This window comes from Indicator indicator, chromosome 17 (assembly GCF_027791375.1).
Source record: "Indicator indicator isolate 239-I01 chromosome 17, UM_Iind_1.1, whole genome shotgun sequence".
In the NCBI taxonomy this organism is placed as follows: Eukaryota; Metazoa; Chordata; class Aves; order Piciformes; family Indicatoridae; genus Indicator; species Indicator indicator.
This window is the reverse complement of record NC_072026.1, coordinates 17,707,137-17,995,494: the sequence shown is the minus strand read 5'-3', so window position 1 is coordinate 17,995,494 and position 288,358 is coordinate 17,707,137. Positions and strand designations below refer to the sequence as shown.

The 288,358-nt window shown below is 36.7% G+C and overlaps 1 protein-coding gene across 1 annotated transcript; it reads right to left on the bottom strand.

Moving 5' to 3' along the window:
• Positions 1 to 46,347: 46,347 nt before the first annotated feature.
• Positions 46,348 to 268,141, bottom strand: DIAPH2 (diaphanous related formin 2). The gene is made up of 28 exons (XM_054388824.1): positions 268,022 to 268,141; positions 251,766 to 251,798; positions 249,198 to 249,374; positions 247,873 to 247,977; positions 243,537 to 243,557; positions 238,399 to 238,538; positions 237,972 to 238,046; positions 237,821 to 237,890; positions 236,794 to 236,930; positions 235,533 to 235,641; positions 232,667 to 232,777; positions 230,348 to 230,466; positions 229,411 to 229,527; positions 228,213 to 228,331; positions 227,576 to 227,640; positions 225,749 to 225,853; positions 222,903 to 223,583; positions 218,953 to 219,067; positions 194,566 to 194,667; positions 193,048 to 193,142; positions 189,443 to 189,544; positions 182,942 to 183,181; positions 175,568 to 175,697; positions 161,986 to 162,110; positions 137,044 to 137,208; positions 121,188 to 121,323; positions 106,373 to 106,468; positions 46,348 to 46,412 (listed from the first exon to the last, which is right to left on the bottom strand). The coding sequence occupies exons 1-28, from the start codon at positions 268,139 to 268,141 to the stop codon at positions 46,348 to 46,350; spliced, it is 3,675 nt and encodes a 1,224-aa protein (XP_054244799.1).
• Between the last annotated feature and the right edge of the window lie 20,217 nt (positions 268,142 to 288,358).

The window sequence follows — 288,358 nt, the reverse complement described above, 5'->3', positions numbered from 1 at the left end:
GGGGAGAATATTATTAGTAGGAGCCAAAATTAAAAATGAGCACTAAAAGCAGGTAAAATAATACAATAAAAAGGAATTTAATTAGATAACATCATGTCTCTGCAATAATTAGAGTGACAAAAACCAGGAGTGAAAACAAAAAGCACTGCAGCTGGAAAATACAATACAAAAGATGAAGAATAAAGTGAATGATAAAGCTGTGGTTGAAGGGCACTCAGAAATCAGCACAGAAATGTTGAGAGAGCATAACATACATTTAGGTGAAAACATCAGCACAGAAGCCCTTCAGGAAATCTTCAGTAGTTCAGGTGCAAGAAAAGAAAAGGTGTTCTGTCACTGACATAAAACTGTTGGATGAAATACAAAAGGAGAGGAATATGCAGTAAAAAATAATTAGATACTTGCAGGAGCTAAACAAAGATGAAGAATAAAGATAAACAAGGTACTCTGTATAAACAAGTGATAAATTAACAGAGTTGTATTACAAAAGTAGTTCCTGCAATAAGATATATTGGGAAACTGAACAATGGCTTGCAGAAATAATCAGAAATAAACTACAGTATATCGATAGCGTGGACAGAAAGTCTTAGGATCACAATTAAAGACTTATTAAAAATTAAATATGGTAACATTGTCTGTGGAAGCAACAAATTAATTATTGACTGAGAAAAATGATGATGACATTGTAGTTTTGTTGTATTTCATCTCACCAATTAGTAAAAGTATCATTTGCAAGAAAAATTCTTAGGAATTCTAGCTTTGAAAAAGGCAACACAGCAGCATACAAAATTTGCTGCTTATATTGCTCAGAGGATTTCTCTCAAAGCTTTTCAAAAAATGGGGAAAATATGCATTGAAAAATCTTACTTTAGTTCACTGAAGCTTACAGAAATATCTTCTGACTTCAGCAGAAACCAGGTTAGATGATCAGTAGAGACTTACTGTTCCCTATGGGAGTACTGACTGAGAGACAGAACACAGTTGTATTTTATAATACAATATTATAATAACCAAATATAATATAATACCCCAATAACCAAAGTCCTAATCTAGTGACTCTCAAGAAACAACACACTCCCTGGTTTACCTTTCAGTTCCTCATGACAATAACTTCAGCCCAGCAGTTAGCTTGCAAGATGAGTATGGGGAGTCAGAACTACAGGGCTTGCTTCCTAGAGAAACTGCAACAAATCTCTTGTTGTGACTGTTGCACGCTCAAGGTCTGAATAAGCTTTTTAAACACCAGTTGAAAACACCTGGATAGTGTTTGCTTTTTGGATGAAATAAAAATAAAATAATTTTTTTAAAGACCTTGAAGGTTTTATCTCTTTTTTTTTTTTTTTTTTAAGAAATGAGGCACTTTGAACACAGGCCAAATCATTTCTGAGGTCCCACAACAGAAATTGATTCTGTTTCTGCCAAGGTAGATTTCAACAGCCATTGAGAGAAGATGGAAACTAATTCAGTACTAGTTCCTCATGCCTTTGTCATAGGGATATTCTCCTTCTGCTACGTGTTTGAGCACATAACACAACTTCACTGGATGGCCTTAACAGGAACAAATGAGGAACAGAAGTACTAGCATAAACATGCTGCAAGGAGTTCTTACTTATATACCTGATTCAAGCAATGCCAATCAATCATAACTCAAACACTGAATCAAGGACACTCTTTGGTACCAAAGAACTCTTGAAAACAGAAATATATTAAGTTATCATCTCAGATCTTATCTCCTTTTTCCCCTTCATAACATATCTTTGTCAGGTTTTTCTGTCACAGATCAGAAAGTCAGTCCTATCCTGTGCTGCATCAAAAGCAGCATCACCAACAAGTCAAGGGAGGTGATTCTGCTCCTTGATTCTGGTGAGACACCACCTGGAGTATTGTGTCCAGCTGTTGAGACCTCAATACAGCAAAAATATGGACTTCTTGGAGTGAGCCCAAAGGACACAAAATTTGTCAGAGGGATAGAACACTTCTATGAGGACAGGCTGAGAGAGTTCAGGTTGTGCAGCATGGAGACCCTACTGCATCCTTTCAGTAATTAAAGGAGAACAAAGAAGGGAATGGTCCTTTTACAGGGACTGTTGTGACAGGACAAGGGGTGATGGTTTTAAACTCAAAGGGGGTAGATTTGCACTAGATTACAAGAAAGAACTTTTTTACAATTAGCGTGGGGAGAGACTGGCTCAGGTTGCCCAGAGAGGTGGTAGATGCCCAGAGAGCTTGTGGATGCTTCACCCCTGGAAACATTCCAGGTCAGGCTGACTGTGGCTCTGAGCAATGTGAGCTGCTTACTGCAAGGCGTTCGAACTAGATGACCTTAAAGGTCCTTTCCAACCCAAACCATTCTGTGACTCAGCAAAAACAACCTAGATAAGTACAGGTAAATTTAACATAAATAACCAAGGGAAAAATAACTGGTGACTCCTCATAAGACCACCAAGGCTTTAGACAACCATTCACATATTGTCTAGCGTAGAGCACAGACAGAGAAGCATTACAACAAGAAGCCAAAATGTGCAAAGCTGTGGTTTAGATTAAATGGATAGCATTATCCAACAATGGAATGATATAGTTTATCAGGAAAATGATTGTGATAACTCACCAACAGAGTTTATCTCCTGTGAGAACAGAAACAAGATGAAGAACTTCTCAGTCACAGCCCTTATGCATTTCAGGAAGTTTGTGTCCACCATCATCTAGATAAGGTCAGTGGGAAAAAAAAGTAACTACACTGGAATCATAGAAACTCTGAATTCTTCAAATTGCATTGCTCATCTTCTGCTCCAAAACATCATTTTTAGAGAACATTACCAAAAAAGTAGTCAGAGAAGACTGCCAGCTAAATACATTTTTAGATCCATGAAGGATTTCACATATGGAGAGACATCACAGAAGAAAAATTGATAGGTGATAAACTATTAGGGTGAGTTTCCAACTTCTTGTCTTTTCCAATCGGGAACAAATGCAAGAAATGAAACACTATTCACACATAGTCATTCAGCTAATCTCAGCAAAACCTGTAAGCAAACTATGAGAGCACAGACTGCTTAATTCCAAACAATAGTACTGGCCTGGGCAGAAAGCTACTGTAACAGACAAACTGGTCTTTCCATAGTCTAAAACACAGCTTTTGTTTAAAAAAAAAAAAAAAAGAAAAGAAAGAGCGAGAGAGAGGTTGAAAACATTTTACAAACCCATATGGGACACAAATGTTTTCAGACCTGGCTGCAAGAATTCTCTTCCATTATGGGCACTCTAATCAGACAGGAGCTTTGTTGAGTCAGACAAAACCAAAGGTGAAGGCAAGGAGGAAAGGGCAGTAGTTTCTGTCAGTCTCAGTGGTGTCTCACACTGCCAGCTGAAAAGGAGGCATATACCTTTCCTAATGTCAGTGAATATAAAATCCTTCAGTTCTGTTTACAAAAAATGTTAAGTGCTAAAATTGCATAAGTAGTATATAAAGAATAGGAAGATATCAAACTAACATAAAATCACCTTAGAAAAAGGCAACAGATTGGAATGAATAATTTTGAGAAAAGACTAATTGGCAAATCTTCCCTTAGCACATTAAGTTATTGATTAGTATAAATGTGGTAGCACATAATTCTTTTTCTCCTAAAAATAGCATAGATTTACACAAGGTAAATCTTTGTGATGTATCTCTCAAGACATAAAAGAAAGAATTCTGCACAGATCATGGCTCCGTATGTGGGAAACATATCTACATCAGCAGAGTATACCAGCATGGAAATTCCTTTTTATATAGAAGGGAAATAAATGTTAAGCAAGATTTTAAGACATTCTTTAGGAAGGAATTCCTTCCAGAGTTATTGAGGTCTGCAACATGACAAGTCCTTTCCACAGTTCCAAATATCCTGGGTAAAGAGTGGTAAATATAGAGCACTAGGAAGCACAATTATCAGAACTTCTCATTTGATCAGCTTAGACAGGATAAATTATCTTCACCAAAAGGTGTAACTGAAAGAGAGATGTCTTTGTATTGTTTGCTTACATTTTGCATTGGTATTAAAAGAAAACATGAAAGAAGCAAAAAAAAAAAAAACACCCAAACACCATTTTACTTACAACTGCTCAGTACCTATTCCTCTGAGACTGGTGGTATCAGGGATACAAATGATGCATTCACCAATTCTTACCTAAATTACACTTAGCACAGTGGATATTCCTGGGGATTTTCAGTCCAGGTATACCCACACATTCTACTATGTGAAGTGGGTTTTTTATTGATAGCAGGAAGACACTGGAAACTTGGAGATCAAATCAAAACTTCTATGCTTAACGCTCAGTCCTAAAAAAAAAAAAAAATAGTTGAATATTCTCAAATACATTTAAACACATACACAGAAAAAAAGATACAATCATATCCTCTAGACCATAATGCTAGGGACAAGATGGGCAGCTCTTCCTAGGTAACAGGGTTTGGAACACATGAATTTGGTTAACAGTGCACAAATTGGCAAGATGTATTTTGTGATCATGACAGCCATGGCCAGTTAATTTTACTGTGCTGGCTGCAAGGACTCCGTGGGTAGGAATGAGTTCTCTGGAGCAATGTAGCAGCTTGAACTACTGTTAAAAGTTTCCAATCCATATTCTACTTCTCATACCAAATTAAGGCCAGTTTTTATGCAAAAGCAATCAGATACAAAAGTGCTGGCCAAGCAGGTACCATGAATACAAACAAGGGATAGAACAGGGTTGCTGGACAGCTATGTTTCTATTCAGGCAAAACCTCTGGACTGTTGTATTGGAATTTTTACTGAAGTGGAATGACATATTTGATTATGGTGGCCAAAAACTAGACAATCCTCTAGTCCACCTGGCAGCTGAAAAACAGCAAGCTTACCAACTGCTCCAAGCTTTCTGTCTTCCTGGAGAAAAAAATAAAAGCATAGCAGAGCAATTAACTACTTGATTTCTACTGTGAAATCTGCATTTTTCAGTTAGGAAATTCATCCCTGGAAACAACTCCAGAAACACAAAACTGATTCAGTGACATCTGCATTTTCTGCAGAAAATTGCTTCCCTATAAACAACTTCAGAATAAGTCTCTCTTCCTCTTCCAATTCCATTTCACATGTCATGGCACAGTAGTTATGACTGAGAGCCAATTCACACATATTAATCTAGATATTTTGTTCACATAAAGGAAATAAAATATATCTAGATTGATTTTTTTTTCCCCTGAAATTGGGAAATATTTCATTTGCCCTGAAACCAACCATCCCAAAAAGCAGTGCAAAATCAGATTGTTTGCTAATAGAGTAAAGCAAAAATTTTGCACCTTCTTGGGTAGGACTTCAGTTTTATTTTCTCCTCTGACAGACTGAAATTATTATCTTGGTTGATAGACAAGCACTCCCATGAAGCTTTGTCATTTAATTAATCTTTTTGGTTCTCCATTACATATAAAAATATGTGTGTTGGTATAACCTTGCAATATTTTATTGAATTAATGAGATTATGGTTCTTCAGTTTGGAATACTTCTAGTAATTAGACTTCAGATAAGAATTCTCACAGCTGATCAGAGGTGTGAAAGGCATCTTATAATTAAGACCTATATAACACCACATTGTCTGTGCTTCTCAGCTGTTCAGTCATACATCACCAGATTATATAGGATACTTAACAGTTTGTGTTCTGAATACCTTATTGCTAGGGAAAAAAAAAAAGACAGAAATACTTTGCATTCCTTGTCAAGAAAAGTATATTGCCATCAAGAGTAGTATAATTTTTCTTGTGATGCTCTATCAATAAATTTAGCAAACAAGGAAAATTGATCCAGAGATGATACCTAGGCTCTTACCACCAAACAGACCCTTTATCAGTAAATCTGAAGGGTAGCTGATATTTAATTGCTGGCAAATTCTTGCTGCTTTTTTAAATGCAATCCCAATTAAGCGTTAAAAATCACACATATTGATAAACTTACCTTTGACCTAGCAAAATGTCCACCAGCTTTGTCTTCTGGAGGATTCAGAATGCAGTGCACCACGAAACGTGCAGCAGTAAGTTGTCATTTCTTTGTCATACCAATTGTCTAAAAAGCAATTATTTCTTGTAGCTATTTAATGTTTAGTCACTCCAGGACTAGTATCCCTCCCTTTATAGATTAATACTTTAGCTTTGGGAAGAAACTTGGGGCACAGTCCATCCATGTGCAATTGTGTGAAACCAGGTAGATATGATGATGGATGCCTAAAATCCATTATTGATTTACCATGAGTCACTTCTATGCTAATTTCTGATACTGCCTGGACTAGCTTGAGCAGTTTGAAAACAAATATTTAAGCTCTTCCACTAATATTTATAGACAAAATGCCATTTTACATAAATATTGATTCAGTTTCACCTGTTTTCATATGTAACATAAGGACCCAAAATATATAAAATTCCCAGAGCTATGTTCTGCTGTGTAGGTATTAAAATAGAAATGCTTTTCTTAGATCTTCAGTTGCTACTGACTGTGAATGTTTTAAACTACAGGGAAGGATACAGACATAAGATCCAAAATAAGCTTTAAGTTTCTTCCTTCCAAAAATCTGTGACTTTTAAAACACAGGTAAGACTTGTACGCCTCAGTAGATGGTAACTCTGCCTTGTGATATCCAAGCTGCATTTTGAAGCATCTTGTTATAACCACAAACACATCTCCAGATACTGTCAGTTTCATAAAAGGTCACTCAGAAATGGTAAATCACTCTGATTTATGCCAGAAAGGACCACTAAAAAAAAAAAAAATCTAAATTTTCAGTTTCTTTTAATAATATTTTGGAACAAACAAACAAACAAACACCACCACCAAAAAACACCAAGCAAACAAACAAAAAACCCCAAACCAAAAATAACCTCCCCAAACTCCTGTATCCTTGGTCTGCTTTAGAATGCAATAATAGCTATTTCTTCACAAAGGTATAGTGTTTACTAAGAAATCTGCTCCTAGGGTAGGCTATTATTACTTCAGCAGTCTCCAGGCTCCAAAAGGAATCAAAATAGTTTCCAAAATGCAGGATGTTCATGAAATGGAGAATTGGATGATGAATTTGTGCTACTTACTGCACCTTGTCAATTGTTTGCTTTTCATCACAAACTGAGAAGACTGCACAGACCAGCCACTTGGAAGCAGGAGGACTGGGTAAGAGAGGAGCCTGCCAAACCTAGCAGGAAATAAATAACAGCAAAAGAAGTAAATCTGGTAGTATGGAACATCTATTATTCATCTGCAGTAATTTGTTTCCTGGCAAGAACTGATGAAACTAGTTCTGAGAGTATTTTACAGCAAGTTAAGAAGTTTACAAAGGAAAATCAGTAGCAATATTATTTCCTGTTCTAAAGCCATCACTGGAAACCTGTTACCTTTGTTAACCTGACCAGAGTTAAACAAATCAAAGGTCAGCACCACATTAACAGCTGGAGATGGGAACGTTGAAATTTCCTACGGCAGAGGTCTGCTTCACTCTCAGATTGTACAGGAGAAGAAAGTAAAGGAAGAGGCTCTGGTTCACTGCAGGTGATCCGGAGTCTGGTGAAGGTTTACTCACTTAAAAGAGAAGTGGGGAGCAGCACAGCTAAGGTCTGAAACAACCAGCAGATAATGCCTTCAGCATACCGAGATCACATTTCTCATGGCAGTGACTGAGAATAACAACACACAAGCCAGTTTTATCAGCAGCAATTTGCAAGGGCCTAAGTTTGTTTTAACTGAATCAATCTTATGGGGCCATGGGCTGGACAGTTACAGGTGAGTCTTCTTTTTTTTCTCAGATGACCAGCATATATATAGCATAAAAATTCACAGCTTGTTCCATTAACAACAGAAATATAGAAAAATGTTCATACATTCACTGGATCTTTATCTGGGTATGTGCCAGCTCTCTAAAAATCTGGCTACAAAAGGAACATTTTCCTAACAAATGGAATTCATGTGCTGGGTAATGCAGTGGGGAACAGACAGAATTTCTGCTTCATCCAGCAAATCAGAAAGAAGCAAATTAATCTCGTTTTATTTCTTTTCTCTTTTCTTTTCTGTGCCAAAGGACTAAAATTATCACAAATGTTGTTCATAATAAAAACCTAAGTTTATCGATTTTGAGAGCGATGTGATGGTAACTAAATTGAAAAGTTTTGTTCATAACTGCTGACTTATTAGGTAAAGAAATCTTTTAAAATAAGAAATTAATCACTCTTAGAACTGCAATGTCTAATAAAGTAAAGACTTATCTCACTACTACTCTGATTTCTTATTATGAGCTATGACTTGTACTGTACTACAAATCCTCCTAAAGGTAATAAATGACATTTAAAAAAATTAATACAAAAGCTAATTACATTTAATTTCATTCAATTAGAATGGACTTTTTCTGCAGTCTCATTTAATTCAAGACATTTGTAAAACAGTAAAATTACTAACAATGCCTAAAAAGCTCCCATGTAAAAAGTTAGAGACTTTATCAACTGTCTACCTTGCTCTCCACTACAGGAGAGATGAGAATGGAAATCTCATGTTCTGGGCTGAATTCTGCCATAGGCAGCCACTTTCTACACTCTGCTGACCTGAATCTGCGTTACTTAGATCTGTGGTTTTAAAGGCAGAGAAGAAATAGGGCACAGGGAAGGCAGGGCATTTCTACAACTCCCTGTTTCTCTGAAAATGTACAGCAATCTCACTGCTGTTTCTCTGAAAATGAAAAAGAATCGCACTGCTTGTCTCATCACATTTACCCTGAAAGAATTCCCAAATCACACTAGTAAAACCTTTTCCTTTTTCAGGAAAGCAGCTTTGCTCTGGCATAAGCCTGGGTCAGCTACTCTGCTAATTGCTGGTATACCTGATCTTAATGTATTTGGGAGAGGATGGTCATGCCCTACGTTGTCCAACTAAGGAGTTAAATATTCAGTCTGATGAAGGACCACAGCAGAAAATGGACTCAACTCCTCTTGTGTGTTTTTCATAAAGCACAATTTAACCCAGCTGAAAATCCCAGGTATTTAAACTCAACGATGTTTGTCTCTTTTTGCCAACAAAGCTAACTTTCTGAGCTCTCTGATGAGTATTCCTAAAAAGATCCCTCTGAAGAGATTTGATGCTTCCCTCTTGGTGTGCCTTGCTAATCATGCCTTTTAACTTTGTTCACTGCAGTCACTTAGCCAGTCACAGAAACTTACATTGCCTCGAAAATGTTTTGCAAAGGTACCATTAGTAGGATGAAACAGTAATTAGTTTCTATCATTGACCACCAAGCAGTCTTTTCAACTACCATCTGGAGGCCTGGGGTGCCTCACTTGTTTTGTATGAGAAGGTGAGTCAGACATCCTATGTATCCAGAGAACAATCTGAGCAAAGCTCTTCTCCCTTTGCTTGCCTCTCTTCTGAACTTTGTGTGCCTCAGAACTGGCTTTTAAAATACCATCACAAACCAATCACTAAAAGAAAACCCAATCTAGTACTGAGAAAGAACATCCACCATTTTTAGAGACAGCACACACAAAAATGTGTTCAACACAAAAAAGGTTTAGGCAGATTTTTTAAATTAACAGCAGTGCTAAGGCTTCCTTAAAGATTTATTCCCTGCAGTGACTCAGTATCTTGTGGGTTTTTTTCTCTCTTTTTTTTTTTTCTTTTGTGCCACAATAAATCAGGCTGTGAAATAAGCTTGGTTTAAGTAGCAAAAACATTATGATTTCACATTTAGCAGCATAAAAATTGCCTTATGTTCACATTCATGTTTCTCAGTAAGGTTCCCAGATACCTTCCACAGAGTGGCAGTTCATTATCAGAACAGAAAGAATACACCCTATGGGCAAACTGAAGTTGCAATGAGTACATACTGATAAGATGTCAGAACCTGAAGAAATTTTGGGGTTGCTTTTGGTATTTACTAAATTAAATTTATGGCAATCAGGCGAGATTAAACACAAATTAACACAGACAGTTTTGCTTGGTGATTATTAGAACTTCCAAACATGATTTTATAAGTAAGCAACCTCCAGAAGTCTTTATGTGCTCACACACACACAAACAAAAAGTCAAAACCATTGTTCCAGACAGCAAGTTTATTGTGTTCACAACATTAAATTTTGGATGTTTTAATGGGATTGTATCAGATATTAGTCAAGTTCAATGGAAAAATTCCAGTTGATATTTCTTTGAGGTTAGAACAGAATTCAATAACAAGGACAGAAATCTGAAATCTTGATAATATTGTGCTATTAAAAGGTTCCCATATTAATATTCATATTCATATAGATAACAGAAGAGAAAAAAAACCACAAAAAACAAACCAAAAAAAGATCAATAAACTGAAGCAAATAGGAAGCTAGATGAACCAAAAAACACTTTCTGAAAATTAAATAGTTCCACATTATTGATTTGAATTTAAATGTGCATATAAACATCTACAACATTTATTTTAGCTTCCTTCAGTTAGTTATCAAAATGGACATTCTTAATTTGAAGGAAATGCTTTTCTGTAAAGTACTTTTTTTCCTTTTTTCTAGAAAAAGATTCAAACAATTCTATGCATAAGATTGATAGTTGTGTCTATGTACTTGCAACCACTGTGATCAATGTATATAAAATTGTGAATTGTATCATATTTGACTCAGTGAGTGAGTTTATTTACTGAACTGAAGTAATTAAAAATCTAATTCCATCTTAAGGTGCCCTTCTTTGGATAGCATTCCTAGAGTTACTATTAATATGATTTCAGTCTTGATTTGTCAGAAGTGGTTAATAAGAATGGCCTCAGAAGATCCTGTTTCAATGTTACTGCTTCATAAATTAAACCTAACCCACATCAATTAATGAATGCTGAAAATAAATATTGGGGTTTGTAATCTTTAAGACAAAAGGAAAAACTCAGATGCCATATTCCAGCAACACAAATCCACTCCAAACTTAGGAAATCTTACCAAAAAACATGGATTGTAGCTTTATGCCCATCACAAAAAAAAAAAAAAAAAAAAATCTTATTTCCACATGTTTCAGAAGCAGCAGGATAATTTATTCATAAAAGAAGCTAAATATAAAGCTTGTGTTAAAATATATTAATTAAAAACTGCATGCTGGAAGTAAAGCCTTGTAAACCTGCAGCTGTGCCTGGGAAACATAGCAATGAATGAGGAACACAAACCTCTCAGAAATATCACTGCTCTGGAAGTCTGAAGATAATCAGAGTGAGCATTCATATGACATTTGTTTCTTTACTTCAAGACATGATGATGAGCATTTCTTTTAACACCTTCCTACATGGATATTTGAGCATCCAGGCATTTAAAAACAGATGGGAAGGGGGAGAGGAGAAAGTCTTAATGTGACCAAAATAGTAATTTTTCTGAAGAGTTTCAAGATTTCTGAACAATCACTCTTCAGGTCTGACCTAGCAGGCTTGAAATGATTCTGAGCACTAAGATGGAAAGTAAACATATTTTCAGCTACATATTGTAATACTCAAAGAATAGTTGGGATACTCTAAGGAGAAAAATTACTGCTAGAACAAGTTTTCACGTTAGGTTTTATTTATTTTGAATGCAACCTTTATATATTGCAAACCCTTCTGTAGGTGGCAAGCAGCTCTTTTACTTGAAGAAAAAAAACAAACTGTTAAACTACATACCACTGAAGTGAGTTCTTGGATTTATTGGTAGCAACCTTCTAATGCTAAAGAATGAGTGTGAGGAGCACACCACTTCTTGACATCTTATCATCTTTCCTATCAGGTAAATATTGCTTAAACACAAGCAAATAAAAGGAACACTTAATAAAAAAAAAAAAAAAACCTGCTGTACTGATAAACATGACTGAGTAGCTGAAGAATATTTTATCTGACTTTTTTTTTTTGCTTTTGCCCATTATACCAACTGCATCAAGATGGCATGTGACCATCATCAGTGTGGTGCAAGTGGGAAAATCTAAGTATGCAGGAGTGAAAATAATTAGCATTCACACTATCTCTGCCTCCTCTATTGCAGTTACCATATCTACAATATATACTTTGACACTACATGCTTGCATTTGGTTACTTCTGTATATGCAAATGAAAAAGTGGCCACTGCTAAAGTTCATCATCTGGAAACACCCAAGCCCACTTTGCAGAACAAAGGCATGAAAAAGAGTAAGGCAAGGACAGTACCCAGCTCAAGGACTGTACCCAGCTTTATATCAGAGTTCTATCAGAAAGAGAGATGAGGATAAATCAGAAAGCTGGGTTTTCAACTAAAGCCACACTGCACCAGGCCTTCTCTGCTGTGTAAAACAGAAGCAATATCAGCCTGGATGGCAGACCATGGATGAACAATGAAGTATTCTCAAATACAGTTAGAAGCAGAAGTTGCTGCTGCCAAGCCTCATTATAGTGAAGGCAAATTTTTACAAGTCAGGGGCATACAGCTGCTATCTGACAGTCTTGAAACTTATAAATATTATGGAACCACGTGCATCTGAACCATCTCCCTCAAGTTATTCTGAAAACCACTTCAGAGAGTGATACTTTTCTTCACTGATCATTACAAGGAGGGAGAAATGAGCATGAATTGTACAATAAGACCATCAGAAGGATTCACCCCAGCAAATTATGCACTCTTACCAAAACTTTTTTTTCACTTCATATATGAGAGAAGCATTATAGCAAACAGGTCTTTAATTTAGCTTTGACTTTACTGATTGCCAAAGTGGAGAGCACAATAGGTTGACATATCCCCCAAAACTGCTTCAGAGGTCTATTTGGCAGTCTCTGGACAGAGTTTCAAGGTCACTTTGCTCTTGCAGAAAGACAAAAGAACCATGACAACAGAGTGTCTCTCACTGTTTCCTCTCAACTGTAATGGCATTCTATCAAGAAAATTACATCAGTGACCATCTTTAAACATCAGTCCCTGACTTGATCTTTAACTTGATTAGTTTTAACCCCCCAGAGGTTTAAACTGAATCCTGTACTTTTGCAATAACAAACTGATGCTAGATGGCTGTATTAAACACAGGTGTGGCTGATCTGCACAGTGATCCTGAAACCATGCTTTTAATTTCCTGTTGAAAAACGAGTGTGATCTTTAAACAGCTGCTTTGTTGAGTCCCACAGGTAGCTGCACTGTATTTTGAGAGAAAGGATTCCTATATATAGTGTCCATATGTGCTTTTTCTTTCAGAGGCTTAGTGGAAATTAGGGAAACAAACAAAATCCCACTTGGAACAACAACGTTTAGGCTATCTGCTGCTTCTATACAGATCATGAAATCATAGAACTGTTGAGGTCAAAAGAAACCTTTGAGATCACCAAGTCCAACCACTCACTTTGAGCTCAAAATCCCATCACTGCTGCTAAACCACTACCTCTAAATCATGTCCCTAAGCACCACATCCACATATCTTCTAAATACCTGCAGGGATAGTGGTGCCACCACCTCCCTGGGCAGCCTGTTCCAATGCTTGGTAATCCTTTTTGTGAAGAAATTTTTCCTAATATCCAACGTGAAGCTCCCCTGGCTGTTTCCTGTTGTCCTGTCACTTGTTGCATGTGAGAAGAGACCAAAGCCCACCTGGCTTCAGCTTCGACTGAGGTAGTTGTAGAGCGCGATGATGACAGAAAACCTTCTGTGAGGACCATGAAGTTGAGTCCCATAGCAGTATAAAGGTAGTAATTGGGGTTAAAACCCTCTCAATTTACTGCTGACCTTTAGTGTTAAAGCCAAGTGTCTGTGTTTAAAGCCTGGCACATGAGTAAGCACCCTGAGTACTGGTGCCTTCATGTGGGGATTCAGTTTTTCAGTGGATTTACAGATGAGCAGGGGAAAAGTAGTAATGCATTGAAGTGAGGTTTTTATCTCATTCACACCTGCATTAAAAAAAAATAACAATAGCTCCAAACTTGTGAGCAACAAGCATTTGAAGAAATGGGGTCAGGAATCTTATCGTTCTAAGCAAGATTACCTTCTCTATTTTTCTCCAGTACATTGCCACACAAATTGCAAGATAGTATTTATTTCATTCTTAGACAAGTACAAAAAGGGTTCCTATCAATTCCACCCAGTTCAAGCTTCAGCTCCTACAGTATTTGATTTCATTTCTTCTATTACTTTTTTACAATTTTTCTTGATTTGATTCTTATACTTGTGCCTTGTCAGAAGACCATAAAAAATCTGTTCAATTTATGATGTGAGCAAAAAAAAAAAAAAAAAAAATAAAATTGATGTGTCTGACATTCAGTCCTAGCTTAATTTGTAAGTGATAAGTTAGGAGGTTTAATCTCAGTGCCCATATGTCACATCTCAAAACCAGATCACGCTTTGGCATGAATGGCAGGCTCTGCCTAGCAAAGCTCTAGATTGACATATTGGAATGGGCTTGGGAGATGCTCTTGGGGAAAGCTTATTCATCTTTTATCATTGGCGGAAATATTCATACTTCAGACATTTCAAATGGAAAACCCAGCATTTTCAAAATCAAAGGATTCTTGTGGACAACTATGAAATCAGTTTTTCTTAGAGTCAGTGATCTATGTGTAAGGATCATTTTTACCTGAGTCAGTATTCTAAATAACAAAGATAGCTTCCATCTAGCAGCTTCTGGTCCCAGAGGTACAAAAACACAATAGTGACAGGCAAGAAGCAGGCAAGAATGGTGCAGGGTGCTGCCTTACATGTAATTATTAGTTTAATAGTATATTTTTTTCTTTCCCTATTACATATGTTCCTGTTGAGACTTTTGCAAGGCAGTAAAATACTATATACAGCAAACAGCTACTCAGATGTCACATTTGAGTATATTTATTCACTGCTCCAAAACTGCTTGTAAAAATTACCTCAGAAATTTAGAGGAACAGAAGCCTAGCCCCTAAACCACATAATTACTAACAACGTTGCCTTCTTCAGATTATAGACTCATAGAACACACTGGGCTGGAAGGGACCTCTAAAGGTCAGCTAGTCCTACCTTCCTCAGTCTGCAGGGACATCCCAACTACAGCAGGTTGCTCAGAGCCCATTCAAGCCTGACCTTGAATGTCTCCAGGGATGGGGACTCCACTGCTTCCCTGGGCAGTGTGTTCCAACGTTTTACCACCCTCAGAGTGAAGAACTTCTTCATAACAGAATCATAGAATCAGTCAGGGTTGGAAGGGACCACAAGGATCATTTAGTTCCAACCCCCCTGCCATGGGCAGGGACACCTCACACTAGATAAGGCTGGCCAGAGCCTCATCCAGCCTGGCCTTAAACACCTCCAGGGATGGGGCCTCAACCACCTCCCTGGGCAACCCATTCCAGGCTCTCACCACTCTCATGGGGAAGAACTTCTTCCTCAACTTCTTCTTCCTCATGTCCCATCTAAATCTACCCTTCTCTAGTTTAAAATGGTTTGCCCTTGCCCTAGTGTTACATGCCTTTGTAAACAGTCCCTCCCCACTGGACAGGGACCAGGGGGACAAAATCCCTCCCATCTCAAGTGAAGACAAGGTTTCCTTAAATCTCGTAAGAAACTGTCCAAGCAACCCAAAGCTTTCTGGAATTCTGTGCTGCCAGCTGCTCAGCTCCATTCCAAGAGCTCTTGCAGATGTGGTTTTTCAATGCTTCTCACATGAGCTCAGCTGTACGGAAGGAGATGGCTAACAGTTATTCCCAGGGACCGAGAAGCTGTGAGTGGTTAGAAGAAGCTGAGTATGAGGATAATGATCATCTCTGATATGTCTTCATCATTCCTGAAGAGCACAACTATCAGTCCATGCCTAATCCAAACAACACATTTCCAGCATAAAGTCCTCACATAGCAGGAAATGACAACTGCAAAAGCTGATTTATCCAAGCTGCTCTGCTAGTTCCCATCCCATGACAGAACAGCTAATATGCTGACAGACAGCTAAAGCTGAGCTCTTACTTGAGCTCATTAAGTGCCAACGGATGCAAGTTAGTAACCAAAGTAGTATATTGTCATGTAGACAAACAAGACTTTTGCAACAGCTAGTAGAAATAGTCTCAAGGTAAAGACAATAGACTTTCATTCTTTCATATTCTGGAAAAAGTAGCTTAGATGTTGACTGGTGACATTGTGGCTTGTCTTGGAATAATTTAAATCAAATTTGTTATATCAGAGAAATAATTTGAAGAGCAGCAATTCACTAGTTTTCACCTATATTTATATTCAGAATTACTAATGAATGATTAGACCCAGTTATAGATATGACATAGATAGGTCGAAATGTTAAATACAGATGTTACCATTTGCCTCAGAAGCACTTGGAGTGACACATATTCCAAATTTTTGTGCAAAAAAACACCCCAGTCTGACTCCATTCACTTCTAGACAAAGCAAAGCAGAACTAGATTTTCACAGTGAAGCATCAGCAGTAATACTATAGATTGTCAAAATCTGTGGGATGAGTTCACAGAAGCAGTGCTGTCTTACTTCATCCATAAAATAGTCAGTTCTATCTGAAACTTGTAATCTCACAGAAGCAGGAAAAGTAGAAGAGATCTCTATTTGAATAATAGGGTTTGCCTAGATTTTAAAGGCTTCTCAACATGCCATTTTTAAACAAAAATATTGGGGTTTAGATAGTGCCTATTCTGCACTACTGAATTAACAACAACCAAATCAGTATTTATCTCGGAAAACAAATAAAATATTTCCTACTTAACTTTTCCCTGTACATTTCATTGACTTTGAAAGTCAATGCTTTTTCCTGGCTTCACTTTGACACTTCATTAGCCAGTGGGTCATCACCTTCGCTCCAGTGAGTAGTGGTTATTTTTCACGCCAACACAGAGAGAGGATTCAGAGGTGATTTGTATTGCAGGTAATAAATGGCAATTATCTGCACCTTTTTTCCTGATGTGAATCACTGTCTCTGAATTGGAGAAACTAAATCTTTGTAACTTTGATGACAGCGGATCAGAGCATAACCAGTCCTTCTCTGGTATACTTACTGGGGCAAAGACTTAGAGGTCATGCATTCAATTTTGTGTAATTACTGTCAGTTTAATGATGAAGATGAAAGAAGATAGTGTATACTTAATCAAGCAGATAAGCATATGAAGCTTCTGCATTAAAGATTTAATGGAACAATAGACATAGAACTTGAAAATGGACAGTGGGAAAAATATATCCCTTCTGTGCCTACCCATGCTTTACTGAGAATAGTCAGGACAAACAGTAAAAGCTTTCTTCTTTTTCCTCCATTCTTTTTCTAAAGATGCAATAACAAAAACCAGGAAATGTAGTTAAATTTCCCATTTTTCCTACACAAGATAATTGTGAAACGTGCCAGAGAAGATGCACTAGAGACTGAAATTATCTAAGAACAGAACAGAGAAAACATTGACACAATGGGACAAGCTTTGTTTTCCTTGTCAGTAACAGTATCAAAAGCAGAACTGAAACCTGCTGTAGTTCATACATTTAAAATTCACACCTTTAATTCTATTTATCTTCATAACTCTGGTGATCACTCTGGTGTCCACAGTGCATAGACTTCAACAGTACCTCATACTTGAAAGTACCACACACTGAGGACTGCCTCTTGCTCGACTGGGAAGCTCAGTGCAGATGCCACATCTAAACCCATTCAGGCTGTCTGTCCCTCCTATGTAGTGCATCCCAGTGGGCTTTTCCTGGCCATACTTTACATGCATTATCATGCTCTGCAGGACACACAGCAAGCATAGCAGCCTGCCAGAGTAAAAGCAGTTGGTTAGGGCTTCTTGTAATAGAGCAGTTCAACAGCTGAAAGGATTGTCTGTACATTTTACAGAGAGAAACAAAGAAAGAAATAACCCAAACAAAACACATAAACCAAACCAAACCAAACAAACAAGGTGTTAAATAAACATGAGCATGGACTCGTAAGTACTACAGGGAAATGCCAACACAAAGCTGGCATAATGCTATCACCTGCTTCTATTTCCTATAGCCTTGAAAATGAGAGGGCCACAAAGTTATTGTATGGAAAAAGATAGCAGGAAGCAGAAATACATCTTTCTTTAGATGTGTATTAAGAGTAAACAGTGATGATTGTTGAGACATATGGCACAGTCACTCAACGCCAGCTAAGATTCTGATCTAAGATATACAACCTCAAACCAGAAATAGACTGCTAAACTGACAAGGAATTTAAGTTTCAATACACATCTTCATCTTTTCCTATTGATGAGTGTGGGTGATGTCCCTTCCCTGAGGTGACTACTGTAAATTCCACTTCCTAATTCCCTTCACTGTGCATGAGTGTAGGTACTTACCTCAGAGTCATTGGTCTCGCACCATCAAGTTACAAGGTACCAAAACAGTTTCTGCATCCAGCTCTAAGGTCATGGCACAGCAGCAACCTGAGTCCAAGTGTCTTAACTCTCAGCCTGTCTCCCACTCGTTGGCCTATTTATCCATCAAAACCCAGCACTGATCAAGAGGACTGAGTCCAAATCTGAGTGGATCCTGAAGGTGACTTTATTTTCTAGTTTGCAGGGATTAGTCCGCTAAAACAGTGATGGAAATTCCCAACTATATTTGAATATATGAAGTGGAAATGCAAAGTTCTGTCACTCGTTTTACAAGCTCATGAAATTTCAGGGGGATAGAGTTCTAATTACCTCTCATATCCAATTTGCCAAGATAAGTAATACTTTCTGCTCTTCTATTAAATGCAGATGTAAGGAGCATGTCAAACAGCTCAAGAGTACAGTGCTCCCCAGATGCTACACCTGTTTCTCATATATCATTTTCCTCCATCTTATCATTTGTGTTTACCAGAAGGTTATGAACAGCTAAGCTCTGCCACCAGGGAAGGTCATCTCTGAATGATCCTTATTACTTATTATGACTATTTACTTATATTTTATTAATGGTCCATAGGCTCTATTCAGGATCTAACTTGGCTAAACATTATGGAAACATATGGTGAACATCCCCTGCTGAACATTCTAAGCATAGAAAGAGATAACTGGCTGGAAAATGCTGTACTGGAATCATTCCGAAAACTGGTTGACATATCAGTTCCATTCTTTCTACCTATCCTTACTTGTAAATATTTATCCACAAACACAAATTTCAGCTTTTACTTCTGTTGGCATTTAAGCTACAAGGACATAAATAAAACAAAATTAAAGTAAAGTAAAGAATAGGAACTAGGATGATAAAAGAGAAGTTCAGTGAACAAATGACAATGTCAAGAGGAGATGAATTGCTCTGAACCTATTGCATCCCTTGGGAAGGAGCTCTTACCACTGTTCTTGAGGAAGCTATACAAAAGCTTGTTGATACATTTATTTATATAGAAACAACTGGTTTCTTGTCCTGTTTTTAGAAACAGTTTCAGCCATAATTCTCCCTGGATTTTAGACTCATCAACATCCCCACAGATTTAGTGGGCTTCAGGCCTGATGTCAAGCTTTGAAGTCATCTTCTACAAAGGAGACTTAGTTGGATACAGTCTGTATTAGACTAAAAGTCCAGGGGCTTTATAGTGGCCATCATTTTGTTCAGACTGACGAACCACACCTGATATACAGCTCTCTAAAAGAAGAGTGCTGCTGTAAAATAGAGTACTTAGAGCAATATTAGTAATTTGCTGCATCTGGTCAGAGCCTCTAAAAGCAGTGGGACAGAAATCCCAGACACAACAGGGCAAACAATGGAGAGGTACACTGTAGTTTTTCTAAATATCAAATAATTGTTCAGGTAAGCCTTAGCAAAATATCTTACTATGTCATTCCTGTTTCTGAATGCAATTCTTCACCTTCTGCCACTATGGCTCTGTTTACCAGTGCAGCACTAGTGGCTAAATATCTCCTGTCTGCAACATCTGTTTAGAACTGGAGGGGTTTCAGACTGTGAACTGTAAAACTCTGATAACAAGACAGTAAGTCTGGCCCAGTGACCCAAAACAAAGGAAGCAAGGGATGTAAAAGGGTAATGCTGGGAGAAAGAAGGAAAGTTCTGAATTAACCTGGGATGATTATGTGTTCTGACAGAATGAAGTAACTCCTACTCACTATACTAAAGCTGCATGGCAGCAGAATGGAAGAAAAACAGATGTAGGCTTTGGATGCAGTAGAGAATAGTGTGTCCTCTTGCATACACGAATAAGGAGAGCTGCTGGAATAAATTCTGTCAACAGCCACTAAAATTACAAGTAATTAGACAAGTATTTAATATACTAGATTTAATACATATCCTTATGGAAAAGTTCATAAAGGTATAGCATAAAATCACAAAGGAGCATGCTTACTTTCCATAAGATATTTTGTTTTGTTTATCTACAGAATATATTATCATTATTATCCCTATTACACAGCTCCAGGTGCAGCTTTGTACCATCCACATATCACTTCTATTAAAAGCTAAGGAATAGCTGTATAAAGAAGGATTTTGTTTGTTTTAACCTCCCAGTGCCCCCACTGGCTCTTTCAATTCATAAATCCATACTCCTTACAGTTAGAGGGGCCAGCAGGAGCATCTCTCCTACGAAGGGGACCTACAGGAAGGCTGAAGAAGGACTGTGGTTGAAGATCCATCCCTGGAGACATTCAATACCAGACTCCATATGGCCATGGGCAGCCTGATTTAGTTGGAGCTGTCCCTGGTTACTGCAGGGGGGTTGGACAAGATGACCTTTGAGGGTCCATTCCAATCCAATCTGTGAACCTGTGAGTAGCAACCCACATATCACTGGGTTCCAGAAATCTCTTCCTTCTACCAGAAGGATGGCTTCTTGACTACCTTAAATCTCTCACTTTCACTGGAGTTTCCTGGTACAGTTCAACAAATTTATGTTACCTATGTACTAGCAAGAGTGATCCTGCACTGTTCAAATAGCACCCAGCTGTGCTCCCCAGCTCATGCATTTTCCTGGCCTCTGACCAACTTCACTGGGGTGAAATGGAGTGCAAGTAAAAAGTATGCAAGCAACATAGCCACATTTCTAGCAAGTGACATAGAACCCTTACTGCTATTATAGCATGCTTTCGTGTTGCTGCTGCTATGCACATAATAGCCTTGCCTGAAAGTGAATCTTAGACATGACATGGTTTCTGCACATTGACACAGCTATCTGCACCAGAATAGCCTTCTCTATACACTTAAATGTGCATTACAATCATCTTAGATGACCTGTGTATTGCTTGGCCAAACAATTTCAGCAAAGGAAAGGTCAGTAGGATCCAAAGAAACAGGTTTTGTTTTCACTGGTCACTTAGGGAGTTCATGGGTTTTGAAGCAGTTCTGGTCAAGACATACTGGCTCCAGCTTGCAGTGCAGCTCAGCACTATAAGATCAGTCCAGTCTATAGTCCTGTGTCCTCAAGCAAACTTGGACTAGTTACACCATTTTCTTGATGACAACCAGTGAGGCTGAGAGTACACTGTGTTTAATGATGCCTGCCTAAGTATCATCCTAAGATCAGGCCACTACTGCCCATTTTTCAGCTTCAGAGGTAGCAACAAGATATGGAGGAGAGGCATTAAGGTAGGTAAAGCTCATGCAACTAAACTTGAAAGGCATGGAAGTGAAATCCCAGCCTCTTTGTAATGCCCAGTAGAGCCACCAAATCTGCATATAACCTATGTGAATATTCACATTTGGATATTCTTAGACCTGGCTTCCTAGCATAGAGTGCATTGGGTTGGAAGGGACCTTTTAAAGGTCATCTAGTTTACCCCCACTGCAGTCAGCCAGAGACTTCCCTAACTAGAACAGGTTGCTCAGAGCCCATTTAAGCCTGATCTTGAATGTCTCCAGGAACAGGTCCTCCAACACATCCCTGGGCAACCTGTTCCAGTGTTCCAACACCCTCAGAGTAAAGAACTTCTTCCTAATGTCCAATCCAAATATGCCCAGCTTTAATTTAAAACCATTGCCCCTTGTCCTATCACTACAGGTCTTTACAAACAGTCCCTCCCCAGCTTTCTTGTAAGCACCCTTCAGGTACCTGAAGACTGTAACAAGGTCTCCTCAGAGCCTTCTCCAGGCTGACCAACCCTAACACCCTCAAGCCTGTCTTTGTAGAAGAGGTGCTCCAGCCCTTTGATCATTTTTGTGGCATTCCTCTGCACCCTCACCATCTCCTCCTTGTGTTAAGTGGCCCAGAGCTGGACACAGCAGTCCAGGTGAGGTCTCACCACATCAGGGTAGTGGGTAATGGCTCCCTCCTGGCTTGAGGATTAAACCTCATTGAAAAGCCTGTGGAAATCCCAAGTACTTACAGTTCCTGCTGTTATCCAGAGGTGAAGGATAGACAAAGAGAGCTGCAACAAATCTGAAAGGTAATCTTCATATGGAGAAGACTGAAAGCCCAATACAGTTGTTTTTTTTAAATGAAAGCTCATGGGAGCCTGTGGAAAGGAACATAAACAGCCAAAGGAAACTGATCTTTTAACACCTGTACTATCCTGCCAGACTGTAAATTTTCCATTTGTGCTGTCAGCTTTCTTCTGTTAATTTTAACTGTTAAGGATTGTTAGCCCCAGAAAGACATGGTAGCAATAGTTGTACCTTTTCAAAGGGAGAGAACAAAAAGCACTGCACCTTGTAAGACTCTTGTTATTTTACTCAGGAATTTATTAAAACTTAGTTTGGAACTATGAGAACCTTCTCTGGGTCCTAATTTGAGCTTGGTCTCTTAAAGGCTGAGTCTGTTGTGTTCATTAGAGCTCCACACCTTGGTTTGCACACTGTAGAGAAGGGAAGTGATGCCTGGCTTGATGTGACTGTAGTTTGCCAGCAGTTTAAGACAATGCCAGTTGAAATTCTGGTCACCTCTGTATCTCACAGAAATGATGCCTGAGAATGCAGTTATTAGTTGGAAATGTAGATAGTAGCATCAAGTTTTCCAGCACTTACTAAGTGACATGAAAAATAATAATTCTTCAAATGCCAGTGTAATAAATAATATTACAGGAAACATTGGAAGAGATTTGAATCTATCCTCTGAAAATTTCCTTTTGTGGCACTGACTTCAAGAGTTGGGAAGAGGCTCTTGCTGCAATTATTTATCAAACACTCCTAAACAATTATTCTCCATACATAACACCTTCCCTTTCTCATGTCTCTCGGAGTCAAGCTGTTTGCTATCACTCTGCTACAGAACATTTTCTGTTACCAAGGAATTCCTGAAGCTTACTGGCTCCCTATGATGGAAATGGTACCCAGGTTTGTGCCTGAAAGGGATCCCAATAAAGCTGTCATGCAGAGGCAAATTTGACAGTCTTTCCATTATCAGTGTAATTACACTGACATGTTAATGGCGAAAGAAAACTGTGTTTATTTCTTTGATTTTTTTTTTTTTTTGGTTCAGCAACTGTCCTCTCCTAATATTACTGCATACCACTAATATCAAAAGGAATATCTAAGCCTTATTTTTCAATAGAGATGCACTGTAGCAAGGTAAAATGTTAAGTTAGGCATGCATAAGTGTTTCTTATGTGAAGCCAGTGAAGGGTGCCTGACTGACAGGCAGAGAGAGAAAAGTCTATTTATATAAAAACAGGCAGTGTTGATGGAGGCTTCCTCCTCTTCTGCTGTTTCTTCCCCAGTGCCTTGCCAACATATCTTATGATTAATTTGCATTGTCTACAATGGCAGGCAAAAGGAGAGTTCAGTCTGAAGTCCATTCAGCCTTCAACTTCTCTTCCAAAACTGTACCTAAGCTTGCAGATGTCTCTGCAAACCACTTGGATTCTCAAATTCTTGGCTAAATATTTTCCCATAAGGCAGCAAAGGTATATTTCACTGTTGATGATTTGACTCACTAGCAGATAGTCTGATAAAGACTCTCTCCAAGTCAGCTAGGACAAGATAAAGATCAAGCCAAACATGATCTGTCTAGCATTCAAGATCCTCTCCTTACATCTTTATCCCTGAACAATGAAAAGTGCTTACAAACGCCTCTCAGTCTAAGGACTGAGACTACTGTACAAATGTTTTGCTCCCAGTGACATTCTCCAGTTGAGAGGATGAATTCAGCATATAAACTAATGAATCCATACAGTGAAGAGCAGCTTCACTGTGGTGACAGATCTTGAGATTCCACAGCCTTACAAAACCATTTCAGAAGCCCGCTAAGAAGAGAGGGATTAACATTAAGAACCTTACTTTAAATTCTATCTTCCTAATTTTCTAGGCAAAGGAGGTATAATGACAAATGAATTATGTGTTAAGAATGGATGATCTTATGTGGAAAAGTTGCAAGAGAAACATTACTGTCCAGCAAACCAGGAAAATATGAATGTAGATGGTATGGTTTAAACTCCATATTCTCCTAAAAAATTATGGTAATATTGTTCTAACAAATATAGCCAAAAGAGCTGCTTTCTTCTATTTTATACATTCTTGGAGGTCCTTTCTGCCATTACCCTTAATGTCTGTAGTGATTACATGCTGTGTCTCTATCTGGTACAAAATATCTGGCTTGAAGCAAAAATACTGTAGTATGTCAAATAAAACAAATTTAATACCAATCAGCTGCACTAATTGCAATGACAGTGACATTCTGCACTACACTTAAGAGTGGAAATATCTTACAGACAAGAAGCCTGACATTTGACCAAGATTCTCCATTTAGACTCAGGATATTGTCACAAGGATATTAGCACAGTCACAGTGTTTGTAAAACCTCTTACACCTTTTATACAAGAAATTCTGCTTATAGAGGCACTTTAACATAATACTGCATCCCTAAGTCTGTGAAAGAAAGAAGGCACTTGTTTAATGATGCTAAGGCAAAAAAGTGCCTTAAACTTGAAAATAAAAATTTCTTTTGATTCTACCTTGAATTTTTTTTTTTTTTTTTTTGAGAGCAAGCAGCCAGTAGAGAAAAATGTCCTATTGGAGAAGACTATCAGTTCACACACATCTATAACCTACCTCAGGGAGATGAGATGGAAACTAGCTATAAAACTGCAGTTTATTTTGTATGGTGTAGTCAGTCTACTGGTAAGACCAAATGTCAGGTCTGGTAGAGTTTTTGTAGTGCAGACAGTTATTCACTAAAAAAAAAAAAAAAAAAACCAACAAAAAAACCCCAAAATGAAACAAAAAAATCCCACTAACAGCAACAAAAAACCCACAAACATCAATGCCAGCATTGTGTAGGAAAGAAACTATAAATTCAAAAGACATAACAGTTCATAATAACTATTAACTGGATTAAAAGTTGCTTTGGGATGGAGGTAACTTCTTTTCCAGTTAGTATCCATCTCAGATCAATTTATGGTGACTCACAAATGCTAGAAAACAGAATCAATACCAGATAGAAGAACATTTTCAAGTAGTGAGAATTATGGGAGTAAAACTGTAATTCTCAGTCAGCTCTGGTCAGCAATCACAGACTGCATGCCTGAAGAAAAGTCTAGAACAGATGCCTCAGTTGTAACACAACCAACTGACTTGGATAAACAGCTGCAACACCTTCGACTTTCACTGGGAGTTTTGTGTGCTGAATTTTCCCCAACATAATTCCCTAAGCATCTAAAACTGAGAACAAAAATCAACATGTCTAAAATGATGATGTTTAAAATTCAGATCTTAATCTTTCCATGCTTTTCTTAGCAATTAAACAGGATAAATGTTTAATTAAGAAACATTAAAAAAAAAGCATACTCCAGAGAGCTGAGGACATTAAAAACTTAAAACAATTAAGAAGTTCAGAGTATTTCTGCCATGCCAGTTCACCAATGATTAAATTGGTTTAAATATTAGCTACAGTTAGAGCTGTGCAAAATAGACTTTGTTTTTCAGAACTTTTCAATTTCATAGAACTCTGCACTGCCTCAGTTCTGGGTTTCATTTGCAGTGCTGATGAAGTGGAGTTTTGCATCACAAATGCGAATATATACATATTTTTGAGGCAAACCTCTCTTTGCTTGAGTGCTGTTACCTCTGCTGTGATACTGGCCTGTTTGTGCTCAACGAATTTTTCTGTGCTACTGAGACTTCACAGTACATTATGGGCTCGAAACAGACCCTCTTGGGGATAAAGAAAACATCCTTAAAGTTATGCAAAATATTCATAACAAAATGCAAATACTGTTTACAGTTCTCAGCATCTCAGTATAGCAACTCATAGCCTAAATTGCAACCAGCTAGAAGCTATATAAAAAACTTTTTAATCAGTGACTGTGCTGGATACTTATCATCTTCTACAACACACGTTGCAAAAAAGCCTGAGCCCAGCATTAGGTAGAAAAATACTAATTTTAGGGTAAGATAGTGGTTTAGGTACATTTAATATTGACGCATTCTGAATGAGATTCATTTCTACAGAGATTTTCTGAGAAGGGCATTCAGCCAGAGAGGGGACTGTTTCCTCTGGGGAAGAGAAAACCTGTAGTTAAGGGATTGGATTTTAATTCAACCAACGTTAAATTGCACCAAAAATAAAATTCCAAAATAATTATTCACATCACACACTGCTGGGCAGTTATAGATTGATGTATTTACATTTTGCCAGAATAAGCAATGCCTTCTGAGAAACAGAAACCTCCTCTTTTACCCTTGCATCATTGATGAACACAGTTCTTGTCATTGCTCACTGACACAGTGAACATGCAGCCTTCTCATCCCTCCACGCATATTTACCTTGCTGTCTCTCTTGCACTCAGTAAAAAGACCTCCACATTTAGGACACAATGTTCTGTTTCCTAGCATGCTGCATCAATGAACTAATGACACTTCTTCTGTCAGTCTCTCAAATGGGCAATTCTGCCTCTTCAACAGATGTCTACAAAGCTGACTATTTCTCTCCACTGTACCTAATTCAAACTCAACTCATTCACAAAACCTTTCTGGAGAGTGAGAAAGAGAAAACAGTTACCTTGTGAAAGGCTGTCAGCTTGTAGAAACACAGGAAGCTATATGGATAAGAACTCCACCATAATATCTTTAGTCAGTTCTGCACCTCAGGTGATAGCAAGTTTTCAAAGAGTAGAGATGACTGTTTTAGAAGTATATACTAACACGCAGGGCTTCACTGGGTTGAAGTCTACCTGTAGGAGTGAAGATGGCTGCTTCCATGAAAATTCTGAGGACATCTCACTGTTTCAGCTTGCTGAATTTTGCCTCTTTAGGAAATTTCTCCCACAGGTTCTGTTGGATATTCCTTTCTTTTTCAGTCTGAAAATGCATGGTGCAGATGTTCTCTGATGACTTCAGTTTCTGGCTCTGCAAAGGATAGCCACCACAGTGGCAACTGGAATTCTGTGTAGAGAGACAAACTAATTGCAAGAATACTAGATGAAACATGTGGTGAAAGCAAAAGATTTCAGAATTTGTTCCACAGATGAAAACAAAAACCAAAAAACAACAACAAAAAAGTCAGGTGATGTTCAGCAGAAACCTTGTGGCTCAAATTAGGCATCAGATCCTACCTGATCTCTCACATCTGCTCTTTTTAAGACTCAGGCACCTGCAACTGATCCTCCATAAAAGAAAACTGACTAAAATCAGAATGAAAGAAAATTTCTGTGTTGGTACTGGATTGTACCAAAACTGCAGGGTATGTTTTCATTAGGAGCAAATGCTTTATTAACACAGGAAACAACTAAACTTTGTAAGGAAAATAACTTCAAGATGACAAATCCCTGTTTCATGTAACTTGATTCCTTGCTTGCACAAGGTACTAGAGTAAAAAATACAGTTTTGCTGACACAGCAGAATTTACATGAAAGCCCTTTCCTGCCTAACTACTTCAGTAGGACTGATGTCTCTTACCTGCTTTGTTCAACTACATATATTAGCGGAAGTTGGCTGGGTACACCTCTCTTCAAATGTAATGGTGTTCATCAGTCTGGCTCAAACTGAAAAGCAATATTGCTGAAATTACTGAGTAACCACAGAAGGTTGGTTAGGTGAATAATCCTAGGAGTAAGCAATACCTAAAAATAACCCTGGTACAAACACTTCTACTGGGTGTGATGGTTTGAAACTGTCTTTTTAATTTTTCCTTGCAAAGTTCAGAACAGAGAAAGTGAGAGAATGTAAATAAGTCACTATTGGGTGTAAGAAAGCAAAATAACGATTGTTCTAAACACTTCCATTGGATAGATAGAAATGTTTAAGAACTATTACCCAAAACAAAGTAGGCACTCTGCACATTCTGCGTTCGGCAGTGGGGGCAGTTGCTGGGCTGTCTGGCTGCTGTTTCTTCTTCTCTTCTGGCTGAAGATAACACGTACTGACCTTGGCAGCTAAGTTAACAACTTTCTGCTTAACTAACTCTGCTTCTCTGTCCAGGGGGGTCTGGGGGGGAAGCTCCTGGGAGAGGGAGGCCCCTTTGGGAGGGTCGCCTTGGGGGGAAGCAAAGGGAGATCGATTGTGCTTTTTCTGTTGATTGTATATATTTGTGAATGTTGTGAATTTTGTATATTTGTACATATTCATTGCATTTCATTGTAGATTTTAGACTCTGCTTGTAAATACAGCTTTTCATTTGCTTCCAGACTGAGCTAGCCTGGTTATTGTTGGTGGGGGGGGAATTTCAGCTCACACCGACACACTTTTTATTTTTGGCGCCCAACGTGGGGCTCGATTGCTTGTGATTTATTTCTGCTCAGATTAGGAAGCAAAATGAAGCTGTTTTGGATTCTGAGTCATTCTATTTCATCTATTATCAGTGTGATTGTTTACAGATGGGCCATTTCTTGCATGATAGACAAGATTGTGAGATATGTGGCATACAAGTCATTTCTTTGGGTTAAGAACAAGTTACTGAATGTTGGTGAATTCTGTTGTGGTCTTATTGGGCTAAGAAGCTATGGTAACTCAACTATGGATCTGCTAGCAGACACATATGAGTTTGTTACTCCTCTTACAACTACAGAGGGTCTTTGGAACCAGTGGTACCCTAGATATCTTGTACTAGCCTTAATCTTAATTTTGTTGCTTCTTGGAATAATCATATGGCTACTGATAGCACTGTGTCAAGAAAGACATAAGGCTACTTGCTCTTCCAACTCTGCTGTGAATGTGAAAACCAAGCCAGTAAATTTGGTGGCCACTGTAACCAGAAAGCGTAAAGGAGATGCAGATGCTGCAGGAGATGGTGCAGATGGAGATGAGGGTCCTTCTACTCAGGGTCCCTCTCTTAAGAAAGATCCTTCTGATGAGGAAGAGAGGGTTAGCCTTAAAACTCTGGTAGACCTCTTGAGACCCCACATGGATGATGGAGATGTAGGTCAGGATGTAGACCCTAGTAGATTAGCAACTGCTGGTAGTGCCTCTGAACTCAAAGAAATTCAACGGAGGATTAAAATAGGATTATGGGGACAGCGACCTCAGGATGATGATGATGATGATGATGAGGATGACATACAGTCAGCTAATGCACCCAGACAGGAAATTAGACATGTGAGGAAGGATTACATCAGAGGAGATAATGAGCCAGTCCTGTCTTGGCTAGCCAGGTGTTTTGATATGGGAGCCCCAGCATTGGTGGTAGGTGACAAGTCGGCCTCTCAGTTGGGGATGCTCTCAAAGGATACAGGCATAGACAGGCACCTAGGCAAGTGCATTGGTAAAGTTTCTCTGTGGGCACGCCTCCTACTGGCAGTCTCGCTGAGGTACCCCAGCAGAGATGATTTACCGTGGAACCCTAAGCCTTGGACCACAATAGCTGAGGGAATCAAGCGTCTGAGAGAGTTTGCTGTGAGAGAAGTAATGTATGGAGATCATAAGACTCTGAATCCTGATGAAATTCCTGTTGGAACAGGCCTTGCCAAAAAGCTCATTAAGCTTGCTCCTCCTAATTATGCTACTATTCTGGCAAGCAGGATTGTGGCAAGAAATTATGGTGGAGCACCTCCTACTGTTGGCCATTTCACTGACCAAATGAGGCAATTGGAGGATAGTCTTGCACGTACTTCTTTGGTTTCAGCCATTGAAACTCTGTCTGGAGAAGATGAAGAATTGCATGAAAGAGCTGAAGGAGGAACTTAAAACCTCCATATCCAACTTGATGAAGGGGGATGATTCTGATTCCTCTTCCTCCAGATGGATACAAGTTTCAGCTGTTAGGAACAGACGTGCTCCAAGGAGGCCATTCCAAAACAGGTCAAACCAAAACAGACAGCAGAGGCAATCACGTGGCAGTATCTGGATAACTCTGCGTGATCAGTTTGGTGAGAACATGAACAGATGGGATGGTCAACCAACTTCTGATCTTTTCAAGAGGTTACGGGAGCTGCAGAGGGGCAGATCCCGAGGTAGCAATATCAGGAGGGTAGCTGTCGCTTCCTCAGTTTCCCAGAACAACTCTGATAGCTCCAACAGTGATCCTAATTCTGGTGCTGGACGTTGTGCCAGCTGTACATGTGGAGGTAATCCCCACCATTAGGGGTGCCCTGCCTTCCGCCAGGGGGAGGTAAGGGATAATGGAGATAACAGAATCTATTGGGATGTGTACATCCAGTGGCCTGGCACTTCAAAATTTCAGAAGTACAGGGCCTTGGTTGACACAGGAGCTCAGTGCACCATAATACCATCAAATTATCAAGGGGGAGAATCTATAACTATTCAGGGAGTCACTGGTGGATCTCAAGAGTTGTTTAAGATAGAGGTTGATATAAGTTTAACTGGGAAGCAGTGGAAGAAACATACTATTGTAACAGGTCCTAATGCACCTTGTATTTTGGGAATTGACTTTCTGAGAGAAGGGCGTTTTAAAGACCCTAAGGGTTACAAATGGGCTTTTGGAATAGCAACTGTAGAAATTGATGGAGGAAAATTGAAGTTGTCCATTAGACCTGAGCTTTCAGATGAATCTGCAGTTGTGGGACAACATGAGATAGAGGATGTAAAGCTGCCGGTTGCTTCTCAAACTGTGCATCACAGACAATACAGAACCAACCGTGACTCTTTGGTGCCCATTCAAAACTTGATTCGTCAGTTGGAGAGTCAGAAGGTCATCAGCAAAACTCATTCACCTTTCAACAGTCCAATCTGGCCTGTGAGAAAGCAGAATGGAGAGTGGCGTCTGACAGTTGATTTCCGTGCCTTGAATGAAGTAACTCCACCCATGAGTGCAGCTGTACCAGACATGATGGAACTCCAATATGAGCTGGAATCCAAGCAGGCCAAATGGTATGCTACCATAGACATTGCTAATGCTTTCTTCTCTATTCCCATAGCAGAGGAATGCAGGCCTCAGTTTGCTTTCACCTGGAGAGGCATTCAATATACATTCAATCGTTTGCCCCAGGGGTGGATTCACAGTTCAACCATCTGCCATGCAGTGATCCATGATGCTTTGGAGAAAGGTGGAGCTCCAGAACACATTCAGTTCATCGATGACATCATCGTCTGGGGTGAGACTGCTGAAGAAGTCTTCGAGAAAGGTAATAAAATCCTTGACATTCTCTTGCAAGCTGGTTTCGCTATCAAGCGAGACAAGGTGAAAGGACCTGCCAGAGAAATCCAGTTTCTGGGAGTGCGGTGGCAAGATGGTCGCCGTCACATCCCAATGGATGTGATAAACAGAGTCTCCACCATGGCAAATCCCATCAACAAGAAAGAAACTCTGCGTTTCTTAGGCATAGTGGGATTTTGGAGACTGCACATTCCTGGATACAGTCAGATTGTGAAACCTCTCTATGATGTGACTCGAAAGAGAAACAGTTTCCAATGGGGTCCTGAGCAACAAGCAGCCTTTGACCAGATCAAGCGAGAGGTAGTCCAAGCGATGGGTCTGGGACCTGTCCGAACTGGTCCAGACATTAAGAACATTCTGTACACGGCCGCGAGTGACAATGGTCCAACCTGGTGCTTATGGCAAAGAGCTCCAGGGGAGACACGAGGACGTCCTCTTGGTTTCTGGGGTCGTGGCTACAGAGGCTCAGAGGCAAACTACACTCCAACAGAGAAAGAGATTTTAGCTGCTTATGAAGGAGTGAAAGCTGCTTCTGAAGTGATTGGAACTGAGTCACAACTTCTTCTAGCTCCTAGATTGCCAGTTCTGAATTGGATGTTCAAAGGCAAAGGTTCTTCACCACATCATGCAACAGATGCTACCTGGTCTAAGTGGATGGCTCTGATAACACAGAGAGCTCGAATGGGAAATCTCGAAAGGCCTGGTTTGGTGGAGGTGATCACAAACTGGCCAGAAGGCACAAGCTGTGCTAAACCTCCAGAGGAGAGAGTAACTCGTGCTGAGGAAGCTCCTCCTTACAGTGATCTGTCTGATGATGAAAAGAGATATGCTTTGTTCACAGACGGTTCCTGTCGTCTTGTTGGGAACAAGCGGAGATGGAAATCTGCAGTGTGGAGCCCAACGCGCAGAGTTGCAGAAGCGAGAGATGGAGAAGGAGAATCCAGTCAATTCGCAGAGGTAAAAGCTGTCCAGCTAGCTCTTAACATAGCTGAACGTGAGAGATGGCCAAAGCTTTATCTCTACACCGACTCGTGGATGGTAGCCAATGCCTTGTGGGGTTGGCTGAAAGACTGGAAGAAGAATGGCTGGCAGAGGAAAGGAAAGCCAATCTGGGCTGCAGATCTGTGGCAAGACATTGCTGCTCGCATTGAGAGAATCCCAGTGAAAGTGAGACACATCGATGCTCACATTCCTAAGAGCAAAGCTACTGAGGAACAACAACACAACCATCAGGCAGATCTAGCTGCAAGAGTTTCCCAGGTGGACACAAACTCTGATCCTGATCCTGATCTTGACTGGAAACACCGAGGTGAGCTGTTCTTAGCTCGGTGGGCCCATGACTCGTCAGGACATCAAGGCAGAGATGCAACCTACCGATGGGCTCGTGACAGATCCATTGACATTTCCATGGATGCTATCACACAAGTCATCCATGACTGTGACATTTGTGCTGCTATTAAGCAGGCAAAGCGGATCAAGCCCTTGTGGTACGGTGACCGATGGTCCAAGTACAAGTATGGTGAAGCCTGGCAGATTGACTACATCACTCTACCTCGTTCTCGATCTGGTAAGCAGTATGTGCTGACTATGGTAGAGGCGAGCACTGGATGGCTGGAAACTTATCCAGTTCCTCATGCAACTGCACGGAACACCATTCTTGGCCTGGAGAGACAAATCCTGTGGAGACACGGAACTCCAGAGAGGATTGAGTCGGACAATGGAACTCATTTCAAGAACAATCTTGTAAAAAACTGGGCCAAAGAGCACGGCATCGAGTGGATATTCCACATTCCCTACTATGCACCAGCTGCAGGGAAGATCGAACGCTACAACGGTTTGCTGAAAACCACTCTCAAAGCCATGGGGGGTGGATCTTTGAAAAACTGGGAGAAACATTTAGCACAAGCAACCTGGTTGGTGAATAGTAGAGGTTCAGTGAATCGAGCTGGACCTGCCCAATCAGATTTCTTGCGAAAGGAAGAAGGTGATAGAGTTCCTGTTATCAGAGAAAAGAATCTGTTAGGCAAAACTGTTTGGGTATTTTCTCCTTCAGGAGAGGCCAAACCTGTCCGAGGGGTGGTTTCTGCTGAAGGTCCTGGTCACACCTATTGGGTGATGCAAGAAAATGGTGAAATTCAGTGTATTCCACAAAGAAATCTAACTTTGGCTGAGAGAGGTTAAATTCAGAGTGTTGCGCAGATACAGCATCGCGCCCAAGAGGAGAGTTCATGAGACATACGGTGCACGAACCCTGAGAGCCCTGAGTCACCTGAGAGTCCCTGTTTCTTTCTTCGCTCCATCTGCAAGGAAACAAACTGTTTGCTGTTTTTCCTGTGATTTGACTCTTTTGAATCATCTACATCCGAGATAGCCGGAATGGACTATGGTCTTTATTCACCTATTGTTGTAGATATTATTTTAGATTAGATAGATGATAGTAACAGCCAATGGAATTGTTTAGAAGGGGTGGACTGTGATGGTTTGAAACTGTCTTTTTAATTTTTCCTTGCAAAGTTCAGAACAGAGAAAGTGAAAGAATGTAAATAAGTCACTATTGGGTGTAAGAAAGCAAAATAACGATTGTTCTAAACACTTCCATTGGATAGATAGAAATGTTTAAGAACTATTACCCAAAACAAAGTAGGCATTCGGCACATTCTGCGTTCGGCAGTGGGGGCAGTTGCTGGGCTGTCTGGCTGCTGTTTCTTCTTCTCTTCTGGCTGAAGATAACACGTACTGACCTTGGCAGCTAAGTTAACAACTTTCTGCTTAACTAACTCTGCTTCTCTGTCCAGGGGGGTCTGGGGGGGAAGCTCCTGGGAGAGGGAGGCCCCTTTGGGAGGGTCCCCTTGGGGGGAAGCAAAGGGAGATCAATTGTGCTTTTTCTGTTGATTGTATATATTTGTGAATGTTGTGAATTTTGTATATTTGTATATATTCATTGCATTTCATTGTAGATTTTAGACTCTGCTTGTAAATACAGCTTTTCATTTGCTTCCAGACTGAGCTAGCCTGGTTATTGTTGGTGGGGGGGGAATTTCAGCTCACACCGACACACTGGGCATTTTAATACTACGCATAAAGAGATTTTATTCAAAGGCCAAAATTTTCTAACAGTCCGACCAAAGACATCAGAGGTACCATTCAATAAATGCATTTTTATCACATTCCAAGTTAAGTTTTTTCTCTTTAATTTTGCTTCACGAGAAACTGTGCTTGACGCTCAGATTTGAGTCTGTGTCACTCACAGATAAGTAGCTGCAAGTCTGAATCACTTGCTGGACAACACAAGGAAAGAGATTGAGAGACCTTTTATCTGCTGTGTCAGTTCTTTGCCAAATGCAGGACTCAAGAATGCTCAAGATTTTACAAGGCAAAACACATGGTGAGCTCAAGGCAAACACAGTAACTAAATGAATGGGAAAAGACAACACTTCCCTGAGATAGTTCACTGAAACCCATAAAAAATGAAATTTATCCCTTTTAAATTGTTCCTTTGTGTAAAAGAGATTATACCACTTATGATTCAGTGCTTTAAATGGTTGCTGCTGTAAAAGTAAGATTACAGAAACAAAATTATTTAGGAAGAAAATATAAGGACACATGCAAAAAAAAACCCTCAAAACAATAAAAAGCCCAAACCAACCCAAAAGCACCTAAAATAGGTTTTGTTGAATTGTTTAGCCTGGCTGTGTAACTTGCATCTACTCCAGTTTTTTGACTATCATATTCTGGAAAAATACCCAGGTTAAAGCAGTCCCAAGCCACCTCACCTCAGCATGTACAGAAGTTTTACAACACAGCAGGATTCTCCTGTTTCCATTTTCTAAAGTTAGCTAGTTAATTCCACCTTATATTTAAGAAACATCCTATAAATTAACTTTAGCCTCCCATCCAAGAAGCCTGTTTTCTAAGCTATGCCTGCTTCTTTACAGCAGTTTTTAAGTGATTTCTTAAGAGAACTCATAGCAAGTATATGGTACACTTGACAGTGATATGGGCTGCATTTTGCTAGTGAGGTGCTGTGGCAGAGGTGCCTAAAGAAGACCACCACATCTCAGCAAGCAAGAAAATAATGGTTATTAGTTTTGAAATGCAATTTAGACAGTTGGAAGCCAGTTCTGGTTGACAGAGCAAATTAACTCCTACCCTCTGTCCTTCCTCCACATCAGCACCCTTCACAGGCTGTGCAACAGTATGATTAACCCTACGGACAACCATGATGGTGCTGTATACTGCAAGCTGAAGGATGAGAGCTGAGCAACACCTTGTGTTAGATGATAAAACTAACCATATGCTGTGAGTTTGCTCCTTTTCTTCCTTAAGATAGCTGACTTTTCTCTCTTGTGCTAGCAATTTCCTGGTTTTCTCTTTGAGGCATTTGCATGTTTTCATTCCTTTCTGAAACACCAGTTTTCAGAAATCACTTTATAACAGTATTTTATATGTAATTTTGTTCTTCCTCATTATTTCTTTCCTGTGCTTTCTGGCATTGTTTTTTATACCAAATGTTGCTTTCTAGTGTAAATCATGAAGTTCCTTGATATTTTTATCAGGGTGATTGAGAGCTGAGACTGACAGCTGATTATCACCATTCCACTTCCTTTTTTTTTTTTTTTTGTCAATTCTTTGCTATTAAAAAGTTAGATGCTCATCTCCCACTCTCATCAGCCAGAGATAACTCTTTTCTATCAGTGCATACTTTGAATGTCCAGTTGGGTAGGAAAGCTATAACAAAGTAATTATTAAGTTGTGTTGTTGTGAACAAGTGCAGATTATTCAGTTTTTGTTAAGTGACTGTACTGTGCAAACATAATGCAGATGACTGAAAAGGCATTTCCACTATGGTTGGTTAAATTAGATACTTAGAAATATCTTCTCCCAAACAGAACCCATGCCCAGTTTTATGATAGAGAACTTAATAATTTTTAACCACCTAATAGCACAATTGAGCTTACGTTTAAGCTTCAGAATGCAGGTGTTTAAATGAGAGGAACCACCTACTTTTAGGAGCTAATGGGATGAAAATAATCATGTTATAAACCAGCACATATTCTATCAACACATAAAAGGGTATTAAAGAAAGCAACAATTTTCAACAAATTCAGACAATTGATTTATCCATTTTTTAAAGAACAACTTAATCATGCTTCAAGAATCAAAACTTACATAAAAATTAAATATGTGGGCACTTGCAGATGGTTTGGGGAGGAATTGTTTACATGAAGAAATTTTGCTTTTGATAAGGAAATTATCTTTCTTTAAAATTACAGATATGGATAATGACCATTTGACATACAGATAGGCAATGATCCTGAATTCCACAGAAAAAGCTGGTGTTTTTTCATCCAGTTTCAGAGTTACCAGGCTGCAATCAGTAGAGCCAGGCTCAGCATGCATAACCTCTACAGCACACAGAAGCATTACAATAATAGGTTCGGTAACTGCTCTAATAATACTAAACTGAAGAGCATTTTGGATGTCTGGCTTGGCATATTAACCAGACCTAAAGATCCAAAGAAGGACTAATTAAGGCTCCCTATAAATTATACAAGCTACATTTTTTATCTTATCACTAGCTAACAAAAATTTATGTGCTTTTGCATCTACTAGCTCTTGAAGGATTTTGTTTCATCTAACACACACATTTTAACTTCTGGTACCAGTAGGTCATAGGAGGCTATAAATTACCCTCATTACCTTAATAATCACAGGATTGCTGAATAAGCTCCATTCCATCATAACATAATCACATTCCAGCATCTGCATCAGGCTTTAAGACTTCCTACTGCTTATGAGGAATAGCGGTCTGAGTCAATCAATAAAGAAAGCATTAACATTGTGCAACATATTGTCTGTGTGATAGAGACACCTGCATATCATTACAGCAGCAGTACCTCCATGATACATCTGTGTAGCTAAAGTGAATCAATACAAATGTTGGCTTCAAATAACACATGCAGGTTGTAACAACAAAGTGTGTTTGTTGTAGATCATCTGAGAACATCATTATCTCCAGTATTTCTTTTCTTTCCACTGCAATTCACTGTTCAAAATTCTACAGGTGTTAGTGCTGCAGGAGAGTACAAGGGTTTGCAGACCAACTGTAGGAATCTGCTAAGGTCTTACCTAGGAGATGAAAGACAAAATTAATTTGGACCAATTGATCTACTCAGTAATGTAAGGAACTGTTTCTTTGCCAACCTTTCAAAAAATCAAACTGGTAACAGCATAAGCTTGTGCAAGTTTTGCTAATCTGTCTTTATTTTAGAAGTGATAAAATTAAGGTGGGGGTATAGGTTACTTGCTCCAGGTTGGCATGAGGACAGAATGAAAGTACCATCACCACCAGTGTTATGCTGGGCTCTTGTATTTCAGGGCTTTTGTATTGCAAAGGATTCACCCACAGTGTTTAACTGCAACCAAATATTAGCTGCTTATAAATTGTTCTTAACCTTTGCAGTACAGAGAAAGCTGAAACAGGTAAACAACCTGCTGCAGTAATGCCTGCCTGAGCCGGCAGTGTAAAACTCTGAGATTCATGATCTCACATGATCATGTGGAAGGAATGATCATGTTGAGGAAGCAACAGCTGTCTGCTTCTCAGGCAGCATCCAAGACACCAGAAAGCATTCCCTTCCTGCCTTGCTTGGAACTGGCCCACAGCAGCATCATCTTGCTTTTGAAAATTCCCTTCCAAGACCTGCCTATCAAAATACAAAGCTTGCCCCCTGCACTACTCCAAAGGCAGATAACAGGAGTTGCCAGCAGCAAGCCTGATGGGCAGATCTGTCTGCTCCAACTGCTCCCACAGAGGTGCAGCACTGGAGCCAATCTGCTGTGCAGGACTGTCTGCAGTTTGCGGCTCCGCTTGGGTTAGACTGGAGTTAAAAGAGTTAAAAAGTGAAAACTACAACAGAATAGAAAAGTCACTGTCAGATTGATGTGGCTCTTCTTTGCAGGTCTAGTTCTATTCACTAGTTGCATATTTTTTTTTTTCTCTGAGTGCTTCTCAGCTATAATTCAAGAGCAGCTTTTCCTGTTTTCATTTGATGGTGAGCTGTTTTACATCAACAATTTTTCTCCAAAAATACGGAAGCTAAAAACATTTCAAATTTTCTCTGATTTGCTGAAAAACAAACCAAACCAACCCAAAACAGAAAACAAAACACCCAAACCCAAACCAAACAAAAAAGCCCACCAAAACCCAAACAAAAATCCAAACAACTCCCCCAATACTCCCAAACAACAAAAAAAAATAATCCCCCAAAACAAAACCCCCCAAACCAAACAGCATTATCATCCCTGCAGAAACTAACCTCATCAGTTTATACTTCTCAATTTTACACTTTTCATAAAGAGGGAGCAAAATATTTAGACTTAATAATGCCATGATTACTGACTTCATGTTGCAGTACTACTGCTACTAAGCTGTACTCCTAATTGGCAATAACATCATGCAATAAGCTAAAACTCTGAGTTTAAAGCAAAATCAGAATTTCAATCATTTTTTTTCCCCTCATGCTTCCAGTCTTCTCAAAAGAGGCTACACATAAGGCAGACTGCTTAGAACAGTGTAAATCCTCCTCTTTCCCCAGAAATAACACATCGTGCATTGGCAGACTTCTGCAGTTAGGCAGCCTGCAAGCCTAATCTTCATTTCATACCACTCAAATTTGAGTACAACTCTGAACAGCACTATGCCATGCAGAACAAAATACTCACATATAAATATGTTCAGCTGAAATGTAAGAACCCTCTCAGTTTTAACCTGTTTATGCTATCTGAAATAAAAATAATTTTACTAATGTTTGCAAGCATATTTCCTCATAAGGAAAAGATGCTCTGGCATTTCCAGGACCTGTCACCTAGACACAAAATAAGCTAAGATATTTTAGACACTATCTCAAACTATTTAATTCTTGCCTGAATTATTGTTCATTGGAATTCAAATTATAGCTTATTGAAAGAGATTTGGCAAAATAAATATTTACACATCCATTGCCTAGGATAAAATTGTATCTTTCTTGGCTTTACAGAATTTTGAAATATTTCTGGAAGCACAATTTTCACTTGGCCATTCTGTTAGCACAGCTTTCAAAATCCCCCAGTCTTCAAGGAAGTATAACAAATCAGTTTCAACATCTTATATGCACAGTGCCAGATGCACGTAGGCAAATTTACCTCTCTTGTTTTTCTGTTTGGATTTAGTGCTACCCATTAGATGTAGTTAAAGGGGCTTTCTACAGATTTCTCTTTACCTTTTTGCCTTTGTAGTCTCATTTCTCTTCCTGGCAGTAAATTTAGTCATTGAATGATTTTGGGTTTTTGTTTTTTGGTTTTTTTTACTTATTCTGTATTTATTTTTAATCTGCACATATTGCTGTTTAAGTTTACAATTCTCCACCACTTTAGCAAAAGAACTTCATCTGAATAGGTATGGAATTAGGCATTTAAATTTTATTTCTTTAGATCTACAAATTTATTCATCATGTATAATACATATCTTTGGTTAACAGTTGTTTCTATCTCTTTTCAAAGTAATCCTTTTCCCTTTTTACTACTCCAGCAAATAGAGAATGTGATCATGAAGCTTCTCTTCCACAAAAGGAATAATCTTCTGAGCCACTTCACAGGATCTGCATCACCAAAGTGCTAAACCAGTAACAGCCTGACATGAATCTCTACCACCACTGAGCCATCAGTCAGATAATCATTCAAGTCATCTTTGTACACTGGACTGCTTAAAAACATGCAGTTCTGAATGCTATAGAATCATTAAGGTTGGAAAAGACCTCTAAGATCACCAAGTCCAACTGTCAACCCAGTACCACCACAACCATTAACCCATGTTCCAAAGTGCCATGTCTACACATTTTTTTAACAGGTCCAGAGACGGTGACTCACTCTACCACCTCCCTGGGCAGCCTGTTCCAAGGCCTGACCACTTTTTCAGTAAAGACATTTTTCCTAATATTCAACCTAAACCTCCTCTTGCACAACTTGAGTTCATTTCCTCTTGATACTAGGGAGAAGAGACCAACCTCTTTTCAGGGAGTTGTAGAGAACCCGAAGGTCTCCCCTCAGCCTCCTCTTTTCCAGACTAAATAACCCCAGTTCCCTCAGCTGCTCCTCACCAGACCTTCTCTCCAGACCCTTCACCAGCTTCACTGCTCTTCTAGATGCACCCCAGTACCTCAATATCTTTCTTGTAGTGAGGGGCCCCAAACTGAACCTCGGAGTCAGGTGTAGCATCACCAGTGCTGAGTACAGGGGCAGAGAGGATGACGGGAATGTGAAAGGACCATGGCAATCCCAGACTCTTGCCTAGAAAGTCAAGATCATTTACTTAAAAGTAAAGAACTAGGATATGATATAAGTAAGGACACTAATCCTACATTTCTCTTTATCATAACAATCATAGCATTTATGTTTATATGTGGCACTTGCAAGTTTCCATCTTTTTTTTATGTTAATTCCATAAGTAAACAAACTTCTCTTGCTTAACCAGATATCAAATAGTGCATTTTAACTACATTTCAGTTCATCAAAAATAAACACAGTGCTTCTGACCATCCTTTGGCACATCTTTTCTGCACATAAATTTTATTCAACGTGTGCTGTATCAACATGGCTCATCATAGTCATTAGAATTTCATTCCATTAGAACCTAAATACTTACCCAGGAATTCACTGCTTCCTCTCTCTAATTTTGTGCAAGTCAGCCTGTCAGAGTGTCATCCTTAAGTTGTTCAAAGTGCCATACACAGTTTTGAAAGAGTCTGTCAGGTTCCCATTCCATTAAGACAATTTTGTGACTGAGTGAAGCAAATAATTTGGACAGCAGCAGCAATAGCTGTTTGATTGTCTGTCTTAAAACTCTATACTGGAATCCAGCCATTTAAATAAATATGAACCCATATAATTTGTTTAGTGATTCCCTTCTATTGCCTTTTTCTTTTTTTTTTCCAGAATAAAATGGTGTCACCATGATTTAATGTTGGGTTTTTTTTTTTTTTTTTAATTAGGTTCTGGGGTTTCGGGTTTTCTTTTTTGATAATTTTCTTTTTAAAGTCCTCCTCCTCTGGAAAAGGCATCTTTTCACCCAAACTCAAGTCAAATACACTCGACACCTCAGAGAAAAAAAACCCTAACCAACCAACCAAGAAACCCCAAAACAAACAAAAAACCCCAAAACCCAAAACCAGAGACCCATAAAATGTCAGTGAGCCAAAATGGAAGTAATTCAGCACACTAATTTTATATAACAAAACCAGATTTTGAGATGATAGTACCCAATAGGTAGCAGTCATTACGGAGAAGTAAAACATTGGTGCACCTAGCAAAATCATGTTATGTATATCTTTATTACAGTTTTCAGAATACATGGATTAACAGTGGCCAGGCTGTGATTTCATCAAATTTCTATTTTAAACATTACATACAAACACAGAGCTGTTTAAAAAATAGAAATGCATGAGTTTTGTCACCTTTTTTTTTGTTGTTTTCTTTTTTCCTTAAATGTGTTTTGGTTTTGGCATCAGGAGTCATGAGACTTCCAAAAGGGAAACCAAAGGGTGCATGACAGCAGACTGACTGAGCTGTAATAGATTATTGTTCACATTCTGTGGCATATGTATCACCTCAAACAGTGCTAAAAGAAGCACTACAAGAGCCAATCATTCTCCTTTAACATTCTTCTAATGACATCAGTGGGTGCTGAGTGACAGCTTGCAGGACTGCAGAATTCACAGGCTTACACAACTCCCTTTCTTGTGCACAGAAGCAATATGTGATCTGAAATAGAGACACCTGAAGCTGAGGGATTTGGCATTATCTGCTTCCATTGTTGTTTTTGTGTTTTTTTTTTTTTCCCCACTTATTTACATTTTGTGTGCATGCGTGGGCATGTATGTGAGTAGATATTGCAGAAGAAGAGATGTAGAGTTTTTTTACAATACTTACTGTAAGATGAGTAACTTGCAAATACAGTATGGCACATTAAGAGGTGGGCTTTACATTGCATTATCACTTAGCATTTGTTATGCCTGACCTCTCAGCAATTTGAAGGCAAACATTAAAGTATAATTCAGCCAAGCCTTTGTTTAATGGATAAGAAGCAATTTACATATATAGGTAAGTTTGCTCCCACACAACTATTACCAGCTTTAAATATTTACTAGCTGTATCATACTCAATATAGGAAGTATTAAATTCACCCATCAAAGCAGGGTTTGCCTGAGGGATGCAAAAGCTGAACATGGCAAAGTTTTCTTAATGAAAGCTAAAGGAGAATTTCCAGAGCCAAACCTAAAACTCAGCCAGATTCTCAGAGTTTTTGCCAAGCATTTGTATATTGTGGGATGAATTCAAAGTAGGTCGCTGATGAATTGTGGTTTGGATAGAAACCATGAAAACCTTATGGTTTTTACAGCATTTGTCTGAGGTAGTACATATACCACACACAAAAATATACAGATAGTCATAACTATTTGATTATTACAGAAGAAAACTAAGGGAATGCTTGCATTTGTAGCTGAAATTTCAAGAACGAACAGAATAATTTCAGGTAACATTTTCCGTACTGACCATGGTTGTCTACAACCAAAGCAAATTATGTAATAGTATTTCTGGGAATACTTCCTGAAGCTGCTTTGTCAGTGCTCTCTGAGGCACTAATTTTGTTTTGGCTTTAGCATCAGTTCCTAATATGATTAACACTTAAACCAAACATCACTTATGTACCGGGAAAGGCTATTTGTTGAATCACAAACAAACATACATGGCAAACTGTGTTGCACTTTTTTTTTTTTCCTCAGTAAACTCAGTAAACTCCATAAAACTTAGAGCCAAAAATGTCCATAGTGTCTTTACATTTCTGATCTGTACAGCCAGTAGTTAAGCAACAGAGATGCATATTCGTACATGATTTAACCATTAATTCCCCTGTTAATTGCAAATTTAGTTCAATTCATTGCAAAGATCAGATTATCTTCCTTTTAAATATAAACTAAGAAATGTAAACAGTGTAACATACAAAAAAAAAAATCTTCAGTACTTGTAACTAGTAAAATGTGAATGCAAACAGATGTGCTGGTATATTGTTAAAGTAATCTCTCAGAGGACATATAGTGAAACATAATTAGCAAGAAATTTATGTATGAACCCTCCAGCGATTTTCTTTCAGGGATTACTTTGAATACAAATATAATTTAACTGATATAGTTCACTTTTCTTTAGAATTAGAAAATAAGGCAAGTGCATTTCTGAAAAAGGTGCTACTCTTCTACACTTCTAGATAAACATGTGACACCTCTGAAAATTAGATCAATAATAAAAACATTAAAAATATCTGCAATTTAATATAGACTGAAAAAACTATCAAAAGACAAAGTGACCAGCATCAATTTCAGAAAATATTTTAGACTTCATAAATACGAGCACCCTATATTTACATAAATTATCTTCTAAACTAGTTTTCTTTTGAAAGACACTCTTCTCCTAACAGGTATGTCTTTAAATTACAGAAATGTTCCAAATATGAAAAAAAAAAATCGTAGTAAAATAGAAGCATCAGGTGGTGGTTATTTTGGATATGCTTTTTTTTTTCCTTTTTTCTTTTTTTCTTTTTTTTTTTTTTGTGCCTCCTAAGATTTGGTTCTTGAAAATCTGTGGTCAGCTTTCACAGAGCTTTTAAAATAAAAAAATAACCCATGGAAATGGAAAAAACCCAAACCCTCGTGCACTAATAATTACTGCTACAGTATAAAGATTCTGCTGTGAGTTTTTGAGTTTTTATATATATAAAGATTAGACCAGTACTTGCAAATCCCAGCAATATGCTCAATTTAAGCTTTGAATTCTAACACACTGCTGGTTGTAGTACAAATTTATATAGACATTACCAACCTAATCCTTCTAAACTGGCTTTGTACATTTTTATAGCTCTAACTTGAATAGCTGCATTAAAAAAAGTTATGCCTCAATACCAGGTTGATGTTGACCTTACATGAAACAGGATATATTTCTTTGTATCTCTTACTGATAAACAGGGAGAAAAAAATCCTGTTGCATGCATTTTTTTTTCTGAAGTACCATATGACTCTTTAATTTGTTACTAAAACCACAACAAACCCCAAACTGTTTAGGAAGAGTATTAGTTTTCAGCACACATTTCACTAGGCTTCAGTCATATTCCTTTGTTTAGAGAAATAGCAACAGGCAAACCCCCTTTGATGACAATTAAAAAAATTCATTATTTCAACACTTGATTGAAAAGGAGCTGTATCTTTCCTTAAAATAATTGGATATCAATCACTGTAGTTTGAAATGGTGAGAATTTATCCCAAACTAGTCAGATAATCTTGAGAGTATCTTACCAGAGAAGCAAAAAGAATCTACTGTACAGAGATGCTTGGCTCAAGCAGTAGTGCAAAGTTACACTGCCTCAGTATCAAATGCTCCTCTAGCGCTAGCAGTTCGTGCACAGAAAACAATGTGACACTTTACTTTCCAAATAGTCTTTATATAGCATTAAAAAAAAGTTCCCCATAACACCAGGCAATAAAAGTATTCATAATAATTGATCAATCAGTAAAAAGCAATAATAATTTGAGAACAAGTGCCATCTACTACATAGCATCTCAGTTATTTTTAAAAATAAGATAGCTGAGCAACGTATGAGTAGCTTCACTGGAACTCCTGCTTAAAATCCTCCATCCCATCCAGGCAAGCAATGAACCTTTAGTAAAAAAGGATGGTGAAGACTGACCTGAACACCAAACAGACTGTACATTCAACTAGAGTCTGGGCAGAAAAGGGAACTATTGTTTCCCATTGAGTGGCAGAACATACACAGTGTCAGCTACTAAACTGACTGCTCACCTGAGGTACTGCAGTGCAAGGGGCCTCTATACAAAGTAGAACAGGAAGAGCTCCCCCACTCCCAAAAAAAAAAAAAAAAAAAAAAAAAAATCAGACTGCTGCAATCATTGATCACTGCTATATAGTGCTCTGGTAGAAAATTTGTTCTTAGCTGCTAAAGCCTCAGCACTAAAACCCACCAGTAGAGATCCCGCTACATATTTTACCTGAGAAACAGAGGAAAAACTCAGAGGCAGTTCTGAATAACTTCATAATGTAGCTTGTCTCTAAAAACCTACACCAAGGTATTTTTAGCATAATTAAAACAGGACAATCATATTTTCCCCCAAATATCTTTATAAAGAATATATAAGTGCATAATTAGAAAAATCCCTCCTTAGATACAGTTTAAAAACATATCCTGCCCTTGATAGCATTTAGTTTTGGTAAAATACTATGCACTGTTTTAGTCAAATTTTATTAGCAGTGATATATATACATCATCATACCACCACAAGTGTAGGTCTGTGGTATATCCTACTTGCAGTCAAAATAGCTGAATCCACCAGGCTTTACACTGAGATAAGATTTTCAGCAACCTGGCTGGGGATATGCGTTGCTGTTTTTTATGGTTACAAAAAAGATTCTGATAATGTAGACCGGCTCATCTCTGAATTTATTAACATACAATTTTTTTTTTTTTCTTTCATGTCCAGATCAGAACTGCAAATGGTATCCACAGCTGTATTCTTTCAACAAATTTGTATTTTCTTACCCATATAAAACATAAACTAGAAATCCCCAACACCTTTCATGTAAGTTGCCAGCATTTAAAAAAAAAAAGAAAAAGAGAAAAAAAAAGGGATAAAAAAAACAATATAAGAAAATAAGATGTCTTGCTGTTTAACACTGTTTACAGATCTTGGTGGTTGTGGGTAATAAAATACAGTATGTGGATTATTCAGCAATAGCTCTTAAAATACATGATATTTATACACCTTCTCATTTCAACAATACCAGTATTCCTTTATGATCGTTGCAAATGTATATGATAAACTCATTTCAAAGTATTTCCACTTTATTGTAAATAAAACAATTCACTAATTCTTTGGCATCAGAAGAATCATACAGCTGCAATTGTTCCATTGTGGCGAGAACGAGACCTTTCCAAAGTGACTCGTCTGTTATCTGTAATACAAAGAGAGGAAAAAATAAATCACCAGAAGATTTGAAACATGGATAATGCAATGTCAAGAGGTTTTCAAACAGCCCTGAAAATCATTTCAAATGATATGTAAATAAGTAACTAGGAGACTGGATCAGAGAAGTTTCACATTGCAGCTGCCAGACTGAGTTCAAGAGTTCTGCAATCAGCAATAAATTACTTTCTTGATCAGAGAAGCTGGGTGATAAAAGCATTAGGAGAATCCTGAAACACAGTCCCCTTGGAAACAGAACACCAACTAAAACGCTGGGTAAAAAAAAATAAAGTAAAAAAAATCTCATTTTTGAAACAATTTACGCACAGAAACTCTGGAAAAATACATTCCAAGTTTCATGAGAATGTAGTGACCAGTGTGGTGGTGAAAAGCCTGCAAGATGCTTCAAGTATGAAAGTGCTAACACTGTTCACTATAATTTGGTAGGGAGTTAAAAATAGAACAGTTAAATCAGCCACTTCCCTAAGCATTTCCTGATTGTGCAATGTGAACAACTTTTAGTATAAAATATTACACAGTAATTATTGCAATGAATAATAAATATGACTCTATCAGAGGAAAACAATTGCAAAGTCACTGCCACATTCCTAAATGCCTTGAAAATAAAATTTTAAAGCGACGAATACACACACACACACACAAAGGGGCAGGAAATTAACCCCTGCTTGGTTTTATGAAGGCTTTGATCTTTCTTTTTAAAATGTGGTCCTGCTACACAATTTAAAAAAAAAATGTTATTAATCTTTTGTGACTGCTTACTTCTGACCTAGCCTTCTCGACTCTCTCATGTCATATTCAGGTTGCTGCTCTCTCAGCACAGTACCTACAGTGCTCCAGCATCAGGGTGTCCCAATATATGGTTGGAACTCTTAGGTAGGATTGGAACATTGTAAAACAACAGTCATTTCAGAAGAAAAAATCCTGACAGACAAAGTGCAGGCAAGCAGGTATTCTCAGCTTTTCTTACAAATGACCTCATTTACCCATTTCCCATAAAAGCCGCTGTGGAAGAGTGATAAACTTGGGCCAAGACAGAAGGTTCAGGCACAAAGCACAAGATCTCAGCGTGTCTGATGGGTAGAAATGTGTTCTCTGAAGAAGTTACTGACAACTATCCAGAGACTGTGGAAAAGGCTGCAGCAAAGACTAACCTGGGATCTCACCAATGTATATAAACACCTACAGGAGGGTGCAAAGAGGCCAGAGCCAGGCTCTTCTCAGTGGTGCCCAGTTAGAGGATCAGAGCCAGTGGCCATGAACTGAAACACAGGAGGTTACTTCTAAATACCATAAATATTTTTTTTACTATGAGAGTGACTTAGCACTGTAGTGAATTGCCTGGGGTGGTTGTGGAGTCTTTATCCTTAGAGATATTCAAAACCCATCAAGATACAGTCCTGGACAGCTGACTTCAGGGAACGCTGCTTGAGGAGAGAGCAGGGTGGGATGAGTGAGCAAGATGACCTCCAGAGGTCCCTTCTAACTTTTACCACTCTCTGATTCTGTCTCTAAGCTAACAAAGCCAGAAATGGTCCAAGCACATTAAAGGCTCTGGAAAAGACCAAAAAAAGCCATCTCTGTGATCTGTTTCTGGACAAAGAACAGAGGATGTCTCTATAGACTGCATGGGCTCTGCAAAATCAACCTTCCCTTTCCCTATTCAATGAAAGTGTCTCCAATGCTATAGGGAATTAACAGCTCCTTTAGCAAGATTATTAGTTCTTTTTATAGTTCTGCCTTGCCTCCTTTTCCTAATGAATCTACCCATGCATAAAGTATTCAAATTACCCTAAGTCAATCTGTTTTGCATGGGAATAAATCTCTACACTGGTTGCCGTGTCACTAGGCACTGGAAATTAAAGCACAAAAATGCTGTCTAAAACCCAAGAAGCAAAGTTATCAACTCCAACGTGCTGCTGCTCCCCTGTAACAGTGAATAGTAAAGAGCTGAGTGACACTTGCTCTCAGGGGGAGAAGTGCCTTCACCAGTGGACTACTTCTTGACATAATTTCAAGATTGTTAGCTGTAGGGGTTGAAAAAGGATTAAGAGAGTCCAAGGATTGTTGATTTCTTTATACTGTTCGCATGTGTTTGTTGGTTTTGGTTTTTTTTTTCAGATTTTCAATTTTTTTTTTTTTTGTCATGGTAGAGACAAACACTTTCTGTAAATGGCAGTTCAGATTCTCCTGTAATTGCACAACTGCGGAGCTGGGACTTAAAAAACCCCACAAAACAATTGTAAAAACTAGACAGATTGTAATTCCTTCTTCAGCTGATGACAAAGCATTTTCCAATTATCAGAAGTAATCTGTTCTTTTAAACAATTTCCATTTTTAAAATGGAAGCAAAATCCAAAAAGGAATACAAAAGCCAAAAGATTCAAGAGAGACTGGAAAGAATCACAAGCTTCTTCTAATCAAGGAAGCCAGGGTATAAAGATTCCATCGTTACCAGTAAGAAACAATGTCAGCATTTGCTGCAGAGCTTAGTGTGCTTCATAGTGAGCCACACTAAAATAAATGCAAGTAGGATAAAAATCACATTTTATAAATTACACTTTGATAAAATTTTCGGCTCATTATAAAAATGGAATGGGGGTGATTAGTTTTAGTTACTACCAATGTGAAAGCTTTAGAAAATTTTGGAGGTTAATAGAATGTCTGTCTTGTTCTTTCCACAGAAACCTGTTTTATTCAACAGTGAATTTGCAAGCATCCTTGTGTGTGTGTGTGTGCTCATATCTACATCTGGTTAAAAAAAGAAGCATTAGGATGCATTCATACATACATACATACACACAAAGAAAAATGATTACTTACTACATTGGGTGCAAACATATTCACTAGGTTAAAATAAAGGGTTTCATATTAGGATCTGAAACTGGACTGGGCTGGTATTTCAGTGACTCAAGCAAAAATTTTTTAAAATCATGACATTTATTACACCTTCCACATAAGTTATGTCCAACAGCTGTACTTATTTTTTTTTTTTAACGTTACAGACCATATGGAATAGAATACAAAGCAAGACTGGATTATAAACATGACTATACCAGCATAAAACTGGGTATAACATCAATAAATGGTAAAACTATTCACTTGTATTGCAGCGGGGGTGGAGGGAGGGAGAGGGAAAATAAAAGGCAGCAGCAGTAAGCTAAGATTATTTAAAATTCAGACAAAAACCACTGCCAAAAGGCTCAGGTGTACAATTCAGACGTATGTAAAAAATTAGGAGAAAACGTGGTAATAGTTTCTCTGTGTACCAGTTGTGCCTTCTGGGTAGCTCATCTATCCATGCAGATGAGATCTGTGTTTCTTTCTTTATGTCAGAAGTCCATCTCCCTCAAAAGTAGGACATTTAAGAAGCACCTGCAGTGCTTGTATTACAGACTTTATAATCTTTCTCAGAAATGAACTTAAAAGTGGTCTTTCCATCAGCTCAATGGACTTTTCCTTGTAGCAGTAAAAGGTAGAGCAATAAAGGAATAAAATGGAAAACACAGCATTTTATTATATAATCTTCATCTTTGAAGCTAGCTGGATCAAATTCAAATGAAGTAAATATACCAATTAAATGCTGAGAAATCACATTAGTAGCTGTTTTTTTAGTGTATATAAAACTGGAATGTAATCTTGGCCATACAAACTTTACACCTCCACTAGGAGAAATTTATGGACTTTGTTATAATAACAATTACTTGCTCAAGTCTTCTTGCACTCAATATAGTACCGAGATGGAAATAAATAATGTCTACGACATAAAAGATACCTGTGGAGGTGCTGTTGATGCATACATATTATTCACTACATAATATAAACACACTGATATAAATAAAACAAAAAACCAAAACCAGGCAACCAAATCACAATAAGCTTAGTGTGTAAGGGCAATAAATATACGCCGTAAAGTAAACAAAAACCCCCAAACTTATTTCTAGACAACGTATTTGAGTTGTATGGCATTTGACAGCTTCACCCTTCTCTCTTATAGGATGCATGGATAAAGCACTTTAAATTGCCATCAATTAAAAACACATTTGTAGGGAAAAGTATTTCTGCAAAAACTGTACTCTGCAAAATGTGTTTTTCCTTTCCTTTCTGCTCCCTCATTAGTTTTGTTATTAAAAGAGATGTTTCAATAGCTGCCACAGATTTATTAGCTTTTTATTAACACAAAACTCAGTTATATTAGGAGAAAAATAAATGGTATTTTGCAAAACTGCAATACCAAGGTTAAGTGACTTTTCCATTTCGCTTTCTTCTTATCCACTCTTCCAGGTAGTAACTTTGTGCTCTCCTAATTACAAACCTTACTTTTTTATGAGCAATCAATGCTAGTAATAATATAAATGCTCTGTGATCGGACTAGTCATGGCACTGAGATATTTGATAATAGAAAAAGACAGAATCTACAAAACCATCCCTCAAGGGTACTGGATTGGAATATGTATTATTAGTATCCTGTAACAACCACAAAGAAGTTATCTCTTTGACATGCCTTATATTAAAATTATAACTGTATTATAAACTGCTACCTTGGGCTTGGTACCTTACTTGACTAATTCTCCAGGATTAGTGAGGTTTTCTTAGGACATTTAAGGCATTAGAAGTGTTTCTTTGTGCCTTAATTACAACAGTCAATTCAAACACTAGATTGATTTTGAAATCTTATTTCCCTACAGACCTAGAGTGTTCATCAGGAGTATCTAAGTTCCTCCCAAATGCAAATAACTGCAGCACCTCTTGATTAGCATTAAAAAACCCCCCAGCAACAACCAACTCCTAAAATCACCCAAAAAATCCCATAAACCCAACAACCAAACACTGCTGGTGCAGATAAATGCTTTTTGCCCCCTTTTTTAAAAAGAAAAGGTTGAAATATTAATGTATATGCAGAAGGCATCTAAATGTTGTAGAAAAGTGAGCTAAAAGAATACTGAGGTTTTCAGGAATAAGTATTACCAGAACTACTTTGCCTTCTTCAAAGACAGTGGTCACAGGACCCTCATACCTGAACAACAGGTATTTTAGAGAATGTCTTAGTTAAGAAATATTACGATAATCACCTCAATAAGAGCTTAAAATAGTGTCAAAATGTTGCATCTAGAAGAGGGGTAGTGTACAGCATTGGGTGCTCAGCCAGTAGCTGAGCCAGGGCTGGAAGGCTCAAACCCTATTAAGGAGTACTCTGAAATGCTAATTTATTTTACAAGCTCACAACATTAACTACACAATCACTACATATTTGTTATTTTCTTCCTTTTTTTTTTTAATTTCCCTTTTATTCCCTCCTAACTAACTACCCCAAGGTGAATCAACCTTCACATAGCTGCCAATCACAAATTGTTTAATGCCCAGAGAAAGAAGTTACCAGTTTGAGTTGACTTGAAAATGACCATATGAAGAAAGTAGAACACTCAGAAATGAATAAAATGCCTAAAATGTTTCTTTCTGAAATAATTATGACTAGGCAAAAGATTCAGAAATGCATGTTGCAATGGAACTTGTATGGTCTACGTCTTTGGGCATCAATGAAAGCATTAGCGACAAGCATTTATTAGTCATTCATGTAAAATTTTGTTCACCAGGAAAAGTTACTGGAACACTCCTTGCTTTCAGGAGCAACAGAAGGGAAAACACTCACACAGTCCAGGGTACCTCAGCAAGCACCACAAACGCATATAACATGAAAAACAAATTTCCTGTAAATAGGGAATGATTGCACAAACCCCAGATAAGCTGGCCATTTAAAAATGTTCTAAGCAGATACCACAACAGATGAGAATTCCAAGGAACAAACTCTACATACTGATGACATAGGCATTTCTTCTTTAGAAAAAAGTGGAAATCTGAATTGCACTTTACCAGCCAGTGTCCCTTTTTTTTCTGACAGAGATAATGAAATATTTTCTGTACGGTGTCACTGATTAAAACTGGAACAAGTAGGAATAAATCTGAACTATTTTAGCCTGGGCAGCCTCCAGTTTTCTCTTTAAGTCATCTATGCATAGTGAAAAGTGAATGCAAGTGATAATGTCACTGGATGTAACAGGGCATTATCAATTGCTTTAAAGAGCAACCCCTGACAAGGATTAACTTCATTGTTTTTCTTTATTTACAGCATGCACCTTCATCAGGATGGTTTACCAACACTGAAAGGGAAATCTTTTTGGAAATAGGAATTGACAGAATGTAAGACAGATGTAAAAGTGATATAGTGGGAACCAGCAGGGAAGCCCATCAACTTCCAGTGCCTTTTTAACACCTCCAGTCAAACACTGTTCTCTACATTACCTGGCCTCTTCCTGTGACATGATTAGAGAACACCAGCTGAGAAAGTCAAAGAAATTAAGAGCTTCAAAACTGTTGCTGGTGTCTGGAACAAAATCCTTTCGAGAACCAGCACCCTGAGAGAAGCAGCTTCCCTAACCACAATGCTGTGAGATTTGACTTCAAATAGATCCTTCAAAATGTGTGGCCTATATAAAAAAAATAACTAAAACTCAGCAGAGGTAAAAAATCAGTTACGGGAGAAATGTAGCCAAAATAAGACTTCAGTAAGAATTCTCTGACAGAGACAGCACTTCACAAAAGATCTTTCTTGCAAATAGATAAAACAGGTAAATAGAAAAGTTTCTAACTTTGATAAGAGAAACAGAAAAGTTAATGTATTTTCTTTAGATCTTTTAGTATTATAAACACTCTTATTTCAACTTCAACAAGTACCCTACACATGCCTGACAAAAACTGCACTAGACCATTTATAACCATCACACTGGGTCACTTTACATTCATTTGGATTTGATGTATTTGTAAACAAAAATGAGAAAAGTTTAAGTGATACGACATCCCTGTTCTCAACTTTTATTTCCTAAGTACAAAGTCCTGACAATCAAACTTAAATGACAGCTAAAATGGTTCTTTCAGCATCAGTTTCAAATAAAGCACTCAGATTTTAAGGGAATCCTCTAGCTGTGAGGTCTAATTCTGTAACATGTACTTTATTTTGGTTTAGGTCAAAGCCAGGCTTTCACATGAAAACTGAGTGATAATCTGAGCATACATAGGATCACAGAATCACAGAACGTTAGGGGTTGGAAGGGACCTCCAGATATCATCAAGCCTAACCCCCCTGTCAAAGCAGGATCATTTTGGGTAGGCTGCACACTATATGCTGTTATCATGGTCAAAGAGATATCAGGGTTTTTCTTTTGTGGTTGTTGTATTTTAAAGATCTCAAACCCTGACAGCACATACAAACCACAGAATGTGTTAATTATAAAGGTATCACGTGGTGATCTTACAGGAATTTAAAAACTATAGTTTTGATCGGGTCAGTGGGATGTTTACCAATATGTTGATATAATAAGAAAAGGTGTTGAGGAGTAAGAAAAGGTTTTAGAAGAAATAAATAGGAAGAAAATAAATGGGTCTGTATCTAGTAAGAAAATTTTGAGGAGGAAGAAAAGGTATAAAGGAGAACTGTAACAGACCTCATAACTGTCTGGTTCTTTCTAAGAAAAAAAGGAGAGACATCTCCTGAGTTCTCTGCAGGAGTCAGAAGTGCCAAAATTATCCCCACAACATCATAAGCCCTGAGGTAAAATAGATTGGTATGTGGATGTGTGTTCTGTTTAAGAACATTTGTTTCAAAGATGTTAGTCATTTAGATAACACACAGTACCTTCATTTTAAGGTTTCCAGATCAGTCTAGGTGCTCAAGTGGATATCTGCATTCTTTTTAATGTACTAAACAGAACTTGTTAATATTCAGAAGTGCTGTAGTACAGAGCCAGGTCTAAAATACAGAGAGCTAAAGGGCTCTAAAGGGAACAAAGAGACATCTAATCTTACTGCTGCCACTCAGACCTGCCTAGCTGGGCATCGTTAATTGCAGCCTTTGACTTGTATGAAATTGCAGAACACCAATAGAAAAAACATCTATGGTCTATGTGTTATACATAAAAGTGCCTTGAAAATGAATACTGAGAGAAGTCTTCATGTTAAATGGCATGTGATGATGCTTACCAGCTCAGCACAATCCAGCTGTGACCACGGTCAATACAGTTGGGAACACACTTTTGCAACCCAAATCTAGGATGCTGACCATCTGTGTGACAATCCCATTCAGAAAATAGATACTTACCCTATTTAGAGCTGAAGAGAATCTATTACAGTGAAGTATTTATAAATATATATATTATATATATATTTGTGAACCCTATTTTCAAGTAATCTGCTTAAAAGAAATTTTACTATTGCCTACTCCAGACTTAAAAAAAAAAAAAATTCACCCAATAATGTAAGATTCCTTAAAACTTTAAAAGATCTATTTAATATTTAAATTTAACTTTGCTGTCTTTTTAAATAGTACCACTTGGGATGTGCATTGAAAGCTCTTCCACAAGAGTTGCAAAGGAAAAGCCTTAGCTTGAGACAACACATGCCTGCCTCAGGGGTTACAAGACAAATCAATCTATTTTTCTCCTTTCCTCCAAGGGTAATTGGCCTTTAAAATTACAGTGGAAAATAGGCCTTCATGTCAGTACAACGCAGGCACATATACAGCCATTTTCCATTTCTTTTTCAGTTTGAATTCTCAGCTGAGAACTAAACTTATAAAAGGTGGGAAAATAAAAAGAAGATGAAGAGGAATGATTGCATCAGTTCAAATCCTCTCCAATACCAAGCAGCACTGTGACCAGCATTTGAGTCTGGAATTTACTGAAACCTGCTCTGAATAGCTGTCATTTTCCTAGTCAGTACTTTTTCATTCTTGTTTGTGATAAAAAGTACTTGGATTTCTGTGACAGCTTGTACCACTGGCATTCACAAAGATTTGACACAGAATTTTGCTGAACTGAGAAGTTATAATTATTCCTTCATTTGTCATACAATCTCACAAAGTAATACTGATTTTTACCTCACTTATGAAGTTGCCTTTTTCAGTAGCAATCATATCCCTACAATGCTTATGCTGTGCTACACACACCATCATATACAACCTCAGAGCCTGAATATTGCTTAATTGTACACAGCAAAGTTTTACTTGGTTTATAAATCGTTTCAAAGCAGTGAAACTCAGATGAGAACCTTCATCTTTTTCTGATTGCTATTAAATGGTATTTGTAGTGAATTTACTCATATTGTACCTCCACTAAGAAATTCACCTGTGAAAATATTTGCTGGTGCATAAAGATGAGTAATCAGCTAAGCTACCACTGATACACAAAACCAGCAACAACAAAAAAGGTTTTTTAAACAGTAAAAACAGCTTAGCCTTTTAAAAGTAGTACTAAGATTCCCTTGAAAAAGAGTATTGAAAGGGTACCACTAAACCTTTAATATGAACTTCCTCACTGGGAGTGTGTATACAGGTGTAAAGCAATTATTAGATTTGGTATCCGAATGAACTCAGGTTCCCATTAGAGCCTGAATGCTTCAATGACCCTATTATTTTCCTTCCAATGCTCCCAGACCTGATCAACTTAATTATTCTGACTAGTGAAACATTTAGGACATGAATGTATGATTTGTTTTAAACCAAATGAGACAACTGAAAGTATTTCATAAAATAACACTGAAAAAAAAAAAGAGTAAGATATGTGATATGAAGTGCCAAATCCTGGAAGAAGGTCAGATCTATGTAACAGTAACAAGGAAGAAGCAGAAAAAGAAACCCACTGCAATAAAATTACACTTATTCAGATATTTTCCCCATGAGTTTGTGATTTGTGACCTTTACAGTACCTCATGTACAGGTGTATCTTGTGAATCAGAAGGATGAAACAAATTTCAGAGAGTAAATAACCTAGGTCTGCTTCAGTAAGGAAAAAAAAACCCTCAAAGCACAGAGAATGTGTCTGTCCTCTCACAACTACACACAAATTATTGGATCTTCTAACAAAAGACATTTCATGTCAGAGAGGAGTGAAGTAAAAGATGTGTTTGCCTGTTTTAATTGTGCCTACTATTTTCCTGCTTAAGTGTATTCCCGTTTTGAACCGATTTGGTCTGATGCTAATAAACCGTACTCTTCATAAATAATGTAATTTAAAACAACTTCTAAAACGTCCTGTTCCCAGCTCCCCTATTAACACTACTGCTCTAACAATTTGTATTTGCTTGACTGTAAGGTCACCAACAGGACAAAGAAATAAAGACAGTAATAGGTTCTGAACTTCAAGTATACAAGCAGCCATAAAGTTAGCATCTTCTCATACGAATGCATTTGTCCTTAAAAAGAATCAAACTGACATCAGAGTAGTCCCCTCGCCCCTTGCCTCCTTTCACTAATGATATGTAATGGCTGCTGAGCCTGCAATAAATGTGTTTATGTCCAGCTACATTGCCATCATTTTACAACCCAATCTGATACTTCTAAGAAAGAAAGAAGTCGCGGGAGACCAGCACCAGCTTGTGCTGAAGGCATTTCTTGACATCAGCCTTCACTTCGCACTTCAAATGGAAGTATTCGATTTGACAAAACATACTGAACGTCAAGAGAGAAGGCTCTTCACCTCCCTTCCAAAACTGCCTGAGAGAAGTCAATACTAATTCCTCTACAAAGTTACAATCAAAACCTGACAGATGAAAGTCAAAGGGGAAGCTTTCTAGCTATTCCTTACGATATTTTATTAAAGAGTGGAGTATGAATGTGTATGCCTCACCCTCACCCTCCACTTCTCAGTTTTATCAGTTAGCAGTTTAAATACTGTAATTCACATCTTCCCTGCATAGGTGCTTTACTCTTTGCATAGAACATGAAAGTAATGAACTCAAAGATAGAGAAAAAAGAGAAAGCTCTCTTTTTTTAAAAGGAATTTGTTCAGAGCAGGAGTTGGATAACACTCCTGAAAAGCATATATTTCCTGCTGCTTCATGTAAACTGGTTACAAAAGTTTTTCTCCACATCCACACAATTGACAGCCCTACTCAAAAGCAAACAATTTTCCTTATAGACTGCAAAAGTCTATCTTCTGTATTTTTTTTATATATTAGAAACAAATTATCTTTATATATATATATATATATAACAAATATATCTTTATATATATATATATATAACAAATTATCTTTATATATATATATATATATGGAACCCTCTGCAATAACTTGTAGCCTACATGTAAAATGAAGTATCTTAAATAATACAATAAAGGCATACTATCCATAATTATTTTTTGATTAAATAAAATATCAGCATTTTTTATTCATGGCTAGGTTAACATTTACAATTCAGTATTTTGCAATATTTAAATGGCATTGAATATGCTATGAGAAAACCTTAAAACTACATCACTCCTGTATAACTGGCTGGCAAAGGCTGTAGTCTTCTGTGACCATCTGCACCTTTGTGGTATAAAAATTAAAGAAAAGGCTCCTGTCTGAGCCTGGTAAGATGATCTCATTGCTACCTGTTACTTTTCTACACACCCCAAATGAGAATAACTAGATACTGCATGTGACTTTTACTATAAGTTATTTGCCACAAAGGCATATGCAGGTTATGTGAATGTGAAACTGTTGCTTATTAAAAGAATTCATACAAGAAAGTAATTTAGGCTATACACAGCAGACTCTGAGGCAAAATATAATAACTTTTAGGAATTTAGGAGTCTAATTTCTTTCTTGGCTGAGCACAGACAACTCCATTATGATTCAATGTTGAGACCTTGGTGCTCACATAAGGTAGAATTTGACCCCTTATGTTCATATAAAGAATAAAAGTACAGAAGCAGTTAACGGTGTGAGAGGGCAACAAGTTTTCATTAAAGAGCTCAAAAACAGTTTCTATTTATTAATAATTGTATTTGAGGAGTGACATTTTCTAAGGCTTCCTGTGCTACTTCAGGCACAACTCCCTCAGGTTAGTGAAACTCCACAAACCCTGATCAGTCCACAAATCCTGACCTATTTTGCTTGCAAAATGTGCCAGTGCATCGATACAGCTCTTTCTGAAAGAACTGCAAGGACCTCAAAGCAAGAAGGGCAGGGGTAGCATGGGATTACAGCATGTGCATCTGTTATTCAGAGGGTTCCTAAGAACCTGTGAGTATTTTAGGAATGCTTTAACAGCCCTTTTGCAAAGACTAAGGGGACAGCCATGTGTAGGTGTACTATTATTGTCTGCATTTTAAAAACAGGTTTGAAAATTCTAGAGCTTTTGAAGTCTATACACCAAAACATTACGTCCTTAGTGTGTCTACCTAAATGAACCCCTGTTTAGGTAAAAGATGCAGTTATACAAACATCAATACAGCTGTTCCAGAATTCCTTTCTCAGGTCAAGCTTTTCCACCTTTCCCTAACTACAAACCCTTCCTTCATTAAACAAGGTGTGACAATGCTGATAGCCTGTATCATGCACTATGAAAAGGACCCTAAAAAAGTTATGATCTGAATTAAAAACAAGACCAGATTGTGGCTTGAGAGACACTAGAAAACACAACAATGTGAACTGAGTCCTCAATGCAAGTTCCAGAAGTTTCAAATAATTCCACTTTGTTTCAAAAGAAAAATAAACAATCTAGAGCTACTGTTTCCACTAAAAATGCTCTTGAGGTCACCAATTCACACATGATACCTTATTACAACCCACAAGTGTTGCATTCTCTGCACAAATGTCAAAAAAATGGAAAATTAACTGGCACCTTTTAACCTCTCAGTACCACAGCTACAAACTTTTATGGAATTCCTTGCCACTTACAGAAGGGGCTCCAAAGCAAGCAACACCATGGTTAACACTGCCTGTCACTGCTTCTGTCAGGTAGTGACACGATCTTAACACTGCTTAAGTATTTCTAAAAAAATATGTATTTAAATTTTTGCATATTGTCTTTTAAGCTCTTTTAGTTGAAATTAACTTTCACATAATTCAAAGGTAGGTAACAGATGAAAGAGTTAAGCGAGAGGTATTCTTCCATGAGTTCTTAATTATTATGTTGCTTCAAAAACAACTATATCCAAATGTTAATGCCAACATTCATAATATGAATAAAAACATTTTCATAGACGTAAAAGCTAAGAAAGCAAAATGATAGTAATGTGTTGACTACACCAGAAAATTAGTCCTTCCTTCAGAACTTTAGGCACGACCTCCTTAACATACTCAATCCAAAAGGTTTCTGGCAGTAGCTGGAAATCTTTTCTCCTAGAGATCTTACACAAATATAAACAGATTCTTTGCTCCTTTTGGTGTTAAACAGGTTTATCTAGTCACCTAATCTTAATGAGGAAAATGCAAGACTGCTCTTTATGGAGGCCCATCCATTTGCTGACTTCTGCCGTGCAGTCGGGATTCTCGGCAGCCTTCCTGCCTGCCTTTTGCTCGCTGCAGAACTCTAGCTACACCGTGGTAGAAAACCACACTTCCCCAGCTCCACTGAGCAGTGTGAACTGCTGTTCTATGCTTTTAAGTCTCACTTGGCTGCTGCATTGTTTAGAAAGTTAAACAGTTTCATGTCAATTGCTCACAATTCTCCTGTGTTCTCTGACCTCTTTGTCAGTTATTAATTTCCTTAATACGTTATCTATCAGTGATTCTTCCCTGACATACTAGACCTACACTACGTTAAAATTCTCTTGAAGATAACACTGATACCATACTCCACCTTCTGCACTGATAATTGAAAATGAGCTGCATATAAAAGTATGAACAGGGCAACTACTGAGCATAGCTGTTCTGAGAAAAAAGAAAAAAAAAAAAAAACCTTCTGCACTTTCTCAACTCTTGCCCAAGCCAGATACCACATGAATTCCAGGTAACAAAGCCATACGGAATCCTGTATTTCACCTTTTAGTTTAGCTAATAAACTAGATGCTTTTGTAATTTATTTATGCTTTTGTCAGCAAGAATCTGAAGCACAACATACAAGAAATGACTGGTTAAATATGTTCCCCTCCAATTACATAATAGAAGAATATGATTTCCCATGACTGTACTTTCTTGGTTCCAGCAGTGAACAAGACAGAAGACAGTGGAAGCTTCATTTGTCTTTCAGCCTCTTCTCCCACTCTCAGCCTTTTTCATCACAGAACACAAAGTATAACTATTACACAGAATCCGTAAATCTTTTTTTTTTTTTTTAAAGTTTTCCATCAGCCTCCTCTCCACACCAAAGCAGCTCTACTCAAATACCTGGTTTTGCTTTGATTTGTAGGTGAATCAGCCTCATTTTCACCTGCTTCTCCTTCTCAGTGTTTTCAGAACATGGCTATATAGCCTTTCTTCCAGAAATGTTGTTTGGTATTCACAATATTAGGTAAGCTTCCCACCATTCTCTATGCTGCTCCATATCTTGAACAAGAAAGGAGACAGTCACTCCAGCTTTTTATCTACCCTGATGGGAGTGGGACTGAACCAGCCCACTTGTTCAGCCTATACAATGCTTGTGAATGCAAAGCTTGAAGAAATACTTTCACATTCACATTCACGTGGGTAGATGGGAAGAAGTAATGAAACCTTATACAAAGATGCTCAGGAAGATTTTGTAATTGAAATTCTGCTCTTAAGCCTGCTCCAGACTGAAGTGACAGAAGTGAGAGATAAGGCAAGGGTGGCTTGGCTGTGTGTAACGTGGCAGAGGAGGCTCAGGACAGGTCACTGCTGAGAGTGCAGAAAACCAAGCAAGTCACTCAGGGACAAATCTTGGCCTTAAGTATCTTCTAAACACAGAGGACTTGATTTGCTAATAAGGATGAAGGTTGTTGGGTCATCTTTTTCACTGCCACACGCAAGAGACTTTAGAGTCCTATATGTCCCCTTAGTTACTTGTAGCCATGAAAATAATATTCTGTGCCACAAATCTTGGTTCTTTCCAACTTTTTTTTTCCCTTTTAAATATCTAGTTACCAGTACCACTCCCAAACTAGTTCTGCCATACAAACCAGCAAATTCTGAATTTAGTCAGGAGCCTCTGTCTGGAGTGGGAGAGAATAGGAACTTACACAGATTTTGCTGCCAGAGAAAATGATTAGGAAAATACATCCTTAATGCCACTAAAATAACATTAATCCATCAGATATTTTTTGCCCAAAGCTGGCAATGTCCTTTAGAATTATGTTTTGCTCTATGTAAACAGTTTTAACTACAAGCTCCTTCAATTTCATCTGAGGGAATATTTTTTCACGCTTGAACTAGTTTCATCTTCGCAAATAACAAAGTCAGTGTGTGAACAGTTTACACCTATTTGTGATTCACCAGGCACAGTGGCCTGTTAAATATCACCCACCTCTTCCTTGTTTTTAATTCTGACTCCTAAAAGCCAAGGAATTCTGCTTGCTTTTAAAGTCAAAACAAAATGAAAACCATAAACACCTTGTCCATTGTCCACCAAAAGCAGAGTGAATCACATTTCAGAGCACACAATGCAAAGCTCCTTTTGTTGAATTATACTTTTGATCAAAGGATGTTACCATTTTTGTTTTTATTCTCTTTAACTGTATGTTCTGGACAGAATTTCCTACAAAACATAACTGAGACTTTGCTGAACACTGATGGTGATTCTTATTGATGTCCAAGTATATATCTTGCACTAGATACTCAAGGAGACAAGGATGTAAACATAAATAACAAATGACATTTTTGAGGCACTTAAATTACCTCAACTGTTTATGATGAATGAAAATCATTAGCAAATACCTCAAATTTTCCAACCTAACATCTCAATAGTAACAAAGAAAAACAGTAGTAAATAAAAGAGAGCCTGCACTTCAGCTTACCAACTTGATCTGGAAGTCAGCCAGACTTTTAGACAGAGAAAGCCATCTCTACAGAGCTTTTTTTTTTTTTTTTTTTTTTTTTTAATAAATTCTATGAATGTTTCTGATGTGATTTTGGAATATCCTAGTCAGCAGTAGGAAAAGCAAACTGTAAATGAATAATTTTCAAAAGATGTAACAACAATTGTTACAGAGATTTTTTTTTCCCCATAAAGTATGCTGACTGCACTTTAAGGCAAATAATTATTTCATAAAACAGCATGCTTGTAAAGGGCTGAAAATTGTATCCATAAAACAGAAGGGAAAGAAACAAGGAAGAGAAGTACTGTGAAGTATGCAAAATATCTTCATGTGCCTTTTTACTTTTTGACAAGAATGCATTTAAATACTCTTTGAACAACACAGATGCACAAACAGTACGAAAGAGTCAAAGTGCTAACTGCAATTTGATTTATTGTGTTTATTTTGAGTTATAGTTCAAAACCAAGCCTTATGTACTTCAAGTCCAGCACAGCTTGAGACAGTCACAAAGTCTGGAAAGTCCAGGAGGAAGAATTAGTAAATGTCACAATACCTTCAGGGCACAATAGATCCTTAAAATAGGTAATGCTTCAAGAGTTTAAACAGGAAAAGTACAGCAGGGTGCCTTGAAGAAAAATCTGCATCAGGCTGAAAGGTCTACTAACTTAAGCTTAATGATGAGCAAACTGAAAGGTCACTCAGCATTGCCATCCCTGTATGCTCAGTTACAGCTGTTTGATGTGACTGATGCAATCATTTTGCTGTCCAGCAAAATAACTATTAAAATAGTTTGAGTCACACAGTGCCTCTTAAAAAAAGATCATGCCCTTTTCTTCTCTGTTATCACACACGTCTGATGACAAGACTGTTCACAGGAGGGACCTTCTGAACATTGAAAATGCCTTATATGCTTATAAATACATTTATATGGTTATGTATGTGTACACAAACACATTCTATCACTGAGAGACACAATAGATTGTCTTTTAACATGCAAAGTCTCATTACAAAAACTGATGTAGTAGTAGTTCATCTAAATAAATATCCAAGACTTGTATGAGATCTGGAAATTTGTAGGGTTCACAATAACCCAGTAAAAGTGGTTACCATCTCTGTTAGTGTTCACATGTAGTCCTCAGAGCATCAACTACCATACGAAAACAATTATGCAGTAAAGTTCACAGTTTAAAGAGACTACAAGCCAATCACTTGCTAACTACCTGTTCATTTTAAAATTTAAAAGTAGGGCATTTCAGAAATCATTGCCATATGAAACCTGAATAAAACCCCATAGGTCTAAAAATTCTTGCAAATGATCCTAAAAAAAAAAAAATTAAGATGGAGTCCTGATACAGTGACTAAAATGAGAGCTAAAACCTTTTCCTTTAAAAAAATGCTGAAATAGATTACTGAACAATTTCCAACAATTTTCCCCAAATGTTTTTGAAACAGAGAAGTCTATTTCAGATTGACTTTAAACCTAAAGAAGATTTTAAAACTAAAGAAAACTTAGGGCAACTTACAGATTTCTGTAAAAATATAGTTCCAGCAAATTATAAGATTTCTGAAAATACCTGTTATTTTTTTTCCTCCTTAGGAACATTTTGAAGTACTGACAAAGTTCCCTCTTTTTTTTTTTTCTTCTTTTTTTCCTTGAATGCTCCCCACTCAGGATCATCTCTGTCAGCTTTGCAGACAAGAGAGCTGATATAACGGCAGCTTTTTTTACGACAGCTGCTGAGAATATTTGTTTCATTCCATCTGCCCTCACTAAATCTCTCAGCTTTGAGGGGTTAACAGCACACTACAATATTTTATTATATCTATGTACTTTTACAGATTGCTAACTTTTATGCTTCCAAGTTTCTTCTGAGTTTGCTTACAATCAAATTATTTTTGCAAATTATTTTATGTCTGCTATTTCTGTTTCATGAATGGAAGTACTAAAGGTTAAATCTGCTGCTAAATGTCCATCTCTTTAGAGAGTAATGAGATGCGATCAAAAGTTGCAGAATCTCTACAAACCTCCCCCCCACAAAAAAAAAAAAGTGACAGTAACCATGAAAGGATCATAGAGCATTTGTGTGAATGAAGGTACTTAACAGGATTTTAGACTGCAGTTTGCCAAGGGCTAACTGGTGAGATTCACAATAGAGATAAGCCTAAGAATGACTGTTTTGCATATTAAATTCTGTCACCAAAAGCCTCTCAGGTTTCTAAAAATAGATAATAAAATTAAGAAAGGGAGCAACTTCATACCAATTTATGGCTGAGAAAATTAATTTACATCCCACCAAGCCCATCTTCCTCAGAATGTTCCATTTTGAAGTCTTTAACAAATGCATAGTACTCATGCTTTTGTAAATAAAACATCAGTTAACTTAGCAGTTAACTTGCCCAGCAGTGAAATCTACATCCACAACCTCATTTCACCTAAGCTGTTTAACATCACCATCTAGCCACTACCAGAAAAGAAAAGTGAATATATGAAAGATGAAGTGAAGAAGCAAATTTGAGTTCTGTACTACACTAAAGGCTGGTAAGAGTATAAAATAACAGCAATGGGATAATACTTGGGTCTATACCACTAACAGTCTGAGCAAATAGAAAAAGCTGGCTGCCACCACAAGGAGATGAGAAAAAGGCACAGACCATGACAGCAACAGAGCAGCCTTTACCTAGTGTCATACAGACTGGGTTATTAAATACCACATTGGACTGTTAGGTAGAGAACAATCTTTTCAACACTCTCAGTGTCCATCCCATGAAGCAGCTTGAATGAAGAAAGGCAGCCTTTAGGTTGGTGCACAATAGCGTTTAAAGGGCCTGGCTCAAGGTCCATCCAGTAACAGTTACCATGTAGTAATGTAACTTAACATCCCTGCATGACCAAAAAAAATCACACCAAGAATCAAGTAGTTCTGTTTAACTCGGAAAAGGTGGGCTACATAAAAACAGATAAATAAATCCCCAAACACATTACAAAAAAAAAAAAAAAAAAAAAAAAAGAGGAAAATGGGTTTAAAGAAATGTTAAAGGACAGATTATTCACCTCTTAGAGGTGTTGTGAAGAATGCTTAAACACACCCTAGACTTCAGAAATACACAGCAGACATCCCAAGTAACAGTGACAGGTTTAAGATGCAGGAAAAGAAACAGGGCTGATTATGCAGTGAGATCAGGAAGGTGTTCTAAACAAGCAGGCATCCTTCCAAACACTCAGATCTTGTCTGAAGTAACAACAAAGTATCATCTTTGATTCACGACTCCAGTACAAGGTATTACACATGCACACAGGACAACAGGAAAAAAAAAAAGACAAAGAAAAAGCCAACCCTGGTAAGAAACAGCAATATTATTCCCATTAGTATTTCCACTGTAGCTCAAGAGTAAGTGCATAAAGATTTTTTTGCTGCCACCCCCCCCTAACTATAGATGGCCAGTAGAATTATTTCCTGTGTACCCAGCTGGTGCTGAAAATCACACTAAATATCTCTTAAAAATCCAAGGTCAAATACAGAGTGAGCATTTAAGCAAACCACTTAGCCCTGGATATTCTAGGTCTAATCCTAGTAGTTTAGCCAGCAGCTAAGCTGTCTTTCCTTCTTTCATTCTGAAAATGGCTTAATCATCCAGCCTGGCTTTAAGCAATTAAAAATCTCCCTGCCTGTAACTGACAACTGATGTAACTAAATATTAATTCTTATCTTACAGAATTTATATTTAATCTACAGTGCTAATATTGACCATATTCAGATAATACATTAACACCACTGATTTTTACATCTCCAGTCCCCTGCCTTTAAAAAACTTACCTTTCTTATTTTTACAAAACCCCAAATTAATTTGTATCATACAGCCTCTATTTTCGCTCCTTATGAAAGGAAGAAAATTCAGTGCCTTAATGTTTTGTCTGACTTTTTTCTTTCAGATGACCGACTGTTCTCACAAACTACAAAGAGGTCAGAGTATTTGGGCTTGTTTGCTCTTGTGAAGAGAAGAGCTAAGGAGGAGGGATCTAACAGCAACCTTGAGCTGTCTGAAGGCGAATCACAAAACCTGAGTCAGATGCTTCTTGCTCATGGCAGAAGGAAAAACAAGAGACAAGAGTCCAAACCTGCAGCTTAAGTGTTAGGACAAAAAATTCTGCAGTAGGAATGCAGGGCAGCACTAGAACAGGTTACCCAAGAGGTTCTGCAGGCTTTTAGGACTTGGTTTAACAAGTCACAGCTGACTCCATTCAGTGTGCTGATAATTCTGCTTCAAGCAGGAGGCTGTACTAGATGATTTCCAGAAGCCCTTCCAAACATTTCTCACACCCTATCAATTCCCCAGTTCTTGGCAAGCACGTATCAGGGACTCAGAAATAATAAGTATTAACACTAGTTATTTTTGGCTTGTCATTAGTATTTACATCCATACTCTTAGCAGTTCTAAATGCCAAAGCTTTGGTTTCACTGATATTTTTCAAATAGGAAAGTTGTTTGGGTTTTTTTTGCCAATTTATCATTTCTAATCTATTCAAAGCTTAAGCCAGAACACTTCAGTGAGACTTCTTCATAAGTAACTGTACATAATGAAAATAAATTAACATCTATTATTTAGCTCCCTTCTTAAAAAAAGTTTACATATGCCTGCCAGCTAAAGCATAAATTGTAAAAATAAACAAAATTTATAGCTAGGGGATCTTCACCACTCTCTGAGGGATCAGTGGTAAGATACAATAGAACTAGGACTCAGGCTAGCTGCCTGATAAATTCCTCAGTACACATAACTACCAGTAATGGTTCAGAATTTAATAGATATTAGTATGTTAGCAATAATATTTTGTAACTGCAACAGCCACAGTCAGCTGTGATTGCATCCATAACACAGGCATTTAGGAAGTGCTGCTATGGCTATGGTGCAGGAGGTGTCTTGTTTGGACAATATGTCTATTCCACAGTGTTTTACAGTCCTGCACTGCAGTGCATGGGCTGACCAGATCCTAGCAGCAGAGCAGGTGCATTCCTCAGCAAGGTTCTCTACTCATTTCATTTGAAGTACCCAGCAGAGAACAAGCCAGGTCACTTCTGGCTTGTGTGTCAGGGTTTCCTTCCAAATTGCCTGGAGGAACACTATGCAGCATGATGCAGATGCAGTGAACATGCGGACCAAGACTCTTGAATATGCCATCAAACATCTGTCCACACCGCAGACATAGCCAAAGGGACTGCACTCAGCACCACGATGGGCAGAACAGCCTCCCTCGACTATATAAAAGTAAATAAATAAAAAGCTCTTGAGATTGTCTCCCATCATCTTCAGCTAAAAGCCCAGAGAAGAAATCCTGCAAAGATAATGAAGGTCTGAAGGTGAGGCGAAGTGGAAACATAAAGCACCAGGAATCTTGACTTCACTTCATTCTAAATGTACAACACATGCTAAACTTAAAAAAAGAAACTATTTGGTCTAAAAACTGTCATGCTAACCTTTTTGATTCTGCTTTGAGTAAGGAAATCACACAGTGTTGGGGATTGGAAGGGAGCTCTGGAGATCATCCAGTACAACCTCCCTGTTAAAGCCACAGTCACCTGGAGCAGGTTACACAGGAACACATCCAGGCAGGTTTTGAGCCTCCAGAGAGACTCCACAACCTCTCTGGTCAGCCCTGTCCAGTGCTCCAGCACCCTCACAGTAAAGAAGTTTTTCCTTAAGTTCAAGTGAATCCTCTTGTGTTCTAGTTTGTACCTGTTGCCCCTTGTGCTGTCACTGGGCACCAGTGAAAAGAGGCTAGCCCCATCCCCTTGTCCCCCACCCACTGGCTATGGAACATCTCTAAGATGACGCCCTCTCAGTCTGTTCTCCTCCAGGCTTAACAGACCCAAGTCTCTCAGCCTCTCCTCATAAGAGAGATCCTTTAGTCTCTTAATCATCCTCATAGCCATCCATTGGACTCTCTCTAGTAGTTCATGGCTTCTTGAAGCTGCTTTTTAGAAACTAAAATATTATTTACATTTGCAAAAACTCGGGATCACCAAGAGCTGAATCCTGTATCCTCAAGCTCAGCCTAAACACAGAGGGAACAACAAAATACAGGCAAGTAGCTTCAGTTTATTTCAAGAGGACAGACGGGATGACATATGAGTTCAAAATATCCTAAAGCTATAAATAGATACATAAAATACATACTGTGTATGCACATTTACAATGGACACACTGTATGTATATTATGTCTTCATGTACACAAATATATCTCAAGAGAATATATGGGATTTGGGAAAGGTGATCACATATCTGTCACACAGAGAAGTTAATTACTGGGAAACAATGCAGCCCAGGGAAATATTTTCATGCACCTTCAGAGGAAAAAAAACTTAAATGGTGTGCAGCAACACACAGAAGTTAAAAAACAAAAAACAAACAAACAAACAAAAAACAAGTAAGCCATGAATAATGTCTTGTAACTATAAAGCCATGCTAGGCAGTGGATGAACACATTGGATCAAGGAGAGCAGTCTGGCATCTCACTGCAACAGAATATAAGGTGTAGGGACAATAGGGCTCTGTATCTACTGATACCTCAGACATAAAAATACCTAAAACTACAGACTACAGAAATCTCTGAAATGTTTGCAGCTCAGTTGATTTTTCTCTCACAAGTCCCTGTGATTGAGGAGTGAAAATATACCCAAATAATAAACCCACAGCCATTTCAACTAAACACAATAATAGAGAATAATCACAGCCTCCAAAGTTAAGTGGCGCTTTCTTGCAATCAGAACATGAAAAATCTTTCCGTTAACTTTAACTTTCCTTTATTTTCAAGTTCCTCAATTTACTCATTAACCAATTCTTATTTTACCTACTGAATTTATTTTTAGCTTTTAAGATAGCATCATATCTATGTGGCTCTGTGACTTCATTAGAATTTGTATAAGAGATGTTCTAAACACAGGACACCCAAGCAGCAATTCCCACCTGAAATCATGTCCATTTTAAACTCAGCTGAGACTCAAAAAAAAAAAAAAAAAAAAAAATTAAAATGCAAAGATGGATTTATGAATTAAATTTATTTTTTATCTGCCAGCCAGCCTAAGTTGAAACATGAATTACTGTTTTAACACTGAAATGGTATTCAAATATTTGACTCCAATCCCCTATTGCTTCTAAATTCACTCAGAAGACAAGATTATTAATTCTTCCTGACAGAAAATCAAGATTTAATGATCATCTGATAACCCTGAGGAATTACAAAGTAAACTTAGATGATAATTCAGACAAAATAAACTGATTTTACATAAATAAGAAAATCATCATGCAGAATGTCCATTTAGGCATCTCCTTTGGGGAATAAACAATTTTCAAGAAAATAGAGAGGCGGGGGGGTGGGGGGAAGTGTGTTGCAACAGGTACAGCAACAGTTTACAAGCAAAAAAAAGGGGACCTTCATTAGTATCTGTAAGACCTTTTATCAGGCTACCTTTTACCATTCTACTTTGACAGAACAGTCAAACAGAACCCTTAAATCACACCTTCAAAAGAGCCTGTAATAAGAAAATCTATGAAAAAGTTTTAACCAAATGACCTTGTTGCAATAATAATGCTTCAAGACGTGAAGATAACATTGCTTTCAAGATCAAGCTGTCAACTCACCAGGGCACACCAGGCCAGAGCTGTTAAAATTGCTGTCATCTGTACAATTTTATAGAGAAACTGATTTCAACTTAGTAAAAAATGGTATGCTGTAAATGATTTTTAGGTAAATTTTTAGCTTTCAGGCCATGTCTGCAGGGAAGTAACATTAGAGCTAGAGTGGTGTGAAAAATGGAGATCTAGAAGCTATACAGCCTGTGCATTGATTTTTCTTTTTTTGCCCCAGAGTTCTATTTGCCAGCAGAAACACTTTAAAACAAAGTACAAGCCAACGACAATCTATTTTATACAGGACTGTGTTATTTTTCATTTTGTATATTGTTTAATATTATTAACTCCAAAGCAATTAAAAATGCATCTCTCCAAGGCAGGTACATTGCCTTTCCTTGATGCAAAGTTTTGATAAGCACAAAAATTCCACCAGGGCAGCATTCTGTCTAGCGCTGAGTAAAAGACTACACCAGAAAAATTAAGAGCCAAAGTCAGGCAGTTCCAGTACATTCTGGCTATAATAAAAAATCCTGACAGATGGTTCACTGAAGTTCTTTAGTTGTATAAACTTGAAACAGGATTTACAGGTTCCCACTAATCTCACCTGTGAAAAAAAAAAATTAAAAATTCTAGCTGATGCCAAATCTATTTGTTTTACCCTGACCATTTCAGCAATATGTGTCAAACGGAAGAAAGGGATGTGAGCATGCCCCATGAGCAGGCAACATGGAGTTAGGTTTCAGGGAAGATGCAAACAGCTGAGAAACCTCCCTTGATCTCAGCTACTAACATAAAAGTGGTTAAGACGTGTTAACTGCTTGTGTGAAAGCCACAGCAACATGTCAAATTTTTGCCTTCCACAAAAAATCTTAATACCTATTTGTGACCTTAAAGGTCATTTCCAACAAAACAATTCCATATTCCTATGATTCTGTGAAATCCAAACTTTTTATAAAGCACAGTTGTGGTGTTTTGGTTTTTTTTTTTTTTGTTAACATTTCTGCACAGCAATTCACAAATTATTTTCTAGACCTTCTGTACTCCTACAGAAATGATGGGTGAAGATGAAAGACAAGAGCAGCATTTTCTTTCTCCCTATTGCAATTCTAACTCTAGAGTTTTTGCCCTGTGTTTCACCTAAATGCAGTTTTGTTTTTAACCGTATGCTTCTGACATTGGCAAAGGGCTTCCATGTATTTCTATAACATTGTCCACACATTTAAAACAAGCATTTGAATCACTTAATTTTTTGATCTGTATACAGTTCTTGATTTACAGATTCACAGATTGCATTGGCTGGAAGGGGACCCTCGAAGGTCATCTTGTCTGACACCTCTGCAGTAAACAGCGTCATCAACTAGGTCAGGCTGCCCAAGGCTACATCAAGTCTGAGTCTGACTTGAGTGCCTCACTAGCATTAAGTGGCTTGTAGAATTCACACTGAGGTGAAAGTGAAAGCTTGAGTTGTCCTTCATCCTAACTTTATATGACTTCGGGGTTCCCTGATGACACCATTCTTATCCAGAAAATCTATTTCTTTGCTATTTTAAACATAAAGCTTAAAAGGCACACTGAAAAGTGCTGAATATCTTAAGTGGCATACGAGGAACTTGGGACTTGCAGGAAGTAATTAACTCTCTTATGCCTTTAAACTCCTCCCTTATGCTATCTTCCCATTCTGCTTTGTCAGTCTGAAAAAGTATTTTGAGATACCATCTGGCTATTAGTGGAAGGAGGAAGCTTTAAAAGCAGCTATAGTAACAATAAAAAGCAGCCACCCAGTACCCACACCAAAAAAGAACAGCCAAAAGTAATTTATTGTTCAATGTGTCCATGCCTTTTCTCTTCACCTAAGACTTAAAATAAACCAAGAAAAACAAGAAAAGCAAAAAGAAAGCTGTTTTGAAAATCTATTTGTTTTTTTTTTTTTCTTTTAGGTTTTAGTCAAGCTATTCAATAAGCATGAATTTTCAGAATTACATGCACTTGATCTAATCCTACAAGTTTCCCCTGCCTGCCCCTGTCCCCAAACAGTCTGGAGTAGATTATGTCATTTCAATGGGCATTGAGCACTGGATTGAAACACAAACAGAATTGGGGAAAGAAATTCCTACGGAAGCTCATTTAACAAAGTGTCAATCAACAAACTCCCAACAGAAAATGTTTTAGAATGATAATCTGAACACATTTGCATACTAGTCAAGTAGCCCTTTAAGAATTACTACCCAAATCACAGATATACATATATTCATAATGAAGATCAGCATTACTGTATTTACTGGGTTAGTTATGATTAAGGAGACAAATCCCTTTAGATGTATTTTAGAAAGGAAGGCTGATGGAGGTGAACTTTTCAAATGAATGCGATTTTGTTCCCAAAGAACACAAAAATAAGTTTCAATGCCTGCATCATATGACAGATTTCAGCAGCAACAGCCACTTTCCCTATCTGTATTTAGCCAGGAATTTGCTTGGTCATTTTGGCAGTGAAGTTCTTGCTATTTTTCTCCATGAATTCCTCAATTGCCAAATCATTTAATTTGTTCGTAACTCTCCAAAATGTACAGAAAACACTTTTTTCTAAAGAGCTTTCACTAAGCATTAGAAGGGAATGGTATGAGGACACAACCAGGATGCAGGCTGCACTGAATATGTGAAACAGAAGTAACAATGGAAGTCGCTGGAAAGTTTAAGAGCAATATAAAAATACATGAAAGTTCAAGCATGCAGTGAACTTGACCTATAAAAGCAATGAAATTTATGACCCTCTATAAGCCACAGAACCTGACTTCAGCAATGCTACTAGATGGTAACCTGGGTTCCTAGGAAAACAACATCAGTTGTAAGATTTAAGATCATTTTGACATTTTTAATACAGCTTCTTATACCATCAGTATGAGTGAGGGAAGACAGGTATAAATACAAAGATAGGAAATGGCAGTGCATTAAAAAAACCTGAAAACATATAGGTCAGAGTGAACACAGGGGGTAAAAAAAAGAAATAAATGCAAGTTCTTTAAGAGAATGTAGCAGACTTTGCCACTCAAAGCAATACCCGAGCATCATCCTATCATCAAGGATGCTCAAAGTAACTGGCTTGGGTAATATTTTCCCTTCATCAAAGGTAAATATCAAGCATTAAAGCTGTAAAAGGAACTGGATAAACTTAAGCAACCAAATATAGGAATTTTAAAGCAACTTCATGTTTACTTAAAAAGGAAAAGCAGACATTCTTCTTGAAGTATTTCCAAAAAACGCTAATTCCTCCAAAACTCTTTATACAAACATTAATCTGTACCAATTACAACAGCAGTCATTTTGGCTGGCAGCATATGTCCTGTATTTTAAACTTGAACTTTGAATAAGGCTCAAGTTTACGCCCAGGTTAAGTGCCGGAGGATGATGGTTTGCCTGCAAGCTACTTTCAAGTTCATGATGTAACAGTTCTTTCAAATATAAAACCATACAGAGTTCCTATGTTAAAAACTTTGTGGGGTAAATCTAAGCTTTTATGCAGAAAGTGTTCCACATAGATTCATGAGCCCCGGTAAGAGTTTAGACAAGTAACTTCATATGCAAAATGCTTTAAAATTCTTTGATAGCACCTGTCCTGTTTCAGCATATAAATCTTCATGTGCTTTACACTTAAAATTGCTAGCAGTTCATGTTGAGACTATTAAAAATGAGCAGGAAATGAGTTTTGATATTTATTGTACGTTTTGGCAGCTGCTCAGGAGAGTAGTGCTTAATCCACCGCTGCTCATCTCATGAGGATATAGGCAAGAGGAGAACCCTTTTTTCTGCATAAAGCCTTAAGAGGATATGTAGTGCTGTCTTTGTTGGGAAACAGCTTGCCTTACAGCTCTCCTAAACCATGAGAGCCACAGTCCTGCTCCTGAAGAGCTTTAAACTTTGTAGGCCAAGCACTTACTCCCCTCCCAGCTTCCCTCCCTTCTCCCCAAAGAGTTGCTGTCTGCAATTTTAAATGCCGAAGTTGTAACATAAAACATTACAGATGCTGGCATTTGTGGAATTGATGTAATTGCTATCTTCCATGAGCAATAGAAGAGATAATGATAAATGATCCTAACAATTATGCTGTTATGGTTTTAAATTAACTACACACACAAAATCTCCCTTTAGATTAGCGTTCCCTAAAACCTTTATATTAGCCTGGTCCAAAATAATTCTAGCATTTTGAATATTTAAAATTAAAATGCTTACCTCTTACTACCTTCCCATTTTAGCTTCCTAAAAAAAAAAAACCTACTTCAAGGCCAAAGCATGAGATCCATGTTTACAAAATATATTTCTGAGATTAAAAAACAACACAACTCCTTCTGCAGTAGAAGCTTCTTTTCAATCTCAATAGAGAAGATAAAATTCTTTGTTTTGAAGGTTATCAATGAAAACTTTGAAGAGCTGTAACTCATACCATTAGCTACAATAAAGCTCCCAAACACCTTCCCATCAATTTCTACACTAAATTTCAATTCCCATGCCCATGTGCTCCTCTGTTGCTGTGTATTACCCCCTCAGTTGTGCTGAGGTACCTGTTTTACGTGGCCATGGTTTGTTCAGAACCATCTATGACTGTTTACTACTCACAGCCAGTCACACAGCCACTCACACAACACCAGCCTGAGATGTCACCAATCAGCAGAGCAGGAATTTCATATTTCAAAACCTATTAGTATTTTAGGAAAACCATTAAATTATGGAATCCATTCTTTCTAGATGATTTGTGACTACACTGTAGATTCCTATGTATTTCCAGCACTGTATTCATGTATATGTATGCACACACATACAAAGGCAGGGTTGTGGGTACATGTATACACACATACACACCTAACACATACACATAGACTTCTCTTCTACCAGACACTATCTAACCGGTAAAAAGCTGATTTCACATATATATCACTACTAAATGATGCCAAAGTGGCTTTTTTTTTTTCTCCTTCAGACTACAGGCATGCACATTCTGTCTCTAATAGTAAATTATGCTTGACATTTAATTTAAAAACCAAGTTACCCTGATCTAGAGCTCTACTACCACAACACTGATAAAGCAATGAAGCTCTCCATAAGACAAAATCATTTTTTCTTAATTTAAGATCATTTTAGTCACAAGTAATTGAATATGTAATTTAGAATTCGTTACTCTGTGTGGTTAATTACAGCAGAACAGTTCCAAAAGATGATGATCCAATAAAGTAATAATTTTCTCTCCGAAACACAGTATCAGAGTAAATAAAATAATAAAATGCAATTTAATACGAGTACTTGAATTATATAGAAAACATTACATGTATACCAATGTGCAATCCAGTCCCAATGCTTAAACATTTAACCTACAGGCATGCTCTAGAAATTTACAACAATCTAGACAAATCTCAAAAACTTGTAAGAGGCACTTCTTACATCCTTAACTCACCATAAGTACAAAATGGTATTAATCAATTATGAACATGCAATTAATTCACAACTCTGCTTAAGCTGAGAAGAATGCATTTCCTAGCCTCATTAGCTGTAGAACACAACTAAACCAGGGCTTAATCTCCACTCTAGATGCGTTTTGCACCTCTTTCTTCAAATGGAAATTAGAGGGTGTGTGTTTAACCAAAATACCCAATTCAGAGATTGTGTCCAGTCTACCTGCAGCTATTTCGCAGCAGAGGGATCTGTGACCTTACTCCTCTTTCATAAAAGGCACAGAAGCCAATTGATCTCCTTGCCCATGTTCCTGAAGAACAAATGCTTAAATTAACCTAGAAATTTTTGCACCAGTCCCCCAAGTCTGTATCTGTTCTCTATCTAGCTTCAGCAGATTGGAAGGTTATCAGTAGGTACATAGCTGATGCAATTAAAAGCCTTCGGAACATTTTTGTCTGAAGATCTTTAGAATAATTTAAGTGGTTTTACTAGAGCTGAGTGGAAAAGAACTGCCATGCATGGGCCACACAAGAAATCTGCTGTGCTGAGCTACATGGCTAATTTTAAATTGCCAGCATCACACCTGAAGTTAAATTTCCTATTCTGGTAACACAAGCTGTCTTACTCTGACCTAAAATATGGATTTTTTTTTCCAAATAATTTTAATTCTCTAGGGCACAGATAATTTTAAACTAAAATATCATCTTCCCAAGGTTGTGTGTTCCTGCAGAAAGGCTATAGTCTCTGTGCATCCTCTAAAGGATTGTTTCATGATAGATTCTACCTGACAGTACTTAGCAAGAATGTCACATATCACCAACATTGGCCAATAACGCACAGCAGAAAGGCTGCAAATGTCAGTGCAATATTAGAGGTATCACAACCCTCAACCATGGTATCCAAAACATTTGCAGAGACACTGTCATGAGACTGTGCCTACTGCACAGCAGGGCTTTCAAGATAAGTTTATTAGGATGTCTTTAAATACTTAGTTCTATGTAAAACATAAATACCATGCTGCTGTCTATTTTCATTTGTGCATAATCCAGCAAGGGGATGCAAAAGTCAAGGTGCCTGTGGGATTTGCTGTGGTAAGTCACCTTGACTATACCACCACATTTCTGCTCAAAGCAGGAAACTGGCAAAACCACCAGGGTTGTCTCTCATCACATTCGTATTGCTCTTTTCCACCTGTCTCCCTCAAAAGCCTTAAATACTTGAATTCAGAATTGCTTTATGCGTTTTATTACAGTCACAATCATGTTTTGCTATAGTCACCATCATATTTTACTTTAAAATAATTCTTTAAAGAATCAGACTATGTTCAAAGCTGCACAGAACAAACCAACAGATGTCATTCAAATACTATTTTTCAGGTTATGCAACACTTAATGACATCTTGTTCCCCTTTACATAATATGGATTCTGTCAGAACAAAAGGACACATAGCACAAGACAACTATAGCTTTACCTGTATGGAAATCACTTCCAAACTCAACTTCTTCTGTATGGAAATCACTTCCAACTCAAGTTCTTCAAAAAGTGTATAAAACTTTCACTAATTTCCTCTTTACTTAAATTACAAATTATGCAACTAGATAATAAAACTGGACACCATCAACTTACTCTGCAGATGTGCAAAAATGGTTGTTTAGATACTTCTTGGAATAAGATCTGAAATCCTAAGATGCAAATGTTTTTCTCTGGTTGCTTTAATAAACTTCAGTTTATCATTTAAAAGTACTAGAAATTAATTTGGAGAGATTTATTTTGTCTGAGGATGGTGATAAGCATTCTGCTGGTTAGATCTGCAGAACTTGTAAGGCATTGCTTCTTTATATTCAGATTGGTAGTTCAATGGAATTAGTGTTTTAGAAGTCATTATCCAATACCACTGCATAGATATTATTCCAGAGCAAAATCCATGAAAGGATAAAGCAGTATCACATTATTTTGGGTATTTCTAAACTTTGGACAAAGAGTGACAAATCAAGACTATCAGAAAAGTGAAATCACTTCAAAATTATCTTTTCTTATTTATAAAATCACTGCCTTGTTTCTGTTTATGGGAGACAATGATAATTTCTGATCAGAAATATGAGCAACTGATTATTTATTCTCAACAAAGAAGCTTCAGACTTACACAGACAAAGCCATGTTTTGCATTCATATATTTGTACCTGAAAACACCAGATAATTAAGAGTAATTAAAAGTGAAGGTATATTAAGGTATCTATCTGTGATACACCAAAATGGCTAGCAGTTCACTCCTGTCAACCTTGATACTAATTGTCCAGGAATTCAAGCAGCAGAATTTACAGTTGCAGAGCTACACTTGGTAGACATGGAAAGAAAATGTGTCTGGGATGGCAAAACCACAAGGTTGCATTGGTTCTTTTGCAGCTGAGAAACATTTGCACAAACATTTTTCTGGGAATAAATTGGGTTCTGACAAGAAAAGTTTCTTTAAGCACTAGGAACAAACACATAAAGAAATGTAATTTTTCTAAGGGACTGTACCAAAAATTTTCATTAGCTTCAACCTGTCTAATTTGACTCTTTTTCACTACTTTACTGTTTATTAATATTTAATGTACCTATCAACAAAATATTGGAGGTTATCAAACAAAAATGTAAAAATATTTTAGACTACATCATTCTGACCCTGAAAATATGTGGGGAAAAGGAGGGCTTACTGCTGTGGATATTCTATTCCACAGACAAATACTGATTGCATTTTGTGAACTCTTATATCCCTTACCTTGTCAATAAAAGAACTGAAGATAAACTGAAATTAGAATGCTTCGCCATCCTTAAAAAATAAAGTAACAAATTATTCAAGAAAGGTCACTAATTAAATGAATTCTCTGTGAAACAGAGCAAAACTATTTTCATGATGATAAAAGCATTTTCTTACTTAAAAAGTGTGGTTTTCCCAGTGCTATAAAAAGAAATATCTCATTACTTTTATATTCACTTCTGAAGGATTTAGTTGTGTGATGGTGATGATGCTTAGTGCTTTTAAAGCCAGAAAAGGTGAAGAAAAATAACTTGCATTAACTCTAAACAGAAAGCAATCCTCTCTGCACAGTCATAGGACAAGGAACAACAGGTCCAAGAGGTTCCACCTCAACATGAGGAGAAACTTCATTGTGAGGGCGATGGAGTTCTGGAACAAGCTGCCCAGCAAGGTTGTGGAATCTCCTCTGGAGACTTTCAAAACCCACCTGGATGCATCCCTATGTGACCTGCCCTAGGTGATCCTGCTCTGGCAAGGGGATTGGACTCGATCTCTGCGAGGCCCCTTCCAATCCCTAACATTCTATGATTCTATGAATGACAATTATTTTGTAATTTAAACATGTTCTTCCAAGTGTGACAATCAGATAAGTGTGGAAGCCACACTAAAGCTGAGAGCAGCATGGACTGTCACAAAAGGAAAATTTACAAGTCGAAACCAAAAGTTTATAAAACGATAAACTGAAACTCTTGTTAGCTTTCTCACACAGACTATTTGACCTTTTCTTCTGTTTCTGCATGTAGAGCCAGTTTTGAACTAACATATACTTAAGGTCAACATAAAAATTCCATAGCTTCATGAAATATTTGTGCCAGCACAGAATTTTTATATAGGCATGTGTGTATCTTTATAAATACAAACACACCTTTACAGATGTATCATATGTACACACACACACTTCCCAATCTCATTTTCTGCACAGCAAAGATAACTTTTAAGACCTGCATATTCCAATTATACACCGCTGAGATGAAGTGAATGATAAGAAGACATTTTTGAATGATAAAATGTTTTGACATTTACTTTAAAAGTGTTTTACCTCTCACATCTGTAATTTGCACCACAGACAAGTTGTCTAAAACATGCTCTTAAATATATCAGTCTTGCTCATGAAGCATTTTTCTCAGAGATTTGTCTGCCACATTCAAATATTGTCTGAGGTACTCCTATGTCTAATGTAGCATGAAGGATTTCTTCATAATTCCTTCTGAAAATGGTTAGAATCAGGGCAAGGACCCATGACAAACATGACAAGGGGCATCATCAACCTCTATAATTATGAGGCAGATGTAACAAAAGAGAAAGCATCCAAAAATCTTAAATAATGGAACTACAATATAATAAAGAAGACATGGCATTTAATCCACTGCTAGTTTGGGAATTTTTGCCTTTGGATTACCACAAAATTCCCAATGCTCTGAACAAATGAGCACATGGTTTAGTTTGTGTTTACCAGTGCTCTTTAATATACTTTCACTACAAACCACGAAGGTCTTCATTACATAACAAACACAACTGGAACTGATCACACAGCTATAGAGTCCCACTGGGCTGGAATTGCAGCTTTCATGGTTAACAAATTCTCAGCCTTGGACTGTGACATTTGAGCATAGCAGAGATCACAATGTTAATGTGCCTGTTCGACAGCAACGTTTCATACATATCTGTAAAATGAGTCTAGTAGAAGGCAAATATTTAAATACACATTTATTTAAATACACAGTTTTATAATGAAACAGGGTTTTCCTGTTATTTATTTCTGTCCTCTAACCAGGAACCCTAATGGGCTCATATTCTTAGAAGAGAATCTCACTTTTGGACAATTCTGTTTATAAATTTTTACAGTTCCTAGTACAACGTATTTTTAAAAAATAAGATAAGTACTGATTTATGAGGGAATCAGTGCTATACTTATAAATGATTTACCAATGATCAGAAGTAAAACATGATACACCAATTTGTATCTTCACCCTCCTTCGCCTTCAGCACAGTGCTGCAGTTCCATAGTTCACAATACTCTTTAAACAGAACATCTAGAGATTCCACAAGAACTCTGCTGCCATGGAAAATCTTAATTTGGCAATGTCTTGATTTGCTACAATTACTGTTGATTCACTTTCCAAATTCACGTGTAATCAGTATATGAATTTGGACTTTATATAGTTCTACGTCAAGATGCACTCTGCTACTACAATAGCTATTTAAAACAGCTCAAAAATGAGAAACTTTTAAAGTGTTAGGTACATCAAAACTAATTCAAAATGAATAAAGGACACCTGTAAATTTTACTTTTGTTAAGTACAAAACCACAGACCTCTTATTTCTGTGAAAGTGAGAGCATTCACAACACAAAGCATAAAAGCCCACAAAATATGGAGAGAACAAACCCATCTTCTCCATATGCTTTAAAACACACAGTCGATTTTTCAGTGCAGTTAAGTCTTATTTCTTGGCAGGCACTTACAAAACCCCATCAGACCAGTGTGAAAGCAAGTAAGGCTGTATTTTCAGTTACATTCTCTTGCAAACATGCAGAGCTTTCAGAAGAAAACAGATATCTAAGACATAAACACTGTATTATTACTACTGCATCTTTTACAATTTCTTAGAAGTGACCTCCTCATACATTGAAATGTGCAGGTTGTTGTCTTCAATATTGGCAATATATTACACCACAAAGAAACTCAGTTTATGACTCAAGAGGTACTCAATATTTGCAATTGTGAACGCATAAAAAAAAAAACCTCTGCAAAATATTATTTCCAGTTAAATTACCAGTGTACTGTTAGTAAGTTAATAAATGCTTATGAAGATCAGACAAGGAGGATGTCTGATTATCTCTGATGGAAGGAAATGGCATGGTTAGGGAGGATGATTCTGTCTGCATTTTGAGGATGTGTAAAAAAAGTTTCTGCCTTAATTTATGCTGTTTGAAAGCCCTGAACTAGTTTTCAAAACTTTATCCTTCAAAGGCATTCTTAATATTCAAAAAGACCTTGCTAATTAACTCCTAAAACTACCTCAAGTCCAACCTGCTTTTCCCACTCCTTAGAAAAGTTTTAATTACACAGATTAAGCACTGGAATTCCAGCTGTCACCTTCCAATAGCTTTCTTCCTTTTCAAATAAGGTGCTTTGTGCTGATCTCTCCATTGCTTTGAGAAGAGCTTTGGATGGGTTGTTTTTATGATTTAGCAATTCCATATGACTATTAAAAACGATGTGACAGTATGGAAAGCACTTGTTAACCAGTTACAGCACACCAAGCTCTCTTCTGAAGTGTTATGACATCTGGTGATCACATTAGGATTTAGCTAACACAGATGAAGAATTATTTCAATATCTAAATGATAGTTACAGAGAAGATCCTTACAAAGTTGCATGATGACAAGACAAGGGGCAAAAGTAAGAGTTCCTTTAAGGCAAATTCTCTCCTTATGTAAGAAAATCCAACCCAACTCCATAGTGACAGCAATTAAACAGGCTTCTTGGACAAGCCTTGGAAACTTTTTTTGCTAGAAATACTCAAAATAGGTTGACAGGGAAGCAGACCCTACTCTATGACCCTTCTTTCAGCAGAAAGTTGGATCAGATAGCATCCAGACATCCTTTCCATACTAAATTTTTCTATGATCCTGTGAACGCATGCATCAGGTTACATAAACTACTACTGTGGCCAATCCACACATACTACCACTGCAGTTTTCTCCTCTTTCCTTATTATCTCTTGGAAGAAGATGGCCAGAAATAAAATATTGCAAATGATGGAGGGGATTTTACCTATCCAATTCCATTTGCCCTCACTGTATGAATGAAGTAGGTAATGCAGTGAGAGTGGCTGCATGGAAATGTACTTAGCTGTGAAAAGGCCTCTGATTACTCCTCCCAGCATACAAGGCTCCTCATGTCAAGTTACATAGCAGCCTGAATAAACCTATGTGCATACCAGTTGAGCAGTGCAGGAGCACAGACAGTGCTCTCCAGCTAGGATGGCTGAGCATGGGCCACTCACAGATTCATAGAACTGTTTGGGTTGAAAGGGACCTTAAAGATGATTTAGTTCAAACCCCTCTGCCATGGGCAGGGACACCCTCAACTTCCAGGGTCTTCTCCAGCTTTAAGCCTTGTGCTCACTAGATATGCCTGAGAGGTAGGTGCATGCAATTAGTGAAAGACAGTAATGCTGACCAATTTAAAAATAAAATAAAAATCATTAGAAATGCCTTCAAATCCCCAGCCCAGAAATCATTATTAATACAATATCTCACATGGAATGTGCAGTGAAAATTTAAACTACCGAAAATTGTATTTTAATCAAGGTCTGCTAATATTTATTACAGTGTGCTCAGCAGGAAGCACTTCTGCAGATCCAGCTCCAATAAACTTGCCAAGTTCTGTATGCTTAGGAAATACAGTAATTTGTCATGAACGTCTCAAGAAACGTGGAAGGTTAGCACACACTGCCCCACAAGCATAAAGGAGAATTCATGAATTTTAGAGTAATGGAAAATTTATTTGGGGTTCACGATCCAGAACAATTCAGCACTGAGGTACAAAAGATACAGAATTAGGTTAATGCAAGGAACTCTCCTCACTAGCTGAGCATTCTTCGTGTCATCACCTTCCAGCTGCCTGTATGAATTTCTCATAGCTAAACAGAACCCTTCAATGCCCACTAGTCCCACCTTCCTTGCTCCACCATTTCTAGCTCACTGTGACAGTTTCAAACCATCACAACACAAGCATCCCACTTCAGCACTGCCTTCACAAAAAGACTTACAAAAGTTTTCTTCTAATATATTACACATTTGAAGGAAATACAGCATTTCCTTCAAACATAAGCAGGCAGACGTGCCATACTTTTGACTTGTCATTTATGCCAGTACTTCATGAGAACAACACAGAAATTGGAAGCAGTCATATGCTACAGTGCAATTATGTACAGCCTTTCGAAGTGAAACTGAACACAGTAAAGAAAAACACTACATACAGCATTTTTTTCTATATACAATATTCTGTTGTTTTTCTGGTAACAGACAATACAAGAAATACTCTAAACCAGCTCCATATAAATCTTACCCCTAGATAATTAGATAGTTACAGATGCAGCAGCTAGTCATCTTCATACTAAGAATTCACTTCAACATTAAGACTTCAAGTGAATGTCTAACAGCTGCCAAGAACTAGATGTCCTATGAAAAATACCTTCTGCCTTCCTTAGAAATATTCTCTAAATGTCTTTCCCACAAAAGCCAAAAGGGAAGATTTGGACAAATATACAATTTTAAAGTATTTTGCAAGGATAGTTTTGGGAGAAAAGACTATAGCATTCTAGTCACTGATGGGCTGACAGTATATCCAGCTTCCCTGGAGTTCCTGAAATAGCAGATTGCAAGGGTTTTATTGTTGGAATGCAAGTATGGTTCAGGCCAATACTTTCTGGCTAAGCTCTCTGTGAAAAACACGATCATCTTCAAACCATGATAACAACTCTATTCTGCACCATACTGCAGAATTTCTCTGCCTGTATAGACAAAAATGAACTTGCACAAAAGCACCCCACTACACAGTAGACCTTGTAATATGTTTCTGCTAATTCTTTGTTAAAAGATAAAATCCTGGTAATGACACATGCACCATTCTAACAACGTAATGTAAATGACACTACGTATTTAGCTTAAAAATTCAAACCTATGTGTAATTCTTGTAACCTTTAATCAACTGTAGAGATCTCTGAGTGTAATGACTGAGTTGAACAGCAGCAGGATCAGACACAGAGACTGTCTTAATGCACAGACACCACTGCCACTGGAGTCCTGTCATCTGGTTTGGAAACTTCCTGAAAATTCTGAGACAGAGCAGATACCATGCTTGAAATCCTACAGCTTTTCACAGAGCAGTGAAAGTCTTTGCAAGCCATCAACTGGATAACATAGCAGGGGAAAGATAAAAAATCCCAGTGATAAGTAGACTAATAGAGTAAGTCTTAAAAAAGACAGACAGGCTAAAGAAACACAACCCTTAAACTAGGGCTGTACTATTAGAGTAACAATCGAAATTACAAAAAAAAAAAATCTCAGAGAGTGCACTAGGTTTCTACCAAAATGAGGTTCACTTGCAGGTAAAAACACATGTTTATTAAAGCGTTTCATATAAAAATGACATAGCCAAGATTTCAGAGTGATCACAGGTAATGTTTCGTTTGCACAGTGATATCAGCATGATTAGATCCTGCTCAAATACACTGCCTTGACAAACTTCATTCTTTCATCATCGTCCCTCTTCAATCAAGCAAAAAATTACAGATGTTCACAAGAAAGGCCTGATAAAGATAAAGGAATAAAGCTAATAAAGCTCAGCTTTCCTGAGCCAGAGCCTATTTTCTTTTCTTCTCAGCCAGAAAACAGGCAGCAACTAGGGAAAAAAGGGGAAAAAGCATAAAGGGGAATACAAGCCCAGGAAAAAGAGAACAAGTGACTTGGAATAACTTAAATATTGATGAGAGGTAATGAATTTGGCAGTGAATTAGGTGTTGCAAGCTGATACTCCATTACAGCCAGAAAGGAGCAAGGGTCCTAGATATGTATTTTCATATTTGTGCAGTAATCATTTCTTGAAAGGGTCAGAGACCATCTTCATTTCCTTGCAGCAGGGGAGTGAGGTGGAAATTGGATATACATGATATCAAGAGGATGAATCTTGAAATCTCTTCATTAAATGTAGACCATTTAATACAGCACTAAACTGTCTCTGCATGTGCATAGGAAGAAAGCCACCTAGAGAGTCAGGCCAGTCAATTTTTTGTTAAATCTTCAGAAAGTGTCAGTTTTTCTGACGTATTTGTGTTTCATTTTCCTACCTCTCCTCAAAGAGCAAGAAAGGACTCAAAAGTCTCAGTGGAGATTATTCAACACATTTCATGCCACACATGACGTCCAAGTTTCCCGTCCACAAATTTAATGGAGTGTTTTGATACTTAAATTTTATAGATAAGTAGATAGAAAGCCAGAAATAATTCAAAGGCATATTGATATATGGGTTATCCCACTTTCAAATGCTTAATGGATTATCAAACTTTGAGCTTCTGATTCCAGTATGTAAAAGAAAAGGAATTTTAAAAGTCATAATAGATAAACAAGAAAAGGAAAAACATTCTCCTGATAAATTAGCATGTCTTTTACAGACTTTTTTTTTTATATGCCTAGAATATTTTCCATACTTACACCAACTATTATCTCACTGAAACAGGAAAGGTAATTCCAAAAACTGAAAATCAAAGATAGTAATATTCATATATGACCTGGAACAGCTTACTTATAACCTCCTGCTACTTCCTCAAGCTCCTCTTTTGAAGCTTTACTGGTAAATTCCAGTTACTTCTGCTTTGCCACATATAAAAGCTTTAAGACTATGAATACAAAGGGTTCAGCAAAGTTGAAGGACCACACTGTTTTTTTCAAGTAAATAGGCATCACTCAAAAGACAAGCCAGTTCTGATTACAGCTTTGCGTTCCGATAGCTCACATCTTTTATCTGCTTTTCTTTAGTTCTTTATACTGATGACAGGGTGCACAGCAGAGCTGGCAGCTCTGATTAAGAGGTCAAGCACCGAATTAAGGAGTTTGTTTTTTTTTTTTAATCTACTTTTTTTCTTCAACTAGCACTTTAGTATCTTAAGTTATTCATATCAGCAGGAGACTATGAGTGAACACTACCCCCTAGTCGAAAATACAGAGACAAACTTCATTATCAATTATTGACTGCAGGAAATAAACTCAATAGTAGTTCAGATAACCCAAGCACATATATTGCCATTCAAATCCATAATTGCCATTCAAATTCACTAATTGCTTTCTCTTCCCTCTTCCGAACCATCGACTCCTCTTTGAAAAGCTTAAAACAATGCAGTGTTTTCTTTATTTTATTTTTTTTTTTTTTTTAGCAAAGGGAACCTCTTTTGTTGTTACACAGGGGCGGGGGGGGAGGCAGCAAAAAAAGGTATTCTCTTGGACAGAGTCCGTTAAAAATCAGATTATTTCCACAGCATTCTCCTATTATTCACCTGCCAGTAAAATATGTACACTCATTGTCTCTGTTTGAATGCCTATTTTTATCTGACTGAGGCTATATGGTCATTTTTGTATTTATTACTGAGTTACTAAGTTTTTTTCTTCCTTCTTCTAAAGCATGTTTTTCTGTTCTCAAAAACTGGGCCACATGCCTCTGAGGAGAAAGTAGTGCATTATTTCATTCCCACCTTTTCTTCTTTTTTGGCATCTCTGAGGCCTGCTATGCCCAGAAGTGCTTCTACTCAAGCTGGACCATCAAATCAATTATCACAGCAGTCTGCTTTCTAAATATGAATGGCAATGAATGACAACAGGCAAGGCGAACTTTCAGCTTTGATTTGTCATTGGTAATGTAAATTCTTTTTTGTTTTGTTTTATAGATGTTTATTATAGTGGCAATTTGATCAAACTCTTCCCCCTGCTGTCTGCAGCTGCATCGTGTAGATTCAGAGATGAAAAGCTTCACCTTTGCTAAGTCAAAGGCACATGAGAAAATAGGAGCTAGGGAACTATTATCAATACAAATTTCTCTGTTCTGCTGATCTTTTACTACAATCATTACTGTCAGTGGGGAAAAAAAAAAGAGCCCAACAATTAACCTCACCTGTTTCCATTTTCCATTATTAGGTGTTCCACAATTTCAAGGTGCAATTGATTTTTCCTGCTGTTGCAACATTTCACAACAGATCTCCATTTACAGTAACGTTTCAGGTTTTTGCAGTTAGAATTAACATGGCCTGGTGGCAGTACTAAATGATTAATTGCTGCATAAAAGCACCCATGTGTAAGAGCTAAAATGTAAGACAATGCAAGCAAACACAGTAAATTCGAAAAAAGAGGTCTTACCCCTTGATCAAAATCACAGTTTGAAATTGATGGTTTCTCCAATGAAGAGTAATTTATTATTTTGTTGAGAAGGAAGCCAGATAAATATGAAAAACAATCTTGAAAAATGATTTCTAGTGCTTTCCATCACTGACACTACTGGTTCAAAACTCATACAAATCGTGCAGTTTATATTAAAAGGAAGAATTATTTTTTTTGAGAAGTGATTACACGATATGAAAGTACATTTTAGACAGCAACTGGAACACAAAAAACTCCAGACTGAGTACAAGTGAAAGTTGGTGTTGTTGTCAGTACATATAATCTTGGTGGGAGCATAGGAAAGACTTTATTGCCTATTTTAGTGGAAACACTTTTGCCTAAGCAGGTAATAATTGATTTCTGCAGTCACAGATAAACAAGATGAAAATAATAAAAACAAAAAATCTTTACTTAGGTCCTTTCAGAACACTTTTTAACTGTATTTCAACTTCAATACTGGCAAGAAGGGAGGTTTAATGGTACCACCTAGTGGTACCCATGGACATATGGACCAAGCAGGAACATGATACAGAAATGTGCTGTGAAAGCTTCCTAGACCCTTCTGCCAAACCCCAGAGCTGTTAGTTCACTTGAATCACTTGAATCCTGCCTTCAGATGCTTCTCCTATTTTAGCACTTTGACAGATGCTGTTCGAGGAAGGCAATCAGGCTTTTTTTCTTTCCTACAAAGTATTAAAATCTTATTATGCAAAACAGACCATAGCTGATTTCCAAACAAGCAATTCTACTGAAAATTATTATTATACATGCTGTTACCTTGACATTTAAAAGGCTATGCCTTTAAAAGGCATGAGGCTACAACAAAATGAAATCTTACAGTATTTCATTCATCTGGAAATAAGACTTCATGAAAGACCAAGACTCTTCTAACAGGACAGACTTCCAGGTGAAGCTAAAGTGCTATCAAGTGGCTGCCATTTACCACTACCCCCTTTCCATCCCCCCCACAGACATACTACTACTGAAGAGTTGGAACTTCTCTGCACACTTGCATGCAAATGTAGAACTGCACAATGTCCCATCATATTCAAACTAAACTGATCCAGAAGATTAGCTTTGAAAATGGGATTAGACCTTACATTCATTATTCTTGTATAAAAACAGGGGACTTAAAGAGGAACATCAAATACTGTAATTAAAATGACAGATCACCAAGAATTAACATCATTTGTACATGAATACCTGCAGAACAAGTATGCCTCTCTCTAGTTTAACACTTTCATGACCAGAAGGGGGAGCTGGGGAAGACTCAAGGGGGACCTACAATCACGTGAAGGGAAGTTGAAGTAAAGTGGGGGTCAGGTTCTTCTCCCAGGCAACTTATGACAAGATGAGAGGGCATGGCCTGAAGCTGTGCCAGGGGAGGTTTAGGTTGGATGTTAGGAAGCACTTTCTCATGGAAAGGGTAATTAGACACTGAAATGAACTGCCCAGGGAGGTGGTGGAGTTGCCATCCCTGGAGGTGTTTAAGGAAAGATTGCATGTGGTACTGAGTGACTAGTCAGTGTTGTGGTGTTAGGTCATAGGCTGGACTCTATCATCTCAGAGGTCTTTTCCAGCCTCAATAATTCTGTGATTCTGTGAAAGATGAGTTAATTGTAGTTGCTAGCTGTAAAAAAGCTAGTGGCTTGGAGAGGTTTTAAAAGCGTGGTTAGTTTTTTTGGTTTGGTGGGTTTTTTTGGGGTTTTTTTTGCTGTTAGATTTTTTTTTTATAATACTTCATTTTTATACTCCTAGTATGAAGCAGGGGTTTACTGTGACTGGGACTTGCATAGAAAATCTTCTATTGCTTCTGCTTAGGCCATACAAGTGGAAAACCAAAGAAAAAGCAATTGCATGTTTTTCAGTATGGGGTAAAAGGACTGGCCATGACTGGAACAGATAAGGTGATAAAATTCTCCAAGTGCACAGAGAACACAAAAAAACATTTGCCTATAGATCCATTAAATATTTAAAGGAAAAGCTTTGAATTTGTGCATGTTATTCAAATCAGTTATTCACTTGCGTAAAATGCATTTTAATTGCAAACCAGAGCCCAGACAAGGTGGTTTCTCCTTAAGCCATCATGGTTCATCCCTTGCATCCCTTCCAGTTTAGTTGCTAAAATGTTAAAACTTCTGCCAACTACTGGGTTAGAAAATTCTGTGTGATTAAAGACATTCACGGATCTTCGTTGGGTTTGTGTTTGGGTTTTTTGTCATTGTTTTTTAACCACCTTGGTCCCTTCTACAGCCAAGGACTAAATTCTTTCTGGGTCAAACCACTTGAGCAGCTTAGTGAGAAAAAGGGTTTGCTGCTGGACTACTTGAATGCTCTCTCAAGGAAGCCTCTTTCATCAAGGGAGCATGTTGCATCCATCAGCATATGAATTTGAAGACTACATTTCAGTGAGTTGCATCTACCAGCTGACAGAGAGACAGTCTTTAGTAAATGATTGATTTAAACTCATTCTTCTCTGAATGCCTGCAGCAACAACAGATATTTAGGAACAACTCTTGATTTTCCTTACAAGTAAAACCAATCTACAGATACCTTAGATAACCAGCTGAATCAAAACCCCCACTTCATTTAGCTGAGGAGTGTGGATACCTCTTTTGTGAAGACATTTTTAAGATTATCTTTTGGGATTTATCAATGTCCTGAAAAATGCAGTGTGTTAAAAAATGTTTCTAACAATTTCTTGCAGAATATGATTTCTAACAGAGCACAGTTAAATATAGGTATTTCAGAACATACAGCCCTAAGTGGTAGTTTATAGTAAACAAAATATATTATGTTTGGGTATGTTTTGCCATGGAAACAAAATCCTTAAATACAGGAATGTAAGTTGCAGCCACATCTACCATTTCATAGTGCAAAAAAGGAAAGAAAGGCTTGGAAAATTTCCTTTGGTCCTCCCCACTTTCCATATGCCAGGTGTGAACTATGCTTCATAAGATAAATAACTAGTCAAGAGTAAAGAGGTGAGCTGCTTCAGAGCACATCCTCAGGCCTGATGGGCTGACTACCTGTCAGATAATGTTGAAAGTAGGATTAGGTCTGAAAAGGTTGACAGACCACAGATTTATCTCTCTAAATCAAACACTGTATGATTAGTTAAACTCAGTGAACTTTAACTAATTAGCCCATCATTACAGTAAGTTCATATTGGATGTTTTTCAAAAGGCTAAATGCAGAGCCTACACTACTTAACTTGAAATACTGACAATAGGAGCAAGATGTTATGAGAATTTTCAAAAATTCAACTGAAAAAGCAGCAAATTCAACCTCTTCATTGTAATTGTTATTAGATGAAGCCCCCTCTAAAAAAAGAAAAAAAAAAAAAGACAACACTAAAAAAAACCCCAAACCTAAAAATATACATACATATGTATACAAATAAAGCTTATTACTCCACTAAAGTTGACAGTGGAAATCAAAGTTATGTAGTCCTACACACGTCTTACCCTCCAGCACTTTTGGTATTTTATATCGATTCCTAAATCAATGGGAAAAAAAAAATACTGGAGATCAGGAATTTCACTGGAAGCACATTATAAAGATATGCAAATCTGTAAGAACAATCTGGTGAAAAAATGATCTAAAAATCAGAATGGCAGAAACTTTAGAAAAGATTTTACATTTTTTCTTTAAGAAAACAAAACAAAAACCTTTCAACTTGCTCTGGCATTAGAGTCTTCTTGTGGGCAGAGCATATAGCCAAAAGAAGAAACAGAAATCTTCTGTGCTTGGTAGCTGCAGGAGAGTTGTCATAATTCTGCTTTGGACTCCTGGAAGGTCTTCCTTTCTTTGTTACTGACTTGTGATATAGCTCTCTAAAAGACCAGGAAATACCACTGTGATCACAACCACACAGGCTAAGTGGAGCTGCTTTCTGCCTAGTCTAGGCTCAGAAGCTTCAAGACTCAAAACAAAAAATGAGATGGGAGAAATTTTGTCCTATGTAAGAGTTCTGTACCTGCTCCTCACAGATTAATATCTGGGTTTTTTTTTTTTCAAAGAGTACAGTAAGAAGGAAGAATATGAAACCTCCAGTTCCCTCTGCATTTCCAAGAGCAAAATATTTACAAGCTAAGGAAAAGATTTCTCCCACTACTCACAATCATTCTAGAAGTTAATCATGGTTAGGGGCATATGGGTCATTCCAGTACAAAGCATCATTTGCATGCACTTATCTTCAACAGATAAGGATGCATTTGCTTGACAACACTTGTCTTTTAAGTACCTATTGTTTACTATCACTCAAGATCATGTAACTTCACCACCTACATCAATACACCTACCAATTTCTGATCTCGTTCTAGTAAGGTAAATCAAAGCACTCCATGCATTTCAATTTCTGGTACTATCTTTACATAACACCAGCTGTTAATTTAATTTGTAGATAAAATTTCAGCTTCCTTTTTTTTTTTAAACAGACCTTCTGTTCAGATTCAGTCGTTATTTGTCACTGGTTTTGTAATCAAATAATTGAGTTTGGGATCTCAACTACTTCTAAACAGTCCTAAAAAATTAAAACAATTATGTATGAGATTCATAGTGGTACTTGGTTCTGTATTAAATGCAAACTGATAATAGCTGGAGCCACATTTTTTCTGTTTGTTTTTGTTTTCAGATTGCTTCTATTGAGATTAAACCAGTCCTTTCACTTACAAGCAAAAGCAATGTTTTAGGAAGGAATGTGTCTTCCTTTTTTATGAATAGAATAATCATAGAATGGCTTAGGTTGGAAGGGACCTTAGGGATCCTGTACTCCATTCTCCCTAGCATGGGCAAGAATGCTTCTCAACTAGACTTGGCTGCTCAAGGACTCATCCAGCCTGGCCTTGAACACCCCCAGGGAGGACACATCCACCACCTCTCTGGGCAACCTATTCCAGAGTCTCACCATCCTTGTTACTGAAGAACTTCTTCCTAAGATCCACTCGAATGCTACTCTCCCTCAGCTTAAAACCATTCCCTTCTGTCCTATTGTGAGGCACCCTTATGAGAAGACCTTCTCCAGCCTTCTTGCAGGTTCCCTTGAGGTATTATCACTGAAGCAAAAGAAGGTCTGTTACCCAAAATTCATCTGGATTCATGGCAGTCCTTGTAACACCAATAAAACGATATATAAGAACCAAGTGATGTATCGTGGATCAAATTTTAAAAAAACTGTCTAAAATATTGCAGAGCTTTAGTCCGAGGGAGTCTGAGCATTATTTCAAGCCCTGTTTTTATTGTTTATTCTACTATATTCCTCCTTAATTCCTGGAAGGAAAAGAAAACAAACCACCAAAAACCCACAAACAAACCTTGAGAGAAAATTCCTACCTTCAGTTAAAATAGTCTGCATCCTATTAAAATTCTAGTAGTTCAAAGCCCTACACAAAAGTATTTTATGCTAGAAAACACAAATTGTTCCAACAGTATTATCCAAATGTCCTCTATCCTTTACAGGTCCATTTATAAGTAGCTACTTAAAAAGCCCTCAGCAGTTTAAAGTTATGGCCATCCTCTTTCAAGATGACACCGTGCAATTAAAATCAACAGACACTTTTAAAGGTTTTATACTCTTCCATATATGTAACCTCAAAGTAACACTGCCTTATTACCAGTATTTTAGCAGAAGCTTTTCTCTCACTAATGTTCTAGGGATATTTTAAGAACCCCTTTGCATAATTTTCCTTTCCAAAATGTTCTGATCTTTTGTTAGCATTAGGATAACTTCTCCAGTGTACATCACTATAAAAAGGACACAACTGAAATACAGGTAGAGGTAAAGAATTTGGAGTAAAGTTTTGCATTTTATTCTAAGACATTTCACAGGTTTTCCATACTACATAAGCATCTTTGAAACAAAAGAAATACATACCCAGACTTACACTGATCTTTCTGTCCTTCAATACAAAATGAACTGTAAAGAAACTGCAGGGCACTGGAGACATGTTTTAGGAAGATGGGAAATTCCAAGATACATAAAAATTTGAACAGATTTCTAATAACTCGAGTCAAATTTTATCTCCAGTTACAGAAAATATAGGCAGGTTAAAGCTTTTATGTTAAAGGATTCTTCTAATTCAGAGATTTTAGCCACACAAGAGAACTGAAAAATGTGTTGAAGATGTTACTACTGACATTTGGATGGCACACTGCACTCCAAAAACCAGGCACTGGACTACGTGCAAGAGAAGAATTGCCTGTAAGCCAGCATGATAGATGCGATGCTCCAAGAGGCTTCAAATAGAACAAGAGCAATTGCTTAGTAAGAAACAGCAGATGCTTTATGTTTTGTTAGTCATCTGCTCTGCCCTACAATAATTCATATCATGTTAAGCTTTACTTTTATTTATGAGAGCTTGTTGTATTCATCCTGAAATAAAATAATACTGCAGGTATGCAGACAAAGCAGCATGAAACAGTCACAGGGAACTACAGAGCATTATATGCCAAGGTTCTGCAGGAGAACAAAGCCTACAGGGGATGGCATCTAATGACCTGTGTCTAGTAAACTATCAGTGATAATTCAAAAACCACCTTGATATTACGTGAAACTTATGTGCAAATAAGAGCCATGCAGACAATTTCAGAAAGCTCTCTGAACATTAAATGTTCCTGTGATGTGCCAGAAAAGCAAAATCCCACATCATTTATGCTATTCTGGAAGACTAACAGAAAACCCAACAGACTATAGTGTATTGAAGCTGTTCAGGATACTTTTCACCAGGAAATCTGTACATATGTGCATGTGCACTCACTCTCTCACACACCACCTCACCCCATATGGCAAGAAATAAATGTTTCACTGGCTATTTAAACACATAGGTGTGTCTGCAATGAGTGGCCTTAACATCAAATGACAAGGTCTGCTATGCACTCACATCAAGCCCCATCTATGGGCTTGTGTCTTCCTAATGTCTTCGATATACGACAATTGATGCTCAGTAAAGTATAGAACGATTTATGTTTTTCGCTCTCATGATGTAATTTTATCCTCCATTATACTTTATGTGGCCAGAACTACAGAAAGTTTTGCAGACCTTGGATTATCTTCATACAATGAAGAACAATTTCTCTACAGGTTTTATGTTCCACTGGATTGCTCTGTCTCTCTTTCATCCTTTCAACTACTTTTCAATGATAACAGCTTCAACAGAAATGGAATTTCAGCAAACTGCTAAACCAGCTTTTCACAAGTTTATACATACCCCTAAATTCTCTCTTCCTATTGCTACAAAACTTTCCAACTCCTTACCAATACGTTAAAAGATTTCCTTAAAAAGTGTAAGCACCACACAGAAATAAATCCAAACACTGTTCACTCAGGTATGTTGCTGCTGCTTTAAAAGATAATCATGATTGCCTTCAGAGATGATGCAGCATCCTTTCCTGAAACATATATTCCTTTTTTCAAAAGAAAATAAATATTCTAAAGAGGCCATAAATATAATTCCTTCAGAGTGGTTATCCATCACTCTAGTAAAGAAAAATTAAAAATGAAAAATGCTTTTGTCATGTCCATCTTGTAATGAGCAGTGTTTACATGTAAAGAAATTAAGAAGCATCTTTGGAATGTCCAAAAAAAAAAGTGACAAAATATTTTTTCAGGAGTGAATCATCAGGTATGTATACTTTTTGGGTAAGGAAATAATTCTTTCAAAACAGTCAAATTGAAACTTTACTATATTTTAATCAGCCCCTGGTCATGGTGAAATTACATTTTTTTCTCAAATCAACCTAATTCAAATTCAAGCTATGTTCTATGAAGTCATAAGGACCTTTCGTGTCCTCCATCCATTATTTTATCCATAATTACTGCAGAGCTTAAAGCTACATAATTTGACAATGTAACTTGATTACAGAAAGAAAATGTGGTACCCCTGCAAAGTTAGATTATTTCTCACTCTCTCTTTTATTGAATAAAAAAAAAAAAAAAAAAACACAACCAACAAATACCTTCTCTTGTCTGCTTGCTGTGACTGACAGCTTCTATAGACTGAGGTAATGAACCTCGGAGCCCAAGAGCCTTCACACATGCCCTGGTAAGTGGTGAACTGAAGTTTTACCTTGGGCATTGTCTTGTAAGCCAGCATGGATACCACTGTAGCTCTAAGGTCTCCAAAAAGTTCTCACTATAAACACTTGAGGAAGATAACCTGCTGCGGGAATGGTGTCAGTGAGATGGATTTTCCCCTCTATGAGGTTATTTTATAAATGTGTTCATTTTAAAAAGAAAAAAAAATAAAATCATCACAACAACCAAAGACTTTCCCTATTTCATTGTGATATGTCTGTTTTTCTTTGTAACTTAATTTTGTAGGAAGAGATGCAGAAAGGCTAACATTTCACTCCAGTAACATCCTCAAGGAATTACAAAAGCACATGGACACTGTTGTGCAATTTTATGGACCTGACATTTAAATAAAATCTCCTTCAACGACAGAAGAATACCTAATGCATTAACAGAAAATGGAAGGAAAAAAAATAAAACAAAAAAGAACCAACAGAAATCACAGAGAAAATAGGAAGCAAATATCAACATAGATCTAATGAAGAAGTCCAGTATCTTGTTTATTTTTAGACATCCATTTGGAAGATAGTGTGAAATATCTTTTCTAAATCACAATATTATGATGTTATATACATCCATGAGAAAGGATGAGCTAAGGCACACACCAAATGATATCCTAGCTACAATATTCTCACAAAAATCTTATAGCTTGTATTGCTTCTTCCTCCCAAAAATAAATCTGGAGCGTAATATGCAGAGATCTACTGAAACAAATACAACAAAGCCTATCACCTTTCACAGTATGTTTTGAAAGGGTATAACAAAACTAACACTTTCAAAGGTAACAGCTTATTTTTACAGAATACAGGTAATTATAGGACTGACAATTAAGAGTTACTCAAAGCGTATTACTACTGCATTTTACTAACTTGCATCATCAATATCTCACATGTGGTTTTATTCATCCTTAGAAAATAACTTCACCCTAATTGTAGCACCCTTTAAAACGCAATAGTATTCAAACTGAAACAATCTAGCAATACAAATGTATTACAATTAACTAGCACTGATAGCTTTTAGGATGTGAAAGCAATTTTGGAACTCCATATATTACAAATGTCACAGCTCAGCCTACATTATGTTGAGACAATAATGCGCAATAATTAGAGGAACCACCTGTGCTATAGTTTCAGAAATGTATCTACTGACATGAAGTTGTGTTAAAAAATGTTGATTGACCAGGTCTCAATATGCTCCCTGAAATTTAAACCTGCCTGCAGCACAACAGTAGAAAATGCAATCTGACAAAGTGCATTCCCCTGCTGTCCTGCTTTCAGCTGGGACAGAGTTCATTTGCCTTCTGGTAGCTGGCACAGTGCTGGGGTTTGGATTTAGTGAGAATCATGTTGGTGACACTGATATTTTAATTGTTGCTAAGTAGGGCTTACCCTAATTTAAAGATTTTTTTAGTATCTATTGGTCTGCCAGTGAGGAGGTGCACAAGAAGCTGGAAGGAAGCATGGCCAAGACAGCTGACTCAAACCAGCCAAAGGGATATTCCATAGCACAGGCTGTCATGCCCAGTATGTAAACTTGGGGGGAGTTGGCTAGGATGGGCAGACTGCTGTTTGGGCATCAGTAAGCTGGTGCTGAGCCAAGTGCTTTGTGCATAATTTGTGTTTCCTGGGTTTCGTTTCTCTTTCTTTTTTGGCTATACTAGTTTAGTAGTAGCAGTAGCAGTATTACTACTACTATTACCATTATTCTATTAATTATCCAACCACTGCCTGGTGCTCAGTTAAACCATGACACACACAGTCAGACCTGTAGACTTCTAAGCCCAATATATTAAAAATGAATAGCAAAGATGCTTTGTAGAAACATGCAAAAATATCAGCTGTAAAACTAGCCAGCGTCGTGCCAGTACACAAAATGGATTCTTAGATTTATCTCTTCCAAAGCTCCCCCAAGCTTAAAAATAATCAAATTCAGGCCACGCTGATACTACAAAATCTATAGCTCAAATGGGTAAAATTTTCTACTTTTAAGAAGCTATATAAAGATCAAAGTATGTTTTTTGGTAGCATGCTTCTAATTAAGATCATAATAATAGCAAATGTTTAAGCACAGAAAAAACCCACAGTTCATATAAAGCCTTATCTATAACTCTAATTAAGACTAGTTTGCTTCCTCAGCTAAACTACTCTCCTTTTTCACAGACAAAGTCTTGGTTCATATTTTCTGTTGTCTATGACTGACTTCCATTCTTTGATCTTGTACTTGCAATAGTACTTTCCAGTGCAGTAGCTTAATCATTCATCCCAGTACACTAAAAATGCATTAAAAATTGCTCTTTTGCTGAAAATCTTACGAGGAACGTTGAAACTTGACCAGTATCATTTAACTTAGTATTTTCATCAGCAATTATTTTTTGCCTAGACAAACTGTCTAGAAACTGTCTTCTGTAAAAATTATGCTAAATGAGAATTACACAAGGAATGGAGAATTACACTGAATGGAATGAAATATTGACACATAAGAGTTTATAAAGGATTGATCAATACACCCAAACTGGTCAGCTCTTCAAATAGCAACCCACTGCAAGCTATGTAGAACAGAAAACTGGAAAAAAAATAAATAAAATCTGAGTTTCTTCCCTATTGCTGAAACTTTTGAGAAGAAAAGTAGTAATATCTTCAAATTAGTCTCAGTTGACTTACCTAAAAAAGGCAGTTCACCAATGGTCATTACAAAGACATCACCAAACACACCATGCAATAAATCTCAACGAGGTTTGCAGGGAACAAGCTAAGCAAAAATAAGACAAGATTTTCTCTTTCTCTGAAAGAGATAAGCAAGATACTAACACTATAAGATGGAAACATGGTCTGCTCCAGAGGGGAAAAGGATGCAGTGTCCTCTGAGCACTGTCTCTTGGCAAACGTTTTCTACTGCTTTTTGGAGACTGCTGGCCTCTACCTGTCTCTGTCATCAGACACCTTGGTTTACTTTAACCTGTCAAGATTATTAAACTAAAAACATCAATGAAGTAAGAGTCACAGCCATATACAGCAACTGGGACTATGGCTTCTCACACAGTGACACAACTCCCTAACTCCTACTATGTACCTACTGCAAAGATGATACCAATACCTGGTAACTGAACAATATTATTTTGGGCACACTGAACAGAGAATCTCATTTTCTCCTGGTAATGCAACATGAAAATTAGAATTTCCATGATTTGTTTCTGTTCTGTCATAACCTGTAGGGTGAATATTGTTTGCAGGAAGTAAACTAATTAAGTTTTTACAGTCCAGATGACAACCACTAGTAGAAATACCTGTGACAGTCTCTCTGTGCTAAGGTTAGAGGACTGTCAATTTTACAGTACCTGCCTAGAACAGGATGGAACAGAAAGCATCCTTATCTACACAGCAACCATTTTGACCTGATGTCAGTTAAATTAATCTCCTACCAAGTCATACATTGTAACAGTGATTTCCATCTCTTTCCTTTACATTCATTATGTATAGATATTAAAATATTAAAGCCAAAGTGCATTACCTCAGTAAACAGAACTGTAAAAGGTAATTTTTCAAACAGAAATGTCTCACAATAATTGCATGATAACAGCGTCAGTGCTGACAAAGAAAATTTAAATGTCCAAATGCAAATTAAGCTAGCCTTGCATATCATTCATGACTGCTCATGCAGTTGGTAAATGAATACATGAATATCCTTTCTCGGTATGTAAAAGTAGTTTCTCTAACTTCAGCTACTGCATACAGATGTAGCCAAAACTCAGCTATCCCTCTCTAGAAACGTAGGCCTTAAATCTAACAAGACATACCTCATTAAAATACAGCAGTTTTCAGATTCAATGTGAATTAGGGTGGGGGGGAAAGATAAATATTTCAGTACCACAGGTGACTTCCAGCTCAGAAAATTCTACCCTTCAACCTTGGCAGCCACCTTCTGGATTACTCTTTTCAAGGCTGGTTACTATGAACAATTCCCTGCTTCTCAGAATAACACTGGTTTAGTTCTAAAAATCGACTTCACAACACAGGACATTCAAAAAAGCTTTTGGAATTCTAAAGGTCTTCAGAAGAACATGTCCCAAGTCAACTCTCAGAAACTCCATTAATATGCTCTCTTTATAAACTCTTAGCTATTCTGAGTACCTGCAGAAATGAAACCAACAGCATCAACTTTAAATATAACACTTCCCATGTCTGAAGCAATTGGCACAGTCCTGCAACTTGCTGGCATAAGCTCAGTTGTTATAGGATGCAACTCATAAACGTCATGAGGCTGCAGAAGAATCCTGAGAGTACTTCCATGGACAGTTTTTTTTTTTTACTTCAAAAGGAAATGGGCAGTCCTCTATGCCTTAAGTCATAAAAAAAATTTGAACTCGATATTTCGGAATCTTAGGAGAATTTGATGAGTAAGGTAACACCTGTGTGTTTTTTTTAATGCTAAAACTGGGAGAAAAAAAAAATCTTGTGATACTTTCAGTGTAAAATTTTACATAACACTTTCCCAGAAGAACTTAGCATTTTGAAGCACTTAGAGCAACAAGAGCAAGGGGCACATAACTCTCCTTAGCCTACGCATGTTATTAAAGCGTTAGATGAGTGACAAACTCTGATGCAATCAGCAACAACTACAAAGCACCATCTCTTTGAAGGACATGTTTCAGAATGTGTGTATGCCATTGCCATTTCATGGCATATTTTCATTTATTCAGGTCAAACACTTCATTCAGGAAAGGAAAAAAAAAACAAACAAAAATGAAAAAAACAAAATGGCAAGTAGTAGCTTAGAAATACACAAGACAGCAGTAATAAATGGGAAGTCTAGAGCTCACAATACCATTTCTCTATTAGTTTAACAGACATTCTTAAGTATTTCACACACTGTATCATCATGCGAACAATCTCACCCATACCAAGCTCAGAGAATCAATGTGAAAGACAATTAATCAATCTTCAGCACTTGCTTCAGAAGGGTGTTTAACAGTGAAACCAATTATTCAAAAATACACAACTCTTGAATTTTTGTCTTCATGTCCATGAGGTGTAAGGTCATGAGGTGTTTTCATAGTGTCCTCATTCCCTGCCTGCTGAAGGGTGCTTGTCCATCTAAAAACCTGGAGAACCCAGTTTAAGCTGGTTGAAGTTTACTTTAGTTTCTTTTTCTCTTGCTTTTAGTTCCTTTTTCTCTCCCTTTTTCACCACTTCCTTCACCCTGCTTATGAGTAGAATTCCTAGGACATGCCAAGTAAAACCCCAAAACACTACAGCTGCTGCTTTTATGTTAAGCCACCAGAATATTATCTAATATTACTCCTTTAATTACAAAAAGCATAAATCAAAATGCATACACAGTAAAAACAAATTATACCACAATTTCAAATTAGCTTTAGGACTTTTATGGAGCTATCCGGATGAAGACAATTTCATAAGATGCAATTTGAATAGTACTAAAAATAGATTTTCCTTATACAATCTGTGCATCTATTTAGAAGAAAAAAAGCAAACCAAACTTGAATCTCACAATAATGGCTTAATGGAAGAACTAGTAAATTAATTGTTGGTCATCCTTGTTTTGCTCTTGCTATTATAGGTGTGACAATTCTGAAGCACTTGGACCACAGGGATAAATATCAGTAGTCCACAGTTCCTGACTGTAAGCAAAAAAAACTCCAACAGGGAACTGAGATAGCACACATGATTTTGTTCACCATATCAAAATTATTATTATTTTTTTTTAAATTAAGACCTGCTAGCTGATCATAACAAGAGAAATATCAGATATTTATCACTGGATGTTTAAAAAGATGACCAAATACGTTTAAGATACATACTGCTGTTTCAGACTTAAGACTAGCATTTTTATTCTCCATTATGGATACATTTAGCTTTGTAACAGATACTTAATGATAAAGATGATGACACACTGTTCAATGATAGATAGCAAACAAGGCTACTCAAACATCATCTTAGATGAGCACAAATCACAATCTGTTAAAAGTGTACCTACCACAGGTTTTGATTTTAACACTGATAAATCTTCTCATCAATTTGCAGTGGTGTATAAGCATCTAAAAAATCAGTTTATTTACAAAACTGCCACACAGAAAATGATTCAAGAGTCAGGAATTCTATTTTGAATGCGAATAAGGATTGTGCACCCAGCAACCTAACTCTCAAGAATGCATTTAGTATAATCAATGCAAAAGTAGAACACAGATATCAGCCTTTAATTTTAAGCATAGCTACACCTTCAAGAGAAAACACAAAATTCTTAAAGTTATGACCTTTTTATTAGAATTCTGCTCAACTTTGATGTAAAATATGCATCCACATTTTTTTAAAGCATATTTTAAACTGAATCAAGTGACTGAAAGCCACCTGGAAATTATCGGAAGTCATTAAAATGTAGTAATATTCCATTGCCTCAGCTCCTTTTTATCTTGCAAAAGTTAAACAAGCGGTGGCAGCACTTCAGATGGCTTGCATAAGAGATTCAAATTAGATGCTGAATCTGAACAAGGAAGGTTCTATTCTTTTTCTTTCCCTCTCCAGGTGTACTGCTAACATGCAAATAGTAATGACAGTGTAGCAGCTCTCCAAAACACCAAATTCAGAAGTTCCTAAATTGTGGCTACTATGCATCTCTGTTCTGGATCTGATTTTAATGCATGGATTAAAAAAATTAACCTGAAATGTGCACTAACAGACCACATCAAATGCTTGATAAATATACTTTACACTGAAATCTAAAGCAGAGAGACCCTTATAGCTATGCTTTCCCAGTAATGAAAGACTCCAGAAATAACAGCCCATTATTATCACCACTGCTGCAATAGTTTGGATATATAAGAGAGGGCACCAGCTATCAGCATTGCTGAAAAAAATAAATTCCATGGCAAAATGCAGCAGTGTAACAGAAAGCACACCCTAACAGAATAGTTAGCTCTGTGCAGAAATTTGCTCGAAGTAATATTAGAAGGAAAATATTCCAGAATTGGTCTTCCTTAATAATATCACACCCCAAGGCCAGAAGTAAAGGTCAGGGATAATTGGTGCAACAGAAGCACTGGACACACATTTTAAACTGGTACCCTGTGATGAAAGCCACCTGAAACCATTCTTCTTCATACCCTCAAACTTGCAAAAAGCAAGTCTGTTTTTGCAAGAGGAAGTAATGCTTCTGGAAATTGATTTCTAGTTATTATTTCCTATCCTCGATAAGCAAAGCAATCTACTGGAAGGACAACCTCTATACTTAAAATGTAGTAGCTAGAAACAATAAAGATAGAATAATAAGCTTGGAAGAGAGAAACCACATAGAAATCTTTTTTACATTGAGAAGTCTACATAACAAAGGATACATAAGAGTACAGTGAAATGAAATTCCAGGGGAGGAGGACAGAAATTTTTTTATTATTACTTCCATAACTTGATAATAAAAAGATTTTTACTGGGAAATGTACAGTTATAATGCAACCCATTAAAGTGTAGCTTTCCAGTTACTGGCTTAGCAAAAACCAAAACCAGTGCAGTTCAACATATTTCAAATGAGTTTTACTTTTTCACACCTCTTGTACATTGCACTAACTTTTCTTGCCCAGCAGGAAAACTGCTATACTGAGTAGTTCTCCTCTGCATAGGGTTGCCATTCGAGATGAAGAGCAACATTCCCTTCCTATCTCCATCTCTTGCCCTGTCAGTTTGTCTTCTACTCTTCAAGTATTTTAGAGACATGACCATGTGAGCACAAACACATAATACAAGGTACATCACTGACCTCTGTTAACAAAAAAAAAAAAAGGCTAATTTTTGGTGGAATGACTCTCCTGGGGTAGTTGTAGGCTGACAGTAACTGGAGGTCTGTTATCCAAATGAAATTATCCCTCCTAGGTCCAACCTACTCACCTAAAGCTAGCAGTGCACACGTGACATCAAAGAGGTTTTTATTTTGGAAAATTATGGGGGTTTGTATTTTGAGGCAAACTGATCAACAGCACCACTAGAAGTGATGCTACAATTTGCTCCTTGAAATTTACTGTGTGAAACCACTGGAAGAAAAATACAACAAAAACCTAAGTTTCATAATCTACTGATTGTAACCGCTCAGAGGGCTTCAAACTTCTATGGCTTTAATTTTCACCATGAGCAGTTGCAAACAGAATAAGCATGTTTACCACAAGACAGATCTAGAAAACATACAAGAAAATATACAGAAGTGAACTTCCTGTATTGCTGAGTGGGTTTGGGGAGCATTTTCTCACTCCCGTGCTTTTATTTTTCATCCTGGTTTGTGTTAGAACAGAACTAATTCTGTGCAGTGATTTTACTTTTCAGCTCAGTCCCTTCTCAGAAACTGCACTTTCTGAAATTAATGGCATATTTTTGCAGTCAGCATCTGCTTCTAGCAGTGATAACACTTGATGTTGCCAGTTAGTATCAAAGATTGGTGTTCAGACCAAGGTCACCCCTAACTGTTGTGCACCACATTGGGCATGCAGAGTGAAAGGCTGCACCTGGCCATGTGGTGGAGCAGACAGGACAGATGACCATAAACTGACCAAGAAAGGATTCCATTCCATGCACCTTATATTCAGTGTAAAGCTGAGGGATCACGAGGATCAAGTTCTTTTCTTCAATGGCTGGTGTGCAAGGAGAGCTCTTTCTGTCCTGCCTTTGACTCTGATCCATGCATTCCTAAATCCAGCTCCTAAAAGCAGCTCCTGTTTAGCCTGGGATTACCCCAGAGCCTGTCACAGTATCGGTGGTGAAGGTGACTAATTGCTGTCAGGGGGGTTGGGTTTGATATTGGGCTTGTGTATATTTGTATATCTTTTATTGTTACTATTTCTCCCTAAAGCTATTTTAGTTTTCGTTTCCAATTCATAAGTCCCTCTCTCTCTGTCCCTTATTCCCTTTCTCTTCACCTTTGGGAATGGAGAAGGGTTCATAGAGAGCATTTGCCACTTAGTGGCTGGCCCAGGCCCTAACCTTTGACAGTTTTGGGGTTTGACTTTCTGTAGGGGCTCACTATTACCAAGTAATTATAAAAAGCATAAAATGTAAGCAAGCAAAAGTATTTTGTTCTCTTCATTAGATTTAAACTTCAGTCTCAACTGATGCACAAAAACGAAATCTGTGTCCAAGCAGGCAGGACACAAGTTTTCTTCTTAGGCTATGATGGGTACCAAGACAGGGCCAAACTCAAAACTTTTCTGTACAAGTCTGCCTTTTGAAATAGCAGCACCTGGGGTTTTTATTTTGTGTGTGAGTGTGTGTACGAAGAATACAGGCTGATCACAGCAAGAGCTCAGCAAGCTATCAATAATGTACAGAAAACACTACACTGTGCACAGACAGGACTGTCTGTTAGATGCATGCCTGTCAATCACAACCACATGATCCAGCAGACCCTTAAATCTTCCAGTCTCTTCATTTCATATCTTTAATTTTTTTTCCCTTCCACTGAACTGTAGGAGATGCAGAGTTACCTCTTTACTCAAATCTCACCGGATGAAACTCTCCAGAACAGTCCCTGTGTATTGATGATACCAATGATAAAACTGTCATTGTCTCTTCCATTTTTGGGGGAGATATGGAAGTTTGTAAAATGTGGACCCTGCTTTTTTTAATACTATAGTTCACTGCTTAGAGATGCCAGTCATTTTTAAGTGTCTTCTGGTTTGTAGACAGAACTGGAAACCTTACTCAGATCTCATCTCACAGTAAGTTTCCCAACTCCTTAAAATTAAAAGCAGACCCCACTAGAATACCAACTGACACAATGAAACTTCAAACACAGAGAAGACACAGAGACTGTATGAAGTAGGAGAGAAATAAAAGGGATTTTTAATTATCTGCACTCGCTGTTGTTACAGAGGAGTCACTGCTTTTGGACCTGCCTTCAGTCATCTTAGCTTTCTCAGCTGCAGCAGATTTTGCACAATTTCCTCCGATCCTTAAGAAGCCTTTGTCACCACTGGGTGATAAATCTCTCCTTAAGCCACAACACAGAGAGACCATCTCTCACATTGGTATTTCTCAAGACATGGAAAAACCCCATATTTTGATCGAGGAGTCCTTTCAGTTCTGATCTGAGAGCAGAAACAAGCTCTGCATTAAGAATGATATTGAAACTGTAGCAGAATTAATTTCTCAGTATGAACAAATTGTGTAACATTTGTTTTTTTTCTGTTAGACCAGGCATATGGCAAATTAAAAATAATCATATACAATCTTTGCTAGCTAGATGAGAGAAGGTAGCAGAATTTGCCTTTACTTCTCTATTCCTCTAAAAAAAGAATTTAAAAAATGGTCTATTTATAAAATAAGGTGATTCCATTTTGCTTTTAGCAGCATGTATTCAACAGAAGCTTTTCATTTTATGCCAAATAATTATCATTATCACAGTATCACAGTATATCAGAGGTTGGAAGGGACCTCAAGAGATCATCAGGTCCAACCCCCTGCCAGAGCAGCATCACTTAGGGTAGTCTGCACAGGAATGCATCCAGGTGGGTTTTGAAAGCCTCCAGAGAAGGAGACTCCACGACTCCCCTGGGCAGCCTGCTCCAGTGCTCTGTCACTCTCACTGTAAAGAAGTTTCTCCTCACATTGAGGTGAAAACTTCTATGTTCTATGTTTTCAACTGTAAGTTTTTAAGCCTGTGTTTTCCACTGTATTTTAAACAGAAAATTGCAAATTACAGTATACCACCATGAGCCCTGATGAAAAGTAAATGCAGATCAAATGCAGTTCACAAACTGTATGCAACTGGCATATCATAAGCAGAGAAGTAAATAGGGGGAACAGTGTGGTTGCTTAGCCTTTTCTCACATGTTCTCAAAACCAGCTTTGCAGGAAGCAGTAATAGCTCAGACTAAATGACTAAACCAGACTAAATTCACTTCAATACTATTGTCTTCCTCAAGGTGGTGAAACTACTTAATTTAATTCTTCTGACTACACACACTGTAACATCTGACCATACCAGCACATAAGTAAAATCAGTGCTTGTAAAAGATTATCAGCTATATGCCCAAACTCTTACAGGTGTAACACAGTATTTTCCACAGCAACACTTGGAACAAATTAATTATATTTATGGCTTTACAGCTTAAGACAAACTTTGTGCTCCAACGTTTGAAATAAAATTTCAAAGACAACAGGAACCCTTTACATATCTTCGAGCACGTAGCTATCTGAAGACAGAGCCATCAAGTGATTAAGAGCAATGACTAACAAGTTCAACAGCTTTCAATGAAAAACTGTTGGTGAATCTTTGTAAACAGTTTTTGCCCACTCAATTCATTTTTCAGAAAGTATCTTACCTTGTCCTCTTGGAGCTCGTTTCCTGCGATCTCTAAACGCTGCTCCCGACTGCAGGGCCTCAAGCAGACTATCCATCACTCCTGTCTCATCACCCTCTGAGAATAGGAGAGAAGCAGCGTTAATCTCAGTGCAATTGAAATCAGTCTTTAGAAAGTAAGTTGTCAGACTCTGATCCAAATGAGTTAATATCTCAAACATTGTGTGAGGCAGGAGCTTTGCAGTTAAAACAAACGTGCTCTGGAGTTAAGACAAGGAACAAAATATGCCAGCTCAGGAAGGCTTGGAGTGCATCAGAGAATGGGTGGTCTTGTCCCCTTGCCAAGTCTGCCTGAGTTCCATTGAGTATAGACGTTTGCTGCGTACTGTGCAAAGGGTAATAATACACAGGGTCTCTGCGTCCCTGACTCAATTGGTCTAAAGGGTTAATGTTGCCCTTCCCCCTTAGCACATGGACACATAGGTAGGCACTGATTCCAGTGCTTCCCATCCAAATTAGGGGGGACCTCAGGAAGCCCTGAAGAAACATCCCTTTAGGCAAGGAATACAAAGGACTTGGACCCACTGGCACAAGTGTGTCAACCAACAAAGATCTAAGGAACAGACGAGGAAAGACATTACTGGAACCCTGGGTGCTGATCAGGACCTTCACCTATTCTCTCTCTCTCTCATATTTTCTCTTAGACACATCATATATATATATGGGCATTAGGTTGATGATCTTAGAGGTCTTTTCCAACCAAAACCAATTGTATGACTCTGTGAATCTGTAACTTGACTCAAGGCAGTTAATAATTAAATCTCTTTTTACATAGACCTTTGGTGCAAGTCTTCTTAATTTGACCCAAGTAAATCATCAAATCTGAGTCACTCCCTTTTCCCTCTTCCCTCTTGGGTCAAGTTGGATGTCACACAAGTTAACACAACACTTCCAAATGAGAGCTGAATAAATTTTAATGTAATAGTTGCTGCTGCATGTATCACTGGCTAATTTGCCTACGATAGTTTATTCTGCTTTTCTTTCAAACTTAAGAGATGTTGTTTTGTGCATTACTGATGACATCTTCAGCATGCAGACAAACAGCTGCTGGTGAATGACTGCTGTTTCACTGTTCTTCTAAGATTTTTCTCAAGCAGAATTTCCCGAAGTAGAAATGGATCATCTGTTTTAAATGTAACAACATATGATGCATTAAATATTTGGGAAAAAAAAATAATTTGTACAATGTATGAGGATATATACACCATATGCTACACACCTAAGATAATCCATGGGAAACCCTTTAGGTAAGGGGAATCAAGACCAAAAAAAAGGGAAAATCATGCAGTCAAAGTAGATGGAGTAACATTTCTTAAGAGCTGAATTCTACTTCTGCTAAATCTTTCTTCAGCTTTTTTTCATATCCAAGCTAACCTGTAGCCTTTAAATTGCTAGACCTTAGAGTGCATTATGGAAATCTCAGTAGAAAGATTAATTTTAAATGTCTTTTAGTTTTAGACTTCCTTTGCATTTCAGTCTGTTAATAAGACTCGATAGCAGCATTCAACAGCATGAGAAATAGAGGCCAAAGAACTGCAATGTTACACTACTGATGAGCAGTCTCTTTCTGTTTGCATGTCTGTTATGCAGAACTAAAATACAGACTAGATTCAGTAGGTGGATGGACATTTTTATTCACCTCTTTGACTTCAAGTTAATGTAAGTTTTCCCATCACAGAGTGGGAAGATAATTACTTTATGCAAAAGATTTACATTGCAGTAAAATACTTCTGACTTACACAAAATTTAGGAGGTTAAATGCACATTCAAGCTCTCAAATGTTCAAGTTTAAAAGCAGCTTATTAATGCAAAAGGTATTCTGCCCTGGTTCTCTATTACATTTAGATTTATTAAACTAAATCCAGACATAATATAAGAGCACACCAATTCTGTAACAGTACTTGGTTCATATTTTTACATGATGATGATCAGTGTAACTACTTGATAAATTTAAATTATGTATCAATGTCATTTAAGCCATTATGTATAATATAGAACACATTCATAAAGTTCTCTCTGGTGTAAGATGAAAGGGAGCAGAGCAAAAGATGCAAACAGCAGAGGACTCTGAAACACCAGTTTTAATTACAGTCCATCTAAAACCCTTAAAATACTAAGCTCCTGCAAAATAAAGAAATACATTAGCTTCTCTTGATTCACACTCAAACACACAAAGCCAGGATGTTGTCTAAAGCATCCACAGTAATTATTTTCCTTTGTGCTCCTTATCCTACATGTGCTTATTCATTGATTTAGTGTTGGCTCTGTATTAAATTTATTTTCTAAATCAAAGGTCAGTGAATACACTTTGTCCAAACGAATACATACCAAATTGGTCTGGAACATTTAATGAACTTGACTGTAATACACAGAATTACCTAATATGTTAGAATATTTTATTTGTAGAAAAACTACAATACTATTTCATCATCATTAAAAGTTAAGAGTTGGTAGAGTTTACTCCAAACGCCAAAAATCCTTCAATACTTCACAGAAGTTTATGATGCCTTTCACTTTGTTTTTGCTGAGCATGCTACTCTACCTACTAATTACTGCAACTGCTAAGAAACAGCCTATTTTGAGAATATCAAAGTATACAATATAAAAACACATAAACTAAGGAAGCTGTAGAACACAGAGATGAGATTTTTAACTCCTTAAAGTAAAGCATAGGCTAAGTGTCATCTCAGCACTACATCCTAATTGAAGTCATGAGCTGATTAAGTGGCATCTGAAAAAGAACTGCGTTTTCAGCTAGCTTTCATTAAAATTAATAAACAGAATTCAACAAATATTTCAGCCTGCCATGGGTCTTGAACCAGGATGCAGCCTTTTCCTTCACATAGAACCTATCTCCTTGACTTTTTATAATACTACCTAGAGCAATTTGGAGACACAAATCAGTAACTAAGACTAAAACTACCACAGGTTTCTAACTGAGAAACTAACTTCCAACAGAAATTGTCAGCAGAAATAAATTACATAATCCTTATTCTCTTTATGTCTTTCCCTGTACACAAGGATGGGGGTTTCACCTGGAACAAGTAAGTTTCTTCCTCATCCTTTCTTTTCAAAGTCGATCCCAAGCATTACAGAGACAACAGATGTACATGCAAAAAAAATTTGCAAGATATTTTCATCTGATGACTGACCCTGTAATGCTTGATTAACCCTAACAAAGAGACAAATTCACTCTAGGTTTAAACAGAATTGAAAAGGGGAAAAATATTCTTAATCATTAATTAATGAGGGCTATGAGGATGGTCACAGGAGTTCACCATCTCTGGCGCTGTTTAGTCTTGGAAGAGAAGGCTGAGAGGGGATCTTACCAACGTCAATAAATATCAGAGCATCGGGTGTCAAGATGAAGGTGCCAGGCTCTTTTTGGTGGTGCCCAGTGACAGAACAAATGGGTATAAGTTGGAACACAGAAGGTTCCACCTCAACACGAGGAGACATGCCTTTACTGTGAGGGTAACTGAGCACTGGAACAGGCTGCCCACGCAGGTTGTAGAGTCTCCTATTCTGGAGACGTTCAAAAACCACAGGGTGTGTCTGTGTTGGATTCGATGATCACTGGAAGTTCCTTTCAACCCTTAACATTCTATGATTCTCTGCATTGTTGTGCTCACTACAAGTGTCATCTGTTTTAATTTGGATTCCACACTAACATACTATTGCAGAGTTGGTTTAGCACATACAGTCTGTTCTGAAAGCGGCTGCACATTTAGCAGATTATAATAAAACTCATCTTGCAGGTCCCACAATTTAGACCAGTGTTAGTCAATAGATTGCAGCTATTTTTAACAATGAAATTAACTTGCCATTTGGAATGGCCAAATACTTCCCACTATAATTTGAGAACAGCAAATGCAGAACTTATTTATATGAAAAAGCAAAACATGAGCTGCGGAAAAATAAAAAGTATGAGGGCGTTCACCTGGTAGCATGAACTGCCTTTCAAGCAAGTTTTGAACACAACAGAACTCGAGATTATGAGAGTATAGTTCTGTCAAAGACAATAGACTAAATTCATGGTTTCTGTTCATTTGGCTAGAGAAGCTCTCTCTCTCATTTATCTGGTCTTCAACATTTGATAAAATGGCTGCCTAATTCATTAGTGGAAAGTGCAAAAGATGGTCATTAGTCAAATATCTGCTAAGTAACAACAAAAGATTGTAGAAACTACCAGGTGAATTTTCCAGAAAAATCTAATTAATGAATTCACCATGGCACAGATGACACACAAATAGAAAATGTTAACATTTTGGAAGGTAAGATCAGAACATGCATAAGATTTGGAATATTAAAATAAATGAAAAGAACAAAAATAAAGTAAGCGTGTATAACTTCTCATGCAAGACAGGAGCTCTTCATTAGGGAATGACCAAGATATTCACTATAAAGAAGTAACCAAAGAAACAATGATGGGTTACTGACCCTATCAGTACATTAAAAAGTCAGCATAACCCTGTCTCCAGTAGCAGTGGAATAGGAGCTTGATTACGGCATTCACAGAAGATAAATCACAACTGGAAAAGCCTTTACAATAACCAGGGGAGTGGATTCTAACAAGAAATGCCTAAGGCAGCGTGATTTCTTTAGACTACATAAAACAGCCACTGAAAAGAAGCATGATGACCTCCTTCTGTGCTTAGAATCTGTAAAGGCCCAAAAGAAGAAAAGTCATCGCAACAGAAAGCTTCCCAAGAGAGAGAAGGCTGTTTTGGAACAGCAACAAACAGGAAAACATTTAGGCTGAGTTAGTGGAAGTCCCTTTGCAATAAAAGAGTGATGTTCCAGAATGCATTCATGAACAAGACTGTAAGAATAACAAGCCTAGAAATCTTAAAGATGCAGCAAAGTAATTCCAAAAGGAATTACACGTTACAGCAAAGGCAAAAGCAGAAGTGTAACTCAGGCAAGTTTTCACTTCACCCTACCCAAAGCATCAATCTTCAACTCCTTATGGATGGCACACGTTTTAAAAGGCTACATGATAAAATGGGGAAAGAAGGTGCAGGAAACCGGTTATTGGCATTTTAGGCTGCTGCTGAAGTTACAGTGTGAAGTTGTGAACTAAGCCTTTACTTCTTCACATGCCTTCTAGTATAGATGTGACCTTTATATTTATGAGGGAAACTGTCCTTCCAAATAAGGTTTGTTTGTTCAGAGTATTTATCAAGATAAAAGATCTTATGAAGTGCACAGTCTGGTATGACTATTCTGTCTTGTTTCTTCTTCGTATAACACACTGAATTCAAAATTTTACAATCAATTTGCAGTTTAATGTGAAGTTCTTCCCTAAAAGCCTATAAAAGATGGCATCTGACATCGATGTAGAACTAAGATTGCTTAGTACAGGTAGGTATTTTATTTCAGTGTTATCTGTACGCTGCTTAATTAGTCATGAGCATTGTGTTACAAAGTTAGAAAAACACTTGAGAATGCTGAAAAACCTTTATCTTATTTTTCACAGAGCAAATGCAATGCTTTACCTTGCTCTGTAGACATTTTCTACTTCAACAGCTCCTCTGAAATAACTATTTCAATGTGGTGATGAAGTTAAAATATTTCTCTTTGCTATCACTGCTAGCACCTTATGAAATATAACCCTTCAGTTAGATTTAGAATCCTTTTTGTCGATATTACATTCCTTTATCACTTCCTGACAAAGCTCATCTAAACATCAAGAAGAGCCTCCCAACATCCATATCTCCCAATATTAAATACAAAACAATGTTATTTTCTATTTATAACTCATATGATTAAAATGAAAACTGGATTGACAAAAAATACACAGGTAAAATATTATCTGCTAGTCTGAGGAGCAATAAAAGCTACAGCAGAGCCAGGACAAGAGGCTTTACTGTCTTGCTTATTTATTTTTTGAGTAACTGCTGCTAAAATTTCCTATTGGTGATTGAAATGTGTTTAGTTTGTTGTACTCTGTGAGGTTTTTGAAGTCATTACTGCAATTAGACAAGGACTGCTCAAAGATCACATTAATAACATATCATAGTGCTCTACTTAGGGACTAACCTAAACCATACATGATAAATGTGCATAAAATCAGAGCTCTTTCACAGACTTTACATAAAGATGAGGAAATTTAACTTCTTAGGTTGCCTCTGGTTCATCAGGCATTCTTCAGTTTGCTTCTGTGGTAGTGGCTAACTCTGATGATTTCAACTCATGGGAGTTTTGAGCTTCTCTCCTCTAAACAATTGTACTAAATTGTCCTAAAAATACACCCTCCTTGCCTTCCTCATGATGAAAAGTAAAAATTTTCCTGAAGCCAAGCTCACTTTTATGATCTATTTTTAGGAGAATTAAAAAAAAAATATTTCTTTTCCTTTTTAATACTTTTTTTTTTTTTAAAACTTAAGTATTGAAATGTTTTAACTTCTTTTTCCATCCTCTCACTACAGAACACAAAGAACGGAGAGATTTAAGTGAAGTCTTAAAAGTAAATTTGGAAGAGGCCTTATTTAAAGTTTACCTCCAAAGGTCAGCTTTATTTCCACGCATTAAATACCCAGTCACATTTATCCCAGCTCAAGGTGTTCAATACATACTAAAGATGACACTCAGAAACACGACTTTCCGATTGAGATTGGAACTAGAAACCCATTTCAATTTCTTTTTGTGGCGTATACTACACAAAGTTTTGCCTCAGCCTTTAGCATGTTATCATCTGCCAAAAAGGCAGAAATATCCATCTTCTAGCAGATTTTTTTTTCAGGACCTTTACAATAACTCCTTTTTCAATCTGCAATAGAAAGGTGGCTTTTTGGTACATTAAAAACATTTTTAACATTAATAAAAACAAACAAACAAAACAACGACAGAACAACAAAAATAATCACAATAACTACTACTGTTCATAAAAGAAATATAAGAACTGAGATATCCCTATTCATAGTAAAACTAAAAAAAAAAAAAGTTTAGGCTTTTTAATTGGTTTCAATAATTCAGGACTACAGGAACTGCACTTCAGTTAAAGCCACAGCAGAGCTCAGACCATGCATCTAAAACATACTTCACCTCCTATCTGCTTGGTTTATTCAGATTTGTAGAGAAGGCTAAGGGAACATACTCTTGTTTCTGCATTGTTCTGCTATCTTCTCTTTTACTTCTCTGCATTGACTACTACAGCAATATATATTTTACTGGCCACTTCCATTTTTTACTCAGGGTAACACCCTCAAGTGCCTCATAAAACATCATTATTACAGAAAAGCTTCATCAGTACAGAAGTACTAACTGCAAACTAGGTTAATAAAGAGCATAAGTATTCCACAACCATTTGGACAAAAGTTTACAGGAACTTCCCAGAAAATCTGTCATAAATTTGGTCCCCTGTTGAAAGATTCCAGACAGCTACCATGGTAGGTAACTCATGCAGTCTACCTGCCTGTTTTCTCCAAGTGGTTTCAAAACTTCTATTCAGATGTTGTTTTGCTTTGACCTTTTAAACACTTTTCATAAACCTCACATGTCCTGTATAGACTTTTAAGCAAGACTTTTTATTTATAATCAGTACCAGAATTGTTAATTGCAATATATTAACTTTAAAAGGTCAGCTTTCTGCGTCTTTTGGAAAGTGCAGGTTTGTGTTCTCCTCATACAATTTGCATTTTGTTCATTTGCTAAATTCATTTTGCATGCATAATAAATATATTCAGGAAGCATCCTTCCTCGGCATTTTGCACTAGAAAACAAGTCTCATGACTGTTATTTACTCTTTAATTAAAGGAGGCAAAGTTAGGACAGCATGACTGGTAAGTGAACCTATACCTCATGACAGTTTATAAAACAAGGCAAAAACTTGCTTATATATCAATTAAGCTCCCTGTTTATGATATGAGAAAAAGGCACTTTGTTGTACTGGCAGGTTACAGAAAACAGTTTGTGAAATGTACACTCTTCTTTCTCTCAGAAGATGTCACAATGGTCAAGGTGTACTCCAGCAGGAATGTATTCAATTAAAAAGCATCAGCATTTCTCATGGGGCCTCATTGTGAATGGACTTATGCCCCTTGCAAGGATGACTTGCTACTAAACTTAAACTAGGCTTGAATGTGCATCATTTAGCAGCAAGTGGGAAGACATTCCTTCTATGTAGGAATGAAAAGACTGAGCAGCTCAATAAAAAAAAAATGAAAGAAAAAGGACCAGATGATGCTCAAACAATTAAACACATCTGCAATCAAGTTCTACTACTGTTTTGAAAGCTACATTTGAGTTACAATGCTAATCAACTTTTAATTTTTGTGATTAGCACAAAACTACCAATTCTTTTAGCATTAAAAAACATTTTTGTTGTAGTTGAGCATCATGCTCCAGTATTTTTTGGCAAGAAATCAGTCCTGGAAGCCCATTTTGAGGAGGATTTTTTTTTTCAACTATTTACATTGGTTTGGGTTGAAATAAGAGTTATTTTTCTTCAGAGTAGCTGGTATGGTGCCATGTTTTGGGTTTGGCTTGACAAGTACTTCTATTATTGCTGAGCAGCCCTTAACACAGAGTCAAGGCCTTTTCTGTTCGTCATACCACCCCACTAGTGAACAGCGTGGGGGGCACAAGGACTTGAGAGGGGTCACAATAGGGACAGCTGACCCAAACACTATTCCAGATCATATGACCTCATGCTCAGCATATAAAGCTGGAAAAAGAAGGAGGCAGAGGGACATTCAGACTTAGAGCATTTTGTCTTCCAAAGTAACAGTTACAGGTGATAGCCTGCCATTGGGAAGTGGGGTATAAATTCCATTATTTGCTTTGCCACAGCTTATGTGACTGGCTTTTGCTGTAGCTATTAAACAGTCTTCATCTCAACCCACATGATCTCACCTCTACCCTTCCCAACCTCTCCTCCATCCCACCAGGCTGGGGAGAGTGAGCAAGTGACTGTGTGGAGCTTAGTTGCTGGCTGGGCTTAAACCATGCCACCATTATTCTCTAATCTTGTAGTGACCTCATTCAGTTTAAATTATTTCAAGTTCTAAAACAATGTTAATCAATTGATGCCACCAAATAAATAAAATCTCAGTTTCAGAAGCAGAAGTGACCAGTTTTGATCTTAAATGAATTTTGGGATGATAATTACAAAGTCAAATAGATAAAGAACTCTCTCTGTAACGACAACAAAATATTCACCAGCCAAAAATTTGTTTTGTATTAATCTTTCTGGCTTTTAGAAGAAAACTTCTGTAGCTGATCTTTTCTTATTACAGTGTTTGCAAGAAAAAAAAGAAATTAAAAGTACACTGCATGCCCATATGATAGAAAGGCAATTCTCTTTCATCTAATGGCTTACAGAATTCTTGGCCAACTCCTGACAACCCTACCAGCATACATTCACTTTTATCACACATTCAGTCTCAGAGAAATGGAACCAATTAGATCAGACTAAACAGCAGAACTTTGTTTCTGAGTGTAATACCTGACAATACATCCAGTTATGATAAAAAAAAATCTTTCAAATTATCTTCATTAAGCTTCATTTTTATGAATCAGCTTTTTCAACAGAGGTTGGAAAGTCAAGAATGCTATTTCAGGACTTTCCCACTAAGAATGTATACATAGAAAAATACCATGGCAAATGTCAAGCTGAAATTTGTCCTTGATTTTGAATCCTTTCTACACAGATTCCAAAGTAGCCCTGAAACCTATGCTGTTTTCCACTGTGACTCATTTCAGGTAGTCTAGACAAGCATGGAATCTGAATATAACACAGACATGAAAATCTACGAGAATTTAGAATGTGTAGCCCCAGATATTTCCAAAAGATAATACAGTGTTGACACTGCTATGTCACAGGACTTATCTGGAATCTAGTGACCAGTCCTATTGCAACCACAGAAAACTTAAGTCAAAACACTAACTACTACAGGGTCTATTGCTACAAAAATACGTAAGATAGCAGAAATAACACATAGTTTCAGAACACAGTTTCATTTACAATCTAGAGCCCAGCTTTGAATATAGATCTCCTCACTAACACAGTCATCTCTCTCGGATTCTTTTTTCATACTGGTACAGATCACCTATCCATTCCCATTCTTTGACTTTTCTGCAAAGTTTCCAGTTGGTAGTTTTCTCATTACTACAAAATTTTGTTGTCTGAAGACACATTTTGTCCTTAGCCTTTGCTGGTCCTCTGAAAACCATCTTTCATGTGGTTGAACATTCTGTACTTTCAAGACAAACATTACTACACTACGGCTCTCACCTTCTGGGATGTAACACCAAATGATGTCTCTCGGTTTAAAATCTAAATTCCCAGACCTGCAAAGTCACACTTATCCCTTTATTGCACATCTGTCAGTGCCTGAAAAACCCTCAGTCATATTTCTATTTTCTGCTTTCTACAAAAATGTATGTTCTACATACAAATCCACAAGCAGAGACTTTACTTCAGCTGTGCATGTAAAAGATGCAATGCAGTATGCTTAGAATTCTTTAAGTCTTCTACCAGGGGGTTGTAGAACTCACCAATCAGCAATTTCAAGTTGAAAGCCTAATTATACAACCAACAGACAAAACTCTGCTCTTATTTGTGGAAGTGTTATAAGCTGTCATTATTCAATACTTCATATGGAAAACGACTAGTGAATATCTATCATAATATATATGGGCCAATGATTGTTATTTAATTGATGAAGTTAAGTAATTATGTTAAACAATTGGGAGGGGTGGCATTTAACAGTCAGCACAGAGCAGAAAGAGGCTCATTGACCTGACTTTCTTTTCTACGTCATTTGGGAAACTAGTCTAAAGACTTCTGTTAGAAATAAGGTGTTACAACCACATAAACCCATAAATATTCCATTAAGAATTTAGTTACCAAACTTGCCCCACCCATTAACAATCAAATAAAGTTGCAATAGCTCTACATGCAATTCTCCTCTTCACGATCTGATTCCCAAACAAACCTAAGGAAAATGTTACTTGATCAACTATTTTATGTCATAAATGCTTTTTAATGCTGGAATTCTACAAAATAGATAAACACAATGGTAAATAGCTATTACACTGATGTAAACCATATTACAGGTACTTTCAAAATTAACTCTTAACATCTAGTTTTTGAAACAAAAAACTTTCTCCAAGGATAAGGAAACCTGAATTTGCTCTGACAACTATCCAAAGTGAACACTTCTTACTGTTCAGTAAGTGGTCCCCCAGAAACCTGCTTTTAAGAGAAAAGAACCTTTTCTTCCTTTTCACAATTATCCAAACATCATATTTCAGAGTCTAAATATTTTTCCCTGACAAATTATCTCATCAAATTGGTTGGCACTGATGGAAGGCACCACGTGCCATAGTCCTAAACAAACACAACCGTTTCCCATTGCAAAATTTTAAACGGTGAGATTAAATTTAAAGTTGTAATTTCTAACTTCCTGTCTATTCTCACATCTATTTGCATTTCTCTGGAGCTGCTTTTGACCTGTATTAACAGCATTCATAGCAATTTTGACATCACCTCCCAGTTCTCAAGATGGCTTCAAACTCTGCATAAAGAGATCTTAAAAGATTTTGAGCAATTCCTGCATAATTGCTTTTAAAAAGGAAAAAAAACTTAAAAAGTCAAACCTTATCCTGGTTTAAGCATAATGCAAAACTCTGTCTAATTTTTTTTTATGTGAACATTGTGTTTCAGGAAGAGTGCAGAATATTCAAACAGACCATCGACATCAATACGAAAGATAATGACTTCCCAAAGGAACTGTAACACTCGCCTCACTGGCATCCAGCACCGTAAACTAATAATCGCTAGAATGCAAATAAGCCCCAAGTTTTATCACTCCAGGTATCCCATGCAATCACTAGCCAAATAAATTCAGAGGATTAAAGCGAGAACATTTACAAAATAACATGTATCTCATAGTATGGATTGCTATTTATGCTAAAGGACACAGAAGGGAAGAAATAACAATGAGGAGAGCACACAATCTTTAGAGAACTGTAGCAGAAGTAACCTTCTGGAATCGTATCCTGCAACAGTTGATGCAAGGGTAACAACAGTTCAAGGAAACAACAGAATTATTGCTGATACTGGTACATACCAGTTTGAATAAATAACACATGAATTCTTATATAAGAGTACTTGAAAAGAGAAAGTAGGAATATTCATCTACCAACAGCGCAGACCTTCATTTCCATTATCTTCATCTGCATTATGGGAGAATGTTAATATGTCTTCAAAACAATTAATTCAATACTAATTGGGACTGAGGAAGCTCATTCTATCTTTTACCCTAATGTTGGTAGTTAAAAGGTGATTTTAATTGCCATAGTAATCAGATATAATGAAGAGCAAAACTGTTTCTGATTAAATAACATTTGCATCAGAACTACTGTTACACGCTTTTCAGCTTCCAGAAAGCTGCCTTTAGTTCTTTCTTCCTTTCTCTTGTTCAGATATGCACATGGAAGCAATGCTGCAAGAATTTTGCAGATATTAAGTCAGATGAAAGTCATGAAAGACTATGTATAAATGCATCATAGCCCAGTCTGCTACAGCCCTCAAAAAATAGGAAACCTGCTGAAATACAGCTGCAAAGAATGTTCTCTTTCCATAGAGCTAATGAATGCTGAAGAGATGGGACTGTTAAGGCCTTCTCCTATAGAATTCCTCTCCAGTAATGAGAAAAAATGGTTTATATCAGTTTACACACAGCATTTACATCGGTATACAAAGCACAACACACTAAACCAACTAACCTGGCCTATAAAATAATGGCAACTCTAAGGTTACCTCATAACTAGGTATTATACAGGACAGCTCTTGATTATTGGCCACACTACAGTCTTCTTCTGTCCAAGCTGACCAAGAAACAGATAGTAATTGTAATATTTAATTAATCCTAATATTTAATTAATTCTAATCTGTATTCTCCAGTGGCCATAGTAGCTACAGAACCAGGTAACAGCAAATACACCTATTGTAGAACCACACACTAAGAGGCTGGAAAATGAAGGAACCCTATTGCTCTGACCTGAAAGGTTGCAGCAGTGTGCAGAAATTTCATTCTTGAAGATATAGCTAGAGAAATAACTGAGTTATGTTAAAACACCCTTTGGGTGAAAATCACCTTGTCAAAATGACAGCTTGAGAGGACATGTGTCTCCTCCCTCTAAGTCTTCTGTGTCACATTCATTTAGACAAATTTACAAACTATTTATGTAAGCAGCAATGAACATATAGAAGTAGATATGTCAAAAAAAAAATAATTACTTGGCAAAACCAGTTAATTGAGTATCAGTGCTGTGGAATACAGTGGGAACAGAGCTCTCCCCCTGTCTCATACTGCAGTAATAGAGTTGTAATATGTGAAATGGGTATTTCAATATATTTTAGAAGTATTAAAATAACTTTGTGTCGATGCTTTAGAAACATTAGGTACGTAAACTGCAGTTTTGGTGCACTCAGTCATGTACAGTTACACATTTGCAGTTCCAGTAAAAAAAAAAAAAAAAAAATGCAGAATTAAACTTTAGCTGTATCTGTTGATAGGAAAAGTCTTTCATGATGACAAGTGAGGGCATCTGAAAGGCATCTATGTTACTGCTAAGACTGGTCTATTCCTCACATCTGCTTAAAGAACTATTGACTGAGCTGAAACAATTTAAGGTACAGCTTTGAACTGCTAGCTACAGCCCTTGAACACAGACTAATTCACTGACAATAATATCCAAGTGGGCTTCTTGTACTCTAACAGCTAACAAAACTGGTAGTTTAAACAATGATGGGATATTTAGGTACTTCTTACCCCATTCACAGAAAAGTGCCAGTCCTTATTGTAAAGGACTTCGTTTTTGTCATGTGACAGATATTAAAGATGTCAAATGTTAAAAGAATGGATTAAAGAAGTCTCATTAGGCATCTCCATAAGCTTAACTTCACACCAACAGCATCCCTACAGAAAGTTAATGCATCATCACATCTTTCATAAAGAAACAACATTTTCCGATGAGTATGTACCTGTTAAGATTGTTCAGTGGATTAAAAGAAAAAATGTTGTGCAGCTGAAGCTGATCAGCAAATTAATACAAACTCGTGGAGACCAAACAAAACACTGCAGCCTCAAGTAATCTCTGCAATGTGCAGTTTTACCACTTCCACTTGCCTTCCTGGAGTCAGAATAAAAAACAAAGCCTTTCTGGAAACCTGCACAGCATCACTATGAGAACCCCCCCAATTCCTCCTGCTCTCTTACTTTCCTCTGTCTTACAATATATTCGCACGGCTGACAAGCTCAACACACTGCTTTTTATCATGCTGAAATGTCACTCTGTACTTAGGCTCCAAGCGCCATCGTATTTTCCGGTCCTAATAGGACTGTTGGGAGATCATCCCACTATAACATAGAGCCTCTAAGCCCAAAAAGAAAGACATTATCTGCAACACTACCTTGATTATAGAGATGTTTACAGACTGAAATTAACAACAAAGCAAGTAAGACACTTCGTGGAAGGAAATCCATATTAAAAGAAAAAAAAATTTAAAAATCAATTAACTGCTGGAAATGAAAGCAAGCCAATAACTCACAACAAACATTTTAAATGGTAGTTATGGAATTATGTGATCAGGTAGGCTAAAAAACAAAAAACAAAATGAAAACCAGAATTTTCACTGAAAAGGTTAAGCTTTCTTCCCAGCTTTCAAAACAAGACAGCAAGTATTTTTCATATTGATCAGGAATAGTCTACAGTTTGCTACGCTTTTCTTTTAACAAATCTCTCTACCAAAAATGATGCCTTACCTTTGTTCATATCAATCAACTGCTGCTTCTTCTTCTGTCGCTCCAGTTTCTCTCGTTCAGCCTTCTCCTTTGCCAATTTGGCTCTCTTCGTTTTCTCCTCCATTTCTCTTCTTTTGTTGTTTTCTTTTAACGCGTCCTGCATTAGATAAAATGAACAGAGGTGTCTAACACTGAGGAACACTTGAAAGAGTAACAAAAAATAACCTCATTTGCACAGATACTGCATTTACATCCAATCAGGGGAAGAAAAAACCCAGGGACTGACATCCAGTCCTATGAGCATCTTAAAAAAAATAAAATAAATAAACCTTAGCAGGAACACAACTTAGCATACTATTTCCACATACTAGCATTACCAGATAATTAACAGAATGAGAATAAATTTGCATTTATGATAAATGAAAAGCTTCCAAATCTTTCAGCAGTAAACGTTTGTCAGGGGGTTTTGTTTGTTTTGTTTTCCTATGAAAACTGTTAAGTCTGTCTTAGAATCATAGAATCAACCAGGTTGGAAGAGACCTCTAAGATCATCCATTCCAACCCATCACCCAGCCCTAAGCAATCAACTAGACCATGGCACTAAGTGCCTCATCCAGTCTTCTCTTGAATGTCTCCAGTGATGGCGACTCCACCACCTCCCTGGGCAGCCCATTCCAATGGGCAATCAGCCTCTCTGTGAACAACTTCATCCTAATGTCTAAGCCTATACCTCCCCTGGCACAACTTGAGACTGTGTGCTCTTGTTCTGCTGCTGGTTGCCTGAGAGAAAAGACCAATTCCTACCTGGATACAACCTCCCCTCAGGTAGTTGTAGACACTCTTAAACCTGTATCTTTCTGTTAGGAGGAAGAGTGGGGATTAACAAAAGTTCCAACCATAAGGTGCCTTAATTACAAGCAACTGAAATTTGGTTACTAAAATTTAAGCTACTCTCTTGAGTTACACTCTTCAGGTGTTTTGGTTGAAATACCTGAAGTAAATACCACTTAAATACATACACATACAAAAACCCCAAACAAAAGTAATGGAAAACTTAGGACTCTAAATCTAAAGACTTTGAGTTACCATATTACACAAAGTAGCAAAGTACCTAAGAGAACATCCCTGGATTTTTAAATAAACAAACAAAACAACAGCAAATAAATCAATGAAATAAACCACCCCTCTCCCATGATCTTGCCTCCATGTGGTATAAAAGATATCCTCTGGTTCCAGAGGAGGTTAATCTTGGTTTCCTGTTGTGGTGGTCTGACCTTGGCTGGCTGCCACACACCACCCAGTCTCTCACTCACCCTCCTCAACAGGATGAGGAGAGAGTAAGATGACAAATTCATGTCTTGAGCTAAAGACAGGGAGATGGCTCACCATCCCAGTCACAGGCAAAATGCTCAGGCAAGATTAACCTAATTTATTGTTGATTAGAGGTGTATAGTAGGAAATAAAAAAGAAGACACCTCTCCCCCATTCCTCCTTCTCAGGCCCAACTTCACCCCATTTCCAGCTCTTCTATGATCTAACACATGCATTGAGCATTGCTGCAGGGATGGGGGGAGTGGGGAATTGCAGTCAGTCCACAACAGCAGGAGAATGCCCCTTCCTCCACACACTTTCATCAGCTCCAGTATGGGACCTTCCTGCAGCTGGAGTTCTTCAGGATAAACCTGGTCCACTGGGAGATTTCTCCATGGGCTGCAGGGTAGTCTCTGCTCAGTGACCTGGAACATCTACTCTCCTCCTTCTCTGGCCCTGCAGCTCCCAGCACTTGTTCTTCACACTTTTCCCCCTTACTCCTCACTACTGTGCCTACATTGCACCCTTTCTTAGACAGGTTTTTAGACAGCTGTGCCCATCCCCAGCTGTGTCCAGAACGGGACAGCACAGCCTCCTCTTACAGAGAAGCCCCCTGCAGCCCCTCACTACAGTCCCTAGCACCACGCTCACTCCTCACTTCACAAATACCTTTGTAACTCCTTTTGCATTGCCTGCTTGCTCAAAAAAAGAAGTATTCCAATTCCCTTAAGCTGTTCTCCAAGATCCTAAATTTCTTAGTTTTGCCTTCCCTAAGATTCATTTATCATGAAAAAATTCACTAAAACTCATCATGATGGAATTTCACCTAACATCTCAGACAGACATGATAAATGTTAGGGGTAATTTTCTTATTTATATTCACAACAGCTACAAATTTATTGTTCCTTTTCCTCTCCACCTCACAGTATACCAACATCCTCTACCAAACAAGACTGCAGGTTTTGGGCTTCAGGTGATTTTGGGACTCCAAATACAGTATACCTAACAAGTAGTAATAGCAGTAAAGAAGATCCTAGATCCAGCAATGTCCAGAACTAACATGGCATGTGTTCATTAATGGTGTTTCAGCTTAAAAAGCTGAACAGTCAATACTTACACTAAGCATAGGGCATAGCAGAAATGGTTTTCATATCAATGTTTAATTTGGTAAGCAATTTAATCATACCTTAGATGTAGGATGTTCACAAATCCACCTTTGTGGATGGCTTTGTAAATATCCAAGGAAATATATCAGTTATTATTCTACAAGTAAAATTTCCTTAAGAAATTTGGTGCAGACTCATATTACACAGTTCTATATATTCTTTTCTCAGAAATAACATATCAAAATATGTATAAATGAAGATGACTTGTCACTTTACTGTGTACATACCAGGGAGAAGCTACAGACAACAATTATCAAAGCCAGAAGAAAATCTTAACTAAAAGGAACTTTAAGTGTTAAGATTTATATAAATTACAAACAGTATTTGGTATCCCAAGACTACAAATATTAAATATTCACTCAAGCAAGGGATAGGATGTTTCAGTGTGTTTAAGAGTTTGCTGAGGTGATATACATTTAACCCCTTCTAGTAGCTGACAGTGTTCTGCAGAGATGCTGGATATCACAGTTACCAGTGATGCTACTTGTGGATGTACTTGAAAATTGGACCCAGAACTGCATTTACCATCCCATAATAGATTGCAGTGAGAACCACCTTTTCTTTCAGAAAAGAAAATTGAGAATTAAAGGAGAAAGATCAATGTTTTATCCTTTTTGGGTTTGGACAGTGCTGTCTCTGCACATTCAATCACACTTGACAGAGATTTCATTTTCCTGCAACTTCACAGGCTGTAATGAAAGTAAATGCCCACAATCTTATGAGAGAAAGAAATAAGAAATGTCATGGCTCAACTAGTAGCCCACCAGCCACTGACATGCTATGATTAGGCCATAGATTGTGTCACATCTTCTAACAGGAAGACTACAGTAGGCTGAACTCAAGTTCTATGGTTACTGTATCTGCAAATTCACTTTGAGATCGACTCTACAAACCCTAGGTGAAGGGAGATGATTAGAAAATACAGATTGCAGTTCATAAAATCTGCTGGCTAGCAATAATAATCCAAACAAAAAAATATTCAAAATAAAGGGTCTTCTCCTGAAGAAAATGGAGATAACAAAATACTGATAACTATGTGAGAGCACCTGGCTTAACCTAGCTACGCTCATCCCTTCATATGTATGTGTATCAACATAGAAACAAAAACATCCAAATCCTACCATTCCAACACATGCAGCACACGAGGCACAAAGCATTCTGATGGGCCTCTCCCTTATTCTGTTAAAATGTACATTTCCTGCAATTTTTACTTGTTAATTATGTAAATGCTTGAGAGCATCTTCACATAGTCTTTTTCCAGAGATTACATCAACAAAGTCAGGGACAAGTAGAAATCTACTAAGTGCTGACCTGAAATCCCAGACCTTTTTCCAAACAGCTTGTTGCTACAACAGGTACAGGCTGCAGCAAAAGGACAATAACACAATTTCTGCAGTGGTCAAACTGGGAACTGTGCAAGGCAGGAGAGAGAAACCCCAAAGGGCATTACACCAACACCTCTGGGGCTCTTGGTCTCTAGACAGACCTGTTCTTCTGTGGTATCTTTTGTGTAGACTTGAAGACTATAAAACCTAAAAAAGTCAGAGATCAGTTTAAATATTGAAAAAGAAAAAAATAACTCTATAATTGGCCTTGCTTTTAAAAGAGATGGGGGCAAGAGAGTCAGCAGTTTTGTAACTGCAATGTAGCTCAAAAGTGACAAAGTATAAAGTAGCGTTCACAGGTATACACTACACAGCTCTATTTATTCCCTAATTAATGATAAAACCAAACTAATATAACAGTTCCAAATCAGTCAAATGTCACAAAGCACGCATCAAGCCAGCTATAAGTAAAAGTCTTCCCAAGAACTTGGGAAAATGTTTTGTAAAGTATTAATTTAGACACCGTTTTTTCAAAACATGTAGGTTTGGGCAGAAACTCAAAGCATTGTCACGTGAATCTCAGACAGACAGACACATTTTAATGCATACAACCCCTGTTCATGATATGCTGTATTTCTGAGTAGTGCATAGCACTAGTTTTGCTAATTTGCCTGCAAATTAAAGTTCGAGAAAGTTTGGGGGCTGTGTTTTGGCTTTGGGGTTTGCTGGTGGTTTTGTTGTTGTTGGTTGGTTGTTTCTGTTAAATAAAACCAAACCCAAATTATTGTGTCTCCTAGCACAGAAATAGATTCAGCAAGGAGCATTATCTCCTGCTACAGGAGCTGGTTGAAGGGGCACATAGCTTGATGTTCTCCCTTGTGTTTATTAGGATTCACTGAAGTAAGGCTCTTGTACTCAAGACTGCCAGTTTATAGCTTGGCTTCCTTAAGAAGCAAATAAAAAATTCATGTATCTCTTGCATTCTGCACATATCTTGGATTTTGACAGACAAACAGATATTCACACATCAACATAGTTGTAAATAGACTCTCAAAGGTAAATTATTAAAAACAAGAAGAAAGAAAACAAACTGTAATGCACAAATCTCCCTGGGTCTTAAAGATGCAGTTGGCTATGAAGCGGTCATGCACCAATAATGAAGGCTGCCTGTGATCCCTCAGGCCTTCCCTAAATTTGCCTTGCAACTGCAAAATATTTGAACTGAAGTTCCAGGGAAGGGGCAGTAAGAAAAAGAAGGGGGGAAAAGTCTTTTTTTTTCAGTCATAACTCATTAGGAACAATGGACTGAGATAAACTGGAAGTTAACCTACAGAAATAAAGAGAGCTAAAATACAGCAGATCAAGCAACCAGTTTATATGTAAACGAAAGAACTTTCCTGAGTATTCCCTGGAGCATAACATATTCAAATGCACTGTTATCCTTATGAAAATAATGGAAAAGAGATGCAATGAGCTGGTATTAAACAGAAGCAGACAAATTGAATTTCCTGATGGATGGCCATGAAACAGTACACAAGATTATGTTTGAGATACTGTCCCATGGTTCATGCATCAGGGTCACCACATGTGACATGAAATGTCTTTAGCATGCCATTACAAATTAAGATGTTTGGCAAGCATAGCTGCTGTTGTACAGTCAGGTAGGGAGAGGATTTTGCTGCTGGCTTACTAGCTGTGTTGGAAAAAAAAAACCAAACAAACCAAAAACAAAACAAAACAAACCCCAAGAACCCCCCCCAACAAAAAAAAACAACCAACCAACCAACCAAAAACAACGAAAAACCCCTCAACAAAAAACAACTTAGAACTGACTAGCAGTGTAAGGTAGAAGAGGTTTTCAGTGTTTACTGAACCAATTTTAAGGCTACCAATGAAAAACTATATTGTATGCCTTAATTACCAAACAGCATATGCTTGATTAGTTACTAAACAGCCCTCAGGTGGCCAGATTTGAGACTGTTTTAACAGCTCCTTTAAATTGATATTTGGCATGCCTTATTCGGATTATTTCTAAAAGAGACAGAGGGATGAAATACACACACACACACAAAATGGTATCATTGTCATTAAAAAACAGGATTAAAAAACAACACAGCAAAATAAACAGCTGTTTTATGTAGAATTTGAGAAGAGAAACTGAGGCACACAGCCTATGAACTTTTGTTGAAAAGTTTCAAAGCTTCTGGCTAGAAATTTTCAAATAATTTTAACAGATAGAGGGTGTGAGAATTACACACAATGCAGTGCATATGGGTACAAAAGCACTGAAATAACAGAATAAAAGATGCCTGGGTTTGAGAGATTTTGCATGCTTCCTTCAAGACAGGGCTGATGGACTAGCAGAAGAAAGCATTTTGGAGGTTGTGGGGCATTACACTCCAAAAAAAAGATAAATGTGAAAAAACTCAACACTGAAGGGATACACCTATTTATCTGCAATTTTTTTCCTGAGGTTTCTTACACCTTCCACTTCATGCTTCATGTTATATTTTGACAGCATAATCCAATTCTATTAGCTTGCTCTGGATTTTCCTAAACGTGATAAGCAAGCAAATATAAACTTAAGGAAGTGAATGAGCTATAATTTACTACAACATCAGCAAACTAATTGAAGATGCAATAATGCAGTGATCAATCTGAAATCACAATTAAGACAAACATGGATTCAAATTATCAAATTACCTTAATACGACATGTGAACAAACAGAATGATGAGGCCAAGACTGTATGAAACACCCTTGCAGACATTCAAGGGAGAAGTCAGATTCTTTCTAACCTATGGCAAACTTTTACAAATACATTGGGTGCAGATGCAAGCATCTGTAGCCTGTAGGCATCTTCTACAGAAGGGTCTCTTTTAGACTTAGAATCTTGCCAAAGAGAGTAATTTAGAGCAGGTAATAAAGCCTACTGGTTTACAATAGGTTTTAACAGCTGGGCTAGATTCATAACCTAAATATTGCAATAGTCAAAGTCCCAAACAATGCTTGGTTTCCAGAGTGCCATGAGGATTCAAAAATCCTCATTTAAATATTATAAACTCCCAAGATAATGCCTGGGAATAACAACATTATTCAGTTGGACTTGCTGCCACCAGCACTAAAAGGATCTGTTTAAAACTATCAAATAGAAAATTCTTAAGAGAAGTTTATAATTCTGCCTCTTTTCAGGAATAGGAAACGTAATTTCATAGTTTCCTCTAAAATACATTTTCCCATATTTCTTCACAAAATATTACTTAATCAAAGGCATTAGTACGATAAAATAAGATAAATATCAACCCCATCTTTGCTGCCTGCTATTTCTACACTTGCCTACCCTTAACTGCAGTTGGAAATGCAGTATACTGGAATTCAGTTTCATTTCTTTTGTTATCATTTCTGTTTACATCTTTTGGATATGTCATCCTATATCATCAATGGAGTAGCTACTTGTCGAGCAGTCCTAACAGCTTGTTAATAAAGTTGATGAGTTACTGCTCCTACGTGAAGCCTTTTGCTTCTAACTCCATTACTTATAAACTTTCCTAGCTGATGTCTAATTCCTGATTTGTTCAATATTATGATTTTTTGAAAACGTATCCCTAGCACCAGCACCAGTAGAATGTAAATACTCAGAAGAGAATTGAGAGAGCTTACAAAGGGTCTTTGTGTGGGTTTTGGGGACAGGAGGGAGGAAAGCCTTGCAATATACTGCCTGTTAATAAGGACAATGTTTCACTTTTGATACTACCTCTTGGGAAATTTCACTGAAGAAAATATTTCTTGCTCATTATTCTTTATTTTTTTCATAGCTTTCTGCTAGCTCGAAACTGTTATCTTTCAGGGTACATTAAAGAATCGCTGCTTTTTAGGCAGAAGGGAGAAACTCTATTCCCAGACAAATAACCAGGGAGAACAATGAATAAATACAACCTTTCCTTTAAACCACTTCTGAATTACCAACTCAATTTATGGATTTAAAGCTGAAAATTTAGCTTGACTATGTATTGCATTTCCTAGTAAATCACACATTTATTATGTATTAAATTATGTGTTGTATATTTATTGATTTATGCTATTGTAGCCAATGACCTGTTCTATTCAAGGGACGTTTCAAAGAAGTCACAGGAAAAATAGACAAAAAAACCCCATCCACAATACATTCCTGAGTTATGGAGCCTGAAATCTACATCGAAGCAAGTTACAAGAAAATAATTACCAAAAAAAAAAAAAAAAAAGTCTTACAGATACATTTATACTCAAAATGCTGAATTCACTGTGGTGAAATTTTTTTCTTATGGAGAAAACCTAAGAAGTGTTTGTTTCCTGTCTGGTACAGGGTATGAATCTTACAAAATCTTGTAAGACCACAGTAGTAGTCACCCAATAAAAAGTGTTTAGTTTACTTATCATTTAATGTCTCTTAACATTCTGGGGAGACTTTCTGGATCTGGTATCACAGGGTTACTCTAAAAGATCCCAGCCACAGAGCAATCATCAGTCTATAGGCAGTGCTGATACAAATGGGCAGGTTTTTTTCACAGTTTTTTTACAAGAACTCATCTCTCATATTGCCACTTGTTGAGCTACTCACATCTGTTTAAATATTTACTTACAGCAAAACACAACTCTTACTAGGTACACTTATAATTTACAGATTTAGTTCCATATTCAAAGAGCATTTACTGAAATGCAAGGGAAGCACATAGAATCATAGAATTGTTAGGGTTGGAAGGGACCTCAAGGATCATCTAGTTCCAACGCCCCTGCCATAAGAAGGGACACCTCCCACTAGATCAGGTTGCTCAGAGCCACATCCAGCCTGGCCTTATAAACCTCCAGGGATGAGGCTTCCACCACCTCCCTGGGCAACCTGTTCCAGTGTCTCATCACCCTCACGGTGAAGAACTCCTACTCATCACTGATAAAACTGTCTACCAAATATTAAAACAAAACAAACAAAAAAAACCCAAACAAAAGAAACAAAAAATGTCATTTCACTGAAGGCAAAAGTTTCTCTGTGTTTCCTAACAACTATGCCTGTTACTGCTTCAAACTGTATGCAACTACTCTTATAGGTATTATTATAACACCGGTTTGTTTAGACTCAGAATTCAACTTTCTACCTGCATCAAAGGAAGAGCCCACAGAGCAAAAAAAAAATGTAAAACATCTAAGAAGTGTATAAGAAAAAAAAAAAGAGTATTTCCCAGCTAATGCTAAAGTGCACATTTCATAGAACTTCCACAAAGCACACAATCTGATTAAAAGGAAGTTTATGTCCATTTCAAAAGTAGGCATGACAGATTTGCTGGATATTTTTAAACACACTAGCACCAACAGAAACCAACATTCAGAAAGTGACAGATTAGAAAATATTTCTGATCATTTGATACAAACTGTGAGATAGCAGGTTAAAGTGAAAAACCAAACAAGAAAAGAACAGACTGGCATCTTGCTTCAAGCAATTGATTAATCATTATTTGATAAGAGCCTGAAACTATATCAAACCAAAAAGTATCAGGTTGCAATTGTCCTCAAGGACAATAGAAATTTGTGGAAAAAAGATTAAATCAATAAAATAAAATAAAAACGGCTTCTGTCTCAAAATAGTCCTAAATATAAAAGGCACATTACTATTCAGCGGATCTACCATCTAATTGCAAAGATAGGAAAAAAAAATCTCCAACAACAAGCCCTTATTGCCACTTTTGATTCAATTTCTCTGTAATTGCCACCTCCAAGAGAAGAATAAATACTTCTTCTTTCTTTCCTTCCCCCCCTCAGCCCCCAGGCTTGATTTTGAATCATGTTCCATTTGCAAAGGAGTCAAGCTGAAGTGCTTTAAGTATTTCTTGCGATATGCCTTGAATACAATGTGGTTACCAAGACACACTTAAGCACAAAATCAAAGTGGTATACATAGGCAGAGGTGACACAAGTACCAGGAAAAATCTAGTTAAAAGCTCACTTCAAATGTTTAAATAGTCTGCCTAATCTAAGGACCAAAAATATAGAAATAAAAAATACTAAGCAAGAAGCAGTACAGCCACAAGGGACAAGATTCCTAACTGTGAGAAGTAGAGGGGTAAAGTGATGTTCTCTCACCACACCCTTAGGTCTAATTATGTTTTCTGCAAAAATGGTTAGAGAAGCCCGGGGATAAAATGGAAATAGATGCAGAATAATAAACAATTTCTCTTTCCTCTATCTCCTCCTATAGATTGGCTCATTATATCGCAGCTCAATGAACCTAAACAGCTCACAAGGAATATTTGGTTGCACGATTGGCCATGGGTGCTGTAAAATTATTTGGCTATTCGTAATCATATGATGGACAGTGTTAATGTGTTACTCAGTGATGTCTCAACTACCCAGTGGGTTTTTTCACTCAGAACATCATTGAGCAACCAAAAAAATACTTATTGTCTCTCACACCAATGTAGACAGATGTTGATAAAAACTAAATACAGAAGATGTATTTGATACAAAAGTGCAAAACTTTGTATCTGGATAGTTCTAAAACATAAACCAATGAACCAACAAAATGCCCACAAAGAATTTCTGGAGTAACTGTCCTGCTGAGAAAAGCAGAGCTTTCCAAGGCAATCTCTATGTCTCATAGAGACACTGAGAAAAGTCAGTTACTGCATCAGCCACACTGCCTACTTATAAATTCTGCTCCTCCTGTTGTTTAGGGATAACAGAATAACAACTTATTTATATGGAAAATTTTCTTGGATAATAACTTTAAAAAAAAACTACTGGACCCAAAGGAATATGACTGCATTGCTGATACTTTTTGATCAGAAAAATGAAGGATGAAAAAACAACATTGACTGTTCCAGAAAAACGTTTTTCTCATATACTCTGCATCTTGTCATTCAGCCTAACAACTTCTGAATGCTTAAACCATGTGGAGGAGCATTTATAGTTCCTATCCAACCTGCAAAAAGCAAGCAATTAGAAAAGACTATGCATGTAATTTTTTTTTTAATTTAAGTAATAAAATAGACATTACTTCCCATTCAATGTCACTTCCTGTAATGATCATCATTCCATCTTTTTAAAATACACTAGCTGAATTGCATGATTCTGCAACAGAAGATATCCTTCTTGTTAGCTGCAGATGAAATACAAAATTGTCCTTACAGAAAACCTACTTAGTATCTCATTTTTACATAGTACAATCAGATGCAGCATCACAGGTTAATTGTAGGGAAATAAAAGTAATAGCTGTTGTACAAAGACAACAGAAGGCAAGTGAAGATTTTCTAAGGGTATATGTTGAATTTTGAGTGCTCATGAAGGCAAATTATCTTGAGCTACACTTACACGTTGTAGTTTCAACTAAAACACAATGTGTATGTTAAGCATTCCTTGTTCATAACTGGCTTTCAACAGAAACCTTCCCAAAGCACAAGAATCACCCATCCTCAGGGCATAAGGCAGGGGCCAGCTTGGTCGAAGAAGGCACTTCTGAGGAAGCTCTAACATGAAACAGAAACAACAGAAACACAGTAGACTGGAAGGATGGCTACAGTATGCAGGAGGAATACTGCCCAGGAAGGGAAGTGACTAAGTCAAACCTCAGATGAAGAAAAAAACAACAAGGAATGCAAAAAGCAAAGAAAGAGGCTTTTACAGCTACAAGGATAGACAAAGATGAAGGAAAATGCAGGTGTGTAGCTAAATGAAGCATGGAACATAACATCAAACAAGAGGTTGAGGTACTCTGGGCTGCCATCATCTCAACTTTTGCCATCATTGTTTTAGAAGCAGTTCAGGCAACACAATGATGGCATTTTAAGGCCTCTATTTCACCAAAAAGCTGTGAGACCCAAGGGTGATGTCCAATGCCTGCAAAAGGCAAATAATATGGCTCATTTCCAAAAGACTAAGGGAAAGATTGGTGAACTACAAACTAGTCACCCACTGCTTCTGTTTCTAGGAAGCTCACAGGGCAATTCCTTCTGAAGTTCATTTCTAGGTACATGAAGGACAAGAAGGTGACTGAAAACAGCCACATGAAATTTACCAAGGGGAAAGTGTACCTACCTAACCTGACTGCCCTCCCCGTGGAGAAGACTGGCTCTGTGGATGAGCAGAAGGCAGTGGATGTTGTACACTCTGGCTTTGGCACAACATAACTGCCTCCCACAGTCATGGCACGTTCATTCATGGAGATAGTCAAAACTCAATTGGACAAGGTCCCACGCAGCTTAAGCTAACTTCTACAAAAGACCTGCTTTAAACAGGATGACCAACTCAGTGAGCCACTGAGCATCCCACTCCAACCTAAATTACCTTACAATTCTTTGTTTTTATTATAAATGTTCACATCAAAAATGTTAGCAACAAAACCAGTTCAGAAGAACTTCTGACCTTCTAAGTTAAAATTGCTGTTAGCAGAAGAAAAAAGCTGTATCAGTAGGCAGCCACTAGCAATACCAGGTGAATGACAAATAGGAAAAAACAAGACATCAATATTTCAAAAATACTTGGAATTATACTTCAGTCATTTACCAAAGCACTAAAAAAAAAGCTAATAGGACCACTTAGGGAAAGCAGGCAGGCATTACAGCAGTCTGAACTGGAGTAATTTAATAAATGAGCATGCTCTAGGGAATACTTGGAGATTCTGTCTATCTGCAGCTTTTCTGAACACTTCTGAATTCCTATCAGTAGCTACGACTTTTTAATAGTAAATTCCACATATTAAATGAGTTTCAATGTCTTTTTCCTTCCAGAAAACTGCTCACAAGCATCAAAATGTTGCAGAAAAAATCTTGATTCTTTTTAGTAATTTTTCCTTGGGAAAAAAAAAAAAAATACTGTACTGCGAACTTGCAACACTTGCCCTAGGCCTTCCTCAAGCATTTTGAAAAAACTAAATCCCTAAACAAGAATCTTTATGCCACTAAAGCCTGCAAGATTCTACTCTAGAGGATAAAGTAAGTCAGGAAACTCTCCAAAGGCCTCATTACAATTACTCCTCCTACCGCTGTAGATATCTGAACAAGTACAAAAAATGCCAAGGAAAATTAAGTGTCGTCTTAAGGTACAGAAGCCTCAGATTTCACATTTTCATATTGAAGTACTACTATTTAAATTAGCCAGCATCACACATAATGTCCATTTCCTTATTTAATAAATTCTTTTCAAGGAGAAGGTTTAAATGCTAAAAGAATGGATAAAAATTTGAGAGACCATAGCATCGGATGGATGTAATTCACTATTTAGACCAATATGTAGCATTAGAACACTATCTAAGCAAACTATTTTGGGAACTTTCTAAAATAATAAAGCAAGAAATAAGCCCTGCTTGCCTCAGAAAGACTATTTGTGGTAAGCCTTTCCTATCTGGAAAGCAAGTTTAATACAGCAAAACAGAATACAGAAACTGACAGCTCTGTTTTGATAAACTAGATTAATTTACAGAGCCATAGTCTTTGGGATAATTTTCCACCCTAGAAAAGCATTTTATTGCAGTTTGTTTTGATTTGGCTTATTTGCTTGTAAATGTCATACCAATATCCTAAGAACTGAACATACACAGGTTTGTAGGAATCCAAAAGCAAAAAGGACCCCAGCCCCTGAAACACCTGGTGGATTGTGACCTTTGCTAGTAGAATTAACAGAAAATTGCATCTGTAATGACTTCCCCTTAACACAGAAGACACTTGATGTTAATCAAGCAGTAAGACAATTCTGTCTTGTAATGCATTGATTTGTTGAGTACACTCAAATTTGCACCTCAAGATGAATAGTTTGGATGAGATATTATCAGAACAACTTCACACCAAGGACTAGAAATAAGCGTGGGGTTATTGTGATGCACAGTAACAAGGAAATGACCACTAGTTCAAAACCACATAGTGCCTACCAGAAGGCCTTACTCTAGATTTTGTCCACAACTCCTCCTTGTACAAAAAATTTTAAAAGGAAGAAACCCTGTTATAATCAATTTATTATATAAATTAAATAGAAAAGACAGATTACACTCAATAAAAGCAGAGTAGTTCGAATCTGCTGAAAATACAGAAAACCTATTTGCTCAAAATCAGATCCAGCAGAAAAAAAAAAGGATTCAACTACAGAGGGTGTTTTCCTTGTGCCACTTTCACAAGAGACTCCTTTGTGTTAAAAAAAAAAAACAAACAAAACAACAAAACCAGTAACAAAGCAAAACTGCTGTTTGCTTTGAGTACTGTCTAGTACTCAGAAGACCACAGGTATTTAAAGAGCAAAGCAAAGACGACTCTGGTAAATAAATCCCAGAAAACATTTCTCAGTATAAATGACTAAGGCAGTCTATATAATTTAAACCACTGTTCCATGCCCACAGAGAAGTATTTGCAGGATTACAATGCACACACACATACAGAGCATTAACTAGAGGATTATGTATACAATCACAGAATGGCTTAAGTTGGAAGGGACCTCAGAAATCATCTACTCCAACTTCTCCATCACAGGCATAGATGCCTCTCAACTAGACTCAGCTTCTAAGGCATCATCTAACTCAGCCTTGAACATCCCCAAAGAGGAAGCATCCACAACCTCCCTGGGCAACCTATTCCATGGTCTCACCACCCTCTGGAATACATGGAAGTAGTTTGCACAAGCAATCTAAATACCTTCATTACTGTGATTGTTATAGCTATTTCAGTGCTTAAAAATACAAGTTGCAACTGTTTTCATCTTTGACATCTTCCTAAAATAGTGAGAATTTGATATCTGGAACTTAGCATTTCCTGTCACACCAAAATAATACAGGACTATCATATAAATATGCTCCCTGGAAAATAAATTATAAACACTGAAGAGCAACAGGCCATGAACCAGATCCTTAGGAAGTCAAAAAGAAAGAAAAAAAAGTACTTTCACTCTAATATATCTTCTACAAAAAAAATTGCCCACTAGGCTCCTATCACCTTCTTAGCAGTTTAAATACATACTTGAGGACAGATTTTCATCAAAATATTGGGACACCATCGAGTCTGAAATCTGTTTCAAGTAGTTACAACCAAGTAGCTGTCCAAATTCAATGCACATGCAAGCCTTATAGTTATGAAAAAGTAAATGCACTGAAATACTTCCCAGCAACTATTCCTGTTCTTGACAAGTCTTCATGCAGATGTGTTGTTATATTTAGTAATTATCAAGGAATTGGTGATGGAAAAAAAAAAATCCCCCACAACTATTTTAGCCAATTTAAAATCAACAGTTCAGATATATTGCAGTACAAGTTTTCTAATAAAGTAAACTTGGCAGGAAAATTATGTTTTTAATTACTTATTCCTCCATCACACTGAAACTGAAAGTCCTTCTTGATTATATGATAAATTAAACCAGTTACTGGCAACAGACAGATCAGTGAGCCACAGCTGTATGTATGGTAAATGGTGGTATTTCCAAGTGATGTTAACATTCTCTAGAGACACAATGTGACATTCCAAGCATCTGCTTTCCCTGTACACTTCCTATGGTGCAGCTAATTATATGGCTTGCAGACAGCCACTGGGAAACTGACTTTAAAGCCATTTAAAAACTTAGCTGTTTAAAATTAAATTCTTAAATTCCTTCATAAAAGAGCCATACTGAGACATCAACCACTCTGGATGAGTGGAAATACCAATATAAACATCTAAGTGAACTTCCTAAGTTCCGTCAGCTATACAGTGCTCATCTTGAAAGTCTCATCCTTAGCATCAGAGCATCATTAAGAAGTCAGCCAGATTGTAACATAACTGGAACATAGACACATCTGTGTTTTCCAGTATCACGCCTATTTGCTGTGTGTTGACCAGCAGGCAAGGTTTTCAATGAAGAGAAATATTTTCTCATTATCCATATCTCTCAATTTCATTGACAGTGGAGTTGGCAAGTAAAACACTGGAGATTGATAGCCAAGTTTGACCAAAATCTAAGTAATTCTGGAAACATTCATCCAATTTCCTGACGCAGAACAAAACATAAAAGTTAACCCGAGAAATATGGATAAGAGGAAAGAATTGAAATTGGGAGAAAAAAGATAAAATAATAGGTACAATATTTTGCGTATACTCACCAAAAATAGAGTTCTGAAGTTGCTGAGATCACCAAAGAATTCTTCTATGCTTATTACTTTGGGATCAAAGGTGTAGTATTCTCCCAAGTTTTCATACAATTTAGTCATGTTGTTGTGCATGTTGGACAACTTTTCATACTGCTCACGGGCACTCTCAGCAAAGCTGTAAGGTTTTGTTAAGGAAAACGATTCAAATGCAATCCAATCTAGCAGTAAAACAAAATGAAACTCAGTACAGAGGTTACAACTGGACAGTCTGCTGGTGCTGTTTTGCCTTCAAATATGAGACTTTTATGCATTCAAGTTTACATGTCTACAAATTCCTATCAACATAAAACGGTGGCACAATCCTCCATTAAATGATCCCTTTCCAATGTAAAGACCAGTGATTAATGGACTGCACAACCACCTCATATCACTTCCAAATACTCTGCACATTTTTCCTCTGGTAAGTGATTAATTTCATAAAATACATTCTACATAAACACATACTGAAAATTAGTTTGCTGTCAAAATCTATGAAGTCCCATTCTGCTCAAGTGATGTCAAGTCCCCTGCATTATGAACATGAATTTTATACATAAAGTTTACATATTGCTTAACTACAGATGACAAAAATATAGTATGGCAACCACTTTTCTTTGGCTTTTATTACAGATGTGTTCATTGTAGATTCTTTAAAGGTTAGCCATACAGCTTCCTGTACATGGTACACTTATTTGGGGCATGTTCTCAACTATGTAATTTCAAAGAATTTATAAAAATGGAATATTCACTCACCTGCCCCAGTTAACTGACAAACAGCTTTGAAAAATGATTAGTAATAGAAACACCACAGAACAACAGAAGGTTTTATTTCCATTAGGAAGCATTGAAGTCTAGAAACTCAGATTGACTTCCATGCTAGCAGTCATCATTAAAAGCCTGGTATAACGCTTTTCAACAGAAAAATATGACACTTTTCCCCCCATATGAAAAAAAATATTTTTAGAATAATTCATTTGCAAAGTGAGGAAGGGCACAGGCTACTAAAGGAAATATTAGCTTGCCTTGAAGCTTTCATATCCACAAAGATGCAAAGTCACAAATCACTGTAAAAAAATCCAGCTAGTAGATGATAGAACTAGTTCTGCAGATACTGAACTGCAGCTGATAAAAGTGTTGTGCTGTACATATCAAAACCCAAGAACAAAAGACACGAGTTATTCCCTGAACTACAAAAATCACACAACCTGGCTCCCTGTGGCTTTTACTTGTAAAGACTTTCTTCCATGTGGATTCTAATTCTTAATACAGCAGAGCTCATGCTCCAACATTTCCTCATGCTTGAGACAACACCTACCATTGCATTTCTAATGACTCAATAGCTTTGAGATCACACCTCTCCACAAAACAAAAAAACTAGTTAGGGAAAAGAGTCATTCAAAGAAATCATATAAAATATTTATTTTTGTGATTTGGGTAAATCCAAAAATGATTCTTCAGAAAACAGTCAAACTGCAGAATAAAGAAACAAAATTCAGGTAGATATCTGTTCAAACATTTCCACGTGTCTGGATACTGTTGAGTACTTAAAAAGCTGTCACTTCACAAGCTACATGCCAATCATAACAAAGGTGAAAATATCCCCCACTGGAAGGAGGCCTAATATTATATCTAGACTTTTCTGCTCCAACTAATGGGAGAGTACATAAAGAGCCATTTACAAATTGGTTCTTAAAACTGTGATTGAAAACTTCATATAAAATAAATTTTCTCCTAAGAAGCTTGTTATCCAAGTAATCCTCTCTTCATTAATGTCTCAGTAGCATTAAAGGAAAGCTATACTCTTGTTAGCTGAAGAGTGTTCACTTAGAATGGTAAAAAGTATGACCCAACAATCTGATGGATTTTAAATATAAATATCAAGATTTTGAAACAGCAATATATACCTATCTAGTTTATACCACTGCAAACATAGTGGTAATACTTGTATTTCCAGTTTACTGAAATGAAGTTTAACCTGCTTGGTTAGAATTTCAAGCTTGAACTGTTGAATCGTTCATCTTAATACAAGACAGATTTGGCATAGTTCAGTCTTCAATGACATTTAACTATATAAAAGGAAATGAAAGTTTAATGGAAAGAATACATTAAATAGGTAATAATGGCACATTACTGAATTACTGAGCACAGTCCAGAAGTTTTAGAAAAACATGAATTGCCTTAGAATCAGCAGACGACCGTCATTCACAACTCATCAGAAACACTAGAAAAAAGAAATATGAAGGTATATAATTATACAAGTTGTACCTGTGGTTCCTTTAAAAACAACCACATATAAACTAAAGCCAAATTAATACACTAAAAGTGATTGAAAAGTCTGAAAAGAAAAAAAAAAATGAATACTCCAGATTTGAAATTAATTATTTGAGAAAAAGCTCTCAAGAGTTAGGTTGTACCTTCAACATGAAAAATAACAACAGTAAGTGTTAAACAAACAAAAATTTCCCAATACTACTACTGAAACAGGAAGATATTTTAAAGTAACACTGTAGAAATAATTTCAACATTATTATTTTTTATCTAATAAGCACCAAATCGCAAATAAAAAATACCATTAACTGATGGCTTGTAAGATAAAAGTATGTCAGTAAGACAGATGAATATGATGAGCAATGAGAGAGTAGAGGGTTTTAACTGTACTTAATTTTGAAGAAAACAAGTCAGTGCTGTAGAGACAATAGTTTCCAGTCATATACCATGTCATATTTAAAAAGTTACTTTGTCACACTCCATATACTTCACACAATCTTCATCCTTATAAAATATTAGTAACTTGAAATATCACCTGGAAACATACTACTTCAAGTCATTGCAAAGACTTAGTCAACAGAGTAATTTCAGGGAAGGAAAACCATACTCACCTACAGTATTTCCTGAAACATTATCAATTATGTAAGCTATGAAAACTTTGCATAATAGAAATACTTAATTACAACAGTTTTCATTAATGCAGATTGACGCTTTAATAAGGTGTTCATTTAGACCTGTAAACAAGGCTACATTTCTTACCATTCTGAACCAAAACCAAACTCACAGATCTATCCAGGCCATCCAGTGTAAAGATGTTTGCTCAATGAAGAGAAATTATTTAGAAGCTTGTTTTTCCATCATAACCAGAAAAAGAATTCTAAGCCAAGACAACCAAAAAACAAAACAAAAAAAAAAAAAAAAAAAGATGACGACTCCCAGGTCCCAGATGGAAACATTATTCCATCTTCAGTACTGTCCTGGTTTCATCTGGGAGAGCCTTAATTCTCCTCCTAGTAGCTGGCAGAGCACTGCATTTAGGATTTAGTGGGAGAATCACATCACACTACAGTTTCAGCAGTGCTTATGCTAAGTCAAGGACTTTTCAGCTTCTCACACAGCCCTGCCAACAGAGGCCAAGGGTACACAAGGAGCTGGGAGGGGACACTGCAAGGACAAATGATCCAAATAAGTCAAAGGAATATTCCTTACCACTTGATGTCATATCCAGTATATAAGCTAAGGGGAGTTGGCTGGGGGACACTGCAGCTTGAGGACTGGCTGGGCATCGGTCAGTGAATGCTTAACTTTTGCTGCCAAATTGCAGTTTTCTACTAATTAATTCTACTTCTTTCTGTCTCTTCTACTGTTAAAAGAGAGGCTTGGAAACCTCATTGGAGGCTATTTCTCCCTTTTTCTTCCCCCCCCCCCCTTTTTTTTTTTAAAGGATTCTACTTATGTGTTTGCATTACAGCTGCCAAGTTAAACTTCCATCCTGTTCTATGGTTTGCTTGACAATGACCACCCCCAGGAAAGAAAGAAAAACGTTTATATAACCAGAGGGATAGATTTTTGCAGTGAAAATACTAAGCACAGTGTCAGTATCACAATAGGTAAATATTACTATGGCTGTAGAAAGCCAGCTGTAACAACTGAAAATATTTTTTCTGTAAGCAAATCAATGATTTTTTACACTGAAATATGACCAGATGATTACAGTTGGCATTTTGGGGCAATGCCTAAATTAATTAACTTAATTAAGCAAGCAGTGGATACAAATGTTATCATGATGCTATGCTACTGCATTATGTCAGAGATAAAGAATCACTGGTTGCCATTAATAATAAATTCAAATTCTTTACATCAATATCAGGACCACTACCATGCTACTTCTATGGTTTCTGCTGGTTCCTTCCACAAAAACAGATGAGAATAAGATATAATAAGAATAAGAATAAGAGAAATCAAGGTTGAAGACCTTAAATCAGGTGGTGGGAAAGTCATCACTTCTACCATATCTGCTTGGAAGAATTTCACATCAATTTATGAATAACAGTTAATAAAATACCTGAACACACAAAAACTCACTTGCCAAATGGCAACACCTACTACTGTCAGCATTCAGAAAGAAAATGAAAGCTTGGCATTCATCATCAACAACACACCACAGTAAAAACCCAAACTATTCATAATTTACCTATAATGACAGAATTTGCACTGGTGTTCCAGCAGTTAAGGAAGCCCCATTGCAGGGCATATAGCCATTATAAAAATGGAATTTAAGAGATGTACACCAAAGGTCTTAAAACAAACCAAACAGATCACAGAGTTGATGACTGCGATACCTCCCGAAGAAAGAATCCACTGAGAACAAAAAGGAGATTCCTGCCAGAAACTTCTTCACACTTTTCAAAAACATTTCAAAGACTCAACAGAAGTTTTTTGACATGTCCTTCCAGCTACTGCTTACAGGAAGCTGAAAATATGTGAAAGGAGCGTTCCATTTGGAGAGTTTTTCATGTAATTCTTGATTTTCAAAAGTTCATGCTGACATTAAAAAAAAAAATTCATTTAAGAAAGAGGCAGCTGGCATTATGCTACAGATGGATTAACTCCTACTAGAGAGAAAAAAATACAAGGGCTAAAGAAAATAAAGGCCCACTGGGACTAGAGATGGAAGATGTTCTCATTTACAAATACACACAGTCCAAAGTAAAAGAATCAATATGTTTAGTATAGCACTAAAATGAGATTTTAAAAAAAAAAAAATAGCCCAGCACTTCCAAGGAGTCCAGAAAGCAAAGCCACCTAATAAATTAGTTTAAATATCTGATCTACTTATTCTTCAGATACCTTTGGTTTTACTAAACGTCTCAAGATTTTGTATTCTACTATATTACAGACGCAAACTGTCCTCAAAAGATAGCACAGCACCATTACAAAAAAACCCAGAAACATGGTTTCATTACAAATCTTTGTATGATTTCCTTTAAATTTGTCTGCTACAGGCTTTTTCGGTGCATTTTTAACTGTTTGCATCTTCAGTAAATTTTACATGACATGCTGATTTTAGATAAAAATTAATCATAATTTGTAATCCATTTATTATTTCCAATTTATGAAAAATATGTGGTGGGTTTTTTTTTTTTTAGCTTTAAATTGCAGACTGGCAAATCTGTGCTGAACAGTGCAAACAATGTCCATGAACTGTAACATTATGCAACAATAAAACTCAAGCCTTCGTAATCCTAAACAATACAAGAATGAAAATATATATGTCAATGTGTATTCTTTCATACTTTAGTAATTTTACAATTTGAAATAATTTATTATTCTGTTAGCTACTCCAGAGTCATTTACTGTCCTGAAATTGACAATTTCCATCAGAATGTTCTGTCTCAGATAATACAGTTTAATTAAAACTGGCTTATTAAAATGTCCATGACAAATTATGTTTGAATGTTTCTCTTCTGTCCTGAGCAAATCTATGGAATTAATGTCAGCACTTGGAGCAGGAGGAAATGCAGCCACATATCATAATGAAATTTTATTATTCTGAAGACACACATAGCCAGTGCAACTCTTTAAAGGGACAGATACATCTGGAATATCTGCAGCAACTACAAGACCAATAGCTGCTGCTTTGGTTAAAACTACAACTTAGTTATTAATCACAGTAAGTAAATTTTAACAGTATAAACCCAATCCATTATCTTTACTATGTTTATTTAGCTTTACTTCTGTTAACTGCAAGTCAGCTCAATCCATATCACATTACTGCAGATGCCATGAGAAAACTGAAGGAAAAAAGCTGCCTATTCAAAAAGCTTGAAAGTAAAGCTGTTGGAGCCTGCTATGACATAGTTGGAGGAGAATTAATAAGGCAGAAAGAATTACGTAAATAATCACACAACATCTGATTCTGATTTGTATGCCTCTATGATGTACATACAGATAAAACATACAAGACAAGGATTATAAAATGTGTGGCACCACTCACCACAGATCTTTCATTCTACTAGTATCAATGTGAGGATCACCAGATCTGCTCACAAATTAACATTCATAGGTAAGACATGACATCCTCAGCAGCAAGAAATGGCCAACGAAACTCTGCTTCCACAGTGGGGTCTGCATTTAGACCCAAAGGTACTTTAAAGGAAATTCACAGCCCAATACATATTTGATATTCTGTATTTCTGAGTCTGAATGAAGTGTTGAGTAATGGCTGAACTGAGCTTAAATGCGTGACATACCACTAGAAGAGGTTATTGAGAGAGTTTATGGCATTTTGGACATACCCAAAAGCCATCGGGACATGGTTCCACAAAACTGCTCTAGATGGCTCTACGTAAGTACAAGAGTTGGACAAGACAACTGCCAGAAGTCATCAACCGTCCTGTGATTCTGGAAAACCCAAATAAACAAGACTTTGGTTACTCTGACTATACATAAATTCAACTTCTTTTCTTCTAAGCTGGATATATAATGCAACTCCATTCCATTAAAAAAAAAAAGAATCTCAGAGTTATGAGTTTTAAACACTATTCTTTTATCAGATACTGCTTTTCCCACTCCAAACAAGCCAAAATTAAATCAGATTATGAGAAGTGCTCAAGAGAAACATGAAATACTAAGAGCAAGCCAGTTGTCAGAATCCTCATTATGAACTATAACACCCAAAGTTATAAAATGTCCAAATTATAAAAAAAGACTGAAATGCATGATTCCAATTTGTTTGTGAAAATAATGTAACCCTTGGTATGACCACCTGAAAGTAAAACCCTAAGTAGACTACACTGCTCAAAAGAGCAAAAGCCTATTGTTCCCCCAATTACCCACTACTAAGATTAAGGAAATACACTTCAACAAGAACAAAAATATTTTATAATTATTTCCAAACACTAAGTGTGAAAATCTACATAAAAAACCTTCAACCACACCAATTGCATTCTGTCATTTCTAAACCTTTGCATACCATTTCAGAGCCAGATTCTGGAGCAAGAAACTGTAAAACTAGGCTAAAAAACATGTTTTATACAGCTAGAAGAGAAAGTTTGATTCAGTGGCATCTTCATCTTTAATGAAGAGTGTATCAGTGCTCTTAGTTTCTAATCTCCAAGCTCATTCATAATAGAGCATTGTTTGAATTGAACTGGAGAAACATAAACAGAATTTATTAGCTGAAGACTGAAATTCAGCTTTAATAACAGAAAGTCATTTACTCTGATAGCTTTATTTTCACCTGCTATCAATATGTAAACAGATGCTAACAATTTTATCATCTACACTACATACATAATGTATCTCTGTGACTACACCAAAAAAAAAAAAAAACAAGACTTCTGGAGCATACACAGATAATTATGAATCACAATTATATACCTAATCCTTTCTTCCTGTTGAAAGACTCTGCAATAAATAAATAAATAAATAAATGCAAAAATCTTCCTTGCAATACACTTCCTTTACCCTAATGAGGGCCCAAAGAGACCAAAACCTACAGGAGCCTTGTTTTATCTGTTTACACAAAATCATGTCCTTCTGAAGAGCTTAAAGATTCACTAATAAAATACCCATAAAAAGCTCACTGTGAGAATTTCTTTTCTCATTACAAAGTAAATTACCTCATTATTCAGTGTTTGACAGAATAACCCAGAAAAATCCCCACAAAAGAACAGTTGCTTCTCAAACAGCAAAGGGGTCTATTACAAGTCATTAACTATCAGAATTATTGAATGTAACTGCACTCATCATGTACCAGATACTACTTCAGCGTTTCTGTTCATGAAAATGAGGTATAGAAAGGTCAAAACCATCTGATAACAATGCTAGCTGTGACCTGCTCTTTCTCTCTAAAATGCAGAAGCATGCTTAAAATCACGTTAATTGAGATGAGGTTTGCTGACTTGTCCCTAAATGGCCACCGTGATAAATACTTGGAAAATCCTTACTCCTCACTCTAAGCAATCATATCACTTCCTAATTTTCATGCAATCAAACTTCTCAGGAATGAAAAGACTCTTCCCATTGATTCCACACACACCACTTTGCCATACACAAAAGAAAGCTTATGTCAACACAATTTCAATACTGCCTTTTTTATTTACACTTCTGTTAATCAGGACATGAACATCAGTGCTCATTTCTCCGAAAGTCCCATAGGAACTCTCTAGACAGAAACTGATAAACAAGGGCCTATTTTATAAAACATTCAGTTCAAGGAACAAAGCTCCACAGGCTGTTTCCTAAATTGGCTTATATTGGAAAAGCCTGCTCACAGATTCTCAATGCCGATTTTGGTATTTCCTGTGACAGCGCAAAGAAGAAAATTTAAAAGCAAGTAAGAGCACTTAGCTCCTCAAAAGGAACACATAAAAAGCAGCATCTTTAAAGCCACAGGCCAGAGAGAAGGGAAGATCTTGTCTATCTTAAATAAAAACACTTAAAAGAAATTGAAAAACTCCAAAAATATAGCTAGGTAGTAAATTAAATTAAATTAAAACCACATCAGAGAAAAAGACAGTTGACAACCTCAGAAGTTAAGGGGTTTTTTTTTCCCTGTAATTGTAACACAGAAATAAATCCCAAAGTCCATATTCCCATTTCTAACAGAAGACAGAAAGATCAAAACAATTTCTAAAAGCTCTAGAACTCCTGAAAGCTAAACAAACCTTTCATCCTGACAAAAACAAAGCTTTATTTCCACTGATGAAATCACCAGAATTTTGAAACTGCTTTTGAGAAAACATGCTGAGAGGAACTAAATTTACTGACACTGCCTGACAGGTGAAAAACATCCTTTTAAGAGACTGGCAAAACGCCATTCACGAATGAAAGAGGTGGACTGTTTAGCTTCATTTGTTCTGAAATGGAAGTTGTGAGAGCTGTTAAAAATAAGGAAAAAAGATGATACCAGCTGAGGAATGAATTAGCTAAATACAGGTATAGCTATAACTTCACAGCCAGCAGCTATCGCTATGTGTTTTATGATCTTCCCCTGCAGTTCTTAAGCATTTTTAGACCAACAGCATGTGCTTTGATGGAATGATGGCATGATGAGGAGATAACTGAGGGATACTACTAGATGACAGGTCATAGAAAGGCTAGAAGAGTCTTACAAAATCACAGAAGTCGGTAAAGAGCTTTCCATTCTTCCAGCTTTGCAATGCTTCACATCTTATTTTCACAGATTCATTTAGGTTTGAAGAGATCTTGAAGATCATTAACTCCAACCATTAAACCAGCACTTCCATGTCACCACTATACCATGTCTTCCAACATCACATCCACATGGATTTTAAATCCCTCCAGGGATGGTAACTCCACCACCTCCCTAGACAGCCTGTTCCAGGGCTTGGCAACCCTTTCTGTGAAGACATTTCTTCTAAACCTCCCTTACTACAACTTGAGGCCACTTCCTCTTGTCCTACCATTTGTGACTTTGGAGAACACACCAACACCCACCTACTTACAACCTCCTTTCAGGTAGTTGTAGAGAGTGACAAGGTCTCCTAAACCTCCAAGCAAATAAAGTCTCCCAAGCACCCTTTGCTCCATACTACAACTCCAGTTCCCTCAGCTGCTCCCCGTAAGACTTCTCCAGACCCATCACCAGCTTTGTTGCCTTTCTCTTGACCCACTCCAGCATCTCGATGTCATTCATGTAGTGAGGGACCAAAAACTGAACCCAATACCCAAGATGCAGGTTCACTAGAGACACATACAGGGGAACAAACACGTCTCTAGTCCTGCTGACCACACTATTTCTGACACAGGCCAGGATGCTGTTAGCCTTCTTGGCCACCTGGACACACACTGACCCATCTTCAGCCAACAATACCATCAGTTCTTCCGCCATGAGGTAGCTTTCAAGCCACACTTTTCTAAGCCTGTAGCATGGTATGGGGTTGTTATGACCCAACCCAGCACCTGACCTTGTTAAACCTCATATAACTGACCTCATCCAGATCACTGATACGATATGAAGATATGAAAGAGAACTGGCCCTAGCACTGAGCCCTGGAGAATACCACTAGTGACAAGCCATCAACTGTATTCAACTCTGTCTGTTTACCACCACACTTTGGGCCTGACCATCCAGATTTTTATCCAGTGAAGCATCCACCCATCCAACTTACATGCAGCCAGTTTCTCCAGAAGCATGCTGTGGACAGCAGTCCCAAAAGTTTTAATGAAGTCCAGACAGCAACATTCACAGCCTCTCTGTCATCCACTAAATGAGTCACCTTGTCATAGGAGATCAGGTTAGAGAAGCAGGAACTGCCTTTCATAAACAAATGCTGTCTGGCTTTTGCTATACTTGTCCCAAATTCATAGCTCTGTGCTCATACCCTTCAAAGTCATGAATCCAAGTTTTGTTTGGAATCCCACACTACGAAAACTGAAAAGTAATCACTTTCTACATACTTTCTGCAGCTGTTTTCCCAGCACCTTTTGCAACAGAAATAATCTAGTTCTTAGTTGTCATGTGTGACATTTTGGTTTATGAAAAATATTTGATACAATATGAAGACTGGTATTTGTAGCTTTTTCAAACTCAAATCTCCCTCAGCTTTTGTGGTGGCAAACAATTAATTATAATCACTATTCATGCATTAATTAGGAAGAAACACAGAAGACATGATAGTCAAGAATATATCAAACAGAAAATGTTACACGAGTAATGGGTTTCTAGCATATCTTCCCTGGAGAACAATTAGATAAAAATATGTTTAGATGAATAAAAACAAGAAAACAACAAAAATACAGCTAGTACAAACAAAATGATTCTGAAAAATTTGTTTTGCATATTATATTCAAATTAATTAAATGTGACTGTTTCAAATCACACAAAAGCATTGACAAAAAAATCTTCTAACAACAACTGAAAAAAAAAATTGTGGACACCTATTTTAGCAAAGCCACGGTAAGGTAGCCACTCCTAGAAATATTATATTAGCTTTGGAACACACAATGAGAAGCCTTAAACAGTAATTACAGCTTTGAGTGCCCTAAATCTTTCAGAGAAAATGAAACCACCTTCACTTTCTCTTTGATCATGCAGTTTTTTCCTCACTTCACCTGGATTTAATGAAGGGAGGTACCTTTGAGCTGTCAACTGTACCCTATTTTAACAACCCCACATCAGTAGATCTGATGGTTACTTCATCTAGATAAACTTATTTGGTAAGGTATGGGGAAGGAAAAGAGAAATGATTTCTTGTATTTCTAGGCTTTTTTTAATGCAGCAATGTCAGATGTCCTCATTGTTTTGTTTTTAGAAACCTGAAAAAAAAAAATCAGACCATATAATATTTCAGGAACCTAGATGTTCAAAATGAAGGAAGAAAAGGGAGTGATAATATGTGAGCTGATTAAAAAAAAAAAAAGTATAGAATACATTTATCCAAACTGAGATTTGTTTTGTGCAAACCACCATTGTTGTGAACTCTTCACAGATTCAAGCACAGGAGAAAGCAAGACTGAAGGACTACAATCTAGAAGTGAGAGTCTGTTATGCATCCAAACAGTACTTTGAATGCCAGCTGCATACTTAAAAACCACACATCAGATATGATTTGAGTAAAATGGTGATCTCTTTTCTCTCCAAATAGGGTTACATATTTTTAGTATTAATAATTTTGTTAGAAAATCTCTATGGTATGCACACAAATAGACTTGTCCCAACTGACTGGGATTAAACCTAAGAAAAGCCAAGAAAGTGAAGTGATCCCTCAAATTCCTCTACCAGCCAACACACAGTTAAAGCTATTTCTTAAATAACTGTTCTGGTCAGACAGGCAAGCAAAAAACATAATGACAGGGCAATGAAGATGGGAAACGAAAGTTTCCTATACTCAGACATACTACTTCAAGGAAACCCCCCCAAACAAGGACACTTTCTCAAGAATACCCTTCCCCTCCCAAAAGCTTTCTTCTCTTTCTCTTTGGGGACTGGAGAAGAGTAGAAGGCAAAAAAGCAGTTCCACCAAACTATTTGATAAAGCAATGTCTTGTGACAGTTTGATTTTGGCATCTAATGCTGTAGCTCCAGGGATTTTCACAGTGTCCACTGCCCCTTTAATTTCAGGTTTTAAAATAAGCATAAAGCAATTAGAAAATGGATCAGTAATAAATTATCATTCTAGTAGAGCACAATTCTTTATGAAAATATCTTTCAGTGATTTGGACATCTTGGTTTAATATAAATTTAAGGATGAAAGCAGAGTTTTCCTTTGGCAATTACTCACAATCAAGAAGCCTTTAGACTTCCATGTATTTAAGTAGATTTTTGTTCACAGAATTTTATTCTTCAGAATCTCTCAGGCTTTTCCTCCTATATAATTTTTCATGTGTCTCTGTAGATTACGGTAAAAAAAAAATTCTCTCACTAGTTAGTCACCATTAGACTAAAAATGCATTTCAGCAATCTTTTTATACTTCTCTTGTAGAAAATCCTCTCTCCATTTTACTCAGTATCAGCTTTGAAGCACAATTCTAGATGTGGTCCTTAGAGTACAGAACAGAACGGAGCTCCCTCATGTGGTGTATCTACATAATCTCAGAGATTAAGCAAACAAAAAAAATCCAACACAACCCAAAATCAAAAACTAAATCACAGAATTGTCAGGGTTGGAAAGGACCTCAAAAATCATCTAGTTCCAACCCCCTTCCATTAGATCAGGTTGCTCAGAGCCACATCCAGCCTGGCCTTAAAAACATCCAGGGATGAGGTTTCCACCACCTCCCTGGGCAACCTGTTCCAGTGTCTCACCACCCTCATGGTGAAGGACTTCTTCCTACTGTCTAATCCAAATCTGCCCTCCTCTAGTTTGGACCCATTCCCCCTACTCCTATCACTACCCAATACCGTGAAAAGTCCTTCACCATCCTTCTTGTAGGCCCCTTAAGACACTGGAAGGCCACAATAAAGTCTCCTCAGAGCCTTCTCTTCTCCAACTGTACAACCCCAACTCTCTCAGTCTGTGTCCATAGGAGAGGTGCTCCAACCCTCTGATCACCCTTGTGGCCTTCTCTGGACCCATTCCAGCACATCCATATTTTTCTTGTAACAGAGGTTCCAGAACTGGACACAGTACTCCAGGTGGGGTCTCACGAGAGCAGTGTAGAGGGAGAGAATCACCTCCCTCGACCTGCTCGCCACACCTCTCTTGATGCAGCCCAAGATCTGGTTGGCTTTCTGAGCTGCAAGTGTACACTGGTGGCTCATATTGAGCTTCTCATTTAGCAGCACTCCCAAGTCCTTTTCTTCAGGACTGCTCTCAAACCAATCACTGCCCAGTCTATATCAGTGCCTGGAATTTCCCTGACCCAGATGCAGGACCTTGCACTTGGTCTTGTTGAACCTCATGAGACTGGCATGGGCCCACCTCTGCAGCCTGTCCAGGTCCCTCTGGATGGATCCCTTCCTTCCAGCGTGTCTGCTGCACCACACAGCTTGGTGTCAGCAGCAAACTTGCTGAGAGTGCACTCAATGCCACTGTCCATGTTGCCAACAAATATGTCAAACAAGACCGGTCCCAGGACTGATCCCTGAGGTACTCCACTCTCTGGGTGCGGCCATCAAGCCAATTCTTTATACACCGAGTGGTCCATCCATCAAACCCATGTTTTACCACCTCAGAGATCAGGATGTCATGTGGGACAGTGTCAAAAGGCTTTGCTCAGGTCCAGGTAAATGACACCAGTTGCTCTCCCCTTGTCTATCGATGTTGTGACCTTGTCATAGAAGGCCATACCTGCATTTCAGAAGATGACCTACAAAATTTTTACTACGTAATTTACAGAATATGTTTCTCAATAAATGCATATTAGAAATACAAACTATTTGAAGTGGTTAATTGGCATACAGCTAGCTGTTGCATATCATTGCATCTCCCCACCGGTAACATTTTCCAGTTTATTCCTTTAATCATACTCTAATGGAACCTACAGACTGTTCATACACTCCTATTGATGGGATTTATGGCATAGCCCAACACAAAAGAAATAAATATCATCTGATGTACACTCTCAAGGTTTTCCTTCTCAAAAAGGAAAGAAGATCTTAAATTAGAAACATACTGCCTGGTAGGCTGCTTTGTATAACACTATTTCCATGTACAATTTTCCACAGTCTTTGTATTTTTAAACATTTACTTTAAGAAAACTGTACCTTAGTCCAGACAAGTTAAAAATTCAAAGCATCATTTTCCAAATGGGATTTGTCATTTCTTTTACTGACATAAAATAGTTGCAAGAGAAATTAACTTTATGCATTAAAACAGGACACATCTTAGGTGATTTTCAAGTTGACTCCAAGTAATGATTACAGCTACATAATTCTACAATTACTACAAAAAATTAGTATCAACTGACTGCAAAATCCAGATGAGCTGGGTAAATTCACCATCTGGGGGAAAAAAAAAAAGTTCTTTAAAAATGAACACAACTAAGGGCATATAAGCACAGAGTTACACATTAATTCACAGATTGAATATTGTATGAAAATCACACGAGATTTCTTGAAGAAAGATGAGTTAACACCTTCCTTTTGTTTTTTTGTTTTGTTGGGGTTTTTTTGTTTGGTTGGTGGTTTGGTTTTTTTCGCTCTACATGCTTCTCCTTTTGCTCTCCTCCTCTCCAGGCCCAGTGATGGATCTTTCTGTGATAGCCCTCAACCTAACAGCTCTACTTTCAACTCTCTATAAAACAATTTGCAAGCTTTCCTAACTTCTTTGGTATATAGTATCTACATAAACATAACATCATGTCCTGATTTCTCATTACTTTGCCAGAGACCTGTGGCATTTCTCTCCCCTGTATTTGTATTATTTACTGATGCATTATGCAAGAATCTAACTCAGGTACTGTTTGCCTTTTGTTACAAACTCTTCCCGAAACTATTATATAAAAAAGTGGACTTGGCATGAGTTCCCAAAAAACTTGTTACTGTATTCTACTAAATATATTGCTACTTATCATCCTTTGTTTATACCCTTAAGGCAGTCTTTAGTGAGGCTGATCTTGTCTCAGAGCTAATCAACAATTTTCACATAACTGGTCAAGCACTGAAACAATGATTTACTAATCTCTCTCTGCTGGCTTATATAATATTTTGTTCATAAAAGAATGGAATATGTCATGATCAGTTATGCAGGCCTGTGTAGAATTCTTCGTTCATCAAGGAACATAAAGATATTAAGATACAGAAATACTATTAAAAAATAAAGGGGGGGGGAGGGAGGGGGAGGAGGAGGGCAGATTAAAGCCAGGTACCAAGCAAAAGCACAGCAAAGTAGCATTAAAAACTCGTTTTAGGATATAAATAAACATCTGGAATCTTGCCAGCTTAAACCTAACCAATTTCAAATTTAGCAATTGTTTTTCACTGAGCAACATGCAACTTATCAAATTAACCAAATACCATCAAATATCTCAGCAGTATCTCTATTATTTGATGGTATGCCACAAAAACAGACTAACAACTCTTTTGATGCATACATCACCACAGAGGAAAATACCAAATTTCAGGGTATCTTAAGGAAAAATTCATGCTTGGTGTGATAAAGCACCACGATCACCCCCTCAACCCACCCATATTTAATTTAAAAACCTCCCACGTGATTCATGAAAGCTCAGAAAGAGAGGCAGCAAAACAAAGGAGATGGTTTTAGATTTGCTTGCTCTGGTTCAAGCTAAACCTGCTACCCTGTATACCCTACAAGAAGCCCTTACAACTCCACACTGGCTGTTTAAATTTACAGATTTCATGTAGGAAGACTAACAGTTTCTTCCACCATGATTTCTTACATACCTCTTACTAGCATATTCACTCAGATGAAATAAAGCAAAGATCTAAAGCTATTCTCAAGTCTCATGCATTCCTAAATCCTCTTCTGTCAAAGAAACAGTTTAAGGAGAAAATACTTAATGTTACACTGTCCCTTGAGAAGGAAGTCTGGACGTGATCAAGCTGAAAGATACCAAAAGTGTTTTTTCTCTGCAAGGTTAAACTCATCTTTAAATGGAAAGTCTCTTTAATTCTACAGGGCTTGCATCTTAGTAACCATGGATCCTCGAAGCACATTAGTCAATGAATGAAATCAAAGCTTCATTTTAAATGGTTAGTATAAAAACCTGTATAGGAACTCTGAAATTGTAAAAAGTAGTATTTCTCAGAATTCCCATAAAGATTTTAACAGTATCATGACAAACTGATTTATTTGGGAAAACAACTAGCAACAGCACCATGTACTGTATTAAATAAGGAGACCAAACCCAAATGGTTTCCAGTAAAACAAGAAAAGGAGTCTTGTTAAGATGGTAAAATAGCTTGCCTTCTCTCAGCAATGTATCTTTGTAAGTTAACTTTGCACAAAGATTCACAACTTCTACCTGCTTCATATTACAACAAACACAGTAAGACAATGTGTTGCAGGTGTAGAATATTTGCACATAGCACAAACATCATATTTAACCTAATTCAATGATGTCTACTGACCTTCATGAAAAATACCTCCTTATGTTATATTTGACAGCAGTCATGCAAATGTTTCAGAGAATTTTAGTGGGGGATTCTTTTATTTTTGCAGAGTGAAAAATTAGATAAGTGAAACAAACAGTAAATGCCACAGAGGCCATAGTGACATTTCTCACTGGAAATTAACTAGAACAGCAACAGCTATGTCATGCCTGTCTCTGAATAAGATGATCTACTAAACAAACAAACAAAAAAAATCCCAAAACCCACACACAAAAAAAATCCCAACAACTACAATAAATAAATAAATAAATGAACCCCACCACCTCCTAACAACAACCAAAACCACCCCAAAAGACTGCCTCTGTGAGTACTGCTCTGCTGTTCAGGATTGATATCATTGGAACATGTTTATGTTATCGTGTCTTTTAACTGCAATTGCTCCTGGCCATATTTCTGACCTGCTGCTTATCTAATTTTTAAACTTGTACCTTTTGGGTAGTCTGCACAAGCAGATCATTTTAGATGCTGGGTAGACACACTCTCTAAAGACTAAGTAAACAATGCAAGTACATTTGGGCTCAACAAAATCATTCCCTTTTTTATCCCCTAGCTTAATAATGTGAATTAAATATAAATAACTAAGCGTCACACAAATTGCCTGTAATCTGATTTTGAACTTGGCAGTGTCAGCTCTTCAATAAGACTCAACATTTAAGATACTACAAAATTGAACAATTAGCAATGCAAATATGGGAAAAAAAAAACAAGTTTATTCATTGATGCCTGGAATTTTCTAAAAAAGCTGCTAGTCTAGAAAAGAAAAGTAGATTATATTAATATAATAATTCTTCCTATCTTCTACCACAGTGCTTTCAAGAGTGGGATTTTCTCCCTGTGTTGATGAAATAAGTCAGACCTTCAGATGTACTTCTAAGAACTGCAAGTACAATCAGTTCAATCAAGTGCCTTGGTTGTCTTAGCATACCCATTTAAATATGATGCAAGTGTTCAGAGATAAAAGGGGTTTAAATGTAACCTCTCATAAAATGATCTTTTGTTGATTTCCCTTTCAAAAATGCATTTCAATGATTCTTATCTTGCATTGGGAGCAACACAAAATGGTGCAGATTTGGGGGGCACACATTTGGCAGATGTCAGTCAAGCAACCAAGTGACTCACTGAAATCTCAAAATCTGGCAATTCACAAATTCAGCTTTCTGGATGCAAAATTTAGTGTATATCAACTACATGGTATTTTTTTTCCTCTTTGCTCATCCTGTTAATCAGCTATGGAAATTTGAGTAAAAAGCCTAGAGAATATGCAGTAGAAAGTGGAAGATCTTAAGAGATTTTTAAGAGATCGTAAGAGATCTTTAATATCCCATTAACAATGAATCCAAACTGACCCAAGTCTGTAGCTGGGGGGGAGGGAAATGGTATTCTTTGTACTTGAATGCCATTCTTTTTCAATCAAGTCCCTTGCAACATGAACAATTTAAATAATTAAGAATGCACTACAATAATAGCAATCCAGAGAACCAGAACATCAAACAGGAGAAAAAATTGCTTACAGTCAAAAGCAGGCCTACACATGTTCACCTATGTGACTGCAGCTCTGAAGAGATATAAGCCAAGAAAAAACAAAACACAAATATAAAATTAACAATAAATAACAATATTTACAGCTTAATAGGTCTCACATTTCCTGCTTAAAGTGTTTTCCAAATTAAAAGTACTAAGCTTACAATGGTTTATAAAGAAGGAAAGACATTTGTAAATTTAAGGTGTAGGTGAAACTTGAAAGCTGGCATCTTTTTGAACTTCTGCCACTGGTAAGGGTATCTCTAAACCTTTTCATTCCGACACTGTGCCTCTTACCTGAAAACTTGGATTCTCAGTCTTCATTCTGCCATTCACTAGCTACTTTCCATTCTCCTCTTACTGTTTTTACTCCAAACTTTCTCTAGCTGACTACATTCTCATTCTATTTTGAAAAATAATTCCATCCGGATAAATAACCACTATTTTCCCAAAACACCTCTGCTAGTCAAGAACTGCACTTTCCAATGGAAGTGTTCTCAGCTATCATTTTTGTAGAGAACAAGAACAAGACCCTTATCTAAGTACTGCAAGAAAAAGCAGATGCATACCAGTCTCTTAAGGATTATACATGACCTAGAACTTGAAAAAAAACCATTGAACAGTTCTTTTCCAGTTCTCCAAGTACTGAAAATACCTCTACACTTAAAAAGCACATTCAAGCAAATAGGCAATTACATTTTCAAATGGAGTGGCATAGAAAAAAGTTCCTTGAAATTTTCTCCCTTTGCTGTTACTTTTGATAAGTTCCTAGTTAGGAGCAAATTCACATATTAATATTCATTCTCATGCTGGAACGAAGGCACCAGCTCATTTCAAATTGTCTGAAAACCAGAAACAGGCTTTCCAAAAAATGACATCTCCAAACACATTCAGGGAATTATTTTTCCATAACAAGCTAGAAGGAAATCCCAAGTGTTAACATAACATATGACAAGAGTGTTAATGCCATTAACATCCTTTCAGCACTCCATGTCAGTGTGTAAATGATGTCCTACTGCTCAGCCTGAGAAAGGAAAGAAAAAAAAAGTTCACAGCCATTTCCAGATGCTGAAATTGTGATTCAACTTTACATCTGTTTCTTCCCTAGTGGCCAGCTCTAAGAGATTCTGCAGTACAATGGATCATGCAAGCAAATGACTAGCCAATTCCTGGTTTGTATTAAGTATCTGACATTGTCACTGCATAAAAGTCCCAAAAATGCTTAAAGTAGACTTCTCCCTAGATCATTTCATTACAACTGAAGCACATCAAGTAAGGAATTAAAAAAATTCATATTTAGTTATGAAGTAAGTCATTAATAAATAGAACTACAAGCATAAATACATATCAAATGAGAACTTACGCTTTTCATGAAGGCAGCTTTCTTATTTCATAAAAAGGATTCTGTATTAATGAATGCTGTTCCTTTCTGAACATGAAAATTAGTTCACAAATCGCTGTTGTGCTAGTTAATGGCAAAATGAATGCATACTGCTTTGAAAATTTATCTGCAGTAATTCTTGTGCTTTCATTCACAGTTCCCTTAATTTTGCAATTCTTTAAAAATAAGCTTTTAATTCTTTGCATGCATGCAATCAGAAGAACCCAGTGGCACCATTTATTGCTCTGGCAGGCAGAAGATTTTAACAAGATTAAGCATGTAAATATCTCTTTTTAGGGTAAACGACAAAGCTAAAAACCAGAAAAACCAAACAAAACTTTCATTTAAGAACATACTCGCATGCAAGACTATTTGCCAACTGTATAACCATCATCAAAAAGTCAGCCTCACTACCTAGGAGGACAATAAAAAGAATGAACCTAAAGGCTAATGATCAAACTTAGTGTCCTCCTGCCACCCTAGATTTACCACCTCTTCCTTCTCAGAGCAAAGCTCACAACTCCTGCCTTAGAGGAATAAACCTTTGTCACTGATAGGTTGCATGTGCATGTTGGGTTGGGAGAAGAGGTGGCATTTGTTTTTTATGTAGCTATAGTTCCAAGTCAAGATTAATGCTTAGTAAGTTAACTCTGTACAATTTTCCATCTACTCCTTCTGAAACAGATTTTCATCCTGCTGTCTTTAATCTTTCTTAATAACATTTAAAGTTAAACCAAATGAATCGGAGTATCTTCCTCAGTCCCCAACTAGATATTCATGCTTTAACAGCACTAAAAAGACAACAGCATATACAGCTCCAGCAAGTTAAGCATAAAATTCACAGGATCTCACTTAAAAAAAAAAAAAAAAAATCTTAGAGGCACAAACACTGAAATAAAACAAGGAGTGAAAGGCAGATTTGTCATAGTCTGTAGTTTTCTAGACTGCTGAACTAGACTCCCAAGTGCTACATGAAGTCGTACTAATTATAAAAGAAACCTCTCACATTTAAAGTTAAATTATTTACCATTTGATCTTCAACTAAAGCACAATTTTAGCCATGAATCAGATCATGAAGAAGTCATCTCAAGAATCACACAACTTGTTTAAGATGACATAAAACTGACAGAAAGAGTATTTAAATCACTCTGATTCTGTTTTGGCTTAACCACACTATATTCTAATTTCCATTACAGCATAGCTGTAATCCTTATTGTGAAAACAAGTCTTTCTGGTGGTCAACCATACAGGTTAGCTTCATGATCCCAGTTACTTCAGAATACACTAAATATTACTTAACCCACACAATATAAGGCAGGCAAACAAAAATCCTAGCATGACAGCAAGACAGCAACTACAAAAATCACTTCAGAATCTCGTAGAAGTATTTCCATAGAACTATCTCAAAAAGTCCCCAGAGTTCACTACAAACAACACAGAGCCAGAATTACAAGATGCAGAACTGTGTCCCAGCAAGTAGTGATCATGGAAATACGTTTGAACATGCTTGCTAATTGAATGTAAAATTCCACTACAAGGATGGTGAATACAGCCAGTTTTAAGACATAGTAAAAGAGATAAATAGTATTACATTTTTTACTCTTCTACTCCATTAAGCTACAAAATTACTGAAACAGTGTGTTTAGTTGAAATCAGTATTTCCAATGCATATGAAAAAATAGACTAGGAAAACAAGTCCTAATAGAATTAATCTATTTCAATATTGCAGATAAATTTAAGTAACCTGATCACAGTATAAAACTTCTCACATGGAGGAAAAGACATCTAACAAACAGGTCCCAAAAAACTTGAACAGCTTTTTAAGTGCCAAGATGGCTAGAACTTAAAAAAAAAAAGGAGTCAAACCACCATCACTGTGCATAGTTGAGAGAAAAATGATTGGCACATTCTATTACAGACGTAGCAGAACTTCAGCTACTTGGATTGTACATGTACAAGATTGTACATGGTCACAAACTATATGCTTTTAGATGAAGATATGAAGTTGACCATGGCATTTTTGGTTAAGCCTGTTTCATCATGCTTGAAATCAAATCTGGTGATTATTAATTGCTTTTAAAAGATAGCAATCAACATGATCATAAATGGAAAAAACAAGACACCTTTAAGCAGGAAGTCACACTGACACTACTACAGAACCATTTCATGTGAACACCTGCATGGCTCTACAGAAACTGCTGTAAAACTGATGGTGTTTCAGTTACTTCATTTTGTTGCCTATACTCTTACTTTACATATAAACTGTTCAGATGATATTAACCCATTTTCCGCAGCTTGGAGCTAATAAAAACGTATTAAAATAACCTTTTGATATGGATCAAATTAGTAGACTGCAGTCAAAATGACATTAATTTAATTTTAGTAGCTTTAATTCAACATTTTTTTATTCAATGGATTATATTTAATTGAATATATTACTTCTGCAATACATTGCAACTTTTTAACAGCTTGTGGAATAGTGACATACTACTCTTTCTGTCTTTAAAACTACTTTAGGAATTGAAGATAAATTATTCTGAAGCATTCAAGAGGTACATGAAGTACCATGTACCAAGATGAATAATTGCATACTTTAAATAAAAAACTGATTGTGAATCACAAATTATCCTGCTTCGAAATAGGTCAAGAAAAAAAATCATAAATGAAAATGGAAGTAGAATTCCTATTAATCTTTTTGTACTAAAAAGTACACAGTACCAAAACCTCACTTGCTACAGGAGTTTAAAAAAGTAAAATTAAGTGACCTCTCTCAGAGCATTTGCTTCTATATTATTAATATTAGTTTTATCATTATGCATTAATTATTATGAATAGTATTTTATTATAATTGATCTCCTACCTTAGTATGATACCAAGCAATATTTCTGTCATATTCTCTGAAGAAAGTCTCATGCACACTACAAGTAAACAGCTTTGTGCATTAACAGGAACAAAGAAACTATTCCTTTAATTTCTGCATCCTAAAAGTCTCTACTGAGAGATGATTTATATTCAGACACATCTCAAATTTTCTGAAACACTCAAGCAGTCAGAAAGATGCTCAGCTTAAAATTTTTTAACTTTCTAATTTCAGTATCAACAACTCTTCACCAAACTGTCAGAAACAGAAGTAGTATATATTGGAGACTAAAACGTCATTTCCCTCCTACCCCCCTCCTGCCCAGACACTTACTCTTCCATCTAAAATGAAAAAAATAAGGGAAGGTAGAGAAGTTAAAATATTCAATTATAAGCAGAAACAAATTTCATCAGTTGAGATAACTGGAGATGACTTTAAAAAAAAAAAAACCATCATTTATCAGGTCATCTATTAATTATGAAAACATAAATCCTTAGGCATAATCAGTTCATTTCTTACAGTCTTATCTATTTTGTCAAGCCACCCAATTCACTATATGATAAAAGCTGTCAGATATCTGCAGTTCAGGGTGCCTACTTTAATTACCAGGAACTGTTAATCTAGCTGTGACATCAATGTACATGGACTGAAGCAAGGCTGCCCAAGAGACCTCCAACAATTAGTTTTCCAAAATTTCACTGCATCTTCCTATTATTGCCAATACAACAACAACAAAAAAGGACACTGAAAAAAAAACAAAACAGAAATCTAAATTTTTTGGCATTGTCAGATGATCTTTCTTCTTTGAAGAGTTCAGGTGGTAAACCACAGAACAGAAAAAGGAATGCATTACCTAATTAGCTCTTTTTTCACACCAAATCACTTGAACCATGCCAATCATTTTTGTAAGTATACCAAATACATTGGTAGCAAAACAACAAATAGCCAAGTATTTACTCAACACAACTGAAAAATAAGGTATACTACCTGTATAACTGAGCTGTCAAGTTTAACAAGACAACATGGTTGAAAGAAGTGCATTTCAATATGTTAAACTCACTTATGAACAAAAGTGGGGCTTACTTGACAGTGTTCAGCCCACACACACAATGACAAAGTAAAGGACAGCTACAAGGCATTATTATAAGATTTTCTGATGTGAATGTATCTCAGGGAAAGAATAAGCTTTTTTTTTTTTTAATAGCAGAATTGATGAATGTGATTCCTAGCAAGACTCTTAACCTTGAAAATAAGACAAGGTGGAAAAGAATACATCTGTAACATGCCACCGTTTTCCACTTTGTCATGAGTTGTCTCCCTTAAGCTTCTTGTCTTCAGTCTTGTCAGAAACTTAAAATAAATCCATATAGAGAACATATTAAATTTCTTCTTGTGAGCTTCTGTCACTGAATCCATTTGGATTGTTAATTCCCCCAAAACTTACTTCCAAATACACAGCAGAACCCCTTCAGTATATCCACTTACTAATGAAAAGAGCAGCTACAAATTGCTCTAGATAACAATCTGCCTGGTTGCAGCAAGATGCCACATGAAATATCTGAGCTTCTTTAAGGCACAAAAAGCCTTGGAGTTTGCCATGCACCATACTCAAAATAATTCCATATATGCAGAACTATGGTTTGTGCAAAATCAAACCCGAATTTTTCTTCTAACTAAGAAAGGACTTTTACTTAGTCTCTCTCTCAATTTTGTGAGATTCTTGACTCCACTTGTTTTCACTTCTTCCTTTATACTTTTGAGCAAAAGTAAAGCTGGATATATGAAAGTTTGAGGGAAAATGGGCTAGACAGACATCACATGTTCCTATCCTAGTGCTTAAAGAACCCACAGCCTCTATTTCCTACAAAAACAGGACAATCGCAAAGGAATGTAAAGGATTTTTTTTTCCCTAAAATGATGTTAAAATATATAAATAAAAACCATTAATAAAATCCTTCAAAAAAACAGCATATCTGAAGCAAAAATAACAACTACTTTCAGTTCCACTGCTGACAGTTTTCTAGCCTAAACTGACTCAACAATTATCTTACCATTAAATACCATTATTGAAGGCAAAAACCTGAATGCTGTGTTTATGAGTGGTCACTACAACTACTTCTTCCAAGAAAGCTATCTGGTTTCATCTTGGAAGTATGACTTTATGCTTTAAGTTATACTCAGTTACATATTCTCTGACATTCACCATGTTCTGTTATGCTTTTCACTGCACTAGAATTAAAGGATGCAAAAAGTGACTTAAAACTGTCTTCAAGTGCTGCATATACTTAACCAGATGATGAGAATGTTCAGACCATCAACAAAAACATGCCAAAAGGATATGCTCATCTTCTCTACAAACTTGTCATGTTCATCCTGTGTTTTAGGGAAATTCTCAATGTCTTTTTCTAGGCGCTGGATCTGATGCTTCATTGAGTCAAGGTTGCTCTTCAAAGTCTGAGCTGAAACTAAGAAAGAAATGATAATGATTAAAAACATTCCAGATGCCAGAAGGGCTATCAGAAGGGGGGAAAACCGTGTCAGTATATACAGTACTAAGGAAAATGAATCCATGAAGTAGTTTCACATTTTTCTGAATTACTGCTCATAAAAATCCTACTCTTCATAAAAATTAAGTAAAAATATCTAATGTAATACACCAAATCATCATATTTAATGTTGAAATGTCACCACTTAATTCTACCATTACTTCAAATTATTCAATTTCTATTCAAATTTATTGGTTAAAAAAATAATATTTCATTCTTTTAAATCTAATTCAAAGATTAAAATGTAGCTGAAGTTCAAAGAGATTTTTACCTTATTAATGCATGTAGTTGGTTAAATGAATGATCTTATTAATGCATGAACTGTTACAGAAGTGATTCAAGGAACAGACATGGAGAAAAGATCAAATATTTTTCTTCTATTCAAACTCAACTGATTTCTGGACCAACATATGTGAAACCCTCTGTTAACATCAAAGGTAGATCTAACTAATAAAAGTAACTGATAATTACAGCAGAAATAAATAAAAGGCTACTCTAAAGAAACACTGCTTATTCTGCCATCTGCTATTCCTATACAAACCACTCTTTCTTTAACTTGTGTTAAACAACACTAATCGATTCACCCTGAGAGAAACCTCCACTGGTAATCATAACTGTTTTGGAGGTTAATACTATTCCATAACGAAATTCCAGAACTAGAGGAAATGTGACAGAGTCTCTGCAGAGAAGTTCCTGGTCAAACTGCAATATTAAAACAAACTAAGCCCACAACCTTGACATTTATGATGTAATCCATCAAGTCCACTTATTCTCAATTTAATCATAAAGAATGGTTTGGCTAGAACACTTCCTCTCGATTTAAAGATGTATATTAGACCCAAATTGCATTTTCTTTTTTTTTCATCTTCTCTTGTACAGTTAACAAATATGTGCTTTCAAGGCCAAGCAAGCAATCTCAGCACCCCCTTGCCCCAAAGAGCACTGTAACATCTGCAACATTTCACACCCTTCCTCTAAACTGAGAATACAATATCTGAAGTATACTTTGTTTCAGAGGAGATTTATACTCTACAAACTACCCAATCCTTAGTGACATGCATATAATTCTGGTCAATTCTTAAACAGACAGTGCCACTATCAACTTTTCATATGGGGAACAAGAGGTGAGAACATCCAGCACATTATCTCCTGTTCAGTAGTCAGCCAAGTCAACACCCTCTATTGACTGCAAGCAACTGCATCCCAGATAACCCAAGGATTCTTCGGGTAGTCAAGATAAGCACATCACTTGGGTTTTTTTTTTTTTTATAAGGTGTTTCTGCTTTCTATTATCTTTTGACAGTAATCCCAAGGTCCAAAAGTTGCAAAGAATTTTCAAGGAGAACTGCTTCTTTTCCTACGTACTTGTAATTAAAAAACAACATATGCTGTGACAATGAGATTCAAGAATAGCAGGAATTTGGTTCAGAATGGCCTGACAAACAGTATATAAGGGGGGGGAATCCTGTAAATAAAGAAGCTGTTCCTGGAATATTCTATATTCTTCTAAGTAATGATTCATAGTGGCCAATAGCATGACTTAACTTTTCACAAGCATGTTCAAATACAGAAGACACCAACAGTTGTCTTTATCAGAGACATAACTTTGATTTTTATGTTCAATTTAATCTATTTTACACTGGATATTAAGATTACATCATTGGTACTTCCTTTAAAATTATTGTGAAACAGCTTTTTAAACCTAACTCAACTGAGGGAAAATAAACCTACGCTGACACAGCATCTTTGTAACGACTAACATTATAATCAAGAGTTAACTCTGAAATCAACCCCTAAAGCAGTCTGAGTAATAAACATTGTCAAATATTTCAGTTTGTGGCTACAGTAATTTCATCATTTGATATTATTATTGTCATATAAGCATTTTGTGTGAACTGAAGAACTTGAATTACAGTAATATTTTAATAGGTTGTTATGTAGTTGGATAGGGAAACAAACAGCACTGAATTAAAATGCTAGAACTGAAAATAAATTAGGAGGATGCAAACGGCAATTTTGTTCTTAAAAAGAATAGCAGCTGGTAAGTAAACAGGCAACATTAACAGATAAAGTTAAACTGTTTCCAGCAATTTGAAAATATTTAAATGCATGACCACTTAGCAAGAGGGGTAGTTTATTTTCGTGTGGAATTTACAAGTGCACAGGAATTCAGCAAGCAATAACAAATAAGAAGTCTTAGCCTCTGTGATCAAAATGGAAACGTATTGAGTAACTGTTTTAGAAAATTTAGTTCAGAAAAGTTGAAATGAGGTGCATACAAACTTGAACCCTATCCAAGCAAGACTACGGTCAAAACCTGTGCTTCCCATTTGGGTTCTGCTTTGGTTTTTTTCTTGGTTCAGAGTTTTGTTTGTTTTTTGTTCGTTCGTTTGTTTGGTTTTTCCTTCAGCCCAGGCAAATGTACAAGTTTCTGTTCAAACAATTTATGAAGCTGCTGTTCTGCAAGAGAAGCTTAAAAAGACCACATAACAGGAAAGATATATATAGACTATAATAAACTATCTGCATTTCCTCCCATAAACTGTTTTATTAGAGATTTACTACTGCAGTAATGTGAAGAGGAGGCAACATGAATACCTTTTACTCTTTCAGGGGAAATAATGTAAATTTCTTAAAAGTCTTGTAAAGTTTTAATTTATGAAAGCATAAATGCTACTTGCAGCAAAATGCCAGTTCTTTGAAGCCATTCCATAAATGCACATACTAAACAGACTCTCTCTATCACTGGACTCCTCAAAAACGGGGATCACAAGACAAAGGCTTGTTCACCTTCAATGTGCCCATCATTCCACAAGAAAATTACACACCCTACTAGAACTACTCTAATAATCTAGAAAAAAAGTAGCACTTGGTCTTCAGTGGCAGACACTGTTCGAGAACTATTACTGGGAAAGCCTCCCTGCAGCAGCAATTACAATACTGTTCCATTTAATACTGCCGCAGGAGAAAGCAACCAAATAAATACAGTACACAAATATTTTATTTCAAGATAGGAATGATAAGGCAAATACCAAAACAAACACAAAACAAAAAAACAGAAACAAAAAAAAAAAAAAGGAAAAAGGAGAAAAACAAAACCTACCAGCAACAACCAGAGAAAGCCTTCCATAATCTCCTACAACACCCCAAAATGCATAGTATCAGAGAAAAAGAAAAGGAAGCAGCTTGTGTGAAGCCTGGACATTCCCTTGTACTGAATAAAATATTTACTGTGTTTCAAAAGTAAAATAAATCAATGGCCATAACCAATCCACCTCACCACCCTCGGAGTTTTCTGGGAGAATTAAGAGCCCACCATCCACAGTGGAAAGGACAGCATTTAAAAAAAAAAAAAAGAAAGTTTGAGAAGTCAAAAGAAAGCCAAATTTGCAGGAGTGGAGGCAGATAGCATAAATAAGTTGAGAAAATGAATATACAGATTCATACAGAATGGATCCATAAATAGGTATCCAAAAACACAGACAAGGTTGCAAGACTTAGTACATCTCTGAGAATGTGTGGATGGTGAGGGACACAAACTGGAAGAACTGCAACATTCTTCCCAAAGAGTGTATCTTACTGCTGGCTTGCAGAGTGCTGCTGCCACTTTAAGATGGAAAGAAATAATGCATTTTCAACCTGTGTACCTCAAACCACTATAATAAAATGATGTATAAAACAGAGAAAAAATACTATGCCCAAAATTCAACATTTATGTTCAACTACCTAAAGCATTATCATACAGAATTATTATTAATATACAGGATTAATATCAACTAGGTGAATACAAAGTTATGTATATTAAATATATTGCAAAGTTCTTTTTCCTGTTAGTGGCAGACTAACACAAGCATCTAGATATATCAATATTCTCTCTGCACAAATACTGAATGAAGCTCAATTAACCTTGCATCATTAAACCTACGCCTGGCTAAAGTATTATTTTTTATATTGCTATTTATTCATAACAGAAAGAGAAGCTACAATGTCATTTTGACATGAAAGGTGATAATATTTTCTTCACTATTTTGCCTATATTAATTCCTCCTTTGTAAAACAAAATTAAAATCCCATCCACATCTTTTGGAGAAAGCAGCTGCACAAACTGCACGCTACAGAAGGCTTAGTGCACGTCTGGTAGACAGAGTACTTCTTAAAAAATGCTACAAGCAGTTAATCTCATGTTAGTGTCAAACACTAGCTAGTCCCCACGCTCAAGCTAAGCATTTTATATTTACAGTAATGCAGTAATAGTACCAAAGGACAGACTAATCCTTTCTAAAACAAGATTGAATCAGAGTAAGAGTTTTCCCCTAAAACAAGAGGTGAAATGATACATTTTGATTAGAAGCAGTGTCTCCTGAATAATAAAATCAAAGGGTCTCTGGTCATGATGCAGAACAGAGATGGCTATACCCACATTTAATAAAGGTTCTACAGTGAGAGCTAATGATATAAATTACTTCAGTAAGCAAAATGAAGTCTATATGAAGCAAATGAGCTAGTGGATTTTTAAGTCTAGACAGTATTTGTACCATAACTACATTCTGAGCATACTAATGATTATTTATTTCTTATTGCCTGAGGGCAGATGGAAGTAGTCTTTCACAAAAGTCTTAAAAACCGTTGGAGGCGAAACGGATGAGCAAGCACATAATCTGCAGGAATTACTGCCATTGATTACTCAATTCATACTGCTAAATAAGTTTATATTTATTAAGAGTATAAATGTCCTGTTGGTGTTAGGTGAGCAGTCCTGGCTATAGCCTACTTAGGGATTCCAAGTAGCACAGCATGTGCATGTCTCCCTCAGAGTATACCTGTACATTAGATATGACCCTACACACATACATACACTGTGATAAATCTCACAGGTATATACATATGAATGCATTTATACATGTATTTTTGTGTGATAGAGGTGAACCATGACATGTTTAATTACCAGGCACATATATGTACATATCTTTATGCACGTGTATTCAAGCACACACAGGTATATAACATGCTATGCCACATTTGAAGCTTCATTACTGAACAGCTTCCAGATTTGAAACAGCTCCCTTAATATGCTACCTCTCAACTATGTCACTACTCCCACCAGAATTCTTTCCTAATGGAGCTATACTCTCTGCAGGGGACAAGCTTCAATCAAGCTCATTGTCATGCTTTGATATACAGATAAAATATTGCAAACACTGGGAGCTACCACATGCATTAGTTCCATTACCAGAAACTAAGTCTTCAGTACACCCTAGTGTGATGGTCCTAGTATGAACTGCAACAGTAGAAGTAACTCTCCATAGAAATATTTTTGCCAGGAAGGACACTGAACTTAATCATTCAAAGTTCTGGATCCATTCTGTGCAAATGGTGGGATGAGACAAAATTTTAAGATGATATCCAACCAAGTCTACTACTGGTAACAAGCAAATGCTACTCCTTCCAGATAAAGATCTTGTGCTTTTTAACAGAAATTTGGTAGAAATAAAGAAGGGTACTGAAAAACACATTCTTAGGCCACCAGTGTCTAAATGACAAAGCAGACCTTTAGCTGTGGTAAAAGAAATTATGTTCATAAGCTCAAACGAAATGTTAGAAAAGCTTATGGGTGGAAGTTTAAATACCTTAAAAACAAAAGAAAAATCTGGAGAGTATCTTCGATAGCCAGGGCACATCATAATTTTCTTCCCAAAAAAACAGGTAAAGCTTTCTGGCATAGACCACTTATGCTTAGCCATCGATGAATCATGCATAATACACTCTTTTTAATGTAAATCTTCCAGAGATGTTTTTTTTCCTGCATCTTTTAAAGTTTAGGAAAAAAAAAAACCAGTAAGTCTGCCCAAATGGCAATGTTTTTTTGTTTATGTATTATGACAATGTACTATAACTGAAAACATGTAATTGGAAAAAGCTTTGAAAGAGAATTTTTAACAGATACATTTCACACTTAGATGTGCATTTGTATTTCTAATTTGCATGCTAAGATTTCATTCACCAGCAGTCTATTTTAGCTGCCTTATCACAACAGTGACAGGGAATGGTGAAGGAAAGCAATGACACAGCTGTGCTTTATCACTGGACTTCTACATTAACATCATTATCTTAGTTAACCTAAAATAAAGCAGTTGTGTTTTGATTCTATTGTTGGGTCCTTTTACATGCAGAGGTGAACCACAATTAAGATAAGAGCACCTTCCATCAAGTCCAGCTGCAAGTAGTTCTTGGCTTTAGAGTTCAGACTGAATCTCTCACTACAACTAATTATCTTTCAGTACAACATGATTTTTAATGAGGCATGTACATGCAGAAGGTATAGACTGCAATACTGTCCTCCATCTAGAGAGAGAAAGGAAGGAGACTTAACTGGGATCCAGAAAAAGTCCTCACAATACAAAGGTATATGACCTTTTCACATGTCACTGAAAGAAAATAGATCTATCTGATATAAAGAAAAGGATGACACAGAGATTTTAAGCACACATCTAAAAGAAAAGAATATATGCTACGTAAGCTAAAATGTTGAAAGACATTTTTGGTACAAGTTATTAAGAGATTTTCAGCTTCTCAAATGCCATAAACAAGATTGGCTTGACAAGCAAGACAGTGGGGGAAAAATAATAATAAACAAAGCACTGCCTGTTAGGCCTAAATTCAGGATCATAAGCAGCATGTTCTCTTCTCTGGAGCTTAGGAAATTACAAACACCACTCATAATCCTGAAAGACTCAGTATATCCACAGAACAAAAAGAAAACATTCTGTGGGTAGCTTATGTTTAATAGCGACATACGTACAGAACTGTACTCTGGTTTAGGGAATGAATCTGCTTCTCAGTTCCAGCAATTACGTGCCCACATTTGAAGAATAAAAGAGTAATTCTGATGCACACAACACAAATTAACAATCAATTCAATGTTCTAGGATCTGTAAATGCAGTATCACTACCACTTCTAGCATGAGCCAGTTGTTGAAACTGCTTTCCAAAGCACAGCACAGTATGAACACATTCATCTCCCAAATGACTTTTCAGAACATGAAATCCCTTCCTTGCTTTGGACAGGTCATACCATCCAACTTTTTGTTTCTTTTTGTGACCTAAATAAATTCTCTGTGTGCCAACCTCTACTTTCTCTGAACTCTCGTTAGGTGACAATGCTGCCATTGACATCTCAGGTTTACCTCACTGAGTAAATGGTGAACAGGAGTACATTGCAGAAGTTAAGTTTTATCATTTGATTGATAATTGATGTTACATGTTACAAATAAAAATCTTTTAGAAAGCAGTGTCCCAGTTTCAGAAACATAAACAGAAATAGAACTTGTCTTCAATAGCTTTCTACTGGGGATAAGGGTATCTCCCACAAAGCACACCAGAAACACACCTTACTCTGATGTTACATGTTAATTACAAATGTCTTTCAGAATATGAAAAGTTGACTTAGTTTTGAAAACAGTGGTTTTGTAATTATAAGCTCCATTTATTAAATGAACATATTAAAGCAAAACTTCCTGGCCAAGGTATAAGGCAAATCTTAAGTGACACAAAGGAAAGAAGCAACTGGACTTGCAAGCTCTATTCATTGCATCCAGACTTGGAAATGTTAACTCAACATGCTAAATCCTGTGGTGTTTATTTCAGAAGCCAGTAATATTGCACTGTCATTATTTCTCCAAAATCTAGCTTTGCTTCTCCAAAATCTAGCCTTCCTTGGTTTGTGCATCAGACTGTTACAGAGATGCTGTAACTCGCTACGGCACAGTGCAGTCAGTGGTACACATGTATAAAACCTGCAGAAAGCTGCAAATACAAAGAAAGCAAAGGAGCAAAACTAATGTAACACAACCTATCTGTTGTTACTAAAGAGCAGAAAAGGTGTTGAGCAACTTCATCCAACAGACCTCCTTTCAGACTCTTGGCATGTAACATGAGTTTGGTCTTTCCAATTAACTGAAGCACAAGCCATGCTTCCAAATGTGTAACAACCCTTCTTACATCAATGAAAGTGCAAATGCAAGAACACATAAAGCAGAAAAGAAAGTAGTAAATGCTGTTTTGTAGCTTGCACCCTCTCTAGTGGCCTGTATTATGACATTCTAAATGGATTACATAATTTGAGAAGTCATTTAAAGCAGTCTTGAAATCCGAATTGGTTTAACTACAGCCAGAATTTCTTAAATGCTTTAATTTCTTTAATAGCCAACAGCCCAGGAGAGTCATTTGGACTATCCTTTAATTTTGTCCTTGATATTTACACTTCAGGGAGAGAAGTGGATCCTTAAAACGTATGCCACATAAAATAACTTTGTTTAATGTAGAATCCAAATTGTAGCTTGAAAATTCACAGCTACCACAGTTTCGCATACGATTTATTACACGTTAGTATCCTCAAAATCTTCACAGACTGGGAAAGTTCAAGTAAGCAATTTGGAGAACGTAAGCCAATCCAGAACCCTACTGAGTCTCCAACAGGATCTCTTTCAGAAATTGCACCTTAGAACTAGCACACAAAACCTCTGTGAAGTTTTTATTTCCCTGTCATCCTCACTGACGTTTGTCAACGAAGGAGAACATGGCTGTCAAAAAACTTTTAATGAGATGACGCATAAGCTACCATCAGTATGTCCATGTTGAATGCAATACAGGAGCGCTAGTAGAGGAAAAAAGTCTTCCAGTATCTGATGTACCTAACTGTGTATTTACTACATGCATAAAAACACGCTGAGTGAGTTCCTGACATTTCAATATTGCAGCGTACGTGAGTGAAAAGAATGACAGAAGTCATCATACAGTGCAAGATTGACTTTTGATTACGATGCAAAATGCCAACTTCAGATTCTATTACGGAGAGAAAAGTCACAGATGCAGGCATTAAATTTCTCATGCCAGAAGGCATTGTCTATTTTATACCCACTAATGTGCCAGATTGGGCAAAATCTGTTTCAGCAATTTAAACTGCACAAGGTGGAAAATACTGTGGATCTTTTTGTAAAAACACAGTTTCTTCTACTGCAATGAACCATAAACTTTTGTTTGACAGAGAAATGACTGCTACTAATGATTATGTTTCAAATTGCTACACTTTAAAGTAACAATGGCACAGATCATTTTAAAGTATTTTCCCCACGCTGACATTAGGGCATTAAGGCACAGTGAAGTACCTGTACAGAATTTAAAAACTAGTATTCTCTTACAGCATTTCAAATAATGTATTAAGTGCATAGATATTTGTCTTCCATAGCACTTCTGATTGCTAATGTCGTTTCTAGAGAGATGCCTCAACCATCAGAGCCATATGCTTGCAAATTGAAGAAATAAATTTGTCAACATGAGTAAGAAATATGTGGTCCTGTTACCAGTACAGTGTAGTCTACTACAGGCATAACTCACCCCATCCCAAAGCACCTTTCACTTGATTTTACTCAGAAGGCTCTGTCTTGCTTTTAAAAACACTTAAAATAACTATTCAGTGATATATCTGCCACAGCATTCCATGTTAAGCTCTGGAAAAACCCTCATTATTTCTGAAAGAGATTATCTAGATGCCATTCATAGCTAAGCTCAGCTCTTTGCTTGCAGTTCAGCAGTTCTAGGGAGTCCTACATTAGCTCAGCTAACCCCAAAATCTGTCTGTACATATGAGGAATCACTTGAACTTGTCCAATATGTCAGCAGAACATAGAGAATGGCCAATGGCCAACTACAGATAAAAACATCCTATATCCAACTGTTTCTGAAATAAACACCAGTGGGACAACACAAGCTCACAAAACTTAGTCCACTTGGCTATACAGACAAGTAACTCCTACTCTGGGCAGACAATGAAAACAGGTAGGTAACATAAGTATGGCAAGAACTGTCAAACTTAAGCTGGAAGCAATGTTGAACTAGTAAAAGATCCAGTTATATTTTATTTTAAATACAGGCACAATGTTTAAACCATAAACTGTGATTTGTAACTGCTGCTCTTTTAAAAAAATGAAACTGTCATTACAAAACCATGGTTAAAGTTCCTCCTTTTCGTTTGTGTGGTTTCTACTTCTTTCTGGGATGACTGACACTCAGGCATTCCAAGTTAAAAAATACTTAGTTTTTTAAGAATTCCAAATTGTGCTTCAGTAAGGTACCTCTGGGGTGTTTTTGAAGTTTTGTTTGACTGAATCCACAGAGAGGGACAGAAATTTCTTAAGAATTCAATAAAATCGCAGATTATAAAACGGGAAGTGTAAATAACATGTAAAGCAGCAACTGGAATAAGAAGTAAAGTGAACAAGATAGATATATGAGGAAAAGGTTTTGCAGTTTTAACAGCAGGGGAACAAGGGGAAAACACTGCAGAATGGGGGAAGGTAAGTGAATATTACTCCTATAAAAGAAACCACTTTGTCACAATCTCATGATTTTTTTTATTGGTTTTCTTTTCATGCAATCTGCTTCAAGTAAGAAGGAATGCTTTTCCAATAATCTCTTGATAGTTAATCAGTTTGACCTTTGCTTATTCTTTCCAGAATAAAACTGTTTCTTAATTTATTTTTACTTTTCATAAACCTCTAAGTTGATCTTCCATCTTTAAAAAGATAAAATACTTCATTATACCTAATATCAGATTATTGAAGATTTTAGTACATGCATGGGCAGTTCATCTAATCTCACTGACCTTTTCATATTAAAATCCAGTTTTATGCTTTATCTATTTCTAAAAAAAAAAAAAAAATCATCTGTTCTTCAGATGCTAGGGGTCTTTTTTAATATATATTTGAAAATTGAAGTAAAAAAATACTTTCTTCTTATTTGCATGGAACTGATAAAATGCACCCAAGATTTAGAAGTTGATTGTAACAACTCCTGTATTTGGAATTTTCTGAACAGTTCAAACTATGAGGCTGCCTTCTACCTAAAAGGTAAGACACACACATCTCAAGTAATCAGACTGTTCTCTATCTAGCATCTATTTAAATACCATTTTGCTATTTAAAATTCATACAGTGAAAATATTTGCTGGTAGATTTCCTTTTATTTTATGTATAACTAACTGATGCCAATGTCCTCATATCTGCAGCAAATTTATTCCAAAAGAAGCCTCCTACAGGGAAAATAAACCTAACTGTCTATCTCTGAAATCATTTGTTTATGAAACACCACACAATAAATAGGAAGCGAAAATCTTCTCTCCTAGACAAATGTGTTAACTTCCTACACAAAAAAGACAACCACACGTCACAGAGCAGATGAACATTACAATTAAACTAAACCCCAAAAGTACCATGGGGAACAGCTGAAGCAAGATGCACAAATCATCTGTATGCAGCCAAAAATCTGCTTTGTTACAGAAAGCAAAGAAGGGCTTAAAGGGAAGTTTCGGTCATTAAAAATGAGTAGCAATTGATGCTTCTGATAATAATTCATTGTTGTTTATGGGAAATATAGGCAGTACTTATTTTACAGAATGAAACAAATTTAACTGCAATAAAAACTTTTTCATATATATTCTAAGCATCAGGATTATTATCGACTTTGCTCCCATTAATATGCTTTCTCTCTTTTTGATGCTATAGCTTTACCAAACTTTAGTTTAATTCCTCCAGTCAATTTAGAGAACATCAGAGGTTTTGAAGTAAACTATAAAAATCTCAAAGTTGCAAGGTGAAGTGTTACCCATAGGAGAAAATTAATAAAAGATCATGAGGAAGAGAAAGATTAAACTTAAAAAAAAAGATCACCTCAAGAAAAGAATTACCAAGTGGTAGAAAATATTTCTTGAGCTTAGATAAGATAATAAATTGCTATTTGCATAAAATTAATCGATGTGTTACTCTATCACAGATCTTTGTGAACACAGTGGACAGATCAGTCATAGACACTGGGTAAGGTTAGGGAAGAAAAGACGATGACGGAGGGGACAAAAATCAATTTAGGGAAGTTATCCAAGTCCAAATCAGAGGATACAATATTTGGCTGAGACCAAGCAACACTGAGAGCAAACAGCAAAATTACTATTAATTGTCAATTTCTCTGTGTGATATCCATTGTAATGCTCAGATAAAAGTAGCCAACTGTACCCTGCTTAAGCATACTCCTTTATTGATATAAACATGTGTGTAAATACATGGTACACTCAAGATGGTAACATACAAGTTATCCCTTCAGTCTCTATACTGCTTTAAAACACAATACCACTTCCAGCCCTATGTAAACAACAGGCATTTACACCAAAGAAGCATCGTTCAGCAAAAAGGAAAGTGAAGCATGGACATATGTAACCTTTACAAATAAAGTTTAGTTTACATGCAGAAAATGGACTACAGAGAGGCACTTGCAAACTCTGAGAAACAGGACAAAAAAATTTGTAGGGCTAAGAACCTGGCAAAGTCTGTGAATAAGCTGGAGATGAAACAGCAAGGATGAAAAAATAGCTGATGGATGAACTATTCCCTAAGTCACTGGGGAAACAAGTTCTACTCTCACTAGACTGAATTGTAAGATAGAACACCACAAACTGAAAGAAAATGATGGCCTAATTAAAAAATAAATATCTAACAGCTAACCACTTCATTGAAGAGAGATGCTGACTCATAACACTAAAGAACAGAAAACAAAAATTTGCAAGAGGAAACCTGGACAGAAGCTAGCACAACAGCTTATCAAACTTCTTTTTCCTTCTCTTTCCATTCATATTCTCCTGCTCCCCCAAATATTTACAACGGTATGTGAATCAGTAATGCCCAGTCAAAATAAGACACTATCACACAGCCTTCACTTTCAATATCTAAGCAACAAGTTTGCCAAGCAGCACAGTATATTTCACATTGAAATATATTCAACAATTGAATTAAGTTTTCTATTGCATTCACCAGGTTATACTGCTGACTCACAAAGAATAAAACTAGCATTAATTGTTGGCTGTACAGTAAAATTAAACTACACATTTCATATACAGCCTGGGATCTTTAGAAAGCAGATGTGTTACTCCCTGTTCAAATGTTAAGTGTTATAGTGAGAAATCTACTGTGTCTGTGCACATACACACAGGAGTTTGCTCTCAAGCAACAAGACTTTAAAGGCTTAATGGCAAACTAAGCATCATCATTACACTGCTTGAACTACTCCTGACACATGATTTGATAAGTACTTCACCAAAATATGCTCAATTATTTCCACAATATACTTGAGAAGTAAAGATGTTACTGTATTGCTGGTTCCACCCTCCACCTCCCTCACTTTTTCTCAGTTCAGTAAATACCAGAAAAGCAAAATCCACATCGATTATCAATGTTTACAGGTTACATAATCCTACAATCTGAAATGAAATGCTGGAAGTATTTAACGTCAAAGCAAACAGCTACTATCTGTAGGTGTTTTATCTATTTGCTTACCTTTACTTGCACTCTCAACATGCTGCAATTCATCTGGAAATTTTAAGATGTCCCTGTAATTCTCCTCACAGATTTCAGCTAGAAAATGCAAAAGGGTTGTTTTCTGATCTGATGATTTCGTATCACGAATCTAAAAAGTGAACACAGGAGAAACCAAAAAGTTACATAATCTATTATAAAATGGCAATTGCACATGTAAATTCACTAGCAAGAAGCTACTAACATGGCTTGCCTGCAAATAAAACAAATTATTTTAAAAATGGAGTTTCGCCAGTTTTTCGCAATTCCTGATTACAACAGGAATCTATCCTTATGGTGCATTTTTTTTGAAGAACAATTAATTACACTGAGAATGAAACCTGAAGACAGTCCATAAAATTTTGAGATTTTAGCAATACCAGTTGAGAATGATTGCTGTGATAAAAGAAAAACTAGCTGTGAACAGAGATTAAACGGAACAGAATTTCGTTCATTTCCTCAGTAACCCCACTGCCAGATTTTTAAGGCAATTCTTCTGAAATGCTACATGGCTGGACAGCATGCTAAAAGTCAAAATTTGCTCCTTTATCAGTCAAGTTAAAAAAATTCCTTGTTGCAGATCCAACATTTTTGATTGAAGCAGAATGTGAAACCTGCTGCTTTATCCTAAAGACTTTCAGACAAAGTCTATACAGACACATTAAATAAATGCACCCCACCTTACTGGAGTACAAAATGACAACAGAAAAGCAAAAGGAATCCTAACTGCCAGTAAAGGAATCCAGTTTTATTTATAAAAAGCTGCACAGTGTGAAGAAATAGGTAACTGTCATTCTCAACTGCAGAGACAATTCTTAGTGATCTGAAATAAACCAATCTTCATGAAGGTGATAAGAACCTCTGTTTTCCATTAACCTAAGCCCATTATCTGCTAGAATCAGTTTCTTATTTTGAAATTGTAATTCTGCAATAATTGTTTTCATAGAGGGCTGGTGGCAAATTTTCAAGGAAACACAGATACTGGTGGCTAAATCTCACAGTAGAGAGCACATGCGTATACGAAGAACATAAGAGAAGGAGAAAATGAGTAAGTCCAAATTTAGTTTCTCCATTTTTATGCAGATATAAAGAATGGATGCAAGCGTTGACTGAAGATTTTGTGGAAACAGAGATTACCCCTTATTTACAAAGGCAATAGAGAGGAAGTGTAGAGTTTGAGATGAGTGTACTTCACTTGTTATAGGACACTAGTATTACAAGTGTATCTGTAAAGATTTTTTTTAACTGCAGTTTACTAATTCATCTAGTACAGTTCTTAGAATTAAGCTACAACATACACAACAAATGAAATCAAGGATTTATTTAAGAAGAATACATAAATGTGTGTGTAAAATCTCCTATTTGTTTTCTCATTCTCTAAATCACTGCAAGTTCTAATTCCATAATCCTCATGACAGGCTTGCCATTGATGTTCAATTTAATACAGGCCTTTCAGCTTTAAGGATTACTCTGTTAAGAATAAATGAGTGCAGTTGAAAAACAGGCTTTTAAAAATATAAGGTATTTAGGCAATTAAGAATGCAATTTAATTTATACCAACACAGTGATTACAGACTAAACAATGCTCAGTAATGGTATGCAGTTAAAAGGTTTTAATGTCCTATGGACATGGAAGTTTTTCCAAGTTGGGGGGTGGGGGGGAAGAGTAGATTTAGTGGCTAAACATGTACATGGTACAAAAAAATTGCATTTCAATTTGCCTGTGAACAAGAACTGCAGGATTTGCTGTCTTTGATCGCTCTGACATCATCAACTCGATAAAGCCTTTTTTTTTCCTAAATGGACAACATCATTTTGTCTTCAGATTAGAACAGAAACATGTTTTGTCACCAACAGTAAGATCATATTAACAAGAGCTAGTATTAGCACCTGCTGAGTTGTTTAAAACCTGCAGTAAACATTCATTCAGATCTGAAAAAACATTGTCAAAGTCACTTCTCTGGCCCCATCAAGAAACACTTCACAGCTACATTCATCCATATTTTCAGCAGCTAAGAGACATGAGATGTAACATGCAGCTCAGTTTCATTTTAAAATCAATATATTATATATTTTAAAAATCAAGTCCAAAGCTTATCAATATAATGAGAAAAGGAAACTAGGTGTGTTTTCAGTGTAGGCTAGTAGGTAGTACTTAAATATAAAAAGAGAAATTAAAGACAGGAGCTGGAATGCTCTCAACAGCATGGCTGTGCCTTTACATTCTCTGTACTTCAAGAGTACAATTGTACTCAGGGTAAATTTTGTCTCTTGTTTCTTTCTATTGGGTAGGAGTTTAAACTGTTTACAGAAAAGACAGATCTGGGTGTTTTAAATTAGGAAGTCAATGTCTTCTGAACTAAACAAATGTCTTACTTGGGAGTTAGCAAGACTAAAACATAAAAACCAAAAACTTAGTACTTTTCCCCCCTTTCACTCATTCCTTGAGCTTTTACAGATGATAACTGAACCTAAGATTTACAGCAGACAGTGATTAGAACTTAAAAAAGAAAACGTGGCTCTCAAGTACATCTTAACATGCACTTTAATCAGAAACACACACTTAAATATTCTGTGGGTTCTAAACTCCAAGTGATACTATCAGTTCATATGGCTTAAAAAAAAGAAAAAAAGAAATCCAGGGAAAGTAGCATCCATTTCATAGTCTTATGAAGTGTATCAGCTTCACAACTGTAGGTACATAGGGACACATGCCAGTGCAAAATTTTAAAAATGGACTGTACAGAGGGTTGCATCTTCAGAAGTAGTCAGTTTCCATGCTAATGGCCTAGGTTAGGTTATGTTAAACAAAAAACAAACAAACCAACAAAATTAAAGAAACAAAACAAAAGCAACTACAACCAAAACAAAAAAACCCAAACAAAAACAAAGAAAAACCGACAAACAAACAACAAAAAGCACCCACAACTCCAAGAAAAACTGAACCACCTAACAAAACGGGTTAAGAAGAAGATTTTGCTTTCTACAATGTATGTATGTACTGGAACCTAAATTTATGGCGCTTGAACATCCCAATCTTTCAAATGTTTTCACATCTTGCCCTCTGTATTTTCATTCCTTTAAGTCTTAGCACAAGGAGCAACAGGTGCAGGCTGGAGCATAGGAGGTTCTATGCGAACATAAGGAAAAATTTTTTCACTGTGAGGGTGACAGAGCCCTAGAACAGGCTGCCCAGAGAGGTTGTGGAGTATCCTTCTCTGCAGGCATCCAAAACCTGCCTGGACACGTTCCTGTGTGACCTACTGTAGGTGATCCTGCTCTGGCAGGGGGCTTGGATTAGATGATCTTTCAAGGCCCCCTCCAATCCCTAACATTCTGTGATTCTGCATAATGTTCATCACTGCCTTAAGGATTTCCATATTTGTGTGAAGATGACACAAACACTGAGGTTTTAAAAATTTCAAATGCAGGCTTGGATTCTGTGGCCCTTCATCTGAGAGACAGAATTTGGGAATAACACATTTAGATCAGCACAGAAAGGCTACAGAAAGCAGCTTCCAGCTGAATGCTGGGAGACAGAATTTGGGAATAACACATTTAGATCAGCACAGAAAGGCTACAGAAAGCAGCTTCCAGCTGAATGCTGGAGAATCCACTGGAGTGGTCAATACTGTCAGGTTCATTGTTTTGGAAAGGATTAAAGACTGATATACAGAGAGCATAACACAGCACACCCACTTAAATCAAATAATATACAAAGTGCAATGTTTATGTATGTAGCTCAGAAATAACATCAACACAGCAAAACCAGCCCTTTACATGTAATATGTTGACAAAGGGTTTAAAATTTGCAAATCACATTCTAACCTATTTCCAGAATTTTTTTTTTTTTTAATTTCTTTTCCACAGATACTTCTGGATTGAGTTATCAGGTGTAAAAGTGTCAGTTAATACAAGGAAAAAATTATCTACATTTTAAACTACCACTACAGTGACATTCGATTATTATAGCTATTAAAAAAGCTATTAATTTTGATATTATATAACTTTACATATCCTAGAAATCTTTCCCACCTTCACAGAAAAGAGGCTGATGCACAATGAATAAATGTGCACTACTTCATAATATAGAACTAGAAAAACCACTTTGTCTTGTACTATTTGCACCGCGAACAAGAAGTAACATAATATTACTCATCACATAAAATATACATTGAACCAGCTAAAATACAACAAAAGCTTCATGAAAACAGAAGGAATGCTTCCTGTTAGTCTTCATATAAATTCACCACAAACAGAACAAAAGTTGTATCCGACGTATGCCTAAACCAAAAACCTCTTTCCTTTCAATTCAATTTCTGTCTAGTGTATCTTTCATGAAGTGAGAGTTCTGCTCCTGATAAGAGATAACAACTGCTGCACTAGGACTTCAGAAGAGCTTTTCATTCAACAAAGCAACAGGCAAGAGGATTTACCTTTAGTGCATTATTACATCAAACTCCCTGAACTTTAGTACTTCTTCTGCCATATTTCTATTTTCATAGATCACTTGACACCCCAGGCAATCATGAATGCTCTAGTGCATACATCAGAATAGCTGCTACTGCTTGCTAGTCTTGATACAGCCCATGAATTCTAATGCTCATCTCTCTTTTCTGAACAAAATTAAGTTCTCTGTCTTCTGCCAAAGGTTGTTTACAAATCATTTCTTTCATCAATAACATGATACACTGCAATCTAACATCCAGAAAGATAATCTGTTTTTAAGGATTTGCAATTACCATACAAGCATTAGCTTTTTCCCTATGACCAGACAGGTTTGAAGTCATGCTTATTTGCTTTATCATCTTTTAATACAAATTGCTACACAACAACAGATTTCCAAGTACAAAATGACCAGCTCTGTTTTAAGAGCATTCATTTTGCAAAAACAAACACTTATCTCAGATCAATACCTGCTTTCCCTCCGCCCCCTTTTTTTCAGATCATAGAACATCTGCTAAACAGGTAATTAATTTTAAGATTGTTGAGGAGGGGAGGGAGGGGGGAATAAAATAAAAAAAACCAAATCAATAGGAAAATTAGGGTTTATTGAAAGGTGAATTCATCACATTAGGATGCCTCATGATTAAAACAACTCTGTGTATTCTGCACATAGCAACGTGTACACATAGATTTTTTTGTCTTGCTGACAACTGGCTCCAAATTCTTATTTTTTTTTAAATATTAAAAATTAAAAGCTCTTATCATGGGCAGAAAGTCCACTGACATTAAAGACATTATAAACCACGTATCTTAAATAAAAAGAAAAAAAACAACAAAAGTAACACCTAATCAAACCACAAGGTAAAATCTTACAAACATCAAGCCTTTAAAAACCACTGATTAAGTTATCCAGTTGTTTGATTCCCTTTATCCTACGTTTTCTGACTATTTTTTTCTGAACTTTGGGCCAAACACATAAAAAACAGCTAAAATCTAAAATGAGTCACAGTTAGCTAGATTTATTATAAATGCTGTTCACGTAACAGCTGAAGACTGAATCAATATGTAGACCTATTAATGAAAAAAGTTCTCCAAATTTCACTAAGACTTTTTTCTGCTCCTCAACACTGTCTTTGTGATTCTTTTCTATTTAGACATCACCTTATAACAACATGTATCTAGCACCTGAAGGCAACAGCACAATCAACATTTTATTACAGAGAATGTTTCAAGTCTTTTCTCTAAATCTCACAGGGAGGGGGAAAACAAAACACAAAACATTTCCCTCACAAATAACTAACTTGAAATAAATTAAAACAAAAAAAAGTCAACAAACAGATTTTTGTTTCTGAGGGCAAGACTGAATTATATAGCCATAGATTTTTGTCTCAGTTCTTTTAAAAGGAATTTAGCAGCAAGGACAGATAGCTACACTTCAGCAATTATTCAGTTCAGTAGAGAACAATTTGCAGGATTAGTCAATCCACATTAGCTGTGTCAACATCTGTGGGATTTGCATTGACAGCAATTCATAAATCTATCACCTGGAGTGTAAGAATACCTTTTCATGTCTCTGCTATCCTCGGGTACCACTCCTGCACAGTCACAATTTCCCCTCCCCCTCATTAACAAGTAGTTTTCTACTAAAAACCTTCATTTCCTTTTATATTCCACTACTACTGCAAATGCAGCACTAAATCTCTTAAAAAAAAAAAAAGGCACAAAACAGCTCCTTCAACTTGGTTGCTCTTTAAAAGAAGCTATTAAAGAACAAAAGTTTTTCCTCAGTTGTTTTATGAGAAGTTAAGAATATCTTTGCATCAAATTACATCAAGCAGTCCTTCTCTGGTGAAATATGTCAGATAACACTTGCTGTGTATCTGAAGTACTACTTCTCCCAAGGCTGATTCTCTTTGAGTACATAACAGATTTTCTCATGGTGCCCAAAAAAAGGGACCTGAAACCTGGATTGTTGGATAAGACCAAACAGGGAAAAAAAAAAAAAAAAAAAGAAATTATTTTGGCTGTGCAAAGTGCCACACCTACATGTTTTTAACACCTCCAAGGATGGTGACTCTACCACTTCCCTGGGCAAATTATTGCAAAACCTGACCACTCTTTCAGTAAAGATATTTTTCCTAATATGCAATGTAAACCTCCCCCAGCACAACTTGAGCTCATTTCCTGTAATTCAATCACTTGACATTAGGGAGAGGAGATGGACCCCTACCTCACTACAACCTCTTTTTCAGGTCATTTGTAGAGAGCAATGGGGTCATCCCTCAGCCTCCTCTTCTCCAGCCCCATCCCTTCATTTTAAAGGTATTTTCAAAGGTCCTTTGCAAACTCAATCAAATTCAGATCAATGCCTTACACATATTTTACTAAATAAAAAACAAGCTTTGCATATAAAATTCTGACTGCTATAAATATTTAAGTTCTCACTGCATGCCAAATTTTGCCACTGCAACTGAAGTTAAACTTTAGCTATCAATATTCATCTTTAATTCCAAATAATTATTTCTGTGACACTGCTTGAGGAATACCTGGGGAGAAGTCAGGAATGAAGATGAGTAACTATTTAACATACTCGGAGTTCTATGCATATTGTATTGACAAGATGGTAGTTAAACAAATTCAGACTGAAAAAATAATTATTCTTCCTGTACACTCCCAAAGACTCAGAACAGACTTATAATTAAACAGCCTTAAATCAACCATTGCACTGAGAAAGACAGCTACAGCAGGGGACCAGCCTGGAAATGCTTACTCTGTATTTGTCTGTTATCAAAAAACAGAGATGAGGTCAGTAAGCTCCACTGATTGAACATTTTCCCCTGTTCAGGGCACCTTCTCATGTGTTGTAAGTCTCACAAATCAGCACTTACAAGTTTTATAGCTTCATCTTACCTTGCAAAGGAAACTGATGTTAAAACCAAGAGACTGTGCGTTTCTGGAGCCAGAGTTCATGTAGTTTCCAAGGAAGAGCACTAACTCTAAAAGCTTACTAAAGCTTTCACTCTTCTTCAGCTCTTCACAAGCCAGTGTAACTGCCATAATGTCAGGTTTGATATTGTTTACGTGCTCTTCAAACATAAGCTTGAAAAGGATCCCATTGAGACGTGACCGCAACATTTTCACTGAGCTCATCTACAAAGTAAGAAACATTAAATGAGAATACATAAAAAAAACCCAAACAAAACAATACCTTATTTATGACAAACAATTCATATTAAAAAAACAATACTGAGCAGCCAGCAAGCCTACAGTTTCTGTATGCTTTCATTCTTATATTTCCAGGAACCCATATTGCCACACATATTTTTGCCCAAACCATACACTTAGCCTGAAAAAATTAACAGGAGCAATTTATTGAAAATAAGAACATGTTTTGCATTGCCAAACCAGTGCACTTCTCAGTTCCAAACTCACTGGCAATAAACACGCTGCCAAAACCCTTCCTTCCAGCAATGTAACTCAGTTCTACCACTTAACAAGAACCCAAGATTAGCCTGAAGGTAGACATAGCAAACATTTCATCACACTTCCAGTGAAGTTACCCTTGAACTCTGATATTTGCCATTTTCCTAAAACTAAGCTTCTCGGTTTTAATTCCTTCAGAAACGGTACAATAATCTCTCAAGTGCATGTGCCAACACCAGCCCAAATGCAAACATCTACACTTCAGTCCAATTAAACTAAAGAATTATATTTTCCATTTTTAGACTCACTGAGTTGATGCATTCAGCTCTCAACTTGCTCTTGGCCTCTGAGAGAACAGTAGGGACACAATGAATTCTTAGGAAATCTGGTGGAAAGACATGGGACTATCTATGAGAGTTCGAGATACAGCAGGTCAAGCTTCATTAGTCAGGTATTTTTATAAAGCCAGGTTACATTAGTATTATTGCTCCTGACATATTTCCTGCCATTGTACTGATGAGAGCTGTTAATTGTGATACTTACAGATGACATCAGTGCTACACCTAACAAGATTTTTATTTTTGCAAGTTTGGTTTTGGTTTAGTTATTTTCTACATTTATAGCAAGTTATAAAAAAAAATAAGAGGAATCCTACCAGTACAGATAGTTACCAAACCAGCTTAAAGGTATTTTAAAGAAACACTATGGCATATATTTAATCCTACAGCTTTCCAAGTTCACACCATCAAAAAGCCCCTATCTGTGCATTCAAAAGAAAACTCAGATTTTGGAGGTGGATAAGGAGGTTTCAGTTTAAATTTAAGCCAGTAAGTTTTATATTTAAAAAGCAACACACCTAGAGATACTGATGTAGAGAGATAGTTCTGGCATACTCTTTCAGTTCTGATCCTATGGCATCATACTATGTAGGCAGCATATTGCCTTACTTTTCAGCCTTTTAAATTTTGTAAGACTACTGCTCAAGACACTATCACCTTCAAATTCATTCATTCCTGATGGGAGGTTAAAAATCACAGCATTATAACACAGTAAATGACAGATACTGAAACGGATCTATAACAGTGACTCATTAGTTTAAAAACCCCAGATCAGTTTCATGAGACTGCCTATCAAAATAGGTAGGTGTCTTCCATACTTTGCACAAGTGATCAGCAAGAACTTCCTCCTACTTAGCAGCAGACCATAATTCACAAGAGATATATAAGTTTCAGAGAAAAGCATGTACTGATAATTTGTAATCCACTTGAAAGTTTTCATGTACATGCAAGAATGATTACCTTCTAAATCTAACTACTCATTTTCATTAGCAGAACACAAAAATATTTCTCCCTCAACGTATTCACTATCAGTGGTGCTCCTGAAGCACTTGGTCCTCCTGAAAGAAAATCTTGATGTAACAAATCACAGACCTTGCTATCAAAACAAATATTTTTTATGTGTTCACGCCTGTTACTCAAAGCTTTGCCATGGCTCTTTGAGGAACCATGATTTTACTACTGTTCTCTATCAGGACAGCTACCAGAAACTAAAGCAGTAACTTTCATATGAAAGACTTGGGTGGCCTGAATAATGATGAATTCATATTGAAGCAAATGTAAATATGAAGGAATCCCAGATGGTCTCAAACAATTCATATGATCAGACTGGGAGGAAGAAAAGAAGCATTTCAGCATAACGTGCAATCTTTTTCTTTTTTTGCACATCTCCATTGTCACAAATTTCTCTGTAAGTTTCTATAAGCCAACAAAATGCAAAGTCTTGAAATGTTCTTCTAATCATTCTGTATTTTAGTAGTATCAAACTGAAAACATCTGTCTTGAAAGGATCTACCTTCACTGAGCTGGAGTAAATGGAAATTAATCACAATTTAACTTTTTTAGAACATTCTCCAATTACGAGTTTTACATAAAATGGCACAGACAAAAAGTTGTCAAAGGCTTTAGACTGTGAAAAGAGAGAGCAACAAATCATATGTAAGCCAACAGAACAGTGTGAATTAAACATTTGTGAAGAATAATCCTTTTTAAGACTTCAGCTGATTTGTACTTAACTTCTGTTTTTAAGACTATGAAGTGTCATGGAACACTGATCACTTATTTGCTTTGCAAGGCAGTTTGACTAATAAACCAGCAGTAAGTTTTAATTTCATTTGCTGATCCAAAAAATACTTCTAAAAACTCTCTTGACAATTTCATAAGTGCTGTTTGAAGTGGGTTCTTTGCTCAGAATTCAAAATATACATTATGCTCCTTATGTATCAATAGAAAATGACCACCAATGCACTTTTATTTAACCCTTCCACACCCTGCCCTGTTTTCTCTCTCAATAGATATGTGCAATGGCTGATAAAGACACTAAATTTAGAGGAACATTATGAAAATAAGTAAGGTGCAGCAATTACATTCACTTAGGAAAAGGTCAAATTCTTTTTAGTTGTACAAAATTAGCATCAAAGGCATTTAAGAAACAACACATTCAAGCAGGTATAAGAGCAAGCGTTAGCTTCCACCATGAACAGTTAAAGAAGCAAGAAAATGGATATTTTTTTCCAACACAGGACTACATGTCATTATTTCCCCTTCTGGGCTTTCATAAAGGTCCTTGTCTGAACTCTCTACCTAATCAAGATCTTTATAAAGTCCTTCACTCTGTATTATCATCATCATTCAAATCTCAAGCTATGTATTAAAACTAGGATCAAAGGTTATTGAAGAGAGGTAAAAAGCACAATTAAACTTGCCTCACTTCCTAAGCAAAAAATCTGACACTCCTCTAATAAAAATTTCTCAACTTACTAAACCAAGTTACTCAGTCTCTGGCCTATAAAATATTGAACTCTTTTTTTTTTTTTCTCCTAGCAATGCTCTAGAAAGTTTAAATCCTTACCAGCTCAAGAAATTACAGTAAGGCAAAACAATGAGTAAATAAATTAAATAAAAATCACTAAACCAAAGTGGGTGCAATAAACCTGTACATCTCTCATTTCGTCTACCTCCCAGCAAAACTGTTTGGGATAGTTAATCCTGGTTATACAGCATGAAAGAGTCACAGGATCTGTAAGTCTCCACAATTACTAAGTGAAACTTTCCCTCTTGAATGAACAATGGAACTACCAATAACTCCGTAAGAGCTGAAAAAAAGGTTTCCATTGACTAGAACCAGAGTTCTTTGGTCTATTCCAGTCACTTGTTTCACTGGTGCACTGAAGTGCTACTAACTAGAGTTTGCATCTCAATTGTGGGATGGTAATATTCTTCCAGACTGCAAAACTCACATTTGGTGGTAAAGTGGGTGAAGTTTTCTCGGTTTAAATAGCACTAACATTGCAAAAGGCTTTTTCAGCTCTTGGTCTGAGTTGACATAAAAATACTTTGCAGTCACACTTTATAGCAAAGGTGAGGCTTATGAATTTATTACTTAAAATATTCAATTGTAACTGAAATTGAAAGCCAGCATCCTAACTGAAGTTGCAGCTGTTCCCATACCATGAAAAAAATTAACAAGTTTCACATCTCAAAATCAGAGAATATTCTGCCAAGCTTATTTAATGTTTATAAAACTAATGCAGTTAATCCATTTACATTGCTCTACTTCAACAACAACCTTTCTATATATGAAGTTCTGCTGCCCTTTTTGATCTCAGGGTATAACTTCAAAAAGAGTTATTTGAATATCTAATTGATTTTAACATTTCATCTAACTTAAAATTCAATTCCAATATGCAACTGATATATAAATAAAAATTAAGATGTTTGGTCTCTTCTAAGAAGTTAGTAATTTGCTAAATATAGTTTTTCTACACAAATTTTAAACAACTTACCCCAACCTTTATTAAATTTGATAGGTGCAGAGATTATCCAATTAAAATCATCTAATAATTAACAGTCCAAGTTTACATGCAAATAAGAGTACACATTTTCTTAAAACACTCTTTCTGTCATCTTCTATTCCTAAACATATTCTTCTTAACATTGAGGTTAAGATTATTGTTAATGCAAAACTCTGAAATTGACACAGTGAATACGGATTCTGGTCAGGTAAATAGCTTATATTAGCTGCATTTCTTCCACATTAGTGGACTGTTTAATTAAATAAAAAATTAGAAATAAACCCGACATTTCAGTAGTATTACTAGAGTCTAAGGGCTCTAAAAAACCAAAAACAAAAACAAAAAAAAAACAAGATAGAGTTATTACCCATAAGGAAATGTAACATTTTTTATTAAACCAGATGGCAAAGTTGATTAAGTAAACAAGTTTTCCTGTCTAAGACAAACCACCATTTGGAAATGTTTGATTGAGCAGGTTTTTTCTAATTAGTGTTCCATTAAATGCCTTTAAATTATTTCTTGACTTCCTGTAGCTGGCCATTCCTCAAAAGAAATAATTAATGAAAAGGAGATCATGACTATATTAGTACTGTCAGAAAATAAGGATATTTTTATTATTTTTTCAATACAATTGAGTGGAGAAAAAAACCCAAGGACCATTTAATTTCAATCCAGTAGCAATCATAAGTCAGAAAAATGCACACTGTCTGGGTAGGAAAGACAACCAATAATGATGATAAAGATATACCACAGTATCAAGGTCTTTTCCACTTCTCTTTTACTACTGCACACCTTACAATAAGGCCAAACAATGCACTAGATCTCTACGAAAATCTCTCATGTTTGTTTTGAAATAAAACAGTCCTGGAAATTCATGACATTTATTAAAAAAAAAAAACAAACAAAAAAACCCACCAATCACATTAGGTCAAATTATGGTCCACTACCATCTTCAACACACACACACACACACACAAAAAAAGAAGCACCAATATCAAAACACACACCCAAAAAAAAAAAAAAGAAATCACTCAAAAGCGACTTCTGAAGCCAAATCATGCTCAAATCAGAGCTTTTTGGTAGACTCTTTCCTTGTAAGAGATTTCTATCTCTGTTTTAATACTTTTTGATGTACATAACACAGTAAAAACCCAGCAAGAGCAAACCTAGTCCATGTGGAGTTAGGCATCATTTCAAAACACGTTACAAAAACCTATCACCAGCATTATAATCTTCCAGACCAAAAAAAATAACTGAAAACAGGAACTAATTTGCCAAGGACTTGAAGGTCTGCAGAAGACCAGAAGCATAAAAAGTCTTCCAAGTCCTATCACACCTGGTGTCATACAATCAACTACCACCATGCATTAGGGTAATGCAAATTTTGTACTTTCATTTGGAGACAGGTTCTAAACATTGCAATACTTGGTATCTCTACTTTCTGAATAGACGTGCAGTAAAAAGCAATAAAATAAGATCTGAAACTTCAGTTCTAAAATAAATCCACAGCTCTTAGAGAGTAGTTGTGCAAGTTCATATGTATTTGCACATATGCATTTTTTATATATATGCCTACATTTATAAATACCTGTATATGCATACATGTAATAGAGACATATGATGTGCAAATATGTACACATATATACACAAACACTGTCTTGTTCTTTTTAAAACTGAAGAGTAAAACACAACATTATGGGTATATTAATTCATTCAGCTATCTACACTTTCTGATACAGCAGAAGATATTTATCAAACTGTCAATGCCTTTGAGTTAATGGCTCTTCTATGAATTCTTGGAAGTTTACCTAATTAAACCTTAACTGTTCTCCAGAACTGTTTAATAAGCACAAGACTTGCATACAAGACAAGATGGTCACACAAGACTTGGTTTGGCACACAAATACCTGCTGCTCTTAACTGCATACTTTCAGTCCTTCCAAAAAAAAACTAATATGCACATACAGAGATTTTTAGATTATTACTCATCCAAAAAAAAAAAAAAACAAGAAAAAATTACCATATTTTTTTTACTGTGGGGCTTGCAAAAAATTTAACAAAAACATTCACACCTACATTTATTTCTGTTTAATCTATCTGACAAAATAAAACTCCATGATTATTACACTAATACATACCACAACTCCAAACTGTTCTGGTTCAGCAAGATCATTATATTCATTCTTTAATTCAGCTAAGGCATTGAGTTCATCCTGCTCAGGAAGATTCTTCACTAGATTCTAAAACAAACAAGACATTGTATTACATTTGTTATATGAAACTAGCTGAGATCTTAAAATAACTCGCTTAAAATACCACAACATGGAAATGTATGAGGAAATTATGGGAAGCTTATTCTATTTATGCAGCTTTCACACTACAGAAACATCAAATCAAACCAGTAATTATTTAATACAGGCATCAGCACCTCTGGTACAGTTTCTAATTTGAAGAACGCCTTCTCAGTATTAAAAAGTGAGACAAAACTCCATGATGCTGTCAGACCCTAAAAAATTATATTCCAGCTACCTTTTTTTTCCCCTTAGAATTGCATCTTGCTCATTAAATATTTATCAAGAAATGACTTGTCTGTGTAAGGCAAGAAAAAATTACCACAAAAAAATAAAGCAAATCCTTAGTCATTCAAAATAGCTGTGCACAGACTGCACTTAACACCTGACACAAAGAAAGAGTAACACCTCAAAATTGTACAAGTCTTCTGGATGGAAGAAACACTGTTTTAGAGGTTTAAATTCCAGAGTGACCATGGAATTGTTATTCTATAGGATTTTAAATGCAACATAGATGTTAGTGAAGATAAGGTAATGTGTTACAGCAAAAAGAGAAATAAATTTTTATCATTTCTGCATCACTAGAAGCAAAACATGTCAGAACATTTGCCTTCAGCTTGGTTAGGTTATTAGCACACACTTTCTCCTTCCCTCCCATCAGAAAAGGTGTGTTGCCATGTGTTCCATCAAGATAGCAGTGAATAGAAGGACATGCACACTGACACTAGGAGAGAACTGATAATGACTGTTTAGGTTTATGTCACAAAGACTCTGATATGACAAAAGGTTCTGTTCCTTCCAAAATCTGAAAAGCTACCAGGCCTACAGCAGCATATTTTTCCAAGCTTAATGGCAGAGAAGCTTTACTGTTAGAGGTGCAGATGTCTTATTTTTAGAACACACCAATCTTGCCATCTCTCTTGCAATATTATTCATTAGGAGAATTTGATTACTGATCACTCTGCCAGGCTTAATGAAGTAGGCATTAAGATACAACTTTCAAAAAGGCATCAGTCTAATTTGCCAAATTTGCAAGTGATAGGTAACTTAATTCTCCAAGCTAAAAGAATCAAACATTCATCCATCTTACTTAGCAAGGAAAAAAAAGATGATAAGTGGTCTCATATAAGCCATCCTTGAAAGGATTTTACACTTATGCCAAGGAGCTGCTGTATGTATCAGTAAGCAGAGTTCAATACACTTGACAGAGAAAAGCATCAGGTTCACATCAGTATTATAAAATTAAGCTATAGCCTCATGTTTAATCCTAGGCATACTTACTTTCCTATTACCTTAAATCCATGTCCCAAAAAATTCTATTAAAAAAAAAAAGGATCTCTAAAACCTCCTTTGCTCGTTTGATTGACTGCTGGTAAACAACAAAGACATAAACTAACTAAATAATGGGGGGGGGGGGGAGGGCACACGACACCTTTGAGGAAAAACAACAAAAAATAGTCTATTTGCATTAGGCAGATAATTCACCAAACACTGTCATTGAAATTTTATAGTATTTGTCAGAAATGTACAATTCATGTACACATTATTTTAACACCAATGTGGAAATACAGGTATCTACTACTATAACTTGCCTTTTTTTTTTTTTTTAAGCTAAGTAACCAAAACCTATTAGCAAGATTGATCATTTCTTTTTCCTTATCCACACCCCTTCATGATCTAAAGCTAACAGATCAATTTATTTTACCCTCAGCTTCTAAGAAGGAGACTTGGCCTCTACTGGCACTGCAGCCAGTATTTACATATGCTTACTTTCATTAATTGTATTGAATAACTGAAAATGAAGCTAAAGCATTCAGTAATCACATACTCAAATCCTTGCCAGTACTTCAGGAAAGAGAATTTCATAAAGAATTCATGATGCTGTGGCTTTAGGCAAAAATAGGGTAAACAGAAATGGTTTACCTAAGCCTAAGAACTAGAAATCTAAGGCTGACTTTAAGACTCTGAAACTGTCACTCACAACTCACTGTCACAATGCTCTGAACTCCACTAAACGTGGTGTTGGACGTTTTTATGTTTAGAACAACATAGTCTCTGAAAGACACACTAAGAATTAAGAATTTTTTTCTTTAAGTGCTTTCCTCAAGGAAGGTTCCAGCAGTACACTGTCCACCATGTACTCAAACCGATTAATCCAACTACCTTTAGCAAAGATTACAACTTAAGTTAGAAAGTTAGCAAGAAACAAGGACTTGAGAAGCCTAACTGAAAAAGTGCTTTTTCCATAGGCTCAGTTATGCTATACCCATTTAGCTTGCACCACTTTGATATTCAGAACCTTTGTTCTACGTGTGCATTTTTACAAAGTACACGTTTTGCTAAGCATGAAAGAAGGCAAGGTCTGCTTTGTAAATTAGTTAATAACTCAGTCGGAAGATTAGAATAAAAATAAACCGGAGCAGACTGAACATGAAATAAATGATACAGCCCATTTACCCCATTACACTTGTAAGAATATCTTTAGAAATACAGAAGGAATCTCTGCTGGGTTATCAGCTAAATCTCCCTGCTATTTATTACAAGCAACTCTGCCACACCATTCCCTCTGGAAATGGACCAATTTCCGAAGCCTCAGTTTTTTTAATATTATAGGCAGCTGAGTTTCTAGATAGTTGCATTCATGATGAATTCATATACATTTATTCCGGTGTTACCACTGGCTTTTACTTCTGCAATTTCATTTTTCTCCCCAGTGTTTATGCACATCACTCTTCTCCCCATATAGTTATTATGTAGTCATATGCCCTCTCAGCTATTTATATTGCTAAGCTAATCAAGCCAATCTTTTCTAGCTTCCTTCTGTAGACTGTTTCCCCATCCCTCAATCAACTTCGAGTAGTTTTTAAGTTCAGCTTCCCCATTTTAAATTCATTTTTGAGAAATGTACTGAGTATTTTAGATAAGGTCTGAGAAGTGCATTATTCAAAAGCATTAAAATTATCCTCTCTACTTGACCCAATACACCTTGCAATCACGTTTTGACTTTTTTGTAGGATACTGCCTCTGGATGGAATGAAGTTGACTTTCTTCATACCAGCTCATATGGTGTTGTTCTGACTTGTAACCAAAACAATATTGATAGCACACCAATATTTTTGCTATTACTGAACAGTGCTCATGCAGCTACAGCTGGTAAATGCTGGTCCTTGAAACTGAAGAAGAAACGGTAGAGATTTCTTTTTGAAAAGGAAACTTCATAAAGCGAGAGATTCAAAAGTCCTTTTGTTAACAGTGTCTTTTAAAAGCAGTTTTAATCCTACATGTGACCATATTTGAAAGCAGAAGTGAAATAAAACAGTAAACAAAACTGATACACTTGTAGCTGATATCCAGGAAACTCTATACTACTCTTACTCTTGAATTCTTACACTTTTACAGCATTTTTATGTGGGAAACAAGCACTGAAGAAAACCAGCAATATTTTCACATACCTGAATTAAGGATTCACTGAGCTTCTCTTCATCAACCTCCAAAATGATATTTTTTATTTCTTCATAAGGCAAACGGAAAGAACCCAAAAATATTGCTGAAATTCAGTAATAAAGAGTCAAAAAGGTCATAAAGATCTATATAAGAAAGCAAGCTTAATTCCTAGAGACTGAAAAAAACACATTTTGGTCCAAATTATGAAGTTTTCTATGTAAAATCAACACTAGCCACCAGCAGTTTGACATGTAATGAATTTAATTTCTAAGAAATTAAACTATGACAACACTTCTGTTTAAATCAGCTTCAGTGGCTCCCTAGCAGGGTTACTTACCTTTAGCAATAAAGCCCTGCTTTTGCCAATGGCAAAGTCTGTAGTACTTTAGATTTATTCGGCCACTAGAAGCCTTTACCCATTATTTTTAGCTTTCATAACCATATATGAATAGCTGTACTACATTTACAACTGGTTGAATGATACCGACACAGCATTCTACAAAAATGCCATATCAAAAGGATAATAAAGAGCAAGGCAAAGACAAAAACCAATACCCTAACCCAAGCACTTGTCAGGGTAAACTTATACAAGAGAAAATGTGTGTTGCATACCGTTCAAAGATGGGAGTTCTCAGAGCAATTTGATCTCAGGATGTTGTAGCAACTCATCAAAGCCCCACTCAATAAACTGCGAAGCATTCCTGATCCAGATGGATTAGCATGCCTTTTTAATGAAGTGCTGCATATTCAAGCTTTAAGACTATGGCTGATTTTCCTGTATCCTTAACTTCAAAACTTGGAAGTTTTCTGTCACTTGTGTCATAGCTCATTTTCTGCTTAAGAAAATGTGCTCGGTGATGTGGCAATAAACAAAGTACAGGTTTGGTTTTGCACGCTTCGTTTGCCACGAGCATAGTTGAACTAGTGACATTTTATGGTATTCCTAATTCAAATAAAATTATCTACTACTCTTAATGATTGATTTCTTTCCTTAATTAAATGGAGAAGCTGCAGGTGAAAAAAGGAGATGGAGCTGTTTTCCTTACTAACTTATAGTAGTAATATTTGCACCTAACTTAGCCTATTCCATAATATTTTTCTCTCTAGATGTCTATCCCTATCAAGTTCTATTTCTCCACTGCTCTTAGGAGAAAGAGCCATTAGGAATGGCCCCTCAAACCCAGCCCACAAAACCAAGCAACACTGTGCTTCCCCTGAATCAATGATTATCATTTAATTATCCTCAATATATAGCAATTAATGGGGAAAAAAAAATCAGCGTTTTCTAACAAAAATTACAGTTCATTAATATTGATGTCTACAGCATTTGTCCATGTTACTTTTCCCGAGTTGCATACTAAATTCACACGACATGTAAAGCATTTGTGAACTTATGACTCGCGTCACATTAGGCAGTTTTTAGAAAAAGAGAAGTGCACATGCAAAGAAAATAAAAGTACGTTTCAGAAGAGTAATGTGTGCACAGGCTAATTAGATAGTCACCTAATGCACTTCACATCACTTACATAAATTCTGTGCGCTTTTTCCATCCAAAATTCTTAATTCTTTAATCTTTTTCTTTGACTGAACTGCTTTCTTTTCTTCAGATTCTTCTACTGGCTTTTTAGCTGGGAAAAAAAGTATCAAATTCAGATTTATTATTACAACTGTTTAATCTCAACAGACTAATAGCAACTCTGCTAGAAAGTCATAATAATGCATCTAGAACTATTAAAGCAAATTCAAGGCAAAATTTAAGGACTACCTCAATGTACTGTAAAATATCCAAAGAATCAAATGAATTTTACAAAATTAGGAGAAACATGGAACGAAAATGTTAATATGACAATGACCATTTTTCCCCAAGCACTATCAAATGATATTTCTATGTTTTAATCCACAAAATGTTATTTCCAGCTCCGGTTTATTATGAGCACTTTGAAAAAATACAGTGACTTGGTGCTACCTTGAAGCACATGAGTGCCCTCTGTTGAAATATTAATAACTCAAATACTATCTCAAGTTCTTTATCCAAAACAAATAAGGTAAATAATTTGAGACTTATCAGTGCAACATGGAAGTCACTTTTTACTTATTATTTACGTTTGCTTTCACTCTATCAGTCACAACATACTAAAAAAACAACTATATATTTTTAATTCATTTCAAATTTGAAAGGATCACTAGCCTTGTATTTAGGATTTACAATTATACAGAAAGTAACATGGTAGGGAAATATTTTAAACATACATTGATTTATTTGCATAATTTAACATACTTAATTTTCACATAATTTTCTTAAATATTAATTAAGCAAACCCATTAGCAAGAAATAATTTCCTTTTAAATATCACATAACACAGTTGGCACTGAAGGAATAAAAACTTAACATGCTTAACATTAATTAAACTTAATGAACATTAGGTCATTCAAAAAGTAACTGAAAAACTTGAAAGTCAAATCAAGAGGAAGTTTTAAGCAGACTTCTCTGAGCACTGTTTTGGCTTTTTGGGGGAATTTTGTTTGCTTGTTTGGGTTTTGTTTTTTTTTTTTGGTTGGTTGGATTTGTTTGCTTGCTTTTTGTTTGCTGTACTAATTTCATCAGCAAAAGTATCAACTATCTCCTAAGAAAATATGTCAATTTTTAGTGTGAAGAATAACATTTAAACCTCAGTTTCAACCTCTGGAAAAAAGGAAGGAGAGGGGAAATAGAACAAAGAAAAGTTATTTTTCTCCTTATTAACATTAGAGAAATCATCTGGCATAAAATAATTCTACTGAGTTTATATAGCACCTCAATAATTAGTTTACCTTGGGCACTCTCACACCATTAACTAAGCCAGTACAACATCCTCCCCTCAGCCCCAGCTACTTTAAAGAGTCTAAAGCAGACAAACCTAAACAGAAAAGTCAACTCAACAATGCAATGCTTGCTCTCACCTTGCCCTGCTATTATTCTACAGTCTTAACTACCTATGACCAGCTTGCTTTGTATCTGTATAAGGACAGAGCTACACAACAACTTGATAAAAGCCAAATAATACTTAAAATTCCCACCAGCACTGACCCTCTAACTATAATGAGCTATCCTTTAAAATCGTGAAGTGGCACTCTATGAAATCATCACACCCTTTTCACTAATTGCTCTCAGTTACACAAGGAAATAAAACCAGGTGCTCAACAAAAACAAAAATCACCCAGGAGTTAACAATTAGCTGTCCCATGAGAAGGCAATAAGCATTATGAGCTTTGTTATATGAACAGAAGCTACTGAAAAGCCTGTTGAGACAGGTGTGGGAAGTGATTCAAGAGAAAAGTGACTTGTCCCATACTTCATCTCTTTAAGAATTAAACCCTCCAGATTTCCACATATGATTGGGTCTTTATTATAAAGTGTTGAACAGTACACACCCTCACAGTTCTACCAGTTGTAAACATGCTAGAGACAAACCTGTTCTGTAACCAGCTAAGATAATACACACCTGTCTGTAATCATTTCAGTCCTGTGCTCACAAAATTTCAGAGGTAACAAAAAAAATAACTTTTTTTTTTTCCCTATAGTGTAATTCTCCATTCACTGCATACAACAAATGTGAACAAGAATTCAAGGACAGAGGTGCTACATGAGCCCAACCCAAAGCATGCATTAAGTTACTCAGTTACTACAGAATTAAAAAAGTGAAAGTGGTGGTGGAGGTTGTTATTAAGAATGCAATATTTTATAGAAAGAGATAGACAGAGGACAGGCACACTGCACATCTTGCAAACAGCCAGTTTTCACTATTATCCCTTCTCACCTGTCTCCAGGTTGCACTCCCCTACTGGCTGTGAAACTAGTAACAATACTTAGAACACAAAAGACCAAACATTCAAACGATTTGTTGAAAAACATGGCTACTCTTACCTGCTTAAGTGTGAAGGGCTGCAACATCACAACTTATAAGTAGTCAATTTTGTGAGTATTTAATGGATGGGTTAGGATTAAAGCTTTTCCATTTGGAAAAGAGCTGAGATACTCTCACTAAAGGCTATTATCTTTTCAAACATAAGATATCAAAGACTTAAAGTTAGCTTTATGCCAGTTCACCAAAAAAAAAAAAAAAAAAAAAAAAATGGAGAAACAGTAGAGCCAAATGCCTATATGACTGCATCAAAGTCACAATATGGTGTCAATACTAATCTTACCAATCTAAAGTCATAAGCAAAAAAATTACTAGAATTTCTCCAGCACAGTCTGGCCTGTGCTTGAGATGACATTAAGCATCAGAGCACTATCAAAAGCCTTCTCCCTCTTCTGTTAGTGGCTTTCACCTTCAGATCACAGAGTTCATTTTAGCAGGGACACAACTATGACAGGACCATGCTTTATAGAATTCTGAAAAATAAACAGAAGGCTACTTGATACATTTCAGAATCAATATATTACTGCTGCCCAACCTCACAACCCTTTGCTAGTACTGCCTTCACAACTGCCTGTTTAAAGACGAGACACGATTTTTTTGTTAGAAGCCACAGAACCAAAAGAAGAGATGAAAAAAAGGATTTTGTAGTGGTCATTATAGGTAGCTGAAAAAAGCAAGCTGAAAAATCCATCTGGAAGCTAAAGCATCTGTATTACTTCATACAGACCTTGGAGTTTAGCACTGCAGCACTTAGATACTGGTGCTAGCTTACATCTTCATTCAATATCAGCTTTTTTTTCAAACTGACAAGTCTTACAGAGGGTGCTTGGACATAGTGACAGTCATACATGGTCTCCATAACAAAAATGATCAGATTTTATGGAGAAAAAAAAAAAATGTGTAGCATAGGGGAAATTTCTTTAAGCAGAGTTATTGTGGTCTGAGAATAAGTTTGTCTCTCAAAGCACATGACAAGCTTTTTTCCACCTTAAAGCTTGATCTAAATTCAGCCTGCCAAATTCATGGCTCACCTCTTTCACTTCCCAGAACATACTCACTGATCAAGTTTATATATCAGTCTGCCACTGCATTAACAACCCTGGAACGATGGCAGAATCCCCAATAAATGGTTAAGCCCAACCAGATACTCTTAGCAAGTCAAATGTCCTAAAATGACACACTGCTTCTTCACAAGTTCTCAGTAACAGAGCCCAGAAGTCCAAGTACTTTGTCATCATGTGAAGGAAGCACATGTACTAGCAGAGAAGAGCTCATAGAATCATAGAATGGTGGGGGCGAGAAGGGATCTCTGGAGAACACCTAGAGAAACACCCCTGCCAAAGCAGGATTGCCTAGAGCAGGCCACACAGGAATGCATCCAGGCAGGTTTTGAAAGTCTGCAGAGAAGTAGACTCCATGTGCTCTCTGGGCAGCCTGGTCCAGTGCTCCATCACCCTCACAGTAAAGAAGGTTTTTCTGACATAGAGCTGCAACCTCCTGTGTTCCAGTTTGTACCCATTCTTCCTTGTCCTATCACTGGGCACGACATAAAGCGACTGGCTGATTCTTATTGACACTCATCCTTCAGACACTTACAAACACTGAGAAGATCCCCTTCCCAGTCTTGTCTTCTCCAGGCTAAACAGCCCCATGTCTCCAACCCTTCCTCATAAAGCAGATGTTCCAGTTCTTTAATCACCATTTGACTCTTTAGTACTTCCCCTTCTCTCCTGAACTGGAAAGCCCAGAACTGGACACAGTAGTCCAGACATCACATCACTAGGGCAGAGTAGAGGGGGAGAAGAACCTCCCTTGATTCAAAAGGGCCTGTCAGGATAATATCCTGTATTTCAGATCACCATGCCTGTGATAACAGACAATGCTAATGCACTTCTGTTGTGTTGATGCAAAGCATTTAAAAATCCCCCTGTCCTACATCTTTGTTTTGCTCCTTGAAAGTTAATCCTTTTTCACATTAAATTATGTGGATTAACATTTGGACTTACTTTGTGTGTGTATATATATATATGCTCAAATAAATAGGCACCATTTTTTATTTTAAGAAATGAAGAGAGTTTCAGCCTTTTTTTTTTTAAACAATTATTTCCCCATTCAGCTGGGAAGAAGCAGTAACACAATTAACAGTCACTGAAATGACAAAATACCCACTACTGCATTATTATCTCACATCACTTAAATCTATGGAATGTTTCAGCTGGGTTTACTTTTTTTCCCATTTACCTCAAGCAGAGAGGAGAAGGAAAGGGAAAGAGAGCCACTATGATAAAGCAAAAGGGGGCAAGATAGTTTCGTCATACACAGATGCCTTTTCAAATACAGATCTAAGCACCATCATTACATAACCTACTTTTTTTTTTTAATTTACATTAGAGTTCTATTTCGTTAGTAACAACATATTTGTTTATCAGTGTTAGAGGAAAAATCTGATGCAACCTGCTGCAAGGGATTGTTTTCTGATTATCTTACATTATGCAGCGCATGTGCAGCTTGTGTGTACCTTTAGTGATACCTTCAGCTGGGAACTAATTTAATCCCACAGAAAGTGCACTGCTTGAAACCCATTTAGGGTCTAAAGAAAAATGACAACACTAAACAAAACATTATATAAGTTTAAAGCACATTAAACAAGACTAATGATCATGGCAAAGGACATACACAAACACATGGAAATCCTTCAGAGATGTAATTAAGAAAAAAAATAATCAACCACCAGCTGAATCAGTACTTTTGTACTTCTGTAGCAAAAAAAGGAAGCAAGTATGGCTCTTGAAAATTACCATTCTACACCTATTTGTTAATTTAGCTGCTGAATGGCATTAGAAGTCATCATGATAAATGTGTAGAAATACACACAATTGTATTTAATGGTATTGGAGCTGTTAAAGAATTTTACTCTCAGATGAACTGTGCAGCTCACATTAAACCCTTTTCCTTTTCAAAATATGCAGTGAATAATTCTAAAAAAGAATTAACAATAAAAACTGCCAGTCATAAATACGAGGATGAAAATTAAAGGGTGATAAAAATGAGTGCATTGAATTACAGTGTGGAAAAAGCAGAGATTTAAGTGAACTTTAGCCTACCTGAACCTGAGCCTTAATCTCCAATTGCTGTCAAGTCTGTACCCACAGTGAACAAACATTATATTGTCATGGGAAATAAGTGAGTAATTCCATGTTATTTTCATCTGGCAAGTGAATTTGCAATTGCATTTATTAGTATTTGGCAGCAAAGGTAAATGCATGAAATTAATTACTTTATTATTCCCTTTACCTCAAAGACGACCTATGGTTAGTATAGGAATATAGAAGAAAAAAATTAAGTGTGTATGCAGTTGCAAGGAACATAAACCACACATGCAGAAGTGTGCTTGAAGAGCTGAAACTATTATTACACTGAGTTCGTTATGAACAACTCCCATGCGCTATAACTTCATAGAGAAACCAAGTGAGCTGGGAATGTCATAGAAAGATTAGAAGATATTTTGTAGCCCAAAAATTCAGTAAGTTCTCTTGCAACATAATAAAACCTCCTGAAGCCTGACTAAATTAATGATATTGGGAAGCTCCGGATAGTTTTATGTTTGTGTCACTTCTAAGGGAGGCAAGCCAAACATAATGTAGTCTCAAATTTGCACTTATTCTCTTCCCTCACTAATAAATTCAGTCTTTCCATTTGTCTAACCACATATTTTTCACGCTCAAATGTAACAGGGCAGCAGTTCAGACAAGACAGCCCTAGTCAGCATAAGCTTCCACCAACCAGTTGTTTCAGTAAAGTATATGAAAAACAATCAACTTCTTGTTCCAGGCAGCAGAACGAACTCTGGCAAGTTCATTCAATCCAGCAGCCAGCTATGCAAATTACTTGTTGATTGTCAAGAGGCACAAATGTGTCCAGAAGCATCCTGGACAACAGGAGCTCTGAAAAGGGCAACAAGTCAGAAAACAACAGTGCAAGCCAAATGGATCAGTGACCAATGAGAACATATTCCCTATCCAATCCTAAAACCACTGAAACCAGAGAATGTTCAACGGATGCCAGACGACAGACTCTGGGAGATGCCATGGTTCACACAGCTGAAACCACAACTTCTCTTCTGGACACACATATCATGCAATTTGTGAACTGCATGAACCAAGATTGAAGTGGCCTGGTATCCAAATTCATTCATAGTCTTCACACTGTTATCTGGTCTTTAACTATGACAAATAGCAAATGTTTTCCCCAAGTATCTAGAGATAAATGCAAGAGCAGTAAGAAATGCTAGCTATGGCCTCTGGTCAACTGAATCAGCAGCTGTGTGATCTCATGTAAATTCCCAGTACCACCTGGCATTTTTCAGTTCACTTAAAACCACTCTGTTATCAATGCTGTCACTCTGTGCAATCAGAAGAGCTAAATACCTGGTACAGCACATCAGAAAAGGAAAAAAAATTACAAAGAAAAGAGAAACTGATCTGAAAGTGAAACTCAGCTTGAGCTCTTAGGGTAAAAAAACGTATAAATCTGACAGAGGAAAAAATTAAAACACATACAAAATTACAAGAGGTTCCATATTTTTTTGCCTAATTAATGTAATCAAGCTGAAGGAAGTGACATCAACCCAACCAATTATGCTCTATGGAAGAAAAAAGAAACAAAATTGTAACTTAGTTTAACAAATTAGTTTTGTCAAAAAACAGCACAGGACCTCTCAGCCCATTATTTGTCCATATAATGCAATCAATTGTTAATTTATTTGACTCCTCACATCTCATGACTACATGAAATATTTCTTTTGCTATGAAAAAAGGCCCTCAAATAGATGTAAACTAGTCCAGTTTTCAAGTGCTTTTTGAAAACCTGCATCAGGAACTTGTGCAGTAAAGCTCTACAGTTAAAGGGTACTTCGTTACTCCATACTGCAGTTACTTTCAGCTTTCTATCAACAGCTTGAAATGATCTCTGGACCACAACAGTTTATTTAAAAACAAAATCACCACCAAACAATTGATTTGAACCCCTTCTATTTACCCTGCTAAAGACCACTTGTGGCAGTTTAGGCTGGGTGCCCCCTGCCACTGCCGCATGAGATACACCTCTGGTGTCCTGGGTGCCCACCCACAGGGGTGGACACAGGAGACGACGTATTTCTACCCATAAATCCTGCACCCTATAAGGCCATCTGCAGAGTCATTCTCTTCCTCTTTCTTCCCTCTCTGCTCCCACGGGAGATGTCCTCTCTTATCGGGTAATGCCGGGGGAGTATCCTCAAGGCCTCTTAGGCCTGTCTAGGCCTAATGCCAGGAGGAGAATGGAGGGGGGGGCAGTCTCAGACCTGGCCAGCCTGAGACTTGCCTAGCAGCGGGAGGGGGAAGAAGGAGCCCTGGGGGGTTTGGGTTTACCCTCAGGTGGGAAGAAGGGAAGGATTGGGAAGCTTTTGGGAATTCTGTGAGGGGTTCTGTACGCTTTGGGATACTCTTTCTCACTATGCTTTGTAGCTTGTAGTTCTCTGTAGCTTCACCAATTGCTTTTCCATTTAAACTTTCCATCACTCTCCAATCCGTTTGTGTGAGTCTCATTCTTTTGTCCCTTTCGGGGCAAGAGACGATCTGTCTGGCCCCAAACCAGCACACCACTACAAAAGATGCAGCTTTTGCTGAAAGACAATAAGCAAGCATCAACAACTGATCGCGTACAATCACAGAAATACATGCAAGCATTACTTCCGACCACCAGAAATCAAGTAACAGCAGACAATGCTTCAACTGAAAACATCTCCCATGGGCCTACTTCCCTGAGTTGTAAAATAAAAGTAACAGCCTCTTCCATGAACTCTTCTCTCACATTCCCTCCATAAATGTTTATATGGAAAAAAGCCTCAGGATTGTCCACTCCATTTTCCCCTTCAGCACTGCCCTTGCTTCAACATCTGCTACGTGAAGATGCTGGGTTCTACTCCAAAGAGATCCTTATCCTTGGTGGGTTTTGCTGGGCACCAAGACACTCTGTGTCTTCTCTGCCCACATATTAGTGTTTGACTACTGACTGAAAAAAAGATCAGCCAATGTATTTAGAAGTAAGGTAGTAAATTTATGTGGGTCAGAGAAGACATTTCTCTACAAAAACAAAATGCTGGCTATAACAGTGTTTCTAATTCAGTGTCCCAGTTGTGTTTTTCCTCTGATATCAGGTTATCATCACCTCAAAATTGTGAAAGAGATGTGACTACATCCCAGATTCTGCCCTAACTGGTAAACCTGTTATCTATCCAACTTTCAAAAGCACCAAGACTCAGCCAAAAAAAAAAATTCAAAGGAAAACAAAATTACAAAAAAGCTACCATATTTGATCAAGATTTTAATACATCAATTTTCTATTATTACCATGACAAGTCTAGCAAACAAAAATATTTTAAATTAATAGTTTAGCTACTGTTCCTTTTGATTCAGCTTGTGAAAGGCACATCTTTCCCAACAAACTTATGGACATTACATTTTCCAAAGGAATTTTAGAAATAAATAAGGTAAGAAAAAAAGATTCCAAGATCAAAAAATCCCATTATACAGTCAAGTTAAATAGATAACAGTGTTACATGGAACAGACTAAAACTTGACTGAAAAAGCAGAGCTACACTGATTTCTTCTTTCACTGTGATATTTGACATACAAAGCTCCTGACTAAATATTTAAACACTAAGTAAAGCACACATTTCCAAATGCACACTTCAGTATCCTCTATCTTTCTGGATATTTCTCTATCACCAAGATACACACATGCATAACAAATTGTTTCACTATACATATCTAAATCATAAACCCCTGAAATTTTTTACCATCTTCTACACCTACTGTAGTTTTTCAGGTGTCATGTGGTACATCCTGCTTATACACTTTGACCTACACAGTAAAATACACAACATTAAATTTCTATTGACTTAGTACTTATAAAACTTAATTTTATGTTTAGTAAAAGGAATTCTATTCTCCTACTAATTTAGACTTACAAAAAAAAAAAAAAGGCAATTAGTTGCTATTTATTGATTTATTAAACCAGCAGGACTCAAAAGTATGATTTCCTAAGCATCAGGTCCACAGCATAACTTCACAGGGGAAAAGAATGATTAAAAAAGAAAAAAAAATAATTGGGATATCATCTGTCCTAATACATTCCATTAATTTCTACAACCAGTAAGCAGTGCCCTGTGAAACTAACTGGTAACCACAGCTTTGATAGTTGATAAATATGAACAAGGATAAAAGTTGCAAGATGTTTAGAAATTAAGTCTTCCATCAACACATGCCTGAAATTGTTGTCTTCTGGACAAGTTAGCTACACCAAATACACTTTTCAATCTAACCATTCTCTACAGTGAGGGCAGTGAGACACTGGAACATGTTGCCTAGGGAGGCTGTGAATGACAAGTTAGATGAGGTTCAAGACCAGGCTGAATGAAGCCTTGAACAATCCGGTCCAATGGAAGGTGTCCCTGCTCATGGCAGAGGGGTTGGCACTAGATGATTTTTAAGGTCCTTCCAACCCAAACCATTCTATGAATTTGAGGGTACAAATATTTTTGCTACATGTCTGTCACAAGAATAAAGGCTATTACAATCTTGACATTCGAACTACTTAGAATTTTAACCAGGCACATTAGAGAAGAGTGAGTCGTCTGGAAGAGGAACTGCCACACCACACATTGTCACAGGGAAGATGTATTGCATCTTTCCACATTACAATCATTCTGACTAATGATCGTTCTAACTAAGGTCATCTCAATAGAGATTCAATACACTGTGACCGTGAAACATTTCCAGAATACCAATGTAAGACTCTGAAAAACAAACAGCAATTGAGACATTAAATGATTCTGTGCTAAGACAACCAAAACAGTGGGATTACTCCTCCAATAACTGGGTAGATCAAGTAATATTTTTTTAGATAACAGCCATCATTCAATGATGTATTACTGTTTGTCTTCTGTGTATCAGGTACAATTTTGATCTCCCTCTCTGTCGGCTTATATTTACTTACTCTGTATTTTCTAAGTTAGTCATTCATGAGACTTGCAATGACAGAATGAAAAGAAGCAAAAAACAATGAGGACTGCCGAGCAACAGGTCTGAAACATTTGAAAACTGTGCATTTGTTTGAACTACAGAGAAGATCAGTATCACCAGTTATGAACAATAAAAGATGGTGAGCTCACTGAAGACAAAAAAGACAATGAAAACTGTGCTGGGTATAAAGATGTGAGCTTCTGTCTTGGGAAAAAACTGTCAACTATTGAGAGCTAGCAGGTATCATCTAGTTTATTTTAAGTTCATGAAGCAACACATTTAACACTTATTAATTAGCAGATACACTGTTGCCTAAGGAATGGATGTCAGTCACCTGCTGAAGACAAAAACTTGGGTTCAACCAGCCTGAAGGCAACCCTACATGGTTCCTACTACCTTCTCACAAATTTACCTTGAAAAACCTTTTGTAGGAACTAAGTTTGTTGAGAACACAGAAATGCCCACTGAGTACATGTGCAATGATTATCTGCCTTCAGGAGGTAAAAGATAAATTACTTCCACACTACAAGATTAGTCTCTGGGGACCTACCTGAGTACTAAATTAAGCCACTTGTGCTGTGGTAGACTAAAAATAGTGTCTCACCTTCACCAATACAGTCAGGTTTCACTATTCACCTCAGCACATTTTAAACATATATTCATACACAATCCATAGTATATTCTAAACTTAGCAGATACAACCTATGATCTGCTTACCTTTATGCTACCAACATAAGCAAAATTTAGCTAAAAAGATGCATAAAGAAGGCATCATCTCAGTGCAAATGATCTAAATGTCTCAAATGCAAGAGCAATAATATAAATAAACAACACAATAAATACCAAAAGGAAAATCTCAAAACTTATTCCCCACATATTACTCTTTAGAAGATGCAATTTATAGGTAATTCCATGTTGACTTATAAAAATCAGTCAGTTTACCAGGAAGACTTCTCACTTTTAGAAAGCCTTTCAGCCAAAAATTACTCTCATCTTGTCACATTGGAAATTATTCTGTAATTATCTTCTAGAATAATTATATTCCCACCTTACAGAACAGAAAAGGTATCTGAAAGAATGAAGTTTCAGTTTCTCACAACTGAACAAGACACACAACACTTAGAGAAGACATAAACCAATTTCAACTTTACATCCTTTAGAGATCATTAACAAGTAATTCAACAGCTCAACAAAATAATCAACTTTTTATCTGTGTTAATGCCTATTTTCCATTTCTCATTGAATTTGGAAACTTCGTTATCATGGCTGTTAACTTCTAATCCTTTAGATAGTTTTGTAATGTACCTTTCTCTGAAGAATGTTAAGCCATTTAGATAACACATCTATCCCTTACTCTATGTACATACAGCAGAAGCTCTTGCAGCGGCCAATATTCTGTTCAAAGCATCTCTTAATAGCATTACAGTTGAAACTATCAATCAGATAAAAGTTACAGTCTCAAAAGCAGATGAAGAATATTTACTCAGTTTTGGTCAGAAATAAAGGAAGGTAAATCAGTTTTGCACATAAAGCTAACAAGCATGGAAAGAGGACTATTTTTGTAAACACAAGGTAACTGGAGGTCAGCACAGCGTTTAAGTAGAAGTAGATCACAAATTGAACCACATTTCATCAGTTTACACTTCTACAGGAAAAATATTAAAAAATTGTATTTTGTACAAAAGAAATTTTAGAGAAAGTACATTTAGGAGGCAATGTAGCATGTACTAGCAATAGCTCTGCTAAAAGATAGAGGGGACATCTCTTTAATACAGACTTAAAAGAATTATTTTACAAGCAAAGCCATAAATTTTGCTTAGAACTACGTCTCTGTTTATGCTGGGGTTTTACTTATTTAAACAAATACACTGTTATTCCTGGAACTCTGCTGGAAGCTTTCAGGATAATAAACTACAGGTGCATAGTCTCCTTAATAGTCAGCACAAACTTTCCTGCTAAGTACTTGATTGTTTTCCCTCCTTTCTCCTAGACTGTTGGGGGATTTTTTGAGGTTTGGTTTGTTTTTTTCCCTTCTACCTTCACTTGGGGCACAAATCCACATCCAAGTGCCTGAAGAATCAGCTTTCTAGCATGAATTAACCAGGGAGCTTCTTTTACCAATACTGAGAAAAAAAATCCAGAGAACAGCTACAAATAACACAAAAGTCATTATTTTAAACCCCTCCAGCACAGACCTAAAAGTGAAAAGTGATTGACCTCCAATCCTTTATCACCATATTATTTATATATAAATATAAATACTTACACATGAAAGATAAGCCCCACTTTATGAGAAATTCCACAACAGATAATCTTAACAGTTCATTTAACAAAAAACTACTGTAAAATCCATGGACCTGGCTACTGAATGATGTTCTCAGTAACTAGCTTCAAATTAAATAACCTTTTTTAGCATCTAACTTAAATTCCCTTGTAAAAAAAAAAATGAAGTTGCAAAAAACAATATGTGAAAAATAGTGTCTTTTGGGGGTTACTCTTTTGGGCTTGACACTAGAGAAAGCATTCTTTCCAGCAGGATCTTTTTACCTATTCATGCAGAATGTATTTTATTCAATAATACAGATTTTTACTTGTTTAAAAAACAAAGTGACACCTACTTTTTATTTTCCTGAATTTTTTTTAATCAAAATCATGAAAAAACCCCTCTCTGTAAGAACATCATAGATCAAGACTACTTCCTGAATGCATTCATGTTTCATGCTAATTAGTCTTTGTACACAATCTCTTTCCCTAGTGTGCATGGTACATGTGTCTCTGTCCTCAACCGCTCGTTAAATGTGCTATGGTTTATTTGAGCACTGCATCACGAAGACTGGAATAGACATCTCAGAATACAAAACTGCCTTTCTTCCTCTGCTTGATTTCATAAAGCTGGCTACTACCAAAAACTCTATTTCTCTTTGAAAAACAAGGCATAGGGTAGCTACAAGCTGTAGTAACTACTAACAGAGTCGCCACACAGTAGGCTGGAATTCCAAACTTGTTGAATTTATGTATGTGAGTAAAATATTTGCCTCTGTGTGTGACAAGTAGCAATCCTTACTCTTTTGTAATGGGGACTTCTGAGGCATCAAACTTAGGGAAAAAAAAAAAAAAAAACAAATAATGCCTTTGAAAATTTATGTCCCCTTGACTTCTCTTCATAGTAAGAATTGACTCTTGCACTTTTCCTCTTCAAGATATTTATTTTTAAATTCTAACAACCTGGGTCTAACAGCTTTATATGTGAATTATGTAAGTTAACACATAAAAATTAAGACATTGTATCTAAGACAGCTCAGTCACAACACTGTTAAACACACATGAGAGCGCTTTTCAGACAGTACTTGGCTGTTCACACTTCATTATTTTTTTCTAAGCCTTTCACACAAAACTTCACTCTACGAATTCACCACAACCTCAACACCAATGACACTTGCTGAAAAATCACTTCTTCACTTCTCCAAACTCAGATTTTTATGAATGAAATACAAGAGATTCACTGACTTACTACATTTATAGAATTACCAAGCAATTCCCAAAGTTTACTGAAGGAATACTAACAAATACCTACAATTACTCAAGGAGCAAAACTATCATCCTTTACTTGAGAAAACTACGGAAGTAAACCTGTCATATTTAAGAAAAACTATGACAGCCTTACCTTGAATTCTACTGCTAAAGCTTTTTGACAAAATTACTAATTTAAAGTTGCAGTAAAGCTGAGCAGCAAAGACTTTTTTTGTTAATACTCTTCAGAAACACTTTTGAGTTTCAGATTTGTTAAGCAAATGATGGTCTTACAGCAAGCATATACACGTGGCATCCTCTATCATCAGTTTCACATTTAGCACTAACAAAAGCAGACTGTCAGCATGTATCTGTAGAAGAAAAACAGGAAGAAACTACCAGGGTTTCTTACTTTGTATCCCTGTGCCTGGAGCCTCCAGCAGGGAAGACAAAGTAGTCTCAGTGACTTTTTTGTTACAGTGGTTTTTAGATACAAATTCAGGTGTGGGTATGTAGCTTCTGAGCTACTTCTAGCAGATTAAGTAGTATAATTACTAGCAAGTCCTACCAGCAGTATATCTCTTCACATAATATGGTTTTTCAAAGGAAGACAAATACTCTTTGTGACTGAATGTTACAAATTACCTTCCACAGAGAAAAGGAATGATTTAACTTATTGAAATCTAAGTGTGCTAAAACGTTATTTGAAATGAAATATAAAAACCTAGAACTTAAAAAAAATATTGCCTCCTAATTGGAAGGTTTTGCTTGGTTTGGCCCCTTTGGAATGCTATTCTCATTTTAGTCCTTTTGTACTGTGAAGAATGGAAAGGGTACTGATGCTCCTGAAATAAAAGACACACACTCCCTTCAACAGAAGCAGGTGCTGTCCAACAGCTACCAATTGCACAGTGGCTTCCTCATAAGAAAACATTTACACAAGAACATAAATACAATTCTTGGGAGGCCTCATTTGTGATTCTCCTGAACAATAGTCCAGCTGCAGTAAAACTATATGCATCTTTCCTAAGGTCAGTTTGGACACCATGCTTCCCTGGGTAACTATTGAAAATTTATAAATAAAGTGTAACTATTAAGGAGTCAACTTCTGCAGTTAAGACCCTGTACCTGATGGAAAACAGAACACAATGGACAAATATGCCTTCTCCCCCACCTCCCACACCCCTTTTCTTTTTTCTCTTGATATTCTGAACACAGCAAGACTGGGTATTGTTATCTGGTACAAACTGCCCCTGACATGTCTGGGCAGGAAAGCTTTATTTCAACTAGTTCATAGAAACATTTTTTTTCCTATCCCAAGAAGTGCATTCTGATGCATTTACTGTGATTTTCATTTAAATACTTCTACTATCGTCTAAATTCTTTTTAAATGCATATAAAAACACAGAGACAGACGGACATAAATCTATGCATCAGCTTGCTTAAAATGTGCAAAGCTTTTTCCAAACCCCAAGTTTGACTGCATATATGCAGTTGGGAAGAAAAGGAAAAGAGAAAAAAAACGGTGAACTAACAACTCACTCTCTCTTTTTTTATGGTACTGGAATTTATTCTGCTGTTGAAAACGAACAACAATTTCAAATACATTGCAAGATGAAAACAAATCAGCCTGCTTCACTTCTACGTGAGGCTGAGATATAAAGACTGATTACCTAAGGAAGCAATCTAACTAAATTAATTTCCTGTAAGACACACAAATATTTGGTGACCCTACACTGTGAAGCAGCATCTGCCTTTGGTTTGGATTCATACAATTCTGAAAAGGAGAGGGCTAGGAGGTAAAGGAAACAAACATCACATCCCTGAGTTAATCAGAAGACCAAGGGAGCCACCTGCAGTTTGCAATCCAGAAACAAATACATTATGAGGTTTTCTATACTCAAGCAATACATACTGCGGAGCTAGTACAACGTATCTGTGCTTAATTCTAGAGATTTCTGCATTAAACTGAAGCTTGCTTGTACAAATACTGATGTGCAACAGGAATTTGGAACAAAACACAGTCTGTTTAAGATATGATCTCTAATTAATTTGATCTGGGCTTTTTAACATATCAATTTCATATCCATTTTTAGAAGTACTAACTCCTTTTCCTTTTCTTTGTAAGTACCAAATGTAAAGGAATTCAGTTTTCCTTCAAGTTTCATGGAGCACCAACCTCATTCTTTGGCTGCTACTTATCTCTTTACTAAGAAACGGCTGAAAAGCAAGATAAACAAAACTTTTTTTCTCCCCAGTGAAACTATTTCATCCTATCAAGCAAAAAGTAAGGGCTGATGAAGAATTCTGCATATTTCATATTGCCATTTGTCAGTCAAGAGTAACAGTGAATATAAGCTTTATAACATTGAGAGGAACACTGCACAGAGGTAGAATCAATCTCAAAATATTTACATCATTTCAAAGGCAGAAAAAACACTTTCAAACTGCACTTAATACTTACGAACTTCATTATTTTAATAAGAAAGTTTGAAGATAAAATATTCATGCTGAACAAAGAATGAACATTATCTGCTTCAGCAGAGGGGGTTAAAAATAATAAACTTCACGTAAAAAGGACATACCTGTGAACTTAGGGGGGTGGGGGGCAAGGAAAAAGAACAGAAGTCAGCTGAATGAACAGTATCTACTGACTTAATTAAAACTATCCTGTCTTTGCTTCTCCATATCCTCAAAATCTGGCCTGCAAAACAGCATACTATCCTTTAAGAATGAGTGGTTCCACAGAGGAAAACAAATTACACGCTCTGTTCTTCAGATTATTGAAAATCACACTGCTTTACATCAGATGTAGAACACAAAAAGACATAGCTTTAAAATGTCCTTTCTGACTAGATGATTTGTTCGTCAGTTCTACATTCCTTTTTTGCATAAAAGTACTTTGCACAACCGAAATGAGAAGGCATAACAAGGTTTAAAACCAGAAACTAATGTGAACATTCAGTGGATCAATGAGCAGCAGCAGAAGGGCCTCTAAAAAAGCTCACTGAAGACCACACCAGGTATTGCACGTCTGAACAGAACATGAACACTTTCTGCACAATGGTAATGAGTAAGACTACACTATTTACTTGCACATGAACGTAACAGAATGAATACCCTAGTGGTATGAACCAAACGTGTTCAAACTGTTCAGAAGCACAGTTTTAATTGAAGTCTAATAAAAATATACTAAGGACATTGCACCTTCCTGGTTTACATGATCCAGTTTGTTCAATGCACATGAAGAAACTAAATACAAACAGCTATGTCTTTCACAGTGTTGTGCTACAGAACATATAGAATTATTCTGCTTGGGGAAAGCAAAATAATTTCAAATACTGAAACAGGTAAAAGTTGTTGAAATTTTCTGGCATGTTTCCTTAACAACAGAAAAATACAAAATTTAGGTTTTAATGAGGTGTTCCTGTGGATGCTGCAAGAAAGGGAAAATAAAAGCTGAAGTGGGTGGGAATAGCAGCCCACCTACATTCTGGCCTTTAATTCACTACTCCAAGAACGTTGACATTTAGACCTCAAATGCCATGCATTCACTGAAAGTAGGTGGCAATCAAAAGACTACCACAGCTTAAGCTTTAATAATTCACTTTAATTAGAATGTAGTCATCCAAACACTTGAAGGCAGGGAAGAATAGCGTACAGAAATTTTAACAGAACTGAAGGAAGACTTGACAAACTGCCCCAATCAAATACAAACAGAAGGCACCAGTTAACACACAACTAAATTGTTCATGTCTTTTAAATAATATTTTATTAGCAAGCTGAAACATCTCCAAGAAGGCTTAAAAGAAGAAAAACCTCTTCTGTAGGAACACAGAAATTGCGGTGAAGAACTTAAGATGCTAATGACTTGTTGCAAGACCTTTAGACCTTTGCTCGTCAGGGGTCATTGGATGGGTAAGCATAACAACAGAAAAAAGAAGGGGTGGATCATAGGAAGTTTGTGCCTGAGTGTTAGAATCAGTGTAACTGCAATAATGATGTTTGTTGTAGTTTGATTAGGTTTAACACTTCATTGAAGTACAAGTAAGTTTTGACTCTCCATGAAAGGTTTGTATGCTTTTTGTTGATGGAAGCATGGAGTGCACCACCTGCAAATATCTATCATACCACTGCTGTAGCAGCCAGTATTGCACCTTCTTTTACAGGCAGTCCCCTCACTACTTCTGAGAAATTTGGGAAGTGCGTTTATCTTGTAATGTCCATAGTAAACTAATTTGGATAAGCATTATTATCTGCTTACATTTCTGCAGAATGTATAGTTTCCTGAACTGTTTATAGTCTAACATTTATAGCCTAAAATAAAAACTATTTATCATCTCCAAATAAGCATTACTAATAAAGTTGACAAAAGTGGATCTTGATATCATCGCTGTACTTAGCGTTACTTAAGCGTCGTCTTTTTCCCACCCTCATTGTGTCATATGTTGTCCTCTGAAGCAACATTGTCTCCCTGGACTGTTCTTCAGCTTTTTTTGGTATGTTTGCTATGCTGCTGCTTCAATTTTCCCCACAAACTTTTCATACTACTTTCAGTTCCCCATTTCAACACTCTTGCTCCTTAACCAGCAAAAGAAGTTTAGGTACTAAAGTTCCTATCAGTGACTCAAAACATGAAGAAGCTCAAACTAAACTTTAATTAATTTTTCATGATTCCTAACATTTTAGATTGAACTGAAGATGAGGCCTAACAGTTCTTCACAGTGGGAAATACAAAAAGGGCAGTCACCTAAGTCTACATATTGTCACTACAAGACTCTATTAAAATAAGCTATTATATATAATGTCTATATTATTACAATATATTTTGTTCATGTTTTGGTCAATTACAGTCTATATGCAAGTTTGCATTTTCTCTTGTCCTTTCTCACTCAAACTCCCATAATATGACAAACGCAACTCAGATATTAAAACCCCACTTCAATTTTGAAAACATAACAGAATGATTGTCAAATTGTACTTTAAAAGTCTAATCATAAAGAAGGAACAGAACCCTGATTGAGAAGTTTTCCCTTGAGGTAAGTTGGATGGATAATGAATTCTGTACTGGAACAATCCCAGTAGTTACAGACTATTATGTACTAATTACTACCTTTACAGATCTACTGTACACATAATTAATTTCTTCAGAGTACCACTATCATCCCTGACTGGCAAAACACACAACCTAAATTACAAGAGCCAGAAATTAACATGATCCTTTAGGGAGAAGGCATTAACTTGCTTCATAGTGTTTTGCAATTAGACTATCAATCAAACAGTGAAAGTGATTTTGATAGCAACAGGCCTGATATATGGAGTATTGGCACAGCATTACAAAGGTACCTGAGACTCCAAGCATATGATTCATCAGAACTTTTCTGTAGAGCCATAACATATTTCAGTCCTTGACTTCTACCAGCTAGAAGACACTTCACCATACAGTTATACATCTGTTTAATTTTTCTTTTTTTTTAATTAAGCACCAGGAGATTTTTAAGGAGATTTTGAGATCATAGCACCACAGGCATCACACTGCTGATGGCATATTCTCTTTCCTTGCATCAGCAGCCAAAGATAAAATTTGATGTCAGTTAAGAGATAATATCAATTTTTTCTAGAAAAAGAATGTTCTAAATGCATAGCATAATAAGACCTGTTTAAATTATTTCAAAGATTTGCCATAAAGCAGGTGCTTGCACAGAACACTCATGTTTTAAACACTTCATTTGAATTGTTGGGGTTTTTTAAAGACATTCTACAGAAAAATAAACAAATACACCCCCAACCTCACGAAAAAGCAATAGCCTAAGCTTCCAGAGACATATAACCAGGCTGTATTCATATATTGAGCATAAATTCTTGTTCAACTTCATTACAATATTGCCCTCACCAGAAAATGACTGTTATGCATTTAAGAAAAAACGTGTAGATTTTTTTTTAGTTATAGAATTTTTGTAGTGGGAACATCTAAAGACATCAACAAGAAGGCATTTTTAGCTGACCACAAACCTCTGCTTCACTGTGCATTAAAAGAAATTGATGAGTTAAGATTACATAGTAGATTCATAAGCACAAGATGCATTTATCTGAGTACATGCATCTCCCCTCATCAGTTAAGAAATACTATATGAATCAGCTAAAGCGGATTGTTCACTGAGCTTATTTCACATTTCGTTTATACTCCATAAACTGGGAAGAAGGCTTTTTTTGAAAGAAGATAGTGATGTGATGACACAAAGCTTAATTTTGATCACAGACATTTTAGAAAGGAAAAACTTCACTATATAAAGGTTATCCTACTTGTTAAAAAAAAAAAAAAAACAAACTTGTCTGAAGAGAATTTTGCTTGCAGGTGAGATTTAACTGTTTAAAAAAAAAGGAAAGAAAGAAAATATGGTTGAGCTAACAATACCTCAATAGAACTCCTTCCTCTTGCTATTTACATATCAAAATACAAATCAGTCCATGATAAGGTTATTTTGCAAACCAAATACTACTGAGTCAGAAGTTATGACTGCAAAAGGATGATGTATGTTTTCACCATCTTTAACTTAGAAGCAACACATGATTCACAAAATAAAATTGTGGATACCAGATGCTCCCTTAGTATTAGTCAGGTCAAAAGAACACAAGTAACAGGTTGGAAATTAATACCATCTTTATTCTTCTGTGCAGCTACACAAGGAAATATGCCTCTGTTTGTGCCACTGCCACCCACAATGCAGTACCTGTCCTACACCTTAACACAGCCCAACTCATTAAGGACCATGCCAGTTGCCCATTTTCTAGTGTGACTGATGATTTGAATATAACTAATGACATTCTAACTACATATTCATGGGGGCATCAGTATTAAATATCTAATGTTACAGCACCAAGTAAAGATTTGACCTTATGGATTCTTTTTAAAAAGAAATTATGATCTAAGTATATTTGAAATAAAATTATTTCACCAGTTTGGGATCATTTTTGCTCGATCCTGGTGCTCTGTAATTAAACATTCTTATGTTTTACAAGAAGGTAACTCAATGAATGCAATAATTTGTTAACAGATGAAAACTGTGCTTTACAAGTGTCGTCTTAGGACTTCCCCCTGCTCTCTTTACTCTTGGTCTCCAAAAGCAGTATTTCCTTCCAGCTTTGGCTGCCTTCCTTGGAAATACAGGGTGCTCAGGCAGCCAGGCAGCACATATTTTAGTGACAACCAACATTAAGTTATTATTATAGTCTCCTAAAGCAAAACTATGTTAAATATGGAAAAGCCCTGAAGATTCATTTGCATTGTGCCAGAGAATCATAAATAGAATTCAGATGCTTAATCAAATGAGAGTGCTGCAACCTATAAGGAATTATGAATTTTTAAGAACTATGCATACTATCATTCGCTTTACTTCAGTAACTATTCCCACTGGCATTCCAAAATGCCATGAAATAAAAAATAGTGAACACTAAGTCATCACAATTGCTTTTGGCAATTGTCAGTTCTCTTCTACTCATCCATTTATTTGTTTTACATGCTGACTGTGCTCTTGAGAGAATACAAGATGCATTTCTGTTTGTCTTTCTATAATATATTGGAAGACCACATCAGGAAATCAGACTAAAGCAGAAGAGAAATTTGATCCTGGATTGTGCTTGAAGTAAGTATTCTGGGGATTAATGAGCTGCCTGTGGCTGTTCAGGGAAAAGGTGAGGAAGAACCATGAACAACATTTCATGCTTCCCTTTTCACAAAGCAGTTGCAGAAAAAATGTTGCCTGTGGACAGCAAATATTTGAGTCTATGTTGCAAGTAAATGCTCTGAGACTCTTGCTGAACTCCATTTGGTTGGGGTTTTTTTAAGCAAAACTTGTACTCAAAGACAGACAATAATGACTTTCTCTATTAGTCTGTCAAATAAGATTTTACTATCCTAGGTAATATTCAGTATCATTTTTAACAGTCTTCACATCCTTTGTTATGGCATGTTATTTTCTACAACCATTAACTGAGAACAACATAAGGGAGAACAAGAAAAATATCTGCAAGGCTATCACCACAGCAAGCTATTTGGAGAATTTCTGTTGTTTGTAGGTTTAGGACTGTGCCACTGTATCAACAAGAATTTCTTCTCATATGAAACCAACGGCTATGTCAAAATTTCAAGAGAGTTTTTCAACATTTTTAATGAAGAAGCTTCTCAGGAATTCAGAAACATTTCTTTGTATTTCTGTTGAAAGAATTCAGCTCAATGCAGAAGCTTTCATAAAGAACAGTCTCATTCCTTTCTAAGTGTTAGTTGCTGCCAGGGGTTCTTTCCCTTAAAGGTTTTTCCTGTCTTGCCATCACACTATAAAACCAGTAACAAACTCCGTATCATTTTCATCTCACAGCAATGCTATGAACCAAGAATCCATCAAATGGTACATGATGCTTTTATATTACTGTGTGTAATATCTGAACATTTAGAGCAGAAAGTGGAAAGCATTGTAAAAGCAGAATACTAATGGCTCAAATTCAGCAACTACTGAAAAGCGTATGAGCATTGAGCAAAAAAAAAAAAAAAAGTGTATTTATATCTTATGGAAAACACAGCTATGAGTACTCTTTGAAGAGACTTCAAAAGAGCACAGAAAAAGACATATTCACAAATAACTCAAGAAATCTACCCAAGAAATGGTTCAGAAAAGTTATGGTGCTACTAGAGACCTTCCTTAACCTGAGTTAGCTTTCCAAACACCACATTAGTATAAATTGCAGTTTCTTATTCCTGAAATTGAGGCAACAGCCAAGATATCACAAAACTCTATGCAACACAACTTAATTTTGAAGCAATAAAATTCTCAAGAAATTGATAGAAGTGATAGCATTCTAGTGGTTTAAATTAAACCAGAAGACTCCCTACGGTTAAAACACTAAGATTCATACAAATTTCTAATTCACAAAGAAATTGAAGTAAAAAAAAAAACTAGCAGCACAAAAATGCTTACAGTCTGTACACATATTCACTTGAAAATATTGAGTGTTTGCTTCTTCACATTTGGCCTATGAACATCTGACTCCATCCGCCTTCATGAACTGCACATCCCTAGGTATTCTAACTGGTTGATAAATGGACAAAAGACTTGCAGCTATATCTACCACTTCCTGGACTCTAATTTGTTGGGCTTCAGTACATTATTATTGAACCATACTTAAACAGTATTTGCTTCTTTTCAGTGCCTAAAACAAATGACTGGCAAATAGCTGCATATACTGATCAACTGACCATTAACCATGGATAATAACGAAAAGACTTGAAGAGTTTGTGTTCAGCTTCAGAAGTAATCAAAGACCATTTGGAAGCCACAACGATTCAAGGAGATTATTAAAGTATCAAAGCCATAACCAATATTCAGTTGTTAATAACTACATTCCCAACTCAAGGTATAAATATTATCATGTGTCCTACTGAAGGAATTAAGTGTTTGAGAAACTAATGATTTCTTGTCAGCTAAAACCAATAACAGAAGAGCTATTTCCATGACATACTGAGCAGCCTGAGTTACACCTTGCAAAGCTCCAACAGTTTTTATTCTCACTATATTGTTCTCTTCAGTAGCCAAACAGACCCATTTCACACTGTGTTCCAAGAAAAATGGGGAGACTATCTGATGCTTTCCCAAGGCATTATGCAAACACTTTCAAGAGAGTGCACTCACACGTTCAACCCTTTGAAAGCTAACTTACATCATTCACTCCTGACAATAACAATGCAGTTTAACTGCATGTAACTTGTTGGGGGAGAAGGTTTCTAATGTTGTACAACAGAAATTTAAACACTAATTAAAGGCATGTATTTAAAGACTTCTATTTTATCTACAGAGAGCTGCATACAGTATTCAACACATGAAAAAAATAATTAACATTAAACCAAATCAAAACTAAGGACACAGAAGAACTCTGAAAAGAACATACTCGAGCACCATGACTGTGGACATATTATAAATTGTGATTTTATGATTCAACTGCATTTTGTAACTGCTGCGTTCTACATTTGGATTTAGCAGAGTGATATGGCAAATAAGTTTTTGTTACACAACAAAGCCTCAATGCACAGAATATCTAAAAGAACCTGACAACTTACAGTTCCTGTGGCTAGGAATATTAATGCAGATGAGCATGATTTTAGGACTAAAATTTAAATTTAATTATAATTGAATCTCCAGAAAATTTACATCTGTCTGCATCATAGCCTGCGCTTCAGAGGTATTATTACAAAAGGTTCCCCCCCTCATGATGTAAACTGAGGGAGAAGCATTCTGTTAGAATGCTATGCTTAATAAAAACCTATGTTTTTTACCATCTTCCTGCTTCCTTGGTATTGCACAAAACATAAAAGAGCCTGTCATTACACAGTTATACACTTAATAAAAGGATAATGCAAAGAAAATAAAATTTAAAAAAACCAATGTACCTTTCATCTGTGTTCCAAAGGTAACCGCCAGTTTTGCAAACAGTTCTGGGTTTTCAAATTTATCTTCTTCAGCTTTTACCCAAAAGCTGTTTTCTGCTATCTTCTGTGGCTCAATCTGAAACAAGAATGGCACCTCTGAAGTTAGTAGCTAGTATCTTCAATTGCCAATTAAAACAAATGCTACCAGACTTTTGTGACAATTGGACTGAGTTGAGTTAAGGTATGCCCCAGGACTTATGTTCCCTAAGAGATGGCTCTCTTTTGATGATTGGACTCTATTATCTTGAAGGTCTTTTGCCATGGAAACAACTCTATGATTTAGACGCTTCCTGAACAAAACACTATCAGATGAACTTCCTTCTATTTACACAATGATTTTTATTACATTTCTCCCATTCAGCAAGTCTTCCAAAAAGCCTTGATAACAACATATTAGCATCTGGGCTTGAAAGAGTTGTAACTTGATAATGTTCTAGACAGTTACAAATTCTTCACCATTGATGCACATGACTGCTACTTAAGAAGTGTAGAATAGTCTTTCATACACAGCCAGAGTATGGAATTATTTGCGAATGATATGTCAATGTGGACCTTTCAGTAACTCAATATTAAGTCTGTAGAAAGAATGGTCTTTTTAAATATCAGAAATTACTTTATATTTAATATCACCTTTTTTTTCTTTTTTTAATAGTTTCCATTTCTCAAATGTAAACACAGATTTCCTGGCAGCACCTTTTGTGATACTGGCTGTACTTAAAAAAAGCTCTCTGCAATATAAACACTGAAAGTCAGTTTTATTCTTCAGGTGTGATTCAGAACACCTATTTTGTTTTCAAGCTATGATCTTCTTGCACTTCCTATGATCTTATCAGTTCTTGTTTACAAGTTTGTTTAAAATGTAATTAATTTTCAAGGGCTATTTAACTTTGAAATGATACGCAGGAAGTTTATCAATGCTGCATTTGTAAGCCTCACCAGGAATTCACTGCAACACATCCATCATTCACTTTTTACCATTATGATCAATCTGTTCATATGTAGCTGCTTTACCACCAACTTGCAGGTAAGACATTTTCAGAAACCACCTTGATCCAATACTAATGGTGAAAAAAGCTACAAAAGACACTAAATTACTCCCAGAATGATGCCTCCTTAAAAGTGATGATCAAATAGACTTTCCTCTTTATCAGTATGCAGGAGATCTTTGGCATTGTTCCCAGAGCACTTAAGCAAAGTGTCCATCTGCAGTTACTTCCTATTGTCATACACTGTTCAGATGTACACTTTATAAATTATTTCTGTAAACACACGAACATAATTGATTACAATGAAATTCCCTGCAATGACAAATGTGCATTATAAACAAAGAAAAACCTTTATTTTTCTTTGATTACAGAATACTAGTCCAAATGTGTTTCACCACTACAAAACTAGTGAAACTGACTCTTAAAATCAGATATTACTTAACTACTACTTAACAAGGACAACTGAGAATAGCAAGCATAAGCTACATATATTGCAGGAATTCTTCCTTTCCCTAAACAAATAAATAAGATAAATAAACTGTAGAAGAGAACATACCCTAACGAGACAAAGCAGCGGTAAGTCAAAAGTAATGACGACTTGAAGAGAGAATTATATTGTCAATGGTATAAAAAAAATTTCTCCTGCTGCTCTTACTTCTTATTCCAAAGAGCCATTTCACTATACGCCATTCCAGGACTTAAGAGGAACATAAAACCTAAGTTTACTTTTTATTTAGAAAGAAAATTAAGATCAATTATTCTAAAATACCCTAAGACAGCCTTATTTCAGCAGCAAACTTCTGTCATTACTACTACTTGAAAGGTTTTGCATGAAGTGCTGATAGTACACGTTCAGCAACAAAGCTGATTATATACTAAATAAATTGAATGACCTGAAAAAACCCATGGGGAACACTAGCATGATTTCCAGACACAGTCCAGTGACACTGCCCTAAGACCAACCACATTTACATAGACAGTTAAAACTGAAATTCCATTGTCTGAAAGGGTAGATCAGCCAAGTAAGAACTCAGCAGACATACGATCCCATGTCCTACCAATATTGTGAAAACAGTCTAGAAGCGGCTGTCACTGCTATGCAATGATGTGATTCATTTCAGAGGCCTCATAACAAAAAGATAGAGCAACTTCAGCCAGAAACAACATCTGGCATCTCGTGTCATCCAGTTCCAACCAGATGTTAACATCCAACTTTACAGAAAGACGTATATCTACACCCATATGAACTTCCCAACCATTTTACCAGCTGTTAAACATCCTGAAAAAAAACCCTGCACTATCTCTAAGTGTGATTTCAATTGCTCTGTTCAATGTTAAATTGCAACTTACGGTCAGCAATGAACATCTGCAGCCACTTACCAGCATATTTTAATCAATAATTTGGTTTTACTAAGTTCTTGGTACCAACACATTTCTTGAAAAGTGTATTCTGTTTCAGTCATGTGTCAGACACTAGCTGGAAGTACCAAGATTTAGAACCTTGAAAACTTAGTAGCAGATATGCAGCCAAACTACACTGAAGTCCAAACTACACTAAGCTCAACCCAGAGCAAGCAATATACAAAGGTGTTCCTTTGGCTTGCCTTGATGATTTGGTGATCAATGTACTCTTTCCTACAGCAAACCATTTTACACCACTAAACAAAAACTGCCAACCACAAACTGCCTTTAAGATATGATGATAGTTTAGTCTTGATGACAGATGCAATTATCTAGGACCCCAAGTTTAGTTCCTTTATATGGAAAGAACAGCGGCTACAGTGCTCAAAAAGGTATTTCAAAGAAAAACCTAGGCAAAGACACACCTGAAGAGTTGTACAACTTCCCTTTGTCACAAAGCAACCAATTCTGTTGGGAGGCAGGTAATGACTAATAACTGCTCTTACAGGTTAGTTTGCAAATCAGAGATTCTGCTTATTATTTACTGCTCAAATAAATGTTTATATATAAAGGTGGTTTTAAAAAAATGAAATCTTATTAAGTGTAACCATGTTAAGACTCTGCAGAAGCTCACATTGATTGAATGTTAATGGTGCCCAAATATGTCAGTTGAGCAGTCCCATAGCTCCTCCCAGTGGCCATAACCCTGCCCTAGCACATAACTAATCACAACCAGCAAACATCTTGGATAAATAACCTACAAGTACCATTACAGCACAGATACCAGCACTCTCTGGACTTACAGCTGCAACTGACACCATGAACTCAGGCTTCTTCTCTATGAAATAGCATGCTGTTATCTATGTCTGAAAATTGCTTTAGAACTACTTCTAATGGTTTGGATCTATGTACTCAATGACACAAAGCTTTAATCTACATTCATTGCACCTAAGACAATGCTTTCCTCATCTTTTCTTTTGGGTCAGCACGCTCTGTTATGATACAGACCAACAATACAAGCAACTCTCTCCACAACTGTAAAATTCAATAAGCATTCACCCACTCATCATGCTCCACATACCTCAGAGAAGTCACATATATCCTCTCAGACCTGCCCTCATGACAGGACCAAAAGAGAAGGTAAACACAGCAATTACCTCCTGCCACCTCTTGCTGTCATTACACAAATCCTGTGAGTATGGCACACATTCCCTGAAAGCCCTCATGGGAAGAAAACTCTAACTCAGTGTGCAATCCACAGACTTCTTAAAAATAATTCTGTATTGGAACTAAGCTAGCTTCCTGGGATACTCGATTGTCAAACATCAAACACAAAGTTCTGCCAACAAGAACCTCATTTCAAAATTCATTCCAGTACACAGTAAACTACTTTTTGTATGAAGAATGGAAAAATTCCCCAAACAGAAGTACTAGTAGCAATCTAATATAAACCCTAGCACATAGCCTTCTTACTCTTCAAATGCCACTCTTTGTCAATGGGAATAAAACCAAACATTTTAATACCTTTGACCAGTTGATTCTCTTCATTGCAACTTCCAGATTATACTTTTTCTTCTCCTTCATTCCATGTGGTAATGCTGGTGTCACCGGGAAGGGAGCAAAAGCACCTCCAAGAGCTGGTGGCATTGGAGGCCCACCAAAAGGCGGTGGTGGAGGTGGTGGTACTCCACCAGGTAAAGGAGGTGGTGGAGGAGGTACTGCTCCACCAGGCAGTGGAGGTGGTGGAGGAGGTACTGCTCCACCAGGCAGTGGAGGTGGTGGAGGAGGTACTGCTCCACCAGGCAGTGGAGGTGGTGGAGGAGGAGCAGGTGGTCCTGCTGCACCAGGCAGCGGAGGTGGAGGAGGTATGGCTCCACCAGGCAATGGAGGCGGTGGAGGTATGGCTCCACCAGGCAATGGAGGCGGTGGAGGTATGGCTCCACCAGGCAACGGAGGCGGTGGAGGTATGGCTCCACCAGGCAACGGAGGCGGTGGAAGAGGAGGTGCTGCTCCACCAGGTAGCGGAGGCGGAGGAGGTATTGCTCCACCAGGCAGCGGAGGCGGAGGAGGTATTGCTCCACCAGGCAGCGGAGGCGGAGGAGGTATTGCTCCACCAGGCAGCGGAGGCGGAGGAGGTACGTTCTGACTTGGTAGGGTTGGAGGTAATGGTGCTACTTCTGTCAGCTGACCTGTCAGGCTTGGACCCTGAAACAGAAAAGACAAATTCTTTTTATCACAGTGGAAATGACTTTTAATATGAAGTCAAATCAACTTGGATGCCTTGTAGTCAACCGAATCTCAAGAAAGTGAGAAATTCAACCACTTTCCTATTGAAATGAGAAGCAGTAACAACAGATTATACCATGGACCATAAAACTGCCAAGTAAACTGAATAACCTAGCATTTTTATAAAAACAAATTGTTTCCATTTTAAAGAAAATTTAATAGTAGCAGTAACATTTAAAGTGAATAGAACAGCATTTTATTTCTTACCAACACACAAAACATTTATCCCACTTAGGATATCCTGGCAAGCTGGGGCATCAAAGATGGTAATCACCACACTGAAATTTAGCAACACTAATCTGCCTGTTGAAAATTCTCCACAGAAATCACCCAAGCAGCTAGTGCAGTGCAAGAGGTCATGGCACCACAGTTGTTCATGGTTATGCTGTATCTTGTTTGGGGAGGTGAAAAAACCCCAAAGAATCACACTTTCTTTTAAATCTGTCTGCAGTTGTATCTGCAGCAACAGGAAGAAAAAGCAATTGCAGTATCCATTCTAACAAGCTGTAAAAGAAACAATGAAGAGAAACCACACCAAACCATCAGAGAGGTTTCTGTAGTGATAGCATGATCCTAGCTGCTAGCCAAGTACAAATTCCTCAGGTTTTTGTCCTTCAAGACAATTTGCTAAAAAGCAGGATCAGGAACAATGCACAAATTGCCATAGGAGCTCATATTTTATTTCCTCTACTATTTTTTAATGACAATATTATTATGTAATATAGCCTATGTTAATTTAATCTGATTCCCATGCTATTTCCCTGTGCAATTATTTACTGTTTCTAGTTTAAAAGAATGATAGAATGGCTTAGGTTGGAAGCCACCTTAGAAATCATATACTCCACCCTCCCTGCCATAGCATGGACATCTTTCAACTAGACTCAACGCTTTATCCAGCCTGGCCTTGAACACCCCCAGGGACGAGGCATCCGCAACCTCCCCGGGCAGCCTATTCCAGAGTCTCCCCACCCCTGTACTGAAGAAATTCTCCTAAGTTTCAACCTACTCTCTCTGCTGAGGAGAACAAGAGAAAAGAGAAAAAGAAAAATCCAACCATAGTATCTGTTGGTTCTTAAAGGGCGTAAAAGACCTGTCTGAAAACCGTTTCACTGTCAATAAATAAAAGAAAATGGTGGATTGGCCCTAGCTGGGGGGGGGGGGGCAGATGGCCACCAAAGCTGCTCTAGTAACCCCTTTCTTAGATGGACAGGTGAAAGGGAAAATAAAACTGGTGTGTTATCAACACACTTGCTAGTGACCAATACTACTACCCAGTATTAGTCCTTCCCAGTGCTGTGGGGAGGACTGACTGCATCTCAGCCAAACCAAATAGAAAGAAACCCAAGGGATGTTTGTAAAGCCTCAACAAGCAATGTTTCTTGTTCTCTGTTTCACTAGTGATTCTGAACAGATCACTTGGGAGATCTAGTTTTAGTGCTCTTGTGCAAAATTCAGGAGGAAATAAACACAAGTCAAATTAGCTCTGCTGAAATTAAGTACCATCTTCCACTTCCCAAAAGGTCTTGTGGGTTTTGTTATATTGACCTACATAACTGTATAATGCTAGGATAATATTCATAGTATAAATGGCTACAGTCTGATATCCAGATCTCCAGAAAAAAAAATTAAAAAACAAAAGTATCAGTTGCAAGCACATGCTGAAAAGTATTGTGTATTGTGCACACACAGTTATCATCATTTACACCTTTGCAATTCAAATATAAAACCCTCTGAAACAAATACTTTCTGCACAACATACAGAAGGAGTCATGCTAAAAGCATAAATACATACTTCGAAAAAACAAACTCAGGTCGGATTCAAATTTTTCATAGCCTAACAAATTTTTTTCCTCAATAGTGCAAGTATCTGTCACAGATGTTGAACACATCATTATAGGAAAAAAAAGTTACCTCTTTTAACTATCCTTAATAGATAGTACTGCCTCAAAAACGAATCAATACAATTGTAACACACATTTCAAACTCCAAAGACACAATACACTCCTGGCAAATTCCTTTTCAATTTTAAAAAACAAAATTAAAAATATTCAACTGTGGAACTTATTGTGATTTGGTTTTATTACCTGGGTTCGTAGCTGTTTGATTTCTGTTTCAAGTTCTTTGATTTTCTCTTCTCGTTTCTGAAGCTCCGCTTGTGCCTCTTGTCGAGCTGTGAACTCTTCATCAAACTGTAATGATTAACCAACACAGAAATGTTTGTTCATGTCCACACTAGATATTTAATTTTCAGGTATTCCTTGAACAATATCACAACTAGAGCATCAGACGCAGTTTTCTATGTGTTGTTCTTAGTGCCACATAATGTCTTCAATCAATAAATCATGACACAGAACCACAGACCCAGCTGCTTAGTACAGTTGTACATTCAAAAGGTATCTACCCCCTCAACAGAGCATTGGAGGCTTCTCAAACTAAACTCAATGATATATCTCATGCAGTGAGCTTAAATCGGGAAATCTGTGCAGCTTCAGTATTATCAGCCCTAAAATCACATAAGAAAGGAAGTGATCCCTTAAGTCTTGATATCTCCACATGAAATGAAAGGTCAGTTTACATCCCTATTGTGAGCAATGTGCTGTGTATTTTCATCCTGCTGCTGTTTGCTAGGCTTAAAAGATTATTAGCATCTTTAAAAGGTTCCTGAATTCATTCTTCCACAGGAGAAAGCAATCTATCACCAGGAGGAACACGTGTTGACTGCCACCTATGATGTACATGATAAATAACTCAGCCAGGAAAGTACCACAACAATTTGTTTTCTATAAAGCTCAGACACCATAGTTCCTATTAAAAAAAAAAAATGCATCCACATTTAACATGAACTTGATTTAAGGCTTCATTTGAAATCTGTAGTCATCATGTTCCAAAATATGCATTTTGATGTACAGAAGACTTCTTAGACCAGAGCAAACATTAAAATTTTGAATACACAGTAACAGGTATATGAACTTTAGTACTATTCCAGATAATACAGTACATTCCATATCCTTACATAGGATGTGCTGTGCTGAGCCTAAAACTTAGCCACTAACATAATTTAGGAAACAGGAGTTTAAGTAACTTATGAAAACACATATTAGCAAGATACTTTCTGTACAAACCTGAATAGTGATAAAGCAGAAGAGAAATTATGAAAAATATATTCACCTGGAATTTTTCCTACAGAAATAATTTTGTCTAACCTCTCCAGTATCTATAAACTGTGCATCACTGAAATAAGATTTAGTTATTGAGGCCCTTATAAAAGAGACATGGACGAAAAGAATGTATCTATCAGCAAAAAAGGTTCCAAAATGTACTGTAAGAATCCTCAATGTGAATAATGAGGAAATAAATTACTCATCCTCAAAACATTATAATTAACCATGGGCATTATAAGGAAATAAAGTGTCATTTTAACACTAGCATCTCTGTACCTAGTGAGACAACCCTTTTTCAAACACTGAATGACACTGCTTTTCAATAAATTTCTTCAGGTTCTAAAACAAAGAGATGAAGAGTTACATACTTTCCCCCAAAATTTTTATACTTGTCTTTTTAAGCATATACCTGCACTTCAATTATTTAACCCTGATTAAGCATTTCAGGACAAAATAGCAACAAGTGGAATGTTTCCCCATCAGTTATCTACAACAGAGGAATACAATTGAAGGTATGTACAGCTAATAATACTCTTCTGCTTTTTAGCTCAGTTTAAGCTTGAATCTGAGCCTTGCACAAAGACAGACAAAACCCCAAAATCCACAGAGCTATTAATTGAAAACAAAACATCCTGCCCATGAGAAACACTATTTCTTAGTTTCCACTAAAATTCTACTGTGAAATAAGCCTATGGTGTCCCTGTCAGGCTTCTGTTCCAAACCTTACAAAAAGTAATGATGATGACCTACCTTTTTGGAAAATTCTGCTGCTTTCTTTTCACTCTCTTCAACTTTAGCTTTGTCCACACATGAATCTAGAATTCAAGTAAAATAGCAGGCAGAATTAATCATCATAGCTGTTCTGTCTCTGACACACCTGAATTTGTATGCCCTTCTCTTTTATATGAATCTAGTACTAAATAAGAGATGAAAAAATGGAACAAAATCAATTATTTTTTCCAGTTAAAAATAATAGCTAATTCTGAGGTTTCAAAATAGAACGCTTCCTTTTCAGACCAAAAGACAAGCTTTTACTTATTTCAGTAAATCACAGAAAATGTCCTTAGAATTAATCATACAACAATTATAAATCCACCAACAGTTAGCATTAACTAAAATTTAGTATTTTTGACAGACCTGAACTTCACAGAACTTATGAACAAGCAATTCTGGATAATAAAACTATCAGTTTCAGAAGTAAGTCATGAAGAATTTGGAGAAGCAGCGTCATTTTATTAAAGGCTGCAGAATTTGATCTGGCCTTCTCCACAAGTAGAACTATTTTCAGAAAACTGAAAAAATGCACAGAGTCAATTTAAGTCCAGACAGGAGAAAATAAAAAGTGCACTTCAGTAAAACAAAGTAAAATTACTTATAGTATACAAACCAATAAGATGAGTAAAATCCACATCCATTCTTCCTCTGCATTTAAAATCAGGGTCCATTCCACTGCAGTGCAATACTATCTGTGATACACACTCTTCTATTATCTTGTAATACTGAGGTCTAACAAAAAACACATTTTGCAAGATAATAAGAACAGGAACAACCATTTAGTCAACATGGAGGGGGGAAAAGGGGTGACATTAACTCCTAATTATATGAAATACACAATCGTTAGTAAAAGGATCAAGTTAGATGACTTATTGGTACTCTGGCTAGTAAAACAGTGTTGCAAATTTCTCAGAAAAATATATGCAGAAGTTCAAGACTCCACAAAATGTTGTGCACTTCTCATTTATTCTTTACCTGACAATAATCAATAATACAAATAACACCTTTATTATTGTTCAATATATGCTGCAAGGATTATTTTACACATTCTCAAGAGTGAATTCAATCACTGGAAATGGTACCAGTATTCGATTACTTATAAATTAGTTAATTATTAGCTAATTGCTTGATATCTCTACATAACAGCCTCAGGAATCTCTAAGATTAGGAGATTCTATGCTCCAAAGTATTATTCTTGATAGTGCACAGTATTACATCTCATTTTCACATACCACTGAGTTCTTAAAGTAGGAAAACCTCAAACCTAAGCTGATGATACTTATAAATATTGGAGATTTCTCAAGTTATATTTTACCTCTTCATTTTATCAACTTATATATCTATTTTCTTTTTTTTAATCACCCCTTTAAAACAGAAAAATTACTTCTTAACACAAGATTTTCTGTCTGGCACTTCAACACTGCTAAGGCACTAAGAAGTGCACATAAGAGATGCTTACACTAAAAACACAAGAAACAAGGCACTGTATTTTCTATTGTTAGTTATGCAATTAACTTTCAAGTTCTTTGAAGTCATGAAGCTATTAAACTTCAATAAAGGAACAAGTGCTCATTGTGTTAAAAGATTTCAGGATAACAGTGTTAGAGTAAGATTCAAGTCTTTAAAACAAGTATTATTATATTCAACCAGATCTTTTCAAGATGAACTTTGAGCAGAAAGATAAATAACAACAGCAGTCACAGAGCAACTACTCAAGCACAATTCTGAGCTACTCAAGTTTACCAGAGTCTGGATTTCTGTTTTTCCCCCTACAGCCTCCAAACAAATCAAACCTGCCAGCTGACACTTACCGGACATAGTAATCATTTCTGATGAGAAGGAAATGTTGGAGAATCGACAAGAAGTAATTTTCAGAAGAAGTATCTTTCAACATATTATACAGTAGATGGAACACTTCATTCACATCAGTGGAAACATTGTTAAAGAAATAAAAAGACTTACAAAAACAAAACACCAAACAAAACCCCCACATCCAAACAAACACATACCAGAAGAGAAAAACAAAACCCCTAACACTACACAACACCCACTCCCCCCTGCTTCCTAGATGTTGCTCATACTGCTCAAGTGAAACTTTTCAACACGCTGAACTGCTACCCTTAGTAAATAACCTTTTTTCCCCACTAAGATAATCCACAGAAACTGTCCCTTGTTTAGAAATTAAGATCACAGAACTGTCAGGGTTGGAAGGGACCTCAAAGATCCATCCAGTTTCAACTACTTTCATTACCACTCAGAAATTACCACTACACACTTATTATCATAGGATCCTTATTATCATATATTCCACGTGAAGCTTTCGTTTTCGTTCTGAAGCCAGCCAGGCTACTGGCAAATACACACTTGTCAATCACTTGCATTTTAAGTGCTTCAGAACCTACTAGTAATATTGTTACACCTTAGTTATCATAACTGATTTTTCTTCAAACTCATAATCTTCTATGGATGTAATCGTATATATTCACTCATTATTACAGACAACATTTACCAAGCTAAACTCCGTTTATAAAAACATCAATTCAGTTCCCAACGACTTGCATTTGACACACATGGAACTACCAACTTCACAAAAAGGTTTAACAAAACATAGGAAGCAGAAATAAATCTACTTGAGAAAGGCCTTGACAAGATACAGAACTGTGATGAACTGCATGTTAAGTGTTCAAACCTATGGCTGATAAAATTAAGGAAGACAAGAAGTTGTAACATCATTTCCAAAAAGGATATTCCATTTCAGCTCTGATATCATTGAGTCGATGTGACAATTCAATTAAGTCTTCTTCTTTGTTTTCATCAAACACTTTCAGCTGAATATCAAGCTCTTCATTATCCTTATCTTTCAAGCCCTATTTTTCAAGACATAGTATAATTTAATTTTCCCTTTTTAAAACAACAGTTAAAGAAAGAATTCCTCCCCCTTCAAAGATCACATCATGACAAAATATAAGATATTAGCCTTTGAAACAGGAGTAAGCTGTAACTCAGTGTCAGAGGGTTTTTATAATTGAACAGTTGAGAAACAATTAAGGCAAAATATCAGCAGATATAGCAGGTATGGGCTGCAGAACAAATAAGCCTTATAACTGAGTCCTCTTAATGGGATATAGTCAGCAATTTATGCTTGTTTATGTCTGAGTTTCTCTAAAAAAACAGCATGTTTCAAAACATTAATGAGTGAACTTAAGAAGCCTAAAAAAGTATAAAGATGATATGCTTACAATTTCTGTTATAAAGTTCATCTAGATCATAGAATAAAAACAAACGTAGTACATTAACAAATACTTAAAAGTAAACAACTTTAAAAAAAATAAAGCTCAGAGCAGGGAAAAAATTGTTTGTCTTGTAAGCAATATAAATGACTTATCTAATACACTTGGGAAGTAAGTTTAGCTTCTTCCTAGGCAAAGCACAAAAAGGAAAGTAGCTCTGAAGCCCTTAGGTTTGAAAGCACTCCATGCTTTAAATGAAAACTAGACTGTAACTGTCATAACTGGATATATACAAACTGAATGGTAACTGTGTCTGTTCCCCAAAAAAGTAAAAATTCTTATCACTTCTGATGTTTGAAAACCACAGAAGGCTACTTTGATTCTGGACAGGTTAAGAGAGAGATAAAGATCCCCTTCCTGATTGCTTTTTATTCAAGAAATTCATACAACTCTTGAAAATTCACCCCTAAGCACAGATATGAGTACAATGTCTTCTTAAGATGCTTTACTATCAAGGAAATTGCTTTCTAATGCAAAACAAAAACTCCAATCCTCCTCTGTGTTCACTCCCTGCAAAATTAGTCAGTCATCTCAGTAAAATATAAGTCATAATTAATACCTTACAAATAAACAGGCAGCAAGATGGCATTGTCTATTTTAATTATTACAGGTTATACAAAACACTAACCTTGAGACAGAATTTCAGCACAATAGCTTTTTAGAAAATATTATCATTAAATACTAATTGCTTTTAAATTAATTTCTCAATGTCAGTGCACTTCACAATGTTTTCTGTCATGATTTACTACAATGCAGTCTATTTGCCACCTAACTCACCCCAATTCTTAAAGTTTTTAAGCGTTTATTGACTGTGTCAACTCACTTATTTTTTAATCTACTGAAAAAGAGCTCCCAAGGCTTTTAGATGTTTTATTATTGTATCCACATGATACAAAACCTAAATACATACCTTCAGGAAAATTAACATACACACTTCAGTAAGTTTCAAAACTCAATATCCTAAAGCCTGAAGGTTCTCATTCCTGACAAATGTTGATTCAAAACTTTGTATCTTAAAAGGTACAGCAGTATAACTGTGTTACAAAGACAAGCAGGTACTCCTTCTGCCATCTTTTTGAGACACTTCTGAGTAGCTTAATTAGATATATTCTTCATATCAACAAGAGAATGGTTTCTTGGTTAAGAGTTATAAATCTAGACCTCAGTCACAAATATTCATAGACAGCATTATCCATAAAGGCATACTTCTGTGCAGCTGCATGAAGACACATAGTCTCAAAGAGATGGGAGTTGGTTTGATTTTTCCTTCAAAACTCAAAATGCCTTCTCAGAAAGCAGATTAAAGAAAAACAGATTTCACAGAAAAGAACAGGAACAGCATATACAAAGAAAGTTAATCCAAGATTGGTTCCACAGCCAGACTCACATCCACGGCATGTGCTTTGCGCTCATTATGCTCGCTTTGACTACCCTAACTTCAATCACAGAATCATACAATCAGTCAGGGTGGGAAGGGACCACATGGATCATCTAGTTCCAACTCCCGTGCCATGGGCAGGGACACCTCACACTAGATCAGGCTGGCTCATCCTAATACACAGACTTTCAACTACCACTCTGCTTAACATAGCTAAAAAGAACCTAAATTTGTAACTATGCCAAATGAACACAGATTTGAATTGGTAGTCCTTCCAGATGTGACTTTGCCCACCCCTAATCATACACCTCTACTACTCTCAGTAAAATGATTTGGTTATCCTCAACAATCTCAAGCAGTTATTTAACTGTGATCAATTCCTATGTACAAATTACTTACAGGCAATATTTTCTTCAGGCCACAACGTAAAAATTCATTTCTCAAGTGTATCCTGAAATCAAGATCCTCTGGAGAAGTAACAAGGGCATTGATGAGCTGCATACATGCTACCTGTTATTGGAAATATAGGCACAAACATTTAGTACGTACAGAGTGAAAAGAAATGCTATCTTTGACTTGTTAATTATAAAACCAGATATGAAGAGATGGATATTATTTATTATATGACACACACACAACACTTGCAATGTGAAATACTCTTCCCATTTTCATTGTGTGAGAACTTCTGCTATGTCAAAATTGTAACACATGAAGAACCACATTTTATTTCAGAAAGTTATGCCCACAGTGCAGTTACACAGTGCAACTCCTCTTTCTCCCCAGCATCCATCAATTTGAACACAATCTGTTTTTACACTGATTGAAAATTAAGGAAGAAACAAAAAACAAAAATCAAAAAACACCTCTGAACACCCATAGACAAAATAATTCACATCACCAGGTGTCTTTCCTACTCCCACACAGCACTTTTACAGAATGCCTGAAGTCTCAGGATACTGGCTAATGCTTTAATTGAACAGCTGTGCACTTTAATTGATTTACTTTAACACAGGTAGACAACAGAATAATGCCAAAAGTGCTGATCCACATTAAAAGCCTAAAAAGGGACTCCAGGGAAATAATCAAGTTTGGTAAAAGATGTTAACCGCAAACAGAAGCAGCATTAGAGTTGAATAAATATATAAATAAAAATCAATAGCTGCAGAGAAAAAAAGTCAGATAAAAGCACCCTTCCTGTTTTAATTACATTCACTATATAATATTAATGGAACACCTTATGGAGTCCTAAATTTCTATTAAAATACTCTTTTCAAAGGCACCTCCTTTATACAGCTGCATCTTCAGATAATGCAGTATCATCGTGCTCGCTTGAATGATTCTTGTTATTTTACTGCTATGACATGACTTAACAAGCCAAAGTACATGTCCAATCTGAAATTAATAGAGAGAAGAGGTGCCATCTGCTATGATTGCTTTTGCCAGAAGAGACTCCAGCTTAATGGTTTGTGCTAATACATTACAAGTAAAGAACAATTTTGTCAGAAAAAAAGTTAATGAGTCTTGCAATTGCACCTTTACTGAGGTGTCAGGGGTGGGGGAAGCGGGAGAGAAGGAAAGTTGTGTGGTTCTTTTTGTTTATTTTGAACCAACAAGGTCATGAAGTAGGAGACAGCTTCAGACAACTTCAAAATTAATTCTTCTGTGATAGCATTAAGACGAGAAGGTCATTTATGGAAACTTACCAAACACTATTAACTCATTAGCTCTGAAAAAAAGAACTACTGATGGTAAAGATGGTGCTAAAACAACTATAGTTGACATAAAAGATCTAATAATAGAAAAAGCTATCCCTTCCATGCAGGCATACCTGCCCTGCTTGCATTCCACTTGTACGTATCTTTCAGCTACGACAGCTGAAATACAAATTTTAGCAATATTCAATTTGTGTAAATACTGTGTAATGAGAAAGAAATAAGTCCAAGTCATCCTGTAATAGGATACTCAGTCACTTGGTCTCTATGTAAACATCTGCAGTTACCAAAGCTAAGCAATTTTGCGTTATTACAGCCACCAAAGCTCTTAAACTCTTCAGGTGTATAGAGAGAATAAAAAACTCCATTCAATGACATATAAAGAGCAATGAGCATGTGACACAGGACATGTCTAACAGGATTATTTATTTTATTATTTTTTTATAAAAATAGTTTTTTTACAACTCACTAGATCAGCACCAGTGGCTGATAAAGTGCAGATGTCAGACACACTTGGTGTCATTAAATTTTTTTTTTTTTTTAAAGTCAACCACTCGGTTCACCAGAGGTAAGATAGGATTTAACCCACACTGTCATTATAAGGGAGAACGACAACAAGTTACCAAGACACTTCACAGCCAAATAAAACTTTATATTTCCTAGAAAATTCCAGTACAAAAAAAAAAGCCCCTTCAAAACACTTTACTATCCTAAGAAGATCTGTGCTCATCTACTTCTTCATTCAGTAACGCAACAAGAAGGTGAACAAAACTGGAAAGTATGTTCTTGCCATAAGCATTTCAAACAGTAACATACCTGAAGCGTGGGTTCTGTTAAGGAATTCTGATTGTGGTTCCACATTAAACTCAACTACTCACTTTGAGAGCACAACCCAAACTTCTTCTGTCTTTTTACAAATATTTTAAACGTCTTCATGTCTTTTAAATGATGGCCTCAAATAAATGTAAGTACAGGAATTTTAATTTTGAGTGGGACAAGACTGGGGGAAAAGGAGGTGTCTAAACCCACAGTGCAACTTAGGAGTACTTTTCCATGCTTCTTCCCTAAACCCAAAAGTTAGACAGAGAGCACTGCCTCCAACAACACCGACTTCCTCAGGGCTCCAGGAAGAGTAACTATAACACTTCAGAGGACAGACACAGCTGGATTTTTATGGGTCCAATAAAGCACACAAAATTCCTGGTCAAGAAGATTAAGCAGTGACAAAGATAATCAAATGTTTTCACACACTTATTGGGTGGGCATTTCATCTGGCACCCAAGAAAAGGAGTACCACTAATTGGCCTCTTTTTACTAAAGACTTTTTAATCCTACTTTTGCAAAAAGGGAGTTTCTTATTTTCACACTTAACAATTAGCAAATCTAGTACCAGCAGGCCATTTGCATTTATTGTTCCTCTTTTACTGAACATTGGAGTAAAAGCCCTAAAAAAGTTTGCTGTTAAGTAATTTGAACATCATAAAAATACAAGGTTTTATAGTATTGAAATTATTTATGAAGTATTAGTAAGCATACAAAAAAATTAAACCCACCTGCAGCTGCAAGAATTCATGGTTTTCCAATCCTTCAACAATCTGAGAAAAACGTTCCCTGTTGTGCCTTTCAGCAGCAGTTGTTATAGCACCTAAAAGCTTGTCCAGACTAAGAGAAAGATAAACTGTCAAAAAGCACACCACAGCCAACTTTTTCATTTTAAAGATACTTAGCCCACTATTTACACAACTCATGATTTTCATGCACTGACAGAGAATCCGAATGCATTTATCTACGTTTATCTATATAAAGTTGATAAAAAACCAAGAATCAATGGTTAAAATATCTATAACATTAACGTTGAATTAAAAACAAAGTCAATAAATCTCCAAATTACAGTGAAATTCAGGTAAGAAACAACCAGCGAAGAGGAAAAAAGCAATATTTACCTTTGCAAGACACTGAACTAGGTACTAGATAACATGTTTTACAACTGGGGGTTATAACAAATTGTCTTTTCAGAAATTAAAATCCTTTTATCTATTTATTGTGCAGAAGACATGGAGTTTGCACTTTTTTACCTTCAGTAAACTAAGGCACTCAGTAATTCAAAGCCAACATATGCCAACTGATAATCTTTGCTTTTAAAAGCTCATGGACAAGTGCTAACTTGTCATAACTTGAACTATTCAAGACTTCAGCTAAAAATGTAATTTTTCTTTTTTTTGCCCCTTGTCAAATTGGTCATGTTTGGTTAGGGAGGTGATACTTCAATAAAAATCAATAAACATATTTATTTGTATATAATTATCTTGTGAACTACTGAAGAACTTCAAGTGTCAAACCAGTTCATCTCCTCCAGGGAGACGTTCCAGTCTCAATTCTCCCTACAATATTAGGCTCAGTAGTGCCCCATGCTAACACACAGCTTAAACGACAGCTTTCCTTGTGGCAATTAACACTTTACAATTTCTGATCACGCTCATCAGAGATATAAATGCAACAATTTGTGGGTTTTTTTTTCAGTAGCCATTTATGAGCTGCTATGGTTCATTAAGTCTCATCTTCTCTATACTAAGCAATCATAGTCCTTTCATACCATCCAATTAAGCCATGAGGTTTAGATCTCTGCTCATTTTCTTCTGTCTGATTTAATACTGGAGTAATTCATCCAAACAGGTACATTTCTTTTCATTTAGACCACATTAACAAAGTAAAGACTTAACATTTGTTTCACTGACAATTTTTCTCATCCATGTCCAAACTGACAACTCAGGAGCATTAAAAAAAAAAAAAAAATTGTTTTAATGTGTTACTCACATATTTTCTTCTCCAACAATGCAGATAGCAGAAAGTATTTTTACTGTTTCAGTCATCATATGTGGTTGCTTTGGATCAATTGCTCTTGATAACAGCAAGAGACTTCTTTCATCTCCTAGAATCCTTTGTAATCCATACTTAAAGAAACAAAAAGGTTACAGTGAAAAGCTTGTATTTGCCTTGAATATATCTTTGGGCTTCAGACCCTTAGGAATCCTCACACCTCCTCCTCCCCATTTGAAGTTCAGCAACGCTCTACTACAGCCTCCAGGCTATACAGCTTGGGGACACAAGTCAGCTCTTCCTATCATTTAAAGCTTTCTCCTAACAAAGAGAGTTAGCTTTTAAGGAAGATTGCATCCCTTTTAAAATCAGGTGGCCACCAAAAGACCATTTAGTCTGACGTTCTACCTGAAATATCTCAACAGTATATAAATTTGATTATTTTCTTTCCTATAAAGCTTTTGACAAGTTGAAATAATATTTTACACAATGACTAACAGAAATTGAAATGCTTTTTTTGAAACAACTGTCTTTATGTATACTCTATTTCACTTTCCACAGAGATAAATAAAAAAAATTACATATTGTGAGATTTTACAAAAACCAAGTAACAGTAATCAAAACTAACTGCAACGCACAACTCTATCTGCTACAGGTGGGTGAAAAGAAATCATTATAAAACTTCATTATATCAATTAAAATAATAATGTATTGAAATCTGAATTTATAAAGAAATAATTTCCCTTCAATTTCTTAGGAAATTAATTTCCAAACTCACTTGTATTAAATCCATACTACCTCTCAAATATAAGTCATCATTAACAAAACTAAGAGAAAACACATATTCTGAAAGGTTTATGAACAACAACCTCAGTAAGTCACATTAAGACCTTCATTTCCAGAGTCTGCTGACCCTAGATACACAAGCTTTCCTCCCTTTTCTGAGATTCAACAAGCTACATTTATCTTGAAGTCAACAAAACACAATCATACTAGAATTATCTGAACTAGAAGTATTACTTACTTTATTGTTCATAAACGCTTTGAGGCACTGGATAAGTTTATGTTGATTCTTCTTATCAATACTTTCTTGCCTTTAAGAAGAAAAATAAATTAAGTTCAAACAATCTTTACAAGTTCCTCCACCCTTCCCCTCAAATCATCTGAATCCTTACTGTTTCTTGTCCAGAAGCTTTTCCAATGCATCCAACAGAAGTCCAAGACCTTCATGTCCAAAATTGTTAACCCAGCTGGAAGACGGAAGAAAAATGCTTTTAATATTTCTTCATCACATGTAAAACTTGCCAAGTTGTACCTCCAATACTGCTTGTACATCTGTTCATAGATGCTGCTTTAAGTCTCCCTTCCCAGGAAGGCCTGATAAACAGTCGAGACAAACGCTTCCAACAACCAGCAGCACTGTGAAAGCTGAGCAGATATTGCAGACAGTTGCAAACAATTCACTCACCCAGTGTGCCGAGAACGACTTTCTCATGCTAACAAGCATTAGCATAATTACTCTGGTTTCTAAATAAAACACCCTACAACTTTTTATTGCTTAGCAAAAACAGCATGATGAAAACTACAGCAGGTATTACTTACCTGACTGGATTACTCGTTAGAGACACTCTCAAAGACTCTAGACAATTAAGAAGCTTCTCCTCTGAAATTCCAGACCGCAACTCATGAATATATTCTTGTGAAGACAGTGTGCATTCGTGCTTGCTGTTTTTCAGTCCACCCTACCACAGAAGACAGAACGCTGCTTAATCTGATACTGATCATAGCAGCATTTAGATGAGAACATGTAAGATCAATATTTCTGTATGAATTCTAAAAATCACCATTTTCCCAGTACAACTACTAAAGGTACTCGACTTCTATGTGTTACAAGTGTTTAATAGTTTAGGTCTTGCCTCAACAGGGTAAATATTTTTTCCAGAACCTTGTTCATTTCTTTCAGTAAAGGGCATATAGTACACCTTGGATACAAACATTTCGTTCCATCATTTACTTTATTAATATCTTCAACTGCTACACTCTCCCATTTAACATCTCCTTGATAACACTATAATAGAAACAACCATAAACAGAGAGACACAAAAAAAAGAAAAATCACACTTGCTCTTAAATTTGTGTGATCTTTCCCATTTCAGAAAATCTGTGCAACATCACTATGGACATACCCTGACTCTGAAACCAGTTCTCTCTTCTCCAAAGTAAATGAAAGGACTGCAAAGGACTTTGAGAAGGAACTGGTATCCCCACCAGCTGTTAAATCAGTGTTTTTAAAATCATACAACTGCATGACTCAGTATCTTGCCATACCATAATTCCAAATTCAGGCACTAATAGAGATGGTTACAAGAGAATCGAAAGATTTGACAAAGAGCTCATCTGCCTGCTGAGGTGTCATTACAGAAGAACAGCCGCTTACAAGCTGTTTCAATATTAGAACACCTGATAATCAGTTTTCAGAGGTGTAGTATTTAAAACCATGAACAATACAGAAAACATTTTACCAACGGGTGCAACTCATCTTTTGTCCAGCTCTGCCAAGTTGCAGAAGAGTAGGCTTATCTCAAGAAGAGTGATTATGATTAACGTGCAGTTCCTAAAGCTCCATAGCTCTAAATGTGCTGTTGAAGAGAACCTGATAAAGATGTCATGGGTGTAAAGGGAACATGAAGAGTACCTGACCTAAAATAGGATTTATATGGTGAGGGGTTTAACTGTATCACTAGGAAGTTCTCTGATTACTGCAATCTTCTAATCGCTTCCATTTCAAATAAAACAGTACACTTTTTATGAAGGCTCTCATTTGTTTTCTGTTGATTTTCCAGAAACTACACTATGTATGTCTGATGACAAAATGAAGACATAGACAACAGTGTCCCTTAGACTAATCAATTTGGAAGATACTTCTTGCTGCCATGCATAGCACCTTTAGCTAGACAACACATGCCAGTTACATACCAAGACAGACAAAGATGAGCAAATAGGATATAAAGGAACTATTACCTGACACTATCAACCTCCTAAATAAAGAGATATTCTTTCACAAAAGGAAAAATAAATAAGTGGGTGGTGGTTATCTTTGTAAGAGCAGGAACTGACTTGCAATCTGGTATGTATATTAGTACTACACATTAAAAATCGTAATAGGTCAGAAAAATCATCTGGAAGACCAGAAGGTAAAGGAGTAGAAAACAGAACAGCTTTATGCTGTTCAGTGCACTGGGCAGAAACAGGAAGGTTTTCTGTGTAACTGATGTACACCATCTACACAAGACTGGATAAAGTTTTTGTCGTTTCAGACAAGAGCCGTTCCCCAAACCTGAAGAGTAAAGGAAGAGAACAAAAGCACTGCTGGACACCACAAAATCTATACAGGGATGAGACAATGGCAAATTCAATCAAATGCCATTCCATGTTAAGCCAGACTCTGAAAAGCACTCTAGAATGAAGGATGTATTTGTTTCTCAGAAAGGATTATTTCCCATGGTTTGCCCTTCCACTGTAGTCTGCTGCAAACTCCAAAGGAGATTCCTATGCAGATGTGGCATTTAAGGTCTTTGCTATGTTGTTTGGGGCTTTTTTCATAGTTAAACAAAGGCATGCTCCTGCTGCCTCCTGTGTCTATGCATGAGTGAGACCCCTCTTCCCAGGCCCTTGTTTTCAGAAGCTTGAGGAACTGACAGCATCATCTGCTAAGCCTCCTTACCTGTCTTACAGGGCAGGCTTACTTATTCATCATTGCTGTGACTAAGCACCTTTAACCACAAAGAAACAGGAACCATCTCCTCTTCCCTTTTTTCCCCTCACTTCCCTATTCCAAGAGATTGACTGAAACACTATTCTTAAGTAATGGCATGACTTTACATGGCTCCAATCTTAATATATACCTTTCTCATTTACTTGGAAGTACAAGGTCTCTATACAAGAGCATCTAATAAAATGAAGGCAAGGTACAAAGAAACTTGGAGGCTTAGATCCCACAACAGAACTTTTAGAGGTTAAACCAATGCATGAAAAAGAAATATCCTAGAAAACATTTTGTGACCAGTTACACAGAATCATACAGAATCACAGAATAGCAGAGGTTGGAAGGAACCTCTGAAGATCAAGTCCAACCTTGCTGCTAAAGCAGATTCACCTGGAGCAGGCTGCAACATACCAGAGCAGTATGTTCACAGTACTGCAATTAAGATATGGAATTATTCATTTGTGACAGCTCAAATGAAAGCCTGGACCACGCATGTAAATTTCCTTCTTGGAAGAAGCTAGAAGCAATGAAGTTGTTTTTTTTCTTGGGGGGCATGGTGGGGGAAAAACTTAAGGGAACTGCTGGAAGTCTCACACACACACCAAAAAAGTATAAAAAGATGCCCTACCTCCCTTTAGCATGAAGGGAGTATATGTAAACAATTCAGATCTGTGTGCAGGACACAGAGTGTTTAAGGCACAACAGTAACAGAGACAAGACTGCCACCTTACAATACAGGAGACAGTGATGAAAGATAAACAAGGATTGTTGAAAACTGGGCAACAATTAAATATTTTAAAGATTTCTATTTCAGTTTTTTGCAATTTACTTGGACTCCAGGTGATTTCTAAGTTGTTAACTAGACAAAGATATTCCTCACTCAGGACTTACCAAATGCCCATCTTTATACTGTACTAAGGCTGTGCCACAAGAGGCCTGTAAAAAAACTTGAGAACCAGTAACTAACAAAATATAAAGCAAAAGCACTTTGCCCTCCATGGGGAAATACAAAGACATTTTATCTACTTCGTGGTAAAGAACTGTGGAGCACACTTCAACCACATGGATGGGTTGTAACAGTTAAAATACAAGATTAGAAAAACCTTGCCGAGACTGCTCATCTGTGAGGCAACAGACAATTCAGGTATCAACGGGACTCAAGCTAAAACTGAGTTCAGCTGAAGAATTTAAAAGTATATCCTTCCCATGAGACAGTGTTTACTTCAGTGAGACAGATGGCAGACTCCAAACTGAATAGAAACCTCACAATAGCAGAAGTGGCTACTGCTAGCCAATTCACTATACACCTGTTCCACAATTCAGAAAAATAAATTGCACTTACAAAGAAACAAGTAACTGGTACCAGCACAATTTTAGTGAAGTGAAAGTGAAGTTACTACTTACATTTTCTCCCCACCAATGGCTAACTGGTGTGATTTTGTATGCTATTGACAATTCTCTATCACAGGCAAAGAAACAGCTATATTTAAATTAGAGTACAATAAGGTCAGGAAAGACAAGTTGTTTGGGGACTGTGGGGGTGGTTGGTTTGTTCTTAGGTAAGCAATAAAAGCCTTCTCAAAGATTTTTTTAAACCATTTATACTCTAGTTGTTGCACATTTGACTTGGAAAAACAGTATCCTTGTTAAGATGTAAGGAAACAATCAGCTCCTGAACTAGACACTTGAAGTTCACATCATTCATATCTGCTGCAGATACCCACCAACCACATTCATTCAGCCCATTGAAACCAGAACTAATTCTACTTGAAACATCTATATTAATGCCTTACGGATAAACAGAAGATGCATAGCTGCCATTTCAATGCAATTATCACTGTCAGTAAAAGCAAGGAAAGATTACTTTGCAGTCAGCTACAAGACAGGTGGGCATCAGTCCTTGAGATCCCAAGTAAAACTTAAAATAAGTTAAAGCTCTGAACTCCTCATTAACAGACAAATCTTTTCCCCACAACTACAGCTCAATGTCCCTATGACCAGCTCAGAACTCTTCTCCTCTCTAACCACAATACATCTATGAATCTTCAGGAAAATAACTACATATGCCAGTAGATGCAATCAACTCCCTAAAAAACTCCTATAAAAACATATATTGATAAGCAGCACTGCAAAACGCATGCATTCTGTAAGTAATTACATGCAGAAGGCATACTCTTAAGAGTGGCATTTTTTATTTCACTATGCTACTAGTTATCTGCACAAAACCATGCTTTTAATGCACACCTGTTCTTGCTCTCCATCAGACCCCAAATTAAAAGGTATGGGGAAGAAAGCACATGCTATAGAGTTTCTTCATTACCCATATACCACTCTCCTTTAGAAAGTAATCTCTTCACAAAGAGATTCTTCAGGCAAATTCATGTCATAAGGAAATTGCATGGCAGCAGGAGTTATTTGAAACTGGTTTTAACTCACTGAACTGGAGAATTAATAATTTGTGCCCCCAAAAATCAAATAATTTTAAATGCTTTTATTGTGCACATTTTCTCAATAAGCATAAGAACCCTGAGTGTGTACAAAACTAAGTAGTACTGGGTGAATACAGGCAGAAAGTCTGTTTAAAGACCACTCTGAATAAAACAAAGCCAAGAGCAATTTCCTTCTCCCTATGTAGTTTTAGTTTTGTGTGGCTGCCTTCAATAACAAGTGAGAGAAGCCTAAATTTTATTTATTGCTCACAATGAACAACTGAGTTCTCAATGAGCCTGAAGTATTTGGAAATAGAGTCCTGAAAACTTAAAAACAAACCCTTCAGAAGTACAATCAATGATCTTCAACTGCTAAGATAAACATGACTGAAGTAGTTGGTTATTATTTTGATTTTTAAAAATGATTCAGTTATGCCCAGTGAACTTTAAAATCGAAGATAAAAGTCAAAATTATTCCAGCCTAATCTCTAAAAAATGGGAGTGTACTCATAAGAAAAAAATAAAACTATCATGTTGATACTCACCGGAACTTTACTTCCGACTATCTGCATGCAGTGGTCAGCCAAGAGAGGTTATTGTGTAAAAAAGATAATAATAATAATACATAAATAAAAGTACTTAGTAGGATGTAGCATCACACAAATCTTTCAGCGTTTAATCATTAGTAGGAGTAGTTACATTCTTTTATTACTCTGTTATATTGTTCAAGAGTTAAAACTTCTCAACAGGAAAACAATAGTTCTGCTACTAATTTGAAATCCTCACGTTCCACTGCTGAATTATCAGTATTTTACAAATTTGCAAGCAACTAACTATCTAGATTGCATCTTGAAAGATGGAGAGATATGCCATTTTGTTAAAATTATCAGGTGAGATATTTTATATATGACAGTGAGAAAATTACCAAAAAAAAAAAAAAAATCCCTAATGACATACTAACTTCCTTGTACATATAGCAACTTCATTTATTATGGAGCTTTTGATCTATTCAGGTGATGTCATGACTGAATTTAATTAAGTTTTCATAGTCAAAATAATAGCCTACAGTTATAAATCTAACTTGCATTTCAGAAAATCTCATGTGGCAGTTTTCTTCAACTGCTCAGTATGGATGCTTTTAATTACATGGATAATTAAACAGTGATTTTCAGAATGGAATAGCATCTCTGCATATTCATGAAGATGACTTCACGTGGAAGAAACTCTGCAGAAAGGCAGAGTTGTATCATTCTGCCCAAATGACCACATTCCTGTTAACAACAGGACTATGGACTTCTGCCTAAATACCGTAGGTCTTTCTCAGCCACCTCTTTGCTGCAATTCAACAGCAGCCAGTTGATGCAATAACCACCTTGATCTGATTAAGAGCCTGAGACAGTATGATTTTGTTGCAAGATCTGAATTTGATTGTATCTGTTCAGCCACTGCCTTCTTCATTTTCTACTCTTATCTTTTCCATTATTTTTTTAGGAAGTCTTTCAGAAGGCAGAATTCCCTGAAAGTCTTTCACAATCACTTCTTCTCCACCCTTCCCAGTATAAGCTTCCTCTAGAGCCACAAGACAAATTGTTATCATCAGACATTCTCTTTTCCAATTTTACTACCTTCTCTCACCAGTGTTCAACTCATTCAATATGGCATTGGATGCCACAAAGTTCAGCTCCAAAACAATATTCTGAGCCTCCACCATCTCCCATGTATAATTTCCATGGTCAACAATCCTTCTCTTCTAGCGAGAGAAGGAATCTGAAGCCAGACAATCAGTTCACATGAAAGCATCCATCTTACTAGCTTCTATACTTCCTCCATCTCCCAAAGAACAGGAAGGGTTTTTTTCATCCACTGAAAAAATCAAGGTTTCTCACTCAGAACTCTGACAAGTACAACGTTTCAGAAAAGCATGGTCAACATGCTGCAGATGGCACACAAGGCAGGTAAAATCAAGCACCAAATTTAAAAATAATTTGGATAAGACAACATCAGCAAATGAGAGTGATGTTTTCAAAGAGAGGAGAGAGCTCAAAAGCCTAACTAAAACACAAAATGAAGTGGAAGAAAAGTCACAGCAACTGTTAAGCGTATTCTGCGAGCTCTAAGCAGAAGACAAGGCTCAGGTATTTTCAGCATAAAAAGGAAGCCAGATAAACAATTATCTGTGACCAAAGGAAAAGGTAGAAAATATTAAGAAAGATCATTCTGAATGCAATCAGCATTTTCATGGAAGACAAGCCTGAAGATGGCCTGAAGAAAAAGTTTTACAGTTTGTGATGCAGTAAAAAAAAAAAAAAAAAAATAGGCAAGGGGTAGAGTTCAATTGAACAGAAGTTTAACTAAACAAAAGAAAAAAAACAGAATTTACAATGAAAATGAGTTTTTGCTTTAGTGCAAGATCCCAATCAGCATCTTATAGAAGAGCTTTACTCCTTTTACATTTTTTTAACTCTGTTAAGAGGATAGCTATTTAAAAGTTAAATTAGGGTAACACACCACAGAAAAATCATTTATATTTCAGAAGAACCTTAATTTATTCCATTCAAATGCTGTGATTCAATTGCAGGAAGCACTTTCTGAAGCACACGAACTTTGACACAATCCCCTTTTCCAATAGCAAAAGCATTCTGCATATGTATACTGGTGCTAACCTAAGTTCAAAGCTCACGTTCATGTATGAGGGCATTTGGGGGGTTTATATTGTTTAAAAAATAGTTAAGAAATTCTGGCAAACTCATCCCCAGTGCTGTTAAGGTTGCCATGCTGCAGCGCACATGGTGGCAGTGACACAATCTGTTAATGTTTTCAGCAGTTAGACATGCAATGGCAGTCATGCTTTTCTTACTCAGCCACAAAATTATGGTGCATGAGACAGATGGATTTCATTATCAGTACGTAAGAGATCATCATTGCCCAACTACTTTTTGGGAAAGAACTGTAAGTACTGTGAGTAAGTTTTTACTGCTTCGATAAAAGATTTTTGCTTACTATGGAAAACTGAAGATTTAACATTGATCATCAAGGAAAGACAAAAACCTTACAAGACACAATCAATAGTTCTCAAAGGTAGTCTAGGCAAAGTATATTAACAGGAAATTTCATAATACTCAGTGCATAAACTTGAATAATTCTCCAATAACTTGTACATTTCACTACATCGTGCTTTAAGCGTTGGATTCCTTCCAGGACAGACTAAAAGACCGTGGATTTTGTTTAAGATGAACTCATGCAGGAACATCACTCCCCTCAGAGATATAACTCATCATTTCCACATTATAATGCAAGTTTTTTCCTCATTTCAGTTGAGAATGTTTAATGCAAAACATTTGCATTTAATAATTGCATGTCATTGTAGTTTTAATTTTTTGAAATTTCATTCTGCAGAGATGATTTTAGAGGTTAAAAGAAAGACAAGTCAACTGTACTGCTTTCAGTCCATGCTTATAGATTCATTAGGAAGACAACATCATCTTATTTGCAAGTTTATTTCACTATAAAATAGATTATTTAACGCTATCTGTATTTAGCACTCAGACTCAGCTCTATAGAGCTGCTAGCAGCGCTGCCATTATGTATTTAAACAATTATTCTACAGTCTTCATCTTCAGTAACCTTTTATTGCAAACAATAACTTTAGAAAAGATGAGATTCATCCTAATTTCCAAATGAAATTATAAACATTGACTGATTTTATTGAAGAATTATGCTGACAGGAAATTTTACCACTTGAAGCATACTACTGCCTCTTGGATACACCAAGCTACCCGTCATTTCTACTTCTCCCCTCTACTGCTACACATTCAGCTCCTCAGAACTCACCACTAGGTTCTTTAAAATTCTTTGTACAACAAATAGTGTCACAAATCAGAACTAATCCTGTTTCTAGGAAAATCACAACATATATATATGTATGTATGTATCTGCTATATATTTACCTGTTATACATATACATACACACACAACTGTTTTACCCAACATGCATTCATTTTGGTGGCATGTTTTCCTTTGATAAGGACTACATTTGTCTTAGTCTATCTTTAACATATTACTGTCATTTTTTACAACTAATGAATACTACTGTTTGCCCCACCGCAGAAAACAAATTGCAGCTCTTCACTATTTCAAATTCTTTTTCTCCATCTCAACAAATGTTGGGGCATCCATTCATTCCCTTACACTTCTGGCATCCCAAAGCAAACTTCAAAAACTCTGCATTAATGGTCCATCAGCTAAGGGTTAATCAATCAACTTAAGTACAGAGACTCATCAACACAAATGAAAGGTCTGAATATGTTTTTTCCTGCTCAAAATACAATTTGAAACTCATTTTAAAACCATCTTTTCACTAAAGGAATAATTGTTTTTCTACCCTGAGAACATTTCTTAGAGTATTCAACAGTCCTCAAGCCAGCTACAGTACTCAACATACTCAAAATAAGGTGAAATACTACAATTTTAAATACTTGGAGTATTTTGTTTCCCTGCTTCTAACAGCAAATTGTACGTTTAGCACATGTCATTAATCAAAACTATGAAGTCATGCTTTTCCTTCCAAAACCTTTTGATACCAAAAATTCTTAAGATTAATGCCAAAAAACTACTCTCAAGTTCCATCCACTACTCCACATCACTTGGATTTGTAACTTTCTATGCTTTACAAGAAAGCATCAAGTTTTCAGGTTGTCTGAGCGAAATACTACCCTTCAGATGCAGCTGCAATCATTTTAAAATATATTAGTAAATAAAACCTTTTATTTATTTTTCCCCTACCCCTCTTCAAAGGTAAAGCCAGACCAAAAAACTTCCAAGTTTAAAGTCTGAAAAGCTAAGCTTCTCACTTTCATCTGTGTTGGAGAGGTAACTACTTACGGATTTGGCAGTTGCAGAAATGTATTGGACAACCATCTCACGTTTTGTGGTCAAGTCTTTATCTCTCAAAGGAGCCTTTCGTTCTTCGTTTAGATTCATGTCTTCCTGTAAAGCAACAGGCCATGAAACAATCAAGAGTCTATTTCACACTTTATTGTTAATTCTTAAACAAATGGCTTGGTTTTAAATACACAGAAATTACTTTTTCTATCTGAAAACATAAATCTGTTCCAACTAATACATTTAAAACAAACCTAGAAATCTAAATATTCTGCTAGATTAAATCTTAGATGTCTGTTTCAGCACAGCAGCTGACAAAAGACAACATGTTGTTACTACTAGTTATGACTAGTCTTGCCATTGGAAGTCAGAGCCACTTCAGTTTAGCAACTAAGACCAGTAAATGTCACTGTATTCATACAATTATCTGGGTTGGAAGGAACCTCCAAAGGTCATCTAGTCCAACCCCCTCTGCAGTAAGCAGTAATAACTTACTAGTTTATTACTTACTGGATTATTAGTCTCTGGAAGACAGACTTACTGTCTGCTTCAACTCATATTGCTTGGAAAATTTAAAAATTAATCCCTTAATCTAACATTCTAATTAAGCTAGTATTAATTCTTATCTGATTTCTCAAAAGAGATTCACAACTTCATTGAACAGAGCTACACAATGGAACAAGACACTTCTTGGGCCACACTGATTGTATAGAACTTTACAACGTTTTTCAAAAATGATACAAAACAGTATTTCTAACAATACTCAAAAGGCTGCATTTCCTGATACTTCGTGTATCAACATCAGTGTGCATAGCAGAATTCATACACATGTACATGTAAAGTTTGTTTCTGGATGGCTAATAGAAAAGCTGACTTCTGAGTAGAATCAAAATCACAAACCTTGACAAGAAAGACAGAAAACATTCCCAACCATACAAACATTACCTTTCTCTGCACTAAGACTCTACTAACGGAAATTACTATTCTCCAAAGGTATTTACTTCAGTTTATTTTAAACTATGCTTCAACAGCAGTGTCTAACTACTGCAATTAAGGTCTACAGAGGTTATCTAATGAAGCAATCAACAGCTGAAAATTTTTATTTCTGGCTTTTTCCTCTTGCTTTCTCTGTAGAAATAGACCAAGCAATTTAAACATGTGTAATAGTAGTACTCTATCAGGGACTCAATTGTTTATGTACCAATTTAAACAGGTCTACTAGGCCTATGCTGTGAACTTCCAAGGAGCTACTTTTTGAAAAATGACAGCATGCCAACATGAAAACAAATTAAAACCTCATAAAATAACGTAGCATGTTATCTTACCATCATCTTTTCAAAGAGATCCATAACTTCTTTTTCTGATAAGTTCATACAACGCTCATCAACCAGTGCCTGGGCAAGTGGAATTTCACTTATAGAAGGCTGAGAGTCAATAGGATGCTGAATAAGAGGTTTCTCTTTTTTCACTGCTGATTTTCTGAAGGTTGTTATTCTGTCACGCTGCAAAGACATCCATTTAAAAATAAGCAGAAACAGAAATACAGGAAAGCAGTCAATTAAACAGCAGCAATACACACATTTTTAGTTAATCCAAGCAGCAGAGTTAAAACTCAGAACTGAACCGTAAGTATAAATACCCAAAGATTCAAAGATTACTTTTCAGAGAAAGACAACATTTAAAGTATATTGATAACAGGTCGCATGCAAAAGGGACATAACTATTTCTCACAGTTTCAAAAGTATACCACTTATCTTTAACTTTTAGCACCTCAAAATCTCGAGTTCATCTTCTCACATTACTCCCTAATTATCCTGATAGTGAATAAATATGGTACCACAAAGGTAATGCCCAAGCGTTCCTTCACCTGAAGAGCTATAAGTCTTTGGAGGACAACTGAAAAAGCCAGCGCTGGGAAGAAGGTACTCACAAATTCATCAGGCTTATAAAAAAAATCCTGCTAAAGTAAAAGTTTGTAGAGGAATTAATGCTCCAAGAATAGTTTACAATTCCTTGAAGTTTTTTTGAGTATGGACTCCTGAAATCAGTGCGTCATTTTAAAAAGCCATCTAATGGATTACTGACAGAGAAGCAGCCACCCATGGTTAAACACACAGAACACACATTAGAGAAGCACATCATACAGTCTGCAACAACCTTGCACTGGTTAGGACTCACTTGTTTATGCCTTTATACCAAACCCCCCAGCTTTCTTTTTTTAAAGCATGCTTGCACAGTTAATTTGTTAATATTGGAAACAACTAACAAGAGCACTTTCCTTATAAGGCTATTTTTTACTATATTATTCTATAACTATTCCAAACAGAGTATTTTTAATAATAGTGTTGTTAACTACATATGTGTGTTCACTTGGAGAACGTTATATATAGAGAGATTTTTTTTTTCATATTAACTGTTTGCCTCAACAAATACTAGTGTATTTGTTTCAGGCACTGAATAGCCTTATGAAGATGTGCTTCCATGTAACAGCAGCTTATGTAGGGTTACCAATATCATTCATAGCAGTTATTGAGATCTCTAAGAAGAAACATAAACCAAAATGTTTATTTTATATAATTAACGTCTGTGAGAAGAGGAAAGTTAAATGGAGTATTTCATTTGTAGGAAAACTGGATTTATTCCTTTAGTCCAGTTTGGAGCAGAGGAATATGATCAAGTGTTGTGGTAAATAGAAAGAAAGGATCTTTCTTTTTGTTGTGGTTGTTGCTTTGCTTCTTGTTTTCATTTGCTTTATTATTAAGTTTCTTTCACTATATTTTGAGATCCTAAGAGACTACCTTAAATTTTTGAAGGGAGAGTATCCCTAGATAAGCTGCATGTCCTTTGAATTTCTTTTGAGGTTTGTATTTTGTTTGTAGTTTTGAGGGAGGGGGTTTGGGTTTTCTTCTTCCTTGAAAATCTTGTATTTGTGGACAGAAACACATTACCTACAAGGATACTGTTGTTGTCTTTAGCAAAGCATTATTACTTTAACCCTATTTTTCCCTTTATTAGAATACTTTACATTTTTTTGAAACTAAAATTAGGGCATTGCCTATTGTAAAGGCCAAAGATATGACATCATGCCTGAAAGGCAGTATCCAAAATTAGCAAATTTACATCAAATGCCAGTTTACTGCTCACTTACACTAAAATCCCCTTTCAGCAGTCACAAAGCCAAAGTACCACTTAAGATCAAATTCACGATACTGTGATCTGTTTAACATATACCTTATTAACAACAAATTTGTTTAGTCAGACTGCAAAGGTGAGATCATTTTAAAGCCACAAACGAATCTTCTACATGATTTCTAGATACAATTTCATTTCAGACATGTAAGTAATGATTAACTAAGAGGTCAGTGCGGCTTAACTATCACAAACTGTTATTTTCTATATATAATTTCACTGAAATTATATTCTGATATGCGTTCCTATAAAAATACTTTGCAAGAAGTTTCCAAGTATTCAGAAGTTTAAAGTTAAGGTTACTGAATACAAAATTGGGTTTTGACATACAGCAGACATTATTCACCCAAAACGATTCCACATCAAAGTTAGTTGCCACATTATTCAAGAACCACTGCAGGTTCTTTACTGTTCAAAATGTCAAAAGACATTAACACTTGAACTGTTGAATAACAGTTTCAACATATCCACAGCATTACTAATGTATACAGAACGTGGTTTAAAAAGTTTCCCAAAACACGTATTAATAATTCCTCTTCTTCAACTGAGGTTACAAATTAAGGCTTTCCAGAAGAGCAATTAAATTTTCTGAAATTGTATGCTTAATACCCTTATAAGAACATGTTACATTGTCCACAACGTTTAGTAGAACAGCATGCAGCGTGGAGTTACCATTGCAAATTAAGATGGTACAAAGACCTTACCACATCATCTGCCAAAGTTTTTATTTGTATATTCTATTGAAACAAAGAAAAAAAAAACACACACACAAATCAAAGAAAAAAAAAATAAAGACAGTGTTATCTACTGTTTCAGAATAAAGAAGTCTGTACTTCATGTATTCTAACATCAAAAAGCACTGCAGATTTCCATAAGTGTTCTAACAAAACTGCAGCTCAATTGGCATGGAATCTACTGCATTTCATGTGGAATAAAAAGCAGGCTTGCATCACACTTCACATTGTCTTTTGACTATTTAACTAATGAACTTGAAAGCTTTATAGCTCAAAAAAACAGTAACATCTCCTAGAAAGCCTTCCAAAACAAACATGGACTACTGGACTTCAAACTGAGTCAGCAGATCTCTGTTAAAACTAAGAATGTCATACAGCTTTTTTGAGACTCAGAGTTGAGGAGAATTCCTTGTGCCCCAGCTTCTTGAGCCTTCTGCCCATTTCTCCTTAATATTGAGTAACATGAAATGACAGACCAACTGGTCAGGTCCAGTGTACTTCTGATGCACAAACCAGTCATTACTACATCTCCCTGCCTCTCATTTTTTCCATAGTGGCAGCAAAATCCAGCTGACAAAGATCAATCTTACATCTGCATTCATGACCAGAAACATAATCTACTTCACGTACCAAAACCAGTAATCATATCAAAGAATTTAATAAACATTGCTCAGCTTACACCAGGTAGTCACCAATTAAGGGATATAACTTTGAGCAGGAGAGAATCTAAGACAAAAGAACTGCTGTATATGAAAAAGTGAGGTAGTTGATTCACAATGACCCAGCCCTGAAAGTCTTGGTCAGGATCCAGTGATCCTGTGTTCCTGGACAGCAAGTTTCAGATTCCTTGCTTATGCTCTCACCAGATGAAACAATTGATCCAGGTGCTTCTAGTCGATATTCCCTACCACTGTATATTGTTAACACTGTACATGTTGTACATCTGAAACAAATACACCTGCAAGACTACAAATAATGGCAGAGACATCAAGGCAGATAGGAGGGGCAATGTGTTCACACTTCAAAGTTAAATGAAGAAAAGCATTCAGAGGTATCAAGGACAGTGTGGTGGACTGAGCCTGGCTGGCAGATCAGCCCCCAACCAGCCACTTGCTCACTTCCTCACGGCACGATCATAATCAGAAGTGCAAAAGGAAAAAAACTCATGGGTCAGACCAATACCTACCGAGCCTCTAAGGGACTGATACCTCGGGAAAAAAACCTCTTCCTCACCTCACCACCCCTACTTGTAAAGATAAACATGATGTTATATGGCATAGAATATCTAGTTGGTCAGTTTGGATCAGTTGTCCTGGTTGTGTCCCCTTCCCAACTCTGACTCAACCCATCCTTTTCCAGGGAGGGGGGCATTTAAAACAGTAAGCCTAGACACTGGGTAAGCAATGGTCAGCAAAAGCTGAAGCACTGTTACTTTATCAACACTGTTTTGGTCACAGATCTTGACCACAGCACCATATATGCTTCAGTGAAGGAAATGAACTCTAGCCCAGCTTGACCCAGTACAGACAGCTAAGATAAAATATATTCCTCTTACTACTCCAGATGTTGACACCAACCTTTCAGTTTCCTAACGGTCATCTCAACCATCTTCCTTACAGCTGCACTTCTGCATTTTTGTTATCTGGACCTAGTACGGAGTCAAATGCAGAAGTAATACTCTAGTCTTGAAATCAAAACTAAGATATCCTTACTCTAGTAAACATACCTTTCCTTTTAATGAAGATTATCATGGAAAAATTCTAAATGAAGTAAAATCTAACCATGACCCAGAGACAGCTATGTAAGCAAGAAGTTCTACAACCCTGCATCGTTTTAGCAGTCACTTGTGCTATTTTTTTTTTTTCCTCATTTAAGTACTGTCAATCACTTCCAGAACCTGGAACAGGATAATCTACTTCATCTCTACATTTATATTGCATTTGTCACTCAAACTCTTCTGGGTAAAATACAGAATACTAAAGCAAGATACCACACAGCATTTTTTTTTTCCAAACACCTCAGGTACGTTTCCCAGATCTCCTTATGGTGCATAAGCTACCTTGCTGACAGTAGCTACTGAAGATAAGCAACACATTTAACTGGTAGAAGAGAAACTGCAAGTAGCTGGAGGCAGAGCAAGACATTTGTGTACCTGTAGATTCTCACTGACACACAACTTTGACAGTCTCTTATACTAACACAGAAATCACACTTCCAGTCTGATTTAAGAACACAACCCAAAAGTGGTTTACCTCCCCAGGAGGAAGTTTAAGATACCACAGTTTTGTAGTCAGTCCTTTAGCATTACACTTTCAGCCATCTGAAAGGCATTGTAAAACTACACTCAAGGATAAGTGGCTTTGAAACGGCCACAAATAAATCTGCACACAACCAGGAAGGGAATAACTTCCCATGAGTACCTGAAACAATGGAGCTTAAAGGGGCAAAAATCTCAAATTGGTTAATATCTGAAGTACAAAAAGTTATGCACAACTTGAGGCTAGGTCTTACAGTCACAAAATAGAATTCACTCCTACAACCTCTGTTCCTCAGTATAGAGAATGAGTAACGTTCCCATTAGACAATTGAACCATCTGTTAATGTATTTAATTTTGTAATTAAATGTAAAAAAAGTTCCCAGGAAATTGTGAGAAGATACCTGACTCACATGAGCTGATGTGCAGAACCAAGAAGTGCACACTTTATCCATGCCAAAGATAACCTGCTATTACTAATGAATGGCACTAATAAAAAGATAATTCACAATATGTTTGCTTTACAGCAGCTTTTTAGGTTCTTCAAGGAACATTCACCACGCTTTCAAAAAGAACCTGAAATTATTGATGTAATCATCTGGTATAACAAAGATACTTTAAGTCAGGAAGACGAATAGTTTTGTTACTAGTATTGCACATTTGCATTTCATCTCTATGACACCACTTGGAAAACTCTTGGCTGGCCATTTTCTTCACAAATTCTTGAAATATGCATTATTTTAAGTACTAAACTAAGACTTAATCTGTAAGTTGAACACAAAAGTAAACATTCCCTGGAGCACCACAAAGTGAGACTAACAAGCATGTTACCTGCCTTACACCAGGCTGCTATATTAAAGCTGAAAAGTTGTGGCTGTTGACAGCAGAGTCAGTGCTGTTAGACCAGAGGATGGCACCCATCTCTCCAGCCAGGAAGCTGCCTGATTTTCTCCAATTACTCTACTTGTTTCCTCAGAAGACTGATGATCCAGAACTAGGAAAACAAGTCAGACAGCTTCTCATGCTAAATAAAGCCACAGGGTCACTCAAGTTAGTAAGTATTAACAGCAGAGGGCACCAATTCTTTCATCGTAGTGCTGGGAGATTGAGTGCCTCCACGCTGCTCCAAAACAGGAGGGAGGGGAAAAGAGCCACCTTAATCATAGTGCACATTCACCCTGACAAATGGCATTGTCTGATCCTCAAGTGATGAGGGAAAAGAGCACCTCCAAACTGGGTCTCTGTGCAAGTGGAAAAGTTGGACCCTCTCACAGTCTGCTCAGACTGAAAAGGGAGGTTGAGAGAAATTGAAACGGACTCTTCGTGTTTGTGACCAGCAGAACACTATCACACCCCAAAAGCAAATGGACTGTTCAAAAAAAAAAAAAAATCAGCATTTTTCCAGATTACTTCAAAAAAGCCTTTGCCAAAACGCAAACTGATTCAGAAGTTGAAAAAATAACTACAAAGAACCTCAGAGAGTCTTAATTTCAGCACTTTTGTAGCTAAAGATGATAAAAGAGTTATGGAAGACAATTTAACTAAGATTGGCCTTTCATTTGTAGCTCAAACTGTCACTACTGTTTTGAAAACTTTGTTTCAGACAATAATTTATTGGTGTTCATTGAAAATTAAGCTTTAAAAATCAGAGCAAAATTAAAAGCTTCTTTCCAAATCTGCAGTTCCTCATCAGTCTAAGCCAACTAAATTGTTGGTTGGGAGACAAAAGGGCAAGCATGGCACCAGGATAGTCAGAAGCCAAATCAGCTTAGACTACCGCAGAGACCATTACAGAAAGACTGTTAAAAGAAGCACTTTTCACATTTGCCAGTGCTGTAGCAAACAAAGTAAGTTTTCACATTTTCCAGAGCTACTGCAAAGTCCAAACTCCTTCCATCAAGTTTCTGTACCAACCATATCAGGTAAGTTTTATTAGTAATAGCACAGAACCAGCAGCATTTTTAACAGCTGTGCTACAAAACCACCAAATTCTTCATACAGCCAGGATACGTCTCTTATTTTGATATTTGTCATCACACAAGACAGGTTTTCCTTTGAGCATCTTGGATATACGTCTTGTGAATGCACAGTGTACAGATGAGCAAGCAATTTCTCTTCAGGATGCTCTACAGCTTTTAAACCCCTCACTTAAAACTGGAAAGCAACAGTTTACTAGTTCAAACTTTTTACAAAGCCAAGTCATCATTCCATTCATAAATATCACAACAAGCAAACATTGTAATGCTGCTTTTCTGAAGTGCTTACCAGTCTCAATTTGCCAGTGTAATGTTCTAAAAGATATTTAGCTTATCGAGATCTTTAAAAAGGTTTAGAGACATTGCAAACCCTGCCCTTATGACAAAGCTGTTATATATTTTACTTTAGTTTGAAGCTTCCATTTTTATTCAGAAATTCTAACATCTGGTTTTTGTAGTTTAGAATGTGTGTGGCATCGCATAACCATTAAGCAGCAGAAGGTTTTATGGGACACATCCTATGGAAACAAACAAACAAACCAAGCAAACCACCATGCAAACTAACAAAAACATGGGGGAAAAAAAAAATCAAATACACACAAGAAAGGAAAAAAAACCCTTTGATATGCCCATGTTGCTTTCTGTACATATATTTGGCATCTGTAAAAAGTGCCAAATACACTTTATTAGACAAAAAACCATCTGTCCAAGTGGTCACTATTGTGCTGGTATTGGGTAGGACTGCTTGTCAGCATCAGCATATTCTGCATACTGCATCTACAGCAAGGAACAAAATTAGGAAGTGTTTTTTTCCTAGGAAAAAAGGAGATGTAGATGACTTGCTAGTCTAGCCACTTGGATAGTCACTGGATCAACTTCCTGGACTTAATTACAAAAGAACACAGAACCGCTCCTAGTGCAGCAAGTGGATGTTTTTGATGCTTACTGTACTGGTTGCACACCTGTTACTTGCCTGCCAAGTGTGCCTGTCAGCACCATATTCAGCCCTGTATCTCTGCTGCTTGTTTTTAAAAATGCAATTGTTTGAGCTCTGAGCTTTGAGTTTTTAAGGAACTTGGTTTTGCTTTTTTGGTATGATATTATTGTGAAGTGCTTTTGAAACATTCTGGAACAGTTAAACTGGAATAACTATGTCAAAACAATTCTTGACATACTAAGTGCAGGCTTTGTGTCAATTTTATGCTTAGATATAGGCAGCAGATTTGAGCTCTTTGCTTTCAGTGTAGTGGCAGAACAAAGCCAGTTTTGCTAGATAGCAATACTTGATGTGCACCAAATTGCTGTTCATCTTCCTTCCTTGTTCTGGGCTCTCCTGAGTGCACAAGTGGCTTATCTCTTCATTCAGACACATTGTAGAGCTGCTCAGACTGAGTGAAAGCTATTATAAAACTACCAAGCTTGGTCAATTAATAATAGTGAGAACAGGCCATCTCCTTTTAGACCTCACTTTCTAAAGAGTGACACCTTTTTTATTATGACATGGTTCTGCTTCACTCTTATTGAAGTGCAGTCTTAGTTTGTTTCACCCTTTTATAAGTACGCAGCTCTGAACCCGGCATTAATCTCTTGTTAAAACCGAGTTTTTTCTTTCAAGATGAGTAATGACCAGTTAACCTGACAGTGAGAGAGCTCTTCTGAAATCATTCTGAAAAACGAAGCACAAAGCACTTTGAGAAACTGATCTGAGAAAAATCTTGAGTAGTTTTGCGCTTTTTTTTCTTTCCCCCATTCCTGATTACTTGCTTTTTGCAAGTACAGCTCAATACCCCCACAAAAGTGACAATTCTTATGTACTTTCTGTTATACACAGCGATAGTTTTGGGAAGATTCCTAAGTTAGCATGTTGTTGGCTTTGTAGAACACTTCTTACTCATGCAGGTACCATAGAAATAAGTGTCACAGAAATAAGGGTCACAACTTCTTTGAATTTTCCTCTGCTACTACCTGGGGAGTGGATCAAACTGGTAGAATGTATCTTTTGGGAGAGAATTGATACACTTAAAGAGCTTCATTGGTTACTAGGCACCTCCTTGAAACTGGAGAGGTTTACTTTTGATAGACTTTGAGGAAGTGAGGACATATATTTGCATTGTTCAGGTTGCTTTTTAAATAGCAAGGAAACTACTACAATATCCAAGCAACCAAAACACATCCCACAAAGGAACTGGCAGTGGAAGGGATGGAGTAAGCCAAAGAAGCAGGAATTACTTGTGAACATTATTAATTTTGTCTGTGCCCAGCAGTCTTGGAACATACGGTCACAGGGATCATGTCAACAGCTTCTCTAGAATAATATTGTCTGTCTTCCAAGACAGACTTCCTAGCAAAGAACAAGTACTGAATAAGATTAGTAACTGATCTCTACAGTTAAAAAAAAAAAAAAAAAGTTTATGGTAAAGTTACTGTTTTCTTCCCTAATAATAAATGATATAATACTAAAACTTGGAAAAATGAGCAATGCTGCCACCACAGCAAAGGACCTTTGACTTTTCCTTGAATAACAGAAATCTAGATGGAGTAAAATCTGTGTGTATGGACCATAAGGTAACTTAACAGTCAAAGCATATCAGGTGAAACTGAAATATAGCTGCTGTGACACACACAAGAGGTTTCTGTTCCTTTTTCCTATTCTTTCCTGTTTATCACAGCTTCCTGAGGCAGTTATTTGACCTTCAAGGAAAGAGGAAAGGAAGCAGCATGTGAATAGAGAGGAATTACATTGTACATAATAATGAGGAAGCAAATAGAATCATTTGACTTCAGTACAGGTGAAATTCCCTGTTAAGCAATAACAGGAATTCAGGAGGATTACAGATGCTTCTAACAAGTTAGAGAGAATTATCTTCCACACAAAGAGCATCTAAGAAAAAAAAAAAAAGATGGTTTACCATAATACTGAAGTGCAGTTATGTGCTTAGGTTACCTATGAACACTCCCACGAATTTTCAAAGGTTTTCCCACAAATTAAAAAAACAATTGTCTTTAAAGATAAAATGTTAACTGATGGGATCACTGCTTATCTTGTAAGTCATTCAGGAATTAGTTTGAATAACAGAATACTGTGAACTAACCTTAATGGATTTAGGAAGCCTGTCTTACCCACCCAAGCTTTGTCTGAAGTTAAAATGTGAATGCATGTTTGCAAAATATGAAAATGAAAGTTATATATCCACTTTACAGATAGAAATTTTCCCAAATTTTACAGCTGTATTCCCTAGTTCTACATAAACTAGACAATGAAAATAAAATCACATTGCTGGAAGAGATCAAAATATCCAAAAACAGAGACTGGTAAAGGTTAGAGACTGCAGCAGACATTTCCTGGTACAATTCCAGCTCAGCCAAGAAATTGCATGCTGAATAAAGTTATTTCTGCACCTCACATTTTCTGTTGACACAGTAGTGGAAGATCCACTTGCCACAGAAGAGTGGAAAGGAAGAACTAAAGCATGGTATTTACACCAAGACTAGGATAAAATCAGTTACTAGGTCCTTCAGTACTGAAGCTTGGGTTGCAACTTCTGTCTCAAGGCTACCTTCTGCTAATCTGTCATATTCATTAGTTCACTCAGTCTCCCAGGAACTAAGGCTTTTATAAGCAAAGACTTGCAATGCTTATGAGAACATTTCTCACTGTATGTAAATTTAGATACAAAATTACAGAAAATTACATCTAAATGCTTGCAAAGAGGCATAGACACAAACTGAAGGATCTTGGTTAATTTGACTTTGGGTGCTAACTTTTGAATTTGGCCAGCAGACATGGGTTTATCCTTTGAGTTTCAGATTTTGTATTTAAATGTTTTGTTTCTAACATACCCTCTGTGGCTGGCATAAAAATTACAATGCATATGGGATCAGGATTTACGCTTAGCCTGATATGCTGTCATCTATATTCTTCTTTATGCAAATACCTGTTCCAATGGAACTGGAACATTGCATGTAGCAGTTTCAACTATTCATAACTGTCAAGATCTCATCTACTCATGCACTCACACAATTACAGCTGCAAACATCCAACACAGTTCCATTATGAAGCCTCAGAAGTGAGGCTCAGCCTCCATTATGAAGCCTCAGAATTTTTTGGGCATAAAAATAATTCACAGGAGAATACAAAGCACCAAAGCATCCACAGGAAAGCAAGAAACTCTACACTGTACAAGAATGAACTACTTGTATCTCTTTTTAGGAGTCTAGAATCTAATGACATCTCCTGTTGGCTTAGCATTTGTTCCTCACAAAGCTGTAACAAAACCCACACGCATCTTTCAAAGGTCATATTCTAACAACCATCATTAGCTCTTACCACACTGAAAATAATGGACCGCAGAACTAATATTTTTCCTGACCAAAGTACTTATTTTGTCTTGTTCAGCCATCCCAGATAACAACATGAGTTTATACAGAGCCACTTGTAACCACACAGCTAGTGACAAATGGGTATCCCTCCAGAACATTCAAGGTCTGTGGTTATTTCCTCTCATTCTCATGCCTAAATACACATCATGATGCATTTCTGTTTATGCAATCCCATACAAGACAATGATATCAACATACGACTAGCTAAATCCTAGGGGGAGAATGGGGGGGAGAAAAAAATAAACAAACCATAGGATATCTTCAAGCCAGACTGCATCCACCACTGCCTTTATCGAAATTCCCTCAGCCTACATAACCAAAAATTACAGTTGCTGCTTTACTGGATGTATGGCGACAGTCCCACAGGTCCAAGTGTTGGGATTCTACAGTACTATTCCACAGTCACCTCAAACTTAACTCTTGGAAGTTTTTTTTAGAAATGTGTTCTAAACGATGAGGCAGCACTGCTCTGAACATTTCACATTACTCAAGCAAGTTCTCCTGTATCTATTCTCATATTAATACTTTGGTTTTGTTATAAAGCAATTACATCATATTTCCACTAAAATTAGAAGAGCAGTTGGAGTATCTAGGTTAATAACAAATATTTACATACACGAACACCGAGGAACAGAAGGTAGGATTCTTTCCAGTTTTATTTTGATGAGCTGGTGACTTTTTACATCTATGTTCTCTACTTTCAAAACACACTTAACTGTTATGAAGTACCAATTTTAAACTATTTTAGTACTAAAAACATTTTTTCCATTTTTGATGATCTCCATGTCTGACAACACAAGCAACAAACATGCATCACATTCAGAATACCTAATACTTTCTCCAATGCCATCTTGTCACTGATGATTTACTCTGATAATCTCTAGAAGGACCAAAAAAGCAACCTTACAAGAAAGCTATTCAGCACGTGCATCACTTTCAATTTTGTCTTTCCCCACTCTCCCTTGAAACAGTCTGAAATAAATAAAATAAATCAGTTTCATGTTTATACAGGAAGAGCCTGCACCTATTAGAAACTCTCAAGAACATTTTTGGTTTATATAACAGTGAAGGTGTGGTGATATTACAGCATGCACTACACCTTAAGACCAAATATTACCACACCCAGGTGGACCAAAGACCTTCAGCAGCTGTATCAAAACCATACATTTCCCATGTGTGGGCTTGTCCAGAATTGAATTTCCAAGGTATTTCACAATTTTCATAAATCAAATGAGTTTACAGTTTATATCATGATGTAGGTTACAGTACCATTTAAGTGCCATAGCAGATCCTTTTCAGATATGCCCATGTGCACACAAGGTGCTGCTTCACACCACGTCCAACTACAAAACTGTCATTAGAAGACAGCTGAGAAGCAGATACAATCATACAACCACAAACCAATTAAAAAAAAAAAAAAAATCAAGAATTCTGGTGTGCTCTAACATTAGTCTCATTAATTCTAGAAAATAACCAAAGAACAAATAATAAAGGAGACTTTTCAAGTGGGTTGGATTCATGATCCACTACCACACAAAAACCTGCCAGCAGAGTACCAGCGTGGGTATGGAAGCCACTTAAGTCCACCCTGTTGCCTCAAAAAAAAACTATTATTTCACCCTTTCACCAAACAATTAATTAGTAGTTAATGAGTAAAATATATTTGCTTTGTAGACTGTGTTAATGTTACTATCATCAAGCAAGATTCCACTTATTTAATAGGATAGAACGTGGGAAACAGAGATGCTCACTCCAACAATATGGTAGGAAAAAGCTAATTGATTCACAAGATCCAAAGCAAAAGATTAGTTTGATTAAAAAAATAACATGCAAGTTTAAAACAAATGAGCTTTGTCTACCGGAAACTTTATAAACTGCCACGCAAATACTAAAGAAAGCCTTTCAAGAATCAATCTTCTCTCCAAATGATCTGTACTACCACCATAGCTCTTTATAACTAAAAACGTATTTCCTCCAAAATAAAGTTACTAAATGATCAAAATAAAACACCGAATGTAAAGAACAGCCAAGATATACAAGTTACAAGGAACTGCATAAAAACATTCATTTCAGTAATTACCTAACTTCTTGTGATTTTAAGATTGAACAAGTGAACTGAATAACTAACTGAAATTCTCAGTTGCTTCAGCAGCAAGCACTATCTCTTTGATGATAAAAAGAATTACAAGAAAGTTACTAACCATTACTTCTTACCTCTAAAGATTAAGTTATCTTGCAAACCACTCAAAGTTTTTAAGCCTATCTTTTCTTTCTACCAGGGCACCAGCAATCACAGTGTCACTATCATGCTTTACAAACACAAAAGTTCGTCTCAAAGAACTTGGATATTCAGCACCACAGCACATAAAACATGATTTATATTTGAACTGTCATTCGCATTGTCTAGGTGGAATATGCATTTTTTTTTAGAAGCTTCCTGTACTGTGCAGAAAGGCTTTAAGGTTTTGTCTTACAAGTAGTAGTTCAGGAAGTTTAATTACCACAAGCAGATAGACTTATCACTGTATCCATCACCTCATTTAAACAGTGCTAATATCAATTCACACTAAGTGCTAGACAACAGCATCAGGCATGCTCTGCTCTACCATGTTAGTCATGCCTCAGTATACTTTTCAGTCACAGAACAAAATTTGCTCAAAGCAGTAATTTTACTTCTCAGTAGCAGTTGCACCCTAACTAACTTCACTTGCTGGAATATCTCAGGTTTTCCCTGGTAAGACCAAATGTCTCCTAAAACACAAGAATTTCAGTTCACTTCTTCCTCAGATATCCACATAAAGTACGAATCCTCTGCAGGCATGCACTGACTTTATTCAGAGACAACATGATCTTTACTCATTTGCCAAAAATCTCTGCTCAGCCTGACTCATACTTCACACATGCAGTATATAAACATCTAAATGGGTCATGTGTGAAGAGCACATTCTCTCTCCACAGGAGAATGACATCAAACCACCTTAGGAGTTAAAGGTGATGGTGCAATGTAGATCCTGCAGCACACAGCTTGACAGTGACTGAATCTACTGACACATAATTTAAAGCACTCATCAGCTCCAGCACTGATATGGGTGGAGCTGGGAAACCTATCCGCTCAAGCACATTAGGTTTATTTCTTTTTTCAAGCTAACTGATAAAAGCTTTTATTCCACTGTTTGATGACAGCTTATGGCACATTACTCAGAATGTCGCACTTGGAGCTTTTGATTCATCTCAATGCTCATGGGGTTTAAAATACTTTATATTTTAAACATAAACAAGTTCTGCTTTTAAAACAAGGTATTGGTTGCCCCTTATGTGAATCACCAAACGCACTTGCTCTCCAATTGATGTTGGTTTTCATGTTTACAAGATCTTTCTCCTAATCTACTTTTAAAGACAGCATCAGTCTCAGATGCCAGCTCCTTTCAGAGATTCAGTTTGTCATTTGTATCTATAACTGCACAACTACCCCACAAACCTGAAGCGAACCTGGAGGCAATGGAGCATACTTACAGCACAGCACGGGCCACTACATGCACAGAAATATTTCTAATTATGCTAATACTAAAATACAATATATTAACTTGAATTAATAAAAAACACAACTCTGAAACCATTGACTGTATTAACTTCCAGTTAGCCAAAGTTTTAATAGCAAGGAAGCACCACAAATCTTGTTACAACACCTTTTTTCAAGTACCGATTGATAGAATCACGAATGCTTGAAAGGATCTCATTCCTTTCTCAGTTCAGTATAAAATCCTGCCCAAAAAGCAGGGCAAACACTGAAGTCAAATCAGCCTGATAAAAGCTTTGACCAGGTCTTGAGGTTTTGAAAATCTCCAAGGACCGGGATTCCAGTGTCTCTAGTGAACCAATGCTTAACTATCCTTCAAATGATTCACCCCTGTATTAAGTCTCCACTCCAGCGACCCCACCTGCTCCTTTTTGTAACCTCTGTCTACCATGAAGTTCTATAGAACGTCTGTCTTTAACATGTCAGCTAAAAGATAAAAACCCTGTAAGACTTCAAGGTCAGCTAAGCTACAATAACTTTATCAAATTAGATCTGACACTTTCAAGCACTTACTGATTTTCTAGGTACCCAACAGAATTATGTACTTCCAATGTGATACTGAAGTGTTAAGGAGAGAAAACATCTAAGTTAAGGATTAATGAACATAGGAATCCCAGCAATCTCCCTGACAACCTCAATTTAGTCTGTTTCCTCTAGTTTAACAAGCATACTTTCAAATAAGCAAAACAAGCACATTGCCAAATCCAGTTAAGAACGTAAGTGCTCACTGCCATCTCATGCCAGCCTATTCTCAGGGCTGGCACAAGATCAGATGATTGTTTGCCAAAACAATTTCATTTTTTCTGCCCATTTCATTGTAAACAAACATAATGGCAAAACCACCAAGCACATATTCCCACCTCCAGTCCTTGTGCCAGCAAAAGATGAGGGCAAAATATTAAATCAGAGCTTTTTCAGCAGCTGTGATGTGTCAAAGGTACTCATAAGACAGACATCGAGTAACAGGAAAATACTCCAGTTTACACACTAATAGTATAAAACCTGGAACTAAATTCTCATTGCACACTTTTGTCACATTCAACAAATGTATGGAAATTGAATGACTCAAAATTACCTAAAGCAGAAAAAGTAACCTGAATTAATAGCCCTAATATAGCCCATCTTCAGTTATTTGTGTGCATACATATACATCAAGTATCTTACAGAAAAATACTTTCAATCATCATTTTCTTTTCTAGTGTAGATCTTCTCCTGACAGCCTAGTTTTGCTTCCTGTCCATCAGGAATAAACACCATTGATCTGTCTTCAGTCCTCAGAAAAACCACAACACAAAAAAAAAACAGAAGAACCACCCAACCACTATGCTTCTGCAGGTCACCCTTTATTTTCAGATGGGAGAAAGCATGGGGAAACAAAAAACTTCAACTTTCTTATTCTTCTTCTAGAATCTCCCTTCCCCCAGAATAACGAATTCAGCTTTCCCAGCTCCCTGTCATCTAGAGCCATTTTTAGTCTATCATACAAAAATCATTCCCCTAGATTTCTTCCCAATGATTTGCTTAATTTCAGCTGCTATGCCAAGAACTAAAAATAAATCCTCTGTTACATGTAGTTGTACAGCTTCTCCCACCAAGCCCTTGTTCAGCACTCCACTTGATGTGTGAAATAAGTTCTGAAAAATAGACAAGCTCCTCTCAGCACACTGTAGAGTTCCTTGAATCATGCACAACAAACTGACACTGACAACTGCAGGTTGATTCATCTGTATAACTCTGCTGAAACTTTATGAGTTGTAAGTTCTGAAACCAAACCAGGAAAATCTGCACACCAAACTCTGAAGAGCTTTGTATACAAACTCAGTGACAATACTTGTACAAACAGCATGGCTTCTCTTACAGAAGTCCCAAATATACCTTCATCTTGCTTGCAGTGAGGAGAACAGGGATGTGGTACAAGTAAGATTCTTCTCAGAGTACCCAATGATATTTCTAGCCCCCACAGAACCAGTTCCTCATTCCAAATAAAGGCCAGCAACATTCAAAAAGTTTACTGTCCTATACAATGGAAGAAGCCTTTCACTAATTACAGTCCTGTTCTTAGTAATTGATAAAGCTAGCTATCCATTCAGTCTCAACTTCAAACACACCTGAATCCCATCCCTTTTCTTCCTCAGAGGTAAATCCCTCTTCATGTCAGTTTCACACACCACGTGTACATCCTGCCCAGAAGAAAAACAGATCTACTTTCCCTTTCAGCCCATTCACTCAATTAGAGCATCAGAGGCTAGTCAATTTCTAAGGCTAGTCAGTTTCTCTCAGGGCAAAACTATCGTTTGGAAGTTATCTGTCTCAAGCAACACCACTACTCCAATCGACTTTGCTGCTGGACTGTAATCTTCCCATCAAAAAACAAAGGCATGTGACTACATAAAAAATCAAATATTATCATAATATACTTTTTCCACTAAATATAGCAATAGAATTCTACTCTAGTGATTCTAGAATAACTAAAATGAACATGCAACAGAAATAGTTGTCCTGTTTAATACAATTTTGAGCTCACTACGCAATTTTAATTATTTATTTCTTCCACAACAAAGTGGTCTCCTCTGCTAGAGCACAATTCACATTTGTACCCACAGCTTCCAACAGCAGCATTTTCCCATGTGATTTTTAAAGCGCTTCCCTGAAGTCCCCTTCAAGCAGCCTTCCTTACTGCTTTATCTGGGAAATAATATAAACAAACATCTTGTTTTTATTACGGAGTTTATTTGTATTCACCCTATGCAAGGAAGTTTGAGTTTGTTTCCAATAACACCATAAAACAAAATAAAACATCATATTTGGTTATCTTTTCCTAACACATACATGGTCATTCTAATATAAGCACACTTTGAGTCATTTAATATTCTGGCTTTCTGTTATCCTTTTAAATAATGGTAACTTTCAGTAACTTTTCAATGCCTCCTAAACTATGAATTTAACATCTTACCACATATATACTAACTTAAGTTTTAAGTGATACAAAAACTCCACCATTCTCAGGCTAATCAGCCTGGACTATATGAAAGAAGCACAAGATGGGAGCACATGTTGACTTAAGTTTTATCACCATCTGTGAAAACCTTTGCACAGATTGCATAAAGTTTCTAAGTAGTACTCTCCTCAATAACTAATATTAGGTAAGTTTTAAGTGTCCACTACATTACTGCTCTTGAAAATCCTCCAGAGAACTGAACTAATATGAGTGGATTCAAGTTAAATCAATTTAACAGAAGTAAACAATTAAAAGTAAACACTGCTGTAGTAACTGGTTTTGGTGCACTCCATTTATGAAGCGAGATACAGCCCAGTGTCACAGGCTTTGCAGTGTACCTATGTTACAAGTTATCAGGTCTGTAAGTAGAAACATCTTTCATGTGAAAAAGCACTGGCATGATGAACAAACTTTTCAGTTCTGAAGAGGACGTGTGTGCTGAAACACTTGTCAGATCTCTCCAGAAAGACTGGACAATACCCAGATTTTCACATTATTTCACATTCATTCCAAAGTTCACTCGGAAAGCAAATCGTTTGCATCACAACCACAGGCATTCTGGATGCTTCAACACAAGCAGTAAAAGAAACTCACGACCTGTGACCTTTCACTCAGAAGGGGAGCAGAAGAGAGGTGACACCAATAGATCCCACTTATGGAACAATTATTACCGCACCTCTTCTCAAAGGAACGGCCCGGGCAGTATCCCGCCAGGAAGCCTCCCGTATCACACCCCTCATGGAAAACATGGGAATTCCCGGCTCCTGTCAGCGACCACCCCCGGCGCATTACCACAGCACGCCCCCCTCCAGCTGTCACCTCCCTCTTAAAAGAGCACCCAACCCCCCCATCACAGCGTTTTACAAAAAGAACCTTTAATTTCCTAAAGCACGGCACCCTCAGGCCCGACCGCACGCCCCTCCGCCCCAGATTCTCTGTTTAGGAAGCAGTAAACCGGCACCTCAGCCTCCTACCCCGCCACCTTCCTGCTCGCCCCTAGCCCGTCCCCTGCCCCCCTGCCAGCCCCACAGCACGCTCACAAGCTTGGGCTTGTTCCGGCTCTCCTCTTCCGCGGCGCGCCCTCTCCGCTTCGAGTTCATCCTGCCAGAGCTCGGCGGCTCCTCGCCGCCGCCAGCTCCCGGAGCCGCCTGACCCTCCATCCTCCCACCGGCTCCAACCGAAAAGCCCTCTCCAGCCGGGGCTGTATCCTCAAGGCCCCATAGGACCAACACGCAACGGCGGGCGTCTCCCAGTCCCCTCCCAGCCGCAGCTGGAGCAGTTCCTGGTCGTACTACACCGTCGCCTCCTCCCAATCCAGCGCCTTAGAGACGCCGAACACCTCCACGCATGCGCCTCTCCCGACGCCCTAGTGACGCATGTGCGGGCGCGGCGCGCACGCGCGGTTCGGGGCCCTGGGGTCTGCTGTTCGCTGGAGGGAGGGCTGGGGGACCAGCGCTTGGAAGTGTCGGCAGTCGGCTGTTTCGAGCAGAAACGCCCGCTAGAAAGGTGAAGTGTGGGACAGAACTGACCGGCCCTGGCTTTGCTAATACGAAGCCAGTGTGTAGGCAGATTTGCCTCGATGGCTCTCAGCTGAGTCTTTCTTCAGGGGGAAGAAGGGCTGAGGCCGATGCTTGTTCGTCTTCTTTCAAAGTTGACTGTGAAGAGCTGAGGCGGCCTGAGCCGGCAGTGGTAGGACGAGCTTTGGAGAAAGCGGGACGGTGGCGATGGCCGTGGCAGTACATGTTCGAGAGAAAAGCTTTGCCTCCATCTGATCCTCTCCGGCAGCAGGTGCTCGGCCCTGTGTTCTGAGTGCCAAGACACCACACAGGGAGCTTTTCCGATTGAGGTGGTGCTGGCTAAGTGTCTTTCCATCTGTCATATTTGAAAAGACACAAAGGATAACTTTCTTTAAAACTGAACTATTGTTGCCACAAACAGAAAGACGGGATTTTTTTTCTGATTTGAGAACTCCAGTCTCCTGTTTCTGAGTCATCTACATGTGAGCATGGTTCACAACAGTGGAAAAAAATCGCTTAAACCATTCCTATGAAGTGGGGAGTCCCATTGGCTGAGCCTCTCTCTATACAAACTAAAGCTGTCAGCATAGGAGCATCAGTGTGGAGTGGAAACAAGGATCACATGCCTGATTACTGGACAGCTCGTGGACAGATGTCTTAAGTTTATTTTAAAAACACAGACTTGGTATAGCTGAGTCTATGCATGTTAAGTTACACTGAGAAAACCCATGAAAACAATTATGAACCTATTTGGTAAGACAAGGGCTTGGAGTTCTAATTCTGATATAAATATCCTAGATTGCCCTGCAAAAGGAGACCCAAGGCAGCACTGCTTCCTCAGTGGACTTACTCTTTTAAAAAAGCTAGTGAGATCTGTACAGTAAATTCTTTCCCATCTCTGTCTAATACATACGATTAAAGCATTTCATGTACCGTTCTGCATTTCTCATGAATCCCTGAGGCTTACCTGAGTACTGGATAAAATATTTTTTTAAATATCCAGCAGTAAAAACATGGCAATAGAATCTGACAACACCAGCTTTCAAGTAAAATGACAGCTCTAAAACTTGCAAAGGTGTTAAAATCTGAGGAGAATCTGTGCTGCTGAAGTTAGTAGATGATAAAATAGACCAGCACTTGTCAAGTTACTCCATTCTAAATGTTCCATAACTGGAGAAGAAAGGTCAGTTATTCCAGAGTTTGAGAAAACAGAGAAGAGTTTTCAACTGCCTGATGTATCTGTAAGCAAATGTAAGAGATTTTAATCCAAACTCTGTAGCACTATTAGTTCAGTATAGCTATTACGTGCTCAAGAGCGTTTTATACACAGAATTCCAAATCTGTCATGATACTACTCATACTGCTTCAGCCAAGTGTTCAGCAAAACTTTTACGTTGGACTGACTTTTGGAATTCAAGAGAACATTAAAAGAAATTTCTTTATGGCATGATTGAAAAAAATGCACATGGCAGAACTGGGGAAAAAAAAAAAAAAAACGAAACAACCACACATTACTGATGGAGTAAAACCCAGAATATATTCATGATATTCAGCAGAACAGGGGGGAAAAAGCACTGAAGTCAGGTTCAGGGACATTACATTGAAAGAAAAACACAAAGCATTTAGTATTTTTAGTTGCTGTATACAATAATAACTGTACCCTTGTCTAAGTGATGGAGAAAAGATATGCAACCATCAGGCTATAACTACATGATGTGATGAAAGAGCTACCACAGAAGTATTCTTAGTTCCTCTTTTCCTCCTGCCATTTGCCTGCTCTTCTGGGACAAATGGTTAGCACAGTTATTGTCACATATTTTAACTCAAAAATATTCTGCAAGCCTCCACATGGAGTGCTTAGCTGTGACTTAAAATTGTTCGAATTGTCGGAAACATTGCTACAGGATTTTCTGGAGAGTTGTTATTTGAATAGTTATAAATCAAGCATCATTAAATTTACTTCACAGCCTCTTCAGCAGAAGTTAAAACCCACTATGTTTTTTTTTTTAATCTTTTTTTTGTCATATTACAGCATTTTAATAGTAGTTTTGCATTGGGATGGTTTTAACAGTTTCCAGGACCAAGAAATAAATACTCCATATATGCACTGAGGATCTATGAGCACGTAAACTCTGCAGGCAATTCTAAGCAAAAGGAGTGAGATGAAATAATGCTACTATCTCATTTAGGAAAACGAAGGGAAAAGCATCTCCACCTCAAAACAAACAAACAACAAACAAACCAGAAAGCCACAACTCTGCTTAAGGCAACCACACAAACCTCAGATCATTTTGGCAGTCAGTTTGCAATGCAGTATTTTGGCCCGTCTCCAGGAGCAGCATAATATGGCTTGACGGTGGAAACTAGTAGTTGTACAAACTGCTCTTAACTTGGCTTAATCACTGAAGAAAATGTATTTTAAAACTATGCATTTTACAAAAATAATTTCACATATTAAAAATGTGCAACTAGGAAAGGCCACAGCTACACAGATGTTTTTGCACATAATCTTGTACGCTGTCATATAACCGCAACAGCTAACAGTGACAGTAAACTGCAAATGTGACTGTAAAAAAAAAAAAAAAAGTCACATCTTAAAACAAATTAATCATAGACTGATAGGCATGAGATATTTTGAGCCTCCCCTAAACATGTGCGGATTTATATCTCAATTTGAACAAAATAGGCCTTTGAAGATCACTGGCTGACCCAGCAGTATAAGAACTTACTGCTCTAGCATCCTCCCTCCAAACATACAAAAAATACAATCAGACAAGGTTTTGGAAGACACAGAGTCCAAGGCTGTGTGAAAAAGAGTTCTGGGTTCTGAGATTTATAAATTCAGCAATAGAATTTACATTTGCCAGAGAAGGCACAGGCTGTTTCTTAACAACAGCAGTTATAAATCAACCCTAGTTGAGTGGTCACCAAACCAGTTATTCAGATTTCAGTCCTTGAGAAATGTTGTATTCTTCTCGGTTTTAGTATTGAAGAAGAAATTTTAACAACACTGAAGCCTTTGTCCTAAGTGCACTGGGGGAAAAAACAAAAGAATCCTTCTGTGTACTGCCACAAGAGAAACAGACAGTATTTAACTCAACCACAGACAGGAAGCGCACTGCTCAGTCACCCAGTAGTACATTTCCCAGCTTTTCATCCAGAAATTCTATATCATTAACACAACCACTCTACCACAGAAAACATACCACAATCCTTTCACTACTCCTGTTGAGCTGTTTCTTCAAATTGCTTTGTCTCTTCAGTCAGTGTCATCATTACACTCAGTTTTTACTCTCCTGCCCTTTTCTCCTTTTTGCAGCTTAGCTGGAATCTATTTGCATTTGGGAACTTTCAATAACCTCAATATTTCTTCAGAAGTCAGTCAAAGATTGTTTGCAGTGCATGAGAATGTGGTAAATAATAAAAAGAAAATCACAGGTTATATAGTTTATCTTAACAGGTGGGAAAACAGGATTAGAAGTATTAACTACTAAGCAATTTAGAGCATTATTTGCATATGAATAGATACTCGCTATTGACAAAATAACCTGACTTTCTAAAACATTCTCTGACTATTTAATAAATATGATTTATTTACAAACCCAAATCCAGAGAAAATCCACTCACTGGTAATTCCAAGAACTCCTTGTTTTTCTAAAGCTTTATTTAATCTAAAGCAATAATTTATGGGCCTGATAGAGGCAATAATTGTACATTCTGTAGTGTTTCTATAAATTGTCACAAGAAGTTACAATCATATTTATATAAAATTTGTTAATGACTTCAAAGTACATTAAAATATATTAACCATTGAAGTGACATTTCGAGTTACAATCGTGAACAGTATCATAAATGTTAATTAAAATCACAGCATTTCTATAAGTGGATAAGAATTACAGCTTCAGCAAAGTTATTTTTCTGTGGGTGCAGCTAGATTTTCTTTTTAACCAGCTGGGAGATGGCTGCAAATGGTTCACTTATTAGCCTAATAACATTTCAATTTTAAGTCAGCTTACACATTTTGCCTCTATGTATTTATAGGAAGAGGAAGCAGATGGCTTCCCACCTATTGTTTAAGATAAGTTCTCATTTTGCATATGTTAGTAAGGTAATGATCTCTGTGGCCACACCAAATCTGTAGTTTAACTTTACTTACCAAGTCCAGTTCTAATTTAAAACCTAAAGTGTTGAAGCTAGATGATCACAGGATGTTATGGGTTGGAAGGGACCTCCAGAGGCACCTAGTCCAACACCCGCTGCCAGAGCAAGAACATAGAATTTAGTGCAGGTCACACAGGAATGCATCCAGATGGGTCTTGAAAGTCTCCAGAGAAGGAGACTCCACAACCTCTCTGGGAAGCCTGTTCCAGTGCTCTGCAACCCTCACAGTGAAGAAGTTCCTCCTCATGTTAAGGTGGAACCTCCTGTGCTGTGGTTTATATCCATTGCCCCTTGTCCTATCACAGGGTGCAACTGAGAAAGAAATACATCATTATTAAATTACACATTAAAACTATAGAGGCTACTTATATAAATCCAGAAATAAACTGAATAATAGTTTTAATCTGAACAATTCTGATGATTTTAATTTGCTCCTGGTCAGCCTCCCCTAATACTTATGAATCAAAACATCAATCTGCTTTTTAACATTTATGTCTTCCAACATGTTACTTTTTGTTACAAGTATCTTCTTTGTTTGAAGCATATAATTAGTTTAGTTGAATTCTGGTTTAAGTGTTTATTTTACCACTTAGTCTATAATTTTAGATGACAACTAGGTTTTTCTTCTCCAAATAGTTTTCTACATTCAGGTTTTAACATAACAGTAAAACAGCATTCATGTCCCATTCATGTTTTCTAGAAACAACAGATGTATGAGCAAATTGCACAGAATTACTTCAGAGGATAGCGTAAAAAGTAAGTAGGAAGAAATCTCTTGATTTGGGGCTTTTCCCACAGGAAAAAAAAAAAAAGAAAAAAAAAAGAACAAGAAAAAGATGCAGCTGACATATGAAGTAACTAGTATACACAATAATTACTTAATAAATTAGACTCTTCCCTCCCACTTCCTTTTATAATATCAATCTGTAGTCTTACCTAGTATAAAACATGGCTATGAGTACAACTGTTATCTAACCTTTGCAACTGGTGGTAATTTCTCAGTATTGTTAGCAAACAACCCACCTTCTACCAGTTTACTTATTCCATAGAATAACCTTAGTGCTGCCTCTCTTCATTTTGCTAGAACACAAACCTAGACCAGCCATGGTCTGCAGGCCATCAGCAGTTTGGAGCTAGCCAGGATCTTAATCTAGGAGGAGCAAAACCCAGGGCACGTGCCCTGAGTTGGCCACATGTGTAACCCAAATCATGCTCACTATAAAAAGGGAGAAGGTTGCCCAAAAGAAAGGTTAGTTCTGCTTTTGTCTGTTCCTGCAGCATTCTGTTTCTAGGGGCTGCTTTCCTGCTTGTTCAGGCTCAGTATACCTTTTTGTTTGTACTAGTGTTAACGTTAGTATTGCTGTTTCATTAAATCCTTTTTTAGTTGAACCCATGGATCTCTGTTCTTTTTTCCAAATCCTTTTTCCTGGTTGGAGGGAGCTGCCATTGATTCATAAAACAACTGCAGTTGTTCAGAGGCTATCATACAGAACTTTCTGAGTTAGTAGTTCCATTTTTTTCACGTTTTATGTGTTCGGACACAGTTACACTATGTGAATAGAAAGCAGCTGTGTCTTGTGTTACAGTACTGTGTTCTTCCCAGGATGAAACAACTAGTGATGATCTATACAGAGAGAGGGAAAAAAATGTAACATTGCTATGAAACACTATGTTTCAGTTTTTCAAGTGTATGCTTTAATATTATTGGTTTGTGCTACCTCATCTCTTTTAACAACAGTGTGTGTTTTTGATTTACAATCCAATCCCAAAAGTTATTGTGGATTTGAATAGAGTGTTTAAGTCTTAGTAAAAGCTACTAAATTTTTACACCTCTCCTGTTATCTCTAGTGTTTTGTACACTAAATACCTATGTACTGTCTGAATCTGACAGTGTAATTCAGAGAACATATTCTATCATTTCCTGTGGTTTTGTGGAAGGCTACAAAAAATGTTTCTTTGATACGTGGCCATTTTTTTCCTGTTCTGAGGCTGCTGGAGGACTCTCTTGCCTGTTGTGTTTTCTTAAAGACTGATGGCTGAGTTGCACAGCTTATCGTGCTGTGGTGTGTTTCCCAAATTGTTTAGAAAATGTCTTTTGATGTTCTTATCTCACAGCACAATTTACTTCTCAAACAAACCTGAACAGTTCAATATGAACTCCTTTTGTTTACTATTCTTTTTATTTACAATGTGGCTTCTCTCGACCATATTTAGCAACAGAGGCCTTTCTATTTATCTTGCTTTTCTACATTTTCCCAGTAATTCACAGAAACTAAACATCCTCCTGCAGCCGTTTTTTAGCAGACTCTGCCTTGTAATTGCCCAGGGCTGGTCAGAACAGCTTATTTAAGGTCAGGCTGCTCTACTTGCTAATTTCCTGAATTTGTTTATGTTGTCTACAAAGGAAGGTCTATCAAGTGCAAATTGTGTTTATAGCTTCTCTAAGTAATATGAAAGCTTTGTAAATAATGGCTCTACAGTACAGAAAATTGTTAATTCTTGGTGGAATAGTTTTCAGTATATCTCACCATAGCCTGTACTCCAGCAACTAAGTTTCTGATGGTAATTAAAGAAGGTTGTTTTGATTGAAGTAAACATGTGTTTAAGGCATTAATAGCTGATGATGAAGAGCTCCCAGGCAGATGGACAAAAGCAGGCCAGATTACAGCTAAAGATCATGTCAAGAAATTCTTATTCGGGTTGTTCAGTTAGAAGAGTTATGTGAAAACTTGAGAAATTTTCAAACATGTAATTGCCTGTCCAAGACATGAGTAATACTTTCTCTTGCTAGAAAAAGCTTTTTTTTAAATTTTTTTGGGTGTTTTAACTGTTCTTGGGTGTAGCACATGTTGTTTATTGGTGTAAATCACTAAAGATCATTTTTGGGGAGCATAGTGGAGCATGTTTTAAATGTGTGTACTTTTACATGACCTAACAGCTTCTTTAAAGGGAGGTCAACTATTTCTATGATGCACTTATTTAGTAGGTAAATCAATACTATTTCATTATATAATTTCTATATTGTATTTCAAGTATTTACTTAGTTAAATATCTTGAAAAGCAGGTATTGCAGCTTTGAGGAGTAAGAAAAATTACCCTGAGCAGGAATGTACTTGGTGTACTCCCTATATCGGTCTTGGTTCACTTAATCTTTGTGTTTAATTTATAAGAATCTTCAAGAGCTGCCACTGAAATAAACTGTATGCCTATCTTTTCTTGTGGAAAATGCCTAGCTCTGAAGTTTAATATGCTTCTTTATCAACTAGCACAGTTCTATAAAGATGATCTTTTATAAAGTTTACAAAAAATGAATGGAGTTCTGGTTTTCTCTGCATTTTTCTTTCTTTTGTGCTTGTTAATTCCTAAAGTATTGCTTACGAGAAATTTAATTATCAAAGGCAAAATTCTAGAATAATGTAACCTAAATTATTTGCTTGCTGACTTAGTCCTCTATGAATGAAGATAGTGTGGTGAAAGAATAACACCAGTGAGAAATAAGATTATCTCTGATCTTACTACTCACATGCACAATTGTATATCTTTAGTCAGATAAGTATCTGAAGATGAGTTCGAGGCTTCCCTCAAGAATGTGATTTTTTCACATGAAAAAATTAAATGTGAATGAACTCAGAGTCACAAATGGTAGTAATTTCCTTGATTTTATCCACATGCAAAATGTCTTTGTTTAGCAACCTCATCTGATAACAGTTTGTTTTTTTGTTTTTTTTTAAATGAGTAGTGTTCTGCCAAATTAGTCTGCTGAGCTACTTGTCTGCAGGGACATAAAGAATAGGGGCAGTGGGAGATTACCAGACTGACAGTAATATAATACCACATCATTGTTACTCTCACCTTAAATTCTCCACTAAAGGCACTCTGATTCATGAAATTCATGTTGCAGTTTATTCTGCAACAGTTGGCAAGATTTTTACCCTTCTGTCTCTACCATATTTGACTTAGAGAAGAGCACTGTTTGCACTCAGGCTGCCACAGTTTGCAGCCATGTGTTTTAAAGGTGAACTGAAATTGTGCTAAAAGAGCAAGGTCTATAGGCTGGGGGCTAGTTAAGCCTGCCAGCCAGATCAGTGTGTATTATTGCCTGTTTCTGGGTCAGGACCCTCTGGCATTGTGATTCTCTAGTGAATCTTCAGTGATGGGAAAGCATGAGCACAAGCATGTGACAGGTACTTGCTCTATTGCATGAGGCATTATAGGAAGATGACACAATGATACAGTGATGCACACAGCACAGGAATTGCAGATTACAGGAATGATTACTATCCAGTTTTTACTTACTTTTCTGACTATCTTACAGTTTTCAAATAGAAATTATATCAAAATCTGTGGATTAAATTTTCCAAGGAGAAGGCAGCAGGAGGAAAGAGTTCAAGTGCCGAGGAAGGGGCTCTGCAGTTTGTGTAGACAGCTGGAGAGCAGCGAGACTATTCAGAAGAGTGTCTGAAAGAGAATCTAGAGCAGTAAGAAATTGAGAGGGCAGTGAGGTAGTAGGTAGTCAGCTGCTAAAGGTGTCTAATGGCACAAGAAAGGTCAGGCTTTCCCAGTTTGGCTAGAAGTTCATTCTACACTTCACTAAGAGTGGTTTCATTGCAGCCTTAGGAAAGAGTGGCACTGGCATGGAGCTCCATGTTCACTGTCTCTTCTGGAATTTGGGGTTCTATGGTCTAAGTAATGCTTATTCTCTGTGTGTGGGTTGTCTCATGAAATCTTCCAAGGCCTTTTAAGCACCCATCCCTTCAGTAAATAAATCATTTTAGGGACCTGAGGGCATTGGAAGTATACATAGGTAGGGAACTGATTATGTGAAGGTAATAGTTCAGTTATTTTTGAAGCCTTTGCTGTGAAATACTTGTTTAACTTTGCCTTTTCGATGTAGCTTTTCTAGTTCTACCAATAGTTATTAATTGAAGCTGCTTCAAATTTTATTTGCATGGTAGTTTCACTTAAAGATGTTGGCAGTACTCTTAAAATAAAATTGTTGGTTTTGCCTGTTACCTATCTCCTGGAGCTCACTTTTCAGTACAGCAAACATGCATGTGACTGTTAAGTAGATTGCAAAAGTAATCTGGTATAAAACACAGCTTATTTAGTATTGGTAGGGTTTACCTGAGCTCAGTTTCTTGATCTTGCCTATGATTTGGTTTCAGAAATGCCTGCACTGGTATAAGAGGGGAGATAGGCAAGAGGGCAGTGTGAAACCCTATCACCAGTCCTATCCCTTTGGGGAGTCCAGCTCCCTGCTCTGATCTGGCCCAGCTGCCTCATTTTGGCTTAGGTTGCTGAGGAAATTGCTGAATTTTGAGAAACAGCTGTGAGAAGGCCTGTAAAACAGCCATGTGAGGTGAAGAAGCAAAACTGCAGGCTGAGGTAGACTTTTTAATCCTTAAGCCACCAAAAGGTTACAATGCTAATGTAGAAACATTAAAACCAAGGTGAAAAGGCTCAGGACTTAATGACAGACTGCCACATAACAGAGCTTTATTGCTCCAGCTCATGAAAGCAAATTTTTATCTCCCAGGCTTTTGCATGTTTGGCCAGCAAGGATTACTTGGGTGTTTCATTAGCCTAGTGAGTGTGCTATTAATCAAATAACTTGTTAAATCCAAGCTCTCTTGTGTGCAAACTTCTAAATTATCTTGTAGTTTAATATTTTTAAGCTGCATATGTGCCTCGTTTGTGCAGTCTGTTTGTGGGTAAAGGTGCCTGAAGAGATGACCCAAGCAGAGGTGGGGCTATATTTTAGTTGTACTATTGGCTTGTACTACATAACTATAGAAAGGGGTGTGTTTTGCCTTGCTTTTACAGGAAGTATCAAGACACAGTACTTGAGGTTTCATGACAACAGAAGAGCTTCTCTGGAAGGTTCCCTCTTAAACATATCAGTTTGTATAGTGGTAAATGGTTTTGTTTTTCTGGTCCTTCTTGGATCTAATACAATATTTTAAATAAACAGATGTTTTCAGATTGTCCTGTGAGTTCTAAATGGCATTTGTGGTCTTGTTAGTTATTTTCTTTGCCCCTGTTTAATGAACTGAATATAGCTATAAAATGCATAATGTTCTGGAGCACTTTTAAGTAATTCATAAAACACTAGGGTCTTAGTATAACTCAGATTTCAATTTTCACCTTTTCAGTTCCCCTTTATCCTATAAACTAATTTGATCTTAGTATATTTACTAGTCATCATTAGCAAATTACATTTACTCTTGAGATTACTTCTCTAAAGAATCTACTTGTTGAGAGACTGAAAGTACACTGAGCTAAAATTAAGTTAGCTTATAAGTTAGTTTATAAGTAAAGGAAAAATGAGTTAACTTTAAGTTCAAAATCTCTCCTGAAACATTCTGACTGCAACTTCACTGCAATCAAAGGAAGATGAGATTGTCTCAAAGCACTGTCAAACAGTTGTCTTTTCAGTACAAAGACAAAAAAAATATTTATAATTTCCAGTCTCCCTCAAGGGTGCAATTTACTGTTGATGTTCGCTTGTTAGGTATTGAATAACATTCTAAGCAGACTGAAGTTAAGTCTGAAAGTGTGTTGAATTGGTTTATTCATTGGGAATAATTTTCTGGATATTCTACGTAGATTGGTATTATCTTGTCTGTGTTGTATAAAGCAAAATGTTCCTTAGATTTTCTTTTTTCTAACAATACAAAACTAATTTGTGTTTGGAAGACATTTAAACACACACTGACTGTAAGCATTTTTGAACAGGCTAAGGGAGAATGAGTACCTTGATGCACAGCACTATCCAGTGTTAACCTCTGTCTTACTGAAAAAACCAACAGCCTTAGTCAGCACCTTACCAGTAGCAATGATTTCATGTTGCTTAGACTCTGTACTGATTAGTGTGAGTTTTTGTGGCTCTCCATAGTATAGAGGCACACCTAAACAACAGACATGGTAGTGGAGTGTGCTGCAAGAACTTTCACAGTGCTTCCCTTAGAGCACCTCCTCTAGTGCATTATTATTTTTTTAAAGTATTGTTACACAGATTTGCTTTATGATGAAAAACCAATTGAGTAAATTCAGGCTTCAGAGCATGTACCCTTGTTCTTCTGTGTAGCTTTTGTGAGATTGGTCGTTTGTGAGATGAGTCACTGAATCACAATGTAATTACACAGTCACTTGTTTATGATTGTGTAGATTAAAGTTTAAAATAGTTCAACCCCATGGATGTTTAGATAAGGGAGATGACATAATTGCCAACTGAGATTTTTAACTGAAATATTAAGTTTCATAGTGGGCCCTTTGGTTAATTGAGACTATCAGGTGTTGCATCAATTATGTCACTCTCCCTGAAATTCTCAACAGTTCTTTCCACAGACTTCAATAGTATCTTATTTATTGTTATAGGAGAGCTAATCAACTAAACATTCCTCTGCTGCTAAATACAGCCAGCAAGCTGCTTATGAGTCAGGACTCTGGCAGATAATTCTGCTGCATATCACTGAAAAATTTACTGGCTAGCTGTCATGTTCCTTATGTGAACAAATACCAACTTCCAGGGTCTTATTTTCATATTCCAATAAACCATGCTTTCAGTGTTCACTGTAGTAAGATTATACTTATAAAGGACTAGGGGAAAAAAAAAAACACCACACAGTTATCATGCAATCATTCTGGAATGTAATACATGGTAAGCTCAGCAAGTCACAATTTATATCCATGGTTGATGAGTAACTAAGCTTTCAAATATTCCTGAATCTAATTTCCATACAGAGCAGCAGTTAAAGGCAAGTTGCTGGATAAACACAGTGATAGCCAAAATTAGAACTGTATCATTTTTATAGCAGTTTTGAAAGCCTTTGGATGTTTTTGTAGTTTTATAGGTGGGGAAAATGCACTTCAAACTTACTTCTATATATAGTATGAATATTAATTAGCTACTTTATAGAGACTGTGACATTAATTTCCCTCTATAACAGTGTTTTGGTAAAAACTTTGTTAGTTACTCTTAATCCTCCTGCCTAGTCTTTTATGCTGAAAGATGAAGGCATAAAATAGGAAAGGAGCTGCTTGTCAGCAGCTTGTTAGAATTCCTTAAGTTTAATCCCAGCTTTGAAAGGCAAGTTATCAGTGAAGTATGTCAAATGTTTATGCTCATTTCTGTATAAATATTTTTATATTTAAAACAAGCTAGCATAATAAGAAGCTTGTTATCTCAGATTAGTGGATCAAGAGTTCTTGGTGAGTAAGCAGCTGTACACATGACTGAGAGGAAACAATTTTTACTTGTTCCTGACCAACTACTTGAAACTCATTTTTTTGTGGTGTAACTACCCTGGCAGGTGGGTTTTATTAAGCTAAGCATCTTTTCATGGGAACAAGAATGAAATCAGATGTGATTGGCATGTTTAAAGCAAAAGTAAACGATAGTTCTATTCCAGAGCAATATCTGACAGCTTAAAATGCTAAGTTCAGTTCATCTGAGCAGAATGCCAGAATTGGCCTTCCAAGACGAATGTTCTTATTGCAAGGATGGCAGGAACCTGATGCTTCATTTGGAAGGTGGGAAAGTGGTTTTGGTTGGGTTTTTTTGTTTTGTTTTTTTTTTTAACTGATGCATCTTTTCCAAAGCATGTCATTCCCAGTTCACATATCCCCTGCTGTTCTAGATGCCATCTATATTTCTGTGCTTTGCCTACTGCTCTTCCCAGTTCAGACTTGTGTTGACAATCTGTCAGCACCACTTATTAAACACTGATGCAAAGAGGGCTAGTACTTAGCAGAGCACTCCCTGTGCTTTGCCCTTCTGCAGTCTAGGAACAGTTTCCTATGTCCACACTTATGTTTCCATTCTAAAGCAGTAAAGAACAATGTATGTCTTCTTGTTCAGTGATAATTCATGATTTTCTGTGTAGCTTCACATCCGTAGTTCAAGTACAGAATTAAATACCTCTTGCTGTCAGTTTCTGCATGTTGTATTTACTAAGTAAGTGAGGGAAACGGTGAAGTAACTATTGAAACTAGTGGAATGCACTAACTTAGCAGTAGCTCCTGGGCTTACACATCTCATTTAAAATTGAAGCTAATGAGGTGTTGAAGTGAGGCACACCAACCAAGATTATGCTAGTCTGATTTTGGTGACATGAACGGGAGAATTTTAGAGCTTTATAAAAATCAAATATCCTGGTCAGATAGCTGAACAAAGTAAAAGAGGAGTCTGATTCTCTAAACAAAATATATTAAGACGCTAGTGGTTCCCTAAAACATGTTTGTGTTGGCAAGGTTGGTTTTTTTTTTTTCCTATTTTGCATAAAATGATGGTTTTAGAAGATAAGCAAAAACTATCTTGAAATGAAACATCTAGTTTGAAAACATGAACATTAGGTTTCACATTTTTTATTTCATTGTAAAATCTTTTTGAAGAAAAATGTGTTTCAGGCAGCTAGCATACATAGCATCTTTGGAATTTTTTTCTGTAGAAATGTCTGCATAAACAACTGCCTTGTGCTTGTGTTTTGTCCTCTTTGCAAGTTAAGTTTCCAGTATAATGGCAAATGTTGTGAAGTTAGTGTAGTGTTTGTTTTGAATCCACTTCTTTGTATGCCTTTCAGCAAAATAAGTCATAGCCTCAGAAATTTTACTTCTGTGATACTAACCATTCATAGGCTGCAGAAAGAATTAATGGAGGTGCTGAGTTCATTATGTGTTGTGGTTAGCCTGGCTAGTGCTTTTATTTTCAGCAAATCTAAATTGTATACTGCAATATACTAAGGTAACTTACTCAGGTGCCCAGCTGTATTAGAATATTTACCATTTGTGTTTTACTGAAGATGCAATTACTTAGATATCCAGGTCAACATTCATGTACTGAACTTGCAATACTATTTGTCCATGTGTCAGCTTACTTTTGTAGCTCTTGTAGATTTTGTTAATGAATTTGAGCCTTCTAAAGAATGACAGCTTTTAGATTAAAAAAGTAATTTAAGATCTCATGAGTATGTATGTTCTGCCTCATTGGTGCTTTCTACCCATGTGCAGTCATTTTTGGCTTAAAGATTCCCTGCCAGAAAATTTCCTTTGTAGGAGGAACTATGTATTCTATATAGTAGAGCACTTAATCATTATCACCACATCATTCTTTTCAAGCTTGGCTTTATTTTTGATACTTTTTCTGTCGGTGAAATGGTTTATACCTAGACAAATATTGTGCTGTCCACATTGTAGAGAAAAAACTAGACACACCGAAGGCACAGAAATTCAAATAGCAGAATACAGATGTACGTTCTAAATGCACAGGCAGTTCAAAGGAGAAAAATCTGAAGCAGGAAGGAAAAGTTTCATAAATGTAAGGTCATGGAGCAGTCCTCTCACCTGCCTTCTGAGAGCAACATAGCATCCATATAAAAAGCCTTGGACAAGGATGGTGTTTGAATGCAAAAGGGAAAAGTCCATTTCAAACAGTGGATTGTATTTTGATCTGGGATCTGTTCATGTCACAGGTTTAAAATCCTCACATTTTTAGTGTAAGAAATCTGAGAAGTGGTAAAAACTTGAGATTTTTGGAGTTTAAAGGCCATGTGGTTTATTGAAAAACTGTTGGGCAAGACTTCCAGTGTCCCTCCCCGGTGTAAATTCTGAGGGCCAGTGGATTGGAGGAGGGATTTCTGGCTTGATGTTTGTGTTTCTGCATTTTAAACGAAGTTAAAATATGTCAAAACATGTGGTTGCCATGATTGCTGTCCTTTATGCAGAAATCTGTTAACTAGTAACTTTTTTGGTTGACCTTGAACAATAAAATCATGACTTTTTTCTTTCATTGCTGGCTGCAGGTGGTGTTCAGATTCATAGGGTATTACTTCTGCTTGTCTGTCTCTAAAACTTGCTTTTTAGCAGCTGATAACACTGGAATAGTTGCTTTGTATGAATTACTGTGACCCAAAATGCTAAGAAGAGGTTAGAATTATTATATTGATAACTGGCTAATTCATTTAGGAGTCTGTTAACTACTGAATGGTGTGTTGTTTCTACAGTCTCAGATTGGCTTGCAACTACAAGCAATATACTAGGCCAGACACTTCTGGAAAAAAGAACAAACTACTGTGGTTCTTGATCTTAAGACAGCACTGCAGCATTGACTGTCCTAGTGAAAGTTCTAGTGCTTCTTTTTGGCTGTGTAGTCCTGGCCAGTAGCTATGAGTAAGCTAACTTAGCCTGAGTCATAGGTGATAATAAGAAATACTTTACCACTGTATTGGTGTCTTGTTTCAGAGCTGGTTTTATCTCAGTTTTACTACTGGTCTGAGGCTGAATGGATTCTTTTTAAGGGCTATTTATATTTCTCAAGTGTGAAATAAAAGCTTATTTCACTTCAGCAATAGGTGTGTGCTGACTCATGGGTCCACACTGTTCTGTCCTTCAGATCTGTTTGTTCTACCATGTGCCTGGTTCACAGCAGCTGCCTAGCTTCCTGAGCAGTGATGAAAGATGAGGGGAGGAGTAACAGGAGAATGGGAAAATGTGATCTCTGAAGAGTTAGGGAAAATGTGGGCTTCCCACCCACACATGTGCTTTACAACAAGGTATATACCTAGCCAGCCTTGGCTACAGTTCAGTTTTACTGGCTCAGAGCTCCTCTAGTTTTTGGCTGCTTCTAGCATCCTCATTTGCAATTAATCGAGAAATTCACTGAACTCTGTCTTTAATGAAGCCAGCTGTCCCCTGAAATGACAACACTGATGTGGACACTTCCTGTAACTGGCACACCAAATGCATTCAACTACTGTCACACTAATAAGAACATCATTGTAAGGGGAGATGAATGAGGTATGTTGAAACAAACACAAACCCTGAATGACAGTGTCGTAAACATAGGATAGACCTATGTGGAAAATAAAGAACAAATATGTCTGGAAACATAACATATGGATTTTGCATAAGAGTTATTCTGTTGTTTTAGTGTTTTTTAGTTGGTAGAGTTTGTTTGTCTTTTTAGTTATGATTGAATATATCAGTCTACAAAAAAGAAGTGCTTTGTCAGTAAACAAACTTCAGCTGTTGCTAGTTAGTATGAGTAATATGACCACACAGTTAGCAGAAAACAGGAAACAGCTTTTTGTCATACTTCCTTTTTGGGGGAATGCTTCATCATGACACCACTCAAAGTTAGACTAATTTGTCAGCTCTGGGAGACGCCCAGTGTTGCATGCTGAAGAAAGTGGATCAGTTTTGGTTGCTAGAATGACTAATTTTTTCCCCATCAGAATAACTGACCAGTTTTTCAGTTTCTCCTTGTACATGTACAGGAAATAAAAGGAAGCTTTCAGTAGTGTCAGTGATCTTTCCACAAATGTAAGAATTGCTGTATATCAGATCTTATACTGATATCTGATAAAAAGCTGTGCTCTGTTTTGTTGCAGAATCAGTGAAGGTCTCTTATTTTTTTTAATGTAAATATAAACTTAATGAAAATGTGGTGTTTTAAGAAGCAGAATAAACATCATGAACATAACCTTAGTTTGAAGCATGGAAATTACTCTCACCAAATTTTGTTTAAAACAGTGTTTTTCAGTTGACAGACAAGTAGAAGTAGAAGCTTTACAGAAACATATTTCTGCTGTTATGCAACACAGTTTTTGCCATATAGGGTCCACGCTTCCACTTGAAGTGTTTTAGATAGCAAATACTTGTGGGTGAGGGTCTTAGACTCAGAGACATACATATTTGCTGTAGATAAATGATAAGAAATAGTCTCTGCAGTCTCAATGGCAGTTTTAGATTTCTGTCTGATCCAATTTGTGCATCTGTAAGGTGAAGGATATTGTTTTAACTTGCTTTGGCAGCAGTTCTATAGCTATGATTAACAATAACAAGTTTACTTTGTGAGCCTTGCCTGTGGCTACAAATGAGTAGGGAGTGAAAGAGAGATAGCCAGCATTTACTGACAGTATCCTTTAAACGCTTGTTGATGACTCATATGTTAACTAAACCTGAGTGAATACAGCTAACGATGTCCCACTTTGTACCTTTGGACCTGACTGGTCTAACCCATTATAAACTCTCCAAGAAAGCTGTTAAAGGGAGCTGCTTTAGACCTTCTGTGTAGAAATCCTAAAAAATATATTTGTTGAAGGTGAGGGAGAATAACAGTATCACAGTATATTAGAGGTTGGAAGGGACCTCTAGAGATCATTGGGTCTAACCCCCCTGCCAAAGCAGGATCACTAAGGGTAGTCTGCACAGGAATGCATCCAGGTGGGTTTTGAAAGTCTCCAGAGAAGGGGACTCCACAAAGCCATGGCTTTTAGGAGAGGTTTTGAAAGCCTAATGGTATTTATCAAAACAAACCAGCATTCTAATGGTACAAATTTAAATTAATTTCTGCATAGTTTCTGTTTTTCTGAACGTTTTCTTGAATTTTCATGTAAAGACTGAACAACTACTTTGCTTTGGGGGGGGGGGGGGGGGGGGGGGGGGGAAGTGCATGGGTGCTTCCTTCTACATTGGCTTTTTGCAGATAAAGCTTTTACTTTCCAGACCTCATTAAGCAGTCAGTTGAGCAGGATAAATGAGTGTTCCAAGTGGTAATGGATACTTACTCCATGTAAGTACAACAAGATTATGAGATACTAGAATGGTGAATACTTAACGGGCACAGTATCATTTATATTACAAATAAGTGCATCAAATAATTCACATATTTGAGAGAAATGTGATCTCCTACCTGTTAACAGGGTAGGTCTGGATCACTAGATAAGAGGCCTTTGTTTTCTGCTTTAAGATTTGTGTCCTCTGTTCCATCTATCTGAGGAGATCTTAGCCTTTTCCAAAAATAGTTACCTCCCTTAAGGTACTTAAACCTGAGTGAAATGTGAATAGGCAGGAAGTGTCCAACAAAACATTTCTGTGAAAATCAATTTGCATGGTGTGAACCAAACATACACACAATTTACAACAAGCTAGAATGTTACTAAACAAAGTAAGAACTTAAACCTTTGTTTTGTAACATCCTAGGTTGTTGTTAGGATACTTAAGTAACATTACATTTAGTAACTTGCCTTGATATCTCCAGGCTCAAATTACAGTTATCCAAATGTAAGTTAAATTCAAATTAAAATAATTCATGCTTTGGATATTGTGAAATCATAAAAATAAATACACAATTAAGTTTGTAAAAGAATAATTGATTTTATGAGCAGGAAAGTTCCTGAAGCCTGATTCATGTAACTGTCTTGCTCAGGTTCCCATGTCTAAGGTATATACAAACTATGAAATGGTTCTAGCACTTAGCTCTCCCATGCAGCTTCTCTGGCTATAAGGGATACATTTATGCTGTTGCTTTTCCCCTTCAATGTAGAATTTATTATGGATCTCTTCTCCATCTTGCTGACTATATTCAAAGGTGTTGTAAAAGCTGTCATCTGATATATTTGTGTAATTTGGTTGAAATAGTTTAAAAAATAAACAGGTATTTATAGCACTGGTAGCTCAAAAGCTTTCGGAAGAAATTTCTTGCTAATAGTCATCTGAAGGTTTTCTGATTTAGCAGGATCAGCAAAGGTTCTAATGTGAATTGTGTGCAGTTTTAACTGTCTTCTGTCAACTGCTTGTATTGGTGTTCTGTAAATAATTAAGGATAACTTGTGTTTTCCCTGCTAAGTGACTTGTGGAACGTTAAATTGGTGGTGACACTGTGGTACCTGTCACAAATAATGGTGAAGGCAATTTAATCTTCATCAGTATTCATGCTGCCATCAGAAAATTTTCCATGTGTAATTAATCTTCTTAGTGATACAAGAACTGTTTTCTCTGAATTGTCTTATGGACATAACTGAATATACCAGGTCACCAATATTTATAGTTTTGTTTATATTTTATTGTATTTGACTTCGTATCATAGTCTCTCTCCTTTTATTTCCTTTTTTTTTGCATGGTTTGCTGTTTAGTTTTGGGTTGGGCTTTTCCCCCCTCTTGTTCTCCCTCTGCTTTTGCTTATTGGAAGCAATTTGGAAGGGAGGACCTAGGAGTACCATATTACTTGGGAGTTCTTTAATTCCAAGTGAATTCCGTTATTTCCTGATGTTGCAGCCAAAATACAGTGGTGTGGCTGCTGGCTTCTGTAACAGGCTCACTATTTGGCTATACAGTAGTTAGTTTGTTTGCTAAACTGCAGTCAGCAGCAATAGGAAAGCACCACCTTATATTCTAGAAAATTAGGATGTAGAAAGATATGTAGGAATGCTGTGAGATAATCCTGTATGTTTGACCAGGGTGGTTGTTTTAACTAGTCAGCCACATGTGATGAAAAAATATCCTGAAATATAAAGGCAAAAATGGCACAGGACAAGTGCATAAACTCATCTGATACATAATGCTTTGAGCAGTGAGGGAATTCCATATTAGATTAGAAGAAATTAGACAAACTCTGTTTATGCTTAAGTACTTCAGTGTTGCTGTGAGGCACTGTCCAACTTAGTGCTGTGCACTGATTTTGAGAAAGGGAGCATGAAGTGCATGGGTCTAATATAGGAAAACAAGAAACTACACTACATGAATTCTTGAACCACACTTATCAGAAGTTTTTTCTTTGCAATAAATAAGTTGCATAGCAATAAAAATCTTGTCCATTATGCCTGAAAATAATCAAGATATTTCTTATCCACTTAGGATCTGAATATAAATCACCTGTGGTCCATACCTAGTTCTTTCAAACTGTTAAGTAGTCACATGATG

What these genes read in the sequence shown, in the direction of transcription:
- DIAPH2 (XM_054388824.1), bottom strand. Translation starts at nt 268,141, where the DNA reads ATGGAGGGTCAGGCGGCTCCGGGAGCTGGCGGCGGCGAGGAGCCGCCG. An exon ending in GCCTGAAGAAAATATTGCCT is followed by an intron (nt 230,467 to 232,666) that starts GTAAGTAATTTG and finishes CTTGAAAAATAG; the next exon opens with GGCTTGAAAGATAAGGATAA. An exon ending in TCAAACAGCTACGAACCCAG is followed by an intron (nt 223,584 to 225,748) that starts GTAATAAAACCA and finishes TTTCTGTTTCAG; the next exon opens with GGTCCAAGCCTGACAGGTCA.